The 286,830-nt window shown below is 45.6% G+C and overlaps 7 protein-coding genes, 1 long non-coding RNA gene and 1 pseudogene across 13 annotated transcripts; 1 reads left to right on the forward strand and 8 right to left on the reverse strand.

The window, feature by feature from the left end:
* Positions 1-55,836: 55,836 nt before the first annotated feature.
* ARHGAP27 (Rho GTPase activating protein 27) lies at positions 55,837-89,349 on the reverse strand. Of its 2 annotated transcripts, XM_036268054.1 has the most exons (18): positions 89,259-89,349; positions 88,198-88,329; positions 85,848-86,525; positions 66,569-66,988; positions 66,335-66,493; positions 66,012-66,089; positions 65,857-65,940; positions 65,434-65,501; positions 65,082-65,172; positions 64,475-64,579; positions 59,752-59,850; positions 58,673-58,778; positions 58,425-58,550; positions 58,254-58,352; positions 58,035-58,112; positions 57,815-57,949; positions 57,564-57,669; positions 55,837-57,481 (listed from the first exon to the last, which is right to left on the reverse strand). In XM_036268054.1, the coding sequence occupies exons 3-18, from the start codon at positions 86,505-86,507 to the stop codon at positions 57,304-57,306; spliced, it is 2,592 nt and encodes an 863-aa protein (XP_036123947.1). In that variant the 5' UTR covers positions 86,508-86,525; positions 88,198-88,329; positions 89,259-89,349; the 3' UTR covers positions 55,837-57,303. The 2 variants fall into 2 exon arrangements, with proteins under 2 accessions (XP_036123947.1, XP_036123948.1); XM_036268055.1 differs by lacking the exons at positions 85,848-86,525; positions 88,198-88,329; positions 89,259-89,349 and adding an exon at positions 71,093-71,279 and having other exon boundaries at positions 58,425-58,547.
* Positions 61,248-61,392, reverse strand: LOC118635157 (annotated as a pseudogene).
* Positions 89,350-90,944: 1,595 nt separating the features above from the next.
* Positions 90,945-139,308, reverse strand: PLEKHM1 (pleckstrin homology and RUN domain containing M1). Of its 4 annotated transcripts, none has more exons than XM_036268049.1 (12): positions 139,221-139,308; positions 132,871-132,959; positions 129,192-129,439; positions 126,897-127,523; positions 118,276-118,675; positions 107,935-108,205; positions 105,781-106,701; positions 103,019-103,164; positions 99,011-99,204; positions 94,572-94,635; positions 93,927-94,084; positions 90,945-93,110 (listed from the first exon to the last, which is right to left on the reverse strand). In XM_036268049.1, exons 2-12 carry the CDS (start codon positions 132,916-132,918, stop codon positions 93,002-93,004), a joined length of 3,186 nt encoding a protein of 1,061 aa, XP_036123942.1. In that variant the 5' UTR covers positions 132,919-132,959; positions 139,221-139,308; the 3' UTR covers positions 90,945-93,001. The 4 variants fall into 4 exon arrangements, with proteins under 4 accessions (XP_036123942.1, XP_036123943.1, XP_036123944.1 ...); XM_036268050.1 differs by having other exon boundaries at positions 132,871-132,962; positions 139,221-139,300; XM_036268051.1 differs by lacking the exon at positions 139,221-139,308 and adding an exon at positions 136,613-136,847.
* Positions 139,309-141,869: 2,561 nt separating this feature from the next.
* On the reverse strand, positions 141,870-179,988 carry LRRC37A (leucine rich repeat containing 37A). Its single transcript, XM_036268474.1, is given in 16 exon segments — positions 141,870-141,987; positions 142,097-142,233; positions 142,315-142,369; positions 145,584-145,630; positions 149,588-149,692; positions 150,103-150,245; positions 150,502-150,633; positions 152,656-152,771; positions 153,305-153,379; positions 154,257-154,328; positions 160,621-160,669; positions 160,672-160,700; positions 160,973-161,044; positions 168,009-168,080; positions 175,982-176,053; positions 179,120-179,988. Coding segments are annotated over 16 exon segments (2,163 nt in total).
* Positions 179,989-182,917: 2,929 nt separating this feature from the next.
* On the forward strand, positions 182,918-183,896 carry LOC118634607 (SLAM family member 6-like). Its single transcript, XM_036269260.1, is given in 2 exon segments — positions 182,918-183,850; positions 183,852-183,896. Coding segments are annotated over 2 exon segments (978 nt in total).
* Positions 183,897-198,873: 14,977 nt separating this feature from the next.
* Positions 198,874-235,750, reverse strand: HEATR6 (HEAT repeat containing 6). 2 transcript variants are annotated; one of them, XM_036269205.1, is made up of 20 exons: positions 235,532-235,750; positions 232,980-233,087; positions 230,285-230,425; positions 229,693-229,808; positions 228,747-228,861; positions 225,248-225,349; positions 224,178-224,315; positions 221,420-221,724; positions 220,449-220,626; positions 214,526-214,732; positions 214,044-214,143; positions 211,094-211,446; positions 209,928-210,050; positions 209,204-209,290; positions 206,200-206,331; positions 205,293-205,430; positions 204,428-204,552; positions 203,300-203,396; positions 201,520-201,724; positions 198,874-199,454 (listed from the first exon to the last, which is right to left on the reverse strand). In XM_036269205.1, the coding sequence occupies exons 1-20, from the start codon at positions 235,748-235,750 to the stop codon at positions 198,916-198,918; spliced, it is 3,528 nt and encodes a 1,175-aa protein (XP_036125098.1). In that variant the 3' UTR covers positions 198,874-198,915. The 2 variants fall into 2 exon arrangements, with proteins under 2 accessions (XP_036125098.1, XP_036125099.1); XM_036269206.1 differs by having other exon boundaries at positions 205,293-205,415; positions 206,197-206,331.
* Positions 235,751-237,679: 1,929 nt separating this feature from the next.
* Positions 237,680-241,013, reverse strand: LOC118635070. Its single transcript, XR_004960432.1, has 3 exons — positions 240,858-241,013; positions 239,064-239,164; positions 237,680-237,843 (listed from the first exon to the last, which is right to left on the reverse strand). It is a non-coding gene; the product is annotated as an uncharacterized LOC118635070 (long non-coding RNA).
* A 14,135-nt stretch (positions 241,014-255,148) lies between these two features.
* LOC118634962 (WAP four-disulfide core domain protein 18-like) lies at positions 255,149-257,314 on the reverse strand. The gene is made up of 3 exons (XM_036269831.1): positions 257,230-257,314; positions 256,228-256,376; positions 255,149-255,385 (listed from the first exon to the last, which is right to left on the reverse strand). Exons 1-3 carry the CDS (start codon positions 257,312-257,314, stop codon positions 255,338-255,340), a joined length of 282 nt encoding a protein of 93 aa, XP_036125724.1. The 3' UTR covers positions 255,149-255,337.
* Positions 257,315-274,882: 17,568 nt separating this feature from the next.
* On the reverse strand, positions 274,883-276,733 carry LOC118634379 (C-C motif chemokine 4). The gene is made up of 3 exons (XM_036268862.1): positions 276,411-276,733; positions 275,817-275,931; positions 274,883-275,217 (listed from the first exon to the last, which is right to left on the reverse strand). Exons 1-3 carry the CDS (start codon positions 276,484-276,486, stop codon positions 275,130-275,132), a joined length of 279 nt encoding a protein of 92 aa, XP_036124755.1. The 5' UTR covers positions 276,487-276,733; the 3' UTR covers positions 274,883-275,129.
* Positions 276,734-286,830: the final 10,097 nt, after the last annotated feature.

Here is a 286,830-nt window from a genome sequence, read left to right on the forward strand (position 1 = left end):
CAAGGGCCTACACAGGTCAGACCTGTGTGTTGCAACCCAAGTCTGATGAGAACCGGTGGATGGCATGGTGTAACCCTTTTCCACAGCCAGAGAAGCAACGTGGTGCAAGGGCTGCGCGAAGCATCTCCTCGGTGGGTTTACAGGTTACAGAGCCAGAAAGAAGACTATAACTTGACCTATGTAAAAAAAGGACCTGAAATCTGATTATGCAAGATTCTTTTTCTTTTCTTTTATTTAGTTTTTGCAATTTTTATTAATTTATTTTTGCTACAGGTGTCCCCCCCCCCCCCCCCCAACACACACACACACCCTCCTCTCTATCCCGCCTTCCCCGACAACAGTGCTTCTTTCTGAATGCATTGTTGGGGATGGGAGATGGGGTAGTACGGATATTCTTCTTTTCTAATATTTGCTTATCTGTATTTTCATTGAGCTTGTATTTTATTTGTAATGAAGAAAAAAAATCCCAAACTTTAAAAGTTTGCAAAATGAAAAAGATATGCTCTTACCTGGGCACCCTACCTACCCCCATCAGTGGTCCACAGCAGGCAGGTATGGTAACTGGCTCTGGTAGTTAGGTCCCATCCAAAGCTGTTTTGGGAATAAGGATCACTTCATCGCTGGAAGTGTTGGAGCAAAGACCTGCTCAGGACCACTTTTCAGACAGTCCTTGGTAGTTCAAAGTCTATTTCTGGTCATCTGCACCCAACAGACCATCTCCCTTGTCGCAGAGTAGGGAAGACCACTCATTTAGGCAGGGGTCAAAAACTCACAAACTAGGGGCCTCACCAACTCACTCATGCCATAAATATCCTTTGTTTGGCTGGCCCATTGTTTTTTGAAATTTGAATTTGAAGGATTTAGGGCAGAGCCTGCTGTTTCTCACAGCCCCTACCTCTTTGGTCTTACACAAACCATTTAACCTTATGTCATCTGTCTGGCCTCTGAAACATTCCAGATTTGGAGCTTAACTGTCTCTGGTGCATAATCTGGCTGTTTGCAAGATGGTGGGCAAGAGAGAAGCTGGTGGCCCCTAAAGCTCCTTCCAACCCCTGAGTTTTTCATTTCAGTGACTCAGGGAGAGGAGGTGCTTGGCCAGATGGTTACAGGTTGGTATCGGCAAGCCTGAATTCAGGGCTTGCCTCTCTCACCACCTGTTTGCCTCTGGGCATACCACTTCTCAGGAAAGATGTGGGCACAGGCCCAGAGTCTGCAGATGCTTCCTGGCTTGCCTTTTCCTTTTCCTTCTATCACTATTCCTTTTTTAGAATACTCCGAACCCACATACTTAACCCAGGTTCCCAGGTCCATGCCTGCTCACATCCACCCATTCAAGATTAACTGTCTTTAAATCTATCCATTAACCCTAATGTGTATTAGTGGGACCTGCAACTCACAAGAAGAGATTTCACAGCAGGCTGCAGAGGAGGAACAAACCACTACAGATTAGTGAGAAAGGTAATTCGGTATAAGAAAGGTCTCAATTTCAGCTATTTTTCTCAGGCCTTTCCAAGCCCACTATGTATGGGGTGAGGTGAGAAACAGCATGCTTACAACTTCTGGAAGGAGAGCCACAGGGCAAAATTACTTTCTCCCAGTCCAGCCAGTTAAGTTACTTCTAGCCCTGAGTCACTTGTGCAGCCTCAGCTCTGCTTTATATAAAAATAAATCGACATTTACAGGGTGACTCACACCTGGAGCAGTGAGCCAGGTTCTCAGTACTCAAGGATTTCCACATCCCACCTCAAGGGTTCAAGTCTGGAAATAGAAGGGTAAGACTGTGTCCTTCCCAAAAGAATGGAGGCTTCTGTTTGTTTGTTTTTATCCTCACCCAAGGACATTTTTCCATTTTTTGTTCAGATAGAGTGGGAGGGAGTGAGAGGGAGAGAGAAAGAGAGAAACATTGACGTGAAAGGGACACATCGAGTGGCTGCCACCCGCACGACCAAACTAGGGCCCGGGACAGACTGCAGCCAAGGTACGTGCCCTTAGCGGGAACTGAACCCGGGTCTCTCCGGACTGCAGGCCAGCGCTCTAACCACTGAGCCAAATCGGCCAGGGCAGCTTCTGTTTTTTGAGAGCTTACAAAAAATAATAAAGCAGACACTTTTAAGTGCTTTGTGTGCATAATGTCTGAATAGTCACTCTAGTCCAGGGTTTCCTAACCTGGCACTATTGACATGGATTGGAGATATATATATATATATATATATATATATATACACACACACATATATATGTATATATATATTTATTTATTCTTTTGGTGTGTGTTGGGTGGGGGCTGTCATATACATTGTAGGATGGTTAAGAGCATCCCTGGCCTCTGCTCACTAGATGCCAATAACATCACTCCCCCAAACCTAGTTGTGACAACAAAAAATGTCTCTAGACATTACCAAATGTCCCCAAGGGAGCAAAATTTCCCCCAGTTGAGAACCCTTGCAGTCTAACTCCATAGAGTAGGTACTATTATTATCATCCCCACTTCACAGGATGAGCAAACTGGGGCTCAGAGAGAAGTAATTTGTCAAAGGTCATTTTCCTCTATTAGAAGACCTGGGATTCAAACCCGATGTGACCCCAGGGCCCCTGCTCTCCTGCATATAGGACTCTCCAAAGGGACTTTGGACTTCAAGGAGCCAGTTGCCCATCGGTTCTGTAGTAGAGTGATGAAGAGGGAATGAATTTTGTGCATCAGTGAGAGAATGCTATCCTTGGATCATTTTTTCCTTTTCTTTTGCTTTGGAAGAAAGGAAATTATATTCTGGTTTTTACTGCCTTAGTCACCACAGTTCATGGTATCCAGCCATGTTCAGTGAAAAACTGGCTAGTGAATCATCTGAGTGTCTGTGGACTTCAGGCCCCAAATTCCTGTGAGATCCTGAAGTTGCACTTGAGAAGAACTCAGACGTGAGGCTGAGTAAGATCAGAGATGACTGGGGGCTGGGTAGATGTTCCTGAAGAAGAGGCAGTTTTACTTTCCCTATCAGGGGCCTCCCTGAGGCTGCAGCTGTGATACTATTACTGCCCTCCCTGGCCTGTACCTGCCCCATTGCTGCCACCGTGTCTAGAGTTATATGGAGGGGTCAGGGAGGCAGGAGAGGAAAGGGATGCAGGCAGTGGTGTGCTGGAGCTCTCTTCCTACTCTGTAATCAGTGACAGTTTCATGTTGGTACCTTGAAATTGGAAATGATGGGAGTATCTATACCATAGAAATTGGCAAACAGTATAAACCAGGGCTACCCACCCTCAACCTGGTTGTTAAACATTTACCAGCACCCCACTGCATACATATTCTGGACCCTGACTGCCCACCTCCAGTTCTGCCCCCCACTATGGAGGGGAGACATGGTAAACCACAGAGCTATTAGAGAAGGGGGGCATGTGATGTGGGTGAGGAGAAGAGGTGCCAATCTCTGTAAAGGGTGGAGTTGCCAGGGTAGGGGGTGGTCTCTGTGGGGGCACTTGGCAAAAATTACCTTACCCAAACCAGACCAGATCCTGGACATACCTTTCTGAGATCCCTCCCAACTTTGAAGCTTTCTTAGGGACCTTTGGGTTAAGACTTGACTCAAATCCTTCTCAATTTCTGATTGGTTATCCCTTCCTAACTCATCTCCCTGCCTCCAGTCTTCTCTGCGTGCCATCCTCAACCCTTCTGGTGGATTTAATCCTCTGAGAGACCACTTGGATGATGTGTTCTGCTCCCAATGTCCCCACAACTCCTCTCCATTAGTTTCTTCCTTTCAATCTCCAAGTGTGATCACATCTTTGCAGCCTAAAAATAGACAAATAAAGGAAAAAATCCTTCCTATGTCCTGGCTTTTCCTTACACTGTTGGCCCAACCATTTCCCCCTCTCAACTCCCACACTTCTTGGGCCTCCTTGTGTCTGTTTCATTTGCCACTTGTATTACCCCTTATGATCTGGCGTCTGCCCACGACTCCTTCTCTCCATGGACATCCACTCATTGCCTCCTAGTCAGATGACCTCATCTCAGCTGTCATCTGCAGTCAGCCACAAATGTGATGCTCAGAGCACCTATTATATCAGGCCCTGGGGAGGGAGTGTGGAACCTCCAGACCAGTCCCTGCCCTTAGGCAGCTTCCCATGTGGTGGGTGGGTAGACCTTGAAGGAGTGACTACTGCTGAGGACTTAAGTCATTCCAAGTGATGAGGGTGATGAGAGTATGGATAGTGTGTACTGTATTAGGCAGGGCCCAACCAGGGAAGCAGAACTCACTCTGAGTGTTTAGACATGGAATTTTATTGTTGTTAATCCTCACCCAAGGCTATTTTTCCATTGATTTTTAAATATAGTGGAAGGGAGAGAGAGAGAGAGCAAAACATCAATTGGTTGCCTCCCGCACAACTGAAACTGGGAATGGGGATCAAACCTGCAACCCAGGCACGTGCTTTTGACTGGGAATGGAACCCATGACGCTCTAACCGCTGAGCCAAACCAGCTAGAGGTAGACATGGAATCTAATGCAAGGATTGGTCACACAGAGGATGGAAGAGCTGCGAAGTCCAGCAGGAGGAGATGGCAAGGTAACGAGGAATCTACTGCTACCCCTGGGGTGGAGGGACTTCATGGGGAAGCAGTGTAATCAGTGGCTGGAGGCCAAGGGCACTTGGAAGAAGTTGGAACCACAGAGGAGACACAATCACTTATATAGACACCACTCAAGACAGAGGGTGAAGATTCGCCTTTCCTCCCACCCTCTGGTCTCCTGCCAGAGCGTCTCATTGGCCTGGGAGCCTGCAGGAGTCAGTTGCCTGTGGTACAGAGAAGGTGAGGACCGATGGGAGGGCACACAGCCCAGGACTAGCACAGGTATAGGGTGGGAGAGATTAATGGAGGAATGAGGGACTAACTCAGTGGAGAGGGCTCAGAGAAGGCCTGAAAGGTGAAGGGGAGAGCAAGAGGGGAAAATTATCTCAGCAATCACTGACATTTTTAAAAAATATGTTTTTATTGATTTTTTAGAGACAGAGGAAGGGAGAGGGAGGGAGAGAGTGAAACATCGATGTGAGAGAGAAACACCGATCAGCTGCCTCCTGCACAACCCCTATTGGGGATCAAGCTTGCAACTTGGGCGTGTGCCCTGACCAGGAATCAAACCAGTGACCCTTTGGTTCATGGGACTATACTCAGCCAGAGGAGCCACACCGGCCAGGGCAATCACTGGCATTTTTAAAATTGAATTTATTGGAGTTACATTGGCTGATTAAGTTCCATAGGTTTCATGTGTACAATTCTATAATACATCATTTGTATATTGTATTGTATTATTATTTTTTTATCCTTACCCGAGGACATTTTTTCATTTTTTGTTCAGGTAGAGTGGGAGGGAGAGAGAGGAAGAGAGAGAGAGAGAGAGAGAGAGAGAGAGAGAAACATCAATGTGAAAGGGACACATCGAGTGGCTGCCACCCACATGACCAACCAGGGCCGGGGACAAACTGCAACCGAGGTACGTGCCCTTAGTGGGAACCGAACCTGGGTCTCTCTGGACCGCAGGCCGACGCTCTAACTGCTGAGCCAAACCGGCCAGGGCTATTGTATTGTATTTTTAAGAAGATTTTTTTAGAGCAGTTTTAAGATCACAGCAAAACTGAGCAGAAGATACAGAGAATTTCCCACATACCCCCACACCCCTTCACATGAGTAGCCTCTCCCACTGAAAACACCCCCCGCCATGATACCTTTGTTACAAACGATGAGCCTACATTAACGCACTATAATCACCTAAATTCCATAGTTTACATTAGGTTTCACTCTTGGTGGTGTACATTCTGTGGATTTGGACAAATGTATGATGACATGTATCCATCATTATAGTATCATACAGAGAGTATTTTCAGTGCCTTAAAAATCCTCTGTGCTCTGCCTATTCATTCCTTCTTCCTCTCTCAACCCCTGGCAACCAATGATCTTTTACTGTCTCCATGGTGATAAATAAATAAATTGTGATCCATCCAGACAATGAAATGTTATTCAGTGCTAAAAAGAAATGAGCCATGAAAAGAAATGGAGGAATCTTAAATGCATATTACTAAGTGAAAGAAGGTAATCTGAAAAGACTACATACTATATGATTCCAATTATATGATATTCTGGAAAAGGCAAAACTATGGAGACAGTGAAAAGATCACTGACATTTTGAGCCAATCCTCTTCCCGAGGCTTTGGAGATAACTGTATTTTCTATCTTTTTTTTCTCCCCAAATTTTGGTCCTAAGCCCCCCACTTCTCTACACATTCTCCCTGGGATTTCTTATTCACTCCTGATTTCATTCAATTATTCAACATACATTAATTGAATACCTATTATGTTCCAGGCATTTGAGTATGTCTGGTGACAGAGAGAGATGAATGACTCATGAAGCCTGCCCTCAAGGAAGGAGATGGACAAGGTTTCAGTACAATGTAGAGGGCAGAAGGAAGTCCTGTGTGAAATAAGAACACATAAAATTGATCATAGAAGGCTGCCTGGAGGAGGTGATGCTCAAGCTGATTGCTGCCAGGTACACTAGCAGTAAGCCAGGTGAATGAGGCAAGAACAACATTCTGGCAGAAGAAATAACATGAAAAAATACATGGAGGCAAGGGACATTTAAAGGTACATTTGGGGAATTGGGTGTGGGATACAAGGGGCAATGTAAGAGAAACGCTCAGGCCAGCTCTGTAGGCTGTGATTTAGACTGTGGAGGGCCTTGTAGGTCATACTTAGTAGGCTGGGCTGGGGAAAAAATAACCTTTCTAGAATGGAATTTTAGAGACATTTCTCTGCAGTGTAAAAGGGCTGTGTGTCCCCTGGCTGGTTTGGCTCAGCGGTTAGAGCGTCAGCCTGCGGACCAGAGAGTCCCGGGTTCAGTTCCCGCTAAGGGCACGTACCTTTGTTGCAGTTTGTCCCCGCCTCAGTTGGGGTTGTGTGAGTGGCAACCACATGGTGTGTCTCTCTCATCGATGTTTCTCTCTCTTCCTTCCTCTCTCCCTCCTGCTCTATCTGAAGATAAATGCAAAAATGTCCTCGGGTGAGGATAAAAAAAATAATAATAATAAAAGGGCTGTGTGTTGGGGCAGGAGGTACAGGCTGTAGACTAGGAAGTTGGGGGGCTTTGCAGTAAACCAACTGAGAGGTGATGGAGGCTGTGCTAGAGCAGTGCGGGGGGATGGGGCTCCAGGATAGATGAACAAAGTACAGAGATGAAGAGATTCAGAAATGAGAACATAAGTCTGACAGGGCATGGATGGAGGCTGGGAGGAGTGAGCATGGGCTGCTGCTGAGGTCAGGCACCATAGTTTTGGAAAGATGAGGAGTGTCAGCTTTGGACATGGTATATCCTTCTGGGCTTTGACTTCCAAATTAATACCTTCACCTCTGACCTCAATTCTGAGTTCTGAACTAGAATTCTCAGGAGCTCATAAAGCATTTCCATTACTAGTCACCGGTCATCTCCAGCCCTAGAAAGGTGTTCCTTGCCCACCTCTCTCTGTTAATGACATCACCATCAAGCCTAGGGTCTCCATTGCCCCCTCAAGCCATGTTGATTCTACCCCGTGGCGCCCTTTGTGTCTGTGGCCTCCGGTGTCTCCCCTTGCTGCCAGTGCCCTCATGGTGTCTCACTGTTTCCTCTTGCTTCCTATCGTTTCCATTCCAGTCCTTCCTATTCTTTCGTCATTCCCTCACTCAGAACTTTCAGTGGCTCCCTATTGCCTACTGATAAGGAAAAGATTGTTGTCTGGCTCTCAAGACTCACAGTCTAGATCAACTTACTTTTTGCTCTTTTCACAATTTCCCTGCAGACGCCCTTCTGTACTAACATACCATTGCCCCTGTCTTGCAGACTGAAATGCACCCCTCTGCCTCTGTCTGTCAAAGCACACCCATTCCTCAAGGCCCTCATGAACGGCTTCCTCTCCAAGTATCACATTTTTCAGTTAACTGCCTGCTTCTCTCTCTTAACAGGCAGTAAGCACCTTGAAGGCAAGCTTATAATCACCACATGGTGAGTTGGTACTCAGTAAATGGGTATGGAACTGAATTGGCTTAAAAAAAACCTTCCTCAGATCAAGAACCTGCTGTGGCTCCTTATTGTTAAACACTGCAGAAGCCTGTTCCTGTGGCTTCCCAGGTCTCATCTGAGGTATCTAACTGTACTCTCCCGCTGTTCCCCCAAGTATGTTTCACACTCAATTTCAACTCTATGCTAGAAGTGTGAAAGATATAAAAATGAATAAAATGCATCCTCCCTGCCTTCCTTTTTCTTACTACCAAGTGGATGAGTTATGCATACTAATAGTTAATACAGTTATAATGCTAGTTTAAATTCTGCAGTATCTTTCATTCATGGTTATCCTACCTATCCTTTAAGATATGAAGTCTAATTTTGTTCATGGTGGTAACCTGTGCAATTAAATATTTTTTTCTTTTAGTCCTCACCTGAGGATATGTTCTATTTATTGATTTAGAGAGAGAGGAAGGGAGAGAGAGAAAAAGAGAGCCATCAACTGGTTGCCTCCCATATGTGCCCTGACTGGGGATTGAATCTCAACTTAGGTATGTGCCATGACCAGGAATTGAACCTGTAACCTTTTGGTGTACAGGATGATGCTTCAACCAACTGAGTCACCCGGCCAGGGCAACCTGTGCAGTTTTAAATATTTCCCCAGACTCCCTTGCAGCTAGGGTGGCCACGTGACAAAATTCTGGCCAGTGAGATGTACATGGAAATCCCTGGGTAGGGCTTCAGGAAAAACTTGCTAAAGGGGGCCAAGCTCAGTTGGCACATACCCTTTTGTCTAATCATCTTTCTTCAGTGTGGAATGTGGACTCACTGGCAGGAGGTGTAGCAGCCAGTGTTTGATCATAAGAATGATAATCTTGCCCTGTGGCTCAGTTGGTTGAGCGTCATCCCAGGCACCAAAAGGTTGTCCCATGCACCATAAGGTTGCTGGTTCATTTCCCTGTAGGGGCACGTGACCCGGTTGTGGGCTCCATTCCCAGTAGGGGGTGTGCAGAAGGCAGATAATTGATGGTTCTCACATCAATGTTTCTCTCTCCCTCTCCTTTCCTCTCTCTCTAAAAATGAATAAAAACAGATTTTAAAAAAAAATAAAAAGATAACTTTATTCTCTGATGATAGAGCAGAAAGCTAGATGGGCTTGGAGTCCCTGATAGCCTCGTGAAACTGGGATACAACCAGGGACTGGTCACCACACAGGGATTGCCGACCTGCAGCTTCTGGCTACGTCTTGAACTCCATGCAGCGGGGTTTCTGTTACATGCAGTACTGACTGGTATGGTGAGATTTGTAAAATTTATCTAACTTGAGAATTCCCAACAGTAAAAAAAAAATGCCCCAGAATGAAATCACACTGTATCAAGCCTTAATATGAAATTAGTTTATGCTTATGAAGGATTGAGTAACATGTGGAAACAGTAAAGAAAGTTAAGGGCACCACTCCTATTTTCTGAGAAAGGGAACCTCACCTGGGTAAAGCTGTGGAACGAGATGAATGACTTACTGGGCTGGAGAAGATGCCGGAAATGTCACTGAAGGACTACGTGACTGTTGTGCTGATAGGGTGATCAGGACCAGATGTTTCATCCAATCAAGATAAAAGATGCTCAGATTAGGTGGAGGGAAAACCCAGGTGTTAAAATGCAGAGATTAGAATAGATACCAGTCTGTGTTTTCACAAAATTTGTGTCATCCTTACAGAACTTTCCTATAAACCACGGCTTCCCGAAGGGGGGCACTGGAAGTGTGTGGCGGTCTACAGCACTAAATAACATCAGATCTCAGGCTGCGAAAGTTCTTCTCTGTTCAGTTCTGTTTTTTACATGGTCTATTCCTTGAATAGTTGTATGCATTTGTACACATTTCAAACGAGTGTGCTTTTCCCACCTCTGGTCCTAGTTTCTCCTCTTTTGAGGCAATAGTTCTTACTAGTTTTTTGTGTGTTTTTCCAGATATGTTTTATGCATTTACAAACACATAAATTCACATAGTCTCTTTTAAAAACATTAATGGAAGGGAGCGATACACACCTTTTTTGTACCTTGCTTATTTTACTTTTCATATTAGTGAGTTCCATATAGTACACATAGAGCTGCCTCATCCTACCCCATTATATGGCTGGTACACAATTTACCTGGCCCCCTACTGATGGACTTACTGATTCTAGCCACTTCCTATTAAAAGATTTGTTGCAGTAAATATCCTGTGCCTATTATCATTTGAATATTAATTAATCCATGCACACAACAAATATTTATTGAACACCCACTATTTACGGCCAGCTCTAGGTATCGAGTGGGGTGGGGGTGGGGAGTAGGGATGGGTTAGATCAGTGAACACAACAGACCTTGCATCATGGAGCTGCCATAGAATAAATCCCTAGAAGCTGATAAGACTTTCCTTCAATCCTTCTAATGAAGTTAAGAAATCTCACTTTGGTGAGAAAGTCTCACTTTAGTGCCAAATGTCTTTAATACCTCTTTCTAACTCTTGCTAATCTCTTTAAGATGGTGTTGGTCTCAGGATTAGAGCCTTTTGTGGGCTACTGAGCCTAGCTAGAATTTAATAACATTAGTTGTTGTTTTTTCTTACTTTTTAATTTCCTTAATGATTTTTAGGGAGAGAGGAAGGGAGAGAGAGAGAAACATGGATGAGAGAGAACACTGATGGGCCGCCTCCTCCATGCCTTTCACTGGGGATTGGGCTCACAACCTGGGCATGTGCCCTGACCGAGACTCGAACCGGCGACCTCTTGGTGCATGGGTCGATGCTCAACCACTGAGCCACACTGGCTGGGCACAATAGTTGTTTTTTATTGGATTTATTTTTACATAGCAAATGATAGTGATGTTCCATCTAGCATCAAGACATGAAGGTTCTGTTCAAAGTATGAAGATTTCTTTCAAAATAATTTAAGTTTAAAAAAAGTGAGTCAATTTAAAGAACGTTAGGTAAATAATAACAGGTGGAATTTAGAGGTGGAAAAAACCCAGGAAGGTGATATTCAAATGACTGAGGTTAGAAAAATCACTAATGTAAACAAAGTCAGGAGAAAAGGGGAGGCCCTTTATCCTGTAGTTGATGTTTATTTTATTTTAATTTTTTTGAAGATTTTTAGATTGATTTTTAGAGAGAGGAAGGGAGCGGAGAGAGAGAAAAACATTGAGGTGAGAGCGAAACATCGATCAGCTGCCTCCAGCATGCTCCCTACCTGGGATGGAGCCTAAAACCCAGGCATGTGCTCTGACCAGGAATCAAATCAGCAACCTTTTGGTGCATGGCTTGATACTCAAGCACTGAGCCACACCAATCAGGGCAATGTTTATTTTTTGTACCTTCACTCATTTTTGGTCTAGGCAGCTTATTTGTCATTTATTATCAGCTTGGTAATTCTGATGCTTCGATTTCACTGAGTTTTTGGTCATGAGAGTTTTTGTTTTGTTTTTTAACTGTTATCAATTAGCGTTCTCTCAGAAACTCTCTTTCTCTTGGATTCCCCGGATGCCTGGCCTCTTTGTCATTGCTGGCTCTGGAGGTACTTGCAGCCGCCTCTGCCAGGGTGTTCAGGCAGCACCCTTAGTCAGATCTTCATAATCTGGCTGAGGCTTGCTCAGTAATTCTCTTCATATGTAATATGATGAAATAACTATGCCCGAATAGGCCTTCAGGAAGATCTCAAAGCCATAATCTTCTGAACAATTCCCACAACCACCAGTGGGCCTGTAATCACCCACAGCTTGTTAGCTAAAGACACAAACAATTAGCTCGGTGGTTGCAAATGTAAGTGCTCTTTTTACATGAGCTCTTTATGCCAAGTAGGTGGTAGTAAGCTGGTAATACTGCTTGTCAGCTGTGGTCAGAGTGTTGGGGGTTCCTCAAGGCCACAGGAAGAGAAACTTTGTGGTGGGAGATAAGGGGCCAGGATCCAGTGGAGGGGGGTGGTTGGGGGTAGGGGCACGGAAGGAGCAACTGGGTACTTGGAAAATGAGAAACAACAAAAAATAAGGCCATCCATTAGCAGCTAAATCTTTGAGATTTGAAATCTGGTGGAGTTGAACTGTGGATCATTAATTACTGAGGACCTACCATGTACCAGGCACCTATATGAGTATTTTATAAGTATGAATTTAGTGGATTTTAGACTTTTTTTTTTCCTTACTGGAGGACATGCTTTCTTTGTTTTTCTTGTGTTTTGTTTTCAGAGAGAGAGGAAGGAAGAGAGAGGAACCTTCATTAGCTGGGGCTTGAACCCGCAACCTTTTGGTGTACAGGATGACACTCCAACCAACTGAGCCATAGCCAGGACTCTCAAACTTTTTTTTTTTTTTTAATTGATTTTAGAGAGAGAGGAAGGGAGAAGTAGGCAGAGACAGAAACATCGGTGAGAGAGAACATCGATTGGCCACCTCTTGCATGCCCCCCACTGGGGATCTAGCCCACAACCCAGGCATATGCCCTGACCAGGAATCGAACCAGTGACCTCCTGGTACACTGGTCGATGCTCAGCCACTGAGCCACACTGGCCGGGCAGGACTCTCAAACCTTTTGGTTCACTCTTAAAATCTTTTGAGGACTCCCAAAGAACTTTTGTTTCTGTGGATTATATCTGGTGATGTGATGTTTAACCACCGGTTCTCTGTGGGGAGAAATCCTGATTTGTAGCATTTGCCAATTCCCATCGTGTAAATACTTCAAATGTGGTCAATTTCAGGATTCCAACCTGACATAAGAAACGTGAAGTGTGAGGACAAATGCACAGTCAACTCTTCCAAGCAGGTGCAAGCTGACTCCAGCACATTGCTGGAATATTTAAAGTATGACAAGTTAAAACTGAGAAAATTAAAAAATATGCATTCATTAAAAATACTATTAACAAACCAATTACATGATAGTATAAATAACATTCTTTGTGAAAATACATTTTCCAAAATAAAAAATATCTAGTTTAAAAAGTAACTTCATATATATATGTTTGGAACTCCCTTTAATGTCTAATTTAGTTAAAGATAGCTAGATTCATACATCTGCATTCAATCGGTTGTGATGTCACACATCATATGGTCTCTGGAAACACTGTAGAGCAATAAAGATAAATAATGTCTTCCTAGAACTGTGAAAATAGTTTTGACTTCATGGACACCCAGAGAGCACTGGGGACTTCTAGGGGTTCCTGGAAGTTTCCAATTATCCTGATTTTACAGATGGGGAAACTAAGGCACGGAAAAGTTAAGTCACTTAGCAAAGGACACTCAGCTAGAAAGTAGCAGTCAATTCAAACAAAGTCCGTTTATAGAGATGGATTGAGTTGGTGACTGTCACTTACTAGATGTGTGATCTTGGGGAAAATCAGCCTCTCAGAGCTTGAGGTATTGTCATTTGATTAACCCATTGTCATCCCCTAAATTGGATTAGACTTGACTTCCTTTCTGATGGGTTCCTTATCTGTGCATCCTTAGCAGTTTGTTTCTGCCCTCATAACCTGTATCCCACACTGCCGTGGCACTGTTTACCCATCCCCCTTGGACTGTACACGCCCCATCTACCTTGATTATAATTGTCTCCTTGAGGTCTGGAACAGGTGCTGGGAAATCTTAACTGAAGAAATAAATGCAGAGTCATTTCACATGAAGGCAGGGTGCAGTTCATCCTGCTCAGAATCAATCCTCCTTGGCTCCAGGGAGGCCAGGAGGGGAGAAGAGGGTTATGGTGCACTTGTATACACTTGCCCGAGCCTGTTGCATCATCAGATTCACAGAAATCATCACGGACTAAGAAAAGCCTCCTCCTAAATTCTGCAAAAACATTCTGATTATTCTCTTTTTGCCTGGAGTCACTTCTCCTCAATGGGCCCATCACTTCACTCAGACGCTCAGTTTCGCAGTCCCTCCAGATGTTATTTATCCTTCTAGAAATCCTGCATCTCCCCTTGTGCTGCTGGGGGGTAGGATCGGGAGCTCTCTGCCTTTTTCCTTCATCTCCTGGGCTTTGTATGTTAGCAACTTCCCTACCCTGTTCTAGAACAGTTCAATCTTTTTATCTCATCACCTCTAGAAAGGGTCAGGCATGAAAGAAGGGAGTCGTTCTTGCTCCAGTGCCTCATACCACTTGGTGCCTAATTAATGGCTGCATTTCTGAGGCTGAGGACCCTGGGGAGAAAGTGGCCTGGCAGGTGAGAACAGTTAGTTGGAGGCCATCCCCCTGGGCTGGAGCCTCTCAGCTTCCTCTTTCGCCATCTGCACGGTCCTTTCCAGCAGTGACCTTCTAGGATTCTCAGAAGCCCCTGAGGAGAAGTGTGATTGTGGGGGAGGGGCAGACAGCACAGAGACAATCAACCAGGATTCTGCCTGGAAGGTCATGAGGCTGAGCTCCGGCACCAGAAGCCTTTAAGAAGAAGCAAAAAGGAACTGAGAAAATAGCCAGTAGTCTGTTCAGTGTGGAGTTCCTGGAATTCGGCTTTGTGTGTGAACTTCCAGCGGCAGCCAAGGCACCGCTGACTAACAGGAGATGAGAATGGGAAGTGAGAGGGTGGGTGGAGAGAGAGCAAGGCCTGCCATCTCTCCAGGCTCTGCCAGCCCCGCAGACTGGCTCCAGGTTTCCTCTGGGAGCTGACCTGGGTCCACCCAGAACCTCACCCACGAGGGTGGGCGGCTGCCTGCCGCTGTGCAAGACGCTGGACAAATCAAGTCAGGTTCTCTTCCTGCCCAGGATCAAGCTCTCTTCCCACCTGGCCTGGAGCAGGCAACCAAATACTGTCATCTCTAGGTGACCATCTTGAAACCATGACCCTCACCCAGAAAGGAACGCCTGACCCTACGACCATTTTCATTGTTTGGTAGTCGTCAACTTGGAAGGCACTGTGAGCCTGGCTTGGCCTCAGGACTGATGGATTTAAGGAGGAGGGGAAAGGAGGAGGGAGCAGGACTGATGGATTTAGGAGGAGGGGAAAGGAGGAGGGAGCAGGACTGATGGATTTAGGAGGAGGGGAAAGGAGGAGGGAGCAGGAGCAGCAGTGGGGTAGGGCTGGGGTGAGGTGCTTCAGGAATAGGTACAGTTGGGATCAGAGTGATGCCCCAGGTTGCAGACAGACTCAAGGATCCCATTTCTTCCCTCCACCCAACATTAGTGCAGGTGACATCTTGCTAAAATAGAAATCAAGGGTAGCCTTGGTGTATTCTTGTCTTCTCACACTGTATCACAAGAGTCGTTCTCCCGTCTAACGTGTCCCATGCCTGTCTCCCATCTAGTCTGTGAGCTCCTAGAGGACAGAAGGCTGGTTGTACTCACCTCTGTATCCCCATGTCCTGCACTAGGCCTGGCACTCAGGGAGGGCTCAATAGGTATTACATGAATGAATGGGCGAGTGAGTGAATGAAGACCTGAAGCCGCAAACATGAAAATGACCACCAGGAGCGTGATGTTGGGAGGAGGCAATGCAGGCAGGAGCTAAAAGCAAAGGCAGATTGGGGAGGGGGAGTGGATGCTGCTGCCACTTACTTTGTTTTAGGGATTTAGGGCACCTTCCTTCTCCTCCTCCCCTCCCTGACAGCTGCCCTGGTCTCTAAATGCTCGGATAAGGTGGTTAATTCATCCATTCATTAAATATTTATTGAGCGCCTGTTGTGACAAGCCCTGGGTTGTGCATAACTGGGAAGGAAGGCTACACATGGCCTGCTCAGGGGCTCCCAGTCTAGTGTCAGTAAATAAGTCATTATAATGAGCTGTGACAAGTTCTGTGACCTGTATAATTGATTATCCTAATTGGGACACATTTGAGAGTTAAAGGGATAGTTGCAGTTTGGGTTCCCCAGGAAGCAGATTCTGAGAATGAGATTCGTGTGCAGAAAGTTCATAAGAAGTGCTTTGGGGATGGACACCTGTGGAAAGGAAGGGACAGAAGCCAGATTGGGCAGAGGGAGAAGTTGAGATGTGACACAGTCTCAGTGAAGACCTCAGTCATCCCCAGAGAAGGGCCTGGAGCTGAGATGACCCTGCAGCCTCATCTCCAGTTGGGTGAGGGGGCCTGGCTCTCATACCACCTTGTTGATCAGTCATTGGATACTGGCTGCCTCTGGAAGGAGGTGTGACCTTGGGTCAGGCTGTTTTCTTCAATCCCCAGAGAGGGCTGACAGCTGAAGGCGTCTTCTGGCAGCATTCCTGACAGCTGGGGATTTGGGTGGTGCCTCCCAGCATCTGCCACTGGGGCACTGATGACAACCATGGGCAGACAAGAGGCATAAACCAGGCTGTCTCAGGTGCCACAGTAGGAGCACCTGCTGGGTCTTTTGGCTAGAACCTGGTGTCAGTGCAGGGTGGCATAAAGCTGCGGGCAATAGAAGCAAGCTCAGGGCTTGTTCAGTCTGCAACCTTCTCACTGATAGCTCTCCTCCTTTCCCTCACCTGTTTTCTTTCCTTTTTAGGACCGTAGGTGGTTTTGACAGGCATTACTTCATTCATTTCATGTTTATCCTATCATTTAACTTGCAGTGAGTCCTGGCCAGTGTGGCTCAGTTCGTTGGGTGTCATCTGTGCATGGAGAGGTTGCTGGTGTGACTCTGGGTCAGGGCACATCCCCGGGTTGTGGGCTCCATCCCCATAGGGGGTGTGCAGGAGGCAGCTGATGGGATGTTCTGTTCTCTCATTGACGTTTTCTCTATCTCTCTCCTTCCCTCCCTCTCTCTTTCTCTCTCTAAAATATCTATATATCTGTATCAATCTACCTGTAGATATAGATATATGGATAACGATATATCTTAAAAATAGTTGGCGGTTAGGTGGATGTAATTATAATTCTTATCCCCACGTCCAAACTATCAGGGAGTCCTATCACTATTACTTCTAAAACAGAACCCCAAACCATTTAATTTCTCCATCTTCACCACCTCCAGCCTGGTGCAAACCACCGCCACCTCTCTCCTAACTGCTGCCATTGATTTGGTTGTGAACCAAAGTGGCCATCAGCATGAAGCTGCGGAAGAGACCGGTGGCGATGTGAACAACAGAGCAACAATAGAACCCCGATGGAGCCGCGTGGAGCCCACGTGGAGATGTGCACTAAAAATCTTCAGAGAGGCTCCAAACATGTTTGATCTGAAAGAAAGGAGACCTGGGTGTTGAGGACATTCTCTCTTCCGAAGAAACTGAAAGGCAGGAGAGCACAGTGGTTAACAGTGTGGCTCCTGAGGCCAGAGTGTCTGTGTTCATGTAACCAAAGTCCAGCTTTTGATTTCTCTATGCCTCAGTGTCCTTGTCTGTAAAGCAGGGTGATGACAACAGAGCTGTTATATAGGGCGGTTAGGAGAAGTCATGAGTCACATGGACAAGACATTTAGAACAGTGCTGGGGCACACGGAAGGGCTCTACCTGGGTCAGCTGGTGGTTTCACCCTATGAGCAGCTGTCTCACTCCACAGTCAGCATGGCAGATGTGGCTGCTGGCGCCCCTTCTGGTCCCCATCTTCCTTCTGTTCCTGTCTCTAACACTCTATGCAACTTCCACGTGGAGTCATGTATCCATTCAACAAATCTTTTTTGAGTGCCTACCCACACACCAGGCACGGAACTCTTGTTTTATTCTTCTACATCCCACAAGTCTCTGAGGTAGTGGACAGGCTGCCCTGGGCTTGCTTTTGCTAGAGATGGGATGCTCTGGCCCCCGCCATTTCTGGTGGATGCTCAGGGTCACCCAGATGAAAAGCCAGCTTCCGTGGGGCTCAGCCACCAATGTCCTCCCTTGTGGACCTTCAGCTGATGATGCTGAGTGAGCATCATCAATGACCCCCTGCGTCCTTCCTCTTGGACTCAAAAGGGCTCAGTGGGAGAGGAGGCAGCAGAGGACCTGTCTCTCAGGTGGCTGCCTTCTCCACGAGGTTCTGACCTTAGCCGTGGCCTCGTACTCCTGGCTTGTGCCTCTTCCTGGATGTCCCTCCCAATCTCAGCAAGGCCCTGGAAGGGATGAGGGAGGAGTAAACCAGAGAGAGCAGGGGGCAGAGCAAGTGGAAGAAAGGAGTGAGGCCAAGTGAGGCAAGAAGGGTTGAAAGGGAAGAAGGAGGAAAGGATGCTGATGATGAATTAATGCATATGATGCCTTAATTCACATAATAGCCCTAGAAGGTCAATATTGTTATTGTCCCCATTCCGACAGGGAGGAGTCTGAGGCAAAGCTGGCTTATGAAACTTGCCCAAAGTCTTATGGCTCATAATTGGCAAGGCTGGAATTTGAACTTAAAGGTGCCCTGGAAGGGGAAGGGTGCAAAAGTCCCAAAGGGGCATCCAGAGGGCAGGCAGCTGGCATGTAGCCGGTAGGTAATGAATAGTGTCAAATGGATGGTGCAGGGGTGGGGACGGGAGGCTGTGGGCTGGCTCTTTACACAGCTCCCTGGTGTCTGTTGGACTGGCAGTGAAGCGCCTGCCCTTCCCCACCCAGCAATTCTTCAGCCACAGGGAGACCTGGATTCACCAGTTCTGTGTTGGCTCTGCCTACACCACCCGTGCAAGGAGGAGATGGCCGTTGTGTGGGCACAGCTTGACATCGGTCACTTCCTATCCCTGGGACCAGAGGCGAGGCTTTTAGCCTCCCTTTCCTCCATCGCAAAATAGGAGTAGCAGGTGCATCCTTGTGAGTCACTGTGAAGATGAAATTGTGCAGGCGCAGAGCCCCTCACAGGCAGGGAGGCAATAAACAGATGCTGTTATCACAGGTCCACTGTGCGATGGCTGAGGGTCTACCACTGACAAAGCCCTCTCTGCTCCCATCTCGGCCTCACTTGGATCCCCTGAGCAGGTGGGCAGGCACTGTGGAACCTCCCTCTCTGTTTCACAGATGAGCAAACCGAAGCCCAAGAAGTCAGAGAGGAGGAGGAGGCCCTGCAGAGGTCTGTAGGGAGTCTGCAGGGGTGTCAGGAAAAGAGGGCCCCCTCTCGGTCCTGGAGCACAGTGAGGCCTGCCTGCCCTCCCCCCTCCCTCAGCTGCGGAGCCCATCAGCATGGCTGGGATCTGTTGGCCCATATCTGGTCCCCATGTCCCTTTCCAGCAGCAGCCTGACCTCGTCCAGTTGGAGAAAAACAGGAAGCTGGGCTCTACCAGGAATCAGAACACACCCTTCCTCAGCCCTGGGCTGCGAGGCCACTGTAATGGTGGGGGGATCTGTGGGGAGGACATGGGACAGGGTGTGGATTAGGGACTCTGCAGGCCAAGCCAGGGTGGCCTGGGCCTCAATGCCTTGCTGAGGAGCTTGGCTTCATAGGCTGGGTCTGCTCTGGCCTGGCCTTGCTGAGCCCCCCAAGGGCCCATAGGACTCAGCACGGTGGGGAGTCAGAAGGAGGAACTCCTCGTTCCTCTCTGTGTGGGGACAGATTCTGGGGAACCTGGGCCACATGAGATTTTGTCTTTGTGGATTCCTTCCTCCATGAAAAATATTAAAAAGTATATTATACAACTGCATCGGTAAAAAGATGAACATAATCCAAACTGGATTTATGATTATATATTCATTATTTTTTTATTCAATGTATCTTCCAGTTTTAAAAGAAAGTAAAATGAAAACATTTTCATCGGCCCCTAAAAATATTATGACCCTGTGCCTGAAGGATGAGCCAGCCCTGTGAGGGAAGCGCCCAGTGCTTTCCTGTCCCTCGGAAGCTGTGTCCCACCCTCCCCACGGCCGCCTAGCACAGCGATTAGTGCTCAGACGTGACAGGGGAAAGCCTGGCTCAGCCTAGAAATAAGACCTTGCTGAGCCTCAGTTTCCTCTTCTGTGGAACTAAAGCGTCTGACTCCCGATGCTCACGAGATGATCCTGTAAAAAGTGTTTGGCCCAGAGCCTGCCCTGAAGGGTCACTATTGTTTTCACAACCTATGTGAGCCTCAGAGCGGGGAGACCACAGCAGCTGCAAGGTACCCAGAGTGGGGTTTGGGAATATACCCCCCCAGGGTTCCTACATCCTTAATGTTTCCTCCTCTCTTGTCTGTCTCCCTTGGAACCTTGATTCAGACCCAAGGCAACAATGAACTAATGAATCATATAGATCCAGCCCACAAACAACTTTCACCCCGTCACCTCATCAGCTCTGAGTGTCCTGTGTGATTATTTACCCTGTTTGCTGAGAGGCTACTGACCATTAGAGAGGTTAGGTACCTTGTCCAAGGTCACACAGCTCACAGGGACAGAGCTGGGACAAGAGTTCAGATCTAACACCCCAAGATGTTCATGCCAACCAGTGTGCATACAGGGGGTGGCTCTTGTGACAGGGTAGGTGACAAGGATTACAGTGACTGTGGAAGGGCTCAGGACCTTGCTGGCGTGTGCTGACGGGGGGCTCATAAATGCAGCAGGTCTCCAGCTGTCCCCTGCAGGGGTCTCTGGGGAGCTGGACTTGGTCTGTGTCCTGCTGGGTGCCCCGCACTCCCCTCCCCCACACCTGTGCTTCTGCTCCTCTTCCCTCGCTGTTTCCTCCCGGCAACACAGGTTCGGCACCTGCTGGGTGCAGAGCTGGGGAAGAAAGTGGTTGGCTTCAGAGAACAGCCACTATTTTATGTCGGAGTTTACAGTCATCTTTCATTTTAAACTTTTTATTGCAAAACAATGTACTGTCTTTAAATCTACATCATGTCACAAGTAGACATATACTGAAAAGCTGGCATTCACGTTAGATTTCAGTGAAGAAGACTGAGGCCCCAGATGAAGTCCCAGCCACAAATACTGTGTGAGCACAAAGAAGTAACCCCTCCGTAGTGTCCAGAGAACTCTTTTTAAAGACCTTGAAGGAGAGACTGAATTTCTAGCTGGCAGGGATGGTTTGGGTTAAGCTTTTTATTTTTGTGATGTTTCTGATTAAAACCTTTCAGTTCCTCTGGCTGAATTAGGCCACTTTAGGCTCTCATTATTTTGGTATTTCCTAAGAATCTGAGGTGGGGCTGAATGACAAGTGTGCTCCCTAAGCCTGTACTCATGGACTCCGTGGGCTGGTGGCCTGAAATACCACTGGTCTAGCACTTCCTTTGTCAGAGGACGATGAGGGAGGACAGGTCACCCAGCTGGTAGGTGCTAAGACTGACAGTGAGTCCTCTTGCTGGGAGGTGGTCTTTTACTGACCCAAGTCTAATGCTGTCACTGCTCTGCCTGAAACCCTCAGGGCCTTCTCTGGCTCTCCCAGTTGAGGGGGAGGCTGGGCAGTCTGCTCAGCCCCTCCCGGCAGGTAAGCCCCTGCCTGCTGACCCAGGCGGCTCTGTTCTCCAGGCCTCAATTCCGCTGCGCTCTGGTTGAAGCGGGTCTTGCTGCTCCTACTCCCCGTTCCAGTCTTCTGCGGACTTCCTTCACAGCCTCTGCCCCTGCAAATGACGTGCGCAAGTGTCCGAGCAGTCTTTGAATAGGTCATCACTGGGTTGTAAACTCCCTGAGGGCGGGCCTTCTCCTGTCTGCTCACCACTCTTCACCCAGCGCTCAGCTCAGTGCCCAGCCCACGAGAGGCACCCAGGAAATATTTGTTGAAGCCAATATTACACCGAAGCGTACACTAGTAATCCATGATAATGACTTCAACAGACATTTATGGGAAGACAGGCTTAGGGGCCTCACAGAATGAGGTTCGTGTTCCATCTCAGCTTTGTCATCTGCGAAGTGCAGACAATTGCATCTGGCTCCTTGAGCAACTGTGGAGAAAGGAGGCAACGCACAGAAACCCCGGGTGGGGCGGAGCGCTCACTTAACAAATACAAGCTGCTACGATGAGGATTCCCTCTGGTGACAGGGACAGGTGAGGGCGAGGACCGGTTGCACAGGATCCCACAGCTTGGTCTACATAAATGGTGGACATTCATCACCACAACCACAGCAGTTCCAACCCTTGTTGGCTTCATCTGACTTAGATGGTGTTACTCTCATGGTTCCCAAACTTGGCTGTATGTTGGAATCAAAGGGGAGTTTTCAAAATAATCTTAATGCCTGAATTCAGCCTCAGAGGTTCTAATGTAATTGATCTGGGGCGTGGCCTGGACATCAGGACTTTTAAATGACCCCACGTGATTCTACAGTGCAGCCAAGGGTGAGAACCAACCCGGGTGTGGCCTCAAGAGCCCCCTAACTTCTCACCACTTTCTTCCCACCTGCCTGAAATTCATTTGACACAGCACAAATACGTTCACGGCACAAAAAAGATAAATGACTTAAAATGCAAAGGATGAATTGAGCAGAGAAATGGCGGAGTCTCTTTCCCACACATGCTTCATCAGTCAGCTGTCAGATTCTTCTCTGCCTTTCTAGCAGGAAGGGGATTAGCGCAGAGGGGCTGGGTCCTGGGAGTAGGAAGAGAAAGGGAGATAAGATCTGGGGTCTGGAGACCCATATCCTAACCTTAGCTTTGCCGCTGTGTAAATATGGACAAATCATCCCTCTTCCCAACCCAGGATCTCAGTTCCCCCTCCATGAAATGACATTCTTTTGACAACCAGCATCCTGGAGCCAGGGCCAATTCCACAATCCCTAAGAAAAAACCTGCCAGCAACCTCAAAGCCTGCACATCCATGCAGCTCCCCTGGATTCTAGCTTGCCTTGCTTTCTGAAATTTATTTGTTTATTATGTTCGAGTTATTATAAAGCTTAATTCCCAGAAGACATCACTGTACTTTTGAGGTTACGAAACAACTCAAAGTAAACTAATGAGGTGTTGACAAGTAGAGGTCGTGGGGGATCAGTTTTTTGTTTTCAGTTTTTTGTTTTAATCCTCATCTGAGGATATTTATCTTCAGATAGAGTGGAAAGGAGGGAGGGAGAGGGAGAGAGAAACATTGATATGAGAGGGACACATCAACTGGCTGCCTCCCACACGACTCAACCAGGGCCTGAGATAAACTGCAACTGAGGTACATGCCCTTGACCAGAATCAAACCCATGACTCATTGGTCTGTGGGCCGACCCTCTAACCGCTGAGCCAAACCGGCCAGGGCAGGATTATGCATAGACCAGAATCTTCTATAATCAGCTGGAGGCTTATCGGCAGTTAGATGTTGCCTAAGAGAGTAAAAATGTTTCCTCTTTTGAGCAGGTCACGGTGGACTGTAACCTTTTTTTTTTTATGCAAGTTATTTAAAGGGAACCCTTTTCTTGTTTTTGTGGTCACCAACTAATTGACAAGATTTTATAGTTCTCGGAAGAAAGAAAATGAAAATTCCAAGGAAAAGACAGGAGCCTATAAAGCACTTTTAATGAGACCCAGGAATGAGTAGGGCCAAGGTCGGGGAGTGTCCTGAAACCCGCCTGAAGGGTGGGCCCAAGAAGGCATCCCTGGGCAACCAATCTTGGCTTTCAGATTTTTTTCCAAGATCAGGGCCAAGGGCCTCCCAGCTACGAAGCCCAATCAGGCCATGACAGTTGCACAAATCACAACCGTCTAGCGCTAGCCCAAACAGGCCCAAGTCCAACTTTTTTGAATGTTAGAACTTGGCAACATTTGAGGTCAAACCTTTGGACACAGAGAGAAAGGGGATTCAGAAAAGGACAGACTTTTTCCAGAAACTCTCTGGCACCCAGCCCCTCCCCCTAATCCAGAGATGGGAGCACGTCCAAAGCGAGGCACCCTCATGAAGATAAGTCAGATAGCCTGGGAAAACTTCCCAGAGGAAATCCACTCAATCACCTCAAAATTTGCTGTGGCTGAGTCTCCTTGTGCCTAGCATTGGGTTAGATGCTGAACTCTGAGTTGAGAGGGAAGTAAAACTGATATTATCCCCGCGCGTTCCCTGCAAGGGAGTTGAACAGTTCTGTGTTTCAGGCACTGTGAATTCAGATGGGGGGCTGAGAGGTGTAGAAGACCTGCCCCTGTTCTAGGGGGGTTCATAGTCCACGAGGGAGACAGACAACAGACCTGGTTTGACTATCCTGCTGCCCCCGGGCTGGACTCCACCTGAACAGACCCTGGCTCTTGAGTCCACTCACATTGACCCAGCCTCCAAATAATAATTTATCTTGATTATTGAGTTTTTTTGACATTTCCTGAACTTTTGCTCTTGAGGCAAATGCCTAACTCATCTAACCCTAACTGAGGCCCGGACAGACCTCTGATTGACAGCCATACATTTACAGGCAGTTGCAGGCCAGAGGGGTGAGTGTCTGGAACAAAGCCCCATGAGAGTTTACAGGGACATTTGAGTAATTCTAGGGGCAGTGTTTCCCCAAGTGCTCTGTGAAACATCAATCCTATGAGGTGCTCCTCCAAAATGAAAAGATTTTGTGGAAAATGCTTTTGGGTAACGGTGCATAGTCTGGCTCCCCCTCTAGAGATTTACAATGGACATGAACACAATGAAGGCTCTGAGACTCCTGCATGAAAAAACATTGCTTTTCCAGCCCATCACTTGCGACTATTTGGGTCTGCTTGAGCAAGTTTATTGATGTTTCTTACAGTGAAATGAGAGGGCCCTTATCTCAGAGTCTCTTAGGGGGCGTGCTTGTCAGCAACAGAGAGTCCCCAGTCCTGCTGCAGACTTTCTGAGTCAAAGTCTCCGGAACCAGGTCCCAGGACTCTGCTGTGAATACGTTCCTAGTTGATTGTGATGTATGTTCAAGCTAAGAACACCAGATACATTGTCCCAGGCCTTGGCTTTTTCTCAGAATGTTGTAAAGAGCAAGACATAAACTTGACCAAATATTAGTAAAAAAGAAACCTAGACACTTCCCAATTCATTCTGTGAGGCCAGTATTACGCTGAAAACAAAATCAGGCAAAGATATCACAAGAAGAGAAACCTGCAGACCAATATATATGTAATAAACATAGATGCAAAAATCCTCAACAAAATACTTGCTAACCAAATCCAACAACATATGAAAAGGATTATATACCACGACCAAGTGAGAGTTATCCAAGAAATGCAAGGTTGATTTAGCACCCAAAAATCAATGAATATAATATAATATATCAACAGAATAAAAGACAAAAACCATATCATTATCTCAATACATATAGAAGAAGCATTTGACACAATCCAATATCCCTTTATGCTAAAAACACTCAAACTAGGAATGGTAAGGAACTTCCTCAACTTGACGAAGGACATTTTTACCCACAGTTAACACATTTAATGGTGACAGACTGAATGATTTCCCTCTATGATCAGGAACAAACAAAACAAGGATGTCTATTCTTGTCACTTCTATTCAACATTGTACTGAACAAAGAGCAGAATGATAATTGCTGGGAACTGGGGGAGAGAAAATGAGTACTTGTTCAATGGGTATAAATTTTCAGTTATGCAAGATGAATAAGTTCTAGAGATCTGTACAACATAGTGCTATGGTTAACAATACTGGGTTATGAACTTTAAAAATGAGAGCAGGCAGACAGCTTGGGGGGTCGGGGGTGGAGGGATTGAGCAAAAAAGAAAATAAGAGAACTCATGGGAAGGGATAGCAGTGAGCTGATTGAAGGGGTTGAAGGGGTGGGTGAAGGTGGAAGGGGGGCATGGAGGGGATAAATGGTGATGGGAATAAAAGGTTAATTGGAGAAAAGGTACACACATTATATTTGTTAATATTTTAATTTCCCCCCACAAATGGAGGCCTTCATAGAAAATAAATCAAGAGCCAAAGAAGCAGTCCAGTTGGGGTGCTGGGGTTCACATACCATTTCAACAAAAGGCCATTTGCTTTTAAGAGGGTAGATCCCATGTTAACTGTTCTTACCACTAAAACCAAAACAAAACAAAAGCACATGAAAAAAGCTTTGCAGGTAATAGATATATTTATTACCTTACTGTGGCGGTGGTTTCACAGATGTATGTATATGTACAAATGCATCTAATTGTATATGTTAAATAGCTGCAGTTTTTAAAAAAATATCAATTATACCTCAATAAAGCTGTTTAAAAAAAAGCAAACCCAAAACAAAACACGGAAGTGCAGATTCTAGCCAGAGCAATTAGGAAAGAAAATGAAATAAAGGCATCCAGATTGAAAAGAAATGAGTAAAACTATTTATATTCTCAGATGACATAATATTTTACATAGAAAATTCTGAAGAATCCATTCAAATACTATTAGAATTAATAAGCAGGTACAGCTAGGTTGCAGGATATAAAAATCAGTTGTACTTTTCTACATTTGCAATGAACAACCTGAAAATAATTTCATTTGCAATAGCATCCAAAAGAATAAAATAATTAGGAATAAATTTAACAGAAGAAGTGCAAACTTTATACTCTTGATAACTTTATACTTTTGAAAACTGACTTATTTCCAGAAATTGATAAGCTGATTCTAAAATACATATGAAAACTCAAGGGATCCATAATAGTAAAAAATATTTTGAAAGAGCACAAAGTTAAAGGACTCACACCTCCCAATTTTAAAACTTATTGCAAAGCCACAGTAATCAAGTCAGCAAGACAGTGTGAAACTGGCATTAGGATAGACATAGATATCAACGGAATAAAATTGAAAGTCCAGAAATGAACCCTCACATTTATGGTTAATTGATTTTTGGAACAGATGCCAAAACAATTCAATGGGGGGAAAATTTCAACAAATGGTGCTGGAACAACTGGATAGCCACATACAAAAGAATAAAGTTGGATCCCTACCTCACACTATACACAAAAATTAACTCAAATGGATGAAAGACCTAAATGTAACCTTTTAGAAGAAAACATAGTATAAAGGTAAATCTTCATGACCTTGGATTAGGCAATGGTTTCTTAAATATGACACCAAAAACACAACAACAAAAGAAAAAAATAGATTCATTGGACCTCATCAAACCTGAAAACTTTTGTGCTTTAAAGGATACCATCAAGAAAGTGAAAGACAACCCATAGAATGGGAGAAAATATTTGCAAATCATGTATCTAAAAAGGGCTTAATATATAGAATATATAAAGAACTCTTACAGTTCAATAATAAAAAAAAAACCATATAGCCCAATTAAAAAACAGGCAAAGGAACCCTGGCTGGGTAGCATCATCCAGATATGTCAGGGTTGTGGGTTCGACCCCCAGTCAGGGCATATACAGGAATCAATCAATGAATACGTGAATGGGTGGAACAACAAATCAACATTTCCTTTCCTCTTCTGTCTCTAAAAAAAAATCAATAAATAAAAAAAAAAAAAACAGGCAAAGGATCTAAATAGATATCCCTCTCAAAAGCTATATAAATGGCCCAAAACACGTGAAAAGGTGCTTGACATCATAAGTCATAGGGAAATGCAAATCAAAATCATAATGAGATACCACTTTTCATTTACTAGGATAGTTATCATCATCATCATCATCATCATCATCACCAGACAATAATAATTGTTTGTGAGGATGTGGAAAAATACACTACTGGCGTGAGTATAAATGATGTAGCTACTTGGAAAATGGTGAAAAACTAATCTAACCCTAACTGAGGCCCTGACAGACCTCTGAGTGATGGCAACACACATACAAGCAGCTGCAGGCCAGAGGGACGAATCCCTCAAAAGGTTAAACACAGAGCTGCAGTATGATCTAGCAATTCCACTCCTAGGTATGCGTATCCAAGAGAATTAAAAACATACATACATGTAGAAACTTGTACATGTATGTTCACAGCAGTATTATTCATAACCGCCCCAAAGTTGAAACAGCCCAAATCTCCATCAACGAATGAATAGATCAGATCAATAAAATGTGGTATATTCACACAAGGGAATATTATTCAGCAATAAAAAGGAATAAAGTACTGATTCACACCACACATGGATGAACCTTGCAAGCATATGCTAAGTGAAAGGAACCAGACACAAAAGGTTATATATTGTATAATCCTATTTCTGTAAAATATCCAGAAAAAGTAAATCTGTAGCAGAAAATAGATTAGGGGTTCTTTGGGGCTGGAGTCGGGGTTGAGCAATGAGGAACAACTGCCAGAGGTTATAAGGTTTCTTTTTGAGATGATGAAAATGTAAAATTGATTGTGTTAATGGCTGTACAACTCTATGAATATTCAAAATCACTGAACTGTATACATTCTATGGGTGAATTGTATGGTATGCAAATTACATCTCAATAAAACTGTTCTTTACAAAAAGAAAAGAAATCTTGAGATGGGACTCCGGTTGCACCCTCTGATTGATAAAGGTCATCAGCCTTGAAACAAACAGAACGAAACCAAGCATGAATCATTATCTACAACCTCTCGCTTCCTCTAACTTCCTCAGTATGTTTTCTCTTGCCTTGTTCATCCCACCCATGACCACACTTATCAACATAAAAAAGGAACCCTGGCCCTGGCAGGTTTGGCTCAGCGGTTAGAGTGTTGGCCTACGGTCCAGAGAGATCTGGGTTCGGTTCCCGCTAAGGGCACGTACCACAGTTGCAGTTTGTCCCCAGCCCTGGTTGGGTCGTGCGGGTGGTGACCACTAGATGTGTCCCTTTCACGTCAATGTTTCTCTCTCTCTCTCTCTCTTCCTCCCGCTCTATCTGAACAAAGAAATGGAAAAATGTCCTCAGGTAAGGATGAAAAAAAAAAAAAAGGAACCCTGGGTACAAACCCTCGGCTGGTACTCAAGGTGCTCCTTCGGTTTGGTGCCTCTGAGTAATTTTTAAGAAACATTTATTTAGAATCCATGTTCTGAAAACCACTTTGAAGAAAAGAAATATAGCTATTGCTTCAATTTCTTGCAGTCTCATAGGAGAGATAAGACCTGTCATGTAGGATTAAATCATCTGATATAACTGAAAAACTCAAAATAGTTAAGATAAACGTATTTCTCTCGGACCAAACAGAAGCCTGGAGAAAGGTAGTCCAAGGCTAGTATTGTCGTTCCTTGGGTCACTAAGAACCCTGACTCTGTGTTTTTCCATTTTGTTCTAGAACAGTGTTTTCCCATCCTAAGGGTCACTTAGGATGCTGAAGTAGGTTGAGAATGAATGGAAATTGAGGCAGAGTGAACAAGAAAATGACATAGTAGTTGGACGTGCATGAGGTCAAAAGAGGAACTCGAAAAGATGGGAGATAAAGGCAAGTGACATGATCTGATTCGGAAGCTGATGCTATCAGAGTGGGTAGAACACCTCATGAGTCCAGTTCCTGAGAAGAGGAGAGGAGGTAGCATTTGCAGCCCATCTTCCCATTGTCACAAAGAGGAGAACATGGTACGGATGGGGAGGTGGGAAGGGGAAGGTACTCCTAACAGATTGCTTCCAGTTTCTAATTAGAGTTTACAGCAGTAAATAAAACAGACAAAAACATTTCTCCTCGTGAATCGTACATTCTCCTGGGTAAAGAGAGTCAGCTATTAAGATAAGTAAGTCAGTCTTGCTGAAGTCAGAGAGTGATAAATGCTATGGAGAAAACTACAACGGGAAAGGAGGTAGGGTTCTGGGTGGGAAGGCAGGAAGGGAACGAGGGACTAAGGAAGGGGCTGTGGAGGAAAGGTGGCGAGGTGACGGCATCGGAGATTTCCAGAGCATTGGTGCGCGGGAGAGCTGGCAGGAAGGTGGTGGAGTGTGGGATGCCTGAAATCAAGGTGGCACAGGTGGGACAGGGTCCGGAATGTGCTATGGGGAATGGGTGGCTGAGTTGGCCTGGAGGAAAAGACCTTTGGAGGTGAGGAAATCAAGTAACCAGAAAGCCAGAGTATTGAAGGGTGTGAATGGTGAGTTCACTGTGGGAGTTGAGTAGGGACTGCGCCTGGAGTCAGAGTTTGAAATGAATGAGGACGATGGTCAGGAGGCAAGTGTTTGCCCTAGGGAGGTTTAGCCAGTTGGTGTGAATTTCGAAGCATCTAGATTTTTTAGGGGAAAAGGAAGAGAAATAATTGGGGAGAAGCAGAGGAGAGTAAGGAAACCACCCGCCCACTTCCACATCCTGGCTCTGAGATACTTGGAATATGAGAGAGAAAATAGCCTCCTCTTGAGCAGGAGGAAATGTCTCAGAGGCTAGCTCGGTTTCCATTAAGGCCAGGAGGTGGGGTAAAATTCCAGAAGAGGCTGAGGGTACTGTAGAGCAGGAGTTCCAGAGAGCCCAGGGGAAGGGTTTAGAAGGATGAGGAGAGGGGGTGGGCAGTTAGGGACAAGTGTCTGAACCACAATGGATCAACAGTTAACTTCATTCAGTGAACAAATGAATTGGGGCTTGAGAAAACAGTCTTACTGTTCTCTTAGAGGCAGGGAACATGGTCTAGACTTGCTGACGAAGATCTGTTTGCCTTTTTTCCAAAACATTTTACTGTGAAAAATTTCAAACATACAGAACAGTTGAAAGAAATGTACATGAATATTCCTATATCTACTACTTAGATTTTATAGTTAATATTTTGTTCTATTTGCTTAATTACATATCTGTATATCTTTGTCTCTCCATTTATCCATCCACCCACCCATTCACCTATCCTTCCATCTTGTTATTTTTTTGAACCATTTCAAAGAAAGTTGTAGACATCAGTATATTTTACCCCTAAACACTTAAAGATGTATATAATAAACTAGAGTTCAATATTTGTTTATTTTTTTTTTAGGTAAAATTTACAAACAAGAAACACATAGATCTTAATTATACATTAGATGAATTTTGACAAATGCCTGTACCTGTATAACTCAAACACCTATCAAGATAGAGTGATTCCCGCTCTGGCTGGTGTGGCTCAGCTGTTAGAGCATCGGCGGGCGAACCAAAGGGTCATGGGTTCGATTCCCAGTCAAGGCATGTACCTGGGTTACAAGTTTGATCCCCTGCCCTGGTGGGGATGGTGCGGGAGGCAACCAATCAATTTGTCTCTCTCACATTGATGTCTCTCTCTCTCTCTCTCTCTCTCCCTCCCTTCCACTCTATCTAAAAAAAAAAAAAATCAGTGGAAAAATATCCTCGGGTGAGGATTAACAAACCAAAAAAAAAAGATGTAGTGATTACCATCACCCCAGAAAGTCCCTCATGCTCCTTCCCAGGCAGTTCCTTCCTTCCCTCATGGAGGCAACCATTATTCTGATTTTTAAAAAATCCTCACCCAAGGACATGCTGAGAGAGACAGAGGCATCAGTGTCAGAGAGACTCATCAATCGGTTGCCTTCTGTACGCTCCCCGACAAGGGATCAAACCCGCAACCCAGACATGTGTCCTGACCAGGAATCACACTGGCAACCTGTCGTGCATGGGATGATGCTCAACCAAATGAGCCACTCTGGCTGGGCGCTATTCTGATTTTTTTTTTTCACACATAGATTAGTTTTGCCTGTTCTAAAACTTCATATAAATAATATGTTACATGTACTTTTTTGCGTCTAGCTTCTTTTTCTTAACGTAATATGAGATTCATTCATGATGTTGTATGTATTGGTAGTTAATTCTTTTTTATTCCATTATGTGATTATACCAAAAGAATGATTTATTCTTCTGTTATAGTCACTGGACTGTTTCCAGTTTTTAGCAATTATGAATAAAGCAGCTATGAACATTCTTTTTTTTTTTTATCCTCACCTGAGGACATTTTTCCATTTTTTGTTCAGGTAGAGTGGGAGGGAGAGAGAGGAAGAGAGAGAGAGAGAGAAACATCGACGTGAAAGGGACACATCAAGTGGCTGCCACCCGCACGACCCAACCAGGGCCAGGGACAAACTGCAACTGAGATACGTGCCCTGAGCAGGAACCGAACCTGGGTCTCTCTGGACCTCAGGCTGACGCTCTAACCGCTGAGCCAAACCGGCCAGGGCGAACATTCTTGTATGAGTCTTTTTATAGACATATGCTTTCATTTCTCTTAGGTAAATACTGAGAAGTGAAATTGCTGATTCATAGATAACTTTTGTTTTAAGAAGCTATCAGATCTTCATCCAAAGTGGTTGTACCATTTACCATTCTCACTAACAATGTGGGAGAGTTTTGATTGCTCTACCTCCTTGCCAACATTTGATTTTAATTTTAGCTGTTCTGGTGGGTGTACGTGTCTCATTTTGGTTTTATTTTTCTGATGGCTAATGTTGTTAAGCACTTTATGTCATTCTTGCCATCTGTATGTCTTCCATTGTGAAGTGTTTGTTCAAATATTTTGCCTATTTTAAAAATTAGGTTCTTTTTACTATTGACTTGTAGGGGTTCTTTATATATTCTGTGTATAAGTCCTTTGTCAGATATATTTTACAAATATTTTCTTCCAGTCTGAGGCTTGCTATAATTTTCTTAATGGTGTATTTTGATGAGCAGAAGTTTTAAATTTTTATGAAGTCCAGTTTATCTGTCTTTTAAAAACAGTTATTGTTTTTTATGCTATATCTTAAGCTAATTTTGCCTACCCCCAGAACCCAAAGATATTCTCCCGTTTTTTTTCTTTTTTTAAAAAAATTGTTTTTTTCTGTATTGATTTTAGAGAGAGGAAGGAAGAGGGAGAGAGAGATAGAAACATTGATGAGAGAGAACATCAATTGGTCGCCTCCTGCATGCCCCCCACTGGGGATCAGGCCCACAACCTGGGCATGTGCCCTGACCGGGAATTGAACCAGCGACCTCTTGGTACATGGGTCGATGCTCAGCCACTGAGCCACACCAGCCAGGCTTCTCCTATTTTCTTGTAGAAGTTTTTTGGTTTTAGCTTTTGAATGAAGTCTAGGATCCATCTAAAATCAACTTTTGTGAATGATGTAAGAGAGAGATTAAAGTTTACTTCTTCTATATAGATACTCAGTTGTTTTAGCACCATTCATTGAAATGACTCATTTTCCCATTGGATTGCTAAAAAATCAAATGACTATTTAATTGTGGGTCTATTTCTGGGTTCTTTATTCCATTGATCTATTTATCCTTTTGATAGTGGCACAATATCTTTTTTTTCTTTTGTTAATCCTCATCAGAGAACATTTTTCCCTTTGATTTTATTTATTTATTTATTTATTTATTTTGGTACGTGCCCCTAGTGGGAACTGAACCGGGGACTCTGGTCCGCAGGCCAATGCTCCAACGCTGAGCCAAACCAGCCAGGCCTTTCCCTTTGATTTTTAAAAAATCTTCACCCGAGGATATTTTTCCATTTATCTCCAGATAGAGTGTGAGAGGGAGGGAGAGAGAGAGAGAGAGAGAGAGAGAGAGAGAGAGAGAGAGAGAGAAAGAAAGTAACACCAATGTGAGAGAGACATATTGACTGGTTGCCTCCCACAGGACCCCGGCCAGGGCCGGGACAAACCGCAACCAAGGTACCGGAATCGAACCCACTGACTTTTTGGTTTGAAGGCTGATGCTCTAACAGCTGAACCAAACCGGCCAGGGCTCCTTTGATATTTTTGTTGTTGTTTATTTTTTTTTTTAATTAATTTATTTTTGTTACAGATGTTTCTCCCCCCCCACTTGGCACTCTCCTCTGGTCCTCCCTTCACAGTATTGTTGTCTATGTTCATTGGTTATGCACATATGCATATAAGTTCTTTGGTTTATCTACCCCCACCCAAGGTTTGTCAGTCTGTCCTTTGATTTTTTTAGAGAGTGGAAGGGAGGGGGTTATATAGAGAGAAACATCGATATGAGAGACACATTGATTGGTTGCCTTCTGCACGCATGATCAAACCTACAACCCAGGTACATGCCCTTGACCAGGAATCAAACACAACACCCTTCACATGGGCCGATGCTCTAACCATTGAGACACACCGGCCAGGGCAGTGATACAGTGTCTTGTTTGCTGTAGCCTTATAATAAGTTGTGAAATCAGTTAAGGTAAATTCTCCAGTTTTGTTCTTCTTTTTCAAGATGCTTTAGATATTCTAGGTCCTTTACATTTTCATAAAATTTTAGAATCAACATGTTAATTTCTACAACAGCATCTCCTGGGATTATGATCGAATTGAGTTGCATCTAAAGATAATTTGGAGAGAACTGACATCTTAACAATATTGATATTGAGTCTTCCAACCCATGAACATACCTCTCCATTTTCCTAGGTCTTCTTGAATTTCAGCAATATTTTGTAGTCTTCAGTGCAGATGTTTTACACATATTTTGTGAAATTTTTTCCTATGTATTTCATGTTTTTTAAAATGCTATTGCAAATAAAAATTTTTCAAATTTTATTTTTTATTGCTGGCAGGAGAGCGGAATGCCAGAACAGTGACAGAAAAGACTGGCCGTCAGGAGATCCTACATGTGGGGAGGTGACGTGGGGGAGGTGCCATGTGCTTACAGGCAATTATAGAGGGTCTGAGAGGGTCAAATATCATGTGGCCATGTGCTGGGAGGGAGCTTAGATGCACAACATAATATCGTCTGGAAGACTGACTTCCTTTCTCTATTCTGTTCCTGAGAAGGGATGAACTTCCTTAACACTCTCCCGTGAAGGGGAGGCAGGGCAGTGCCAAAGGGTCTTGGGAAAGGACTCCTGTGCCCCTCCTCTCTACCTCCAGAGCAGCATCATTCAACCAGCCCTTTGGCGGGGCTGCTGCCACCATGGTCTGGGATGCCCACAACCCTCAGTGGTATAGGGGGCATTTTCCGCCCTCTCTAGGAGAAGCTACCATGGAGGCTGAAACACACCTGGGCTGGCTTTCTGCTCTCCCCCACCCCCTGCCACCCTCAGTGGTTTCTCCAGTCCCGTTTTACCATGTTGTCCCACCCAGTTATAGAGTCAGCTGTCCACACCTCTCACAAGGGTCAACACTTTGAACTCATGCTCTGAGAAAAGAGTCTCAAGAAGCCCAAACACCACGTGTCGGGGCCATGTGGCTAATTCCGATCAACGGGCTATGGACAGAAGTGACACATATCATTTCTGGACCCAAGCATTTAAGTCTTCTTGTTCTCTTTTCCTTTAGTGGTGACTGTAGAAGCCACGGCTTGAAATGGAGGAGCCCCTAGAAGGCTGCAGCCTGGATCACTGGGTCTTGGTACAAAGGACAGCCCAACCTGTAGCCGCTTTGTGTGAATGAGAACTATACCTCTGTTGTGTTAGGCCACTGAGATTTGGAGATTCATTTGTTACCCAGCAGACTATATAGACCAATACACCAGAAGAGAGTACCATACATTATCACTACCCAGTCGGCTATTGATAAGGTACTGTCCCACGGACACTTGGTTTTGTGAACTGTCTAGTCCCCCAGAGCAAGAATGGTTGCCCAAAGACAAGCTACCAGAAGCAGATGGGAGAATGCTGAGGATCTTCCCGAGCCCTCTGAGCAGTAGGGGCCCCCAGGCCTGGCCTCTTGTTCCTGTGTTTCCTCTGCTGGGCATCGGGCTTCTCCCCATTGCTGGTCTCCAAAGCTGCTTGCCTGTGACACAGCCCCTCTGTCTCCACCCCCTGCAGACAGCTTCCAGAAGCCACCGCCCAGACACCACTGGCCCCTCTCCAGATGCTGGCCAAAGTGCCTGGAAGTCTTCCCAAACCTCACAGTGTCTTCCCTGGGGACGCAGAGCTCTCGCAATCGGGGCAGTCACCGAAACTGTGCCCGTCCTGCTCTCGGAGCTGGGCAACCACCACTCTGCTTTCTGTTCCTGTGAATTTGACAACTCCGGGCACCTTACACAAGTGGAATAGCTCAGTGTCCTCAAAGTTCATCTATACAGTAGCATGTGCCAGAATTTCCTTCCTTTTTAGGGAATAATATTCCAGTGTATATACCACATTTTGTTTATTCATTCCTCCCTCCACGGAAACCTTTGCTTCTGCCTTTTGGTTATTGTGAAGAATGTTGCTATGACTATGGAGTGACAAATATCTCTTCGAGATCCTTGTGTCTTTACGTTTTTAAAGTATATGAATGTGCTACTTATTCGAAAAAACAATTTTCAAAGAAGCTAAAATTTCAAAGGATGAAATACAAATCAATAGGAATGGAAGTTGTACTATTTCCTCCCACATCCCCTTCGAAAGCTCCTGCGCAGCCTCCGATGCTGCGTTTGCCGCCAGGTATTGCCCAGCCCCCCTCCGCCCCCTCTGCCCTCGCCCCGGAGCCACACGCCCTGGCTCTGGCTCGCAGGGCAACCGCAGGGGTCGGCTGAGAGGGTCTTAGCCTGGGGCAGTGGCTCAGAGCAGCCTTGCCCTTGCCTGCCCGCCCACCCCCCTGCCAGACCACTGGCCGGGACACATTCCTGCTCTGTCTGCTGCACAGCCTGTGACTCGTGGCCCAGGCAGCCCAGGAATGCCGGCCGGTCCTGGGGCCGCAGACGCTGGTTTTCCTATTTGGAAACTCCTTTGCCTCCTGCTCCAACCAGCCCCTTCTCCTTCCTGGTCCCAGCATGCCGGGAAGGAGGGAGGGAAGCCTTGGGACAAACACCCTCTCTGTGCAGTGACCCACAGGCTTCCTTATCCCCATTTCCAGATCCTCAAATGCCTGAAAACGAAATGTACGGGATGGTAAAACCTGACGGGAACTGACAGAGATGGGCTGTAGTCCTTACCTAACCCACTGAGTGTGCATCTCACGTTCCGCTGCAGCAATGTCGGTGCCTGGTTCCAGGAGGCTCTTCGGTCACTCCCCAATCACATACAATTCATGCAGTGAATTTTCTGTTCTAAGGTCTGAAAAATTCTGAATTCCAAAACCCAGCTGGCCCTCAGGATTTTAGGTTAACAAAACTGGGTCTGTGTGGTACCCATTTTACTGAGCAGACTCGGGGCTCAGAGAGGTCGATCACAGCCGGTGGATCTACTGATCAGATTGGTGATTCCCTAAACCGCCTCTCACAAGAATCTCCCGCCCGCCCTGGCCAGTTTGGCTCAGCAATTCGAGCGTCTGCCCTGGACCAGAGAGTGCCTCGGTTCGGTTCTATTGCAGGCACAGACCTTTGCTGCATTTCTTTCCCGGGCCCCAAGTGTGGGTGGCAACCAGTCGATCTGTCTCTCTCACGTTGATGTTTCTCTCTCTCCCTCTACCTCTATCTGAAAATAAATGCAAAAATGTCCTCCGGTGAGGATAAAAAAGAAAAAGAAAAAAAGAATCCCCCACCCTATCTGTCCAATCTCCTCCTGACCCTCTTCTGGGGAGCTTTTCTTGTCCACCCAGCCAAAGCTATTGCCCTTCTTGACAAATGAACTTTCCCTGTTGAGTCCCAGGCCCAGCCCTGTGCTCACTACTTATGGGCATTTTGTACAGTGACTGAGTCTCCAGCTACTCAGGACCCGGCGGTGGTTTGGCCTTTTTTCAGAAGTGTGACATTGGGCAGGTTACTTATCCCTCTATGCCTCAGTTGTCTCTTCTGTAAAGGGGCATACTAATAATACCTCTCCCACAGGTTGGTGTGAGGGTTCGAGATTGTAGCCTGCCAGATAAAGTGCAGGACGCTCATATTGTATGGGACATACATATGCCAAAACATTATTCATTGTTTACCTGAATTTCAAATGGAACTGAGTGTTCTGTATTTTTAGTTGCTAAATCAGGCAAATCTATCCTGTCACTGAGTTAGTTCCCAGTATATGTTAATTGGTATATTAATAATAAATGTTGAATAACAAAAGAGATTTTTTTTCCCCCATAGTATTTGTATGTGTGACCAATGAGTCTTGGGTTCAATTCCTGTCAAAGGCACGTACCTCGGTTGCAGTTCGTCCCTGTCCCTGGTAGGGTCATGCAGGAGGCAACCAGTCGATGTGGCTTTATCACATCGATGTTTTTCTCTGTCTCTCTCTCCCTCCCTCCCACTCTATCTGATGATAAATAGAAAAGTATCCTTGGGTGAGGAATAAAAAATAAATAAAAATAAAAGTGCTTCAAAAGCATTTATTTAGCCCTGGCCAGTTTGGCTCAGCAGTTAGAGCGTCGGCCTGTGGTCCGGAGAGACCCGGGTTCGGTTCCCGCTAAGGGCACGTACTTCGGTTGCAGTTTGTCCCCGGCCCTGGATGGTCGTGCGGGTGGCAGCCACTCGATGTGTCCCTTCACGTCGATGTTTCTCTCTCTCTCTCCCTCCCACTCTATCTGTACAAAAAATGGAAAAATATCCTCGGGTGAGGATAAAAAAAAAAAAGCATTTATTTATTCATTCATTCATTTAATTATTTATTGGGCATCTACTATATGCAAACCAGAGTTCCAAGCTTTGGGGATAAAGCAGTGAACCAGATCTGATCTCTGTCCTCATGAAGCTTCCAGTCTGTTAAGGAAAATAAGTATTAAGCACCAATTACCCCAAATGATTAATAACTATTGTGACAAGCCCCAAGGAGAAGTCCAAGCCAAAAGGACGTCTGTGATAGGGGTCTGAGCTGGTCTGGGGTGGGTGCCTAAGCCTTGAATTTTCCAACTCCTCCCTCACACTCAGTGTCCTGCCTGGTGGGTGGCTGGATGGTAGTGCTGTTGGAGAAGGGCTTGGGAGGATGCTCCTGATCCCTGGGGAAGGAGGATCGATGTGTTCAACGGTGTCCCTGCAGTGGTGTTGACCCACCCTAAGCTGTCCACACTCTCTCCCCATCCTCCCTGTGAATGGAACCAGCTGGGAGGTAGCAGGTCTAGTTGAGATCAAGGGGGATCTGGGTTGAATCCATGCCCTTATCTTTAGGAACATCCTTTCATGTGTTTGTTTAGTGGCTAAGAGAACAGGTTTGGGATGAATGATGTCTTTCGAGGCTAGGGCAATCAGCTGGTGCTGTCAGGGGAGCGGAGCGCCTTAAAGATCAACTGACCTGACATTTGATGGATGAGGAAATTGAGCTCTTGAGGGGGAAGTGATTTCTGAAGGTCACACAGATTTTTCCTGGTGGAGCTGCCACCAAAACCCAGGCTGATTCTCAGACCAGAGTTCCCCCCTCCCTCCCCACAGTGATGTTAAAGGAGAAGGACTCTGTGAGTTTGCTGCCCTTCCTCCAACTGGGAATCCCCGAAAGGGGTCACCTGGGAGTCCACAGCACCCTTCTCCCACATCCCTCAGGCTGGTTTCGGTACATTTTCATGCCCATGACCAGGGCCTCTAGGTCTCTGCTTGCAGCTCTGAGCAGGGGTGCCACTGAAAGCTAACCTCAAACAACACACGAGAAAGCTGGCCTTGAAAAAGTTTCACTTCCCAAGTTTCGCTATGGTGGCTACAATCTAGACAGTGGTATCTCACGCCCATAATGCTCCTTCTCCAGCTCCTTGCAAAAACCCGGAGGAGTTTGGCCTGTGACCCGTCCAGGTTCAGTGAGTGAAGAACCCTCCTCCTCCATCCCCCAGTGTTAGATACTGATTTTGGTCCCCAGCCCTGGGGAAGGGGTTTCCTGAGCATGTACACCCTAAGCCCCCAAACCATCCATCCATAGCGGTTCCCAGTCTTCTGCATGCTCAGGCTGGGAGGTTCATAAGTGATAGGACAGAGCTTTTACTTTCCTAGTTTCACTCCTCTCTGTCCCCTCTCCCTGCCCACATCTACTGTCTTAGTGAAGACCCTTGCCCGTCTTTCCTGGCAGCCTGGCATCATGTGAAGTTCTTTGGCCTAATATGTCTGCCATCAGACATCCCAAGTTCACCTTCTGACGCCACTGCTCTTAGCTGTGTGTGGCATTTCAAAAACATCTCCACCAATTCTTTGGCACTCTGCCCACTGAGAAGTGGGGTCTATGTCTTCTCTCCTTGAAACTAAGCCAATCTTATAGAATATGGTGACTATAGGGTATGGCAGAAGTGTTGTGATGTGCCTTCCAAGGCTAAGTTTTCAGGATAATCAGCTTCCTTCTCTAGGGACACTCACCGTTGGAGCCTTGAGCTGTCATGGAAACAGTGCACAGCTGCCATGCTGTGAGGAAGCCCAGGCTATGTGCAGGTGTCTGGCCAAGGTTCCCAGCCAAGGTTTATGCCAAAAGCCAGCATCAATGGCAGACAGTGAGGGATGCTTCATGTAGAGAGAAATGGATGAGCCAGGGGTTCCTGCTAGGGATGCTGGGAGTTTCTCATTCAGAACCTGCTAACAGGCAGAACCTTGACTGGCACCAAATCTGGTTTACAGGCCCAGAAACTCAATGTTGTCAGGGTGTCCAGAGATGGATAGAATCAGGGTCAGACCTCTCTACTCTGTGGGCTCAAAATAATGAGAGATACTGGCTCTGGGGGTTTGCCCCCAGCCCATAAGCTAGCACCCTCGTTCCTAGGGGTTCCAGCACAGACACAGTACTCTCATGGTCATTGGATTGGGAGGAGTCAGTGGTCTGGACTGTTAAACCACATGAGCTCTCTAATCTATGTTCCTTTTATTTCTTTATTGTTTAGCTCTCTCCCCAGTGCATTGTGAACTCCATGAAGGCAGGATCTCACGGGAGTTAATCTGTGTGGTAATCTGCATCTCCGGCACTTACAACAGTGTCTGGCACATAGGAGGTGCTCAATAAACATTCCCGAGTATATAAATGAGTGGATGGTGGGTGGATGGATGGATGAATGGATGGATGGATGGATGGGTGGTGTGTCCATCACTGTGAGGCCAGACCGGCTGCAGACTAGGCAAAGCTCGCTCTTCTTTGAAATGGGTGCTGTGATAAAGCCCACCTGTCAGGGGTGTTGGTGGATGACTTGAGAGGACACACTAGTTCTCCTGCCTCTTGTGTCCCTAACACTCAAGTGAGCAGTACTGGGATTGTTACCATGGTCAGTTATCACCAAACCTCTGCTTGAGTCCCCTCTCACTAGAAGACATATTCAGGCTTTCTGACCCCCAGGCTGCATGAGGACTCCCAACCTGTGAGCATATTTGGGCTTCTGACCTTTTAAGCAGATGACACACCTCCTTGGGGCTCCCCTAGCTCTCCTCTCCCTGCCACTGTGTGCACCCCAATCCCAGCTCTGGTGTACTGATCACTGTCTGTGTGTGACATTCCAAGGTTTGGAAACTGAGCCTCATCTCTTGTATCCTAGGGCTAGCCCCACTCCTGCCTGTTGTCGGGGAATGGATAACGAGGGGACTGAGTTGGCCAGAGCATCCCCTAAGATTGCCTGATACCCTCCCATTTGTCAGACTTTGACCCAAAATACCAGAGCCCACCTCCATCACACCCTAACGATTACTGTTCTGTGACAGCCAAGATGGTGGGTCACAGGGCCAGTCCCTCCTCACTTCCCTCCCAGAGTCCCACGTGGGCCTGTCAGGAGGAAGCCGGTGGTAGTTAAACCGTCCCGCCTGCACACACAGATAAGGTAGCCGTGGCCCTCTGGGGGCACCTGCTTTCTCTGCAGCAAACACAGTAGGGAGCCTGCTGGGGGCCTGGTGGTTAATCCAGCTTCCCTGGCTTCCCACCAACCCTCCTCGCGGTTGAGGGGTGTTTCTGTGCCGTTAGGTAGTGCCTTTCTGTGCCCACTGAGATTATCTGCAAAGGAGCAGGGGTGAGGAGATGGGGCCTGCCCTCCCTCTGCCCCTCACCTCCTTGCATCTGGGTCTGCCCAGCCTCCAGGCCCAGTTGTCTTGTTAAAACACCAATCAGAATGCATCAGCTCACCTCCTTAAAACCTTTCAATGAATCTCACTGTAGAATTTATCCAGATGTCTATAAACCGTTCATAATCTGGCTGCTGGCTTCCTCTTCTGCCTCATCTGCTCCACTCTCCAATTTGCCCCCATTGAACATTGAATATTTCAGGTCTCCAGCTAGAAGAGGCGCCTCCTTCTGCTCCTCTAACGCCCCGGGCTCTGTCCCACCCCAGTGCCTTTGCACTTGCTGTACACTAGGCTGCTGTGCTCTCCCCATGTGACTTCTCAGGTGTCATGTTCTCTGCAACACTTCCCTGTCACACATCCAGTGCAGCCCGGCAGTCACTCCATCACTCCCGTCACATCCCCGTGCTTGTCATGTCTTTAACATAACTTATAACCTAAGATTACTTTGTCGGCTTGTTATGAGTTTCTTCTTCCCTGCCGGCTGAAGAAGGGGGCCTCGTTCGTCTTGCTGGCTTCACCTTCCCGGCAGCTGGCACATATTAAGCCCTCGGTATGCATTTGTTACAGGTTTGACAATGAGTAACTGGTCGGATGGACGGGTTCCTTTCTCCAGGGTTGCGGTGAGGGTGAGCTGTGATACTGAGTGGGACGTCACTTTGGAAACTGGCCCATGCTAGCAAAACACATGGTAGGTGTTTGCTTCACTGGCTCACCTGGCACATAGTAGGTGCTCAGTAAGTGCTGATGAATGAACTCATGTGACAGGAGGCAGGATTTAGGGTGTGAAGGAATGTGGACAAAGTGCCTTATTGGAGGGGGCCTTATTAGAGGAAGAGGATGGGAAGGAGAGGGGTCCGTTGTCTTGTCCTGCCTGTCCCACCCCAGCTGCCTCTCATTCAGCCTTTCGTTCATGAAGTCCCTCCGTCTTAGAACACCTTCAGAAACCTAGCTATCCACTCACCCCTCACAACTTAGCTCAGCTATTACCCGAGTCCTGCACGGATGTTAATTGAGCACCCGCTCTGTGCCTGTCACTGTCCCAGACATTCAGGCATTGGGAAAACCACTGAGGACAGGAGTGGGGTTCCTGCCCTCAAAGACCTTAAATTCTGTGGGCGGGACAGAGCAAATGATCAGTAATCAAAACATTAACCTCTGCCCGGCCGGTGTGGCTCAGTGGATTGAGTGTTGTCCCATGGACTGAGAGGTCCCGGTTCCATTTCCAGTCAGGGCACATGCCTGGGTTTCAGGTTCAATCCCCAGTAGGGGACGTGCAGGAGGCAGCTGATCAATGTTTCTCTCTCACATTGATGTTTCTATCTCTTCCCTCCTCTCTCTCTAAAAAAATCAATAAAAACATATTTAAAAACCATTCATCTCCAGGAAGCCTTCCCTAATCTCCCCTCTCCAAGTCTGGTGCCTCTTCTCTGACTGCCTTCAGGGCCCTGTGCCCCTCCCCAGTCACACTCGCCACCCTGGACTATGAATTTGTGTCTGTATCTGTCTCCACTTAGGAGACAGAAGGTCGGGATTCTTGTCTTTTCCATCTCTTATCCCGACGAGCCCAAGGCCGGCACTTAGTAACTGTACCTTTGGGTTGAATTCCAAAGGCTGAAAAGTTATGACACCATATTTTGGGCTGAGGGGCTAGCAGGGGCAGAGCTGTGTAGGTGCCTGATATTTGGGGAGAACAAGGGGTACAGGAGGCTGGAGTGAAGTGATGAGCTAGTTGGCACCAGATTTTGGTGCGCAGGATTCAAACGGGGTTCCCTTGTCTGCTAAGGGAATATGTCCCAATTTACCAAACCTCCAAGGGCGCCATGGACTCAGTCACCTGTGAGGTCACATCTAAACAGGTTGCCCCGCTCTCCTCCTTGCCCTGTCAGTGACATATAAAAGTGTAAAACAAAGTGGCCCTAACACAGCAAGTGCTTGGCTTAGGGAACCTGTTAAACTACCAAGTGGTTAAGTAGACTTCGGAGGCACTCTCATGGGTGACCTATCCATATAGGGTGATAAAGGGAACTGGGATCACTTGGGGACAGCCCTAACCTTTGAAGCTGACGTCATGGTGATAACCATTCACCCACAACACATCTCGTGGTGCCATTTCTCCGCAGAGGTGGATGAGATCCCTAATGCAGGGCGGCGCGTCTGATGTCCTTGTGAGCGTGCAAAAGGAACCAGCCTCCCTTCTCAAGAAACTGCAGAGAAATTAGAATCATTCCAAGAACTGCTCATTCTTTCATTCGGCAGATATATATTGAGAGTCTTTTCCTCTAAGCAAGTGCCAATTCCTAAAGGAATAGTAAACCATGTAAACCTTATGTGTTCATGGGTGGATGGTGCAGAGGGGGTGGGATTAACCTCATAAGGTGTGTGACCTTATAGGAGGAGGTGCTTAAGTTGGGTATTGAAGGATAGGGAGTGTGATCACCAGGTGGAAGGGCATTCCAGGGAACAGCATGCACAGACACTGGAGGTGCAAATGTGTGAATAAGCAGGGCTTGTTCAGGGAGCAGCAGGCAGCTGGGTGTGGCTTTATTTGTCAAGTCCACCTTCCGTGCCCAGCACTGGGCCATTTTGTTCCACAGATCAAGCCCATCACCCTTTGAAGTTTTATAGATGAAGAAGCTGATGCTTGGAGAGGCTAGGTAACTTGTCTCAAGTCCCACAAACCAGTGGCAGGGCTCAGGTTCAAACTCAGGTTCATCACATTCCCAAGTCTGTGCTCCTAACCATCACACTGAACTGTCCTGGGATATGACGCAGGATCTGAGGAGCCAGGGATGGCCATTTGGACTTGACTGTAGAGGGCAGAGTGCCCTGAACACACCATTTCATTCCATCTTTGAGAGACCTGTCATGTCCTTAGACTTTCTTTTCTTTTCTTTTCTCTTCTTTTCTTTTTTCTCCCTTCCCTTCCCTTCCCTTCCCTTCCCTTCCCTTCCCTTCCCTTCCCTTCCCTTCCCTTCCCTTCCCTTCCCTTCCCTTCCCTTCCCTTCCCTTCCCTTCTCTTTTCTTTTATTCCAGAGAGAGAGAGAAATGGAAGGAGAGAAAGAAGCATCGACTTGCCGCTCTACTTATTTCACTTATTTATGCATTCATTGGTTGATTCTTATATGTGCCCTGACCATGAATGAAACCTCTCAGTCCATGGGGTGACGCTCAATCCACTAAGCCACATGAGCTGGGCAGACTTTCATTTTCTTAATGCTTATCTTTAAATGATTCACTTTTTAAAAATTCAAATTTAGGTTTTTTGTTTTTTGTTTTTTATTCTTGAGGAAGTACACAAATAAATTAATTTTCACTCATGTGACAAACAGAAAATTTTCACCCAGGTCAGAAACATGATATTATGAGGCCCTCAGCAGTTGACCTGGTGCCTCCTCCCGGGTACAGCCCCACAGGTAACTAGTCTTTGAGTTGTCACGTGGGGCTCGTCATGTGGTTTGGAGCCCCCAGATCGATGGTCATGAGGTTCAAACCCTCCTCTGACCTTTCCTCCCCTGGCATGTTGGTTAGTCTGGTGGTAGATCACCTTAGAGGAGGAACAAGGAACAGAAGAATGGTCTCATGAGACTCCCCAGTAGGCCCTTGTATGACCACGCCCTGAAGCATGAACCCCTAGGGATAACATCTAGGCCTCAGTTGTATTTCAGCTCCAGGCTCAGAAAAGCAGTAAAACCAGACAAGGGATGCCATGGCTGACGTCAGGACCAGCTGCTTTGACTAATGGCTCCCTGCCCTGGCACCAACCAATCGGTGGAGACCATGACCCTGAAGGACACACCTGAAAATCTACTGAATAGTCTACTGAGATCCTCCCTTGGGACCACCCCTAAAATCCCCACCCTTAAAAGGGCAGAGGACCCACCGGGCCCTCCCTCCAGGAGCCTGCACCTTTCCTGTCCCCTTCTCTTCCCCCAGTTGCATTACCTTTACCTTTCTCTCTTTCTCCTAACCTGCCTCTGTTGCTTATTTCCTGAAACCCCCTTTTTTTATCCTCACCTGAGGACATTTTTGCATTTATCTTGAGATAGAGCGAGCGAGAGAGAGAGAGAGAGAGAGAGGAAGAGAGAGAAACAGCAATATGAGAGAGACACATCGAGTGGTTGCCACCCATACAACCCCAAACAGGGCCGAACCGAGGTACATGCCCTTAGCAGGAACTGAACCCGGGCCTCTCTGGTCAGTGGGCCAACACTCCAACCCCTGAGCCAAACCGGCCAGGGCCTGAGCCCATTTTTTCTTGATCTTTTTTTTTTTTTAAATCCTTACGCAAGGATATTTTTACATTTAACTTCAGACAAAGTGGGAAGGAGAGAGAGAAACATCGATGTGAGAGAGACACATGGATTGGTTGCCACCCGCACGGCCCTGACTGGGGCCAGGGACAAACAACTGAGGTACATGCCCTTGGCCAAAATCGAACCCACTTAGCTCACTTCTCCTATCTCTGTGACTTTCTAAATAAACTTTCTTTTATATTTTGAGTCTTGGTTCTGAATTCTTTCTTAGCTAGAGCTCAAGTATTAAGGTTGCTGAACAGAGGTCTAACACCTGGTACCATTTTCACCACCCAACAGCAACAGCGTAGATTAAGTTTGTTTGCTTTTGAACTTCATATAAATGGAACCAAAAAGACCGTTCTGTGTGTGTGTGTGTGTGTGTGTGTGTGTGTCTGGCTCAACATTTGTATAGTTTAATTTATTCATTCTCACTGTGATACAGTATTCCAGTTTGTGAATATGCCAGAATGTATTTATTCATTCTACTGCTGACAGAGATCGTTGTCTATTTTTGGCTATCATGAAGAAAGCTGCTATGACCATTCTTATGCATGCTCTTGGCGAGTGCATGTACTCATTTCTGTTGGAATTAAACCCAGGAGTTGAATTCCTGGGTCAAAGGGTAGGATGAGTATGCTCAGCTGGGTAGATATGGCCAGTTTCCCAAAGTAGTTATTATAAATTACATCCTCACTACCAGCGAATCAGAGCTTCAATTACTCCACATCCTTACAAACATTTGATATTGGAAGTCTTTTTCATTTTAGTCCTGGTGGGTGTACAAAGATATCAAGTTGTGGTTTTAACTTACATTTCTCTGATGACTAATGTAGTTGAGTACTTTTCATCTGTTTACTGCCATATACATATCCTCTTTTAATTTTTAAATTTTTATTTTTTTTATCCTCACCCGAGGACATTCCTCCATTTTTTGTTCAGATAGAGTGGGAGGGAGAGAGAGGAAGAGAGAAAGAGAGAAACATCCACATGAAAGGGACACATTGAGTGGTTGCCACCCACACAACCCAACCAGGCCCAGGACAAACTGCAACCAAGGTACGTACCCTTAGCAGGAACTGAACCCGGGTCTCTCTGGACCACAGGTCAACGCTCCAACCGCTGAGCCAAACTGGCCAGGGCCATATCCTCTTTTTATGAAGTGTTTAAGTCTGTTGCTCATTTTTTTCTATTGTATTTTAAAATTTCTATTGACTTTTCTTATTGATAAGTAAGAGAAGAGTTCTTTATTCTGGATGTTGGTTCTTTGATGGATATCTGATTTGCAATATCCTTTCCCAAATAAATTTATGTTATCGACCACTGTTACTATAACTAAAAAAACAGTATCACATAGCATAGATAGTAGGCCACTTTAAAATAAATAAAATAAAAATAAGACAATGTTATTACATTCTAGCTAAATATCTTGTGGCTGGCAGCATGGCTGGAGTCCTGATTCCTGTCAAGAGATTATCAAGTGAAAAGGGGGTGTTAAAGACAGTCTAACACCACATGGAGACTTCCTCCTTGAGGTCTTCTGAAGGCTGGAAAGAATCAGAAAATAAATAACTCTCATTTTGCAACTCCTTTTAATTGTCACAGACACATTCCTCTTCTTTTCCTCAACCTTCTATGATTATGTCTTCTGCCACCCACTGTTTGAGGTCTATGTTTTGGGAAACACAACCTTAACGGACATGGATATAACAAGGCTTTTAGCCCTGGCTGGTTTGGCTCAGCTGTTAGAACGTAGGCCTGTGGTCCAGAGAGACCCGGGTTCGGTTCCCGCAAAGGGCACGTACGTACCTTGGTTGCAGTTTGTCCCCGGCCCTGATTGGGTTGAGACTTGATGTGTCCCTTTCACGTCCATGTTTCTCTCTCTTCCTCTCTCTCCTTCCCACTCTATCTGAACAAAAAATGGAAAGATATCCTGGAGTGAGGATTAAAAAAAACAAACAAGGGTTTTAACTAGGGGTTGAAATAATGAGATTGATGTTTTAGGAAAATCATTCAGTAGGTAATGTGGATGAAAGCAAAAATAGAGGCGAGGAACTCAAGTTAGAAGCAGTTGAACAGGTCCAGGTGCTGTCAAGAGTCTGAACTAGGGGGGTGCTGGGGACTGGGGTGAGTGGAAATTGGAAAGATAGGAGGTAGAATCTGGCAATGTAGTGGCTGAGTGATCATATTAAGAGAGTAAAAGATGATGTCTGGGGTGACCGTGGGATTTCTAACTTGTAGGACTGAGAGGAGAGAGGCAGCAAAAACTAGAGAAGCAAATTGTGGGGAGGGAGGAGATAATGAAATTAATCTGGGATGTGTTGAATTTGAACTGTTCACGGGACCTCAAAGGGGGAGTCTCCCATTCATTCATTTCACAAATATTTACTGAGCATGTAAGAGTGCCAGAAGGTGCAGCAGTTGATCATACAGATAAAATTTCTGCTCTGATGGAGCTTAACAGCCATGGGAAAGAAAGCTGGAAAGACACACAAGACAAGGAAGGTATGCACTGGACTCGGCGCTCTGGGCTGAGGTGGACTGTGCCCTTTAGAGTAAGGCCAACAGTTAAAGCTGTCAGTGTAGGTGAACTTGCCTCGGGAGAGGAGCAGAGTGAGCCTGGCAGAAGGGAGGGTGGAATACCAGTGTTTAGAGGCAGCTGGGAACAAAGAAAACCATCCAGGAGTCATCAGAGGGGGTGGAGGGCGGAAGCATTCACAGGAAGAGGGTTTCAAAGATCTGTCAACTGATACGTTCATTCATTTATTCAAACTCGGGGAATAAGGCCTCTGGGGGAAAAAAGAGATGAATGAGAAGTCTCTGGTGAGGCAGATGTGTAAACGACAGATTCTTAGGCAAGGCCGTGTGAAAAAAGATTCTGCATGGAAGTAGAGACATGATGTGGGAGCACAGAGGATGGGAACTCACACCTTTTGAACCTGAACTGTGGTAAGCGCTGGGAAGGCTTCTTGGAGGGGTGGACGTGGAGCTAGAGAATAGGCGCCAGGGCCGTAGAGAGGGGAGGACTGGAGCACGGGCGGAGTGGAAAGCTGCAGGGCACGTTCCGGCAGCCTGGCATCCGCAAACACCTGGGGACAAGACGCCTGGGACGGAGGTAAGATCAGGCCAAGAGAGTGGGCTGAATTCAGAAGGCGATGGGGCCAGCGTGGGTTTCGAGGAGAGTGCCTGCCACTCGGCATTGCTCCACGGAGTGGACCCTGGGGACGCCGCAGCGGAGCTTCTCTTCGGCCCTAAGGTGAGCAGGTGAGCAGGTGAGCAGGTGCCCGCGCCCAGCAGGGCCCACTCGGCACGCTTCACAGATGCCAGCTCCACACAGCCCAGCGCCTGCAGGATCAGCCCCGACTCAGCGGCGGGCGCCTGCAGGAGGGTGCAGGGAGGCACGAGAAGAAGGATATGCAGTATGGGGCAGAGGGGTTAGCACGCTCCCGGGTTTGGGGAGCGTGCTTCTGGGAGAAGTGGACAAGGAACTGAGGACAAGTATGAGGGGTGAAGAAGGATGGACGGGGCAGAGGTGCCAAGGCCCAGCCTGGCGGCCTGAGCTCAGACACTGACGGGAGCCCTGGGCTGGCGGAGCTGGAGCACTCTCCCTCCGCACCACGCCAGGCCACCTGCTGGCCCAGGCCTCACCTTGCCTCCTCCTCCACTACACGTCGTCAGCCTCATCCCCCCGCCTTGGAGCTCAGGGGTGCACTGAAACGTGGGGGCTGGACTCTGGAGCGGACAAGACTCCAGGATTCTTTTGGTTGACAAGCACAGCGGGCCCAAAGCTCCCTGGATCTCTCTGTTGAGAATCACCCCTTGGACATAGACCTCTGGCGCCCCCTACTGGCATCTTTGCCTCAACAATTCAAGCGCACGGTCCCCTGGCCAACCCTGACCCACAGGGCCTGAACACATCTGGGGCCAATTTCAGTGGTAAGGAGGTAGTGCAGAGGCCAGCCAGCCCCGAGGTCTGTCTTGTGATGTTTATCTGGATTCCCAACTGGTCTCCCTCCCGCCTCGCCTTTCTCCACTCACAGCTGAGAGAATCTCTTCAAAAGTATATCTGTGGAATACTACTTAGCAGTAGCAAGTGATGAACTATTGATACCTGCAATGACTTGAATGGATTTTTAAAATCCTCACCTGAGGATATTTTTCCATTTATCTTCAGATACAGTGGGAAGGGTGGAGGGGGGGAGGGAGAGAGAGAGAGAGAGAGAGAGAGAGAGAGAGAGAAACATTGTTGTGAGAGAGACCCATGGATTGGTTGCCTCCTGCATGACCCCAACCAGGGCTGGGGACTGAACCGCAACCGAGGTATGTGCCCTTGACCACACTCGAACCCGAAACCCTTTGGTCCGCAGCCCAGCGCTCTAGCCACTGAGCCAAACCGGCCAGGGCTGAATGGATCTTAAGGGCATTATGCTGAGTGCAGGAAGCCAATCTCAAAAGGTACATATTTTATGATTCCATCTATATAACATTCTTGAAATGACACAATTATAGAGATGGAGAGCAGACAATGTTGCCAGGCATTAGGGAAGGGTTGAAAGAGGGTGTGGCTATAAAGGGGCAGCATAAAGAATTTCTTTTAACAATTCTCTATCTTGATTGTGCTGGTGATTATATAAATCTATGCATGTGGTAAAATGTCATGAAATTGAACACAAAGACATACAAAAGAATGAGTGCATGCAAAAAATGGTGAAATCAAGTAAAGTCGGAAGTTTAGTTAATTGTATAGTGCTTTCTTATAAACCTACTTTCCTGGTTTTCATAATGCACTATGTTTTGTAAGCTGTCACCACTAGGGGAGGCTAGGTGATGGGTACACAGACCTCTCTGTACTATTTATGCAACTCTTTCTTTCTCTCCCTCCCTCCCTCCCTCCCTCCCTCCCTCCCTCCCTCCCTCCCTCCCTCCCTCCCTCCCTCCTTCCCTCCTTCCCTCCCTCCCTCCATTCCTTCCTTCTTATCCTCACCGGAGGACATCCCTCCACTTTTGTTCAGATAGAGTGGGAGGAAGAGAGTGAGAGAGAGAAACATTGATGAAGAGAGAAAGGGACACATCGAGTGGCCGCCTCCCGCATGACCCCAACCAAGGCCGGGAATGAATCACAACCGAGGTACATGCCCCCAACTGGAATCGAACCTGCGATTCATTGGTCTGTGGGTCGAGGCTCTAACTGCTGAGCAAAACTGGCTAGGGTAACTTTTTCTTTTTAAAAAAATGTTATTGAATTTATTGGGATGACATTGGTCAGCAAAATTATATAGGTTTTCAGTGTACAATTCTATAATACATCATCTGTACATTGTATTGTGTATTCACCACCCAAGTCAAGTCTCCTTCCATCACTATTTATTTCACTTTACCCTCTTCTACCTCCCCTACCCTCTCCCCTTTCCCTCTGGTAATCACCATACCATTGTCTGTGTCTATGAGTTTTGGGATTTTTTTGCTTAATCCCTTTACATTTTCCACCCAGCCCCCTAACTCCCACCTCCCCTCTAACAGCTATCAGTCTGTTCTCTGTGTCTATTAGCCTGTTTTATTTTGTTAATCAGATTCCACATATAAATGAACTCATAGGGTATTTGTCTTTCTCTGACTGGCTTATTTCACTTAGTGTAATACTCTCCAGGTCCATTCATGTTGTTGCAAAAGATAAGATTTCCTTCTTTTTAAAATTTTTTTATGGCTGAGTAGTATTCCACTGTGTAAATGTACCACAGCTTTTTTATCTACTCGTCTACTGGTGGGCACTTGGGCTGCATCCAAATCTTGGCTATTGTAAATAATGCTGCAATAAACACAGGGGTGTGTATAGTCTTTCGAATCAGTGTTTGAGTTTCTTCGGATACATTCCTGGAAGTGAAATAGCTGGGTCATAAGGCAGTCCCATTGTTAATTTTCTGAGGTAATCATACTGCTTTCCACAGTGGTTGCACCAATCTGCATTCCCACTAACAGTGCATGAGGGTTCCCTTTTCTCCATATCCTCACCAAGACTTCTTGTTTGTTGATATATTGATGGTAGCCATTCTGACAGGTAGGAGATGATATCTCATTGTGGTTCTAATTTGCATTTCTCTGAAGATTAGTTGACATTGAACATTTTTTCATGTCTATTTGCCATCTATTTATCCTCCTTGGAGAAGGTCTATTAGGTCCTTTGCCCATTTTTAAATTGGATTGTTTGTCTTCCTGGTGTTGAGTTGCATAAATTCTTTATTAATTTTGGATATTAACCTTTTATCAGATGTATCATTGGTAAGTATGTTCTCCCATTCAGTGGGTTGTCTTTTCATTTTGTTGATGGTTTCCTTTGCTGTGAAAAAACTCTTTAGTTTGATATAGTCCCATTTGTTTATTTTTTCTTTTGTTTCCCTTGCCCAAGAAGACATATCAGAAAAATATTGCTACAAGAAATGTCTGAGATTTTACTGCCTATATTTTCTAATAGGATTTTTATGGTTTTGAGTTTAACATTTAAGTCTTTAATCCATTTTGAGTTTATTCTTGTGTATGGTATAAGAAGGTGGTCTAATTTCATTTTTTGAATGTTTCTATCCAATTTTCCCAACATCATTTATTAAACAGACTATTTTTACCTCATTGTATATTCTTGTCTCCTTTGTTAAATATTAATTGACCTGCCATGGCCAGTTTGGCTCAGAGGTTAGAGCATCAGCCTGAGGACCAAAGGGTCTCGGGTAAGGGCATGTACCTGGGTTGTAGGTTTGATCCCCAGCCCTGGTCAGGGTCATGAGGGAGGCAACCAGTTGATGTCTCTCTCTCACATAGATGTTTCTTTCTTCCTCTCTCCCTCCCTTTCACTCTAAAAATCAATGGAAAAAATTCTCAGGTGAGGATTAACAACAACAACAAAATTAGTTGACCATAGAAATGTAGGTTTATTTCTGGGCTCTCTATTCTGTTACATTGATCTATGTCTGTTTTTATGTCTAGTACCATGCTGTTTTGATTACTATGGCTTTGTAGTATAGTTTGATACCAGGTAGCATGATTCCTCCAACGTTGTTCTTCTTTCTCAAGATTGCTGTGGCTATCTGGGGTCTTTTTTGTTCCATATAAATTTTTGGAGTATTTGTTTTAGTTCTGTGAAATACACCATTGGTACCTTGATAGAATTGTGCTGAATCTATAGATTGCTTTGGGTAGTGTGGGCATTTTAATGATGCTAATTTATTCTATTTGTGAAACAGTATATGCTTCCACTTATTTGTATCTTCTTTCTTCAGTGTCATAATTTTTTTGAGTACAGGTCTTTTACATTCGTGGAAATTATTCCTAGGTATTTTATTTTTTATTTTTTCTTAAATAGAAGTATCTTATAGATTTATTAATGAAAAATACTTTACAAAAACAGTATGTTTGGCCCTAAAATAGTTCAGCTGACTCTGAGGGTTTACAACGGCAACTGAGCGAGTGGCAGTAATGTCTCTGCTGCTGAGACAGGAAGGTGTGTTAGTGTGACTGACTCCATCTGTTCAGGGGGCAAATGTTATGTTGGCAGCTCTGCATTCTAGGCCTAAGGTTTGGGGGCTATTTTTTAAATATAATTGTAAATGGGATTGTTTTCTTAGTTTCCCTTTTTAACAGTTCATTGCTGGTGTATAAAAATGCAACTGGCCCTGGCTGGTTTGGCTCAGCGGTTAGAGGGTCAGCCTGCAGACTGAAGGGTCAAGGGCACATACCTGGGTTTGAGATTTGATCCCTAGCCCAGCTGAGGTCCTGTGGGAAACTTCTCTCTCTCCCTCCCTCCCTTCCAATCTATCTATAAAAAAAGCAATTGATTTATTTTGTATCCTGATATTTTACTGATTATCAGTTCTAGGTTTTTTGGTGGTAGATTGTGTGTGTGTGTGTGTGTGTGTTAATCCTCACCTGAGGATATTTTTTCCATTGATTTTTAGATAGAATGGAAGGGAGGGAGAGAAGGAGGGAGGGTGGGAGAGAGGAAGACAGAGAAACATCAATGTCAAAGGGACATATTGATCAGTTGCCTCCTGCATGATCCCTACTGGGGCAGGGCCTCAAACCCGCAACCCAGCTATGGACCCTTGACAAGGATTCAAGCTTGAGACCCTTCAGTCCATGGGCCAAAGCTCCAACCACTGAGCCAAACAGGCCAGGGCTTCTTGGTGGAATCTTTAGGGTTCTCTATATACAGTATCGTGTCATCTGCTGTGTGACTTCTTGTAGTCAATAATTCTTTCACAATAAAAAGTTAACAAAAACAAAAACAACACACACCTGGCCATATCATCTGCCTATTTATCTCTACTTAGTGGTACCCAGTGGGCTGCAGAGGGAGAAGTCCATGAAAGGAAATCTGCCAACTTCCTTAATAAACTAAACCCTCTTCTGAGGCTGGCGACAGAAGAATATCCCCTGGGGGTGGGGCAGGACAGAGGACTGGACATCATAGCCCCAAATACACCTGGCGGCCCCGCTTTGGGAATCCCAATGGGTATTCTTCTATACTGGCCTGGTGTATGTGGGGGTGCTTGTCCATCTCTGACATTCTGGTGAACAAAATGGACTAAGTACCCCAAACTTAGCACTACTGGGACTCAGGCCGAAGTCTTGACACAAGGCTGCCCGGAGCTCTGGGAAACAGTCCCAGTCCGACATGCTGTTCTGCCCACCAGTATTCTGGCTGCACCCTGGGGGCCCCTCCAGGACACTTTCTATCTGGCTCCCGCTGGTCTCACATAGAGGCTGTCTCACCCTAGGATGCAGTACTGTCTTCATACTCGAGGAATGAAGACCAGAGACTTTATGAACGTCCCGCATGTATATGGCACATGTCTCCTTTTATCATCGTAAGAAGTCTCTGAGGTAAGTGTGAATGTCCTACCACTGAGTTGATACTTCCTAAGATATCCCTGCCCAGGGACCCTCTTACCTGTTGTTCTGATGACCAGTGGGTACCACTAGACCCTGTTTATTGTGGTACAGAGGCCTTGCACACTCTGTTCCCTGCCAGTTTCTCGCATCATCTCACAACCATGCACACTGGATCACGATGGTCTTACATTTTGTTCTCCCCATAAGCCTTCCTGCCTCAGGGCCTCTGTGCAGGCTGTTCCCTTTGACTATACACTTAATTCCTCTTCATTTGTTAATGCTTGGCTCAAATGTGGCTTCTGCAGAGGCACCTTGGTTGGGTCCCTGGGGGACAGTTACACCCCAGTGGCACAGCTTCAGAACACCCTGTGCTTTGTCCTAGCTTTTATACAAACGTAGTCAAACAACCAATCAGGTGTTTAATATATGTCAAGTTCTGCCTGGCCGGTGCGGCTCAGTGGTTGAGCATCTACCCACGCACCAAGCGATCACTGGTTTGATTCCTGGTCAGGGCACATGCCCAGGTTGTGGTCCCAATCACCAGTGGGGGACGTGCAGGAGGCGGCCAATCGATGTTCTCTCTCATCGATGTTTCTATCTCTCTCTCCCTTCCTTTCTCTGAAAACAAACAAACAAACAAACAAACAAACAAAATATATATATCAAGTTCTGAATGTGGGACCTGGATGAGGGGGTTTCTGACCTGCCATGGGTCCCCCTACTCTGGACCTTTGCTCTGCTTCTGCCCACAGGATGAGGAATCTGTGGGGCTCTCTTAGAGCCTTGGCCCATAGTCCTGATACATGGGACCCCAAAATACCTGGGCCAAGGGTGGACACTCCTCAAGGGTGGACCAGGTGGGATGGCCAAGGGGAAGTAGGTTGCAGGGGTATGGCAGTTTGCACACATGGATCAGAGTGTCCACATTTGTGCATGTGAACTCCTCCTTGGGGCAGGATGGGCCTTTGGGTGGGAAGATACGGGGGCAAGCTGAGAGTAGAGCCAGTTCTTCTCAGGCCACCACATTTTGGAGTTTGGAGAGTCAAAATTTACATTAGAGCCCTGGCTGGTTTGGCTCAGAGGTTAGAGTGTCGGCCTGCAGACCAAAGGGTCTTGGGTTTGATTCCCAGTCAAGGACACGTACCTGGGTTGCAGGTTCGATCCCCAGCCCTAGTCAAGGTCATTTGGGAGGCAACCAATCAATGTGTCTCTCTCACATCAACGTTTTGCTCTCTCTCTCTCTTTCTCTTGTTCCCCCTCCCTCCCATCCTTACACTCTATCTTAAAAAAAAAAAAAAAAATCAAAGTTTACATTACAACCTGGCCTTCCAAGTCAGTATGAAAGTGTATTTGTCAAAGTAGAACAGTACATCTTTTATTGAACAGTTGTTAGCTTGATTTATAACTTTACAGTATTTCGACATATGTGGCCTCCATTTGCCCTCTTGCCTAAGCCCCGCTGGCATTAGATATGGGCTTGGGTCAGCCTCACCCACAGGACCATAAGCTCCACCAGGGAGGCAATGTGCAGTACCCCTGCTCCAGAGCAGTGTCTGGCACAGAAGAGCAGATAATAAATACTGGCTGTGAGAAACAAACAGGATAATCCAAGTAAAATGCTTGGCATGGTGCAAATGTCAATAAATATTAGCTATTATTGCTTGTTGAATAAATGAAGGGGTGGATGGGTTAGGGGCTGAGGACCCATAAACTGAGGTGGTTTGTGTATGAGGGAAGGGGGGCTGCTGACCCCAGGGTCCACACTTCTTTTATTGAGGTTTTGCCCTCCTTCCCCCACCCCGCAGGCCTCTCCCAGCTCTATAGCACAAGTGGCCACCAGGTAGGCATACTTGACAGCCAGGTGCTGAGAGGGGCTGGGGCTCCTGCTAATGCAATTTACCCTCCCCCCGGGGAAAACAGCTGAGCAGGTTTCCTCTTCACCTTTAGGTACCTTCCCAGGCTCAGACAGAACCCACCCAGCCTAGTTTCTTTTGCTTTACCCATAAGCCCTTGCTGTGGTTGGGGTGTAGCTGAAAGGATAGATTTTACCCTCCCATTAGGCTGTGCTTTGGTGTAAGAGGAGCTTAAGGTGGGGAGTAAGATCACCCAATGGACCCTGAACAAGTCATGTTGCCTCTGCAAGCCTCAGTTTCCTCATCTGCAAAATGGGATCATGTGGAAATGGGGGTGCATGTCAGGTGGCAGGTGCCAGGTACACATTTAGGAAGAACCCTTGTAAATAGGAAGAACCCTTGCACAAAGCACAAATGGGTCAAGGAAGGCAGAGTCCGGGAACCCCAAACAAGAAAGCAGATGAAAATTGTCCCAGCCAGCCAGTGAGAGGGCTGGGCAGAAGTTCCAGTGAGGCCTGAGGGAAGGCAGGTTCAGATGCCCTTGCTGGAGGCCCAGGTCAGTACTGTTTCGCAGCAGGGACGTTGCTTCACGATGGGCACAGTGCCAGCCCACAGGGTCTCTGTTAAGGCTTCAAGCCTGAAGAAGCCAAGTTGCCCTCACCCAAATTCCTCTTCCCAGCATGGGGCTTGGGCCATCCCAGAAAACAACCCTCACCGCCCCCTCTACATTCTCACACACGCACAGTAGGTGTCGCTGTAATAAAGAACAGAACCCAATTAACCCCAAAACAAGACAGGTGAGGCGGGAAATCACCTTTTGTGAACTGCCCACCAAAGGTTACCATACCCTCAGAACCGAGGAGTGCAGAATTCCCCGCGACCTGCGGGCTAGTGGGAGGTGGAGGGTCTCAGAATTAGAGTCCAGCCCCGCAGCAGGACCAACGTCGCCAACCCCAGTTCCAGGTCCTCAGTGCCCGCAGTGGGGTCAGTGCGGTGGGAAGATATCTGAGCACTGCTGCAGGATGAGCTCCACCACCTGGTTCTGGAACACCATGGTCATGGGCATACTGGTCTCCTCCGTCTCGGGCCGCAGCAGCGTGGGCCCGAAAACTATGGCCACGCTCTGCACGGACATGCGGTTCTGTTCGCCGTACTCAATCACCCTGCAGCGGGGGTGGGGCGGAGTGTAATCAGGGCCCCGAGCTAGCGGAGCTGGGGGTCCCCACTCCCGAGGCCCGCGCTCACCTGCACAGGTGCTGGAAGAGCAGTCGCAGCGTGTCATGGTTGGGGGCGGGCAGCGAGCGCACCAGGTCACGCACACAGCGGCTGCGCTGGGCCGGGTCTTGCAGCTCTAGGGAAGGCAAGGGCGGGCTCAGGGAGGGGGCCGACGGGGCTAACTCCCAGTGTGTGTGTGCTTGTGTGTGTGTGTGTGTGGGGGGGGGGGTCCTGCCCCAGGCTGCTCCCCCCTCAACCCTTCTACCTTCCCGGGCACTCACTGATGGCCGTGATGAACTGGCGGAAGTGCGAGAAGGGGAAGAGGGGCTCAGGTAGCTCTCTAAAGAAGAGCTTCAGGGCGCCGGTAATAACGTGAACGTCCTCCCAGCGTCCGTCGTCCAGGTCGAGATGCTCATCTGAGGCAGGGGGGGAGGGAGGGAGGAAGATCAGCAGCCCTTCAAGCCTTCAGGCCCTGGGGCAGGGACTGGGGATGAGCCTCACCGTGGTCCACCCTATAACGCAGCTTCTGGATGGTGGCGAGGTTTCCACTGATGCGGTACAGCCCGTCAATGTCCAGTCCTGAAGAGAGGGAGGCGCTGACCCCGGGTTAGGTGGGATGGGGCTAACCCCTGCTACCATTCCTTCTCAGGAGCTCCCAGGCTTTCCCTCTCGACCCCGCACCCATGCCCCCGCCCACCCCACTAGACTGCGCGCACGTACCGCGGGCCTCGACGGCTCGGATGCACTGCTGCACAAAGCGCGGCACCGGGCTCCTCTCGCGCTCGCACAGCGTAGCCAGCGCGCAGCCGAACACCTGGTCTGGGGGAGAGGCTCGTCAGCGCCGCCCTCCCCGGAGCTACCGGCGTCCCGCTCTCCGGGACCCTCTGGTACCTTTGATGTAGCCCTTCTCCCGCAGCGACTGCATCGTGGGCCGCCTGAGCAGGAACTTGCGGAGCTTTTGCCGGACCTTGCTCAAGTCACTCTCCTGCACCCCAGGGCTCAGGACAGGAGCGGCTGCTGCAGGGAATGCAGGGGCTAGTCGATGGCGCCAGGGTGGCCCAGCAGGCCCCATCAGGGTCGCCACCCTCCTCCCCTGAAAGATTCCCGCCACCCCTCCACCTCTCCATCCCTGCACACACCTGCTCCCGGCCGCGCCTCATCCTCCCGCCAGCTTCCCAGGCGCTCGCTGGACCCGAAGTCCAGGCTGCTGTTCTCGCTTTCCTCCTCCGGGGGCAGTTCTGTAGACTAGAATCCCAAGGCTCAGAGGCAGAGCCTGGGGCCAGCTGAGCGTCCTTCTCAGGCAGGATGAAGGGCTCTAGTGCTTGGCCAGCAGGCCTGGTGACCCCACCCCCTCAGAATTCACTCTTCCTTTAATCGGGTTAACTCCCCTCACCTCCACCGGGGAAGCTCAGAACATTCACCTTCCTACATGGAGCTCTTCAGATGCTGGGAGACAGTCATCCTGTTCTGCCCTACCCATCTCCCAGTCCCTGCCCCCCCCCCCCTTTGTCCATATTTTCCTCAGCAACTCTGTACACACTCCCCTAGATCAGCATTCCTCAGTATGTGGCTCCCTGTTCTGAGCTTGCAGTACTGGCTGGGGCCTGAGCCAACAACCACACCAGCATCACCTCCCTGGATCAGATTCCTACCTCTAGTAATACAGCCAAATGATGCACCCAGTGTTGGGCCCTAGGGAATCAAGGAGCAAAAACCCTCAGGTTGTTTCCAGGTGAATAGCTGTCAGAGGGGACCTGTGCCATCTCTACTTAAAATATCAAAATTGATATTTTGAACCTAAAAAATGGTAGACTCTTCTATTCAGCCCTTTAAAACTTGATCGCCTAGTTTCAGCCTGCCATTCCAGGCCGAGGCTATTTCTCAGATATTTTCTTTGCCTTCTACCTCCCTTAAAATGGCACATTCCTCTAGGATGTGCCTCCACCCCTACCTGGAGAACACTCCTGCAGGGCCAACCCGAGGCTGGTCCACATAAGTAAGAAAGGCTGTTTCTTTAGCAGCCCTCCTGCTGTCCAGCCATAAGGGTAGGGGTGGGTGGTGGTGGTGGGGCTGTATCTCAGGGTGGGTGACTACCCATTGGTGCCATGGAGCTCCCAGTGCCTGAGTAGAGGACCCCATCCACAGTGGGCACAACTGCCCTGCAGAATGGCTGGCTATCCCCTCCCCACCAGCCCTGGAGGCCCCAGGCTCTGCCTACCAGTTCCTGGATCCCCTGGGCAATGGCCTTGTGCCAGGTGCTGATGATGGCCTCAGAGTCATGCTGGATCAGGTACTCTGAGCCATCTCGGCTCCGCAGCTGGAGAAACACAAGCCACTCAGTCATCTCTGGTTTCCTGGGTCCGTCCCTGTCCCCAAGAACCCAGAGCCTAATGAAGTAAGGGCTGCACCCCAGACCAAGGTATTCCACCTCATTAAAAGCAGTAGGTGACAGCATCTCTGCGTTAGATAAGCAAACAGGCTCAGCGAGTTTAAGCCATTTCTTATTGAGTGATGGAGGAAGGATCTGAGTGAAGCACATCTGCATGGCTCAACTGTCTAGTACACTTTCCCCTGCCCCAGCCCGCCTCCCCATGGGCCATAGAACACGGCAGGCCTCACTCAGAGCACTGGCCAGCAAGTAAGTCAGTGAAAGAAATTCCCTGTGGAGGCCCCTGGTCACTAGAATTCACGGTGAAGAAAATGCTGGGAGAAAGGCTCTAAAAGCAGATCATGGCTGATCTCAGAGAAAAAAGCCCCCCTGCCCCCCCCCCCACCCATGCACACTGGGGACCTAGGAGTGTTGTACTCCTTTTGCAGCCTCGAGTCCACCCTGTCCCACCCATCCCACCCTCCAGCCTGGGTAACACAGCTTACAGCCTGCTTCAAGAAGCGAAAATTAAACATGCTTAAGGGGAGCCCTGGCCAGTTTGGCTCAGCGGTTAGAGTGTCGGCCTGCGGTCCGGAGAGACCCGGGTTCGGTTCCCGCTAAGGGCACGTACTTCGGTTACAGTTTGTCCCCGGCCCTGGTTGGTCGTGCGGGTGGCAGCCACTCGATGTGTCCCTTCACGTCGATGTCTCTCTCTCTCTCTCTCTCTCTCTCCCACTCTATCTGTACAAAAAATGGAAAAATATCCTCGGGTGAGGATAAAATAAAATAAAATAAAATAAACATGCTTAAGGGGAAAAACGTTCTGACTACTCAAAACTCTTTCTGACTAGCAGGCTGTGGGGGGTAGCAGCCCACTTACTCATTCATTCCGAGGAAATGCATATATGGTTTGGAGAGGTCTGTGAACTAGAGGAAGCAATGCGCTATAAGTCTGCTGGATGCTCCATCCTGACCACAGGCCATGTTCTTCTTTATGGAGCCCCGAAGTCTGGATTTCCAAAACCACTATTTTATATTATTGAGGAGTAAGCAGATATCAACAGCCCAGGCTGTTTGTTTGTTTTTCTTTCTTTCTTTTTTTTTTTTTTTATTTATTTTTTTGTTCAGATAGAGCGGGAGGGAGAGAGAGGAAGAGAGAGAGAGAGAGAGAAACATCGATGTGAAGGGACACATCGAGTGGCTGCCACCCGCACGACCAACCAGGGCCGGGGACAAACTGCAACCAAGGTACATGCCCTTAGCGGGAACCAAACCCGGGTCTCTCTGTACCGCAGGCCAACGCTCTAACCGCTGAGCCAAACCGGCCAGGGCTGTTTTTCTTTTTTTAATGTGCCTCAGGCATGAAACAGCTCTGGCTACCAACACAGGCATCAAGCTAGGATGAACTAAGAACTATACATCTGCTTTGCCCCTGATTGATATAAGAGCAACATCACCAATCAGGTGTCTCCTTGCCCAATGCCAGGGGGTCCCTGGCTGTTCTTCAAACTGACTTTTGTTGAGTGTCCTTATTCCCTAACAAATCTCCTTAGGACAGGGTGAGGTGGTCAGAAACTTGGATAGATCTCTCATCAGCCTGTGGCTCTGAGGACTAAGCATTCAAGGTTAATGTAAATGACTGCTTTTAGAAGCTCACACCAACCCTGGCCCTTGGGTCCAGTGAGTCAGAGTCAGCAGCCACTGTCTCAGACAACAGGGTACAACTTCCAGAATCAGAAAGAGCTGTCTTTTGGCTGCCCACCTTTTAAACTTCGACATGAATACTATTTACTTATTTTTATTGATTTTTGAGAGGAAGAGAGAAAAAGAGAAAAACATCAATTTGTTATTTCACTTATTTATGCATTCATTGGTTGATTCTTGTATGTGCCCTGACCAGGGATTGAACCTACATCATACTGGGATGATGCTCTCTAACCAACTGAGCTACACAGTCAGGGTCTGAATGCTATTTAAATAGTTTTTTTTAAAAAAGGGTGGCAGCGCCCTGGCCGGTTTGGCTCAGCGGTTAGAGCGTCGGCCTGCGGTCCTGAGAGACCCGGGTTCGGTTCCCGCTAAGGGCACGTACCTCGGTTGCAGTTTGTCCCCGGCCCTGGTCGGTCGTGCGGGTGGCAGCCACTCGATGTGTCCCTTCACATCGATGTTTCTCTCTCTCTCTCTTCCTCTCTCTCCCTCCCACTCTACCTGAACAAAAAATGGAAAAATGTCCTCGGGTGAGGATAAAAATAATAATAATAAAAAAAAAAGGGTGGCAGGTTTGATTCCTGGTCAGGGCACATACCCAGGTTGCGGATTCAACCCCCAGCCAAAGCATGTGCAGGAGGCAACTGGGGACCGGAGGCAACTGATGGATGTTTCTCTCTCATATCAGTGTTTCTCTCTCTCCCTCTCTCTCAAATAAATTTTTTAAAATTAAAAAGAAGGAAGAAAAAATCTGCGTGTTTCACCCCCACCCTCATCCCCACAGACCAGAGACCCTTCGGCAGGCAGGTAGCAGAGCCCGACTCTAAGCTCACAGAGCCCTGCCTCTATTATCTCAGAGAACGGTCTAACGACACTTCTAAACAACCACTATTTTTGACAACTGTCTCAAAACATAATCAGTTCATATTTGAACACTTCATACAGAAGGCAAAGCTGCACAGTTACAGAGCAATATAGTTCACAAAACATTCATCCTGTTAAATGGACAGGAGCTGCCCTGAACCAGCTGTTTTTGGAACCCTGTTACTGAAATTTTCTGTGGCTCTGGGGTGACTAGGAAGAACTGCTGTGTAATTTTGCCAGGCCCAACTAATCTGGCCATGACACTGAATTGGGAGGAGTATCTCTTTATTATTATTATTATTATTATTATTATTATTAATCCTCACCTGAGGACATTTTTTTTGTTTTTTGTTCAGATAGAGTGAGAGGGAGAGAGAGGAAGAGAGAGAGAGAGAAACATTGATGTGAAGGGGACACATCGAGTGGCTGCCACCCGCACAACCCAACCAGGGCTGGGGACAAACTGCAACCAAGTTATATGCCCTTAGCGGGAACTGAACCCGGGTCTCTCTGGACAACAGGCCAACGCTCTAACCACTGAGCCAAACTGGCCAGGGCTGGGAGGAGTATCTCTTGAGAAAAATCCTAGAGTTGCCTGTAGGCTGCCCCTGAATGGAGGGAGGACGGCCACCTGCGTGCTGGGAAGCAGGGGCTCCTCGACTTCCACTCAAGACTGTCAGCCTTCCCCTCAGCTTGAGTAGCTTCCAAGAGCACCATCTGCCTCCTAGATCTTGCCAGAAAAGACAACTCAGAGGGTTTACTCTGAAAGTTTCATTAAAAACCCACTCAGAGAGGTGACATTTATAGAGCACTGGTTGAAGGATGTCCTTCTTGGTCAGAGAAAGAGCATGCCCAGCAAAATCGATGTCCCTCCTCAATGTGACAGTCATGGCAGACATTGCTAGTTGATCACAGCATTCTACCCTGCTAAGCCTGGAGAAGACTCCAGACCTACTGATCGGAGTAGCTCCTGTGATGAAACCAGTTTTCCAACCCTGCTCATCAGAAAACGACACTGTCAGCTCCTTGCAGAATTACCTTTTCTGCGCTGAGATATAAGGTTGTGCTTTTGGCTTTCATAATGTTACCCAGAGCAGACCCAAGAGTCCCTTACTAAACTAGAATGGAGCTGCACACTAAAACTTTCTTCAAGAGCTAAGGATTAGAAAAAAGCTTTGATTTCCCTAAAATCTGGGAAAGCACCCCTCCCCCCAACCAGTAATAAGAGCCATACAACTGATTGCCCTTCTCTTTGTGCTTTGCCTACCGGGACACTTCGAGCTAATGTTTTTAGCAACAATAGCCTCAGCACCTGCACTTCTCTGCCCCCTGATCCCTCTCCCCTGTGACCCCCTCCCCCAGCTTGTTTGGCCTGGCCCTGCCTTTTCAGTGGATTTTGCCAGCACACCATATGTGTTTTTGTTGTGAGGTGCCTCAAAACTTTTGGGGACGAAGGTGAGAGTAAAAGTAGTTTAAAAACAAGACAACACAAGGACACTGTAGGGTGTGACACTCTGAGGGTCCTTGCCTGGGCCCCACCTGGACCCTTTCTTCCTGCTGGGGAGGCTGAGAAATGTGTCCACTGCCCTGGTTTATTTTCTGTGGACCCAGTCCAGTTGGAAGCTGAGCTCTCACCAGTCAGAGCAAGTTTCCCAACCTGTCAGAGTAAGTGGCCAGGAGTGGGGAGCCTCCTGTCTGTCTCAGGCCAGAGAAGCTGGGCTTAAGGCTGCCTTTCTGGTCATGACAGAATTTTGTCCCCCAGAGACCCCTACTTCTCATCACCCTCCAGGGCCAAGGAATGGTGAACTCAGCTTCTGGAGAGGAAACTGCAGACTCTATGATGCCAGAAAGACTGTGGATGGATCCCTGAGATGAGGACACCTTTGGCTTTGAGCCCTGAGAATTCCAGCCCCAACTCTCCCTAGGTTCCCCTTCTTGGGGTTTGCCTTGTTTGAATCCCAAACCATCAGTAAGCCCCCTCTTCCTCCCCACCCCCACAACTCACCTCCAGCACATTCTTCTTGCTGGATTTGTCTTTGGGGGCCCAGGCAAGAGAAGCCCCCTTCAGCTCCACTGTGTACTCGGGGGTAGAGAGCTTAGAAGGCTGCCTCTGTGGGAGAGGGAGGAAGAGCGAGGGAGCCTTCAGCTTGGACAGGCCACAGTACCCTGGCTCCATTCCACCAGGCTCCCTAGTGGCAGGATGGGGTCACAGCTCTGGAGGAAAGGGGCCCAGGGCTTTCTGGAACCCAGAGATTCTGGTTCTTCTTAACCACAGAACCTGTGAGCTGGCTGGTCCTTTGCTGCCTGTCCACCAGGAGAGGAAAGGAGGAAGGTGTGCAGCCCCAAACTCTACAAGGAAGACACCCAGTCCCCAGCTGCCTGCCCACCAGGCTGGAGCTGTCCGCCCTCAGGGACAGCTCCCCATGCCCAGGGTGGCTGCAAGTGCCGGTCCTGGGGGTGAATCTATTGTTGTCACCCCCTGCCAAAGGCCCAGCTCCCTGGACATTCATGTTTCACTGTTTCAGACCTGGCCTTTGACAAGCCGAATCAGGTAAAGACCACCCAAGTCAGGAGCAGATGGGGTGATCCTGCCTTCGGGGCCTGGGCCTCACCAAGCCAACTGCAGTTGAGGTCTTCGAGTCCTTGAAGAACGTCAGGACGCCGCCTTCCAGCACCGTCCAGGAGGAGCTCCAGTGCTTCTTCCTAGGAGTGGGGGGTGGCAGAGCTTAGATCTGGCCCTGGGCTGAGGCCCCCTTCCCATCCCTAGGAGCAGGGCTCAGAACTTAAGAACACAATTTGGGGTTCCCAACTGTTAGAGGCCGACTCTCTTTATCTCTCCATGCCTCAGTGTCCTCACAGAACCCCTTATAAAGTTGCTATGAGGATTAACAGAGCCTGGCACAGGGGAAGTGCTCAGTGAACATCGTCACTAAGGCCCACCCCGCCCTGCTGTCGGGCTCTCACCGGACCCGCTTTCCCTTGTCCACCGTCTTGGTGCGATGCAGCACGCCTGCCTTGTCCAGGGTCTTGATCTTCGAGAGAGAAGGGGAAACAGGAGGCAGTTAAGGGGGTGAGCCACAGTGGATAGATGGTAGTCTCCCCCTCAGCCAGCAATGCCCCACAGGCTGGGCCTGGATCTCTACCGGACCCTCTCTGCTCTTGCTGGCGGCGGGGCACTTGCTCCCACAGCAGCAGCAGCAGAGATTTCCTCCCAGCTCCCAATCTCACTGAACTCTGGGCCTAGGATGACCCAGATCCAGGTTCATTCAGCCCAGGCTAGTGCTGGGGCCTATGGGGGTCCCTGGCCCAGTTCCAGACCCCAGGACCTCCAGAACTCCCTCAGTCTTCTGTGGGGTCCTATCAGGGCCTACATGTCCCTTCCCTTACTTTCTCCTCAGGGGGGCTGGCCTGGGCTGGGGTCGCACTGTCCTGGCTGGATTTGCGGATACTTCGTGGGGCAGGAACCGGGACCTGGGGAGAAAGACACGTCATACATAATCCTCTCCTCTCTTCCCAGGACTCTCCCTTCCCCAGCTGGTTACCTGGGGCAGATGCCACCGAACAGAGGCGTCATTTGGGTTGTAGAAGTAGGGCTTCCCGTGGTCCTCTAGCTTCACCCACTGTGGGGGGAGGGAAGGTCAGGACTGCCAGGTGGCCCTCATGAGGGGGGAGGGAAAGGTTCCCTCTCACCAGGGCCCAACACAGACCCAAGGAGTCAGGAGGGACAGGTGCAGGTGACACAGTGTCCTGAGCTGGCTCCGAGCCAGAGCAGGAGCTGCACTTCGGTGTTGGGGAAGCTACTAGTGAGGAAGGGTTGGAGCCGTGTCCCCAAGGCTCCCCAGGCCCACCTGTGTGTTTCCCCTACCTGCTCTTGGGTAAACTGGTTGGTGTAGAGCGTTTGCCCCTCCGGGTCCACGTGGCAAGACCAGCCGCGGGGCGTGGCTAAGGGAGAGCCGGGCGGGGAATAGTCCTCCTCGGGGTAACTGGTCAGTAACTCGGGGTAGTCGGTCTCGGGAGTGGGAGGCTGAAGGGGGAGGAAAAGACTGGGTCAGAGGCCCTCAGAGCCAGCCCCGCCCCCCCCATCAGGCCCCGCCCTCACCCTCTGGTCCTTGGGGCTGCTGGGGCTCAGGCCTGGCTGCATCTTCAGGTCATCCACGTCCTCCGGCTCGTCCTCCGTCTCGTCCTCCCAGACAGTGTCGCCCGTCAGCGTGTTGTAGAAGAACACCCTGCGGCTCTCCTCGTCCCAGTACTGGCCCCACTCAGTCTCGAGGCTCTCGCGGCTGCCCACCGAGGACCGGGAGGTGGCCGGGCTGGCGGGGCCTTCGGCAGCCTCGAAAGGCGACTCCCAGGTGGTCACGCCGGTGTCTGGGTTGTAGTAGTAGGGCCGCCCGGTGTCCGCGTCCGTGTGCGTCTCCCACACCGGCTGCGGCTGCGGGCGGGGAGCCACAGTGGCCCCAGGGGAAGTGGCCGGAGGCTGTCTCTCTACGTTCGCGTACACGGGCTCGGGGGCTTGGTCCACCTGTGCGAAGGAGGGACACAGGTCAGCTCCGGGTCACACAGTCCTGACTAGGCCACCTGTCACCTGGGCGACCTTCAGCAAGTCCCAGCACCTCCTTGCCTCAGTTCCCCCAGCTGTAAAATATCTGCCCTCGGTTTGGCAATTGTAGTGGAGAGAATGAGAAAATGTTCTGGAAAGTGCTTTGTAATGTATGAAATGCCCCAGATAAGGTGGGACAATTACATGAATTATTTATTAATAAAATACTGATAACGGAATTCTTCCAGCTGTGCACTCACGGCAGGGAAATCAAAGGTTGGGCAGGAACAGAGAAATGGCCTGGGACCCAGCCCTTCTCTGCCCCATTCGGGTCACATGTGGCCAGGGCTTTGCTGTATTCTACAGTCTCACCCTTTCTTCCCGCCCGGGAAAGCTCTGGGACCAGGATCAGTACTGCCCTTGGATGTGGGGCCAGAGCTTCCTGGAAGTGGAGTTTGCAAGCCTCTGAATCAACACCAGACACAAAAAACACAGTGGAGAGCCCTGTGGGAGGGAGGAAGGAGGGGCAAAGAAAGGCCAGCCCCTTCTCCCACCCCTCAAAGGAAAGAGGTGGGCTGGAGGATTCAGCCACACAGAGTATAAACCTGGTTTTGCTTAACACCCTTAAGGCTCCCTGCAGCCTGCAGGGCAAAGTCTAAACCTTTACCGGGACACCAGAGGCCACCCATCACCTGCCTGTCTTTTACTTTATTTCCTGCCACTCCTTGCCCCTGAACTTGAACTTTAAGTTCCAGTAGCACCGCCCCCACCCTCTCTGCTGTGTGACCTACAGGCCTGGGCTCATTCACTGGCCACCCAAGCCCATCCGGACCCCGTTCTCACCTGGCTGACTCCTAGACCTTTAGGACTCAGCTCAGGTTTCAGGTTCAAGATGTTTCCCAAGATTTCTCCTGTGTGCCCACCACAGCCCACCAGAGGGATAGAGAGCTACACTGGCAAACCCCAGGCAGCAGAGAGTACATGGAGATTAATACTGTTTTCTAAGAATACAGAATGCTACAAAGGAAAGAAGAGTTCAAGACGGTAAACTTAGCATAACTCCAATATTGTTTTTAGAAACTCTCCAAAATGCTAACAGAAGTATAATTATAGGGACTGAATTTGTCTTGTTTAGTTTTTTGCTTTAAGCTTTTCTGTAGCCTAAACATTTTGTAAAATGTTTAAAAAAAAATCTTCACCCACCCTGGCCAGTTTGGCTCAGTGGTTAGAGCGTCGGCCTGCGGTCCAGAGAGACCTGGGTTCGGTTTCCGCTAAGGGCATGTACCTCGGTTGCAGTTTGTCACCGGCCCTGGTTGGTTGTGCGGGTGGCAACCACTCGATGTGGGCCTTTCACGTCGATGTTTCTCTCTCTCCCTCCCACTCTATCTGAACAAACAAAAAAAGAAAGAAAAAATGTCCTCGGTGAGAATAAAAAAATAAAATTAAAAAAATAAAATAAATAAAAATATCTTCACCTGAGGATGAGGATATGTTTAGATAGAGGAAGGGAGAGAGAGAGAGTAAAAAAGAGAGGGAGAGAGAGAGGGTCATCGATGTGAAACAGGTTACCTCTTGTACATGTCCGCACCAGGATTGAACTCCCAACCTAGGTATGTGCCCTGACTGGGAATCAAACCTGAAAACTTTTGGGGTATAGGATGACGCTCCAACCAACTAAGCCACCCAATCAGGGCCAAAATACCTTTTTATTCCCTTTATTGATTTTACAGAGAGAGGAAGTGAGAGGGAGAGAGAGACAAAAACATCGATGAGAGAGAACATTGATTGGCTGCCTCCTGCATGGCCCTCACTGGGGATTTGGCCCACAACCTGGGCATGTGTCCTGATCGGGAGTCGAACTGATGACCTCTTGGTGCATGGGTCAACGCTCAACCACTGAGCCACACCAGCCGGACAAAATACCTTTTTTTTAAGTCATAGATGTTTCTGTTGCTGCGACACCTTCACTAAGCTGTAAACTCCTCAAGAGGGGAAACATGTCCTGTCAAGGTGGCCTCTCCCTGAGCCTTAGACAGGCGCCTACAAAAATACTCATCTGTCCAACAGAGACCCCTGCTCTGCACCAGGCGCAGGAGTGCAACAGTGAAGAAATGGACACAGACCCCTGCCCTGGCAGCCTGCACATGTGTGCACATGGTGGGGGAGCGGGAGGAAGCAGGGCGATAAATGAATGCAGTGTCAATGATGGTTGCTACTAACAAAAAAACAAAAAACTCTGCCAAAGAAGGGGGTGTGGCAGTTTTACACAGGGTGGCAGGTCCTAGGCATGGAGGGGGCAGGGAGAGCTGGGTACACCTGTCCCTCAGTTCCTCACTCCTTTCCCTCAACCCACAAGTCCTGTGTGGCTGAGACGACCCTCCACCCACTTCTCTTTTTCCTCCACCATTACAGCTGTGGCATCCTGCACTCCAACCATGCCAGCTCCCAAACACAAAGGCTCCGTGCCTCTGCTCCAGCCATGCCCTCAGCCTGGAACTCCCTTCTCTCATTCCCTACCCTGCCTACCCAAGTCCTGCTCCTCCCCTGGAGCTCAGCTCACAGGCCTCACCTGGGCCAGGCCCTCTCCCTCCAGAGAAGAGTCCAACCTGCGGTCACTCGGCTCTGTTGGGGCCTGATGGCATTCTGTCTTGGTGGTCAGTTTATTGTCCACCCATCTGTGTACCTTCTCTGCCCCTAAAAGGCAGGAGTTTCTTGACAGCAAGACTCACGGTGATGTAACTGACCCCAGTCACCCCCCAGCAGGTGGTCCAATGAAGACCCACCCAAAGCTCTTACTGCTTGAGTACACAAGTCACTTCCATGCCGGACTTCAGCAATGAACAAACAAACACACCTGACACCACAGGAGAGGCTGGGGTTAGCTTGGAGCAAGAACTTCCTAAAAATGGGGGTTCAAGCACAGGAGACCCTTGGGGATGACAGGATGGAGGCAGTAGAGGAAGGTGGGTGACCAGACACACTAATGTATCCCAGCTAGCCCTGGGACAGGGGCTGGAAGGGCGCATGGGCAGTGGACCAGCCAAGGAAGGAGCCATGCTCTTTGGAGCAGGGATTTCCATCTGGCCAGGCTGCTGGCCTTGGCTCTGAGCCCATGGGGAACCCCAGGCTGGTTGGGCTAATGGGAATCTTGCACAGGGAACTCGTCCAGCAGGTACAGAGGAGACCTGGGAGGTAGAAGTTCAGGCCTCCAGCATGATAGGGCTGTCGCAAGGAAGAGAAGATGCCAGATCACACTGTGGGGCTCCAGACTTCAGATCAGAGTTAAATGGGGGCAGGGCAGTGCCCCTTTGAAGGAGGCACATTCTCTGGATTGGGGCTGCCCCAGGAGGTAGCGAGGGGCCTTCAATGGAGGAGAGCAAGCAGAGTCCCATCCCCTGCCAGGGATGTGGCAGTCCTGTGAGGGAGCTGGACTGCCGCAGCCCCGAGGCCCCTTCAAACTCCAGAACTCTCTACAGATCCCCTCAGTGCTAGGTCAGAGGTACTTTCCTTTCCTGGCAGGGCCTCAGCCGGATCAGACCAGCTCCTGGAAGCCAGGTGGAGCCAGTCCCTCCATGCCCTTTAGCCTTCAAGGGGGAGCTTGCCCAGGTCAGAGCAGGGCCTACCACCCCGACCCCCATCTCCTGGAGGCCCAGACAAGACCCAGGCAGCCCATCAACAGGGGACTGACTGGGCACCAAGGAGACACCTAGTGGGAAAGAGGAAGTTTCTTCCCACCTCAGGCCAGAGGAAGGAGCTGAGAGGGGCCCAGCTCTCACCACACGCAGCTTCCCAGCCCCCAGCGTCGTTCCTGGTCTCGAATTCCCACCCACAAGCCTCTCTTCCCCAGAGCTCGGCACCGCTCAGCCTCCTCTGCAGCCCCTCCGACAGGCAAGGCCTTGGAGGAGGAAAGAAGGGAGGATTCCCAAGCTCCGTGAGACTGCCTGCTCCAAACCCCAGCTCCCGCAGGTCCCCCAGCTCCTGCCAGGGCCAGGGGATGGAGGTCCACTGCCAGCACCTTGATGCCAGAGGCCCGTCCACTATCCCCATTAGAGGCCAAGTTCAGGCCCCAACGCCAAGTTCCCGTACCTGTCCCCGAAGGGCCTGACTCTGCCTCCTGATCAGCTTGGCAATCACGTCCACCATCCTGTCCCCTCTGAGCTGCTGGGATGGAGCCCTGGGAAGGCTTTGGGGTGGAGCCAAGGGGCACAACCCTGGGGCTGGCACAGGGCAATAGGGAAACGAGAAGTTGTCTCGAGATGGTGGGAGGCTGAGCCTCCAGCCCACTTCCTGTCAGGGCTACGGAAGTGCTGCGGAAGGCTGCCTGAGACAGGGTGTGGGAGGCTTGGGGGTGTCACTCGGGTCAGCGAGATTTTTATGTGTCCAGGGACACCACTGGCTGCCTCACTCAGTGCTCTGATTAAACAAGGAGTTCTCAATCCTAGGCCCAGACAGCCCTGAACAGGCTCCAGAGGACAGCGTTGGCGCAACCGGCGGGGGAGGGGGAGGAGGCGGCGGCGCAGACAGGGACAAGCCTGGGGGAGCAGCTGGGTGCTCGGGCCTGAGCTGGCACAGATGGGACAGTGAGTGACCATCAACTTCCTCAAGGCCCAGGGAGGGTGTGATGGGAAAGAGAGCTTTCACGTGGGTGGGTGTCTCAAAGAGGAAAGGGTATGGGCAGATGTGGTATCAGAAGAAACCGGTCTCTGGATCCCTTCAGCCACGTGGGGCACAGGAAGAGTTCTGACCACACCACCATCTACCCGCCTGGGTCTGCCTCCTTCAGCCTTGGTCACCAGAAGCACGCACCCACCCCTGCTGCGTGTCCACATATACAAACAAGTATGTCTGCGCCCCTCCCCCACTCTCCAAAAACCTAGAGGACAGGAACCAGCTCCAGAACCTTCCCTAGGGCCTTCCTCCCGGCCTGCCCTCCCTTGACCCTGGTCATGCACAGTGGACACAGCACATTCTCAGTGAGAAGCTGCAGCCCCTCCTCCAACCCCTTGGGGACCATTTTGTTTCTGCTAATCCCCTCAGGGGTGCTTCCTCTCTAGCCCCAAGTGCTAGGTAGCACCCTGCCCACCCACCTGCCAGCCTTAAGGCTCTCCCATAGGGACTGTCCAGCTCTCAGTTTAGCATCCGACCCCCACCCTCCCACCCTGGATCCCAGACTTCCCATCTCTTATTCTTCAAGTTCAGTAATCTTCCTGCCCGCAGACCTGGCTCTCCCTTCTCCCCTGCACCCCCATGGGCTCAGGACAGGGACACCTGAGTAAACCATGCATAGTATGGATTTGGGGTATGGGACCCTTGGGGGACCACATCCAGACTAGGTCTGGGGTTTGTGTTCTACTCTACTTTCCAAAGCTCCCCTATAGTCACCTGTGCCTCGACTCAAAGCCCCAGAACTCCAGAGGCAGACTAATCCCTTCCAGAGAGGCCTGAAGTCCTTAACACTTGTGAAAAATATGACACACCACAGTGCCCCACCCTGAGGGCCAGGGAATGCACGCACGCACGCACGCACGCACGCACGCACTCATGACAGGTCAACAAGATTGATGGAGCCATGCCCAGGAGATGGGAACAGCTATAAATTCCAGAGCAGCTGGAAGCTCTGAGCCACCAGGGACGGGCTGGGGTCCGGAAGAGAGAGAGGAGGGCAGGTGTAGGGACCCAGGTCTTCAGCTCTGCCCTGCAGGTGGAATTGGGAAGCAGGGTCTCCATGTAGCAGGGACCAGAAGTGACAGTGTGGGGGGCTGGGATCATACAAAAGGCAGCCAAGCAGGCTCTGGCCCCACACCACAGCAACTGACAAAACCTACACAGCCCTGGCTTGCTCTTGACCACTGAGGTGGTTCCTCAGGCTTCCTGCCTGGGCTTCCCCTTCCCCGCCCAGAGAAGGTGGTGACCATAGTGGCTCCCCAGCAGGGTCCTCTTTCCTCAACTGTACCCTCAGTTCTTGAGAGGTACATGGTGGGGGAGGGGACAGAACAAACCAACTGCACAGCATTCATTTCTCCAGCCCTCTGTCCTCATCCCTCTCTCCAAAACCCTCACAGGAGTGTTGGGGCAACCACAGCAGGTGCAACCAGAACATCCTATCAGGTCTCTGGGGCCAGAGGCCAAAGAAATACCCACAAACCCTCACCTGTGGCCTAGGACTAGCTCCGGGGGCCAGGGGAGTACAGGACCTCCTTTGCTGACTCTGAGCCTGCTCCATGCAGGAGGGTGGAGGGAGAATGAGAAGGAATTGTGACCTTTGCTTCCAGGAGTTTAGCCAAGTGTATAGACCTGTCCCTCCCCTGAGCACACCTTCTCCAGACTAGAGTGGGGCCTCACCCGGTATCCACCCCAGCTCCAGCTGCGTGTCCACCCACATGCAGTGGGGTGCTGGATCACCCGCAGACTCCGGATCCCCAAGCCTCAGGATACCGGGGGAGCCACGCAAGCCCGAGAGACAGATGGCACTAGCCTGGGCAGGGGCCTGGGCAGTGCATGTGTTAAGGCCCGGGTGGCTCAGTGCAATCTTATCACATGAGGTTCTAAACACCATGGCCTGAAGCTGAGGCTTTTATTTCTTGGGTTTGAGGCAGAAGTTTCATTCAATTAAAAGAAAAAAGAATGGAGCAGGAGTCCACAGACTTGGCTTCTTGTGTACACTCTGCCTCAGCTTCTCTCCGGACCTTGGAATCTCTGGGCCTGAGACTGGGCTGTTCTCTCCCCCTTCCATGGCTGGTTGCCGTGAAACAGCCGAGCAGTAGCCTGAGTTCCCGCACCCACCAGGCTGGGGAGAGCGGGGTTGGCCGCACTTCTGCTTTTCTGGTTTTGGGCTTTAATTGCATGCCCTTGGCTCTGGACGCTGCCCAATCTTTTGGTGACTTCATGGGGCTGCCTGCTTGGCCTGCTCCTCCAGGGTGGGTGGAACCCCTTCATGGCTCACAGCCCCTGTGCTCTGAGTAAGGCTGGGAGGAGTCACAGATGGTTCGTCAAGGAAGCTGTGGGCCAGTAAAGGCCGGGGTAAGTCAGCCTCAGAAGGCGGGAAGAAATGATGGTGGTGGTCACCTGCCCACCTCCTCAAACCTGCACCCACCTTTCCTCTCCCTCCTCTAGTGGAGGGCGCAGGGTCTTCCTGTCCCAGCCAGCCTCCTGGGGAACCTCATTGCCTCTCATTTGCTCAAAAACTGCCTCAGCTAAATTTCCAACCCCCTTCACCTGACTTCCTTTTGGCATTTCAACAAATTCAAGGTCTCTCCATCTTGAAAAGAGAAAGTAAGCCCCCGGACCCAGCTTTCCCTTCATCCTTTCCGAAGCCAACTTCTTGAAGCAGTGTGTGTGCCCCACTGTCTCACCGTCCACTCACTCAACACCCAGCCCACTGCCCAGGTCTCCCACCGCTTCCTTGGTGACACACTGGTCCTTGTCAGGTCTCGCTCCTCTCTGGCACTTAGTCCTGCACTGGCCCAGACGGCCCCTCTCGGCCAGCGTTCTCTGTCTGTGCTTCCCGGCTCTTTGGGCCCACACTCCTCTTCCTCTGCCCATCTTGATGTCTGGGTGCCTCATCTTTGCTTCTCGCTCCACTAAGCTCAACCGACTTCACTCGGTTACCGACTCGCAACTGCATCTCTGGGTCCAGAATGCCGACTGCCCACCTGGATGTCCCTGACGCACCGCAAAGTGCCTGATGCAGACTGAGCTCGAGTCCACCCGCCTCCGACTCCCCATCTCGGCATCACCTCTGTTGCTCAAGCAGAGACCTAGAGTCATCCGTGATTCCTGCTTCTCTTGGATCATCTGTCCCTGAGCCCTGGTGACTAACTTGCTTAAGCCTCTTTACCCACCAGGCTTCAAGGAACGCAGGGGTTAGGGGAACACGGACACAAGGAAGCAAACATTCCAACTTCAAATAGACATTCTGCAGGGCAACTGGTCTGGGCTCATTCACAAGTCCGGGCAGCAGGAAAGGGAGGGGTCTGTCAAGAGAGATTTAAGGGACAACTGAAGGCAAGGCACGGTCCTCGACTAGTTCCTGGTTCAAACGAGCCAGCTGGGAGGGACCTGCTTTAGGATAAGGGGAGGAATTTTACTTAATATCCTAGATGATATTAAGGAGTTCATGTTCATTTTGTTAGATGTAATAATGGCATCATGGTTATGGAGAAGAATGCCATTTCTAAGACATGCATGCTGAAGTTTTTAGGGGTGAAATATGATGAAGTCTGGAATTTATTATTTCTTAGGGAAAAAAGGACAAACATGGTAAATAGTAATTGTTAAATCTAGGTAATATGTATAGTTATATTCATTTTAATATTGTTTGCTCTTTTGTATGTTTGAAATTTTTCATAATAAAAAGTAGTGAGTCTGGCTGGTGTGATTCAGTGGTTGAACATCGACCCATGCACCAAGAGACCACCAGTTTGATTCCCAGCCAGGACACATGCTCAGGTTGTGGGCCAAATCCCCAGTGGAGGGCATGCAGGAGGCAGCTAACTGATGTTCTCTCTCATTGATATTTCCATCTCTCTCTCCCTCTCCCTTCCTCTCTCTCTCAAATCAATAAAGGGAAAAAAAGAAAAAAAAAGTAAGGAAAAAAAATCCTCAAACTATTTTTTACTTATCCCACACCCTCAGTGTTACCACTCTACGAGGTATTTATGATTTCTTATCTGGAGACAGACTGGCCCTTCCAGGTCTCCCCGTCCCCAGTCTATCACAAACAAAGTAACCTCTCTTTCACTTGAAGATGCACCTGTGGAGCCAGGGATTCTGGGAATGCGGCAGCTTAAACATGTCCCGTTTCTCCTCTTCTCCCAATGCTACACTCAAGTGCCCAAGCCAAGCAGGGCCTGGGGCAGCTGGTGGGCAGTACTGGCTGGCACAGGTCAGAGTGTCCAGACCTGGAAAACCTCCACCTTAGAGCCCCTCACCAAGTAGGTACTCCAACTGCTCCACCCCAGGCCTGGTGAGCAAACACACATAAAGTCCACTCCTCTGACAGCCAGCGGCTGGAGAGAGGAACAAACAGAGCCACCGAACCAGCCACGGCTGTCAGACCCCAATGAGGCTGGGACAAGGGTGTGCTAAAGATGCCATCATGAATCAGTGGAGTCAATAAGAGGTGATGGGACAACTGGATGGCCATCCAGGAAGAGATCATTGAAGGCGGGTCTATGTCTCTGTCTGCTCAGATACACTCCCCACCAAAGGACCAAAGATTTAGATTTTATTTATTTATTTAAAAATTTTTTTAAATGTTTTTACTGACTTTTTAAGAGAGAAAGGAAAGGCGAAAGAGATGGAAACATTGATATGAGAGAAAAATATTGATCTGCTGCCTCCTGCGCACCCCCCACCAGGGATGGAGCCTACAACCTGGGCATGTGCCCTGATCGGGAATCGAACTGGAGACCTCTTGGTGCATTGGATGATGCTCAATCCACTGAGCTACACCGGCTGGGCAAAAATTTAGATTTTAAAGGTGAAGCCATAAAAACACTCAAAGAGGGAAACACGAGCAAAATTCTATATTTAAAAAAGGCCCTTGTAACAAAGACTCAAAATCTAAAAGCCATAAAATAAGTGATTCACACATTTCTTATATAAATGTATTTTAAGAAAACTAGTGTGGCTCAAAAATACCACTAGCAAAGTCAAAAGGCAAACTTGGAGGGGGGATTACAACTCATGTCAAGAACAAAGGGCTATTTTCCCTAATATAAAAAAATGTTCTAAAAATCAATAGAAAAATAGGCAAAAGATATGAAGAGACCATTCTGGGGGTGGGGAGGAGGAGACACAGTCCTTACATGTATGAAAATGCACATTCAAGCTACCTTAAGATAATATATTTTATAGCTTTGTTTGTAACAGTCAAAGATTGGACACAAACCAGGGCTCATCCACAGTGGACCTGCCACATGAACTGTGATACATCACGACAATGGAAAACCACACGGGTATAAGGACACGGATACTCTATACGCAATCTCCCAAAAAAGGCAGAACATAAACAAGATGTAGGACCGTGCCTACTACCTTTGTGATAGGCAGAGAGAAAATCAAGTAACCCAATGTATATTCATAGTGGTTTATATTTGTATAAAGAAAATCTGTAAGAATAAATAAAGAAAAATTAAATAAAGGCAGTGACTTTGGAGCTGATGAAGAACAGGGCATGGAAGTAGGTGAGTGTGTGAGAATTTGTACTGTATACTGTAAAATATTGCTTTGATTTTTTAAAAACCATGTAAGTAGCCCTGGCCAGTTTGGCTCAGCGGTTAGAGCGTCGGCCTGCGGTCCGGAGAGACCCGGGTTCGGTTCCCGCTAAGGGCATGTACTTCGGTTGCAGTTTGTCCCCGGCCCTGGTTGGTTGTGCGGGTGGCAGCCACTCGATGTGTCCCTTCACGTCGATGTTTCTCTCTCTCTCTCCCTCCCGCTCTATCTGTACAAAAAATGGAAAAATATCCTCGGGTGAGGATAAAAAAAACAAAAAAACAAACAAAAAAAACCCCATGTAAGTATATTACCTAGTTTTTAAAAATTCGAGGCTATCAGCAAGCGAGAGAGGCTGAAATATACAACTACAACTTGAACAGAAAATAAGAACTTATAAGGAGATTCAAGTAAAGCACCAAAGGAAAAAATAAAAAGACTAGTTTAGACCTTAAAATATGTCACGTACTACTAATTGAAGGAGAAACTGGGCACTCTTGAGACTCGTATCTGTGGCCTGGAAGATCAGGCAGAAGAAATATCTTAAGCCTCGAGGCAAAAGTACATGGAGACAGAAAGAAAGAGGGAAAAGATAAGAAACTGGGGGGATCCAGTCAGGAGATCAAACATGCAAAGAAAAGAAAAAGTAAAAGAAACAATAACCATGCAGCAAATAGATTTCTTTAAGCTGAAGAAAGACCGAGTCTACAGGCTGACAGGGTTTTGTGGGTTCCCGATGGGAGTGCTGAGAAAGAGAACCCCCATCTCTGCACGTCCTATAGAATCTGTTTGATTAGGAACCCCAGGGAAGGGCAGAAGCCATGAATGAAATAGAAAGTGTAGCAGGACAACAGGTTAACAGGGCTAGGCAAAGAGAATCAATAGCAACCCCATGGAAGGAAAAGAGAAAACTACAAGGTAAACCAATAAATGTAAAATAAACTGTAATAAAATCAAGTACAGCCCTAGCTGGTTTGGCTCAGCAGTTAGAGTGTGGGCCCGTGAACCGGAGAGACCCAGGTTCAGTTCCTGCTAAGGGCACGTATCTCAGTTGTAGTTTGTCCCTGCCCTGGCTGGGGTCATGTGGGTGGCGACCAGGAGATGGGTCTCTCTCATATTGATGTTTCTCTCCCTCTCTCCCTCCCGCTCTATCTGAAGATAAATGCAAAAATGTCCTCGAGTGAGGATAAAAAAAATCAAGTACAGTGTATCAGTTGTTAAACTAAATGTGAACAGATTGAATTATTCCATTAAAAGACATAGCTTGGGTTTAAAAATACAGTCATATGATCTATACAAAAAATACACTTTAAAGAAAAGTGATAATGGTTGAAAATATAAGGATACTAAGAGATACCTGCAAATGCAAAAAAAAAAAAAAAGTAAGAGTGACCATATTAATAACAGAAAGGTGGAATTTCAGGTTAATGATACAAAGGCACAATTTGTGATGATAGAAGTCAAAATCTGTATGCTCCCAATAACACTGTAGTTAAAAATAAAAAGCAAAAACTTGAAAAGTACAAGATGAACTTTATAGAGAAAATTTGAGTGGGAGATTTAATAAAACACTATCAGAATTAGAAAAAAAGGACAAAAAATAAGAATTATACAAAGGGAATCCAGGTTTTTGTTGTTGTTGTTGTTGTTGTTTTTGCATTTATCTTCAGATAGAATGGGAAGGAGTGGGGGAAGAGAGAGAGAGAGAAACATCCATGTGAGAGAGACACAGCAACTGCTTGGCACCCACACGACCCCAACCGGGGCCGAGGACAAACTGCAACCAAGGTACGTGGCCTTAGCGGGAACTGAACCCGGGACTCTCTGGCCCTCAGGCTGATGCTCTGACCACTGAGCAAACTGTGCAGGGTGAAATTCAAGTTTTAATAATATCAATAACATAGATTTAATCCATATGGAAACTTAACTGAAAAATAAGAACTTTTCCATGTCTATGAAAAACTTAGAAAATATTAACTTGGTCACAAAGAAATCCATAAATAAAATTAAAAGGGGAGATTTCATAAATTTAAAACAACAACAACAAAATTAAATAAAATAAAACCACACGAGTACTTTTCTAGTAAGATATAAAATTTCCCACTAATTGGAGAACTAGTGGAAAACTTGAAAAGACCAATGGCTATTGATGAGAAAAAAAAGTCTGCCCCCGAAAAAGCACCAGGTCTAGAGGGTTTCACAGAGGCAGCTGGATTCACCTCTGGCATCACCTTCCTGGCCAGGAGGTGATCCTAGGTTTCCCTTTGGCTACTGAAATCCTGGGGTAGGGGTGGGGGACCAATCCTCCATAGTGCTCCCCACCCCAGTACCTTGTAGGCACAATCACCACACCAGATCATAACTATCAGTTCGCTTGGCAATATCTCCTCCTGGACAGTAAGTTACCTGAGGGCAGGGACCAGGCCTTATTTTTCATTGCCTCCCAGGGCCTGCCATTTACTGAATCAATGAAAACACCAAGTGAAAAATTACAGCATCATTGTCAGCACACCACGATGCTTCTATGTCTATAAAACTCCCAACACATAGGAAAGCAGAACGGATGAAAAGAAACCAAAATGCTAACAGTCATTAGATGGAAATTTCCCCCCACTAGCCAAATATTTGTAACAGAATTAAACTATTTTTGTTTAGTGTTTTTTTTTCCTTTATTGATTTTACAGAGAGAGGAAATGAGAGGGAGAGAGAGATAGAAACATTGATGAGAGAGAACATCGATTGGCAGCCTCCTGCATGCCCCCGACTGGGGATCGGGCCCACAACCTGGGCATGTGTCCTGACTGGGAATCGAACCAGTGACCTCTTGGTGAATGGGCTGACGCTCAACCACTGAGCCACACCGGCCGGACATGAGACTGTCAATGTTCGCATTCACTCAAGGCAAGGAGTCACATTCAGTCGTGTGGAAGAGGGAGGGCGGTGGCTGGGAGTACCGGGAGGCAGGCCCCTCTGGAACCTGTTTCCTCTCTTGAGCCCAGTCTGGCCGGCCTTTAGGACAGACATGGAGGCCTGGACAGGGACCCCAGCCCACGCACCTGCATGCCTCCCGGTGGACCAGCACCACAAATCCCAGAACCTGTCCTGGACAGAAGGGTCCTGCAGCCTCCCTCTGCCTAGGAAGCAGCTCTGGAAATCCGCTCAACACCACAATCCTTTCTCAATTTGGAAACAGAGTCTCCGAGTTTTAGCAAGAACCCTGATGCCCCCGGGGCCCAGCCTTGGTAGAGCCCCATTTCCCTCTACACCAACTAACATCGACTGTCCCCTCATCCCCCAACACGCTGGTGTGGAACCCTGGCCACATTCTCGTCATCGGCTATCCTGTCATGATGCTGGACTCTTCCGTGCCTGGGACCTGGCACCGACCAGCCCTCAGGGCTGACATTCGGTACTGATCACCCAGCTCCCCCCGCTGCTGGACACAGATCCAGGAAGGCAGAGAGCAGGAATCTGGAGTGAGGCCAGCTGCTCAGTGGGGCTCAGAAGGAAGTGGGGGGACAGGTGGGTTTGGCCTGGGCCTAGCTCAGAAGGCCCAGGGGCTGAAGGGAGCTAGAGACTGAGGGGTAAAAAGAGGCCCAGCCTGGGGGTGATAGCCCAGGGGACAAAGGGGCTGCCACCAGCCTGCAGGGTGAGAGGTTGCTCCTTCTGCCTGTGAGCTGTGGGTGGGGAGGGCTTTTTGGGCCAGGAATGTGGAGTGAGGAGGGAGCGGGTTACCCGACAACCTGTTCTTTCACAAGGCAGGACACAGGCTGGGCAGTGGGGATCCTGGGTCCACCTGGAGCTGCAGGTGAGTCACGGGGGAAATGGTCAAGCCCAGTGTGAACAAACCAGTCGGGCCACCCCAGGTCGGCTGCCTTCCTAGAGGGTAGGGAGAGCTGTAGAGGAGGGGGACAGACAAAGGGGTTCCCTAGACTCCTCTTGGCCTCAGCTCCCTGCTCCTACCCATCCCCCTTTCCTAAAGGCTGCCTGGCTGGTCCCGAAGGGGGATCCAGGTGGACCTGTCTAAGGCCAGTTCTTTTTGTTTCAATCACCGCTGCCTGGGCTGCCCTTGGAATTTGTTCCAGGGAGTGGGTGCCAGGCCTGGGCCCCGGAGAGGAGGGCAGAGCACCTCACGCAGTCACTGGGTGGGCTTTAGCCTGGCACAGGGAAAGACCAGTGGGAACCAGGAGGGAGGGGAGAGAGTGGGAAACTGTCCTCTCCCCCAGGGTCCCAAGTCCATTTGGAGCTGAAGGGTCACTCACAGTTCCCGGCAGAGGAGGGAGAAACCAGGGCCCTGGGGCTCCTTCCAGTCCAGGCCGCCTGCTCAGGTGAGCCGCCTCCTGGGCTGTTTGCATAAGAAGCCACGGAGGCCAGGGCTGTAACTCTTTCCCCTCTGCCAATGCCCAGGCAGCAGGGCGGGCTGCAGTCCAGATGGCCGGCCTGGGCGGGGATAGTGACCTCACCCTGAAATCCCCGAGTCAGGAGGGCCCCTGGCCCAGGGCTGGGCCCCAAGCCACAGAGGAGGAGTCTCAGGTCCCTTCCTCCCCAGACTTCCTTGGGCTCCAGGAGCACCTCTTTGGAGGGGGTGGGAGGTGGGGAGGCGGGTAGAGTGCTCTGGCTTAACTCTCCAGTCCTCCGTCTCTCCCTCCTCAGAAGCAGGTGCTTCTGCCCCCTCCTGGGACCTCTCATTTTCCTACCACACCCTCAGCTGCAGAAAGCAAGGTGAGGCTTTAGAATTCAATGCCTCCTTCCCTGCTACCCATGCTCACGACAGGGCTGGGCACGTATAGGGCACTCAGAAAAGTGAGCATCTCTTTGCCTTTGGCTGGTACTACCCTTGCTGAGGGGAATAGGGTGGTCAAAGCTGAAGGCCACCCAGCTGAAACTGAGCCTGGTGGCCAGAGTGAGGTTTGGGGTCAGGAAGCCTGGAAATGACCTGAATGCTGCCACCTCCTGGCTGTGTGACTTCCAGCCAGTCACTGAACCTCTCTGAACCTCTATTTGTACTTGGGGCAAATGGGGATAACTGTCTTCTGAGCTGCTGGATGAGCCTTTGAATGTCATATCTCGCCCTGGCCAGTTTGGCTCAGCAGTTGAGCATCGGCCTGCGGGCCAGAGAGTCCCGGGTTCGGTTCCTGCTAGGGGCATGTACAAAAAAAAAAAAAAAGAATGTCATATCTCACTAGGCTTGTGTGTCCCTAGTGTCCAGCATGGTGACCAGCATACACCAGATGTTCGTTATGTGCCAGTTGAGTGACTGATGAATGACAAGGCTGTAAAATGCCTCTGGCCACACAGCATCTCTTCCCTGGCAAGTTTCTGAGCGTTGTCTACAATCTCAGTCCACATCCTCACCTTCATTCCTCTGACCCTCTGCCTTCGGCAACCCCCTGGACCAGTTCCTGATAAGGTGGCCACTGACGTCTGGTGACCACTTCCGATAAATGTTTAATGGCTTTTATCTAACTTCCCCTTTCTTCTGGCCACTTCTCCTAAGCTTCCAGGCCAGCACTCCCCTGGTTTTCCTCCTTGATCCTTGATGGTTTCTTCCTCTCAGGTTCTTCTCTCTTCCCTCTGTCACCCCAAAGTGGTGGCCCCAGGGCTGTCTCAGGCACTCCCGTTCCCTTGTCCACACACTCTCCACACCCATGGCTCCAACATCATATGCTGAACACCTTCTCCTGGGGCAGCAGACCCAGCTGGCCACCTGCCTCCTGGGCCCGGCCCAGCAAGGCCAACGCGATTCAGCCTCATTCCTCCACTCCTGTCCTCCCCATTGCCCCCTCCCGCCCCCCGCAGTGTGCCAACTGGGTGGATGCTCATTTTGATTTTCCTCACAGCCCATCAGCCCATGAGCACCAGGTTCTGCTGAGTCTACCTCCGAGATCTGTCATCATGGAGTATCCAGGAGACCATGAAGGTCCCCCTCTGTTCTCAAAGTCCCCGCCACAGGGGTCTTTTCTCAAACCCCCTCCCTTTTCTTCGGAGAGCCTTCCAGGCTGCAGGATAAAGCCCACATTCCTGGTGAGAGCCCATGAGGCCCTTCCAGCCAGGCACTCCCCAGTCCCCACTGGAGCCCCCATTCCTGGGCCCAGCTAGACAGGGTGGGGGGTGGGGCTGCAAGGCCCCAAAGGTGCCACATCTCACACCTCCACTTCTGCCCATGCCCCTGAGCGTAGCTGGATCACAGACATCTTGTGCCATGCTGGACTGAGGCATCTATCCCCTCCTGACCACCTCCTGTCCCACACAGTAGGCCCCCGGGGCCGGGGCTGGGCCTCAGTCACCTTTAGATCTGAAGGCTCACCTGGTGTTTGGCAGGTGTTCAGTCAATTTGTGCTTAGCACGTGAGCGGATGGAGGGAGGGGAAGGGTAGGACCTGCATCTCCTGTCTCTTCCAAGAAGAAAAGAGGCAGGCTTGCCTTTCAGGAAATTTCTTCTCTAAATTCTACCTTGAATAACTAAGAGCTGAGTGGAATTTCCTTCCCAGGGGAGAACCAATCCCCCACCCCTGAAGTATGCTGGGGATGGGGTGTCAGGGAGACCCACAGCTGACACTTAAATAAAGCATGGTCACAGTGTGGTTTACATAAATTGTACGAGGAGGAAACAGAACCAGAGATGCTAAACAACTTGTTGAGGTCATGCAGTGAATTAGGGCCAGAAGTGGGACCAGGCAGAGCCTCTCTGCCAATACTCAGGTATCAGATGCCCCAGTTCCTTCCTGAGAAGGCACCACCACCATCACCCTCCCCCAACATACCACTGCAACCAACTGCTGCCAGCCTGAGGAAGGGGGCAAAGATACCACCCTGCAGTGACTGTGGCTGCTGGGGTAATTTCTCAGGAGGTGCTCAGATTTCCACCCTGGTCCTGGGCTCTGGACCAGTGTCCCTTGGGCAGACCTGCAGACCTGGGACTCATGGGAAAGGGCGCTGCAGCTCCTGGTCCCTAGTCAACACACTCTTGCACGTGTTTTGGGCCAGGTTCTGTGCAGGACACAGGGGTTCAGAGGGCAAGGCCAGTCTTCCACCTAGAGGGGCGCACCTCAGAGGGACAGACAGATACCCCACCATCACCAGGGCAGAAAATGTTGAGGTTCAGGAGTCTGCCCAGGGAATGAAGGGGCGCCGGGAGAAGAAATGTTGGCGTCCAGCCATCTATCCCAGAGAAACTGTCTGTCTGGCCGGCAAGGGCACTGAGCACCAGGACCCCTCCATTCCACTATCTCTCCACCTCCCTGCATGCCACCAGCTGGGTCTGGGTCTGATCCCCACTCGCCAGATGCTGTTCTGCACGCTGGCCACAAGGGGGCGGGCTGTCCCCTGCCAAAACAGGAACGAAGGCGCCGCAGACCCGGAGGAAAGGCTACTAAGTGGGATCTTAGCCAGTTTTGGTGGACTGCCCATTATGTGCCAGGCGCATCCATGCCTCAGCTCGTTGAAAGCTGTCAACAACTTTAGTCCTTAGGTATTGTTCTACGTTTACACACGTTGACACTGGGGCTTGGGGATGACTCAGCTGGCCGGTGACTCAGCAGTCAAATTCGAGTTTCTGTAACCTGAAATCCTGAGCTCTTTGCATTATAACCAGATGGGGTGGAAGGAAGACCCAGGAGCCTGTTTACGGGGACGGGTGCCTCCTTCCTCTGGGCATCCCAGGCTCAGTCCTGGGGCGTGGCAGGGATCAATGTTTATTGGAATTATATCAACTACAAAGAAAGAAACTATAGCCTCACAAGATTCAAGAGTCATCCAGCCATCTTTCCCGCCCCTCTTCGGGCTAAAGGACACACGGAGACCAGGAGGGAGGAAGCTGGTGGTAGATGTCTGTGCATTCCCTTCCCTGAAAAACTCCTAAAGTTCAAGATGTTAAGGCCGCAGGCAGAATTTTGAGGATGTAAGAGTTTAAAAAACGTGCTGTTTTCGATTTCCCAAATTAATATAACTGGATTCTGAAGTGAAAAAAAAACAAAAACCCACTATGACTGGACTTCTTTCTGAAACACTCATCAAGTTTTTGTTTTCTATTTTTTAAAGAGGGAACTGAAATGTTGGAAATAGCCAAAAAGGGAAGCAGACCCTTGACTTTCATATCCATTATCTCGTCTAACAAACATCACCTCCCACCCCCCCACCCTCGTGAGAAAGTCGAAGCAGGTCGAGCCAGCTGCAGGTTCACAACCCCCTATTTTATGCCAGAAGCGTTTCTGAACGGTTCGAATTTTAGAATGATAACACAGCACACACACGTGCTGCCATAGGTGGTGTAATGCTCCCAGCAAGGCCTGGGCCAGCACTCTATAATCTTCACCTGTAGAAAATCTAAATATTCACCCTAAGTGGGATAAACATACACCACCAATGACCTCATATAGGTTCAAGTCAAATTTTGCCACCAATTTTGTTACGAAAAACCTTTGGGTTCCAGGAAGCTTTGGCATTTTGGAATTGCTGATAGGAGACTGTGATTCTGTACCCCTTGTTTCATGGTTGAAGAAAGCAAGGCTCGGTGTGGGGGAGCTCGTCCAAAGCCGGCGGACACTGCTGCTCCCCGTTAAGTCCGACGCTAAGCAGAGTGGGCCTCCTCGCGCCCCCAGCCCCGCCTCCGGCTCCCCGCAACATACCTGCTTCGGGCGCTCCTCCTGCGGCGGTCCGCGCAAGTCCTCTATGGTCTCGTACAAGTTCTCAGAGTCGCTGCGCGCCAGGGGCCGCGGGCACACCCAGGAGCCCGCCACACTGCAGGCCTTGAAGCGGCCGGCGCTGCCGAGGAGGCCGGCAGGGGGCGCGGCGGCCGCCTGCGCCAGGTCGTCCAGGGACTGCGCGGGCCTGACCCGCGGCGCGGGCCGCGTGTACAAGCAGGCGGGAAGGCCGGGCGCCAGGCTGCTGCGCTGGGTCGCGGTGCCGCGCCGCGCGGGGGCGCATAGGGAGCCCGCACGGCCCCGGGGCTCGGCGGGCACGCCGTCGGGGCCCGCTGGCACCGGCGCGCTCACGAAGCGGTAGTCGTAAGCAAGCGGTTCCGGGGCTGCCGGGCCAGGATGGGGCAAGGGTGGCGGCAGGCTGGTGGCAGGGTCGCCGATCGCTGGCAGCTCGCGCACATACTGCGCAGGTAGGTAGAAGGGGCGTCCGTCGGGCTCGCGCCGCACATGCCACCAGTGCTCGGTGCTGCGGCGTAGCAGCCGATAGCGCTCGTTGGGCTGGATGGCGATGCGGCGCCCGTCCTTGCCCGTGTACTGGAAGGGGTGCTCCACCAGCACGTACACGTCCCCCTCGACGTCCGCCGCCATCGTGGCCGCGGCCTTTCCCTGTGGATAGCAAGGGGGAGGGGCACGGATGTCAGGGCCACGGACCCAGAAAACCGCACTAGTGCTGCACTCATCATGTGCGTTCTGGCCTCAGTTTTCCTGTCTCTAAAACGGGAGACTTGGATAAAATAATCTTTTAGTTTCTCATTCTTACACCCAGTGATGGAATTATGGCAACCCTTTCATTCAATGCCTTGGTGGAGGATTGTGGGTAGTAACAGGTTCAACTTTACAGCCAGGAAGGAAAGCCTTGGTTCAAAGAGATAGGACAGCGATTTTCATCTCATGACACACATGAACTAATTACTAAAAATTTGCGGCACACACACACAAATATATTTTTTTGCCGATCAGACAAAAAATAAGTATAATTTTGCCTGGCCGGTGTGCTTCGTGGATTGAGCATCGCCTTATGGACTGAGAGGACCCAGTTTGATTGCCCTGGCACATGCCTGGGTTGCGGGCTCCATTCCTAATAGGGGGCACGCAGGAGGCAGCCAATCGCATCGATGTTTCTCTCTCTCTCTCTCTCTCTCGCTCCTCTCTCTCTCCTTTCTTTTCTTTCTCTTTATTTCGAGAGAGAGAAAGACAATGAAAAAAATAGGTATAATTTTGATTCATTCACAATAGACCTATTGTGGTGTTGGCTGGTGTCATTTTTTTTATTGGGCAATTTAAGAGAAAAGAGGTCAGTGCCCTTGACAAATTGTCAGGTGTTGCATGTTTTAAAAATTCTTGCCGCACACCCGTTGAAAATAGCTGAGATAGGGTGATCAAATCGACACCACAATTTGCCTAAAAGTTGACCAGGCCTCAGTTTCCTTGTCTGTTAAGTGGGAAGAACAACCCATTCCCTACGCCCCGCCCTGTCCTGTAGCCTCCAAGCCTCAGGGAATGAGAGTTCACAGCGCCGCTTCCTGGCCCCGGGCTGCTCGACCCATGGAGGTCTCTACTCCTAGTTAAAGAACCTTGGCATAATGGGCCTATACTGCCAACGCCGGGGAACCGGTTCTCTCGGTTTTTCTTTACTTCCCAGAGGCTTTGCCACAGACGTGAACCCAGAGCCTGGCCCGCCCAAACCGGCCTGCACCACTCCTGCTCTCCAGCTCCCACCTCCACCTCCTGAGAAGGGCTTGGACCTCGCGGCCTGTCCACCTGCCCTGAGATCTCTACATTGCCCCATGAGAGTGGCCCCTAGAAAATGCACTTTGTGTCAGCGACTGCTCATGCCTTGTCTCCAGGGTTCCCCAAAGCTCTCCCAGAGTGATCACCACAGCCCCCACCCATTCTATGCTGACTCAGCCTGGCGTCAGAGCCTAACTCCAAATCGGCCGCTGTCCCTCCATCAAAGCGATGAGTCGGTGGCCTCCTCCGGAAGTGGCTGGTCCCTCCAAGCCTTTTACACTGACTACACCTCCTGCTCCCCCAAGGTGGCCCGGGACCAGCAGCTGAGAAATAGGCTGCTTGCTGAGGTTGAGGGTCCCGCAGAGGGGTGCATAACGCTCCTTTACTTTGTCAAGCTTTCCTCGAAGGGGGAAAGGGGTGTAGACTGGGTCACTAAGCATACCGGGCCGTGGAGGAGGGGTGCGTGAGCCTCTCAGAGCTAAGCCAACAAACCCCAGGGAGAACACCCCTTCTCGCCACCTTCCTCTGACCTTCGCGGCTCACTCACGTTGGCAGGACGGGCCTTCGGGTGCCCATGGGCTGGATAGGCTGAGCCGGCGGATGGATGCGGGTTAGGCGCCTGCCATTTCGTTGGGCCGGGATTCGAGGGATGGGCTGGAGAGATTTCGGGTAGCAGGAGCTGGCAAGGGGAGCAAAGAACGAGAGGGACGCTCGGGAGGGCTGTCCCAATCCCCAAAGCAGCTGTGTCTGGGAGGGGAGAAGGGGAGCCTGAATGGGCCGGAAGGCACATTGGAAGCTAGTCCCAGAGCAAGAGAAAGCATGAGGGAGGGACAGAGGCAGGGAGGGCAGCGACTGATGGGGTGCTGGCGGGTCGCAAACAGAGACTCTGAAAGGTACAGTCCCGCCCCTGCCCCGCCCCCACCCTCCCAGGCGGGATCTGTTGTCATCGAGCCTCTGCGTCCCAGGGACTGCTGGATCCTGGCTCCTGGTCTTGCCCGGGGCGTTCCCAATGCACTCTGAATCACCAACGAGGAGCCCTTTCCAGCCGGACTGTAGGCACTACTCGCTCCGGGCCCACCTCCGCCCTTCCCAGACCCTTTCCCGGCGCAGCTCAGCCGGGCCTGGAAAAACTGGGAGCGGAGTTCCCGCCAGGGACACCCACCGGAGCGCAGGGTATTAGGATGGGTGGGGATGGGACCCGGGCCTCGGCTCCTTCCCCAAGCCCGGAGGAGCGAAGAGAAAGGGAGGAATGCGGGGTGCAGGGAGAGGGGAGGATCCCTGGAGCGCGAGGACGGACCTGTCGCCAGGAGGTGCCCTGCCTCCACTGCCCCGGCGACGCGAGTCACTGCGGCGCCAACGCCTCGGTCGGCGCTGGGGCCCTGGCCCTGGGCCCCTCCTCTGCCCGGACGAAGGGCCGCCCTTCTCCCCCCTGTCCTCCGGGGGTGAGGGGACCGTCCCACGCGGCATCCTCCCGGGACCGCAAAGCTCCAGTCCTTGCGCGGTAAGGAGAGGAGCAGGCGCGCGGTGCTCCCGGGTGACGACTCGCACCTGCGGCACCCCACCCCCAGCTCAGCACCCCCCTCCCCAGGTTTGGCCCGGCTTTGGCACCTCGGGGTGTCCACTCGCTAGCCTGGCCTCCACTTGTCCCGGCAGGGTGCGCGTGGGCTCGGCGTCCGGCGCTCCCTCCTCCACCTCCCAGCTCCCGCGCTGCGGGGTTTCCTGTTCAACAATATAGCGAGGGAGGCACCAGCCGAGAGCACCAGGCAGAACTTCCTCCCGGGCTGGGGCTGGGCTGCGGCTTCGAGAGACAATCCCCGGTGTCCTGGCTTCCTGTCCCCTCTGGGCCGGGCAAGCGCCCCAGGAGCAGAGGCGCCAACCCCTCCCCCTGCACCTCCGGGGATCCTGGGCCACACCTGGCTGTCTCCTGGTCGTGGAGGCAGCAGGACCAGGATAGTAGGGTGCAAAGGGAGGGGGCCTCCTCACCAGTTTTTGGCCAGATTTCCAACTGCTTGATTCTCACCTCCTCCTTGATCCTTGCTGGAGAGGAGGCCCACCCTCCTATCTGTCCGTAGGGTAAGATCAGAGCAACTTCCTGGGGCTGGGCTCAAGATCCTCACCTTATCTCTGCATCTGTTTCCTGTAAACTGGGGACAGTAACACCTACTTCATAGGATTGTTGGGAAGATTAAATGAGATGCACTAAGAACAATATGTTATCACATTATTATAATGTGATATTAGTTATGATTATAGTACATTAGTTATGATTATCACTACTTTCATAATGAGATAAGCCTCATCTTTGGAGTTGGAATGAAGTCTCCAAATCTCCCATCCTCCTTTGGGGGGGGGGGGAGGATGTCCTCAGAGGCACTTTGCTGAGGATGACAGCACTGAGTCCAAAGGCAGGGCAGGTCACTTGTCCCCAGTCCTCTGGTGGGCCTGCCTCCCCCAAGCCCTCAAACCAGGTTCATCTGGTCTTCCTGGAACCTACCACTTACTGCCTCTGGAGAGAGGTGAGGCCCTTGATGGAAGCTGGGCTCATGGGATGGGCAGAGGGTGCTCCCTCATGAGCTGAAGGGACAGGAAACTGCAGACATAAATGTCATCTTTTCCAGTCCCATTCTCCTGCAACCTGATTTCCCTGAAAATTCGTGTTTCCTTCTTCGGTCCTTACATTGGGCAGTGGTGGAGTTCCCCCTGCACGGGCCCCTGGGCTTCTCCTGGACATTCAGAGGAAGGTTTGCAGCCAAGTAAAAGCCACTGAGAGCCCTTAGAGCATGAACCCTGGATCAGGGGCCCTGCCCAATCAGGGGCCCTTCTGGAGCCCCTTCTGTCAATACAGTGGGAAATACAGGCCTGAGGTCTCACGTGTTCCAGTGTCAGGGGTCTGTGCTTTGACATTTAAGGCACAGGAAAGAAGCCATGGTGGTGGTTTCAGGCATCAGCTTCAGTTGTTACATATGAGTGAGTGTATGTGAGTAAACCTCCCAAAGGCCCTGAAATCTGACCCCACCGGGCCCTGCCTCCTCAGCGCAGCAAGGGTGGGGTATGTACTAAACCTGTTACTGCCCCTCTCCTCCATGCCCACTGCTGGCACACAAGCCCCCTGCTTGCAAATCTTTACCACTGCCTCCACCCTCTCCTCTCCTGTGTCTAGGGACTAACAGGAGCGTGTGGAGTTCCTATCAGACTGGTGACCGATGGCCCATGGTCTCCCCTAATCAGCTGCAGCATTAGGATTCAGATTAGAAATATCAGGTCTTTACTACAAAATCATTCAAACATCACACAGCAGCAGTTCCTTCAGAACATTGCAAAGCACTTCCAGGGCCAGGGCCCCACACTGCAAAGTTTATTGCATAAAACAACATTTTAAAAATAGTGTGGCCATTGCTGAGGTTCACATCAGCTTTCCATTGGAGGTGAGGGGTGAAGTCAGCTATCTGAAAGCATCAGCTTCTGGCGATGGGGGGAGGGTCAGCTCTAATGCTACTAATCTCTGGGAGGGTCAGGGTGGGGTGCACTGAAGTGAGTGCCTCCAGGGCCTCGCTCCTCCTGCCTCCGAGGGCACCTTCTGGAATATACTCACAGGCCCGAGGGAACGGGCCAGGCTCAGGTGGCACTGCCCACCCCAGGCTGGGCTCCTGCCCACGCAGGGATCGGGGGCCGGTCGGGCTCCGATCAGACTGTTTTGCAGTGGAACATGAATGCCGTGAGGGGTGGGATGAGGATAAGGATCCACTTGCCAGTTCTGGAGGCTTTGTCGTGCTGAGCACAGGTGTGCACCACCTTCCGAGAGGGGACAGGGAGGCTGTGTGGCAGCCCCTCCCCCCCTGCCTAGCACCTCCTCTGTTCTATTGCACAATTTATCCAGCTCCACGGGGCTAGGCAGGTGACTCAGCAGCTGAATCACCCCAAGGGAGAGGTGGGAGTAGGTTCATCTCTTGACAGCGACAGGCAGATCTTCAGCTGTGGCCCTCAATCTCAAGGTGGGTACACAGATGACCAGAGGACCCCAGGGCTGAGGGGGGCCTGCTGGGTTCAGGAGAGGTGAGAGAAGGCAGCAGAGAAATCACACCCAGATTCTCTCAAACCCCAAGGGTCTAAATATCATTTGAAAACAATTCCAGGCTCCCACCCCACCCCAACACCCCTTCAAATAGCAATGGTGTTCCAACAGAATTTTCCAGTCTCTAGCAGCGCCCCTCCTGGGCCAGTCCAGCGATGCTGTGTGGATGCATGGCTTTGTAAACGGAGTGAAGCACCCTTCCACGGACCTTCTCCCGCAGACCCCTGCGCACCTCTGCAGCAGGGCTGGCACTCTTCGTGGAAGGACGGGGTCACTGCTCCACGGTGTGTGCTGAGGCGGCCCGCCTGGGCTCGCTGCCCGCTGGGGGTCCAGCCTACTGTCCCAGCAGGGGTCAGCCAGGCAGGGATGGGGCCCCTGAGAGAGTCTGCAGAGTACCCTGCCCTTGTGTAGCGTAGGAGTGAGCAGGGCGTGGGGCTGAAGGGTGGGCAAGATGACTTCCTGGACCAAGGAAGATGCAAAGTGCTGACAGTGCTGGTTCCGAGTCATTCCCCTTCTCCTGCAGGGACCGGAGTCCAGGCTACAGAGGAGCCAGGGGCTCTGACACAGAGGAAGAGAATGGGCTTTCGGGTGGGGAGGACGGGCAGGGAATGAAGAGGGGAAAGAAGATGGTCATCAGGACTGACCCCGCCTGGCCCCACGGGCGGTTTGGCACATCGCACTTGAGCTGTGGCAGCAAGTGTCTGGGAGGGCGAAGGAAAGGCAGCTGACAGGCTCTGTCCCAGGGGTGGCCTGCCTGCCCAGCTGCCCCGTCGGCACACCAGGCCTGGCTGGCACCTGCACATTTGCCCCATGAGAATGCCTGGATTTCTTGGGGGACTATGTAGGGTTAAGAATAAAAAAATATTTTCTGTTGAAATATGAAGGGAAAAAATATCCACCTTAAAAAACTAGACTTTTTAATCAGGAATGTGGATTGGAAAATGCGCCCCAAGTCTTATTTCCATAGTATGTGAACAGCCCTGATGGGGGCGCCGTGTCAGTGAGGTGAGCAGGAGCCTGGTTAGTGCAAAGAGCCCTCCCCCAGCACCCGGAACGGGGTGTCTGCTGGTGTCCCCACCGCCTGGAACCGATGAGGGGGCATCAGCAAAGGCTCCCTCTGGTAGGCTCGTGCTCTGGTCACATCTGAGTCTTCCTGACAAGGGAGACTGGAGACACCGTGAGAGAGTAGTCCCGGCTGACAGCAAGCCCAGCTGGGATGGCTGAGCTGAGCCCTCACCCGAGGCCTCCGAGGCCTCCGAGGTGGGGACAGGAGACTGGGTTAGGTGAGAGCGCTCTGTTCTTGGTACTTGCGCCGGCGGGCACAGCGGGGGCAGCCCTTCACCACGGCCTGGCAGCTCTGGTGGAAGACGGTCTTGCATTCACCGCACCTGGGAGAAAGCGGCAAGTTCTGCGGTGCCAACGGGCTGGAGGCTTCCCCTGGGGACTGAGGCTGGCCAGTGTCCTGACCAGGGCCCTCAGCCGGGCTGTGTTCCCCCCACAACCCCAGGTCCGCAGGTGCTCCTCCAGCGCCAAGATTCTTGCAGCCATGCTTACCCAAGGTCACGCCATGCATGCTATTGTATTTTTTATAAATGCTGCTGAGACTCACTAGATGACTTCTTGCCTATGCTTAGGACACTCTGCAGTTAAAAAAAACCTCAGCCCTAGGTCTGTTCAGGGGCTAAATCTGGGCCAGGGGACACCCAGTGAAAATGAATGAATGCTCCCACCAGTTCAGATTCCACTCCCACATGGGCTGGAATGAAGCTTTGGTGGATGAATTTGTCCGTTTAGAAGCTTCAGAAACGAGCAGTAACTGGGACAAGAAGGATCACGACAGGAGCAGAGGCAGGGGCAGGTATCACCCACCAGGTGCCCACTTAGTGCCGGGCCTTGTCCAGCACTGCAGGGCAGTAACTCATTCAGTCCCTTCTCAACCCATTCACAGATGACAAAGCTGAAGCCCAGGAAAGCCACTCAGAGCCAACCGCGTCCTGTGAGGGCCTGTGCTGCCCCCAAGCTGGACTGGGGCTGGCCAGACGGCCCAGGGTGCCAGCTGCTCCGGGCAACCTCACCACCCCGTGGCACTAGCACAGAGATGTTCAGTGTGTCCCCACACAGTGGCACAGGGCCTGCCACCCAGGAATGCTGGGCCACTGTGGGTAGGGTTGGGGGTGGGATAGCTGGCTGGGTGTCTTGCATACCTGACCGTGGTGTCAAACTCAAAGGGGAAGATGATGTCATGGTGGTGGCAGATCTGGCAGATGAAGCCGCGCTGGGTGCACAGGTCACAGTGGTAGACGTGCTGGGAGGCAAACTCGACCAGGGCCTTGAGGAACCCTTCATACGTCCCCTCCGCCATCTGAAGGGAAATGCAGGCCACCAGGCCTTCAGGGAGCTGTGCCGAGGCTAAGGCATCTGCGAAACGTGACCTGCTGCTGCTCATGGGACCCTGACTGAAGAACTTCTACTCCAGTGGAAGAGTCTGTCCACTTGGGCAGGAAATCCTCCCCACGTCAGGCCGAGCAATACAGGCATCCAGCCCTTGAGCACGCTGGGGATAACGGGATTGACACACGAGCCCAAACCACTGCGCCTTCCCTGGACGAAAGGAAGGCCTCCAACTCATCCCTGTGACCCTGGGCTGTGCTGTAGGGCCTGCTTATTCCAGGGGGGCGGGCTCACTCCCTGCCCTAGGAGGCAAGGGACGGCGGGAGCCCATTCCGAGGTGCTGAAGCTGGAGACTGCTGTCTTGTCTCAGTGAGCTCAGGCAGCACCCCCCCCACCTCCCCTCTGATTGCTCCAGGAATGGGGTCCCTCTACAGAGGTCTGGGGGATGACTTTCTCACCTGCTGGAGGTCTGCGACACTGTACTTATGGGGAGACTCCAAGAGATAATTCCTGTGGTTGAGCCTTCAAAGCAAACACAAGAGGTTCCTTAGAAGGACTTCCAAGCCCGGGCCAACCTGTGTTTGTTTTCATTCCCTCAGCCCTGCTAACCCAGCGAAACCCTCCCACGGCGGGCGGGGTGCTGACCAGAGCAGCCAGCCAGCCGGGGCTGGAACCTGGGCGTCCAGGTGACTGACTAGCTGTTGGGGCCTTGGGAGGTCACTTAACCTCCCTGGGCCTCAGGTTTCCTCACCTGAGAAATGGAACTGCTTTGAGGATTAAATAATTTATGTAAAGCATTTGCCACAGTGCCTGGCACACAGTGAACGATGAATAACCACCTACAGTCGTTGATAAACTTGTATTGCATAAATGAAATTTGTCGACAGTAGAAGTGAAATAGTCTCACCAGAAAAATTTATGGACAAATAAGCAAGTAAATAAAGTGATGGATGTGTTAATTAACCAAATGGGAGGAATCCTTTCCCAGTGTGTATATATAGCTAATGATCACGTTGCACACTTTAAATATCTGACAGTTTTATCTGTCAATTATACCTCAATAAGGCTAAGAGTATTTTTAAATATAAAGGTATAAAAAGATAAAAATAAATGTCTACAAAAAGAATAACGAGGAAGAGGATGATGAAAGCTAACAGTTGGTACCAGGAACTGGGCTGAGAGCTTTTCTATATATTAACTCATTTAATCCTCACAATAACCCATCATTTTGGCACTAATATAATGCTCACTTTGAAAAGGAGAGGAAATGGAGGCACAGAGAGATTAGGTAACTTGCTTGTGGTCACACAGCTAAGAAGTGGCAGAGCCGGAGTTTGAATGCAGGAGTTTGGCTCCGGAGCCTGCGTCCTTCCCACCCTGGTGAATGCCTACAGGTGTTGTCATTATTGCCATTATCACATGTCAGGGACAGTGCTAGGGACAGAAACACACAGGACGTGGCTTCTGCCCTCCTGCAGCCCCCAGTCCAGCCGAGGGACAGACGTTCAAGCGTGTGGTTTCGGTGCTATGTGGGAGGAACTGAGACCTGTCCTGAGCACCGCGGCAGATCCCATTTCAGAGGTGGGGTGGGGAGGCGGGGACATGAAGGATGAGGCTCAACCACCAACTGGGCTCTAGTTTCTACCCCGCTAATGGCAGAGATCCCAAAGGCTACATCCAGAGGACAGAGAGGAAACACCTGCAGAAATTCCCCTGGCACAAAAGCCTGCCCAGCCCTGCTGTGTGTGCGTGGTGCTGGCGTCTGGGGAGAATGTGCCAAGTCTGAGGAAGCTTGGAAACCTGCCCCAGGAGGCTCTGAACATCCGGGGGCAGGATGAGGCCAGGCCCTGGGGTGTCGGGAATGGGGGCTTGGCCATGGCTCACTCCGCAGCCTCAATTATGGTCCAGGGGGAACCCAATCCAGGGTGGAGGTGGTAAGTCCCACCAAGCAGCCAGGCAGGATGCTCAGTTCACCATGCTGGTCTCCCTAGGAAAAAGCCCAGCTTTCTGAGAACAGGAAGCCACCATTTAGCACCAGGAAAACGCAGGAGGCGGGAGGTGCACAGGCTGTTCCGGAGTTGGTAGGAAGGGTGGGGCGGATCTGGATGGAGAGTCACCTCTGTCATCTGCCCTCAGCTCCCAGTCATGGAAGGCCGGGGCCATCCAGGTCCAGGGCCTTCCCTATAAACCACCACACCCGGGCCTGTCACACTCAGAGAGGCCTTACAACTGATGTGGGAGATGAAGTCAGGGAGGAGCCCCTTTGCTGGCGGCAGCCCCTGGCTGGGTCCTCTGAGAGAAAGGGGGCCCCCCGTCCAAGACAAGACCTGCCTACCCTCTTGCCCTTCTCGTCCTCTCGCCCTCCACCCTGGACGCCTCAGTCCAGGCCGCCTCACCTCAGGAGAATTACTACTGCTGCTGCCAAATTGGGTCTTTTCTAAACTCTGGACCAGAATGCGACAGTCCCTTGCTCAAAACCCTTCAATGGCTCCCCACTGCTACCAGAATAAAACCCAGACACCCTTGATGTGGCACAAGGACCTTCCAGGTCGGGCCCCTGCACCCACAATCCAGCTACACTAAGCCCCTGTGGGTCCTGGTGGCCTGCTCCCATCCCCCTCCACGCCACAGGTCCGAGCCAGGAAAGCCGGGCCCCCCCTTCTTAGACCTTCCCAGCCATCCCGGATGTACGTGCGCTTCGGGACGCGGTTTTCCTGAGTGGCAGGAGGGATGAGGCCTGGAAGCATGCTCTGACAGCACTAACAGTGGTGTGACTGGAGGGCGGCCCAGCATTCTGCCTGATTCTCTTGTGTTTAGATACTATCTTTGAAAAGAAGAAAAACATTTTTTTTTTCTGTAAAGAAAAGAAAGAACTCCACAAATCCTCATGTCAGATGTTATCACCTCCAGGAGCTCCCTTGGTCCTTGGGCCCTGCCAAGGCTGGGTCAGGTGCCCTCTCTCATGGCATATGCCACACTGAACCAGGACCATCTGCCAGCTGTCTGTGTCCCCTCCCAGACTCTGAGCCCCTCATGCAGCCTTCAGCACAACTATGGAAGGGCACGTGAATACAGGGATGACTTGCCCATTCTATGGACAAGAAAACCGAGGCTCAGCCCTGGATGGTGTGGCTCAGTTGGTTGAGCATCATCTCATGCACTGAGAGGTTGTTGGTTCGATTCCTGGTTCGATTCCGGATCAGGGCACATGCCCAGGTTGCGGGCTCATGCAGGAGGCAGCTCAATGTTTCTCTTTCATTGATGTTTCTCTCTCTCTCTCCCCCTCTGCCTTTTTCTCTCTCTCTAAAATAAATAAAAACATTTTTTTTTTAAAGAAAGAAAACTGAGGCTCAGAGAAGTGAAGCCACGTCCCTGAACCACAGTGGGTCTGAGCCCAGGCAGCGGCTCCTCCCGCACTCATTCTGCCTGCGCTACTTCGAAGATGGGACTCCCACGGCTGAGGGCCTGCTCCCCTGAAGGCGGGCACGGAGGAGGTGCGCAGGGCTGCTGGAGAGAGCAGCAGGGCCAGGAGAAAGAGGTGGGGCTGCCCCTAGGGCCCAGCACAGGTTAGTCCAGACAGGTCAATAAGGCCGATGCCCAGACCTTCTCAGCAGGGCAGGGACAGGTGAGTGAGGCCAGCAGCCAGAACCCATCCTGCAAGCAGCTGGTCGACTCAGGTCTGCAGGGACTCCTCCCATCTGCAGAGATTTCACCAGCCTGCTCCTGGGGTGGGAGAAGCAGGAGGGCAGACTCTGGAGCCCTGGGCCCTAGATTCTCAGGAAGGATGAGAGTAAAGACTCAGGTACCCAGTTGATGACTGAGGTGGACTGAGCCTCCCAGGACAACAGCCTCCTAGGGTCCCTCACGGTGGCCCTCAGAGGGCTCTGTTCCTCCAGACCCTGCGGAGGAGACCTTTGCCTAAGGGAGCGCTCTCTCTGCAGCAGCTCCTCCGTGAGAGGCCCAGGGGACCTGCGCTGGGCACCCCCTGGCCCCGAGGAGCCGTGCAGGACTGGCTCTGGGAGGGAGGCGGTCAGCCCTCAGACGACGGGCCTCTGTGCCAGCCCTGCAGGGACAGTGCTGTCCCACAGAAGGCCACAGCCGGGCTGTGTGACCTAGGGGTAGGAGGTGTTTATGACGGCACAGAAAGAGCCTGAGTCCATGCTGAATGAGGCCCAGCGTGACCTTTCACCCTGAGCAGGATCCCTGGGAACCAAGAAGCTTCTTGAAGGGCATCCTGAGGGTCCCGCCCCAACCTCGCCCTCTTCTGAGGATTATGGGAGGGATGCTGCCCGGGCCAGCAGCAAAGCAGCCACTGGATGGAGGACTGGCCAGGGAAGGGAGGGGCCAGGGCAACCATCTGCGGTCCGGCCCTCACTCGCCTCTCCAGCCTTCCTCTCCACAGCCCCACTTCCCCCTCGCTCCCTCCAAAGTTCCCCTGTTCTTCACTGCTACGCACATCACTGCCCACGCACATCATTCCTTCTGCCTGTAGCAGTCTTTCCTGCTTCCTTCCCCTCTGTCACCCCCACTCATTCTTCAGGTCTCACCTTACGTGTCAGTTCCTCCAGGAAGTCTTCCCTCTCCCTTCCCTCCCCCAGTCCAGGTAGATGTGCCCCTTTGTACTTCCGGGGCCTCCTCCCTCTCTCCCGGCCCTCGGCCTGCTGGAGCTCTTCACCTGCCTTCCCTCCGAGAGGGTCGGACCCAGGCCTACCTCGCTCTGCACGTGCTGGGCACTTAGTGTGTTCCCATTACATATTGTTGAATGAATGAATACACGAACACATAAAAGCCACTCCTACAGCATGTGATAAATTCCCAAGCCCAGTGCACAGGAAATCTTCACCTAGCCCTGGGTTTCTCCCCAGAGGACCCCGAGGGCATGTGTCCGGGTGCTCACCGCTTGCTGAGCTCCTTCAGGGCCGCGCTCCGGCACAGGCTCAGGTAATCCCCCAGGAGCTTCAGCTGCTCCCGGCTCCTCTGGATGACGTGCATCTGCTCCTCGTGCTCGTACAGCGATGGGTTCACCAGCTGCAGGTTGATGAGCGGATGGGCCCGGATCTTCGTCAGGAACTTCAGGGCCTGCCGGCAGATCTGGGGACACCAGCAGGCAGTGGGGCGAAGCGGAAAGGCCACTTAGTGAGTGCCCCTGGGTCGGGCACTGTATTACCCACTCACCCTGTAAACACCCTCCAAGAGAAGTGGCGCCATCTTCATTTTACAGGTGAAGAAACTGAGGTTCAGAGAGACGAAGTGACTTGGCCTGGGTCCACAGCTCATAAATGCCAAGATTTGAACCCTCAAACCTCTCTCCCTCCATGGCACCAGCTGCGGCCCCTCACAGACCATGCGGGGATGGAGGAGGGGTCCCTCTCCCCCTGGGCCTCACAGACCCTTCCCACGACTTCCTCTCCCCCCAGTCCCCACTTTCCTGCCTGAAGGAAACAGGCACTATCCTCTGGGCTGACTCAGGAAGCAGGTGACTGGTCTGAGTCAGGCTCCAACCACAGGAAGCCACAGATCAGACACAGCTCACCAAGAGGTTTCCCCGGTGCCCTCAGCTCTCGCCAGTAGCACCGCCCAGGGCTGCCCCAAATCTCTGTGCAGAGTTTGGTGATCAATCTTGGCCTCTCCCACCTGACAAGGCGTTGAAAGTTCTACCCTCGGGCCCAACCCTAAGGCCAAAGCCAATTATTGAGCACCTACTCTTTGCTAGACACTGAGCTGAGGACCTTGACATCCTTTTTTCATCCTTGTAACCACCCAAACGGGAAGGTGTCATAGTCCCCACTTTACTGATGAGGAAACTGAGGCTCAGAGAAACTAACGTGGCTTCTCCAACCCATGTGTAGAAAGTGGGGACCAGGTCTGAACTGAGGTGTCGTCTGCACCCCAGGCTCCACATTAACTAACAGGGGCCTCTCTCCTGCAGTCGTCCCATCGCTGCGACAGGAAGAACGGAGAGGAGATGTCTCCACTGCCACCACTGTGCAGGGCCTAGGAGCCTGGCTTTCAAGTTAGAATTGGGTTTGAATCCTGGTTCTACTACCTCTTAGCTGTATGACCTTGTGTAACTTCCTTAACCTCTCTGTGACTCAATTTCCTCATGTGTAAAATGGAAAAAATAAAAGTACTTGTCTCCTGGAATTATTTTGAGTTTAGATTAAAAAATAATCCACATAAGCTCCTGGCATGTGGCGTATCCTCAGTATGGGGCTGCCAGCCAACTCGTGTTTGCTGTGGCTCAGCTGCCGGTGGGGGGTTGGGAGTATAACAGGGACCTCGGGAGACTGTTACTCCGGGGGGCTGGGGAGGCCTCTGGCCTCTGGCCCCCAGCTCCACTGGCATCTCTCACCTCCCCCAGCAATGGACAACTCCTTCTTTTCTATTTCCCAGAAGTACTCGCCCCTGGCCAGTGGGTAGTCCAGTGTCAAAGCCCTAGTGAGTTGGATCAGGCTGCTGTTCCCCAGCCCCAGCCCACCCCTGACCATGACTCAGCCTCAGGCCTTGGGTGAGGCTCAGATGAAATGAAGGAATGTGTGCCTGCAGGGAGGGGCCTCGTGCTCCCCAGGCACTATTTCTATCCCACGGGTGTGGAGGAGACAAAGAAAGCAGCCCCAGTCCGGGCCTCACATCCTGCCCAGTGCCAGGCAGGCCCCACACAAGTGGGTCAGCCAGAGTAGCAACGTGAGCACCGAGGCCCGGAACCCGTGAGCCAGGCACTCGCTAGTTTGAATTTCCCTGTCTTTCTCAAGCCAGGGATCTTTGCGAGAAAGCCGGATGTTTCCCAACCTCAGGTATGCCAAGAAAAGTAATGTCATTTTCTAGCTGGAAGGAGGAAGTGGCACAAAAATTACAGCAATAAGTAAGGAGATGGCTCAATGGAAGCACCGGGTGTCGTAACTAGTGAGTGTCTTATGGCTAAAGGGTTGTTTGCATTTGTGGTAATTTTGAGGTTTAATTTTCTCCATGGAGTTAGTTAAATACTTAACAATGAGGGTAGCGGTGGGGATGAGGTAACCAACAAAAAAGCCAAAGCGAAGCTAACGTTTTTGGGGTTCCTGTCCCCGGGGAGGGGAGTGGAGGCTGGGGTGGCACGGACGCTGAGGGTCACGCTCCCTGTGCTCTGATGAGGACACATCCACACGCCAAGACTGCCCAGACCCTGACCGTGTGAATTAGGGGCAGAAAGTTGACACGCCTCAGGAGAGGGGCAAGGCACTAACGTAAGGCAGCGTCCAAGTGACTGGAGGGCACTGTCTCCTCCAGTCCTCACACAAGCCCGAATCAGACACTGTTATTAATCCCCCTTCCCAGATGCAGAAGTGAAAATGAAATAATCTGTTCATGGTAACACAGCCAGAAAAGTGGATAAGCTCAGCTGGAGAAGAGAAAAACCTGAACTATCTCAGAATACATCTCAGGCAAAAGCATTTGGTCAACACCCTGGTCAGTTTGGCTCAGCAGCTGGAGCGTGGGCCAGCGGACCGAAGAGTTGCAGGTTCGATCCCTGGCCCTGGTCTGGGTTGTGAGGGAGGCAACCAATCGATGTATCTCTCTTACATTGATGGTTCTCTGTTTCTCTCTCTTCCTCCCTCCCAGTCTATAGAAAAAAAATCAATGGAAAAATATCCTAAGTGAGGATAAAACAAAACAAACACTTGGTGAACATCAGTACCGAAGACTTAATACTAAGTAAACAAAGTGTGTTATAAAGAAGTAAGAGTCTAGTATAATCTCAATTTTACAAAAAGTACATGCGCATGTAAATAGATGCATGGTGTGGACAAAAAAAAAGGGGTGTTAAATCTAACTGAAAGTAACCTCACAAGGTGATCTGATCATAAATTCCTAACGGCAGGTAATGGTGGGTAGCCATGCCCCAGGCCTATAACTTCTTTAGCAAAAGGTTTAGCTCTGCCTTAAGCAAGTCCTATCTATTATTTCTGTGCATATAGGTCAGCACACCTTTGCAATGCCTCTTTTCAGACCCCCTCCTCCTAAAGTGTGACCACCCTCAAGAGAACACATAATCCTGTTAAGTGTCCTGTAATCCAATCCCTGCCTTGCTTTCTCCCACCTTCATGTAATCATTATGGTCCCTCTTTAATTCCAATGTATAAAAGAAAGTGCAAAAGTGTCATTTTTCAGAGCATTTGAAGTCTTGCTTCTGGTAACTGTCATGAATTTCTTTTTTTTTTTTTATCCTCACCCGAGGACATTTTTTGACATTTTGTTCAGATAGAGTGGGAGCGAGAGAGAGAGAGAGAAACATCGACGTGAAAGGGACACATCGAGTAGTTGCCACCCGCACAACCCAACCAGGGCCGGGAACAAACTGCAACAGAAGTACGTGCCCTTAGCGGTAACCGAACCCGGGTCTTTGGGGACCGCAGGCCAACGCTCTAACCGCTGAGCCAAACCGTCCAGGGCTGTCATGAATTTCCTAGTCGTCAGATTCTTATGACAACAGAAAAGGTTGACTGCTCCAAGGGAAAGTGCAACCAGCTGGGCAGCTCACTCATCCACCCACATCCACCCACCCAGCCATCCATCCATCCACCCACACACCCATTCATCCACCCACTCACCCACCTACCCGTCCATCATTCAGTGGCTGGTGCCTTAAATAGTTTTGGCTGCAGCCATGAGGAGCTGCAGAAAACCTCCCTCAGACTCCCACCTGAGGACCAAGGCAGGCACTGACACAGCTCTGCGCAGGGCTACCGACCAGCACCAAGTGTTTTTCTTGGTCAGTCTGCCACATCACAGGGCCAGAACCTGTGACTCTGCCTTCCCTAGAACCAAACTCCTCCCAGCAGATGAACAGCAGCAGCAAAGAGGAGTGACCATTTCTCTGTCATTTAGCAGCCCTGTGTGGCCACGAGAAGCTGGGCTCGAGACTTACCGGGCGCTTGGTGAGGTCCCAGTTGTGGATGATCCTGGCTGGAATCACTGAGGCATCGTCTTGGTGACAGATGTCACAGTAATAGAGGCCAGAGAAGGCACAGAGCTTGGGTCGTACAAACGAGAAGCCGATCTGCCGGGAGCAGCCTGGGGAGAAGGATGGTGGGAGAGTGAGCGGCGGCAGGGCGAGAGTGGGCTCCCGAATAACACCAGCTACTGAGGTGGAAAGGGCCTGCTATTTAAGGAAAGTATAAAGATTAAAAAGAGAGTACAAAGATAAGAACAACCACCACTCAGAATCAACCTTATTAATTAATCTTTACAATAAAACACTAAGAACCACCATAGTCATTTTACAGCTGGAGGAACCAATGCACAGAGGTTGAAAACGTCAGTCACAGGGATTCAGTAGCACAGCTAGAAGTCAAAGCTGGTTGTGGTTCTAGAGCCTGCATTCTTGTATCCCTCCCTGCCTTCGGTGTTCCCACTGCTTTGCTCACCAATGCCAGTCTCTTCTAGGTCTACCCCACCACTGGGGCCTAGAAAAGGAAACAACGAAGTCAAGGCCTTGCAAGCAGGGAAGGAGCTGGGGACATGGGGCCAGGCGTGGGGAGTGGGCAGGAAGGCAGCAGGAGACAGGGCAATCTGGACACTGTCTGGAGCCAACTTGAAGCCAGAGCTGCTGGATACCTCGGGAGGGGGGAGGGGCCCAGCTTCAGTCCTTCAGCTGGGAGCAGAGGGAGTGGGAGTCAGTGTGCCCAGGGCAAAGCAAAGGACTGGCTCAAACCCTGAGCACATGCCCAGCCTCCCACGGGGCCAGGGGAAAGAGTCCCTCCAGCCTCAGGACTGGAAAGGCCGGTTCCTCTAGTCACCATTTGCCTTATCCTCACCTTCACCGAATTTTTGCTGGGTTCTCTTTCAGTATCTGTACAATTCAGCCACTACTGGCTATTCTGTGGGGTTATTACAAAGTTTAAATGAGACAGGTTTTGAAAGGGTTCCACAATCTACGAAATACAAGCCAAATGGCAGTGATTGGTGTCCGCCTGGCCACTGAGCTGTGCTTACAGGTGGAGAGGAAGCCCAGGCTCCCCAGTTCGTCTTGCCTGCAAGTTGGGGGATGGCAGGGACAGTCAGAGCTGTCCCCACTAGCATCGCCTCACAGGTGGTGAGGGGTGTATGCATGTGTGTGTGGGGGGGGGGGCGGCGGTGAGGTTTGAAGTTTTCTGCAAGAAGCTCTGTTCTGCCCAGCTTCTCCCATCCTCCCGGGGTTACTGACCACAGACCACTTCCTCCCAGACGCCTGAAGCGGCCCTCCCCCACCACCCCGGTCTAACAGGACAGCTCCTAAATCGCTTGCAGCTGCAGCTGTTGCTCCAACACTCTGCAGCAGGCAAGCCTCTTATGGTTCACCAGGAGGGCCCAGGTGATGGAAATGGCTGGTTGGAACCAGGGGACAAGCTAAAGATGGAACATGAGCAGTAGAATATCAGGTAGCCTTGAACACAAGGAAGCAGAGAGGACCTATGGGGACCTGGCTAAGGGCACAGCTTCTGGGACCAACATAGTCCTCACCTGCCTCTGCCACTTCCTTGCTGTGTGAACCTGGGACGGATTCTTACCAGCCCTGTGCCTCAGTTTCCCCAGATATAAACAGAAATTATAGTAGCACCTACCCAGACAGGGTGGTTGTGAGGATGAAATGAGACAGTCCAAATAAAGCATCTGGCTAGTACCCAGCACAGAAGAATTAGGTTTGATAATAATAATAATATAGCAGATACACTGACTTGGAATAATACCCATAATGTATTTTTAAATTTAAAAAAAGTTGCAGAACAATATATACCACTGTGCTGTCCAACACAATGGCCACAAGACATGGGTTCCTTTTGAATTTAAATCCATTTCAATCAAATAAAAAATTCAATTCTTTAGTCACACTAGCCACATTTTACACACTCGGCAGCCACATTTTACATACTCGGCAGCCACATGTTGCCTGTAGCTACTGTAGTAGACGGCACAGATCTGAGATATTTCCATCATCACAGAAAGATGTATTGGACAGTGCTGAGTAGTATGAGCCCATTTTTGTAATAAAAAAAAAATTGTGTTCACTTGCAAAAACATGCAAAAATGTTTGTTTGTAAGGGTACCATGTCCCTGCTCCAAAATAATATGATAATGTTGTAATATGACAACGAAGGGAGCGGAGTGCTTAGCTCCCTGGAACTCCCTGAGCAGAGAGGCACACAGCAGAGCGGTCACCCCCAGGCCTCACACCTGAGTAGGAGGTGTGTGTGTGGGGGGGTGATGACGGCTCCCACTAGCAGGGGTGCTGGCCTCACTGGTGCTGGGAGGAGCAGATACTACTGCTGCAATAGCTGTGAACAGCTTCATTTGGTTTTTGTTGCTTTTTTATCCTCACCTCAGGATGCATTTATCTTCAGATAGAGCGGGAGGGAGAGAGGGAGGAAGAGAGAGAGAAACATCGACGTGAGAGAGACACATCGACTGGTTGCCACCCCCACAACCCCAACCAAGCCGGGGACAAACTGCAACCGAGGTACGTGCCCTTAGCGGGAATTGAACCCAGGAGTCTCTGGTCTACAGGCCGACGCTCAACCGCTGAGCCAAACCGGCCAGGGCAACGGCTTCATCTGGTATAGGGCCAGGAAGGGGTGCAGAGCTTAACTTGGGAACCCCACCAGAGGCACAGGGAGGCTGGCGGGCTGGGGTGGCGGGAGGGCAAGTCGGCACCTGCGCAGAAGCAGCCCTGGGAGTCGAGGCCCTTCTCGGTGGGGATGGCCACCAGGTACTGCAGCAGGAAGCCGTTCTCCCCGGTGGCGAACTTCAGCACCTCCTGACAGTTCTCATCCAGACTCCCACCCAGGGTCACTGCCTCCTCGGCCGTCTCCAAGTAGGACGCCAGGACCTTGCGCACCAGATCCCTCCACAGGGCGGCCTCCTCGGCAGTGCCGGCCTGCAGCTTCAGGACGGCCTTGGCTGTGATGATTTTGAAGAAGGACGGGCCCCCGAGGCTCGTGTCTGGCAGGATATCTCGGATGGTCTCAACTCCATGGCTGTCGCTTAACATCTTCTCATTGTTTCTCACGCGGAAGCATTTCAGGGACTCCAAGGACAGGGAAAAAATATAGGGCGTCCAGGTCCTGTCCACGTACAGGTACAAGAGGGATTCTTTAATAGCGTCTGGCTCGGGAACCTGGGCAGAGGACCAATCGAACTGCGTGCCCTGGAGGGGTTCGGGCTCCGTGAGCAGGTCGGCCTGGGCGGGGAGCCCACCCTGGGGGCCTTCCGGGAGGTCGCTAGGCTGCTCTGGGTACTGGATGTTCACCCACTCTTCCTCCTGCTGGGGCCGGCACTTCTGCAGGGCCTCCCGCACCCGGTCCAGCCAGTCCTCGGCCTCATCCCGGGAGGACGCACGCAGGGTCAGCTTCTTGCCAGAGAAGACCAGCTCGAAGCGGCCATCGCTGTGGGCTGGCCCCACCGACTCACAGCGCAGCAGCGAGCAGTTCTCCACACAGGTGCGCTCCTCGCCGCTCAGGTAGAGGCGGAACTCCAGCGGGGAGAGCTCGCAGAACAGCTCTTTCCAGATGCCCATCGCCCCCCGACGCTCCACTGTGCCCAGCTTCAGGAGACCCCGGAATGGGTTGGACAGTCCTGGAGGCAGAAAGAGGTGCTTTAGACAATGGGCCTGTCCCGTTATCCCACAAGAAAAGCCTCTGGGGCCGGAGGTCCTGTAGCGGGTGCGGACAAAATGACTGCCACCTGAGCACAAGCCAGCCACTTTGCTCTGAGGGAAACAGCAGCCACTGCAGGGTTTCAGGCAGAGGCACACGATCTGACATGTTTTAAGTGGGGGAGTCATCCTGGCTCTTATGTTGAAGGATTACAGGGGTAGAGAGACCAGTTAGGAGGCTATTGCCATAACCCAGGCCGGGGATTGGTGGATGGAACCCATGAGGTTGTGGAGGTGGTAAGAAATGGAAGGTTCTGGATATGTCAATAGGATTTGCTGACGGGTTCAATGTGTGAAAGAAGGAAAATCAAGGACAACTCCCAGGTTTTGTAGAGGGTCTGCCTCCTCCTCAGGAATCCTGATGACCCAGGCACAAGGCACACCTTCTCCAGCATGGTTACAACCATGCCACACGGGCGAACAGAAAAACCTACAAGAAGCCGGCATGGAGACCAGGGCGCTACCCACACTCCCCCAGCCAGGGCCCCAGCAGTCTGATCAGAAATCTCTGTGGATTACTGCAAACAGAAAATGAGAGAAAGAGACTGACTTTAGGGCATATTTTTGTTTGTTTGAAAGAGAAAGTTCTTTTATGAGGGTTATTGAAAAATTGGATTATGGTTCCTTAATGCCTTCTGGACTTCACTAGGGGGGGGAGGGGGGCTATCAAGCTGGCCTCATGGTAAACAGCACATGGAGGACACTGAACAAACAGCTGATCTGATAAAGCCCTGAGAGCTGTTAAATAAACCATCTGAGACAGAGGCCTTGGGAAGCAGCACTTAAACTCCCAGGTCTTCCAGAGGCAGGGTTTGCTCTGGGCCACAGACAGAATCAAGGGTCCTGTATAATAAGGTTTATAGGGCAGTTGCAGGGAAAATAGTTTCCATTTTAATATATGAAACAGTATTTTTGCCCTCTGTAGGCAACTGTGGGCATTACTTTTTAAGACTGTATGAGAAAATATACATGGCACCTTTGCTGCAATGCTTTTTTGAATGACTCAGCAAGGGTGCTCCTTATTACATTTTGTGATGAGGGTTTTCTTGTGAGAAGACACCACTCAATTGGTAATGGAAAAGGTGTCAGCCGGCTCTCTGAAAGGCAGCGCCCCGCAGTGAGGCCGTGGGGACCAGGGACCCGAAGTCACCTACCCATCTGCCTGCGGTGCACCACCCTGAAGTTCTTATGCTCCTGCGCCGCGGCTGCTTTGCTTTCCCTGCTTCCTGGAGAAGGCACACACGCTTTGTCTAAGGCCTCCATGGAGGAACTTTTTCTTGGTTCTTGAGAAAAATGCCCGAGGAGACCAGGCCTGGACTCTGGAGTCTCTCTGGAAGAAGCTACGGAGAGATCTGAAGGATTCTCGGGGGGTTGTTCCTGGGGAGGCCGGTAGAAGTCATCTTCCGAGATCCAGCTCTTGCTTTTCTACGGAAAGAAGTACAAACATAGGCTGTTCTTTTAACACATCTTCATGAGACCTGATTCACATATCATAAAATTAATACATTTCAACTGTACAATTAAATAGTTTTATTACATTCACAGAGTTGGGTAACGATTACCACTAGGTTCAGAACATTTTCATGACTCCTGAAGAGACCCCATTCCATTAGCAGTCACTACCGATTTCCCTCACCACTGCAGTTTCAGGCAACCAATAATCTACTTCCTGTTTCCGTAGATCTTCCCATTTGGGATATTTCATCTAAATAGAGTCTTATAATATGTGGTCTTTTTTTTTGTGGTATGTGCCCCTAAGAGGGAACTGAACCCAGGACTCTGGTCTGCAGGCCGATGCTCAACTGCTGAGCCAAACTGGCCAGGGCATATGTGGTCTTTTTAAACTGGCTTCTTTCCCTTAGCATAATGTTTTCGAAGTTCATCCACGTTGTAGCATGTATTAGGACTTCATCCCTCTTTATTACCAAATAATATTCCAATAGGTGAATGTGCCACATTTTGTTCATCCACTCAGCAGCTGATGGACATCTGGGGCTTTTGTACTTTGGGTCAATTAGGAATAATGCTGCTAAGAACATTCGTGCACACATTTTTGTGTGCAGTGTTCTCTCTTCTCCTGGTATATACCTGGGAGTCAAACGAAAGGGTCACATGATAACTAGGTCTAAATTTTTGAGGAACTTCCAAACTGTTTTCCTAAGTGGCTGTACCATTTTACATTCCCACCAGCCATGAATGAGGGTTCCGATTTTTCCACATCCTCTCCAACACTTGTTATTATCTGGTTGTTTTGTTTTGTTTTACTATAGCCATCCTGATGAATGTGAAGTGCAATCTTGTGTTTTTTTAAAAAATCCTCACTCGAGGACATTTTCTATTTATCATCAGATAGAATGGGAGGGAGGGAGAGAGAAGGAGAGGGAGGGAGAGAGAAGGAGAGGGAGGGGGAGGGAGAGGGGGAGGGGGGGAGAGAGAGAGAGAGAGAGAGAGAGAAACATCGATGTGAGAGCGACACACTGACTGGCTGCCTCCTGTAGGACTCGACCAGGGCTGGGGATGAACTGCAACTGAGGTACGTGCCCTTGACCGTAATCGAACCCGCAACTCTTTGGTCCACGGGCTGACGCTCTAACTGCTGAGCCAAACTGGCCAGGGCCAAAAAGCACATTTTGTCCAGTGTGTTCTCATTATGTCAGGGTTTTGATTTGCATTTCTCTAATGTCTAATCTTTTCATGTGCTTATTGGTCACCTGTATATCTTCTTTGGAGAAATGTCTACTCAAATCCTTTGTACAGTTTTAAATCGGTTTATTTATCTTTTTGTTCTTGTGTTGGATTATGGGTTAAATTGCATCCCCCCAAGAGATATGTTGAAATCCTAACCCCCAGTACTTCAGAATGTGACCTTATTTGGAAATTGGGTTACTACAAATACAATAGTTAGAATGAGGTCATACTGGGGAATCGTGGCCCCTCCATCCAATGTGACTGGAGTCCTTATAAGAGGAGGAAGACACACACACAGAGAAGATTGCCAAGTGAAGATAGAGACACAGAGGAATGTGGTGGAGGGAGGGACTGGAGCGGTGAGTATACAAGCCAAGAAATGCCAAGGATTTCTGGCGACACCAGGAGTGAAGAGAAAGTGTGGAACAGAAGATTCTTCGTTGAACTCCAGAAGGAATCAACCCTGCTAACGTGGATTTTGGACTGCTACAGAGAACACATTTCTGTCGTTTTATGCCTTCCAGTTTCTAGTACTTTGCTACAGAAGCCCTAGGAAACAAGCACGATTTACGAATAATTTCTCCAATTCTGTAGGTGGTCTTTTTACTTTCTTTTCTTTTTTTTTAATTCTCACCTGAGGACATTTTTCCTTTTTTTTTTTCCAGATAGAGTGGAAGTGAAAGAGAGAAAGAGAGAGAGAAACATCGACGTGAAAGGGACACACTGAGTGACTGCCACCCGCACGACCCAACCAGGGCCGGGGACAAACTGCAACCGAGGTACATGCCCTTAGTGGGAACCGAACCTGGGTCTCTCGGGACCGCAGGCCGATCGCTCTAACCGCTGAGCAAAACCGGCCAGGGCTCACTTTCTTGATGGTGTTCTTTGAGGCACAAAACTTTTAAATTTTGATGAAGTCCAGTTCATCTTTTTTCTTGTTTCTGTGCTTTTGGTATCTGAGAAACCAATGCCTAACCCAAAGGAAAAAGATTTACTCCTGTGTTTTCTGCTAAGAGCTTTATTGTTTTAGCTCTTAGAATTAGGCCCATGATCTACTTTGAGTTAATTTTTGTGTATGGTGTGAGGAAGGGGTCCATCTTTATTTTTTCTCTCTGGACATCCAGTTGTCCTGGCACCATTTGTCCAAAGGATGTAGAGTTTTTCTGCCCTGCTTGTAGGGTTTGAGATAACGGAGGCATGAGTGAGGAGCACCCACAGCCCTCACTGGCCACCCTGCTTCTGTCCCCCACTTCAGAGCAGGCCCCAAGGCCCCAGGCAGTCAGGCCCTCCCCTTTCCCTTCTGTTACTGTCTCTGAGTCTAAGGCTGCTTGCTGGCTTTGGGAAGTGGAGTGGGTCTGGGGTTCAGGGGCTTGTGGGAATAGATTCCAGATTCTTTTTTCCCCACTATTTCAAGTGCTCCCTGCCTTTCTGTGCCCAAGTGTGTAAGAGCAGAGGCAAGGGGGCTGGCTGGGCCATCAGACATGGCTGCCTACACAGAGAGGAGGAGTCACACAAGGGGTGGGACCAGCCCAGATGCTTTGTTGAATGCAACCAACCTCAACTTGGCCGTGCTATTTCCACCCCCTAAATCAAGATTTCCCTCCCTGCTTCCCTAGACAGGGAAGGGGAGCAGGACTGGGGCTTCCCCAGAAGGATTGGTTTAGATAATTTAGTTCATGCAGATGCTATAAGATGCCTTCAGCCAAGAGTGAGAGTTCTGAGTCAGGAGCTTGTGGGCCGGGAGGGCTCACAGCTGGGCCTCCAGGGCTTCCTCTGAAAACCCTCAGTCACATTGGCAGGTGCTTCCTTCCGCCAGTGACAGGACAATGTGTCGATGAAGGTGGCTACAGGGGACCATTTACAACACAGGATTCTGAACAAAGCCGGCCTGGATCATCATGACTCAGGGGAAGTCCCTGAGGAAAATGGGCAGGAGCAACCTCCTGGCTGTCTAGGCAGCCTGGCACACATACCTGGAAAATTCTGTGACCTCCCAACCCCAGCTAATGGCCCTAATGGGAGAGACCACTATCCCTTCAGACTCGGCTCAGAGGTCATCTGCTACCTCCTCCTAGAGTCTTTCTTTACTCATCCCCAGCCTACCCTCCTCCTACCCCCCGCTGTGCTAGGAACCCCCATCCCACCCCAGGGCTCCCATGGTGTTCTGGGATCACCCCTATTCTAGCACCTACCAAACTGTTTGTTTTCTTTGTGCCTGCATAGAGTTATAACAGATGAAAGACTAAACCTTGACTTTCAAACATCTTTAACATAAAATAAGGGTGGGGCGAGGGAAGTGGAAGGAAGGACACAGATGTGGATTCTGAGATGACTTATGTTTACTGAGGGCTCCTCTGTCCACAGCCGAGAGACAGACAACTGGGACATGTCAGATACGCTCCAGTGACCACAGATTAGCCACCAGGAAATCATACTCTAGGGGAAACCTTTGTTCTCTTAAGCAATGGAGAAAAACAGTGGGGACACTGGGTCCCTGGAGCTTCAGCCTGGACTGAGCCCTGTGGCTGTGCCCCTCGCCAAGGCCCCCCGTTATAAAGCAGAGGGGGAGGTGAGCTAGAGAGGGGCGCACCACTGTCTCCTTCTCATTCCCCTTTCACACCATCTTCCTACCTCCTGCTCACTCAGGGCCACATCTGGCCAGTCCCCTGCTCCTTTAACAGTGGGAGGAAAATCACCATTGACCAAGGATCTCAGCCAGAGCAGCACCTGCCACCAGGGACGAAGACAGAGTAATGCCACCTGAAGTTACTAAAGGCATTAGGATGCTTTAGACAACAGCTGAACCCAGAGAGGAGTCTGGCTGAGTAAGATACCAGGTCTCTGGACCACTTTCAAAAATGCACATTTTGCTCTAGCCAGGTGGCTCAGTTGGTGGGAGTGTCATCCTGTACACCAAAAAAGTTTTGAGTTTGATTTCCGGTTGGGGCACAAAATTAGGTTGTGGGTTCAATCCCTGGTCGGGGTGCCTATGGGAGGCAACTGATTGATGATTCTCTCTCACACTGATGTCTCTCTGTCTCTCTCCCTTCCTCTCTCTCAAAAAAAAAGCATATTTTGTCCAGTGTGTTCCCATTATGTCAGGCAAAGGACTGCCTGTACTTCTACCTGGAGGAGGGGAAGGTGCCATAGGAGGGTGGTCCAGGAGGGCAGTGAGTAGGGCCGACTCTTAGAATTCGAACTGTCCTCTGCAAATTAAGCTGAGGAACCAACTCACAACCCCCCCACCAGATCCACGAATACAGTCACCCTAGCGAGCTCCCTCGGGCCCTGTATCTTTCCTTCCCAGGCCCCAGCACTCACTTATCACAGTGTAATTATGATATCTAATCTAGTGTCTGTCCCCAAAGAGCAGGGTTCTTGTCTGTCCTGTTCTGCTGCTGTATCAAGCATACTGCCTTGAGTTGAATGAATTTTTTAAAAAATTTTAAAGGAAGATTGAATAGCACTTAGGGTTAGAAAACCTGACAGTGAACCCTCCCTCCAAAAGTGGTAAATAAATATCAGTGACTAACTTCCAGAAGCACAGAAAGATGAGAACCATGGAGGCAGCACACAGGGCATAGCCCCACCCTGTGCAAAGGCAGGGAGCCCGCCAGGCCGGTGTGAGCAGGCGGGTCATGCAGCGATGCCCAGTGACTCCCGAGTGGAAGAATGAATGGATCCACAGCTCCCCTGGGACATGGCTCCAGAAGGGGCGAGCATCTGAAGAACGCACACTGGACTCGGCAGCAGGTGCTTTGATGCCACGTTACCCGAGCAACCCTCTAACAACCAGACTGCCCTGAGCCCGCCAGCAGGCAGAGCCTGCCCTGGTCAGACCAACCTGCCCACCTCTGCACTTGATGGTGCACTTCTCAGTGTAAACTTACGAGCTGGCATTTTAAGAGCCTCTAGAGAGTTCGAGAACTATTAATTGATACCTATTCTCTTCCAGGTACAATGCTTGGAGCTGACAATACAGATATAAACAGACATGGTCTTTCATATCATGGAGACAATAGTCTAGTCAGGAAGACAGAAAATATACAAGTAGACAAAAAAAGAGATACTATAATTTCCCATAGTGACAAGTGTTTCGAAGTGGAGCAGGTAAATGGGAATGAGAGTCACTGGTGCGTTGGAGGCAGCGTGGTCAGGGGAGACTGAGACACCGGTGAGGGAAAGGAAGGAGTCAGAAAAGGGTCCAGGCAGAGGGAACAGAAAGTGGAAATGCCTTGGTCGGCACCACAAGGAGGCCAACGGGTCAAAACGGGTGAGCAGAGGAAGAGCTTTCTGATGAGTGGCGCTGCCCTGTCCCAGCGCGGTTGGTGAGGATAAAGAGAAATGACAAAACTCGTGTATTACTAGCACGAGGATAACTCAGTACAGCGCTGTTAGAACACTGTTTGGCAGTATCCACTAAAGCTAACCATACGCCTACCCAATGACCTAGCAATTCCACTCCTAAATATCTACCTACAGAAATGAGTACACAGGTTCACCCAAAGGCAAGTCCAAGACTGTTCACAGCAGCTTTCCTCGTAATAGCCCCAAACGTGGAAACAACCAAATGTCTGTTAGCAGGAGCATGGAGAAATACATTATGATATATTCTTACAGTGAAATACTATGGATCAATGGAAAAGACCAAACTACAGCCCTGGCCAGTTTGGCTCAGTGGTTAAAGCATTGGCCTGTGGACCAAAGAGTTGCAGGTTTGATTCTGGTCAAGGGCATGTGCCTTGGTTGCAGTTCAGTCCCCGGCCCTTGTCATTCTCGTGCGGGAGGCAATCAGTTGATGTGTCTCTCTCACATCGATGGTTTTCTCTCTCTCTCTTTCTCTTTCCCTCCCACTCTATCTGAAGATAAAAAATGGATGCCCAGCTGGTGTGGCTCAGTGGTTGGGCGTCGACCTATGCACCAAGAGGTTGCCGGTTTGATTCCCGGTCAGGGCACATGCCCAGGTTGTGGGCCCGATCCCCAGTGGGAGACATGCAGGAGGTGGCCAATCGACATTCTCTCTCATTGATGTTTCTATATTTTGTACTCCCTCTCCCTCTCTCTCTAAAAATCAATATTAAAAAAAAAGATAAAAATGGCTCTAGCTTGTTTGGCTCCGCGGTTAGAGCATCAGGCTGTGGTCCAGAGAGACCTGGGTTCGGTTCCCGCTAAGGGCACGTACTTCGGTTGCAGTTTGTCCCCAGCCCTGGTTGGGTTGGGCAGGTGACAACCACTCGATGTGTCCCTTTCACATCGATGTTTCTCTCTCTCTTCCCTCTCTCCCTCCCACTCTATCTGAACAAAAAATGTGAAAATGTCCTCGGGTGAGGATTAAAAAAGAAAAGACCAAACTATCGCCCCATGCTGTATGCACAGATGAATCTCATAGACATAATGTTCAGTTGAAGAAGCAAAAGCATGTATTGGAGATTTCCATTTATATCAAGTTCAACGACAGAAAAAATTGGTTTCCTTTGGTGGGCTGGAAATGTTCTATATCTTGATCTGGATGGTGGTTACAAATATATAACTACTCAGTGAGGTATGTATACATTGAGGATCTGGGTACTTTAAATACACTATTCCTCAAAACTTTTTAAAAGGGGGAAATAATAGTCTTTTTTTTTTTTAATCCTCACCCGAGGACATTTTTCCATTTTTGGTTCAGATAGAGTGGGAGGGAGAGAGAAGAAGAGAGAGAGAGAGAGAAATATCGACATGAAAGAGACACATCGAGTGGCTGCCACCCGCACGACCAACCAGGGCCGGGGACAAACTGCAACTGAGGTACGTGCCCTTAGCGGGAACCGAACCCAGGTCTTTCTGAACTGCAGGCCGATGCTCTAACCACTGAGCCAAACTGGCCAGGGCTTGCTTTTTTTTAATAATAATAGTCTTTTAAACAAATACTGCTGGTACAACTGGATATCCATATGCAAAAGAATAAAGTTGGACCTCATCCTTACACCATATATAAAAATGAACTCAAATTGGTTCACAGATCTAAATGTAAGAACTAAAACTATAAAAATTTTATAAGAATATATAGGAGTAAATCTTCATGACACTGATTAGGAAATAGGTACTTAGATACAACACCAAAGCACAAATGACAAAGATAAAAATAGATAAATTAAACCATATCAAAATTTAAAACTTTCATGCTGCAAATGATATCACCAAGGAAGCAGAAAGACAACACACAGAATGAGAAAAAATATTTGCAAATTACACATCTAATAGGGTCTAGAATCCAGAATATATAAAAAATAACTATTATAACTCTTAATTAATCAATGTCACCCCAATAAAGTCAATAAAAAAGTGAAAAAAGCATTATAACTCGATAATAAAAGATAACACTGGAGAAAGGTTCTGATTGACATTTCTTGAAAGAAGATACAGAAATGAGAATAAGCCATGAAAAGATGCTCAACATCATTAGCCATCAGGGGAATGCAAACCAAAACCACAGTGAGCCCTGGCCAGTTTGGCTCCACAGTTAGAGCTTCTGCCCTCGGACCAAAGGGTTGTGGGTTTGATTCCTGGTTGGGGTTGTGTACCTGGGGTTGCAAATGGCCCTGTCCCTGTTGGGATCGTTAGGGAGGCAGCCAATCGGTGTGACTTTCTTACATCAATCTCTCTCTCTCTCTCTCTCCCTCCTTCCCTTTCATTCTATCTTCAAAAAATCAATGGAAAAATGTTTTCGGGTGAGGATTAACAACAAAACAAAGAAACAAACCATAATGAGATACCACTTTTCACCAACTAGGATGGCAATAATAATAATAATGAAAATAATGATGACAATAAGAACTGTTGGTAAGGATCTGGAGGAATGTACTGCTGGCAAGAATATAAAATGGGGCAACTCTCTTGGAAAACTGTGGCAGTTCCTCAAAAGGTTAAACATAGGGTTAACACGTGATCCAAAAATTCCACTCCTAGGTCTGTATCTAAGAGAATTAAAAACATATGTCCACCCCAAAACTTGTACATGAATGTTTATTTCAGTATTATTTATAACAGCCAAAAAGTGGGGGAAAAACCTCAAATGTCTATCGACTAAAGGGGTAAATAAAATGCAACATGTCTGCACAATGGAATCTACAATGGAATATTACTCAGCAATAAAAAGGAATGAAGTAGGGATACATGCTACAACATGGATGAACCTTAAAAACATTGTTAATCGAAATAAATCGCAAAAGGTTGCATATTATATGATTCTATTATATGATATGTCTAGAATAGCCTATCTATAGATTAGTGGTTGCCAGAGGTTGGGGGGAGTAAGGTAGGGGAAGGGAAAGGGTTGGAGAGTGCCTGCTAATGGGAAGGGGGATTTCTTTTATGGGAGATAAAAAGGTTAAAAAATTTTATTGTGGTGATGGTTGCAAATCCCTGTGAATGTACTAAAAACCCTGAATTATATACTTTAATTATGTGAATGGTATGGTATGTTAATTTATCACAATGAAGCTGTTTTTTAAAAAGTATATGTGCGTGCCTCTTTCAGTCTGTTTCATGGTCCTGGTCCCATCCTGAGTTATAGGATCTGGAAGCTACAATCCAGAAGAGAGATGTGCATGGACGGAGCTGAAAAGGAAGACCAGCTGGAATAACTCCAGGCTTCATGTCCATGTGCACACAGGCATACAAGTTCCTACCTCTGCAGTTCGTGACACCAGAATAAACTGAAATAGCCCAGGGGCTTGGGTTTTGGCTTGGACTACTGTTTCACTGGGCCAATAATTCTCAAGCCTCACTACCCTGGCTAAAGCAGGACGTTCCCAGGTCTGACTTCCCTTAGGTTATCAACAAACTGGATTGGCTTATTCTAGAGGTGCTGTCCAAAAGAAACACAATGTGAGACACATGTCATTTTAAATGTTCTAGTAGCCGCATTTTAAAAAATATAAAAAGAGCCCTGGCCGGGTTTGGTTCTACTATGGGCGCGTGCCTCAGTTGCAGTTTGTCCCTGGCCCTGGTTGGTCGTGCGGGTGGCAGCCACTCGATGTGTCCCTTTCATGTCGATGTCTCTCTCTCTCCCTCTCTCTTCCTCTCACTCTATCTGAACAAAAAGTGGAAAAATGTCCTCGGGTGAGGATCAAAAAAAAAAAATTTAAAAATATAAAAAGCAGTTAAAATTAATTTTAGTAATATATTTTATTTAACCCAATATATCAAAATATTTTCATTTTGATGTGTAACCAATAAATTATGAATGAGAAATTTTACCTTCTATTTTCCATACTAAGTCTTCCAAATCCAATGTCTGTTTTACACAACTTATCTCAATGTGGACTGGCCACACTTTAAGTGTTCAATAGCCACATGGGGCTGGGAGCTGCCAAACTGGATAGCACAGTCCTAAATCTGGATCATGTTGCAAAATGAGTATTTTCAAAGGTATTATAGAAAAATATTAATTTATTAATAACAAGTACTGAGGAGGAAACCAAGGTTCAGCGAGGTAAAGTGTCTGGCCCAAGGCCTTAAGCTGTTCGGTGGCGGTGATTAAGAGCAGTCTGTGGTCAAATGAGAATTATCTCCTCACAGGGTGGATGTGAAGATGACAGGAGGTACCCATGGGAACTGACTGGCCCAGTTCCTGGCTTATATCCACTACCCACACACCCAGAAACGTTAGCTCCATCATCATGATGCTATTAACACTACCACCACGCAAGGAGAGGGGTCAATGGGAGAAGGCAGAGACCACTCTGGGTCACCAGCTGGGGAAACCCTGACCAGCTCTGAGACATTTTACCAAGACCACCCCCAGAACAGCCTGTACCACTCACCGGACTGGTGGGTGAGGAAACCATGAGGCTCAGTCCAGCTCTGTCATGCACCGAAGGCTTCTCCTGGCCACTCCCATGGCCAACTGCTCTCACAGGACTAGAGGGCTGCTGGTCTGAAGTGCTCCCCGAAGTGACAGCTTGGGCAGCGCCCAGATGCTGCAAGCCCAGGATGCCAGGTGCCTGGGAAAGTGCTTCCTGCTTGTGGCTACCACCTCGAGTCCCAGAGGCCGTGTGGGCAGAGAGGGGCTCTGCAGGCACATCAGCGTGCGGGTGTGTGCTAGTGTCCAGGCAGCGGCCGTGGAGGGGGGGCGTGGCCCGCAGTGTGGGAATCTCCGGTTCTCCACTCAGTCCATGGGCTGGCACACAGTTCACCTGGGCTTTGCTGAACTCCGACAACACCCTAGAAGTGTTTAAACAAAGAAATTTGTGTGACAAGCTGTCAGCTAGAATGCCAAAGGCTACTGGGGTAGTGGTAAGAATGGAAAACTGCTGTTCTGTGACTTAAGAAACAAACCACTCTTTTCATCATCCACTGCACTCCCTCGCTCACGCAGCCCTCCTCCTCTGACATTCCCCACCCACGCTTCTCCCGCGCTGGGACCAGACAGGGTGGGCAGGAGGGTTGTGGAGCCGGATCTCAGGTGAAACGCTCACAAAGCAGAGAAAAAGGACTTGATGTGGATGAACTGGTTGCCTTTACCTTCTGCACAGGCTAACTGTGGGCCTGGAGCGTTTGCTTGGCCAAACAAACGGCTGCATGGGCAATCGTTTTCCCAGCGGACTGCGGCACAGCCTGGCGAACAGAGCGTCTCAGCGCTGGGCTCCCCGACAGCACTGAGGCACCAAGACCCCACGCCCTGGGACATGCACTTAGCTAAAGTGAGGACCCACTTTGTTCCTGGAACAGCATCTGAGCAGCAGGGTTGCGGGAAGTGAAAGGGCTGGTCCACTTCAGAGCTGGACTGGCTGTGGAGTCAGAGAAGACTCCCATTCCCAGAAATTACTGCCGGGGATCAGTGTACACAGGGTGTGCAAGTGTGCATATAAGTATGCATGAGGTGTGCACCTGCTCACTCCTCCCAATGGAACTGGCTCTTCCTGCCCCTAAATGGTGCTTCTGGGGCCACAGGGAGCCAGTGTACACACACATGCACACACGCACACACAAGCACGCATCACAAAAACCTACTTCTGGGCCTTCTGGAATGTGCACTGACTAGTGGCTGCTCTGCCTTCCCTACCCTGAGGCTTCTGAGACTCTAAGTTCCTTTTCTAAAGTAAATCTATTTGCTGGCTCCTCTTCTGCTTATGAATCCAGTTGAGTCTGTCATGGACAAATGCAGGTTCAGATGACAAAAAAGCTGTCTGGAGCCCAAGAGATTGCACACATTTGTCCTAATGGCTTAGACTGGGTCCAGAGGACACATCAAACTCCCCTTCATGTGGGCTTACGGAAACTAAAATTTTAGAACTCCAGTTTTCACCTGATCGTGTTCTGGCTGAGCTCTGCTGTTATCTACACCATCTTAACCCCAAACAACATTGCAAGACCTTCTAGCCAAGAATAGGTAACCAACATTTATGGGCAAATGATTTTCAACACAGGTGCCAAGACATTTCAATGGGGACAGAATAGTCTTTTCAACAAATGATGCTGAGATAAATGAGTAGTTCCATGCAGAAGAATGCAGCTGGATCCCTATCTCACACCACGTTAAAAAATTAACTCAAGCCCTGGCCTGTTTGGCTCAGCGGTTAGAGCGTCGGCCTGCGGTCCAGAGAGACCCGGGTTCGGTTCCCGCTAAGGGCATGTACCTCGGTTGCAGTTTGTCCCCGGCCCTGGTTGGTCGTGTGGGTGGCAGCCACTCGATGTGTCCCTTTCACATCGATGTTTCTCTCTTTCTCTCTCCCTCCTGCTCTACCTGAACAAAGAATGAAAAAGTGTCCTCGGGTGAGGATAAAAAAAAAAAAAAAAAAAAATTAACTCAAATAGATCAAAGACCTAAAGGTAAGAGCAAAAACTATAAAACTCTTAGAAGAAAACAGGTGTAAGCCTTCATATCTTTGGGTCAGGCAATGGTTTCTTAGATATGGCATCGAATGCATAAACAGCCAATAAAAAAATAGATAAATTGGACTTCAATAAAATAAAAAACTACTCATGCTTCTAAAGGATACTACTAAGAAAGTAAAAAGACAACCCGTAGAATAGGAAAAATATTATCATATATCTGATAAGGGTCTAATATCCAGAGTATATAGCACTCTTTTTTTTTCAATCCTCATCTGAAGGTTTGTTTGTTTGTTTGTTTGTTTGTTTGTTTTTTTGGTACATGCCCCTAGCGGGAACCAAACCCAGGACTCTTTGGTCCACAGGCCGATGCTCCAACTGCTGAGCCAAACCGGCCAGGGCTGAAGGTATGTTTATTGATTGTTGTTGTTGTTGTTAATCCTCATTGGAGGATATTTTTTCCAGTGATTTTTAGAGAGAGTAGAAGGGAGGGATGGGAGTAGGGAGAGAGAGAGAGAGAGAGAGAGAGAGAGAGAGAAACATTGATGTGAGAAAGAAACATCAATTAGTTGCCTCCCATACATGCCCTGACCAGGGATCGAATCTACAACCTAGGTATACACCCTGACTGGGAATCAATCCCACAACCTTTTGGTGTACGGGACAATACTCCAACCAACTCAGCCACCTGGCCAGGGCTATATAGCACTCTTACAACAAATAACCTAATTTAAAAATAGGCAAAGGCCCAGTTAGTGTGGCTCAGTGGTTGAGCATCGATCCATGCACCAAGAGGTCGCCAGTTTGATTCCCTGTCAGGGCACATGCCCAGGTTGTGGGCCAAATCCCCGGTGGGAGGTGGCCTACTGATGTTCTCTCTCATTGATGTTTCTATCTCTTCTATCTCTCTCTCTCCCTCTCCTTTCCTCTCTTTGTAAAATCAATAAAGAAAAAAAAGTTTAAATACAAATAAAAATAGGCAAAGGGTATGAATAGACATTACTCCAAAAAAGATATCCAAATGGCCAATATATACATACAGAGATACTCGGTATCATTACAGAGTAGTGAAGTACAAATCAAAACAACAACAAGAGCTACTTTCCGTTCACTAGGATGGCTATAATAATAAAAAAAACAATGACAGAAAATAAGAAGTGTTGGCCAAGACGCAGAGAAGCTGGGACACTCATACACTGCTGGTAGAGATATAAATGGTGTAGCCTCTGGGAAAAACAGTTTAATAATTCCTCAAAAAGTTAAACATAGAGTTATCATATGGCTCAGGAATTCTACTCGTGGATATATCTCCAAGAGAAATAAAAACATATGTTCCAAAAACATGTACATGAATGTTCTTAGAAACATTATTCATAATAGCCAAAAAGTGGGACAACCCACTGTCCATTAACTGATAAATAGATAAAAGAACTGTGGTATACCCATAGAACAGAACATCATTCAGTCACAATACATGCTACAACATGGAGGAACCTTGAAAATATACTATGTGAAAGAAGCGAAAGAAGCCGGTCACAAAAGGCCATGTATTATATGATTTCCCTAACATGGCATGTCCAAAATAGGTAAATCCGTAGCTAATGGGTAAGGGATTTCCTAACAGGGTGATGGAAGTGTTCTTGAACTAGATAGTAGCAATGTTGCACAACCTTGTGAATATACTAAAAACTACTGAAGTGTATACTTTATTTTTATTTTTAAAAATTATTGCCCTGGCCGGTTTGGCTCAGCGGTTAGAGTGTTGGCCTGCGGTCCAGAGAGACCCGGGTTCGGTTCCCGCTAAGGGCATGTACCTCGGTTGCAGTTTGTCCCCGGCCCTGGATGGGTCGTGCGGGTGGCAACCACTCGATGTGTCCCTTTCACGTCAATGTTTCTCTCTCTCTCTACCTCTCTCTCCTTCCTACTCTGTCTGAACAAAAAATGGAAAAATGTCCTCTGGTGAGCACAAAAAAAAAAATTATTTAATTTATTGATTGATTGATTTGAAAGAGGCAGAGAGAGGAACAATGATTTGTTGTTCCACTTAGTTATGCATTCATTGATTGATTCTTGAATGTGCCCTGACGGGGGGTCAAACCTGCAACCTTGGCACATCAGGATGATGCTCTAACCAGCTGCTACCCAGACAGGGTGTACATTTTACAATGGAAAATTTTATGGTATATGAATTATATCTCATTAAACAAAAAGATGACTTATCAGAGAGAGATGTAACTGTGTTTGTGGAATAGTTGTGGGGGAGGAGGGGGCGCTGGTTCCTGCTCCATGGCTTCACTCAGAAACAGACACATGCAGGAGGCGGCCAAGCAATGTTCTCTCTCATCGATGTTTCTATCTCTCCCTCTCCCTTCCTCTCTTTCTAAAATCAATAAAGAAAAAATAATGTTAAAAAAAGTTAAAAGAAACAAATACAAATCCAGAAGTGCAACTTGCAGGGAACAGGGACTGATGAGTTCTGGAAGCAAAGGGCTAGTTTCCACAAGCAGAGGAGGAAGGGACATCTGCTGACCTGTAGTATGTGTCCAAACTACTGTGATGGAATGGGCCACATTCTGAAATGAACTAGGGAGACAGAGTTTTGACAAATGTCCCATCAGGTCCCAGCTCCTCATGGGCTCCTGGGAGGTGCTCTAGCGACTGATTAAAAGCAGGGATCCAGAGTCCTCCTGGCCTTGGCTAGCACATTACTAAGTGCTCCCCAACAAGTACCTAAAGTCCATAGATTTAATTCCCTTATCTGTAAAACAGGCATGGTAACAGCACCCACTTTTATGAGTGACAAAAATTAAATAAGATAATATACACAAAATGCTTAGTAGAGTGTTTTGCACAAGTTAAATACTCAATAAATGTTAACCTCAATTTGTTATTGTTGCTGTTTTGATTATTATTATTATTACTTTTTGGTATGTGCCCCTAGCGGGGACCGAACCCGGGACTCTCTGGTCCGCAGGCCGACGCTCCAACCGCTGAGCCAAACTGGCCAGGGCATTGATTGTTATTGATAACATTGCTTAGACTTCAGGTAAACAAATATAAAATTGTAAGGAAAGGAGTAGAATTATGGAAATACTCACTAGTATTACCAAAATGGTTATCAGTTATAAATGAATCCTAATCTATAAGAAAGATTCATGTGACAGAGTAGACTGGGTGTTAGAATCAGTGACTTAATGCCTAAAGAAATGCCACCACCCTGGCTGGTTTGGCTCAGAGGCTGGAGCGTCGGCTTGCAGACTGATGTTGCGGGTGCATGTACTTGGTTGCGGTCCGTCCCCGGCCCTGGTTGGGTAGTGGGAGAGGCAACCAGTCAATTGGCTCTATCACATCGATGCTTCTTCCCCCGCTCCAATTCTATCTAGTGATAAATGGAAAAATATCCTCGGGTGAGGAATAAAAAAAAGAAAAGAAAAGAAATGCCACCAAAAATGCCTGTGTGATAAATCAGAGCTTCTGCCAAATCAAAACCAAGGTGAAGGTGAAATCAAGTTCACAGAGCTCCACCAGAATCAGTTCTGGCCTTCAGAACCCAATGAGAATAAGAGACAGGCAGGCATCTCAATTGGAAAAAGTGCTAGAATGAAATTATGAAGAAAAGGCAAAAGAAAGAAAAGTTTGAAAACATTTGAAGAAAATACAACATAGAAATGAAACAGCTCTGTCCAGGTAGCTCAGCTGCTTAGAGCATTATCCCATTACACCATGGTTGCAGGTTCAGTCCCCTCAGAGCACATAGAAGAATCCACAAATGAATGCATAAATAAGTGGAACAACAAAATCAATGTTTCTCTTTCTCTCTCTCAAAAAAAAAAAAAGAAGTGAAACTGCTGGTCTTTCCACTTCTGTCTGACTCAGGGCAGTGGTTTTCAAAAACATTCTGTTCAAAAAATTTACTTGTGCTTTCACTTAGAAAACAATCTTAAAAAGTGTATGTATTATATGCATCTGTATCTATGCATGTACACGTGAAATAAGTAAAAAGTGGGATCTGAGGACTCTGGGTGGCTACCTTGTAAAGAACCCCAGCCAAGTGGTTCTGAGCCTGTGGTTTCTGAACACGTGGACTATCTGCTGTGTTGGTGGTACATGGCAGTCAAGAGCCACCGATGAATGCACAGAGGTGGGCTGCATGTGCTAAGAATCAATTCCCCCAAGGAAATGATGACATCTGATAAATATTGCTAACCAGCTTTGTGCAGCAGTGCTTCAGAGATAAGGAGCAGAAGTGCGGTCATCGGTCATCGTCATCGTCATCGTCATCGGTGCTCAGGAGTACTCAGCAGTAAATGACAATAACACCACCTGCTGGGCGCTCACCATGTGTCAGCCACTGCTCTAAGCACTCTCTTAACTCACTTCATTAAGATAATTAATCTTAATTATCTTCAGGCCTTTGAAACATTCTTTATCGCCATTTTACAGATGAGAACATCAAAGTCAGAAAGATTGAGTAACTTTCCACAAGGTCATAAAGCGGGTTAAGCCCAGTAGGTGTGATTCAGCGGTTTGATTCCCTGTCAGGGCACAAGCCCAGGCTGTGGGCCCGATCGCCAGTGGGGGGCATGCAGGAGGCGGCCAATTGATGTTCTCTCTCATCCATGTTTTTAATTCTCTCTCCCTTTCTCTTCCTCTCTCTCTAAAATCAATAAAGAAAAAACAAACAAACAAACAAAAAACATACGCTCCAAGAAATGCTGGTCTCTGTGGATGCTCAAAGACTAACTTCCAGTCCAGCTCTAAGAAGGCTGCATGTGCATGCATCTGTGTGTTTAGTGTTTAGTGTTAGCTGGTTCCTCATATCACTGTCCAGTGTTGGTCTGTACACCCTGACCCTCTCCCCTTTAGTTCCCCATAATAACCACAAAGGGTGGATGGTCACTGGCTCAATGACCTTAAGCTGGAATTTTCCAATCATAAGACTCATGAAAGATAAAGGCAAGACACATGACAAAGAGAAGGCTGGCTGGTCTGTGGGAGGAAGGAGAGGCAACTAAGGACTGAGACATGGGAATGAGCCTAAGTCATGCCACAGGTGCAGCCACGCTGGGGCAGGGCCCGCTCAGAAGCTATTCTGGTGCCTACCAGGTGTTTTTGTGTGTGCAACTCGTTAACAGGCATCTGATTTAATCCTCAAACAGCTCTATGAGGGGATCTCCATTTTAAAGATAAAAAATAGAACCTCAAATAGAGCCAGCAATTTGTCTGACATTACTGGACTTGTAAGTGGTAGAAGAGGGCTTGAAACTAGGTCTGCTCCAAGCCAGTCCACAGCACCACCCCAAACTGGTATTATTCCCACACCAGTCTTTACAGGTGGGAGCCCTGTAATGACCTGACCCAAAAGTGGGAGGTGGTAGAGACCAGCAGGAGTGAAAAGAAGGTCCTAACACTGGCTAATGGAACATGGATCCAACTGAAGGTAATGCTTAACAAAAAGTTAGCATTTTTTTTTTTAACCTATTAGATGAGCAAACACCCAAAAGTTTGATAATACTTGCTGCTGACAAGGCTGAGGGGACACAGATACATTCCTGATGGAATGTAAATAGGCAATATCTGTGAAAATTACAGATTATTCCATCCTTTGGCTCAGCAATTTTGCCTCTGGGAACTGACTGAATAGAGATAACTGCACAGAACTAAAAGACCACACACGCAAGGATACGTATAAAACGCTGAACTCTGATGTCCATTACATATAGGGCTGATTAAAGAAACTAAGGTATGTTCATACAATGAAAAAATATGCCACGGGGGGGAAAAGAAAAGAAACTGATATGAGAAGATCTCCTCCAAAATAAGGTGCAGAATACTGTGTTTATACTAGCTTTCGTGGAAAGAGGTGGGAGAACAAGAAATAAAATTTTAAAATCTACGTATGCATATTTTTTATACTAGATGTATTTAGAAACATTGAAAGAATATGCAAGAAAATCATTATGGTTATAGGGGCGGGAAGCACTTTTTACTGTATGCATGTTACTTTTTTTTTTTTTACACCATAAAAATAGATTATCTATTCAAAAATTAGTGTTAAAAAGCCTGACTGAAAAAGGCTCTGCCCAGGCTCCCTCTCCGGGCAATGCAGCCGCGCCATGTGCTCCTCCTCCACACCTGGGCTTGGCCCCTCTGCCTACCACCTCCAGGCTCCCTTCAGGCTTGTGTCCTCTAGGAGGTCTTCTGTGAGGTCACCGGTCACCTTACACATCATGCTTTGTTGTGTTTTTTGGAAGATGTAACTATAGCTTTGAACTATTAGTGTCCTTCTAAAGATGACAAACATATTTCACACTGAGTCCCAGAGAGATTAAGCAACTTGTCAAAAGTCGCCCAGGACAGAGCTGGAGCTTGAACCAGCTCTGAGCCCTGTCTAGATCCTTTCTCCCCACCGCCCACATGCTGCCTCCAGTTACAGCAACTTCAGTCCTGAGGAAGAGAGACGCCGTTCCCTTTGCCTTTCCTTACGCCCTGAAAGTTCAGTGCTGTGACAGGCAATCACACGCTAAAGGGAGGGAGGGAAGGAGGGGGGAAGAGAAGAAGAGGGGAGAAGGAAGGAGAGAGAAGGAAGGAGTGGAGGAGTGGTACTCACTCCTGCAGAGACGGGTCTGAATCATCAGCATTTGCTGTCCCCAGGTCTGAGTCGTATGACATGGGCTCCTCAGAATGATCGGGACTCTTGGAGCCGTTCTCCGGGAGCAGGAGGCTATCCGAGTTTAGGCTGCAGGACAGCTGGGAAGAGCTGGCCGTGTCCAGGCTGAGGGAGGAGGCGGTCAGCTGCCTGTTCCGTTGGATCTTATGGCCCGAGTGCTGGACTTCGATGTCCTCGGAGCCTGAGGAATGGGAAATGGAATCCAGCGACTCCTTGCGCTGTAGTTCTGTCCCAGAGGTAGTGGCAGGGTCGAGCTCAGAGAGGGGGCAAAGCCCAGAGAGGGCCAGCGGGGTGAGCGTCCACTCGTTTAAGATGGAGGACTTGTAGGAGAGTTCGAAGGACAGGGAGGTGAGTCCCTGCAGGAAGCTGAGGAGGAACTCGCTCTCCTCGGCGTCCCGGAGCAGGGCGGTGGGCTGGTAGAACTCGCACAGGCGGGCCTGCTCCTGCAGGAGCAGCTTCAGGTAGCACTCCATCAGGCCGTCGTTGAGGGCCAGCCGCAGCCAGGCCCTGCAGCGGCCCACGTCCGTGCTCACGAAGACCAGGTGCTCCAAGTCCGAGATGATGTGTCTGGCAAAGGGGAGAACAGAATTAGTTCAAGAGATGACTTTGAATCACTGAGATGTTATTTCATACACCGGTTGGGGCAAGAGCCAATAATAATGACTGCAAGAACAATATAGGCATGAACAATTAATAGTGTTTTAAGGGGAACTGAGAAATAGTAAGCAATAACCCCCAACTTTTTGAGGTTGGTGTCATGAAGGATAATTGCCATTTTCATTCCAACTACCTCTTGGGTCCCTGATACCATCTGCTGGCATCCAGGACATGTTTGCTGTGCTATTCCATGCAAGGTCCTTGGAACTGTGAAGACACAGGGTAAAGAATTGGTCCCTGCGCTCTATCTAGGTAACGCCTTTTAAGGGCACACCAGTTGTCAGTAGAGCTGGGGTGGGGACGGGGCGATCATTTCCGGGTTGGAGTGAAATAAATGCCATAGAAAGGGCAGTTTCTGAGCTGGCCTTGTGGGATTTCAAGAGGCGAAGCTAGAAGGAGCGCCTCCGAGGCACACGGAACTAACAGGGAAAAGGCACAGAGCTGGAAAGCAACAGACCTGTAACAGGAGTGGGGAGCACTCCAATTACAACGCGGGGAGGAGGAGCTGATTGGCGGCACAGCCAGGTGATGCAGGGTTTTGAGGATCCAACTGGTGAGGCCGTGGGGCAATGGTCCCCACACCTGGTTGTGCCCCAGAATCACATGGGGAACTTGGTCAGGATACAGATTCTGGGGCTCCAACCGAATGAATCATACTCCAGGCTAGCATATGGGAGCCTGGGGGCTATAGGTTTTTGCACAAGAAAACGAATTGATCTCCTCTATGCAGACTTCAGGATGGGTTGCTCTGGATAAGGTCAGACCGCAGGTGTTTGAAACTGAGTCCCTGGATGCCTTGATCTGATTAAATGCCCCTTCTGTGACTACCACTGTCCCCTGCATGGGCGGGCAGACCAAGCTCTGTAGGACTCAGTGATTGACCCTGGTTAGCTTAAGCTCACTGAATGTTAAGAAAAGACAGAATGAGTTAAAGGGGACAATTAGAAAGCCATTGTCACCCAGGAGGGAGGTAAGAACCTGAGATAGGGCAGTGACAGTAGGCATGTAAAGGAAGATGAGAGACTGACAAGGCACCTTTCGGCTGAAGGTGGCATCTAATAGCCCTTAGAGGCACAGTGCCAGCTACCTGTTCCGAAGTCCAGGCAGGAGGGGCAGGGCCACAAAGACAAGTGTCTCAGGGCAAATATTCAGATGCTCCACCTGGATTCCACTCTTTTACAACCCCCACCCCATACCTTGTTATGAGTATAATACTCAGCACACAGATGTCCAAACATTCTAAGGACGGGTCGGCAAAATTCCCCCATAAAGGTTCAGGTGGTCAAGATTTTAGGCTTTGCAGGCCACACAACCTCTGACAACTACCAAACTCTGCCAGGGTGTGGCTCAGAGACGGCACTCGCAAAGGTGACCACCAGGGGCTCAAAGCAGCCCCAGGCTCTTTACCTGAGGAAGGAGGGGCTAAGGAGGCTTGGTCTAACGATAACCCCTACCTCAGCCATCCCTGTTCTAGAACATAGAGCACCTGTTGCTTTCCCACACAGCTGGAGATGAAGAGCCCTGTGTCCCATATTCCAAAGCTCCTTCCCAAAGCAAAACCTCCCCAGCTGATCTCACTTGTGGGTGACAGCCTTCAGGAGGGGCCAGAACACAGGCTGAGGCAGAGGCTTCTGGTAGGCACTCTTCTTCCTTTTGCCCCCGGCTTCGGCTCGGATGTGCTTGGCATGCAGGCCGTGGATAAACACAGCCTCCAGGGCACTGCACATGGCGTTGGCATCTCCGTCTTCGCTAGTGATCACTGTGTCCGAGGATGCATACTGCTTCTGCAATGCCTTCATGGATCCCACTAGCTTCTTCTTGATGACCTAGGCAGAGCCAGATGTAACACAGGCCTTTAGAAGATCCTATGGCGACCCTAGGAATGTAACTCTGTCTGTTGAAAAATATATGCACAACAACACATGCACACACCTGTATGTATGTATCTGTACTTGCCTTCTGCAAAACTAGCACGTGCTAATTATAGAAAAGATAAAGCAGCCCAACCAATGTGGTTCAGTGGTTGAGTATCGACCTATGCACGAATCACTGGTCATGCCCAGGTTGTGGGCCTGATGCCCAGTGGGGGCATGCAGGAGGTGGCCAATTGATGTTCTCTCTCATCTAGGTTTCTATCTCTCGCTCTCTCTCCCTTCCTCTCTGTCTCTAAAAGTCAATGAAGAAACAAAAAATGTTTCTAAAGAAAAGATAAAGCATACAGAAGAAAAGGAAAATCAAAAACACCATCCAGAGATACCATTATTATTTTTATGCAAAGATATTTGTGTATCTCTTTTGTTTTTTAAACCAAGTGTCAGTAAACTGATAGCCATACAAATCTTATGCTTAAATATTGGCTCCATCATAGTTATAGTGATGGGACTTGGGTAAATCCATCTAGGACAGAGGCTTTCCATGTGACCAAGATTCCGCACAGAATCAAGAAGCTAAGAGGCAAAAACTGTTGCTTTAGAATAATAAAAAGACCAAGAAAACAGGAGCATGGTCTACATTCAGAAAGACACTAACTTGGCAGCTGAGGTTTAGTCTCAGCTCTGTCAGTCACCAGCTGGGTCACCTCAGACATTTCACCTAACCTCTCTGAGGCTCAATTTCCTCACCTGTGAAATGGGAATAATACGTCCTGATCTATAGCATGGAAGGTGGGGGAATTCCTCTTTGAGGGCAGGACTATGTTTTTATTCAACCTTGTGTCCTTAATAAATGTCTGTTAAATGAATAAATTACACAATATACAAGTCTTCTCACCCTGGCCAGTGTGCTCAATGGTTAGAGTGTCAGCCTGAACACCAAAGGGCCAGGTGGTAAAGATTTTAGGTTTTGCAGGCCACACAACCTCTGACAACTATGAAACTCTGCTAGGGTGTGGCACCAAGATGGCACCTGCGAAGGTGACCACCAGGGGCTTGAAGCGGCCCCAGGCTCTTACTTGAGAAGGAGGGGCTGATGAGGCTTGGTCTGAAGATAACCCCTACCTCAGCCATCTCTGTTCTAGAGGGTCATAGGTTTGATTCCTAGGTTGCAGGTTCAAACCCTGGCCCTAGTCGGGGCACATGCAGGAGGCAACCAATCGATGTCTCTCTCACATCAATGTTTCTTTCTCTCTCTCTCCCACACTCCCTCCCTCCCTTCCACTTTAAAAATCAATGGAAAAAATATCCTTAGGTAAGGATTAACAAAACAACAACAACAACAAAAATCCCAAAAAACAAAATATATAAGTCCTCTGGAAATATAGAGTAAAGAGAGTTCTGTCAAAATATAAGTATGTCAAAATTACCTAAGTGTTTGGAAAAGAACTGGGATGGCAAAACAAAACAAAACAAAAAAACTGGCTTGAATTGTTAGGTGACAGGATTCTGTATAAATATTTTATTGTTTTGTTTTTATTTTAGACCAAACAGCTAAGGTTCTTTGAAGAGTTAAATGTTCCTTTTTTATAACAACTTTTATGAGAAATAATTTACATAGCATAAAATTCTCTTGTTTAAAGTATACAGTTCAATGGTTTTTAGTATATTCATAGAATTGTGCAACCGTGGCCACTATCTAATTTTAGAACACGTTCACTGCCCTAACAAGAAATACTGGGCCCATTAGCAGCAACTCCCTATTCCCTTCCCCCCAGACCCTGACAACCACTAATCTACTTTCTGTTTCTATGGGTTTGGCTATTCTGGACATTTCATACAAATGGAATCATACAATAGGCAGACTTCAGTGTCTGGTTTCTTTCATTTCAGCATGTTTTCCTCTATGTAGCAGCATCTTCATGCATCAGTACTTCATTCTTTTTAATGTTTTTTTTTCTTTATTGATTTTTTTTTTTTAGAGAGAGAGGAAGGGAGAGATGGAAACATTGATGGAAGAGAACATCAATTGGCTACCTCCTGCATGCTCCCCACTGGGGATTTGGCCCACAGCCTGGGCATATGCCCTGCTTGGGAATCGACCAGTGACTCTTGGTACATGGGTTGACACTCAACCACTGTGCCACACCAACTGGGAAATACTTCATTCCTTTTTTAAAATTTTTATCCTCACCCAGGGACATTTTTGCATTTATCTTCAGATAGAGAAGGAGGGAGAGAGGGAGGAAGAGAGAGAGAGAAACATTGATGTGAGAGAGACACATCGAGTGATCGCCACCAACACGACCCCACCAGGGCCAGGGACAAACTGCAACCAAGGTATGTGCCCCTAGCAGGAACCAAACCCAGGACTCTCTGGTCCGTAGGCCAACACTCTACTGAGCCAAACCAGCCATGGCTACTTCATTCCTTTTAATGCCAAATAATATTCCACTGCACGAATATACCACATTTTATTTATCCAATTATAAATTAATAGACATTTGGGTCCTGGCCAGTTTTGCTCAGTGGTTAGAGCATCGGCCTGCGGTCCAGAGAGACCCGGGTTCAGTTCCCGCTAAGGCAGCATACCTCAGTTGCAGTTGGTCCCCGGCCCTGGTTGGTCATGCGGGTGGCATCAACTCATGTTGATGTTTCTCTCTCTCTCTCTCTTCCTCCCACTCTATCTGAACAAAAAAATGGAAAAATGTCCTCAGGTGAGGATAAAAAAAAAATGAATAGACATTTGGGTTGTTCCCACCTTTTGGTTATAATGCTGCTATGAATATTCACGCACAAGTTTTTGTGTAGACACATGCCATATATTTTTAATTCTCATGGGTATGTACCCAGGAGTGGAATTGCTGGGCTGTATGGAACACTGTTTAACTTCTGAGGAACTATCAAACTGTTTCCCACAATGGCCGCACCATTTTCCATTCCCACCAGCAATGCACGAGGGTTCCAATTTCTCCATGACCACACTGCACTTACTATTGCCTGCCATTCTGGGTATAGCCATCATAGGGGGTGTGAAGAACTATCTCATTATGGTTTCGATTTACATTTATTTAATGTCTTAATAATGGTGAGCACCTTTTCATGAACTTACTGGTCACTTGCACATCTTCCTTGGAGAAATCCATAGTCTTCAGGTAACCTATATTAAATCCCAACTTTTTTTTTTTTGGTAAATTCTCAATTTATCACCAATAACATGATCTAGAAAGGGCAGGACCTCCTCAGAGCTTGCTTCTGCTATAAGTTTTGCTCAGCCTGAGGCCTCTCTTTCCAGACAGTGCCCATACATTCCAAAGTGGGAAAAACCAATGAAATGGCTGTCCTGTGCACCCCTTCCCCACCCTTGATCCTCCCCTGCCACCTACCGGGATGGCAGCCCGGGGGTCCAGTCCATTCTCCACCACTGAGAGCATTTCCACTCAGGCAGCAGCTCGCGAAGAGAACCACATGACACCTGCTGAGACAGGTGGCGGCCAGGTAAGCAAGACCCCAACTCACCAGCCCTACCAATCCCCACACCCCGGAGCAGGCAGCAGGTCAGCCCATTTCACTCAAACTGTAAGCAAAAGAAAGGCCTTTGAGTATGAAAGTAAAAATGAGAGTGGGTTTTAAGAGAAGCAACAAGGAAGGAAAAATGTCTGAGGTCCGGATCTCGGAAGGAGCCCTGTGTGCCAGGGGTGGGCCCGCCCCAAGGAGTGAATGGAAAGGGCTCTTTGCTCCACACCAAATGCTGGCACAGAAAGCAGGGCATGACAGGCTGATGAGTTAGATGCAGAGCTGAGGGTGCTGCAGCTGAAGGTGCAAAGATCTCGCAGGGACCAGGACCAGGCCTCCCAAGTCACATTCAGGGCCAGGTCTTGCGGTTGCCCCTGACTCCTGTCTCCATCTAGTGTCTGCCGCACAGCGGTGAACAGTACATGTGAAACAGCTTCAAAGGGAGATTCTCACACATCTGCTTCTCTGTTGGGCTGGCCTGAGTAGCACAGGAACATGTGTAAAGGGGAACAACGTGGATTCTGTGGACGGAAAGGGGCCACATGCTAGCCCGACAAGTTCAGGAGAGGCTTGGCGACCCTGCGAACTCAGAGACCTAAAGTAACCACAAAGGATGGTCTGAAATTTAAACTTTTTACACCAAAAGCAGTTTAAGGAAGGTAGTCATGTCCTAGGCTAGAATCTTCCCTGACAAAAGTCAGTCTTTATCTGAACTGAGCCTGTGTACTGTCTTTTCATCTGCAATAACATACCTTAGAAGGACAGGGTGACGTCCCCTTTCCAGACCCCTCAGGGACACTCAATGCACCGGAGCAGAGAGTACAAATCCTCACACTGGCCAGGGCTGGGAGGGCTCTTTTATTACCTCAATCTGACAGATGAAAAACAGACGTGGCCCTGGCTGGTGTGGCTCAGCCCGTGTACCAAAGTGTCATGGGTTCAATTCCCCTTCAAGGCTCGTACCTGGGTTGCAGGTTTGATCCCTGGCTCCAGATGGGGTGTGTGCAGGAGGCAACCGACGTCTCTGTCTCTCTCTCTCCCCCCTCCTTCCTTCTACTCTGTCTAAAAAAATCAATAGAGCTCAGCGGTTGGAGTGTTGGCCTGTGGTCCAGAGAGACCCGGGTTCGGTTCCCACTGGGGGCGCGTGCCTTGGTTGCAGTTTGTCCCCGGCCCTGGTTGGGTCATGTGGGTGGCAGCCACTCGATGTGTCCCTTTCACATCGATGTTTCTCTCTCTCTCTCTCCCTCCCACTCTATCTGAACAAAATATCAAAAGGTGTCCTCGGGTGAGGATAAAAAATAAAAAAAATCAATGGAAAAAATATCTTCGGGTGAGGATTAACAACAACAACAACAAAACAAACAAAAAAAGGAACAGAAGCTGACCTAGGTCAAGGAACTTCCCGAGATCCCAGAGCTGATATGGTCAACTCCCGGACCCTTGGCCAGGACAAAGCCAACCCCAGCTCAAGAGAAATGCCAGACTCCTGAATGAGTACAATCTTCTCCCTTCTGGAAGAGGTGAGTATGAGCTAAGGCTAAGTGGTGGGGGGAAAGGGGCTGGCGGAAAAAGGGGGCCTGGAGGAGGGAGGGCCCTTCAGTTGGGGGCCCCAGTGGAAAAGGCTCTGCTTCAATCCCTGGCCTCTGGAGTTGGCAGAGGGCAAACATGCCCCAGAGCCAACCTCCCTAAGTCGGGACATGCAGAGGGAGGGAGGTGCATGGAGGATGGCCCCTGGGGAGCCAGCTGTAGTCAGGGCGCGACAGACCCCCGGAAAGAACACGGGGCCCTGGCTGCAGCCCCAGTGTCACTGCCTCACCCTTCAGCCACGTTCCAGCTCACACCTCCCCAGGATCCTCAGGGCCCTCCCTGGAGACCAGCTCTGTACTCTGGCCACCAGGGTGACAGGGAACAGGATATGTGCTGCAGTCAGAGTCCTTTTGAAAAGGACTGATTCTGGAAGCTGAGTTCCTTCTGGGTTACCTTGCACAGCCCAGCAGGCCAAGTCCAGCTCTCCTGCTCCAAGACCCTGAGCTATAACCCCTTTCAGCAATTCCAGTGGCCCAAGGCCTTCCCTCTAGCTGCCCTTCTACACAAAGCCTCAAGCTCCCAAACTGCCCTTCCTTCAGTCAGCCACAGGCCAGGCCTTTCAAGGCTTAAATCTCAACAATTTGAATCATAGCCTGGGCCCATTAAGGCCTCATTTGCTAATTAACTGAAAATAATAGAGTACTCATAGGAGGGAGGGAAGCTTATCAATAAGTGGGTGCTCTGGCCAAGTAAGGGTCTACCAAACCAAAGTAGCCCTGGTTGGGTAGTTCAGTTGGTTAGAGCATCGTCCCAATATGCCAAGGTTGTGGGTTTGATCCCTAGTCAGGGCACATTCAAGAGTCAACCAATGAATGCATAAATAAATGGAACAACAAATCAACATTTCTCTCTTTCTCTCCCTTCCTCTCCCTCTCTAAAAATCAATCAATCAAAACAACAAAAACCCAACGTAAACTAATGCTGAGAGGTCAGACCAGAGTCAGATAGGAGACAAGAAACTGTCACCTACAACAAAGTATCAGAAAAGCCACAAAATGACAACAGCATGGAGGAATCCAGGAGAAAAGCCACTGGACAATTCACAAAATAGTACTGGAACTCTGGGGTTTGGGGCACAATTCAGGGCACACCTTTCATAGTAGGAAGGTAAACAACCCTACCTATGGTGTGCGTTCCATAATGCCTCACAGAGACAGGAATCAGACAACCTATGACTTGAGAACTTGCTGGTGGAACAAGAACTGGGCTTTGGGTCTCTTAACTGCTGAGTCAGTGCTGCATCATCCTCCCCGTGGTCTGGGCCCCAGTCTACCATCCTCTGTGGCTGGTTTCACTCCCTGTCCTCAGAGCACTCTTTACTGACACCAAGAACCAAACCAAAGAGAGGTGTGGCTTCAAGGAGACCTAGGTTGAAGGGAGTGAGGACAGAACTTGAACAACACTACCAAAGGGCTCTTCAAACTGCACCAGTGGAGTTTAGCAGAAAAGGTGACTTTTTGCCTTTTAGGAAATTCCAAACCCTGCTAAGTCTACCTCTTTCCCTAAATACTGATTCACCCTGACACGTCTTCAAACTCCTCTAATCTCATTTAACTCCTACAACAGTCCTGGGAGAGGAAGATTTTACAGAGAAGACTGGGGCTCATTACAAAAAGGCCCCAGGTAGGAAACAGATTCTCTGATGTCCTCATTCCCCGTCCTGTACCTTTCACCAGACCAAACTGCCTCAGGTCTTTGCTTCAAAGGTTTCAGGCAAACTTATTATTTACAGAACTTTAAGAGGCACTCAGAAACTCCACTTATCAAATAAGGCTTAAAATCAACAAGTAATAATCTGGCCAAAAAGATCTGTAACCCCAACCAGCTTGAGGCCTGGTCCTGTCCATGGTACCCATGTTCCAGAGCTGTGCTTTCCTAAATGTTTTAATACACAGGAAGGAACAGTTCTGTTTTTTTTTTAAATTATTATTATTACACTGCCTGGCCCTCTAAACATGTCCAATTTCACTTCCTCCAGAAACCAAGGAAGAAAGAAAAGAGAAAAATGGCTTACACGAGACTTACATTAAAAGAAGAAATGGATGACCCGGGTTCGCCACTTTTAAAACACTCCATCCATCAGTAAATAGTAACCTCCTGTCCTTAGAGACTTCTCAGCCATTCCCAACAGCCTCCACTCTACAGCCTGAATCTAATCCTGTACCTGTCTGTTCAGAACAACAGCCTGATGTTTAAACCATCCAGCTACTACTGTACCAGTTGATGAGTCATGGTTCTCAGTTGGAAAAGAATGACAAAGTCATCTTCTGATTCAGGAAGGCAGCTGATCTTTTAGCCATGTGAGTGATGAATGAGTACACATCACTTCCTTGTACCTGAAGAAAACTGGATTTCTGGTCCGGTGTCCTATGGCCAGTGTGCTGGGGGAACTAGGATTTGAAGCAATTGGATATCAGCTGGAGGGTGAGAAATTTCTAGCTTGGGATTCCTAGACCAAGGGCTAGTGGGTGAGGCTAGAAATAGGAAATCGGTTAACACTGGCTATCTTTTTTCCTCCCTCTTTCTTCCCATCCAATAGCAACCATCTTCCTCCATATTCTTGTCTATTATCCCTTAGTATTCTAGCAAGGGCCAAACTCTGAACGAATCATACAGGTACCTTGCTTGGTTCATTCACCATTGCATTTCTAGTGCCTAGGACAGTGTAAGGCACACAGTGGTGCTCAAAAAATACTTGCTGAATGAACTGATGAATAAAATAAAAATAAGGCTCAGGGCAGGTATCTCCATTTCATAGGCTGCAGAAAGTTGAAGTATACAACTTCAGAGATGGGAATTCCTTCCATTAGACCAAGCTGTCAACAGGCGGAAAACCAATCTGATCTATTACACCTTAATGGGGAGATATCAGAGGTAGAAGGGCATTCAGTTTTCAAAGGAACAAGACTATAAATGGTAAGTAAACACAATGGTTCTGTTTGGGGCCCTTTAAAATTGCTGTCAATTGGCCAACCCTCTGAAACCAGGTCACCAGAATTTGGAGGGAACATGCACTCAAAGAGCCCAGATTACTAAATGCTGAGCATGGGGCCTGGGTGCCTTAAAAATGTTCCTCTGCCTCAGCTACTCTGAGATAACTCAGCTCCCTGTGTTCAAAGGTAACCAAGGTGACGAAAAGTCAATGATGCAGTCCCTGCAAAAAGAGGAAGCGATTCAACAGCCTCCACACACACCTAGGTCTTAGCCTCCCCAGGACCAACTCACCTACACTCTTTACAACATGTAACATCACCTCTGGCACCCATAGTGCTCCCTGTGTTCAGTGTGGGAACTGATCTGGCATGGAGGAGCACTCTGGGAGGGTCCTTTCCAAGTGCTAGGACAACACACAAGGACATGGTTTGGTAACTAAAGCCAATCCCACACAGTGGTACTTCTTGAGTTTCTTCCAGGCCAGAACACCAGCCAAAAGGAAGTGATGGCTTCTGTTGCCCCAGACTGAGTAGGCTGGATGAGTGGCCATTCCTCACCTACCAGGCAATTTGGAAGATACCTACCATTCCAGCAGCCAGAACAAGTAATTTAATATGAATGCTAGAATCATAATCCCTGGGGACAGACACAGGGGATCAGACACCCAGGGAAAGCCCCTGACCCAAGTGGGTAACTCTACTTCTTCACAATTAATTATCATCTGAGGCCCTACACATGCCAATCAAGCTGTTCAGTCTCTAACTGCCTGGTTCTGAGCAAGCACCTAGATTTGGCTATTGAGGGGCAGCTGGGGTGGCAGGATGCTCTAAACTAAAATCTTAGATTGAATGAGGACTGGGTCAAGGGAAGAACGGGTGCAGAGTTGGGATGAAGAGCTGAGGTGGGGACAGCAGAGGTGAAAGGATGTGGAGACCCCATTTTAAGAAAGATTGGGTGAGAGTGGTAGGAACTGAGACAGCAAGAATTGGGGGCAGTTTAGCAAAGATTTAAGGATGGAAGAAGTCCTCAGAATGGTTGGAGATGGAAAGGAAGCATATGATAGGCTAGGAAGTTAGAGGTTGAATCTGTGAGGACAAAAAGATACATACTTACAAGACCTGGGACAGGACTATGATCAGTTATCAAGAAAGGGGTGAGCTCAGAACGCATCTACTTTGGTGGTGGTTCTTAAAAGACAGTGTGGGACAGAGGAGAGGTGGAGTGTTTAGGATGAGCAAAACTTGGGGAGCTGAGCAGGGGGGGTATGGGAGATTGTGATAAGAAAGCTGACCCCGAAAAAAGCGAACCAGAATGGTGGGTCTCAAGGAGATCTGCGTGGAGCATTAGAAATGCCAAAAGGGTTGAGGGGTGAGGATGAGATGTGTTAGGCAGAGGAATGTGGCCGAGATCAGAGGTGGAACTGGGCTAGAGTGGGGTCAAGGGTAAGGCTGCATTTACGCAAGACTGGTGGAGAGGGCTTGGGGGTAAGGGCTGGAGTCGGGTCCTGGAGAGGGGACAGGACAGCAGTGGCAGTGCGGGACGGAGGCTAGGATCGGAGGAGGAAGTGGGTACACGGGGTTTGGGCAGTCTCAAGGCAACCAGGGGTTCAGGATCACGTCGAGGGCTGCTGGCCCTTCGTCCCTTCGCGCCTCGGTCCGCCGCCCCTCCGCTGCCCTCCACGCCCCGATCTCTAACTCACCAAAGGAAGTGGGGAGCGGGTCAGGGGAGTACTCCAGACCACGCAGCCCCAGAAGCTCCGACCCGACCCTGCGGCCTCCAGGTTACAGACAACAGCAAGCTGCACCCAGGGCGCCTGACGCCATCACGTAGACTCAGTGTCCGGCCCCGCCCCCGGCCCGCGGAGCCTATTGCAGAGCCCGGAGATGCAGGGGGCGGGGCGGGGCGGGGCTAGTGCTTCCTGACGTCCGAGGATTCCCCGCCCGAGTGGTTGCAGGGCTCCGAAGCGCCAGGGCCCGGCGTTGGGCAGAACGCGTCTTCATTGCCCGCTTCTCGCAGAGTCTGCGTCAGATTAGATTCTGGCATCTGGGTTCCTGACCTCTCCTGGTCTCAGCACCATTTGCATAGCTTTGAGGCTGTGGTTCCTTCAGCGAAGGTTGTACACTTGTAACGTGGGATTAATAACCCCTACCCTGGTTTTGCCTTGACAGGGCATCAGCGCAGCCCGGGAGCAGAGCTCAGGCCCAAGTTGGAGCCTCCCGCTTGGAGGCTCTCAAGAACAACACACGTTTTGACCACACCTTACACTAAAAGGAAGCGCCTAGAGACCCCTTGGGCATTCTCCTGTACGGCTCAGCAGTAGGGAAACGCAAAGCTCAACTAGCCATGCAGATAATGTGTTTGATTTTCATCATAGAAGTGACATTTCTCTTTTAAATGGACTTAAAACAAAAATAGCCCCGCCATGTGGCTCAGTGGATTGAGGGTTGTCCCATGGACTGAGAGGTCCTGGTTCCATTTCGTCAGGACACATGCCCGGTAGCAGGTTGAATCCCCAGTAGGGGGCGTTTAGGAGGCAGCCAAAAGATTTCTCTCACATCAATGTTTCTCTCACATCGATGTTTCTTTTTCTCATTTCCTCTCTCTAAAAAAAAACAATAAAAACATATTAAAACAAAAGTAACAGGATGCACTGTGGTGCTTCAGATGCTTCACAGGTGCAAGCATTGGTCAATTGGGACTAGCGTGTGAGTCCCCATGCGGCCGTATGCCAAGATGCAGGTCCAGAGGGACCATATGGATGGCTACAGGGCTGGTTGAGGAACAGGTCAGTTCTTAGAAGCAAGCTGCATTGATCTCTACTGCGGGTTCCTGTGCTCATGGGTCTTCTGGGAATGAAGGTGTCCCTCATGTGTGCGAGAAGGTCCATATCCCAGTGCCCGTTTCCACTTATAAAATCAGCGGTTGGAGTGTGGTTGCCCACGGTGTAATTCTCTAGCAGTGAAAACCTCCCCCTGCCCTCCCTTTTAAGCTAGATGAGTGAATGCTAAGAGCCTACACTATGGTTAATGGTTGAGCAGGAAGATTAGAAATAAAAACTTAGTAAAATGTGACTCTCTCTGCCCTAACCTAAGAGACAAGGGTCAGGGTTTTAATATTCGTGGAAAACTGAAGCTACTATTGTTTGCCAGATAAAAACTGATTTGTTCTTACCAACCACCTGGAAGGTAGGTGCCTTTGTTATCCCCATAGTACAGATAAGAAAACAGGTTTGAGAGAGCTAACTTGGGGGTCCAAGGCCACACAACTTATAAATGGTAGAAGCAGGGTTCTCACCCAGCTCTTTCCGATTCTTGTTGGAGAGGCAGCATAGTTCCCTCAGTAACAGCCAATGGGTTTTGGAGACAGGAATGCTTAGGTTTGAATCCCAGCTCTAGCCTATGCTGTTTTCTGAGACTTCCCCAAACAGGGGCCCAGGGCAACCCAATAAGTATGGGGCTAAGACAACTGCTACAATGTATTTTTTCATAGGCTCCTTGAGATAACATTAAAGATAGAAACTTGATGTTCAGAAAAATCAAGTCATACCACCCATGGCTCCTTAGCCTCAGGAGCAGAGGTCAGAGTGTATGAAGAAAAGGAAGTTTCAAAATCTCTGAGCTTCAGTTCCTTGCCTGTAAATTGGGAAAGATATCAGCTGATGTGAGGATTAACTAAGATAATATCCTCAGAACAGTTTTTGGTCTGTAGTAAGCATGTGAAGATGACTAGCTATTATCATTACATTTCTGGCAATTCTCACTGGCTGGTTTGGCTCAGTGGTTGGAGCAGCGGCCTGTGGACCAGAGAGTCCCGGGTTCGGTTCCCGCTAGAGGCACATACCAAAAAATAAAATAAAATACAACATACTAGTTGAACAATTATTTCTTAAAAATGTAATTTGTGCATTGGTCTTGTAATATTCATTGTAAGAGTATCTAACTTGCCTTAAGAAAGTGTTAAACAAAATTCAAGGGAGTACATTTCTGGCAATTCTCATCTTTCCAAGCAGCCAAGTCCCTGCCTTTAACAGCTCTTCAGAGCCCTGGAGTGAGATCCTTTCTTGTTTGAACCCCAGATATGTCCTTACTTGCCATCTGATTGGAATCATCAAACTGGAATTAATGCAATCATCTCTCTTCATACTGGAATAGCTAGTGTTCTTCTGGGTTCTGTTGTAGGAAGCTGGTTCTTCCCACACTCTTTATTAAAAGGTGGATTTAAAAGTTTTTATTATTTGTCAGTTATACCTCAGTAAAGTTAGAAAAAAGATCACAAGTTAATAAACTTAAAAAAACAAAACAAAAAAAACCCACAAAATTTATTGTATATACACAGTTCAATAAAATGTTCAGGTATCCTGAGGATGGGGTTCGCTCCCTGGCAGTATCGTGTGCTGTGATTTGCTTGGCCCCTAAGCCGCCGAGTCTGTAGCAGCAACCTTGAACACTGAGAATTCGCCACGCAACCTGGGGCGAGAAGAATAAGGCCAAGGCTTTGACTCTTGAAAGGAACAATTAAACTATTCATTATTTCCTCATTTTAGACAAGAATTCTAAATTGTTCCCAATCATTTACATTTTGTAGAACAGCTCATCCTCAACAGACACATCCTTGTCATGCAGCTTTTGTGCCATGTTTTCTATGGACGTGGCACTGACAGGTCTATACAAATCCCTAAGCCAAAACGGCTGCCTTTTCCAGAAAAGGTGCTCCTAGAAAACAGACAGGGGAATATGAGTTCTGTGTCTCCCCTGCTTTGTCCCGCCATAGTACTTTATCCTCTTTAAATTTACCTCCATCTCGTGTTTCGGTGAGCTTCTCTTATGATGGAGAATTGAAAAAAAGCCCCTTGGAGGAAAACACATATTGACAATTAGTGATTTATGCCATTTTCCATGTCTCTCACAATGTATAGCTCTGGTCTTGTTCGGATTAAAAGGTGGATTTAATCCACCTTTTATGGGTACTTGGGTCCATACTCACAAGCAAAATCACCAAAGACCTGGAACCCTGAAAATGATTCCTAGTATGCTGGGCTTCCAGAAGTTCTCGGTGTCTTTAAAATAGGCCCACAAGTCTGGCCAGTGTGGCTCAGTGGACTGAGTGCTGTCCCATGGACTGAGAGGTCCCAGTTCCATTCCGGGTCAGGGCACATGCCTGGGTTGTAGGCTAGATCCCCAGTAGGGGGCATGCAGGAGGCAGTCAATAGATGTTTCTCTCTCACATCCATGTTTCTAACTCTCCCTTCCTTTCTCTAAATAATCAATAAAAACATTTAAAAAATAATAATATGGCCTCACAATGTCTCTGGGAGACCTTTGTATGTGGCTCGGCCTGGAGTACAGGCAGGATTTTCAGCCCCACTCCCTTTCTTGGACAAGTGCCCTCGTGCAATGAAAAAGAATGTACAACCCCTGCCCTGGCCAATGTAGTTCAGATGGTTGGGCGTCATCTTGTGCACCGAAGGACTGCTGGTTCAATTCCAGCTCAGAGCCCATATCCGGGTTGTGGGTTCAATCCCCGGTGGGGAGCATGAGGGAGTTGGCCAATTCACGTTTCCCTCTCACATTGATGTTTCTCTCTCTTTTCCTCCCTTCTCCCTTCTTCTCTCTTTGGGGAGACACAAAACAAAAACGAACTCCAGTGGGCAGAAGCAGTTTATTCTCTCCAGAAGCATTTCACATGGGTCCTCTTTAGACTTAGTCTCACATGCATTATTTGCTGAGGCAGGGTGGGGGTGCTTTTATTTTCCTAGCTTCTTTATCCTGTAAGTTAAATCATACCAACTAAATGCCTAAGTCCAACTAGCAAAGTTATCTAGCTTGCTGACTTTCATACTGCAGGCTGTTACTGATGAGGAGTGAGTTATGAAATCAGTTTAAGGCCATAACCAGCACCAAAACATTCTTTTTTGACTAGAAACAGAATATAAAAATCAGAATGCATAATAATTTTGTTTTAGAAACTACCAATGTCTATATGGTATGTGTGTACCAAGGTGTGGCATAAAATGTAGCTCACAACTCAAGCACAGTATCATCAATGGAGAAATCCCCATGGGAAAGGAACCACCTTCTTTCTTTTCCTTTAATGTATTTTTTTTTTTTATCCTCACCCAAGGACATTTTTTCATTTGTTTGTTCAGACAGAGTGGGAGGGAGGGAAGAAGGGAGGAGGGAGGGAGAGAGGGAGAGAGGGAGAGAGAGAAAGAGAAACATCGACATGAAAGGGACACATCAAATGGTCACCACCCGCATGAACCAACCAGGGCCGGGGACAAACTGCAACGGAGGTATGTGCCCTTAGCGGGAACTAAACCAGAGTCTCTCTGGACCACAGGCTGATGGTCTAACTGCTGAGCCAAACCAGCCAGGGCTCTTTAATGTATTTTTATTGCCCTGGCCGGTTTGGCTCAGCAGTTGGAGCATCAACCCGCAGTCCAGAGTCAGGTTCAATTCTAGTCAAGGACACGTACCTTGCTTGCAGTTCAATCCCCGGCCCTGCTTGGGTTCGTGCTGGAGGCAACCAATCGATGTTTCTCTCTCTCTCTCTCCCCCTTCATCCCACTCTATCTGAAAATCAGTGAAAAAATATCCTCGGGTGAGGATTAAAAATAATAATAATAATAAATATATTTTATTGATTTTGGAGATCGAGGAAGGGAGAGGGAGAGAGAAATAGACACATCCATCTGCTGCCTCCTGCATGACCCCTACTGGGGATGAAGCCAGCAACCCCAGGCATGTGCCCTATGAATTGAACTGGTGACCTCTTAGTACGTGGGACAATGCTCAACCAACCAAGTCACACTGGCCAGGTGGAACCATCTTTCTGATACTCATTAGCAGTGTGACAGTGGGGCAAGATATCTTCTCTTTTCCCTTCTCCATTTTCTTATTACTAAAGGAAAAGGAAAACTATTGTCTAAGGTCTCTCCCAGTTAAAATTCTGTGAGATTTGGAAAAAGGGAATAGAGAGAGAAGGGGCCTGAAAACCAATAGGATGAGAAGAGAAGTTTTCCTGTTACTTTACAGGAAGGACTCATATATTCTACCTTTCATCAGCCATGAAGAAAACTAGTGCCCTCACCCTAAGACCACATGGCTTTCCCTACCCCTTCCCCAGAGTCTCTACCACCAGCAGAGACAGGTGCAACCAAGACCTCTCCCTCTGCACAGCTTCCTTAGACGGGTGACAGCAGACACATCTGTGCCAGTCCCATTCTGTCTCAGCTTTGCCTAGGAGCTAAGTTTGCAAAATCTAGGCAAAGCGTCAAAGTAAATAAGTATTCTTTCCAAATTTGGTGGTTTCCTCACTGTAAAATGAGGAGATTGAAATAGGTGAGTTCTAAGTTCTCCTCTAGTTCTTTTCTTTTTTTTTTTTTTTAACTTTTATTAGCATTTATTTTATGATGAATTTGCTCTGGGGCCATATGTTTTTGTTTCTTCCATTTCTTCTGGGATATCTTTTTTTTCTGTACAACCCTCCTCTTCTGGTTTAGGAACAATCTGCTCTTTTTCAGTACAAATCCTCTCCATGTGGCAGGGAGAGCTAGTGAATAAGTTAACCTGCCCATGAGCTCTGTGAGTTCCATGCCACATCTTGGTAACATTGTTCACCTGGATGTGCTCAATGACCAGAGAATCTACAGCTGCACCCTTAAGCTCTGCATTACTTTCTGCATTTTAAAACAAGTGCAGCAAAAATCCAGCAATCTTTTTGGGCCACTGACTCTATACCCATCCCCACTCTTTGGCCTGGGCACATCTACCAACTCCACCATTGTAACAAAAGAATGGCACACATTGCTTCTATAAAGTGACATCCTTCAGATATGTGGTGGCTTTTCGGATATGCATACCCTTGATGGCTTGGGCAGTTTCACAAGTGCTCTTAAAGAGAACACAAGGATTTGAACCTCTTGATTTACATGATTTTGTGGGGTTTTCTGGATCAAGTGAATGGCAAACCATTTTCAGAGGTCTCCTCAGGCTGCTTACATGAAAAGGTAGCTCCTCTAGTTCTAAAATTCTACTTAAAAAATTGCCAGACTCATATTTACCTTGAGCTTCCTTCTTTACCTTCTTCTGATGGTGTTCTATAATAAATCTGTTTTGGAGGAAAACAACATCATGATTATTCATCATAATGACCACTATCTCTAAATCTTTATTTGTCCCCTTTTAAGTGAGATGATAACTTCCTTGAGGACAGGAATTCTGTTGAACAGTCCCCTTTGACTCTTCCATAGTCTCTAACTTAGGATCATGCATGCAGCTGGCAATGCCTTTTATTGGCTGTTTTAGATAACATTCAGTCGAGAATTCCTAATAAAAACTCTTAGAAATAGGAAAATAAAATAAAAGCATCTACCGGAAACCTACACAGCAGCTTTGTTTTAAGGTCAAGAACAAGAGTAGGAAGCCTGTCATTACTCTTACTGTTCATAATTGTTGAGGCGGTTCTAATCCATTTAATAAGAAAAATGAAATACTGGAAAGAAAAAGACAAAATATATTTGTACATGAGATGATGCACAACCTTAAAAGCCCAAGAGCATTGACTAAAATTTTATTGGCAGTAATATGACAATTCAGTAAGATGGCTAAGTCCAAAATCAGGAGCTCAACATGAAAGCTCAAGAGCTTTCCGATATATCACAAATAACTAAGTAAAAAAATGAAAGAAAGAGCCATGTACAATACCAATAAAAGTACATAAAGTACCTAGGAATAAACTTAACAAAAAATGTGTACGACCTATTGCTGAAAACATTACAACTCTTCTGAAGGACATTAGGAAGAATACAGGATGTGAAATACTATGGTCCCAGAATGTTGTAAAGATGTCAATTCTGCTCAAATTAACCTAAAAACGCAATGTAACCCTATTCAAATAACAAGATAGTCTTTAAACAGAAACAGGCCAGCTGACATTTGGTAGAGAAAATGTGTAAGAATAGTTATAAAATGTATGAAAAAGAAGATAAAAAAGCAGGCCTTACCCTACCAGGTGTCTAAATCTGTTACAAAGGAACTGGAATTACATAGTGATACTGCTATTGGTACAGAAAAAGATAACTGGATCGACAGAATAGAAGCCATACAAAGACAGTGTTTTAGATCAGTGAAGAAAGAATGAGCTATTCAATAAAAGATTTAAAAACAATAGGATCTTCATGTAGGAGAAAAACAGTCAATCATACTAAAGACAAATAAAACCAATGACAGACAGATTTAAAAAAACTTATAAATAACAAGAAATGCTATAAAAAGGACTAGAAGAAAATGTCAGAGACTACTTTCACGGGGTGACAAAAGCCTTGTTACCAAAACCCCATCCCATAAGCCATAAGAGGACTGGCAGCCGGGGCGGCAGACTGTCTACACACAACCTTCTCTTCACAGCCCTTGCCCTCTTCGCCCCTCGAATGTTTGTCTTCTTCCTGTTGATTTATCTCAACCCTTTCTGAGGCTTTCATTGAATTTCAGTGTTTCCAATATTTCCCAGTGTTTTTGTTTTTAAGGAGACAGAACAGTCAAGCAAAATGGGGTTCTGCTTTTGGTTTTGCCACTGGGACCTTAAGTTGATCTTCTTCATCTATGGAAGATGGTGCTACTATCATTCTCACAGGATTGTAGGGATTGAATCAGACAATATGTGGAAAACTCCTCATCCTGTGCTTGGCATAAACCAGTGCTAAGTTTGCTAAGGGTGTCACAACAAACAGGGTGGTCAAATCTATCAAAGGGTTCTGTCTGCAGTACCAGGCTCAGGAAGCTCTCCCCCACCACCAGACTATAAAAATAATGCTTGTATTTTCTTCTAGTACTTCTACAGTTTCTTATTTATTTATTTATTTACTTACTTACTTACATAAGTATAGTTGTTTAAGGTGAGAAATAGAGATCTGCTGTTATTTCCCCCTCAATCAGTTAAGTAGCTATTCTATTACCATTTACTTATTTTCTTCCACTGATTAGAATATTAAAAGGTGACATTTCCAAAGTGTTAGGAACACAAGGGTCTGTCTATTGCTGGATTCTGTGTGCTACTTCAAATAAATGTTAGGCTGCATTACTCCTCACTGTGGAACTGACAAAATGTCTCATCTTTCTTCCTTTGAACACCATCACTGTCCTCTACAAAGCAAAACATGGCATGGTCCACATCCTCAAAAAGCTTATCATCTGACTGGGGAGAGGAAATAATGAAACCACATAAATGAATACAAATGCAAAGTTAAATTACACAGAAATTAAATGTAGTATAGGAATTTATAGAAATTCAAAAAAAAGCAAAAGGCTATATGCCACCTGGAGATGCACAGGGTACTGTCTGGGCACTTGCCGATTAACTTCTTCCCAGAGGCCTTGGCAAGCTGACCCCATGTTAGTCCCCAGCCTCCCAGACTCATAAATCAGACTCTGTCCTCACCAAGAGAGCTGATTTCTTCCTACCAGGGAAGTCTCACCTTATCAATACTGCAGGATTAATAAAAAATCAAAATGCCAGATTATGATCTGACAATGAGAATTACACCTGTTCCACAGACACATCTGTGTCTAACTGACCAGGGAAATACATTCTATAGAGATAGGTCACTGTGGCACACCAAAGCACCATCAGAAAGCTGCTTGGTGGGAACGGAACTAGAACAAAAGGAATCAGCTGAATCCAGTGTTGAATGGAAAGAACTCAGTTAGCTGGATCCATCCATCTTTCTGATAGGCACAGCCTGGCTGGTTGGCCAGACTCTCCACATCTGCTGCCTGAGGTGCCCTCTCTACTCTTAGGCAATGCTAGGGTGGGTTCTGCCCATGTCGGTCTCTTCTTCACCTTTTCTCCGCTTTTACTACTGATCTGCCCTCCTGCAGATAGACATATCCGGCAGTTAACATATCCTATCAGATTTTACTCAAGTCTGATAGGCCAGGAAGTCATTTGGTCCTTACACATCTCTACTCTGTTCCAAGATGTGTTGACCTTGGTATTTCTCTCTTAGGGAGCCACCTTTTAACAAATTGTTACTATATTCTTCAGTTTTCAGGGAAGGGGAATGCTTCACTATTGCCCCGACAGAAATGGGGACAAATCTCACAGAAGGACTAGGACCAGCAGGGCTGATGTACTCAGGGAAGGCTTTATGAGGAAAGATGAACCTGAGCTGGCTTTTGAGAGATTCATAGGGTTTCCACAGGCAGAGCAAAATCAGGGGAATTTAGATGGGCAGAAGCACAAACAAAAGTGGGAATGGGCACAGCGTGGCTAGGTTATAGTGAGGGGCTGCTTTGGCTGGAATGGAGGGCTGCCATGACCACTGAAAAGGTAAATAAGGTAATTTAGGTTGGGTTAGTAGGATAGAGTCAAGATCCTCAGCTTATTAAATCACTCTTTTAATGTCAGTATCTGCCTGTTAGGAAAATAAACCATTATGTAATTGGACAAAAGGGACACAGGCAAGCTCCAGGAACAGGTGACTACAATATGACATGCTGTAGAGAAGCCTGATGCAGGATTTCGGTTGCAGTGTTTTAACTGAACCTATTTACACCAAGCCTTACACACTGGAGAAGAAAGCTGCTAAGTAAATCTAGTGAATTCACAAAATCACACTTTTATCTTTCAGCCATGGTCTTTCTGCCAGGGTGACATAGCTCCATGAGGGTGGACATTCTTTCTCTCTCCTCATTTCAGCCAAGAGGGAAAGAAATCAGTAGTAGAAAGAGAGTGATTGGTGAGTACATCAAATCAACATCGTTTTGGGTTGAAGAAATTTTGCTATCATGTCAACTCTGGCCTATTTAGCTTAACTTCTCAACATATTCTAGGGATTTAACTTGACTTCGGTTCCACAGAGATTTCTGGGAGTGGGTCGGGCTTCCTTTAAAAATCCCTGGAATATAATTTGTAATATAAGAACAAAGTCTATCCCAGTGCTTGTGACTAAGGAGGAATATCAAGTAGGAGTAGGTGGGAAAGTGGCTTTCATTTTCAGTTTGTGGGTTCTGAATCTATTCTAAAGACAGAATGTACTTTGGAAACTGAAATTAACTGTTGTCTTACCGCCATGAAACAGAAAATTACAATAAAAACTATTGCTCCTAAAGTCACAGGTATTGCCACGATGAGATGGTGGTTGTAGCCATATCCTTGCACTTCTTTTGTGAGCTATAAACAACAAGAAAGAACATTAAAAAACAAAAACAAAGAGATAGAAATAACTATTCTCTAGCCTGTTCTAAAGAACAGCTAACTCTTCTTTACTACTCTAAACCCCCACTCTTTCAGGTGAATCGCTTATAGGTTCTTAAAGAACATACCAAATCTAATGTTTTATGTAATCTTAACATTAGCAATTTCTTGTACAGTGTAACTTGTGTTAGGTCCTCTTCTCATTCATCCTAGGAACAGTGGCACCATTCTCTAAATGAGCAACGTAGGAGGTGCCTGTCTTAGCCAAAGTCACAAGGCCAAGACAAGATACAGACCAGGGCCCCTGGTCTTCCTGCCTGGTGCTTTCATAGCATGTCCTAAACTGACTAAAAGTCCAGGTCCTATGTTTTGGGAGCTGTCCTCACCTCATTTGACTCCTGCTCTATCTGTTTACTCTGGGCTTCTGGCCTCTCATTCATATAGTTCTCTTTTTTCCATTGATTCGTATCTTGCTCTGCCTTGGAAACCTTTACTTTTTGCTGCTCATTGAGATGCTTTATCAGGAAGCCTGTTCCAGAAAAATAGTTTCCTCAATTTATTTTTGTAACTTGAATTGTAAAATTCAGTTTTAAGGGAACGATTCCCTCTGTTGTTTTTTTAAATGACTTAGGGGCATATCTCCATCTTGCACATTTGAAAAAAGAAGTTTAATGAATGGTAATAACGTTGATTCTATTTCTTCTAGAATCCCCCCCAAGAACAAAGCAATATATAATCTAGTGCCCTAGTAACATCACTTTTCTCATTAAAGTCTAGCTGCTCACTCATGAAGGGTGATAAATTGTCACCATTTTTTACTCTGGATGCTCCCTCTGGCTCAACAGTCAGCTCAGTGCTGGTGTTCTTCCGGCCTTCTAATATTTTCATGAACAATCCTTCTATAAGTAGCTCTTCATCTGTCAAAAAAGAACAGACCACTTTTGATAATGAAAGACTCATGGACAGCTTTTTGTCAGTCCACAGCCAGACAGCCCGGTCAAATAAACTGGGAATCACAAATATGTGAGTGAAGAGAAACAGAAACCCTAACTTAAATCTGTGATTGTCAATACAACAAAAGGAGAAAAGGTATCTTTTATAACAAGTGGTTATTTATTCAGAACATTCCGTAGTGTGAATATAGTAACTATATTTAGGATTATTCCATTGGTCCCAGAGGGCCAATTGCTGGCACTGAAGAAAAGCCAAGGCTGGAAGACCCCACTCAGTTAGACTCTGCAGCTCTCCTGTGACTCCTCACACTCGTGCCCATCCTGTCCTGCCTCGGATGCAGAGGGAGCCTGAGGCCTCCCGTCTCCACCTCTTCAGGGTGCTCGTGTTCTTGCTGCTATCACAGATGACCACGATTTACACCCACTGCTAACAGGTTCTCATCAGGACATGCTCTTCTCCACTTACCACCAATTCTTTACCTTGGTCCCTGCTTCCGCACATCCCAGCCCCCATAACAGAAGGTTCTATATAAAAAACCACTATTTCCACCCTAGCTCGTTGCTTACATATAGGCAGGCATCTGGGATGTAGGTTAAGAGATTTGCCAGGTTAGATGCCAATGTGGAATGTTCAATAAATCTCGGGGTCGTAAACTACAGAAGGGAAAAAGTAACTTTTGGCAGATGCCCACTTTGCTTTCATTTCATGTCATTTCTTATATTTTCAGCTTTACTTGGCAAACCATCCAAAGCTTCTGACTTTGTGAAGGTCAAGTGTACCATTGTGCAGCTGGGTTTCTTTTCCAGAAGAATTCAAAGTATTGCTGCTGCTGGTGAGGGTCAGAGAAGGAGGTAAGAGTCCCGAGGAAGGAGGAGCACGGGCTCACGCAGAGCCCAACACCGGGAGCAGGAGTCCCGGGAGGGAAGAGAGAAACCACAGAACTTCTATGCATGTACGCATAACCAATGGGAATGGACAGCAAAGCTGGGTATGGGGTGGAGGGGATGGGAAAGAGGGTGTCAATGGAGGGAAAAAAAGGAGAAACATCTGTAACAAAAATATATTAATTAAAAAAAAATGCCTGTTCTGCCCACCTTTGGGGTAGAAGTGAGTAATACAACTGGTCAAAACGTTGTTTTGAAAAATAAGCAATATTGTCTATATATTCTAGAAGTACAGCATTATTAATTATGATGCGCCCCAGACCACTGACAGAGACTGTATTCAAGCTATCTGGGCATAAAAACACATTTTGGAAATTATCAAGTAGGTGCCGATAAACCTAAGATGTAGAAAAATACTTAGCAGCAGCTAGTGTGTGGTGGGTAGAAAACCTGAGCTCCAGAGCAAGTTCAGAGCTGGGTAGTCTAAGAGCATCCATTAGACGGGCTTGGTAGCAGCTTCTGGTGATGGATCCAGAAACTCTCAGGTTTCAAATAAAACTTTCATAAAACAGCATTTTTGTACTCTTTATATAAAATTGCAAAACCAACATAAAAATATATCTATACCTGTCCTACAAGGCAAAGAAAGGGCAATTGAAACCTAATGCATACACAGTTTGCACACTGTGATACACTAATGAACAAGTTCTCATCTGGAAGTAAAGCACCAAGCAGAGAGCACAACACACACTATGTGGCCATTAATGTTAACTCTCTTCCCCCTTCCTTTCCTCTCTTGTTCCTTAATCTGACATTTAGCAAGGAGTAGTACTTAGAAAATGAGGATGTGGCACTCTGAGTGAATAAAAATAATGCAGTTACATTATTTGTTTAAAATTTTATTATCATCGATTAAAAATAAAAAATTAAAACATGAATAAAATAGTTTTCTTTTCTTTTCTTTTCTTTTTTTTTTAGTACATGCTCCTAGCGGTAACTGAACCCAGGACTCTCTGATCCACAGGCCAACACTCCAACCACTGAGCCAAACCGGCCAGAGCTAAAATTTAAAAAATGTATCACTGGGCAATTCAGACTCACCACAAGGTGTCTTTGTCAGACACTCAGGGTCACAATGCAGTTTGACTGTCTTGCCGACAGCCTCAATATTCTTTTTAAATTGGCAGAGGCAGCAGGCCAAATGGCTAGGTAAGACCCTACAAATGGAAATACAGAGAATTAGGTTAGTGGCAAAGAAGTTACTTGAATTGGTAGGCCAAGGCTACCACAGGGCCGTGCGAAAAGGAGCTTCTGGGGAACATCACCTGAACAGAGTGGTAGGGATCAGTTGGCCATTTGCTATTCTTGAATATTGTAAATAAATAGAGAGGAGGACAGACGTGCCCAGCAGAAGGATAACTGCAGTGGGTATGGAATGTCTAGAATATAGGTGACAGGGGTTAGAATTGGGTGACACTGATCTGTAGTTTAATTCGGAAGTATCTTCTTCTCCCAACTCCAAATTCTCACTTTGGGCTGAGAGTACACAGGAAGAGGGAAGACTTCTAAGAAGACTCTAGATAAGTTGCCATCTTGTGAAGTCCTTTCTCAATTCCTAATTGTGAATCACTCTGGGCATAAGAAACATTGTGTGGTTACCTGGCCTCAATAAACCTGACTTAAGAAATTAATAAAACAAACTTAAAAAAAAATGACTAAGTGAAAATAAATATAAGAAAGATCAACTTACAGTTTTTCCAAATGAAGGGTCATCACAAGGATTCTCTCAACTGTTATAAGTGACACTTGTGTTTTTCCCATGTCTCTGAAGGAGAAAGCCCAAATATGCATGATATAAATCCAAAGACACACATTTTATGCTTAAAAAGACACTTAATGACATGCAATTACTTCAATTCTGGCTTCTCTGTCAAGCCAGCTCAAGGGCTTACTTGCCATAGATGATAATTTCAGAGAGCTCTTCTTGAAGAGATTTAAATGTATTTGTGCCATCAAAGTAATGGCCTTGGTGAACAGTACTATCTTTTTTCTTTTTTTCTTTCTTTTAAACTATTATCCTATTTATCATTCTCTATTGCACCCACCACTTGATTACTCTTTTTAAAAAATGCATAATGTACAACTTGTTTCTTTTTTCTTTCTGTAATCAATAGTATTTCTACATGCATCTACATGTCCCATATCTGAATGTGTTCTTCAACACTGCTCCCCTCCTCTGCTGGCTGTCTTGCCCATGTGCATTCTTTCTTAATCATTTTTCTATGCTAATAACTCTTATTCAATAACCCAGTTAAAACATTTTTTTTTTATCTTCACCTGAGGACATTTTTTTGTTCAGATAGAGTGGGAGGGAGGGAGGGAGAAAGGGAGAGAGAGAGAGAGAGAGAGAGAGAGAGAGAGAGAAAGAGAGATGTGAAAGGGACACATCGAGTGGCTGCCACCTGCACGACCAACCAGGGCCAGGGACAAACTGCAACCGAGGTACGCGCCCTTAGCAGGAACCGAACCCGGGTCTCTCTGAACGGCAGGCCGACGCTCTAACTGCTGAGCCAAACTGGCCAGGGCAACCCAGTTAAAATTTAAATTATGACTTTTTAGTCAAAGCACAAAATACTTAATTATTGACAAAAGTAAGAAAGAGCAGAAATCATCTCATGAGAGGTGCTGGTTGCAATACTTACAAATATTTTAATGCTGGCAACTTAAAAAGATATGGATCTTGAACAGTTGTCAGAGGATTACAACTGAGAATTCTGAAAAATGCAATGGAATTAAAATGATCTTCCTTTGCAATAACTGCCATGAAAGTTTATATTCATTTTGTTGGTATAAAACTTGATGGTTAAAAAAAAAACATTTTCTGTCTTTACCTAGAATCACCCTTAGAATCTATACAGCACTCTTTTTTTTAAGGAACTACCCCGGTCTCTAAACAATAAAGTGGAGAAAAGGAAGTTAAAAAAAGAAAAGTAGATAGCAAAGAAAAATATATACTGAAGAGCTTTTCAGATTGAAAACTCTAGAAGTGACTATGCTAAAAGGAAACTCTTGCTCTATAGGAAATACTATTTCTCCATAATTCAAGAAATTAAAATAATTTCACAGTTTAAACCACCCAGTTAAAGACAAAAATAGGACTAATTCTTTGGTTTTGGAGCCAAAGAAGGGATATCTAAGAGGAACTGGTGAAACCCATACTCCCATCACATACCCATGTTTATTCTTGTATCATAGGTTTTGTTACATTGTATGTAATCATCTGTGTATTTGTAAGTTTCTTGGACTGTTAGCTCCTCAAGGGCAAGGACCACATTTTGTCATTGTTCACCCTGTGTCTGACAATAGTGCCTGATATTTACTAGGTATTTAATAAATGTTTGTTTAATAAAAAAATAACATTTTGTTTACATATCAATAAAATAAACAAATTTACTTTCTTTATCCTTTTTTTTTTTTAAATCCTCACCCAAGGACATTTTTGCATTTATCTTCAGATAGGGAGGGAGGGAGAGAGGGAGGAAGAGAGAGAGAAGAACATCGACATAAGAGAGACACATCGAGTGGTTGCTACCCACACGGCTCCTGCAACTGAGGTATGTGCCCTTAGCGGGAACCAAACCTGGGACTCTGGTCCACCGGCCAACGTTCTAACCACTGAGCCAAACCAGCCAGGGCAACAAATTTTTTTTTTTGACACAAATTTTTATTCCAAATGCTGGAATAAGTTTTCTCCTCAATTCTTAAAACAAACAAACAAAAAAACCCAAAAAACAAAGACAGAAAGAAAAGAAAATCTGTTTTTAGGTTCACTCAAGTATCATTAATGTATTTTTACAGCATATTATAAAGATAATTATCACAGTTAATATCAATTAGGCTGCTGGGCATCTGTGATGAGCGCTTCACATTTAATCCTCACAATAATCTTATTGATAAATTTTATTACCTCATTTTACAAATGAGGAAACTGAGGCACACAGAGGTTATGAACTTGTCCTAGGTAGTCAAACAAGTAAGAATCAGAGCTGCAATGTGAACTAAGTTCTGACTTCAAAACTTGTATTTAATCTCTATGAAGAAAAGGTGTTTAAAATAGCTGTTACTTCAACCTTAAATCTGAGACCACTAAACATAGAAATACCTTTTCAAATTTCATATACTCATCTGGGAGAGCCTATGAGAATTACATTTTTTCATTTTATTCCTGTTCCCTAATCATCTCCCTTGATTAAATATATAACTAGTCTGTAGTTATTGAGACTTTAGAGATTTAAAACTGTGTCATAGGTAAATCAGTGAAAATGGTGGAGTAAGGCACCTGAAAATTCATCCCTAAAAAGCCAACAAAAAACAATTGGCAAAAATTGTCAGAATAAACTTTTTCTTTTTTGGCACGTGCCTCTAGCGGGAACCGAACCCAGGACTCCGGTCCTCAGGCTGATGCTCCAACCACTGGGCCAAACTGGCCAGGGGCAGAATAAACTTTTTCAAACTCTGGAAATTTAACCAAGAGGTTTGCAGGAGTTCAGGGAACATTTATTTAAGAAAAATGATTAATTTCTGTAAGAACAGTGATCTGTGTTGCTTTAACTCATCCTAGACCTTTGCTCTCCATCCCAGTGGTAACCTTGAAAAATGGCCCACATTCCCAGTACAACAAGGAGCAGATTAAAACAAAATTTCATTCCCAAAGAATTGTCATTTTACCTGTCTGGTGGTTCCCTGGAAGACCTCACTTGAAAGGCTTGTCTTTTAACTGATTGATAGCTGCCTAGTGCCAAAAACCTCTCTCCTCTGGGGGAATTTTTTAAAACAATTATAGGTAAATGTTTTAACATGGTAGTTGCTGAAGCAATGGATAACAATTGGCACACAAAAAAAAGCTTAACCAAAAAGCTTTTTAAAAAAGCTGAGAAATAAAATGTCCATAGAGACTCTGAAGTTCTCCAACTTATGCCTGGAAAAATGGAAGACCATGAGACATATTCCTGGGAATCTAGAAAAAAACAACAGCGCTAATAAATAAGTTCAACAAGGTTGGAAGATACAAGACCAATATGCAAAAATTAGTTGTGTTTCTATACACTAGCAATGAGTAATCAAAAAATAAAATGAAGAAAATAATTCCATGGCCCTTGCCAGTTTGGCTCAGCGGTTAGAGTGTCGGCCTGCAGTCCGGAGAGACCCGGGTTCGGTTCCCGCTAAGGTCACGTACCTCGGTTACAGTTTGTCCCTGGCCCTGGTTGGGTTGTGCGGGTGGCAGCCACTCGATGTGTCCCTTTCTCGTTGATCTTTCTCTCTCTCTTCCTCTCCCTCCCTCCCACTCTACCTGAACAAAAAATAGAAAAATGTCCTCAGGTGAGGATAAAAAAAAAGAAAATAATTCCATGTATAATGGCATCAAAAGGAATGAAACAGCCCTGGCTGGTTTGGCTCAGCGGTTAGAGTGTCGGCCTGCAGTCCGGAGAGACCCGGGTTCGGTTCCCGCTAAGGGCACGTACTTCGGTTGCAGTTTGTCCCTGGCCCTGGTTGGTCGTGCGGGTGGCAGCCACTCGATGTGTTCCTTCACGTCGATGTTTCTCACTCTCTCTCCCTTCCTCTCTCTCCCTCCCACTCTATCTGTACAAAAAATGGAAAAATATCCTCGGGTGAGGATAAAAAAAAAGAAAATAATTCCATGTATAATGGCATCAAAAGGAATGAAACAGCCCTGGCTGGTTTGGCTCAGCGGTTAGAGTGTCGGCCTGCAGTCCGGAGAGACCCGGGTTCGGTTCCCGCTAAGGGCACGTACTTCGGTTGCAGTTTGTCCCTGGCCCTGGTTGGTCGTGCGGGTGGCAGCCACTCGATGTGTTCCTTCACGTTGATATTTCTCACTCTCTCTCCCTTCCTCTCTCTCCCTCCCACTCTATCTGTACAAAAAATGGAAAAATATCCTCGGGTGAGGATAAAAAATAAAGAATGAAACATTTAGGGGAAAAAACTTGACCAAAGAATTGCGTGAGTCATATACTAAATATTACAAAACACTGTTTAAAGAAATTAAAGATATAAATAAATAGAAAGATATGCCGTGTTCACAGATCAGAAGATAATATTGTTAATGCGTAATCAATGGACATAGACAACAATGCTGGGGACGGGGGACAGGATCGGGAGGAGGGTGTCTGGGGGGAAAAGGAGAAACATCTGTAACAAAAATTAATAAAAATTGCAAAGAAGAAGAAGAAAATACTGTTAAAATGGCCCTACTCCCCAAAATGATCTGTGGTTTCAATGCAATCATTATCAAAATCACAACTGACTTCTTTCTAGAAATTGACAAGCTACTTCTAAAATCATTCAAGGGACCCAGAATAGCCAAAACAATCTTTTTAAAAAAATTTTTTCCCTCACCCAAGGACTTTTTTGCATTTACCTTCAAACAGAGAGGGAGGGAGAGAGGGAGGAAGAGAGAGAGAGGAACATCGATGTAAGAGAGACACATCGAGTGGTTACCACCCACATGACACCAACCAGCTCCGTACGTGCCCTTAGTGGGAACCGAACCGGGTCCTTGAGCCGATGCTCTAACCGCTGAGCCAAACCAGCTAGAGCGTCAAAACAATTTTGATAAAGAGGAACAACACGGGAGGACTTACACGTTCTGGTTTCAAAACCTAATTTTGGGGTCAGTTTTGTGGTTTCTGTTTTCTTGACATGAGACTATTTGAAGTCGACACTGAAAAATAATTTCAGCTACTCTTGCAGCTGTGCCTACAACTGTGAACAGAGGGGAATTTCTAGAGCAATGCAGAGCAATGGAATGGTCTCCTTCCGACAGTCCCTGACCCTCCTTCATATCTGAAGGGTGTACCAGTAGACCTTGGGTTCACTAAACTATGTTAAAGTCAGCCATTTCTAGTAGAATAGAAATGAAACCCAACCTACTTCAACCTTCACGGTCTATCCTTCTTGCCAGAAGTATTCCCTGGCTGACAGTTGGAACATAAGTGGAAGCAAAAGCTAAACTACTTTTTTACTCTAAGATAGCTATGTATTTGTCTTCAGGGTTCAAGGCATAACTAGTATTTCTAATTAGTCTAATAAATTCCCTAACTTCCTGCAGTGAACACTAATGGTATTGTCCTATTAAAACTTTCATTGTTTTGTTTTTTTAACTGGTCCATCATTCACAATAAGCTATGAGGGTAAATATGTATTATAACATGCAAATTGTAGTTGCAAGGATAGACTGTGAAGGTTGAAGTAGGTTGGGTTTCGTTTCTATTCTACCATACATATCTTATTTAATTTTATATGAATTAACACCACACATAATTTTGTGTGTTTTGGTATCACACTTGTATGATATTATACATTATTTTTTATTTTTATAAAATAAAATGTCTTATATTATTAAAGAATAAGTGCAATGATATGAACTAGCCTGTACATTTTAAAGTGTCGTCAAGTTATACACCCACATCTCTGTAAACAACCTTTCTTAAGTAATAAAAAAAGCAAAAATACTGTTTACTAAAAACAACAACAATACTCCCTCCACCAAAAAAAGAAAAGCTACAGCAGTCACAGTATGGTACTGGCATAAGGCTAGACATATGAATCAATGGAACATAAATGACAGTCCAGAAATAAACGATCACATGTATTGTCTATTGATTTTCAACAAGGGTGCCAAAACAATTCAATGTGGAAAGAATAGTTTTTTCAAATGGTGCTGGGACAACTGTATAACCACATGCAAAATAATGAAGGTGGACTCCACCCAGACTTCACACCATATATAAAAACTAAAAATGAATCAAATACTTAAATGTAAGCACTAAAGCTATAAAACCCTTAGAAGAAAACAAGGAGTAAATCTCTATGACCTTCTATTAGGCCAACAATTTCTCAGATATGATACTAACCTAGGTATGAAAGCCAGAATCCTTTATAAGAATCTGAGTTTCACTATAATTATGATAGCAACACAGGAAAAAAAAAAAGGAATTACAGTTAATAAAAATTAATGAATTCATACTAAAACATTTACTGAATGCCATGCCCATGGTGTGTCAGCACTGTACTAAGTGCTGGGGGTACAAAGAATTGGGCAGGGACTTTATCCCCAAGAAACTTTTATACTGGAGGGGGAAGACGGATGCTGATGAGAAAATTTTTGAGAGTCGTAACAGCATCTCTACCTGAGGGTGACCAGACAGGAGGGAGACAAAGTGGGGAATGGGTGGTGGGTTAGAAAAGATTCCTAATAGAGGAAGCACCAAGTTGTTTATCTTGAATTTCTGGGTTCATCTTAAATGACAGAAAAAGATAAAGAATCAGAGCTAGCTGGTGTTAGAAATAAATGAATACTCCTATCATGTGATTTGAATAGAGCTGTATTTCTAAAACTAATTCACAGTTACTTTCAAAAGATTGTCACAAAAGCATGTGTGTATTGGGGGCTGGGATCCTTTGTTTTGGGCCAAATCTTTGTAACAGAAAAGCTAATTTGCTTCAGGAAATATTTGCCATAGTGAGATGTAAATTTTATTGTATCTCTTTCCAAAGGCAATTTGCCAAGGGAAGATGCCACCCCTCAAGTTAAGTCATTTTATCACCTATATGATATATTACTGGGGTTTTTATAGATTGGAACAATTTTTTTCCTTGCCTTAAATAAGTTTGTAATAAGTGTGAGGTGGATTTATCATGAATTTTATAAAGCTTATGCTTCAGAGCTCTTCATTTGCATATTTTCATATTCATAGTTTTGCATGTTTTTATTAGGATTTCCCAAAACAGATGAGGTCAGGCTCCATAAAATCCTGACTCACCCTGGGTTTCAGGTAATTATAATTCAGTAAGTTTCTGAATGGAGCCTCTATGTTATTGACAAACACTGAGTCAACAAGTTAGCAGCGTGTTAAAGAGTCCATTTTGAATCTGAAATCCACCAAAGACATGCCAAGAGCAAACTGGGTTTTTAACTCGACCAACCAATCACTGTATGATGTTTTCACACATAGGTTTTTACATGTGTTCATCTTCTATTTCATTTACAACTTGTGTAAATACTGCATTCCATGCCAGGCCTGAAATGTTCCAAAGCCACTTTTGTGATTAAATTGCAACCAAGATTTCTACAAAAAAAAAAAAAGACAAGCAAAAGAAGACAAAAAAAAATTCCTTCAGGTCATTTGTCCTTTGGCAGTGATTCTAATTCATATATGATAAAACAACCTCAATAACTCCCTCCATACGCTAAATAAATCTCACTGTAGAAGATACTTGCTTATGATTTATGTTTTCATGTTTATACATGTGGTACATTTGATACAAAACAGTGAATAACGGGTTTACAATTAAGTTTTATAAAAATTCTAAAAATAATGAAATTATATTTATAACTTACATATACTGCAAAGAAGGTAGTGAGTCAAATGTATTTCGTTCAATAAATTGTATTTCATTGCAGGATAAATCTCTAGAAAAAGTAAAAGAAAAATATTTCCTCAATTAGCTATTAGATATCTAATTAGTAAGAATAACTGGTAGAGGTTAGAATGATAATACTGAATACAGAGCTTTAGTCTGAACTCTAAACCTTAGGAATTGTGATTTGAACCTTCCAGGGCCCCTAACCCTACTCTCACCTCTCTAAGAGTCTCACCTTCATGATCTTCATAAATAAAATATACAATTCTAGGTCTTGATAGATTTTTAAGGTAATTTTCCTGAGAGCAGAAGAATCTATTAGATGACCTTTTGTGGTCTCATCAAATTTAGATTATGTTTGTTGATTTATTGATAGTAGCCATTCTGGCAGGTGTGAGGTAATACCTCAGTGTAGTTTTAATTTGCACCTCTCTGATGCTTAGTGACACTGAGCATTTTTTTCATATATATACTGGCCACCTGGATGTCATCTTTGAAGAAGTGTCTATCCAGGTTCTTTGCCCACTTTTTTTGTTTTGTTTTGTTATGTTAATGCTCACTCGAGGATATTTTTTACCATTAATTTACTTTTTAGAGAGAGTGGGAGGGAGAAATGGGGAGAGAGAACGAGACCGAGAGAGAGAAACATTGATGTAAAAGAGACACACAGATTGGTTGCCTCCCGCACATGCCCCAACCAGGGCTGAAGTTCAACCTGCAACCCAGGTACTGCCTTTGACCGGGGATTGAACCCATGACCCTTCAGTGCAGGAGCTCTAACCACTGATCACCAGCCAGGGCTGCCCATTTTTTTTTTTTTTTATCCTCACCCGAGGACATTTTTCCATTTTTTGTTCAGGTAGAGTGGGAGGGAGAGAGAGGAACAGAGAGAGAGAGAAACATCGATGTGAAAGGAACACATCAAGTGGCTGTCACCCGCACGAGCAGGGCCGGGGACAAACTGCAACCGAGGTATGCGCCCTTAGCAGGAACCGAACCCAGGTCTCTCAGGACCACAGGCCGACGCTCTAACCGCTGAACCAAACCGGCCAGGGCAAGGGATGCCCATTTTTATTTATTTATTTATTTTTTTATCCTCACCTGAGGACATTTTTCCATTTTTTGTTCAGGTAGAGTGGGAGGGAGAGAGAGAAACATCGATGTGAAAGGAACACATCGAGTGGCTGCCACCCGCACGACCGACCAGGGCCGGGGACAAACTGCAACCGAGGTACGTGCCCTTAGCGGGAACCGAACCCGGGTCTCTCTGGACCGCAGGGCGACGCTCTAACTGCTGAGCCAAACCAGCCAGGGCAAGGGCTGCCCATTTTTAATTGGATTGTTTGTCTTCCTGGTATTGAGTTGTATAGGTTATTTATATATTTTGGAAATTAACCCCTTATCAGATGTATCATTGGCAAATATATTCTCCCATACAGTGGTTTCCATAAAAATTTTTTTTCTTTATTTCTTTTGAGAAAGAAAGGAAGGGAGAAGGAGAGCTAGAAACACTGATGAGAGAGAACATCAATTGGCCACCTCCTGCATGCCCCCCACTGGGGATCAGGCCCATAAACCTGGACATGTGCCCTGACCAGGAATCGAACCAGCAGACTCTTGGTGCATGGGTTGACACTCAATCACTGAGCCACACCAGCCCAGCCAGTGGGTTCCATTTTTATTTTGTTGATAATTTCTTTTGTTGTGCAGAGCTTTTTAGTTTGATGTAGTCTCATTCATTTATTTTTTCCTTTGTTTCCCCGTCCTAGGAGATATAACAGCAAAAATATTGCTACAAGAGATATCTGAGATTTACTGCCTATGTTTTCTTCTAGGATTTTTATGGTTTTATAACTTACATTTATGTTTTTTATCCATTTTGAATTTATTCTTGTGTATGGTGTAAGTTGGTGGTCTCGTTTCATTATCTTCATGTACTGGTCCGATTTTCCCAACTCCATTTATTGAAGAGACTGTTTTTATTTTTAATTTTTATTTATTTATATTTTTATCCTCACCCGAGGACATTTTTCCATTTTTTTGTACAGATAGAGTGGGAGGGAGAGAGAGGAAGAGATAGAGAGAGAGAAACATCGATGTGAAAGGGACACATCGAGTGGCTGCCACCCACACGACCAACCAGGGCCGGGGACAAACTGCAACCGAGGTACATGCCCTTAGCGGGAACCGAACCCGGGTCTCTCAGGACCGCAGGCCAATGCTCTAACCGCTGAACCAAACTGGCCAGGGCTGAAGAGACTGCTTTTACTCCATTGTATGTTCTTGCCTCCTTTGCCAAATAGTAATTGACCATGAAGGTGAAGGTTGATTTCTGAGTTCTCTGTTCTATTTCACTGATCTATGTGCCAGTTCTTGTGCTAGTACCAGGGTGTTTTGATTAGAGTGGCTTTGTAGTACAGTTTGATATCCAGTATTGTGATTCCTCCAATTTTGTTCCTCTTTCTCAAGATTGCTATACCTTAAGAAGCTAGAAAAATACCAAATAATCCAACCGTACACCTAAAAGAACTAGAAAAAGAACAACAAGAAAAACCCAGAGTAAGTGGAAGAAAATAATAAAGATTAGAGTGGAGCCCTGGATGATTTGGCTCAGTAATTAAAGCATCAGCCTGTGGACTAAAGGGTCACGGGTTTGATTCTCAGTCAAGGGCATGTACCAGGGTTGCAGGTTTGATCCCCGGCCCTGGTTGGGGTCATGCAGGAGGCAACTGATTGATGTGTCTCTCTTATATCAATGTTTCTGTTTCTCCCTCTCTCCTCTCTCTCTCTTCTCCCTCCCTCCACTTTATCTAAAAAAAAAAAAAAAAAAAAAAAAATCAATGGAAAAATATCCGCAAGTGAGGATTAACAAAATAAAATTAAAGTGGAAATAAATTACATAGAGATTAACAAAGCAATACAAAAGATCAATGAAACCAAGCTGGTTCTTTGAAAGGATAAACAAGATTGATGAATCTTTAGCTGGTCTCATCAAGAAACAAAGAGAGCCCTGGCCAGTTTGGCTCAGCGGTTAAAGCGTGGCCCTGCGGTCCGGAGAGACCCGGGTTCAATTCTCGCTAAGGGCACGTACTTCAGTTGCAGTTTGTCCCTGGCCCTGGTTGCCCGATGTGTCCCTTTCATGTCGATGTTTCTCTCTCTCTTCCTCTCTCTCCCTCCCACTCTATCTGTACAAAAAATGGGAAAATGTCCTCGGGTGAGGATAAAAAAAAAAAAGAAACAAAGAGAGAAAACCCAAATAAGTAAAATCAGAAATGAAGTAACAACTGACATCACACAAATACAAAAGATTGTAAGAAAATACTATGAACAACTATATGCCCAAAAATTGAACAATTTGGGCAAAATGGACAAATTTCTAGAAGCATACAATCTACTAACACTGAATCAGGAAGAATAAGAAAATCTGACTAGCTGGATAACAACTAATGATATTGAGGCAGTAATAGAAATTCATTTTTATTTTACATTGTTTTAATAATCCATGAATTTAATTGCTTCAGTTGTAAAGTAGTGAGACAATAAAAAACAACATGGTACCGGATTTTTATTCGAAAATACTCACTCTTGTCTACAGTTGACTCTCTTGTTTCCACTGATTCCAGCTTAGTCCCTCACTTTTCACCTGGATGCAAATAATTATCTTCTGACTGGTATTTCACCTCTAGCCTCTCCCTTTCTTTTCTTTAAAAAAAATTTTTTTTTCTTTATTGATTTTAGAGAGAGAGGGAGAGGGAGACAGAGGTAGAAACATTGATGAGAGAGAACATCAACTGGCTGCCTCCTGCATGCCCCCCACTGGGGATTTGGCCCACAACTGGGCATGTGCCCAGACCGGGAATTGAACTGGTGACTGCTTGGTGCATGGGTCAATGCTCAATCACTGAGCCACACCAGCCAGTGGTAGTCTCTCCCTTCCTAATCTATCCTGCACACAGGATCCAGAATAATACTCCAAAAGTGGTTCTCAAATACCAGCCAGTATCACTTGGGAAGTTACTGAAGATGCAAATTCTCAGCCCTACTCTGGACCAACTGAATTAGTAACTGTGGGGGTGGAGCCTGAGTTTTAACAAGCCCTCCAAATGATCCAGTTATAGGGTAAAATTTATCCTAGAGCACTGGTGTGAAAACATGGTAGCTTGGCATGTTATCCTTGGCTTGGCCTTCAAAGCCCTAGAAGATCTGACTCTAATCTCCCACTCTCCCTACTTATACTCTATAGATACTCAAGGTATTTTTCTTGTGTTTTACCTTTCCCTAAACTCCTTTTGCAAGCTTATTCTACCCAAGATGTCTGTCTGATGATCCCCAAGGGCCCTTCAAGATCTTGTTCAAACAGCATTGCTCTAGTAACATCTTTTAATTATTTTTTTTATCCTCACTCAAGGACATTTTTGCATTTATCTTCAGAGAAGCAGGAGAAAGAGAGGGGGAAGAGAGAGAGAGAGAAACATCGATGTGAGAGAGACACATTGACTGGTTGCCACCCACACAACCCCAATCAGGGCTGGGGACAAACTGCAACCGAGGTACGTGCCCTTAGCAGGAACCAAACCTGGGACTCTGGTCTGCAGGCCGATGCTCTAACAGTTGAGCCAAACCGACCAGGGCTCTATTAACATCTTTGCTGATCCAACTTGAAGTCTCTTTCCTCTGCTGTGTTCCAAAACCAGTTTATACCTTTCATTGCTCATATCCATTTCTTCTATTTAATACAGCTACTTTTGCATCCTATTTCCTCTGAGCATAAACTCCTTGAAAGTATGGACTGGGTCTTGCTCATCTGCATTGTCTACCATGGTTAAAACTGACACGTAAATATATGCAATCTAAAATATGTACACAATAGACAATAGCTAGAAAGTAGAGGGAAAAAAATGGCCATTTTAAAAGAAATGTAGTTTTATTACTTCATGGCTCCCTCTTGTGTGCCTCTGCAGCACACTGCCTTCCATTTAGTACTTGTGCATTATGGTTTGAGCTTATATGTTTATTTTCCCTGTGAGATCATGAGTTACTAAAAGGGTAGAAACCCTGTCTTACCCATCTTTGTGCCTACAACACTAAGTACAGTTCTTGGCATATTCTTTACTATCTTATTTATTGATTGGCATTTTTAAATGAATGGGAATACTGCCCTGGCCAGTCTTGCTCAATGGTTAGAGTATCAGTCCACAGACCAAAGAGTCTTGAGTTTGATTCCAGTCAAGGGCACGTACATTAGTTGTGGTTCTGCTCCCCGCCCTGGTCAGGGTTATGTGGGAGGCAACTAATCAATGTGTCTCTCAGACACATCCATGTCTCTCTCTGTCTCTCTCCCTCACACTCTATCTGAAAATAAATGGAAAAATATCCTCGAGTGAGGATTTTAAAATAAATAAATAAATAAATAAATAAATAAATAGATAGATAGATAGATAGATAGATAGATAAATAAATGGGAATACTTATACTAGCATGAAAAAATTAGCTTACAAAGTATTTTACAGTAAAAGTAATGAATGACCTAAACTATTGAGCAGTTACCTCATTTGTTTTTCTCCAAACTGTAAGGTTTGGAAGCCAGAGGGCAGAGGTACCCAAGAAGACCAATACAAAAGTGGTTGATGCCTTGGCCAGTTTGGCTCAGCACTTGGAGCATCGGCCTGTGGACCACAGAGTCCCAGGTTTGGTTCCTGCTAGGGGCACGTACCAAAAAAAAAAAAAAAAGTGGTTGTCCCCCTGAGGCTTGGATGTTTGATAATTCAAGACTATTTTAGTGTCATGTGAGGCTCTTTATACCCACTTCCCTTAAGCCCTCTGCATTTGCAAAAAGAATCTATTTGCTAAAGAGTATCATTAATTCGCTTAATAAGGATTAATGACATACATGGCTTTGGATGCCATGAACAAAGAATAAAAATTGAGCTTTAATAGCAAGAACATCTCCTAATTGCTAAATAAATAGAGTTACTAGGCAAACATTTCTTCCTTGACAAGGAAGCCGGAGAGATTTTGAATTTATAATTAGTGAAGTTAGGGGCATTTCTGATATGTTTATTTAGTGTAGACATTTCTAACTATACCACTTAACCATCGTTTAAAACATTTATTTTTAATATTAGTATAATAATTCCTGCATTAAAATCCTTAATACCAGTCTTCTCTCTTGATAACTTCATATGTTCTTAATAATACTGTTCACATAATTCATCTGCTTAAACATTTAATATGTAAGCGTTAATCTAATTTAGATTAGATTATCAAAAAATTCTGAGTTAATGGCATTCAAATTTCTTGTCATATAAAAGACAATTTCAGATTAACCTGAATTCCTCTAACTTTACTAAATCAACATTTAAAAATTTTCTGTAAATCCCAAACAGTAAATATTTTAGGTTTTGCAGGCCACAGTCTGTCTCACATATTCTTCCTCCCTCCCTCCCTTTTTCCCTCCCTCCCTCCCTCTTTCTTTCCTTCTTTCTTTCTTTCTGTTTTTTTTCTTTTATAGCCCTTTAAAAGTGTAAAAACCATTCTTAACTTATGGGATGTATAAAAACAGACCACAGTGCCAATGGGGGAAAAAAGGAGGGACATCTATAATACTTTAAACAATAAAGATAAGTTTTTTAAAACCCCCAAAATAAAAACAAACCAGACCATAGGTCCGATTTGATCCATGGGCCCTAAACTAAATATAAATATAAGTAGATGGTATATGAACATTTATATAACCAGGTTTGTATTGGTGTGAATAATTACTCAGATCTCATTACCACTTTTCCTCCATAACTGAAGAGTTTTCTCTATCTGTATCTTGTATACATGGTTAAAAAACTGAAAACACATAGGAGATATTAAATGCTACAGAAGGGCTGGAGCCCTACATATACTTACAGAATTATAGAATTTTATTGCTGGGAGAAATTATAGAAATTATCTAATTTGAACTCACTATTTATTTTATAGATAATATAACTAAAAAAACTCATAAATAAATATAATTAACTTACAAGTACTGGAGGGAATGCAGGCCTTCAAATGAATCCTTATGTAATTTTCTCAAATTATTTCCACTGAGATTTCTGAAAAATAAAAAGGTTATTTCTGGATCAAAATGCAAAATAACTACAACTATTTGTTGTACAGAAATATATAGAGAGAAACCTGGGTAATGGTTCCAATGAAATATCCTAATTTTTATTTACTTTAAGGATGGTGATCTCTGCTCTTTTTTATTTAAACTTTTCTCACGTCCTCCTATGTATTCTTTTCTCTCCATCACTCTCTTATACACACACACTGTCCACTCTTCCCACCAAATCATGTAGTTACTGTCTACTCACAAAGTGTCTGTTAGAACCCAGCTCTGGGTGGTATCAACATTGGCAGAACTACCATTTCCTCCCCTCTTTTCCCAAAACTTGTTATGAAAGCCCCATAACAGCACTGTATCAGGGCTGTAAGTGAAGTCATTTGATGAGTCCCACCATTAAAAAAATTATTTTGAGAGTTAAAATGTGCATAAAATGCACACAAGATAAACACAGATATCCACAGAACACCATTCATGTCAAGAAAGAACACTGCCAGCGTCCCAGAGGCCCACTGGCTGCCCTCTCCAATCACAGCCCTTGTTCAAGGATGTTAGCAACAACTTGGGTATGTGATGCTACTTTTCCAAGTGTAAATTCATAAAAATCTAAATATAAATGAAGACTCTCTGATAAGAAAATTTAGCAACCAAATTGAGATTTTAAAGATTTAGTAAGGAAAAAAGAATGTAAACTCTCTACCAGTTTTTCTTTCTTTTTTTTTTATCTTCAGTCGAGGACATTGTTTCATTTTTTGTTCAGATAAAGTGGGAGTGAGGGGGAGAGAGAGAGAGAGAGAAACATCGATGTGAAAGGGACACATTGAGTGGCTGCCACTCGCATGACCCAACCAGGGCCGGGAACAAACTGCAACCGAGGTACATGCCCTTAGCGGGAAATGAACCCAGGTCTCTCTGGACCACAGGCTGACACTCTAACCACTGAGCCAAACTGGCCAGGGCTCTACCAGTTTTTCTATTGATTCCATGTACGAATGACAATACTTTGGATATTTTGAAGACTTAATGTGACAAAATGTAGAATATACTATTAATAATCTATTAATTATTATATGTTGAAATAATAATATTTTGGATATAAGAGTTAAATAAAATGTTAACATTTCTTTCACTGTTTCTTTTTACTTTTACTTTTATTTTTTTCCATTTATCTTTAGACAGATTAGGAGGGAGGGAGAGGGAGAGAGAGAGAGAAACATCGACGTAGGAGACACATCGAGTGGTTGCCACCACATGACCCCAACCAGGGACAGGGACGAACCGCAAATGTATGTGCCCTTGGCCGGAATTGAACCTGCAACTCATTGGTCCGTGGGCCAACACTCTAACCACTGAGCCAAACCAGCCAGGCTCTTTTTACTTTTAAGCGGCTACCACTGTAGGACGATATCATACATTATTTATTCTTTCTACCATTGGTGGATACTAAGATTTTTCTAGTTTTTAGTTACTACAATAAGGCTTTGAACATTTTGTACTGGTATCCTGATACACATTTGCCTGAGTTTCTCTAGGATATAATAGGTATACAAAATTGTTTTCCTAAGATGTTATGCTATTTCAAGTTGGCAGAATGAATAGTCCAAGTCTCTACTCCTCCAACCTCCATCAAAATCCCTAAGAATAATGGAAAAGATAATCATTTAAAAATCACAAACTTAGCTCAAAGCATGGGAGCAGCTCCACAAATGGTCCCTGACCAGAAATGCCCTGGAGCACCCTGCAGGAGATCGTTGGGATGCTGCACTAGGAGTAGCTGGCAGATCATCAACCCCACATCTTCCCTCCTCGGAAGAGGCAGCAAAGGGTGTCTGCCTCCAGCTAGGAGCAACTGGTATTAGAAAGGGGGCAGGGCCCCAGAACCCTGGAGAAAAGGTATGCATTCCCTGACTAGCCCCCAGCAGAAATCTCCACCTCTTCCTGATTCTCGGGGGAATCCACTGGAATAGCAAGCTCCAGCAGTTCATTTCACCTCTCCCCTGGAGCCAGAACACAGAAGCAGTAGGAGCTAAATTACAAAGATGAATTGTTCTCAGGAATGACCAAACAGCTTGAGAAAGCCAACTCCACTAAGGACAGAAAACAAAAACAAACATAAAACAGTTTATAGCCAATGAATCAGTTAACAGAGACAGCACAAGAGGACTTCAGAATAGCATAATATCCTCCGACAAAAGCTGACATTATATTTATGGAAAGAATAAGCTCAAGATTATACAAACGAAATGATACCATTCATTAAACAACAACAACAAAAACCTCAGTATATGAGCAGCAGAAATGATAGTTGAATAAACTAGAAAACTGAGAGATCCAGCCAATTAGTTCTCTATAATGAAAAAGGAAGGGGACAGGAATGATCCACAGACAAAGCCTGACACCTGGTCTGCCCAAGGAATGCAAAGGCCTTTGCTTTACCTAGTCTTGCAGTAACCACCAGAAACAGGCTTTGGGTAGAGGTGGGCTGTGGGAGGAGGGGGGAAGTTTACACTCATTTCTTTGACCTGACGATCAGAAAGGCACATACAGCCAGTGTCTCCAAGGTGAAATGAGGGAGTGGTAGAGAGCCAGTACAGGAGAAACCATAAAATGTCAAAGGTAAGTGTGTCTTGCTGGGAAAATCCCCGTCCTTGCACGTAATATTAAGTTGAACATCTTTTAGGAGCCTTGGGAATTTGAGAACATGCTGTTGCCTTGTGAAACTATTTCTACCAAAGTTCAGTATTTGAAACATTCTGCTTCCCCTCACAGTGTCTGATGGCCCCATATTTATATTAATTCTGTCTCATAGCAGCATTCTGCCTCAAAGCTTAATTATTTACTCATAACTATAGCAAAATATTATTGCCTGGAAACTCTACAACTGAAATCAAGATAGTTCTCAGTTATAAGGTAGTTCATATGGCACAGAATATAGTTACATTTTAAAAAGACCATTAAAATAAAAACACAAAAACTTTAACTCCCACAAACAACTCTTGGGAGTCCTAAGAATATATCAGACCCTGACCTCAATTTGAAATTCACCACATTAGAAGGAAAAGCAGTGATGGTCAGAATATGTATGAAGGGGGAATAGTCAGAGGTGTTGCTTTGACTGATAGTTTTCTTACCTTCCTTAAGTAATGATTTTATAGTTCCATGGAAATGATCCAAAGAGAAAAAAAAATCAATATGTCCAATGATGTTTATAGTAACCCTTTTCATAAGAATAAAAAGTTGGAAAAAACCGTACCTCCCCATATCACTTAACAAAACTATATATATATATATATATATATATATATATATATATCATACTGATGATGTAAAAAAAAAAGTCATAGGAAATAATGGTATATGAAAAAAAATCAAGACAAAAATCAAAGTTGCATATACTAATTAACTTTAAAATATATAAACCTCACAAGGATTCAATAAGGACAGAGGTGAAATGAGGGCTAATCCTCAGCTGTTTGTAACAGTTTTCTCTAACTGGCTGAAGCCCGTGTCAGACAGACTGTTTGGTGGAAGAGTTTGAATATTATGGTAAAATGAGGAGTAACTAAAGGATATGTATATATTTCATATTAATGGGATTTATTTTTGTTAAGTTGTTTAGATGACAGGATAGTAAAAAAAATTTTATTTTTTATTAAAAACTTTTTTTTCTTTATTGATTTTAGAGAGAGAGGAAGGGAGAGAGAGAGAGAGAGAAAGAAACATCGATGGGCGGGAACATCGATTGGCCACCTCCTGCATGCCCCACACTGGGGATTGGGCCCACAACCTGGGCATGTGCCCTGATCAGGAATTAAACCAGAGACCTCTTCGTGCTTGGGTGGATGCTCAACCACTGAGCCACACCAAAAAATTTAAATAACAATAATAAATTAAATCTGGAAGGAAAGTTTTGACTGAGAAATTTCCAACCAATCACCCTAAAAAGGAGCCTCAAATAAGCAACTAACTTGTGTAAAATACACTGATCTGTAGAACTTCAAATATTCATTTTGACTAAAGAAAAAAGTTAAAACTATAGAAAATCAGAGTTAAAGCCAGATCTAAGCTTTTCTCACACCATGAAAATATCAAAATCAGGCATGAGCTAACATTTAAGAAATATCCGTGTTTGACTTCTGGTCAGGCTTTGTTTCACGACGGCTACCTTCTGAATGTCACAATAATTATTCTTGAGTTTATGTTATTGACAATTATCCTTAGCCCCACCTGTGTAATTTCCAGAAAACTGAGAGGGCTCATGGTTTCTTTGGAGGCCTTAACTATACATATAATGCAAACAATAGGCCATTCTAGAACAGATTCACTTTCCTTCCCCAGTTTTCTTTCTCTCCAAAGATTTTATCAATACTTGAAATTATATCTATCTATATATTTATTTATTTATTTTATTTTTATTTTTTATTCTGAGGACACCCTTCTATTTTTTATTCAGATGGAACAGGAGGGAGGGAGAGGATGAGAGAGAGAGAAACATTGACATGAAAGAAACACATCGAATGGCTGCCACCCACGACCCAACCAGGGCCGGGGACCAACCGCAAACGAGGTACATGCCTTAGCGGGAACCGAACCCAGGTCTCTCCAGACCACAGACCAACGCTCTAACCGCTGAGCCAAACTGGCCAGGGATCTATCTATATATTTATATATCCATTTTTATATTATATACTTGTAAATCCCTTGAGAACTGGGGTATTTTGTCTATTTTGTTCTTGGGCCTGTAATCCTGGCAGGTAAAACAGTTCCTGACACGTAAATACTTGCTCCGTAAATACTTTTTCAATGAATTCAGAAAGTGACAGGTATCATTTTCAGTATACTACTATTATTTAAAACAAATCATCTGCCTGGCCAGTGTGGCTCAGTGGTTGAACGTAGTCCCATACCAGATCACTGGTATGATTCCCGGTCAGGGCACATGCCCAGGTTGCGGGCTTGATACCCAGTAGGGGGCGTGCAGGAGTTGGCCCATTGATTTTTCTCTCTCTCTCTTCCTCTCACTTCCTCTCCCTGAAATCAATAAAAAATTAACAAACAAACAAATAAATAAAATCATCCATTTGCTATCACTCATGAGGGTAAGTACAGCTTTACAGGAAAGGAGATGTCTTTCTTCTCCCCTACATTTGTGACTCTCAATCTTTTGAGACAAGAGCCCTGTAAGAATTTCATAAAAGCAGTGGACCCTTTCCCTAAAAAACTGCACTTTCTTGAATACATGCAAAAGTGCACACATAATATCCATTGGTGGATTATTCCTTTAGGGTAGAGGTCAGTGAATAGGATTGAATGGATTGAATTCAGGGGGCCAAACCTGAATGGGAAATCAAATTACATCTCTATTTTCACAAACCTCTAACTAAAATTAGCATTGCCTTGCACTGTGAATGTAGGCTACAAGCCATAGTAGATTAGCAGTATAGTAGTTAGTTGGGTCTCCAACAGGATGACAGATATTTTCATATCACATATTTGTTACAGATATCTTAAAGTATCATTTATTTATTCTCATCACTATCTAGAAGTTATAACATTTATTAGACCTACCACTATAGCCTGTTATTTAATATGTTAAGAGAAGCAGATTTATTGCTATATTAATAATCTCTTTAAAAATATTTTGAAAACTGCATTTCAATAATAGATTTCCTTTATTTTCCTATATATTTTAACTTATAAATCATTTAAAAACATAGTCCTCGAGAACATAGGCTTCTGCAGATCACGAAAGAGACATTTGGGGGTGGGAGGGTGGGAGGGGAAAGGTTAAGAAATCCTGCCCTGGGAGTCCATTGACCCTAAGTTAGGAAACTCTCTTATTAGGTATAAATCTCAAGCTGACTTATAAATCTTCAAACCTTACCAGATTCATGTTATTGTGTATAAACTCCCAAACACAAGCTTTTAGAAAATTAATGTTTACATTTCAATTTATTTAAAAAATATGTAATGTAGATTTTCATGGCTCAAAATTCCAACGGTATAGCATACAAAATCCAAAGTTTTTTCTCCTACATCATCTTTCAGACTATCCCACTCCCTCTACTCCTTAAAGGAAACTGTTATTTGTTTCTTGTGCCAAATGACTTCCATTTTTCTTACTAGATACTATCATGGAAAATAGAAACTATATATAGTTTCAAAAAAAATTCATAAATTAAAAAAACAAAACTGCCTGGTTCTAGCATTTTCCCCCTTACCAATAAGATATCAGACTAAGGGAGGAATCTTTTAGGGTAGTCATAAACCCTACTTTTAGATTACAATGACTATTATGTCTTTTATTATTAAATCAGAAGTCATTTATGACATCTGTTCAAGTTGAACTAACAATATGACACACAAACTGTCTTGAAAAATGCCAGTTAATTACCTGGAATGTAAATATTTTATCCCAAATCCCTTATGTATCTAAACTAACTTTTCTACAAATGAATAAAAAAAAGATAAACAAAAGAAAAATAGGCAAAAAAAAAAAAAAAGAGGACAAGGCAAATTCAGAGAAGGAATACAAATGTCTGATAAATATATACAGATATTTAAATTAACAAGTAATCACAAAAATTCTAATTTAGATGGGACCTCTTTTATTCATCCATTAGATCAGACAAAACATGGAGACTGTCCAGTGGTGGAAGGGTAGAGGAATGCTGTCGTGGACTACTGATTGGAGTGTAAGCTGCCACAGCTTCTTTGGGGGGCAGTTAAAATGTTCTATCAATATAGTCTTCACCTCAACAATTCCATTTCTAAATATCTATTCTGCAGAAATACCTGCCCATGCCCCCAGAGATGCAAGTACAAAAATGTTCGTTGCAGCAATACATGTAACAAGAAAACTGAACATAATCTAAAAATCTACCAATAGGGAGATTAAACTATGGAATATTATGTAGGAGTTTAAATGAATTGGGTAACCCTCTATGTACCAAGAAGGAAACAAATATAATATATATCATGAGGTGAAAGAATTAAATTGTAGGAGGTAACCATTTATGTAAAAAAAAAAAAGATATGGCCTGGCCAGTGTGGCTCAGTGAACTAAGCATCATCTCATGGACTGAGAGGTCCCAGTTCAATTCCCCTCGATCCTCAGTAGGTGGTGTGCAGGAGGCAGCTGATCGATGTTTCTTTCTCTCTAAAAAATCAATAAAAACATATTTTTTTTCAGTTAATTAAAACATATTTTTAAAAAATATATAAAAACCACACAACACACCTATTTTGCTATCTGTAAATATAGAAGTAGGCAGCCCCAGCCGGTTTGGCTGAGCAGTTAGAGCATCGGCCTGCGGTCCAGAGAGACCGGGTTCGGTTCCTGCTAGGGGCACATACCTTGGTTGCAGTTTGTTCCCGGCCTTGATTGGGTCATGTGGGTGGCAACCACTCGATGTGTCCCTTTCATGTTGATGTTTCTCGCTCTCTCTCTCTCTCCCTCCCACTTTATCTGAACAAAAAAATGGGAAAATGCCCTTGGGTGAGGATTAAAAAAGAAATAGTCAAATGCATGGGAAAAGGTCTGGAAGGATATACAGTAAACTTAGAGTAGCAGGGTTACTTTAAGGGTGGGGGATGAGGGTACAAGCAGGGTTTTCACTACATCTGTAATTTCATTTTTATATATTGAGAAAGTAATCATGTATTACTGTTATAATGGAAAATAAGTTTATATTGACTCTTATTTTAAAGAGGGCCTACCACATTTAATTTTAAAAATAAACACAGAATTGCAATCAGTAGAGGTTGATTTGGGATATGGAGGGGGAAATACATTTTCTCAGAGCTACTGACCTAAAAATTCTGGACCAAGAAGGATCTTAAAATGCAGTTAGTTTTCTTAAAATTCATTTTTGGAGAGAATATACTCACAATTTCTCAACCAAGTGGTATGACTTCCATGTATCTTTATCAATGAAAGAAATAGAGTTTCCTTGCAAGTTTCTGTGAAGAAACACAGTTAATATTCTTGATAGGTAGGTCAAGAAAGAACAAGTAAAACAATCATGGCAACCTTGTGGGGAATATTCAAATGCAGAAAATACCAGCTAATTCCCACAGCTATCAGTTTCCCAGTTTTCACAATTAATAAAGACATACTGCCCTGGCCAGTTTGGCTCAGCGGTTAGAGCGTCGGCCTGCGGTCCGGAGAGACCCGGGTTCGGTTCCCGCTAAGGGCACGTACTTCAGTTGCAGTTTGTCCCCGGCCCTGGTTGGTCGTGCGGGTGGCAGCCACTCGATGTGTCCCTTCACGTCGATGTTTCTCTCTCTCTCTCCCTTCCTCTCTCTCCCTCCCACTCTATCTGTACAAAAATGGAAAAATATCCTCGGGTGAGGATAAAAAATAATAATAATAATAAAAAAAAATAAAGACATACTGTGGGACCTGGGCACAAACAGTGAAGCATCACCTCAGAACCTGGACTTCTCTTGGATGGGTAATGCCAGTTCATTACATTGAATGAATGTATTTTTTTCCAAAACCATTTGTGTCTAAAATGACTCCTACTACAAATCAATGAGATTTTCAACAGAAAAATAGCAAAAACTTATCATTATCAGCAAATAAATGTAAAGAAACCTTCTGCCAAGCCACACCAAAGCTTTTGCTCAGTGCCCTCTGTGGAAATCTCTGCAGGTGTTAGAAAGAGAAGGGCAGTTAGAAATTAGAGGGCTAATATGGAAAGCTTTCATAGACATATCTGACAGGGAAAAGCACACATCACTGAGCAAGGAGTAAAGTATTACCTCTTAAGGGGGGAAATGCAAGAAAGAAAAGAAAAAGGATAGACACACACCAAAATGGTAACAGGAGTGGTAGAAAGGGTTTGGGTGAGACTTTCGCATTTTATTCTATATACTTCTGTGACAATTTAAAAAACAACACAGTGAGAATGTCTCCATGAATTACAAATGTTTAAAAGAAGCTGTTAAATTCCTGAGGTTCAACCACTAATTCTATGGATGACTTTGAATCTTTACCTTTAGCTTTTTCCTCTTCCCTCAGCAATAACGTACCTGTTCAGTTCTCACACATTTTCCAGGAAGGTGAGAAAAAAGTCAAACAGATACCTGTCTGCTCCTCTGCCTAGTGGATATTTCCATTCAACCAGGAGCCTTCTGGCTGCTTTATGCCCACCAATAAAAAATGCCCACTGAACTCACCTCCCTCAAACTGGCCCTCCTTCCCAACTATTTGTCCACCTGTTATACCATCTCCTCATCGCCCAGGACAGAAACTTCCCAGGGTCATATCTGATCTTCCTCTTTCCTGTACATCCCACCCCAGCTCCAGTCAGTTACTAAATCTTGCCTGTCCCTCCATAGTGTTCCCAGGAGTTTCTTTCTACTCCTATCACAACCACTCGGATTCAGCACCTTCTCACTTCACTCCTAGATTTTGCTAGAGCATTCGATTTGGTCTCCCTGAGTCAAACTTTCCTCTCTAGATCGCTCTACAAATGGAATCTAAAAATAATTCTCTTATTTTAATCATCTGTCTCTCTCACTTGAAAACTTTCAGAGGCTCTCGTTATCTCAATGTAACTTCCAAACCCCTACAGCTGTCAACTAAGGGTTTTCATCATATTTTTCACTGCTTCCTAAACCAATTCTTTACAGCCACAGGTCTATTAAGTCCTGATCATTCTGCAGCCACACCTTTGCCTAAACTGTACTCACTACTTTTTTCTCTATTTGACAAACCATAGCCACCCTGTAAGTCCCAGCTAAAGTTCTGGCTTGTCCATGCTGCTTTCCCTGACTTCCACACCCCAGTGACTACAGATTCTGCTGAATTATAGCACCTCTGGCCTGTATCTCTTTTAGTACTTAATTATATGTCACCTCCTTTTTTATGTATATTCCTTTTCTTCCCACCTACCATGGTCACGTTCTATAGACAATGTCACGCTTCTGTGGCTCCCACAGTACTTAGCTCTAGGTTGGGAACAAGGTGGGTGATATATATAGCAAGCCAGGGGGCAAAGATGAGTCCTGGACATAACTGAGGGATTGAATAATAATAATAATAGCTAACACATACATAAGTTAGGCACTGATATAAGTACTTCACATGTATTAACTCATCTAAATCTCACAATAATCCTATGAGACAGTAACTATCATAATCTTCATTTTACAGATGAGGAAATTGAGTCCCAATGCTAATAAATGACATACCTGGGTTCAAACCGACCCCGGCTCTAGAATCTCTACTCTTTTTTTTTTTTATCCTCACCCAAGGACATTTTTTGTTCAGAGAGAGTGGGAGGGAGAGAGAGGGAGAGAGAAACATCGATGTAAAAGGGACACATTGAGTGGTTGCCACCTGCACGACCCAACCAGGGCCGGGGACAAACTGCAACCGAGGTACGCGCCCTTAGTGGGAACCGAACCTGGGTCTCGCTGGACCGCAGGTCGATGCCCCAACCACTGAGCCAAACTGGCCAGGGCTGGAATCTCTACTCTTAACCACTTGGTTGTATTACCACCAATGAGATGGGGAGAGTGCCATGCTGCTGTAAAGAGGATGGAGCAAAAGTGGAAGGACAGAGGAGGTTAAGGAATGCAATGATGGGGCTAAAAAAATGGATAAGGCAAAATAATACGGGCAACTGAAAGTAAAAGACTGGTGCCTGGTCGGTATGGCTCAGTGGCTGAGCACTGACCTATGCACCAAGAGGTCGCTGGTTTGATTCCTGGTCAGAGCACATGATCCCAGTGGGATTGGCAAGAGGCAGCCAATCGATGTTCTCTCTCATCGGTGTTTCTGTCTCTCTCTTTACTAATATCAATAAAGAAAAAAAATTTTTTTTTAAGTAAAAGACTGGTGAAGGAGAGAACAATAGTAAGAAGGAGAATGAAGATAAGGAATAGTTGATAAGCAAAAGATAAAAACAGATAGTCAGTCAACTGACTGGGGAAGATGAGGATGGCCCAGGAAGGCCTTGGGAAAGGCTGCCTTGTCATGCAGGATGCAGAGAACAAAGGAGGAAAGGCAATTCTCACAGGACAATGAAGGTGCTGTTGGGCTCCGGTACAGGCACTCTGTGGAGCCTCTGCTCTGGACTGAGACCAGTACACGACAGTGTCCCATTACTGCAGGTACACAGCTCACATATGTTCATGGTGGCACTCTGTTTAGTCATTGTAGAAACTGTCTCAGATGACTCTGGTTGCTGAATTATTGTAATGTCCAGGTGCAAAGGCTGAATAGTGACTTCAATCAAGGTTCGTTGCTGAGCCTGAATGGGGTCTGGAAGTGGAAGTGTCACCTCATGGTGCTTTGGTGGAGCTGTAGTCTGCTGCAGGGCTGTAGCATCAGCCCCTGTAGGAGGTTGCTGAATTATTGTGACTTCCAGGTCCAAAGGCTGAATAGTGACTTCAATCAAGGTTGGCTGCTGAACCTGAACAGCTTCTGGATGTGGAAGTGTCACCTCAGGGTGCTTTGGAGGAGCTGTAGTCTGCTGCAGGGCAGTAGCATCAGCCTCCCAAGTAGGCTGAGCTGGGGTCTCCTCCTGGGATGGAGATGATTCCATCTTCTCAGGGGGGTTTTGAGGGACCTCCTGCTGGGTTGAAAGGACTTGCTGAGCTGGGGTCTCCAGAGGGGCTGGAGGTTTCACTTCCTCAGGGGCATCTGTAGGCAGAGGTGAGTCCTCTTCTCGGAGTGACAGAGATTTAACCTGTTCAATGGTATTTGAAGGCTCAGGTGGGGGGTTTTGCTGATCCGAAGGCCAGGGCTCAGTCGTCCCTGGGAGGACAGAGATCAGCAGGACAGGATCCAGGGCCAGTTCAGAAGGCTGAGCTTCCTGGACCAGCAGCCACAACAGCTGCCACGTAAACAGGAGTCGTGGGGGCCGGAGGTGCGGCCTGGACATGACAGGCAGAGGTTCAGAACAAAGCAAGCGACTCAGATAAGTGGGGAACAGGGAGCAATGCAGGTGAGTGGGCTCTGGCACCATGCACTGAGGGAGAGCGGAACAGCTGGCAGCCGTGTCACAATTGGCAGCCGTGTCATGCATGCGGCCCTTAGCAACCAAGCACCTCCTTCCACACCTCAGGTTCCAATCTTTATTTAGGCAACCTCTATTAGTCTTGGGCTGAGAGTGACTGCAGAAGAGTGAGCCTTTCTCAGAATCACCAGGAATCAACTGGTCCTTTTCCCCTATACAGGGGACAACTACTTCTCACTAAGCCCCCCCCCCCCCCACCATGAGACAAGATTTGGGCTGCACACCTGGGTGGCCTCAGACTCCAGCAGCCCAGGCATGGTAGGATGGGGGGTATTAAAGGAGGTGGGAGTTGGGAAATGCTGGAGTTAGTTGGGAATCCAGTCCAATTCTGGCAATCTGAATGCTTCCTCAAAGCTGAAATCAGAGATATTTTTCCTCCTCTTGGCCATTCTGCTTCCAAGACAAGTACCTGACCTACGAAATGAACATCAGTTAAGTTGGCGGGGAGGGTACATACTTTACAGTTCTAAAATGTTGCATCTCCTTGAAATTCTCAGTATCCATGTCTGATTCTTTTTTTTTTTAATCCTCACCTGAGGACATTTTTGCATTTATCTTCAGATAGAGTGGGAGGGAGAGAGAGAGAAACATCAACGTGAGAGAAACACATCAACTATCTGCCACCCACATGACCCCAACCAGGCCAGGGACAAACTGCAACTGAGGTACGTGCCCTTAGAGGGAACCAAACCCAGAACTCTCTGGTCTGCGGGCCAATGCTCTAACCACTGAGAAAACCGGCCAGGGTCCATGTCAGATTCTTAATTCACCACTCTGATAGGTGGCTACCAGTGAATCAGTGATGACTCCAACATTTCTGTAAATAGGGTTTTGGTGTGTGTTTTTTTTGTAGTATGTGCCCCTAGCGGAAACTGAACTCAGGACTCTCTGGTCCGCAGGCCAACTCTCAACTGCTGAGCCAAACTGGCCAGGGCTGTAGATAGGATTTTGAAAGGTAAGCAGTTTATTCTGGGAAAGAGGGTCTGAAACCAAGTGAATAACCCTTTACAATAGTGTGGAGAAATGTCCTCCCACCATGGTTCAACATAGCCATTAATCTAGAAAAGTAACAATGCCACTTTTCTGAGGTCTACCCTGTGTACATACATGGAGAAGACACCTAAAAGCCCTGGCCAGTGTAGCTCAGTTGGTTGGAGTACTGTCCCGTACACTAAAATTAGGTGATGGGTTTGATTCCTGGTCAGGGCACATGCTTGGGTGTGAGTCTGATCCCTGGTCAGGCCCAGCATATTAAAGAATTTTCTTGAAATATTGTAACTAACACCCAACTTGCTTCCATTACAGCCCTTTTCATATTCTACTTTATTTTACTCCTTGTTTATTGTCTGGCATAACATCCAGAATGTAAACTCCAAGAGAGAAGGGGCTGCATCTTATTCCCAGTATCTAACACACAGTAATGGTTTTTAAATGGATTTGATTCCAAGATTGACCTCACTCAGGGATGGATCTCTTGGTATGATCAAGTTTCTGAAATCTGAATTCCAGCCTCACATATTTCCTAGGAAGACAGACTTCTTAAAGCCCAGGACACCACCAGAGCTTTTGTTTTCTGTAGTCATCATCAGAGGTTCCAAATTTCAAAATTCTAGCTAAGTATTCTCAGAAGTCCCACGAAAGTTAAATGCAAGGACTACTCTATTTCAACTATGATTTAATTTTTTTAAATTGGTAAATGCTTCATTTCAAGGTGCTGTAACAACTTTACCAAATGCCTATTCAAAATAGATTTTCTATACAATCCTTCCTAGGGGATTGGCAACATATGTCATAAAACCTATAAGCTGGCCCGGCTGGTGTGGCTCAGTGGTTGAGCATTGACCCATGCAACAAGTGGTCGCTGGTTCAATTCCTGGTCAGGGCACATGCCCAGGTTGTGGGCCCAATCCCCAGTGGGGGGCATGCAGGAGGTGGCCAATCCATGTTCTCTCTCATCAATGTTTCCATCTCTCTCTCCCTCTCCCTTCCTCTCTCTCTAAAATCAATAAAGAAAAAAAAACACAAACCTATAGGCTGAAATAACTGAATTTTAACAATAAAAATAAAGTCTTATTCAGCCAAATACCTCTAGCTTAAGCTAAACTAGATGATTTCAAATTTGTATTTACAAGTTATCATCCCTACAGTAACATGTCATGTGAGTACCTTACATACCAATTTCAGTTTTTCTCCATAAAAGAAAAACACTTAATCTCCAGCGAATAAAACTTTTTAAATCTGATTTTAGAAAATTAAGCTAATAACATCAACCAATGTCTTTGCATCACCAATAGTTATATTACCTACATAAAATACTCAATAGATGAATAGATGAGTTATTTCTTTATTTTATTTCTTTTCCATCCCCATTTATCCCCTGCATCCCCTCTTCTACCTCCACCCACTCTCCTCCTCCTCCTGCAATCATCACACTGTCTATAACCATGAGTTCTCCCTCTCTCTATTTTTCTCTTTTACTAGGAATTTTTTTTAAAAAATCCTTATTTGACAGATAGCCACCTTCTCAGCTCTGACCCCAGATCCTGGAAACCCAATGACCAATGACCATGAGCCAGGCCTAAGTGTCAGAGTGCCCAGAACCTCTTCTTTGCCTGCTGTCTGGCACCCCAGTCCAGTCTGACCTCCTCTTCTGCTGGAGCCCAAGCCTGAACAAACTTACCACACCTCTAAGAGGAAGAGGAAGAAGAGGTTTCAGTAAGAAGTCCTTTCAAATGACCTCAGAATGAAGTTTGCTGAAATGAAGTCTCCAGCACCAGTCTCCAATTCGAGGAGCATGATCTGGCTGTTCCAGTTTCTCACACTTGTCTCCTACCCAGGGAACACAGATTCACAAACCAGCACAACCTCACTGCTGGTGAAAGGGGTGCTGGGGGCGTCAGTAACTCTTCCCCTGAAGTTTCCTGAAGGACAGCAGAGTCAGTCCATCACCTGGCTTCATGATGGAACATCTATCATTTTCATACAGACAATGAAAGAACGAATCCAGGTGACTGATCCACAAGAGAAAGATCGACTGAATGTCACCCAGTCCTACTCCTTCCATTATCAGATCAGCAACCTGATAATGGAAGACAGTGGACCTTACCATGCCCAGCTAACCACAACAACCTCCACCGTGATTTCCAATTACAGCCTGGAGATCTTCAGACAACTGAGGAACTTACAAGTGGCCAATCACACTCAACTCTTTGAGAATGGGACCTGTGAGATCCACCTGACCTGCTCAGTGGAGAATCCAAATGACCACATATCACTCTGGTGGCAGGTCCCAGGAAACACAACTCTAGAGGAAGCAAACCCCACTATCTCTTGCAACCCCAAGAATTCCAATGAACAGACCTACACTTGCATAGCTAACAATACTGTGAGCAATGCATTCTTCTCTTTCTCTATCCAGAGTCTCTGTAAAGGTGTTTTTAATGAAAAAAACCAATACTTGGTTATCTTGTGGATTATAATGGTGCCTTCTTTTCTCTGTATCACTGTGTGTTTAATTGTTTGGAGGAAAAAGATAGCAGGTTCCTTTTCTATTCAGCAAACTCAGAGTCCTGTGGAGACCTCGAGGAACTCAGAGTATGTTCCACTCTCTCCAGGGAGGACTGTGTAGGCTCAGGTCACTCATCCAAACATGAGAACAGAAATCCCAATACCGATGAAAAATAGTGATTTCTCCACAATCTACTCAACAATTCATCAATTCAAACAGTAAACCCATTTCTTCTAGGGCAACTGTCCTTAACAACATAATCTAAGTTGCTGAAAAGTCTCAAAGGTATTCAGGAATGACACATCTTCTGATCCCATGGGAGACAACAAAACTTGATTTCTGCCTGGAAACTGAAATTAAATATCTAGGATGACTTCCAGTCCTTCAGACTTAAGTCTGCTTACCTATGTCAAACATTTAAGGAATCACATGATTTGTAGCCTATGATCCAAACAACATTTTCTAATCTGCTTCAGGACAAAACATGCTTCAGATGACACTGGATATTGACTTTCTCTTTGGTAACTAAGCAAATGGAGTTACAGTTGACAGAGAGACAGTTGATTTAGATCACATCTCTCCTTTTAGAAAGCAGCAGAATTGTGACTTATTTGGGAGAGAATACAGTGTGTTGGTTATGTGTGTTGTCTCGGGAGTTGGATGGACCCATGCTCAAATCATGTACTAGACATATCTCGTGGAACATACTGCTTAAGCTTTGTTCTCGCAGACTGATAAAGAGGGATGGTGATACACCGGCCCTATTACTCAAACCAGAAACCTGAGTTATCTTTGATTTCACCTTCTCTATCACCAGACCCTTTGGACTCTACCTCCAAAAATACATATCTTAAACCTATCTGCTTCTTTACAAATCTTCAACCACCATCCTATGTCTAATCATCATCATCTCTAACCTGAAATGCTATAATAAATGCTGAACAACTCTCCCCAGCTTTTGCTCTTATCTCCTTCTACTCTGTTCTCCAAAAGACAGCCAGAGTAATATTTTTAATATAAATCAGATCTTTCACTAGCTTGCTTAAAACTCTGCAAGATTTCCCCATGCACTTGGAATGAAACTGCATCTTCTTGGCCCTGGATGGTCTGGCCCATCTCCAGCCTCGGCTATCATCACTCTCCCACCACTATCTCTATTTGTCCTCCCTGATCTTTTAACTCCTCCATTAAAGGAAAGATTTCTTGCCATGGCAGGTTTGGCTCAGCGGTTAGTGTTGGCCTATGTACCAGAGAGTCCCGGGCTCGGTTCCCACTAGGGGCATGTACCAAAAAAAAAAAAAAAAAGGAAAGCGTTCTCTGTGGTAGAGTTATTCACATCTGCCTTAAGGCCCTTCCTCTGCCTGCTTTGCTCCTTCTTATTCTTTGGGCCTCAGCTTGCATATGTCACCTTCTAAAAGGGACTTTCTCAGACCACTCTATCTGAAGTGCCCTCCCCATTATTTGTCACACCTCCATGTCATTTACCATATGAAAAATAAAATAAAATCCTTATCTGAGGATATTTTTCCACTGATTTTTAGATAGAGTTGAAGAAAGGGGGAGAGGAGTGGAGAGAGAGGGAGAAACATCAAAGTGAGAGAGAGACATTGATTGGTTGCCTCCCCCACAACCCTGACAGGGGCCAGGGATCACACCTGCAAACCAGGTACATGCTCTTGACTGGGAATCGAACCCACAACTCTTTGGTTCTCAGGCCAACGCTCTAACTGCTAAGTCAAACAAGCCAGGGCTCTTTTTACCAGGAATTTAACATGTTAGTACTTACGCCAACATTCTAGTCTATAAAAATTAATCTAAAGTACCAACAAAATATATTCCTCTTTTAACCTTGACAGTACAGGATTCAAATACACCAATCATATCTCCTTATATGCTTTTAGAATATCTTAAACCAGCCCTTTTACTGTAAAAGATTGCTTTTACTTCCAAAGCATATACACATATACACATTTACCTGACAGCCTTCTTCTCTGTCTTTATTGTCTCAAAATACAGACACACCAAAAAAAAACCCTAATGAAACCAGTGCTTATCCTAAACAACTCACTGTCATGCACTGCTGCTCATTCTAGGCAAGTGGACATATTCTAAAAGTTTAGAACACCAAACGTGTCACCCCTTTTACCATAATCTTGAGAAATGATGTGTTTCAAAAAATAAAGCATCCAACATGTTAACACCACATCCAATAAAGAAAGAAAAATGCCTGGTAGGCAATATGAAGTAGCAGCTCAAAACACACTAACTCGTCCTGGCTGGTTTGGCTCAGTAGTTCCAGCATCATCCCATGAACCGAAGGGTCTCAGGCCTGATTCCCAGTCAAGGGCACGCACCTGCACTGCAGGTTCGATCCCCAGCCCTGGGGTTGTGCGGGGAGCAACCAATCCATCTCTCTCACATCGATGTCTCTCTCTCTCCACCTCCCTCCCTTCCACACAAAACACACTAACTCTGCTACTAAAAACATTCACTGGTCAAACTGCCTATCGAAATCTAATTAGACCAATGTTTAGTGTCCCAAATCCAAAATATTTAGAGTTATGGCACCCACTGAAGAATTATCAACACTTCATCTATTACAAGTTCTCATCTGCTAACAATCATTTATCCAACCAATCTTTGATGAGCACCTGTTACTGCTACATGCAGGACACTTTGCTAGGGAATGTAGGGGATATGAGATTAATATAAGGATATATAATCCTTAATTTTATAAAAAGAACAAGTATACACAAGGTAGACTGTCATTAAGAAAAACACAATGTTACGTAAGTACATAAATATGCAAGTTTTTTAAAAAAAGGGAAACCCAACCACAAATTGTAATTTAACTCGGCATATGCACAGCTATCAACCCTAAATTTTATTTGCTAGGCCTTCAAAAAGAAGTTAACATTAGCTGAAATGCCCTGCCAAAATGCCCTGGGATAGTGTAATTCAGTCTCCTCTCTCCAGACTCTTGGTAGAGAAGACCACATGTGATTTCTTCCAGTAAAAACTGTAACTATAAAAGATGTACTAAAATCAAGTTGGCAAGAAGTAGCCTAGTCCCCACTACATAAACAACATAAATACTTGATGCAATTCATTCCCTTTGTTCTCCAGCCACCCCTCCAGGCAGATGTTCTTACTGTCAGGCAAAAGAAGTTACCCTTTTCATTTGCTGTTGGTGATCTAAATGGGATTACACTTGGTTGAATACTCTTCCAGTAAGTATTTAAGTATTTATAAAAAACAGAAACATTTAAATGTATTTAACCACTTCTACTACTCTAGTCTCTTTAAAACAAAAAGTGAGGCACCTAACTTTTTAAATTTCTATTTCCTCTTAAACTTTTCTTTGTAAATGCTCTTAAAATTGGATTCTACTTAGTTAATTCAGATTAATAAACATATAAAGAAAAAAATCTTGTTATTGCTATAAATTATGCTTTTCCCCCCCACAATTTAGTAACATGCAACTATGTACTTAATACAACGCAGAAATTGTTGGTTAAAAAAAAAAAGCATCTCAGCACCAGCCTAGAAAAACTTTCTGTGAGAAAATTGAGAGAAGTCACCATGGAGAAATTCATTATAGATCCAGGAAGGGCTTTTATCCTTCTAACTAGGATAAAAAGAAAAAGTCACTTTCTAATAAATCCCCCAAAGGTATACTTTTGCTGTGTGACTTAGAAGTTGGTCCAAAAGTTCATCTTCAGCAACTCCGGCTGCAGGATCGACTGTCGATCTCCTGCAACAGGTGATACCAAACTGCGTTTCTCAGGCAAAGCAAGGGAATCACTCTAGTAAAACGCGATTTCTTACTTTTATTTTGGATTTTACCCCAATGACTGGATCGGATGAATTATCACGTTTTTTTTGGTTCTGTTTGGTTTCCTGCTTTGCTTTTGAATCAGCTGTTCACCAGCACGATCGCAGGAGCCCATTAGCACTCGAGAAGAAAGACGCACGCGGGCTGATCCATCCAGCACAATGGTGAAAGCACAGGCCAGGGTGCGAGACGTCGGGCTGCGTCTGTGCGCGCGCCACCGCCGGTCCACATCCTGCCGTCCGTCGAAGGGCGCCTAGCTCAGCGGCACCTTGGGCGTCACCGCAGCCTGGACGGCGGCCCACCTGCCCCAGCTGCCGCCGCGGTGCCGGGAGCGGAGCCCAGTGATCGGTCCGGTGCGGACGTGGGCGGCAGCGGCGGCCGGGCGGTAGCGCTTCGCAGCAGGAGCCGCGGGCTGCAGGTGCGTCCGGCCCGCCGGCCCCTCCTGTCGGAGCCGAGGCGGGGAGAAGGAAAACCGGAGGGTGGGGGTGGCAGAGGGAGGCGTCAGGGCGGGGGTGGGGGGCGCCCGGCCGACGGAAGCGGGTGGACGGAGAAGACCCACCCGAATTGCCGGGGCCCCGCCCCACCCCACCCCACCCCACCCCACCCCACCCCGACCGCTTTCAGCCGCCATCTTGTTTCTTCCCCGTCGCTCGGTGGCCGGGGACCGACGGCGGCCGCGTGCCGGGAGCGCGGTCACGTGAGCTGCGCCGCGGACTAGCGCGAGCGAGGTCCCGCGGCGGCCGCTAGGGAGAGCCGGGGAGCGGGGAGTCCGGGGCGCCCCCGCGCGGCGCGGCTGGGTAGTGCCCCGCACATAAAGCCTCGGGAGCCGGCTATCGGCGGAGCCCACGTTGGAGCCGAACTCAGCAGGGTCTCCTTCCTGCGTCTCCCCTTCCCGGCTCCGAGAGGAGGGCAAGGGAGCCCCCCGATGTACCTCCTCCCGCCCCCTTGGGGAACTGATGCTGAAGGAGCCAGAGGGTACTGCCAAGTGGGGCGGAGCAACCGAGGGGACTGGGCAGCACCGGCGACAGAGGGAAATTAACTGGGGGCGGGCGGGGAGACCGGCCCCGGAATGTGCGAGTCCGAAGGCTTGGTTCTGGAGAGTCCTGAGAGGGATCCCAGTGACAGCTGCGTGGGGTTCGCGCCGGGAACCGCGCGCGGGGCTGCCGGACCCCAGGGAGTCACTCCGAGGCTCCCTGCGTGAGCTCCGGCACTGCGTGAGCCCAGGGCCCCAGCTGGAAACGCGACCGCCTCAGCAAGAACCTTCCAGTGTTCGCAGAAAAGGTGACTTCCTGCCTTAAACCTACTTCAAAGTGTATGTTTGTGTTATCAGGAAATAATTTTAATTTCTTTTTTTTTATTTTTATCCTCACCTGAGGACATTTTTCTATTTTTTGTTCAGGTAGAGTGGGAGGGGGAGAGAGAGAGAGAAACATTGATGTGAAAGGGACACATCGAGTGGCTGCCACCCGCACGCCAACCAGGGCCGGGGACAAACTGCAACCGAGGTACATGCCCTTAGCGGGAACCGAACCCGGGTCTCTCTGGACCGCAGGCCCACGCTCTAACCGCTGAGCCAAACCGGCCAGGGCAATAATTTTAATTTCTTTACCTGACAAGTCATCAGGTCTTGCTTAGCCCGGGGAGCAATCCAGATGAAATTTTAGGCATCCCCAGCCCAAACCCAGGGGACTCATCTCACAGTGGTCAAGGCCAAGTCTGGGGGTAAGAGAAAGGAACCAGGCCTAAATGGGGCGCGCAGGCTAGAAACACCCTTCTCTGATCCTTCCTTCCTCCACTCACCCATCAGTTTAGCCATTCATTTTTCCATCCTTGCTTATGGCACTTAATAATCACCTACTATATGCCAGGGACTGTGAAAAGCCCAGCTGGGTCAAATGTAGATGTTGCCTTCAAATGTAGTACAAGAATGAAGATATGTACCTAAAAAGACCACAAAGCAAGTTAAAAAGAGAAAGTGTAAGACAAGTGTGCACAAATTCTGGGCAAAATGGAGATATCCCTAACATGCAATTGGGTGACGCCTTTGCTGTTCTCCCTGCCTGGAATGCTCTTCCCCTAGACACATGGGTGACCAGGTCCTTTACTTCATTCAGCACTGCTCAATGTCACCTCCTCAGAGAGGCCTTCCTTGATTTCTCCTTCTAGAACAATATCACCTATCATCACTAGGAAGTGCTTTATATATTTTTGTGTTTGTTAATTGCTTCTCTCTTCCCCAGAATGTGAACAGTATGAAGGAAGGGCTTTGTTTATATCTCCAGTACCTAAAATAGTTCCTGGTACATAATAACTACTCAGTTAATCGTTGTTGAATGAATATGGAATGTTGGGAAAGGTTTCTTGAAGAGGGCTGGTTTTATTAATTTATTTTTTCAAATCCTCACCTGAGGATATTTTTCCATTTATCTTCAGATAGAGAGGGAGGGAGGGAGGGAGGGAGGGAGGGAGGGAGGAACATCGATTGGTTGCCATTCACATGACCCTGGCCGAGGACTGAACTGCAACCAAGGTACTGCCCTTGACCGGAATCGAATCCTTGACTCTTCAGTCCTCTGGCCAACACTCTAACCACTGAGCCAAACCAGCCAGTGCAAAGAGGGCTGCTTTTTGAACTTGGCTTTCAAAGATGAAAGAGAGAATGAAAAATGGTGGGCCAATTAGGGCATAACCAGGAGGGGAGTAATGGGGGTGGGGGTGTGAGGAAATGGCACAGTCACTCAGGGAGTAGACCTCAAACCCATTCAAGTCTTCCTGGTGCAGCAAGTTGGCAAAATCACAGAGGTTGATGAGGCCGGCCTGATTTATGGCAACAAGGCAGCTGAACAAGGAGATGAATAATGTCCTTGTCATCCTGGGGTGGGGTGGGGTGGGGAGGTGCAGCTGAGGGTTCACAGACTTCCTGCTGGTTTTCTCTTAGAGTCTGAGGAGAGAGCAGCCAAATGTCCTCACTCACTCACTGCTTCCCATCTGGCTATTTGCAGTCTCTTCTCATTTATTTTTTAGTATTCTGGCTAGGGATGCATAACCTGTATCTAATCCCAAGGAAATATTAGACAGAGCCAAACAGAGGGAACTTCTATAAAATAACTGGCATATAGTGTTCAAAAAAGTCAACATTGCCCTGGCTGGTTTGGCTCAGCAGTTAGAGCATCGGCCCGCAGACCAGAGAGTCCTGGGTTCAGTTCCCTCTAAGGGCACGTACCTCAATTGCAGCTTGTCCCCGGCCCCGGTTGGGGTCATGTGGGTGACAACCAGTCCATGTGTCTCTCTCGCATTGATGTTTCTCTCTCTCTCTCTTCCCCTCTCTCTTTATCCTGCTCTATCTGAAGATAAATGCAAAAATGTCCTCGGGTGAGGATAAAAAAAAAAAAGTCAGCACCATGAAAACAAAGCATGAGGCTGTTTCTGTCACTAGTGGAGTGTGTGTATGTGTGTGTGTGTGTGTCTATACATGTGCATCAGTTTTTTCATCTTTAAAATGAGAAATTTAATAGTTTACCAGGACACACACACACACAAATTAGTGTTCTGTTAATGGGGGGGGGGGGGGGGGCGTGGCTTTGAGATGCTCGAGTGCTGGGGGCATCCTGTGTACCGTCACTTCAATCTGCCAAGTCCTTTCCATCCACTTGTCTCTCCCCCACCTCCACCATTGGGATCCAAGCCTCCAGCCAGCATCTTTTGCCTGGACTACTGCAAAGACTATCCAAAATGCTTTCCTTGCACAACCCTCAAAGAACGAATATTAACACTGGGTGAGAAACCAAAATCCCCCATCCCATAAACTCAGGCAAAGATTTTATTTATTTTATTTTTAAAGTTGTGATTTTAAAAATGTTTTTGATTGTTTAGAGAGAGACAGTAACATCGATCGGCTGCCTCCTGTACGCCCCGTACTGGGGATCAAGCTCGCAACCTGGGCATGTGCCCTGACCAGGAATCGAACTAGGACCTCTCAGTCCATGGAACTACTGAAGTTCAATCCATTGAGCCACACTGGCTGGGCTCAGGCATAGATTTTAAAAATAAAGACAACCCTGGCCGGTTTGACTCAGTGGTTGGAGCATTGGCCTGCAGACCCAAGGACCGTAGGTTTGATTCCCAGCAATGTCCCATACCTGGGTTGCAGGTTCGATTGCGGTCCAGGTCAGGCTCTTGCGAGAGGCAACCAATCTCTCTCACATTGATGTTTCTAATTCTCCCTCCCTCCCTCCCTCCCTCCCTCCTTCCCCCCCTCCCACTCTCTAAAAAAAAAAAAAAATCAATGGAAAAATATCCTCAGGTGAGGATTAAAATAAATAAATAACAACAATAACCAGGATTGGAGGCAATGCCCTCTTCCCACAGGGCTGGAGTGTAAACTGGTACATTTCTGGAAATCAATTTGGTAGGATGTAATTTCTTTATTCTACAGGTCCATTTTTCTTTTTTTTTTTTTTTTTTCAAATCTTTATTGTTGGATGTAAAATGTATTACAGATGTTCCACATTTTTCCCCCATTGACCCCCTCCCCACTCCCGCCCCCCTCCCACCTTTTCCCACACTATTGTCTGTGTCCATTGGTTATGCATATAAGTTCTTTGGTTTATTTCTTCCCACCCCCCCAACCCCTTTCCCTTTGAGGTTTGTCAGTCTAGCAATGAATTTGTGCTTCTTAATCCCTTCACCTTTTTCACCCATTCCCCCAACCCCCTTCCCAACTGGCAACCAACAAAATGTTCTCTGTATCTATGAGAATGTTTCTGTTCTTCCTGTTCATTTTGTTTGTAGATTCCATTGTTGATAGATATGTATTCATTGCCATTTTGTTTGTTCATACATTTTATCTTTTTCTTCAAAAAGACCCTTCATCATTTCATATAATAATGGTTTGGTAGCGATGAACTCCTTTAACTTTTTCTTGTCTGGGAAAGTTTTTATATGTCCATCAATTCTAAATGACAGCTTTGCAGGATAGAGTAATTTTGGTTGTAGGTTCTTGGTTTTCATCACTCTGAATATTTCTTGCCACTCCCTTCTGGCCTGCAAAGTTTCTTTTGAGAAATCAGCTGACAGCCTAATGGGTACTCCCTTGTAGGTAACTAGCTGCCTTTCTCTTGCTGCTTTTAATATTCTCTCTTTGTCTTGAACCTTTTGCATTTTGATGATGATGTGTTTTGGTGTGGGCCTCTTGGGGTTCATCTTGTTTGGGACTCTCTGTGCTTCCTGGACTTGTATGTCTGCTTCCTTCACCAAGTTAGGAAAGTTTTCTGCCATTATTGTTTCAAACAGGTTTTCGATTTCTTGTTCTCTCTCTTCTCCTTCGGGCACCCCCAAGATGCGAATGTTGGCATGCTTGAAGTTATCCCAGAGGCTCCTTACCCTATCCTCATTTCTTTGGATTCTTTTTTCTTTTTGCTGTTCTGATTGGGGATTTTTTGCTTCCTTATATTCCAAATCGATGGTTTGCTCCTTGGATTTACATACTCTATTATTGAAGCTGTGTAAATTATTCTTTATTTCAGTTAATGCCTCCTTTAATTCTAACTGTGTATCCATGATTTCTAACTGGTCCTTTTTTATGCTCTTGAGGCCCTCCCTAAGTTCACTGAGGTTCTCACTAAGTTCATTGAGCATCCTTATAAGCAGTATTTTGAACTCAGTATCTGTTAGGTTGCTTATCTCCCTTTCACTTAGTTCTTTTATTGGGGTTTTGTTCTGTTCTTTCATTTGGGACCTGTTTCTTTGTATCCTCATTTTGGCTGCCTCCCTTTGTTTGTTTCTGTGTATTACTTAATGAGAGGTATGGGGCTCGCTGAGACCCAATGCTGCTCGTTTGAAAGAATTTAGGAAAAACCTGAAGCAGGATCCAAGACCGGCCAATCCTATGGTTAAGCAAGTGGCCACAGCTTGGGTGGTTTTGAAAGCTGTGTGGGGCAGGGCAGGGCGGGGCTACCAGTGTGAGCCAGGTTGCTGGAGTCCCAGATATGGCTTCTGTGTGCCGCCCCCGGGAAGGGCTCACAAAGGGAACAAAGGCCTCTTACAGCACGTTTGTCCCCGAGGAAGCCCCCTCTCCAGCCCTCGCTCCAGTGCCAAACAGCTCAGTTCTTCCCTGTATGTCTCTGGTGCCCCTCGAGCTGCCTCCCCTCCAAGCTTAGAAGGAGAGAGTCCGATAAGTCCCTGCGCCGGCCCTTTAGGGAGCTGCCTGGGGCTCCAGCCAGGTCAGCTTCCCTGAGCCTCAGTTTCCGCTGGTTTTTCCAGCCAGAAGTTATGGGGACTTCTCTTCCTGGCACTGGAACCCTGAACGGGGCACCTGGTGTGGGACGGGGACCCCTCAGTCCTCAGGAAGGACCTTCCCAGCTGCGGGAGCCTCCTGATTTTTATCCACCACGCTTGGGTGTGGGACCAGCCCTTCTCGCCGCCGCCCGTCCTACCAGTCTGGATGTAGCTGCTTTTTTTTTTTTTTTTTTTTAAATTCCGTAGTTGTACGACTTCCATTCAGCTTGATTTCAGGTGGTTTTGAATGATGGTTGTTCTGTAGTTTAGTTGTAACTTTGTTGTGGTTGTGGGAGGACGCGATACCGCGTTTACCTACGCCGCCATCTTGACCCGAAGTCTACAGGTCCATTTTTCAAAATATAATCTAAATTTAAAATTATAGTCTCTGCACAAAGACTTTGTTATAAGGCTCTTTATGGTAATACTATTTCTGATGCTAAAAGACAGGGTGGTATGGGGGGAACAACTCAAATATCCCAAAATAGAGACCTTGGTTAAATACACTCTAGTAGTCTGTACCTTGAAATACCATTCCTTTGCTAAAACTGATGTCACAGATCAGTAGTTCTCCAAGTGAAGTCTGAAAGAGCAGCCTGATCATCACCTGGGCATCTGTTAGAAAAGCACATTCTGGGGCCCTACCCTGACCTACTGATTGAGGAACTCTGGGCTGGGCCCAGCACTCTGGGTTTAAACAAGTCCTCCAGGCAGTTCAGAGCCACTGTTGTAGATAAATATCAGTATGAAAAAGATACACTGTTGAATGACAAAAGTTTATGAAACAGCATGTGTGAACAGGGCATCCCTATTTTGAGTATATATATAGAGAGAGACAGAGAGAGAGAGTGACACACATAGAAAAAGGCCTGGAAGATTTTTTTTTTTTTTTTATCCTCACCTGAGTACATTTTTCCATTTTTTGTTCAGATAGAGCGGGAAGGAGAGAGAGAGAGAGAGAGAAACGTCGACATGAAAGGGACACATCAAGTGGCTGCCACCTGCATGACCCAACCAGGGCTGGGAACAAACTGCAACCGAGGTACATGCCCTTACTGGGATCCGAACCTGGGTCTCTCTGGACCGCAGGCCGATGCTCTAACCGCTGAGCCAAACTGGCCAGGCAAGGCCCGGAAGATTTTGTACCAAGGTGGTAACTGACACCATGTGGGGAGTAGGATGAGGTTTAAAAATTTTCATTTTGCTAATCCATACTTTCTAACTAGTTTATAAAAAAGGGAGAAAAAACCCCAAAACTTATTTTTTTAAAAATCAAATGGGGTAGTGTGGGGTGGGAAGAAAGCAGAGAGCACTCCTCACCTTCACTGATTTTGGCCCTGGGAAAGGGGGAGACCTGAGAAGGGGGTGGCGGGGGATAGGCTTGAGCTACCCAGGATCATGGCCCCAAAGAAGGGAAAGGTGAAAGGGAAGGCAAAGCAGGCAGTCACAGCTCCTCTGGTGTTTGGCATAACTTAAATAAAGAGCGGAGGAGATTTAGGGCAGACTTCAGAAAGAACTTAAATGCTAAAAGCACCAAATCAGGGAATGGGTGCCTTGGGGAGATTCCCAGCTCAGAACAGTCTGCAGCTGCCCTGAGGGGCCAACGTTTGTCTGATTTATCTGAGCTACTGATTTGGCATATTTACTTTATAACTAGTTGCCTTATAGAACTTTCATTAGTTCTGAGTTGATTTTCTACGAATATTGATTTTTGAATTCAGTCTTTCAGACTGGTGTTCTACAAATATTGATAATTTTGAATCTCTCTTTGAAAAAATGTTTTGAAAAATTATACTTTTGGTTTATTTAATCACATGGCCATCAGGTCTTATACAATGTTAGGTGATAGTGATGACAGGCTTACTTGAATTGGTTCTGACTTTTTTTTCAAAGAAACATTAAGATAAATATATTTTATGATGTTAATAAAGTACCTTTTAAAATTCATTAAAAAGCCCTGGCCGGTTTGGCTCAGCAGTTAGAGCATCGGCCTGCGGTCCAGAGAGACCCAGGTTCGGTTCCCGCTAAGGGCATGTACCTTGGTTGCAGGCTCAATCCCCAGTCAGGGGTGTGCAGGAGGCAGCCAATGGATGCTTCTCTCTCACATTGATGTTTCTATCTATCTATCTATCTATCTATCTCTCTAAAAAATAAATTAAACATTTAAAAAAAATAAAAAGCCCTGGCCGGTTTGGTTCAGCGGTTAGAGCGTCGGCCTGCGGTCCTGAGAGACCCGGGTTCGGTTCCCGCTAAGGGCTCGTACCTCGGTTGCAGTTTGTCCCCGGCCCTGGTCAGTTGTGCGGGTGGCAGCCACTCGATGTGTCCCTTTCACGTCGATGTTTTTCTCTCTCTCTCTCTCTGTTCCTCTCTCTCCCTCCCACTCTACCTGAACAAAAAATGGAAAAATGTCCTCAGGTGAGGAAAAATAAATAAATAAATAAATAAATAAATAAATAAATAAATAAATAAAATAAAAATAAAAATAAAATTCATTAAAAAATAATCGGAAAAGGAGATTGAGTTTTATCAAATGCTCTTTCAGCATTCATAAAAATGACCATTTGGCTTTTCTTTTTTTTCTTTTTTTTTATCCTCACCCAAGGACATTTTTCTATTTTTTGTTCAGGTAGAGTGGGAGGGGGAGAGAGGAAGAGAGAGAGAAACATCGATGTGAAAGGGACACACCGAGTGGCTGCCACCCGCACGACCAACCAGGGTCGGGGACAAACTGCAACCGAGGTACATGCCCTTAGCGGGAACCGAACCCCGGTCTCTCCGGACCGCAGGCCGACGCTCTAACCGCTGAGCCAAACCGGCCAGGGCCCATTTGGCTTTTCTTACTTCATCTATTAATGTGACATTTTGTTAACAGAACTTCTCATTAGAAAAATGCCTACATTCCTACATTTACTGGCAGAACCAGTAAATCCTGGTTAGTCGTGAAATAGATTCTCAAGGAAGGGCATTTACAAATGATACAAGCTGCTCCTGTTTTGAGTTATGTCCCCATATAGGTTGAACCCCTACCACCTCCCTCCCGGCCCCCACTAGCCCAGTGAGCTCCTGTCACTGATGGCAGTGTTGTAGACCTGGGGTGTGTTGGACAAAGGCAAGTGAATGCTCAGTGTCTGAGACTTGGGCCCCAACCCTGATATAATGTCCTTGTCTGTAGGAGCTGAGGGTCCTTTTCTGTGCTTGAAGCAGACAGAGGTTCCTTCCCCAAGATCCCACTCCAATGATCTTACTCTGATGAGGAGACAGATATCCAAGCCCAGGAAGGACATCAAAGAAAAGAATAACTATTGAGCACCTGCTCTATGCCAGCTGTGAGCCAGATGCTTTACACATATTATGTGACCTTTTCCTAAAACTCTGTGAGGTACTTATCCCCACTTTACAGATAAGAGGTCAAATAACTTGCCCAAGTAGTACTAAGTAGCTGAGTAGGCCTTTATTTTATTTTTTTAATTTTTATTTATTTTTATTAATTAATGTTTGTTACAGATGTTTCTCCTTTTCCCCCCATACTATCTAAAAATTAATGGAGAAATATCCTTAGGTGAGGACTAACAAACAAAAAAGATTGAATTATAAATATCAAAAGAAAGTTTAGAATTTGGCATTCTAAATTAGAACTCTGAATCAGAGACAGACTTTTTACTAATTCTTTTCAAGTAAGTTCTCTTTATGCTCTGCGTGGTCTCCTTTCGCAATGGCAGCTTTACGGAGGCACCAGCTTAGGGTGTCTGAGAGGAGCCCCTGCCCCCGGCGTATACCATGATGTGCAGTGAGAAGATACTCAACATTCCATAGGACAGAGCCGGTCCGCCAGATTCATGGACTTTTTACAGAATTTCTAGAAGTGCTTACCCTTGGTTTTTCCCTATGTACAAACATTAACATCTGTTTTCACAAACTTGGAAACCTTCACAGGAACAAAAGGTTTATAAAGGAAAATATTAGATTTTATTCAAGATAAGCAAAGAATAAGAGTGATTTATCAAATGAAACCATCTGAAGTCTATTTTATCAAGAAACCCACCGGCGAAAGCCCAAGGAACCAGGAATAAGCTGTATATGTCATATTTTGACTTTTATGAAAAGGATAAGAAAACAAGCCGCTTCCTTCAGGAGGCATGGAGGCGGCTTCCAGGGTGGGCACTTGGGGAGTTCAGTGCAGCAGGTATTTAGCAACCTAGAAGGAACTTGCAGTGTTTCAGCACCAAGGCAGCGGTACCAGTGTGAACTGGCTGGACGTCACGGCTTGCAGATTTCTACAAACACAACTTGATAAAAACAGGATTATGGGTACACTATTTTTCATTGCTTTATTACAAAAGAAAGACAATTCCCACAGACAAAATTCCTAAATCCTTTTGCTACCTTTAAAAAAAATCTTCTGAGACTTAACACCCTTTACAATCCTCTAATCTGCTCAGCCCACACTGCAGCCCAACTCCTTGGCTCCTGGTTGCACAGGTCAGAGGTTCCAAAAACCTGCGCCATGGCCAGTGCAGCAGAACCACTCTCTATAGTGGCTGAGCCCTGCTAGAAAACATTAACATTTTTTTTTTTTAATTTATTGATTTTAGAGAAAGAGGAAGGGGGGGGGGGGGAAACATTGATTTGTTGTTCCACTTAGTTATGCACTCATTGGTTGCTGCTTGTATGTGCCCTGACCAGGCATCGAACCTGTAACCTTGGCGTTTTGGGACGACACTTGAACCAACTGAGCTACTTGGCCCGGGCTAGAAAAATTTAACTAGCTGCTAACTCATTCTAAATAAATAGTGAATGAATTACTTCTGCCCTTAAGATTAAATCCCACATATTTGATGCTGAAGGTCAGGTCTTCCTGTTACCACTTGACCCACGAAGAGTGTGGCGAGATATGCCCTGGACAGTTTGGCTTGGCAGTTAGAGCATTGACCTTCGAACCAAAAATTCTTGGGTTCAGTTCTGATCAAGGGCACCCACCTGGGTCAAAGGTTCGATCCCCAGTCCCAATCGGAGTCATGCAGAAGGCAACCAATCAACGTGTCTCTCTCACATCAATGTTTCTTTCCCTCCCTCCCTCCCTCCCACCCACTCTATCTAAAAAAAAAATCAGTGGAAAAATATCCTCAGGTGAGGATTAAGAAAAAAAAATATTGTGGGATAGTCACCAATTTGTTCATCCAGATGAGTCAAAATAAACAGTCAGGGTATCTTCTAAAAAGCCCACGATGGCTCTTTTGGTTGTGTCACCAGCCAGTGCCTGGACACTGCTTATGTGCTCCTGGGCCATTCTGACCATCTGGTCTCTTTCCTGTGGGCTATGGGGTGTTCCGGTGTCATCTCCCTCTGCTCCTGATTTTAAAAACTGTAGGATATAGGGCTGGATCATGTCTCCATGCAATTCAAGGGTTTCTTTGATGCAGGGCAGGTCTGAGGCACTAGCCAAACTCAAGAGGTGAATCAGTGCCTGACAGATTTGGGTCCGTAGGCTGGCACAGTACTTGAATTCCAAAAAGTCTGTGGTGTCTTCACTCTTCTGTAGGGCAGTGACCAATGCATTCCAGATCTGAGCGTACTGGTCAACAGACCCATAGTGCTCTCTCTTGCCCGGGATGGAAAGGGCAGTGGCCGATCTGATACGCACTTTGAAGTTCTTGCATGATGTCACAACTGTTGTCAGAGCGTGGTAGGCCTGGGACGTCCACTGGGCTGTTCCTAGAAAGAATCCAGTCATTAAAATAAATGAAGGTTTAGAATAAACTGGAGTGAGAGGGAGAGGGGCAGGCAGAAGGAAATATATACATTGGTACTCAAGGTAGTTTATGTTGTTTTTATAAAGAATTACTGCTAAATTTTTTGGTACTGTTTTTTAAAAATTTATTTTGGGAGAGGGAGAGGGAGAGAGAAACACCAATGTGAGAGAAACATCAATCAGCTGCCTCCTGCATGCTTCCTACTGGGGATCAAGTCCGAAACCCCAAAACCGGGGCATGTGCCTTGACCTGACCGGGAATCAAACCAGTCACCTTTCGGTGCATAGGACGACATTTAACCAACTGAGCCACACCAGCCAGGGCAAGTTTATGTTTTAATTTTCACGATTATCCTATAAAATCAGAGTGGTGAATGACTAACTGTGGGATCCTATGTAAGTGGCTCCTAAGCCTCCCTGTTTCTGTAGACAAGCCCATCACATGCTCAGGCCTCTGCCACCTAAATAGGGACTCTGGTAATTTGAAAGAGGCTTCTTCTTGGGGAGGATGCTGTCCAGAGGGTAAGGCTTGGCTGGAAGAGCATGGAAGGAATCGTAGCCCTGCTTGTCCTCTCAGTTGGCTACTTCTGAGCAGTGCACAAACTGTACAACTATATGCCCAGACCTGTTCATGGCCAGAAAAGAATATTCTGTCACCCTGGATGGTGTGGTTCACTGGGTTACAGCATTGTCCCATACACCAAAAGGTGGTGGGTTCGATTCCTGGTCAGGGTGTGTGAGGGAGGCAACTGGTTGATGTTTCTCTTTCTCTTCCTTTCTCCCTCTCTAAAATCAATTTTTTTTAAAAGTAAAAAAAAAAAAAAAAAAAAAAGAATATTCTGTCACCCAGATTAGCATCCAGACACTGCTCTGGCCATAGCAGGTCACTCATTTTATTGCAAAGTAAAAGAAAATACTGTCTAGGCAGTGACTGGGGAACAGAGTACTCAGATTAACTGAAGGCTCAATTTTCTAATTTTGAGATGATACCTGGATTTCTGTCTTTTCCTTCCCATTGGTCCCAGGAAATCAGCCTGTTTTCCTCCTCATCAGAGCACACACTCCTACTACCCATTCCATCCTGGGAGCTTCTTTTTCCTTAAGATGGGCAACAGAGTAGAATGCAGCTTTCCTAACTCCAGCCCTTCCAGCTTATCTGTTGCCTCCAAAGATAGCCAAGCAGACGTCAATGAGCATCAACCCTAAAAGTCACCTTAGGCTCCTTCCTCAGTGGAAAAAGCCACGAGGCTACTTCTCCACCAGCTCCCGGTGGACTGGTCTGCCTGGATGCTCCTGGCAATAAAGGGGAGCAGAGCCAGATTCCCCTACCTTGATTCATGCTCTGCTGGTCCAGAATGGTTTTCCTCTCCAGGAACAGACCCTATGTTTCAAATCTTGTCACAGAGACAAATGTATAAGGCAAATGCTGGCAAATGAAATGAATGGGATTTGGAAGCTATGATCCATATGCCTAAGCAGCTGTTGATATATCGAGGTGCATGGCATGTCATTACTTAGGGCCAGATGCCCTTCTTATACAAAGCATTCCACTTTAGTACCAAGGGCTCTCTTTCCCCCATGCCAGTTTTTTCCTTAAAATTTCCTGCTCGTTAAAACAGTATATGCTCACTGAATAAAATTTAGAAAATAATCCTACTCATCATCCTATCCAGAGGCAACCTCGGTTAATAATTAGGCTAATTTCCTTTCAGTCTTTTCCTACCCATTTATTGAGATCATACTACAGAAACAATTTCACAGCCTGGTTTAGTTTACTTATCAGAAACATTTTCCCAGTTTATCAAAAATTTTTGTAAACATAATTTTAAATGCCAACATTGATGTGAGAGAGACATCGATTGGTTGCCTCCCACACAGACAATTCCCCTAAACTTGGGTTTCAGTATGTTTCCATTTTTTTCTAACACTGTGGTAAATAATATTGTGATGAACATCTTTACTAACAATGTAGACTGCTGTGTGCCATCCAAAGAGGTCCTTCACCAGAGAACAGAGGAACTTTCTTACCTAATGGAAGAGCAGGGTTTTTAAATACATTTCCCATTGCATAACAAGCATTCCATCGGACTTTCATGGCAGCCTCAATCAGAACGGTAGAAATTAAGGCCTGGATAGACTCCTCAATGATTTCGGCAAACTGGGGTTTTTCTATATGAGATGGTTGTAGAAAATGAAGCAAATTTCCAAGGGCCCGGACTGCATTACTTTTTACCTAGAATAAAATGTAAAAGCATTAGAAATCTGTTTTGCCAAAGAGATGTTTCAGAGAGTATCATTTTACCTTAAAAATACCCAGGAGGCATTAGATGTCTTGAAGCAAGAGAGCTAATGAAAAACACATGTAAAGGTGGGAGTTCTCGAAACTTTGCAAGGTTTTGTATGGTTAACATTCTCAGCCATCAGAAAGGTGAGGTTCGGCCCTGGCCGGTTTGGCTCAGCGGTTAGAGCATCAGCCTGTGGTCCAGAGAGACCCGGGTTCAGTTCCTGCTAAGGGCATGTACCTCGGTTGCAGTTTGTCCCTGGCCTTGGCTGGTTGTGTAGGTGGCAGCCACTCGATGTGTACCTTTCACATCGATGTTTCTCTCTCTCTCTCTCTTCCTCTCTCTCCCTCCCACTCTATCTGAACAAAAAATGGAAAAAATGTCCTCGGGTGAGGATAGAAAAAAAAAAAAAAGAAAGAAAGAAAGGTGAGGTTCTACAGAGCTCCTTACCCTGATGTTTTTAGTGTTATATTGGACTTCAGGGATATCCATCTTTGTCGAGTCACAGAGATGGCAGGTAAAGCCCAGGGGCAAAAGGACACTGCTGGTGCCCTGGCTGGTTTGGCTCAGCGGTTAGAGCGTCGGCCTGTGGTCCGGAGAGACCCGGGTTCGGTTCCCGCTAAGGGCACGTACTTCGGTTGCAGTTGGTCCCCGGCCCTGGTTGGTCGTGCGGGTGGCAGCCACTCGATGTGTCTCTTCACGTCGATGTTTCTCTCTCTCTCTCCCTTCCTCTCTCTCTCTCTCCCACTCTATCTGTACAAAATATGGAAAAATATCCTCAGGTGAGGATAAAAAACAAAACAAAAAACAAAACAAAAAAAAAGAACACTGCTGGTTTGTGGCAGAGCTGGGAGGAGAAGCTGGGTTTCATAATCCCAGTTCAATACTTTTCCACTAGAGAAAAGTGTTTTTTTCCTTTGTAGCAGACTACAATCATCTGGGGAGCTTTCTTTCTTTTTTAATCCTCACCAGAGAATACTTTTCCATTGATTTTAGATAGAGTGGGAGGGAGGGAGAGAGAGAGAGAAACATCGATGTGAGAAGGACACATCGATTGGTTGCCTCCCACACAATCCCAACCAGGGCCAGGAATGGAACCTGCAACCCAGGTATGTGCCCTTGACTGGAATCGAACCCGCGACCATTTGGTCCAAGGGTCGACGCTCTAACCACTGAGCAAAACTGGCCAGGGCCAGCCAGGCATGTTTTATACTTGTTAGTATAATAGAGGATATTCTAAACCAAGGGCTGCTCATCTTTCTGACTTGTCAATTCTACTTAAAGATTTTTTGGAGGAAAAAGAAAAAGACTAATATTAAAACAAACATGGACATATCATGGAGTAGTATTACAAATGGCATTGATGTTTTTTATGAGCTATGAGATAAGAAACAAACTACAAATATGGAGTGGGCCATTTTATACCCTGAGCACATGCTCACTCTAAACAGGATAAATCTGATGAACTAAAACTATAACACACTAAGTATCTACCTGATAAATACTAGGTTTTGTTGCGGGTTTACCTTGTCTTTATCCTTGGATGCTTCTATAGCTGATCGCAACATCTTTAAGAGCAGAAGACCAGAGAACTCTTCCTGGAAACTGGGGTCTGGTGTTTTCCTGTTCCACCAAGGCAGGCAAAACATGTTAAAAGGTAAAACCCATTGGAACGTATATACATACAAATATATTTGCTTAGTATAACTATAAAAACTTCAGGAAAACAGCTTAACAAATCTGTTCAGTTTATATCAAAAACTTACAGTTTATACCTCCTGACCTAGTAGGTTCACATTAAGAAATGGGACCAATAGAAAGAACTCAAAGATTTCATGCTGAAGCCTAAAACCACGTAGATGTTCAGTAATAAGGAAATGGTTAAATAATCATTGCACGATGGTGACTGTGCAATAACAAATAATGATCTATAAAATGTCAGAAGTCAGGAGAATGCTTACACGTCATGTTATAGTTAAGTGACAAAAAAGCAGGACACTTGTGTATGAATAACAACAGTTGCCTAGGGTAGGGAAACTAGGAGATTAAGGTAAGAGAAAGGCTTTACGCTGAATACCTCTGTACTGTTTGATTTTTTAAACTTGTGAATATATTACTTAAAAAACATACAAAAGTGGCCCCAGCCAGTGTTGCTCGTTGGTTAGAGCGTTGGCCTTCACACTGGTCGAGTGTTTAATTCCCAGTCAAGGGCCCATACCTGGGTTGCAGGTTTGATCCCCAACCCCAGCTGGGGTGCATGTGGGAGGCAACCAATTGATGTGTCTCTCTCACATCTCCCCGTCCCTCCTTCCCACTCTCTCTAAAAAAAAAACCAAAGGAAAAAATATCCTCTGGTGAGGATTAACAAAAACATACAAATGTGATATTTAAGAAGTAGGAGAACCAAATGAAGGTTTTGGATTTCCAGTTTTGTGTTTCCACATTTTCTAGAATGTGGATACATTTCTTATATCAGTGTACAGTATTTTTATACATAAATATTAACAGCTTACTAATCTTATTACTTGAAGGAATATAAAACAAAACAAAGCAGGAAGACTGACTATTTGATATGGGGGAATTACTGCTAATTCTTTTATAGTAGGGACTTCAGCCTCAGAAATCACCCAAGAGAAATGAGCTGAGTCACCTACATGTTGACAATCAGAGTGTCTGTCAGGTTGCCCAGGGACCAGGCTGCTTTGGCCCGGACATTCAGAGACTTGTCTTGAAGTGACATCAGTATTGCATTTGCTGTGTCTGCAACAAATATAACATCCTATAAGATAAACAAAACAAGATGATGTAGTTACTTTAGAAGTTCACACTGCTGCCTTGGAAATTCTCAGTTTATTTTCAGATAAGCCTTTATCACAAATTTCTATTTGGAAATAAAATTCATTTACTCAATCAATTTACTGTTCTTATATATTACAATTTGGACACTCATTAAAATCCCAGGGGAAGGTCTCCCATGATTTTGGCATGTGCCATACACACCTCAGGAGCCTATAGACTTGCTCTTATAAATACCTTATTCCCTGGCCTGTGACAGTTATCTGTGAACTCTGTGCTTGGATTGACTTCCACCTTGAGAAACGATGTTGACATGAATGCATTTCCAAAACACATCCTATTTACTTACACACTTCTCAATGAGATAAATGTCACAAGTAAGAGTGAAGGAAAAATTTCTTTCTTTCTTAGTAAAAACTCTTAGCAACCTTCTAAATTATTACGGTCACATAGTAATGCCTCATCTCATTTGTTTCTCAATTATTCATTAGACATTTACTGGGCATCTAGGGTCCTGGACAGAGTGCTAAGTAATTAATAATAAATGAACTATAGGTATTTCCAGATTTTAATAGCAATTAAGGAAACCACATTACAAAGCAATTTAATTTCCTTACCTGTCCAACTCAAGAGCTGTATATCCACCAAAAAAATAAAAAATAAAGTAAAAGATTGATATGGACTACAAAAGCAGCACAGAAGAGCTCACAGGCTCACACTGACCTGTCTGAGACAGGGAAAAAGCACGTAGACTCCAAGGGCCCGTGAAGCTGCAGCTTTCACCAAACGATTCTTGCTGGCGTTCAGCCCAAGCAGCACTGTGATGCACAGGATCTGCCAGTCGCTCTGCAGCGAGAACGGTTGGCAAAGGGGAAGCGAGAATGAAATAACTATGCGTCAATGCCTTTGACAAGCGACTGTGACATGTCTGTGTTTGAGTTCATATTCAGGAGTTGAACACAACTGAGACCTTGAGGCTACCTGGGTAGAGAGCAAGGGTTCACTTCAGAGTCAGTGATTATCTGAGTACCCACTGGGTGAAGGGCACACACAGCATCTGTGATCATGTAACCTTTACAACATTTGATTCTCCTACTTCATTAAAGCTGCCTTCTTTATAAAAGCTGATTTATATAAGTAAAGACAGATGTAAATGCCGTTGAGAATTAAAAGAAAGGAACAGTTTGGATGCCATATTTGTTGGGCACCAGCGAAGTATTTTCACATACTTCATGTTATTACATCATTCCCATTTTATGGATGATCAAATGCAGTTTTAGAGAAATTAGGATAATCAAAGAGCCAGAAAATGGAAGAACTAGAATTTAAACCCAGGTCTTTCTTACGTTTGGATTTGAAATCTTTCTGAAATCTCTCTGACTTCAAAGCTTCTACCACCCCTACTTCTACTCCTTGCCTCCTAAGCACGGGGAGGAAAATCTTTCCTAAGACATTAAGATTTTAATGTTTCCTATTGCTCTTACCCCACACTCAAGTATAAGTGTAAGCATGTTTTCCTCAGAAATGATGTTGAATATTAGTTCAAAATGAAAAATAATCAAAATCAAACTCGAGCTGTGATGCTCAGGGGCACCATTTAAGGATGAGAAAACACTCCTGAAGTTACCGGCAGATTGCTGAAGGCTTCTGGCAAGATGGAAGACAGGGCATCACAAGCGCTCGCCTGCAGAGTTGGGTGCTCCGAATTCTGCAGGGCTCTGGGTAAAGGACCGTTCAGCATCATAGTCCAGAACAGCACCACCTGGAACAGGGCAGAGTTAAAACTGCAGCCCAAGAGCAACCGCGGAACCAGCTCGACAGTAAGACTACTACAAGGGACTATAGTAATGAAACATTTTTCCTTCTAGTGCTAGCTGTCTACAAATGTTTTTACTGGGTCTTCCACAGCAATGAAAAGAACTTTCCCAGTCAGTGTGGCTCAATGGTTGAGCATCGACCCATGCACCAAGAGGTCACCGGTTCGATTCCCAGTCAGGGCACATGTCCAGGTTGTGGGTCAAATCCCCAGTAGGGGGCATGCAGGAGGCGGCCAATCGATGTTTCTATCTTTCCCTCTCTCTTCCTCTCTCTCTAAAATCAATAAAAAAAAAAGAACTTTAGAAAACTGAATCCTTCCATTTTATTGACTAGGAAATTACAGTCTGCTAGAGTGAAGCAGCAACAGAGACCATAATGAAGAGGAGGATGAAGATGATGACGACATTAACACCAGTAGCAGTACCAACTAATATTCTTCAGAGAGTTTATGATATGCCAAGCATTGCTCTAAATGCTTTATATATATCAACTCATTTTAATCCTCAGCACAACTAAATGAAGTATATATCATTATCTCCATATTCACACAAGGAAATTGAGGCACAAAGAAATAATGTACTTTGCTAGTGGGTAGCAGAGCTGGACAAAAATCCAGATCACTGACATACAGCCAGGGCTCTTTCAATCTGACTCCTCATGGGCACAGAGATCAGGGTCCCAGAGTGGCATCTGGACCATGAGACAGAGGCTGAGCTGGGGTTGAGTCCTTCAGCTATGGCTTCCTGTCTCTGCAACTTTGGGTGAGTCACTAAACCTAAGGTTTGGCTCCTCTTCAGTAAAATGGGGCAAAGACATCTACTTGAAGAGTGTGTGTGATGATAAAATGCAATACTGTGTGCAAAAGTTCCTTGCATAGTGCTTGGTGCATGGTGGACTCTTCAATTGAGCAGTAGGCTCTGTTTTAAGCACTTTGAAGAATCATCTCAGTTCAAAGGCCCCATGTAGGCATCTGAAGAGACCTTTCCAGTTTCCTTCCCATGCTTTATATAAACCCTGGACTGTCACTTTGCAAATCTGACTGGAGTTTTAATGTCTCACTTTCTGCCCCATGGACTTAGTCCTGAGTGTTGCCACGTTTCCTGTGTATCAGGTCTGTCCTCACAATCCTAACTCCTGGAAACCCAGTCTGAGCCCTCCCTGGCCCAAACCAGAAGAATGTGGACAGCTGTGGTCGCCAGCCTCCAAGATGGCCCAAGTGATTCTCGCCTCCTAATGTTTAAGAGGCAGTCCCCTCTCACGCGGACTGGGGCTGACCTGTGGAACCAATAGGATGGTGTGGTAATGAGACTATGAAGCTTCTGAGGCTAGGTAATAAAAACCCTACAGCTCTGTCTCTGTCTCTCTCTCTCTCTGGTGCACTTGCTGTAGGGGAAGGCGGCTTCCAAGTCAAGAGAATACTCAAGCTGCCCTCTGGAGAGGTCCTCGTGGGGAGGAAATGAGAGAGGCCTAATTCCAATAGCCAGCACTAACTTGCTAAGCATGTGAGTGAGCCACTTTGGAAGAAGATCTTCCAAACCTGTCAAGCTTGGTTGACTGTAGCCCCTGCCATCATTCTAACAATCTCATGAGAGACCTGAGCCAGAACCATCCAGCTAAGCTGCTCTCAATTTCTGATCCAGAGAAACTAAAGAATAAATGTATATTGTTTTAAGCTGCTAAATGTTTAGAATTTATTACTCAATAATAGATAACAGAGGTATATCCCATTTTTACAGATGAAATAATACTTGAGCGTGAACAGTTTAAGAGTCTTGCACAAAGCCACTTGACGAACAAGGGGAGAAGTTTGAGTTCAGAGCCAGGTCTCTCTGATAGCAAAATTCAACTCATCTCCCTGTGAATGGTGACATTTAAGCTTTAGTAGAAGACTAAGGATGGACTAGGGCTAGACATTCTTTTTCAAAAAATCCTCACCTGAGGATATTTTTCCATTTATCTTCAGATAGGGTAGGGACTGGGGTGGGGGGGCGAACCCTACCAGGGCTGGGGACCGAACCCCAACCGAGGTACGTGCCCTTGACCGGAATCAAACCCGTGACTCTTTGGTCTACAGGCTGAGCCAAACCAGCCAGGGCAGGGCCAGACATTCTTAATTCATTGCAAAGATGATGGAAACTGTGAAGGAAAAACAATAAACAGGATGAGGAGGGCAGAGGGAGAAAACTGTTGAGTTGGTTTTGCTTTTGGCATTAAGTAGAAGCCTTTTTTGGTGAGGTCACATGTTCCTCCTCCAAAGAATTGGCACAGTGTGGAGGCAACAGACACAACCTAAGGTCTCGAGAATTTAAAAGAAATCACAGAAGGGGGCGTTGTTGCAGTGAGGGAGTTAACCGGATTAACATTCATTGAGATGCTGTTTGTCAGCATCTTTACATTTCATTCAATCTGCTAACAGCCCTATGAATTAAGGATTTTTGTTCCTCTTTAAAATGAAGAAACTGCTTATAAGCACATAGCATTAGCTGGCGCACCCTAGATTTGATCTCTTGCCTTCTGATTCCAAATCTGGCTCTCCCCACTATTCTAGTCTGCCTCTTGGGCAGGTTGAGTAACCAAACTAGGTTTTATGCAAAAGAAATAACTGGTTTTGCATAGCTGGCTGTATATTACACATAATTCTACCACATACTGGACAGCAAATAAACTGAAATGCAAATAAAACCCATTCATGCTAGTATCTCATTATCTAAGATAATAAACCATAATTTTTGACATTGGAGGAAACCATACTATCCACTCTACTTTACCACTGAGCCTCTGAGAAAGAAGACATCTATGAATTGACATTTACTTACCAAGGTGACGGGCACTCTCTGGTCAGGCGCTAGGGTAGAATCTGGTTTATACTGCTGTGTTAAGCCTGTACCCAGTTCTTCCAGAAGCTGTGAAGATAAAAGAAATAGATGATCAAAGCAGAGTGTTAAAACTATGAAGGTACAAAACTACTTCTGTTTGGAGATGACCTCAAATCAAGGGGAAAAATAATTTCCAACTGACTTTCTTTTCTATGTAACTTCTACATCAGAGGCATTTTTTTCCAGGAGCAATAATCCCCAGCTGTAAACAGTATTGTTAATTTAACAAATACATTCTTTAGGTTTATATAGAGCTGAAAATAGAGGAATGTATGACTTTCCTATTTGAAACCTCTTGAAGAAACCGCAGAACTGATGAACATGCAACAGAGGGAAGAATGTAAAGGAAAGAGAAGTAAAGAGCATGTGGCTTTTATTTATTTTTATTTTTTATTTTTTTTAATCCTCACCCGAGGATATTTTTCCATTTTTTGTTCAGATAGAGCAGGAGGGAGAGAGAGGAAGAGAGAGAGAGAAAAACATCGATGTGAAGGGACGCATCGAGGGGCTGCCACCCACACAACCAACCAGGGCCAGGGACAAACTGCAACCGAGGTACATGCCCTTAGCGGGAACCGAACCCGGGTCTCTCCAGACCGCAGGCCGACGCTCCAACCGCTGAGCCAAACCGGCCAGGGCGCATGTGGCTTTTAATGAAAATTACCTTTGTTCCATGAAGCTGAATAGATGGATCTGCTTCCCCCATGCACTTGCAAATCACCTCTCCAAGCTCCATCAAATAGATCTGAGCCACTGAAAAGTAGCCCCTTGCTAGATGAGCCAATACCTGCAAAGAGAAGAGAGCATTAACCCCACGACCTGAATGCAGGGCTACAACATCCAGAAAAGTATTTCAGAAATCGCACACATTTAACAAAGAGCTGAAATATGATGTTGAATGAAATGAAGAACAACCATAATCTTTATTTTATGGCTAAAATCAATTAACTATATCATATAATTTTATGGTGCTTCATAATTTATGAAATGTTTCATTAAGATTATCAATATTATTTCATTCAAGTAAGCCTAAATACAATTTTTTGAGGTAGGTCTTAATTAAATATTACAGCTGAAGAAACTATGGCTGAAAAGGTTAAAGAGGTTAAATGACATGTTTACTATCAAGCAGATAATTAGCAGCAGACCTCAGGACCAAACCTGTCTTATATCACACTTGAATACAGAAAAAGCAAATACTTTAATCTAGGGTTGCTTTCTCCTTTGAAGGAAAATTATATTTTGTTGTCTCTACGCAAATATGAGATCAAAGAAAAGTTTATAGAGAATTAAACATTTATTTAACTTTAAGTTGCAGAAATCCAAGATTAACTATACAATTTCTTTCAGAATTACTGTATAATTATTACATCCATTTGTCATATAATACCTGAGGTGACTAAAATGGCTTGCAATGAAAAGGAATGAACCTGACATTTTACAACCAAGGCCCCCCACACATCAGAACAAAACAGCAACAACAAAGCACTCACACCTACAATACAACTCCTCAACACCACTAACATGTGGCTCGGTTTTACATTATTATATTCACAGACTCAGTCCTCACCAATACCCTATGGAGGAAGAATGATTTTGATTTATGTATGTATTTATTTATTTATTGTTGAAAGTATTACAGGTGTACCCCTTCCCGCCCCCATTGATCCCCTCCTCCCCACTCCCACCCTCCTCCTGCTTTCCCCAAACTAATTATCTGTGCATATATGCATATAAGTTCTTTGGTTTATCTCTTCCCTCTTCCCCACCCCCATCCCTCTGAGAATAATTAACTTCCATCCATTTCAGAGATGAGGAAATGAAACCCACCTGTAAGGCCTCCAATCGCATGGGGGATGGCACATAGGTGCTCCCTGCTGCACAGCCAGCATCGATACCTGAATAATCCTCCTTGGGCAGTACAACAGTGGAAATGCAAAGTCGAATGAGCCAGCAGGGTTCTGAAGACCCCTTTGGTGAGCTAATTGATGCTTCTTCCAGAAAGGGTCCTGAGGGGGCTTTCTTCCACCAATCTGAGGGGCTGAGGTGAGGAGTTGCTGAATTGCTGTTGCTGAGTCCAGAAGAGCAGGGCTGTTGTAGAAGTAGCTGGACTTCGGGTAAAGGTGCGTGAGTGGACACTATGGCTCCCAAGAGTGTGAGACTCGACACACGAACATTAACATCTGTCAAAAGAAACAGTAAGAACCTATCACTATGGGAACAGCTGTTATAAGGACCATCATTACCCCTGCAAGCAATTAAGAATTATGGCATCCATGCCCTGGCCAGTTTTTCTCAGTGGTTAGAGCATCAGCCTTTGGACCTAAGGGTCAGTGGTTCGATTCCCAGTCAAGGGCACATACCTGGGTTGTAGGTTCGATCCCTGGCCCCAGTCAGTGTCATGCGGTAGGCAACCAATTAATGTGTCTTTCTCACATCGATGTCCCCCCCCCCTTCCATTCTAAAAGTCAACGGAAGAATATCCTCAGTTGAAGATTAAACAAAAATAAATAAATTAATTATCTTTTTGATTGATTTTAGAAAGAGAGGAAGGGAGAGGGAGAGAGAGAGAAACATCGATGAGAGAGAACATCAACTGGCTGCCTACTGCATGCCCCTCACTGGGGATCGGGCCCACAACCTGGGCATGTGCCCTGACCGGGAATGGAACCAGTGACCCCTTGGTGCATGGCTAGGCGCTCAACCACTGAGCCACACCAGCCGGCTAAATTAATTAATTAAAAAAAATAATAATAATAAATCAATGGAAAAATATCCTTGGGTGAGGATTAACAACAACAAAAAAGAAGATTTATGGCATCCTTGTTTAATCTAAATCTAATTAAACCTCTAGACCTATCTTCTAGTTTATAGGAAATACATGGGACAGAAATATAAATTAAACTACACTATGAAGAAACTAGCAGACAAACTGAGAATGAGAGACATTCTATAAAACAACTGGCTTGGATTTTCCAAAACTCAGTATCATGAAAGTAAAAAGAAAGGGTGAGGGGCTATTTCAGATTTAAAAAGGCTAAAGTGACATAAAAACTAAATGCAACACATAAACCTTGAATGAATGTAGGTTTTTGGTTTTTTTTAAGACTTTTTGAGACACATGGGGAAATATGAACGTGGACAAGATATTAGACAATATTATGGAATTAATGTAAATTTCTTAGGTGCAAACATGGTTTTGTGCTTTCTTAGTATATGCATGTTGTGGTATTTAGGGTAAAATATCATGTCTATAATTTACTGTCAAATGGTTCAAGGGGAAAATTCTATATAAATATATACACATACACAAAAATACATATACACATACACATATATATATGTAGAAAGAGACACAGAAAGCAAATATGACAAATAATAATCATTAGGTCTAGGTAGAGGTATACAGACATTCAATGTACTATTCTTTCTAATTTTCTGTGGGTTTGAACACTTTAATAATAAAATGTTGATGGAGGACAAAGCCAGACACTTGAGAGGGACTTCTGGGACATGGTCCACTCCTCTCAGTCCACAGAAGAAAAGCTGGGGTAGTGGAATAAGCAGAGGACTGTGCCAGAAGACCTGGGTTGTTTTGATCTTAATTCTGTCACTAATAAGATGAGTGACATTTATCTTTCAGGGTCCCGTTTTACACACTGGTAAAAGGAGTGAATTGGACTTAGTTTACACATCATTATTTCAGTTAAGCCTCAAAAATCTTATGAGGTAGGGTATAATTCTCCCTGTTAGGAAATTAGGATTCAGAGAGGACCCTGACTATGATATGGTAGAAATGGGGGTCCGACTGACTCCAGGTCCAGTACCCTTGCCACGATGTCACACAAAAAATCCACACCTCTACAAGTTCTGTAATTCTGAATGAAAAACTCAGCTTATCAGAATGTGGTCTGATCATAAAGCTTGCAAACAAAAGAAAAACAAATGTTCTAAAGGCAAGTGTTTAAAGCACATACACAGGGCTGGGCAAAAGTGGATTTACAGTTGTTCGTATGGAAAATACATTAATAAATAAATAATACAATAATACATTTTGCATACTCACAACTATAAATCTTTTTTTGCCCACCCCTTTATAATACGTGTGGGAGTAAGTCAGGAAATACCAAGAAATAAGACTGTAGTTAGTGGGGATTTGAGGTTCTGAAATGTTATCTGATCTTCAGAGGAAATAATGAATAATGTTTAAAAAGTTAGTTTTTTGAAAAACAGATTTTAGTCCCTTTTTTCCTCAATTACTGTGTTTTCTTTTTTTTAGAGAGGAAGGGAGAGAGAGAAACATTGATGTGAGGGAAAATTGATGGGCTGCCTCCTGCACCCACCTCCTCCCCACCAGGGATCTAGCCCACAACCTGGGCATGTGCCCTAACCAGGAATCGAACTGGGACCTCTCAGTCCATGGGACAACACTCAATCCACTGAGCCACACCGGCCAGCAAGAAGTTAGGTTTTATATTCCAGTTTTTCTTCCCAAAAAGATGATGTCTATCTATCTGACTGTACATCCCTCCTCTACTTATGACTAAAGGATTCGAACTATTACATACTGGAGGGGTCCCTTCCTTGCACTTGGCTCAATTTAAAGGGATACTCTGATTACTGCACTGCAGTGAAGTTCTAGCAACATTGATTCTCTTGAAAATGTGAGGAGAGTAAGTAGAGATATCTTAGAGCTATATAATTTCTGTGAATATTTTTTAAATTAACCATCTAGATTTGACTGATATAGAAAAGCAAAGAGTTTTAAACTAGCACCAACCTTTGTGGCGGACATAAGGCTTTATTTGGTTCCAGACTTTGGTCAGTAGGCTGAGTTTCAGACGGTTATAAGGTGAATTTGATACTAAATTTGCAAGGCACTAAAAAGCAAAGAATAGCTTGTCAATAGACCTGATTAAGCCATAACATAAAGACAAAATTTTACGGCATTTAATTTAAAAAGCCTTCACACTTATTTGAAAATCACTCCTTTTTTTTTTTCCTGTCTTTTGCGGGTGGTGGTGGTGGGGGGGCACAAAGCACTTGTTTTCTCATTGGTACAACTCAAAACTAAAAATAAAGAAGAATTTTTTAAGTAAATGTTTATTTGGACATACAGGGATGGTAGGTAAGATAAAACAAATAGGTACAAATAGGATATGTTTAAATAAAACTACTATTTAGTTACATTCTTCAGTCAAATTACTTTTCAGCAATGTAAAACATTATATAAAATTGAAACAGATAACTTGGCACATTTACCTTAATTATCTGAGTAAGGGTCTGTGAGGATGACTCAGCCACCAAAGCTAACAAAAGACATCTGTGCAACTCTCTGATGCTGGAAGCGATCATGACAGAGAAAGGAATAAAAGCCCTTTTGTGGTCACTGGTATCTTCGGCAACAGAAAGAAATTGCTTTGAGCCTTCCAAGATGGCAGATAAAACTTGCAGAGCACAGGCACGCGTCTGAAATTTCAGGATGATTCACATCAGTTAGTTAAAAATCAGGAGTCAGATCCCCTTCTTCCTATAAACATTTTTAATTGTCAAAGTTTTAAGGATCATTTTAATTAGAATAAAGGCAATGGGATTATCTATCAGGTCCTAAAAGTAGCCATGAACTAAGCCACTTGCACTCCGCACTTAAAAAAAAATTTTTGAATCATATTGTCGTTATTTTTTTTTTACAGTAAGGAATAAGTCTAAGCTACACCATAGTACAAAAACCTGAAATCAGCCCTGGCTGGTTTGGCTCAGCAGTTAGGGCCCACAGACCAAAGAGTCCCAGGTTCGGTTCCCGCTAAGGGCGCGTACCTCGGTTGCAGTTTGTCCCCGGCCCCAGTTGGGGTCGTGTGGATGGCAACCAGTCGATATGTCTCTCTCATATTGATGTTTCTCTCTTTCACTTCCTCCCTCTCTCCCTCCTGCTCTATCTGAAGATAAATGCAAAAATGTCCTTGGGCGAGGATAAAAAAAAACCAACACCCTGAAATCATGAGCATGAAAATAACTTAAACATTAGAGGCCTAGTTTACTCAAGCATAATATCAACTAAAAAGAACAGTCTATGAGGTAGAAAAAAATATATGCATCTAGGGTCTGTTTCATATCAATGTTCCTGAGGACATTCTGATTTATATTCTACCCTAAGGCATCTTTACAAGTGCTTGATGTTAATTAAACAGGGTATTAGGAACTGTGTAAATTCAACTTGGCAGGCACCATTAGTGATCCAATTTTTTACAAACATTCTTAGGTGCAGGAAGTAACAATGCCTGCAGTGAGTCTTTGATAATCAAAGAAAAAGAATACCATTAAATATAGCCTTATGGATAGAAAGGAAACATGTTCACTTTTGTCAATGGACTACTACATCTGTCAGGAAAAGTGTCATTGTATCAATGTATTTTCTTTCTTTCTTTTTTAAATCCTCACCTGAGGATATTTTTCCATTGATTTTCAGATAGAGCGGGAGGGAGGGAGGATGGGAGGGAGAGAGACAGAAAGAGAGAAACATTAATGCTAGAGAGACACATGGATTGGTTGGCTCCCGCAAGACCCCAACTAGGGCCGGGGATCAGACCACGACCGATATACGTACCCTTGACTGGAATCGAACCAGTGACCCTTTGGTCCAAAGGCCAACGCTCTAACTGCTGAGCCAAACTGGCCAGGCCTCAATGTATGTTCTCTATAAGGTTAAAGGATTACTTTCAATTGACACTGTGATAATTTTGCAGTATTAAAAGTCAGAAAAGAAAAAAGAAATTAAAAGAAAGCCAATTTAACCCAAATGAAATGTTAAGAAATAAATGCAGGACTAGTAAATTTTTTTAAAGCAGGGAATCAACATTATAATTCTAACATTTACTCAACATGAAGCATATCTGAATTTGGTGTGAAAAAAGTTTTTTTCCAGGAAATTGTCGGTATATAATCTGTAAGGAATGAATGATTTCTGAATGCCTTTTGTAGAGTGGAATCATAAACAATAAAATACAGTTATTGCTTTGAGAACACATTTGTAGTGTAACAGTAGGACTCTTTGGAATTCAGCATAATCACTTAAGTTAGGAAGCTGGTAATGTACTGGAAAATTGTGTGTGCATGCGTGAGTGAGAGAGAGAGAGAGAAAAGAGAGGGAGAGCGTGCATACATGCTAGTGAATTCGTTTCGTGCTCAAGTCAGTTGATCCAAGAATGTAGACTGAGGGCTGGCAAACTTCTACAGTAAAGGGCCAGTAGTACATATTTTGTATTTTAGATTTTGTAGACCAGAGTCTCTGGAGCAGCCATTCAACTCTGCCAAAGTAGCAGATACTATGTAAAGGAAAAAAATGTGTCAATGTTCCAATAAAATTTAATTTATGGACAATGAAATCAGAATTTCATATAACTTTCACAGGTCATAAACTACTATTCTTCCTTTGACTTTTATTTATTTATTTTTTATCCTCACCCGAGAACATTTATCCATGTTTTTTTTTGTTCAGATAGAGTGGGAGGGAGAGAGAGAAATATCGATGCAAAAGGGACACATTGAGTGGCTGCCATCTGCACTACTCAACCAGGGCCGGGGACAAACTGCAACTGAGGTACTCGCCCTTAGTGGGAACCGAACCCGGATCTCTCTGGACCGCAGACTGACTCTCTAACCACTTAGCAAACCGGCCAGGGCTTTTATTTTTTAAATATGTTTTTATTGATTTTTCAGAGAGAGAGAGAGAGAGAGTGAGGGAGAGAGAGACAGAAACATTGATGTGAGAGAGAAACAGCATTAGCTGCCTCCTGCATGCTCCCCACTGTGGATCAAGCCCGAAACCCAGGCATGTGCCCTGACCAGGAATTGAACTGGGACCTCTCAGTCCATGGGACAATGCTCAATCCACTGAGCCACACTGGCTGGGTTCTTCCTTTGACTTTTTTTTTTTTTTTTTGGTACATGCACCTAGCGGGAACCGAACCTGGGACTCTCTGGTCCACAGGCTGACACTTCAACCGCTGAGCCAAACCAGCCAGGGCTCCTTTGACTTTAAAAAAAAAACATTTAAAAGCATAAAAGCTATTCTTAGCTCATGTGCCATACAAAAACAGGTAGTGGGCCAGATTTGGCCCACAGGCCATAGTTTGCCAACTTATTAGATGGCTGACGGTGAAAACTGAATAAAGATACATGTTATGCTAAGCTTCCATTTCTTTAGAAAGCAATTTTAAAAATCACAAGTCCAACAGCTCACAAAACAAATACAATTAAAAACCAAGTTGTGGAAAGAAATGAACTGATGCTCAAAACTAAAAAATTTTCTATTCAATTAACTTTGGTACTCTAAGAGGGAAAAAGCATCCATGACCATCACAGATAAAAATAAAAGGAATATCATTAAAATTGGTTATTTTTCACCAGTGAGTTATAAAAGCTATACAGAAATGTGATGTTATATCAAATTATACTTCTCATAGTTCTGATCTAATTTCTTTTAAACCTATTTAATGTATCTTTTGTTATTAAAAATGCTCTTTATGGGAAAAAAAGAAACATCTGTAACAAAAATAAATTAATAAAAATTGAAAAAAATGTTATTTATGACACTGAATCTGGTTCACGTTCTACTTCATTTATTCTTTAAAAAAAAAAAACTTTTTTTTTTCTTTATTGAGTTTTAGAGAGAGAGGAAGAAAGAGGGAGAGAGAGAGAGAAACATGGATGAGAGAGAACATCAATTGGCCACCTCCTGCATGCCCCCTACTGGGGATTTGGCCCACCACCTAGGCATGTACCCTGACTGGGAATTGAACTGGTGACCTCTTGGTGCATGGGTCAATGCTCAACTACTGAGCCACATCAGCTAGACTACTTCATTTATTCTTTTTTTAAAATCCTCACCCAAGGATATTTTTCCATTTATCCTCAGATAGAGTAGGGAGAGAAACATCGATGTGAAAGAGACACATCAACTGGTTGCCTCCCACACAACCCTGACCAGGGCCCAGGACAAACCGAAACCAAGGTGTGTGCCCTTGGCTGATGCTCTACCACTGAGCCAAACTGGCCAGGGCTGGTTTTCCATTTCTCCAGGACTTTCATGTGGCTTTTGTACTGGACCTAGGACACCTCCCAGAAGGAAGTTCTGTATTTTGTTTACTCAACACATTTCTTGCATTCACTGAAGTTGAACAGCAAGAACATATTGAAAAGATACCCAAATCAAAGAGGACCACTTTGCATTATGTAAAATTTTCCATGGTACTCTAAGTGTAAACATTTTAAAAAGAGAAAGATATAAACACCATAAAAATTATTTCAATCAACTGTCATCAGATATGACCTTGTAACCTCTCTGTATTCATATCCCAAACTCACATGTCCCACATCCCCTTAGTTATAGTGCAAGCGGTTTACTTGGCTTGCTACTTGCTCTGCAGCACCATCTCCTAGGCTACCTATGGCAGCTACCCTTAGCTGGAGGGTCTTTAAGTAAAATTTAAAACACACACACACACACACACACACACACAATTTTAACCTTTATAGCAGTTTTCCTTTCAATTACTAGCATGGCTTAATTACTGATTTACTTGTCACAATTCATTTTCCTTTTTCTCCCAAGTTCTCATTCACTATTGATTCAGTCTGAAAAATTTCTACTGGTTTAAATACTTAGGATATTGGATATTTGAAATCCCCTACAAGGCATTTTGTGTGTGTGTGTGTGTATAACTGAGGCTAGTTTATTTTTATTCACCCTGTAAAAGCTTTTGAAAGATCATTTAGAAGTTTTCTAAAATGGTAGTTAGCTACTTAAGGAGATAATCGTAGGTAGTTCTAATGTATTGTGAATTGTTAGCCCTGCTCCTTATTTTTAAAGTAAAATCTTTTTTTAAAATGTTTTTATTGATTATAGAGTAAAGAAAGGAGACGGAGAGAGAAACACTGATGTGAAAGAGAAACATTCATTGATTGCCTCCCGTATGCACCCTGACTAGGGACTGAACACGCAACCTGGGCAGGTGCCCTGACTGGGAATCAAACTGGTGACCTTTTGGTACACAGGGTGACATTCAACCAAATAAGTCACACTAGCCAGGGCATAGGTAAAATCTTAAAAACAGAAATACTACTGGCCTAATTAAAACTATTCACTTTAAAAGGGTAGTTAGTAACCTGAGGATACCCAGATGCTACCCAGCATGACTTTCAATGTTCATTATTATAAGAGGACTCTAAATAGCAGGCTATTTTCCTTAGTTGGGTAAGAGGCTAACTTCTGGAGACGAGCTAACATATCCAAGCAGAGGCAAATATGTGATCAGCCATAGGTACCCTGCTGTAGTTACCCATGATTGCCACATTATTTTTTCTTCTTTTTTTTTTTTATCCTCACCCGAGGACATTTTTCCATTTTTTGCACAGATAGAGTAGGAGGGAGACAGAGAGAGAGAGAAACATCGACGTGAAAGGGACACATCGAGTGGCTGCCACCCGCACGACCAACCAGGGCCGGGGACAAACTGCAACCAAGGTACATGCCCTTAGCGGGAACCGAACCCGGGTCTCTTTGGACCGCAGGCCAATGCTCTAACTGCTGAGCCAAACTGGCCAGGGCTATTTTTTCTTCTTTTTTAAAAAAATAAGTTTTTCTCATTAAACTATGTAAATATTTATTACATGTGATCTGAAAAATATGGAAAAGTTGGAAAAAAACACATGCCATTGTTGGGATCATAAATTTCTATATCCTATACTTTCATAAAACATCATACACATTTTTCTAAGCCTTACACATCCTTCATAATCATTATGTGCTTCAGTATAATATGCCTCTGAGTACTTAAGACATTTTTTATTTTTTCCTATTACAAATAGCATGGCAATCAACATTTTCATAAAAGAGACAAAAGCAAAGCTGTTTCAGTACAGCTCCAAGGGGACTTGGAAGCAACAACTGGCGCTCAAGCTCCAAGCGGCCCTGGAGCCGAGGTGAACTGAGGGATCTCCCTCCAGCTGTTATTCACATACGCCCATTTCTTATTCTCGTGCCCATCTAGTAGTTCTCAAGGCAGGACCTGTGTTGGTATTAGTAAGAGCTGTGTTCAGATAAGATTGGACAGGGCAGAGAAAACAACAAAGACTTGTCAAATTTTTCTTCCTAGTGTAACACTTAGAATCTAAATGCTCTTCTTACCTTTGGGGAAGGATCTCTTAACGTGAGAGTCATCAAGGAAACAGACTGCGGGCTTCCAAGCTCAGGTGCATCAGAAACAAAGGCTGCCCAGTAGCCATAAAGAACTTTTTTTTCTATTGATTTTATAGTAGAAAGAAAACAAGCTAGTGCTCCTTGGCGAACTTTGGCTTGGTAAGACCTTTAATAACCAAGAAAAAAGCCTTTTAATAGTTTTAAAAATTATAAACATGAAATACTATTTATGCCAGCCAACTCAAATGATACATTGAGAAATTCAACATTCAAAGTCCGAAAAATGCCAACATGATATCAAAAAAATTATTTTTCAAAGTACAATTAAAACATATTAAAGCAATTTGTTTATGTAACATGTTAATAAAGTCAACAATTAAAAAAAACAACTAGATAGAGAATAAGAGGGCAGCATTTGATGTTGAGAAACTAGTGTTAGATATGAGACACTGCAGAGTATCCATTCATGCAACAAACATGTCCCGAGTATCCTCATGTACATGCTGAGGTTGGCAGACATAAACCAATCCCTTGCCACTAACCAGCTTATTAATGGCAGAGACAGTTGAAGAGATATGTACAACATATTACGATTGACACTAAGGTAGAGATAAGTAAAAGGGTCACACAGCAGAGGTACCTAAGCCAGAATGGGGGTGGGGGGTGCAGGCGCAGCTCAGAAAAGGTTCCTCAGAGAACATGACTGCTAAGTAGTGGTTAACAAGGCAAAAAGGCAAAAAAAAAAAAAAAAAGTGAAAGAAAATATTATAGGCAGAGAAACCACATGTACAAAGGCAAATCAAGAGAATGAGGCAAAATGCAGAGTAATGCAAAGTCCCACATAAATGACAATCTTCAAGTTAAATCACATGCAGCAGTCAGTGATTTATAAGCAAAGTTATAAAAACTTACATGCAACTTAGAATATAAGGCATAGAAATATAACAAAATACTACTACCTCATTTTACTCTGCATGCCTCCTTCAGCATCAGAATAGTCTGACTCACTACTGCTGACCCTTTTCCAGCTGGAAGAACTGAAGGGTGAGGAGACTCGATCTTTTCCTGCAGCTCCACTTCCATCTAATGGCAAATTCTGGACACCCAGGGAGGAGGGAGACTGCGTGTTCCCTTCATGCAGGTTCATTCTACCCAAGCCAGTGACTGGGGCTGCTTCTCTTTCACCACTGGATTCTTCCTCCTCCTCCTCCTCCTCTCCTTGCTGAATTTTCTTTGGTTTTATTTTTGATTTTTTCTTTTTATTCTGATGGTAGGAGCAAATGACAACATATATAAGATAGCAATTTCAAAACAGCTTCTAATTGAATCACTAGTTCTTTTTCATTTGTTAATTACCAAATATGTCCCCAACCTACAGTTGAAAGAAATAAGAAAATTAAAAAATAGTGGCACTTACTTAACACCCTATATATCAAGTCACTATGCTAAGTGCTTACACACACCCTATGTGGTTATAAGAAGCAAGGTATGAAAAATGTGGGACACAGCAAAACTTGTGGCCTAGGTTTAAACCTCTGTGACCATGGACAAATCATTCAGCCTCTGTGAGCTTGACCTTCATGATCTGGAAGTAGAAGGCTAATACAACCCACCTTACACAGCTGTGAAAGCATTCAGCCTTCTCAATGGGTTCTGCAAGAGAATTAAGGTCTATAGAAAATGACTTGAGTGACTATATTCAGTTCTTCCAAATAAGATACATAGTATCACTCTAGATGCATAGGAGAGATGTTAATCCATTAGATAGAATGCATGTATTAGGGCATTGGGGTTTGTAGGTGTAGATATTCAGTAAAAGTCAGTTTCTTTTCTCCTACTTCTTTTTTTTCTGACATCCAAAAATCTTTGGAATCTGTGTCCTCCTCTGCATTCTCAAAGTCCATGATCTTGGGGGAGGTCCTCATCACTTCTACCTTAGATTATTATTATTAATGTGGCTCCAGACCCTTTTACTTGCTCCCAGAGTGATTTTTCCAAAATGCAAATCTTATCTCATTCTGCTACATGATTCCTTAATGAATCTCCACCATCTATATGATAAAAGTCCAAAGTCCTTTGTATACTATACAAGACTCTTACAATTTGGCCTCTGCGACATACTTGACCCACCCCTCCCTTCTGCACATCTGACACTCTACACCTACTGGCTAACAGTGGGCTCCATGCACTCGCATTCCCTCAAAATAAAAATGTTCCTTTTATGTATTACTACTCATTCTTGAGTCTCAGTTTAGCCACATCTTTTTTTTTTTATCCTCACCCGAGGACATTTTTCCATTTTTTGTTCAGATAGAGTGGGAGGGAGGGAGGGAGGGAGAAGGGGGGAGAGAAAGAGAGAGACAGAGAGAGAGAGAGAGAGAGAGAGAGAGAGAGAGAAACATCGACGTGAAAGGGACACATTGAGTGGTTGCCACCCACATGACCCAACCAGGGCCGGGGACAAGCTGCAACCGAGGTATGTGTCCTTAGTGGGAACCGAACCTGGGTCTCTCTGGACCGCAGGCTGACGCTCTAACCGCTGAGCCAAACCGGCTAGGGCTAGCTACATCGTTTAAAAAGCCTTCTTGCCCAGGCCGTGTAGCTCAGTGGTTGAGCATCAACCCATGCACCAAGAGGACACCAGTTTGATTCCCGGTCAGGGCACATGCCCAGGTTGTGGACCTGATCCCCAGTGGGAGGCATGCAGGAGGCGGCCAGTCGATGTCCTCTCTCATCGATGTTTCTAGCTCTCTCTCTCGTTCTCTCCTTTCCTTTCTCTCTCAAATCAATAAAGAAAAAATATTTGTAAAAATAGTAATAAAAAGACTTCTCACTCCTCAATTTGATTGGGAGTCCTGAATGTGTTCCCAAAGTGCTCTGTGAATATGCTGATGAAAGAAATTACAATATTGCATTGTAGTTATTTATCCATCTCCGCCATTCCTCCCCAAACTCCTAAAAGCAGTCTATATCTTCAATGCTTAGCATAATGTCTGGGAGAAAGCAGATGTGTGCTAAATATCAAATAAGTGAATGAGTTAAAGAATTCTTAATTATAAGCATTTTTATCAGGTATTACATTTCTGGATGTAATACCTAGGCCATGTATCTGTATATTCTAGGTTCTCCGACAGAAACATGGGAGAGATGGCAGGGATCTGGAAAGGCTGGGAATTTGCTGAATGGAAGGAGTGCAGAGATAGTAAGCTGACTGGTATTTGGGTTCTAATGGTCTAGAGAGGTTGGCAAATTACAGTCCGAAGGCCAAATCCAGCCTTTCGTACAGCCTGTTTCTGTAGATAAAGTTTTACTGGAATATAGCACACCCAATCGTTAACATAGTGTGTACACTGCTTTTGCACTAGGACATCAGAGCTGGCGGTCGCAACAGAGACCTAAAATACATCCCAGCAGTCCCTTCACAGAAAAAGTTTGTTGGCCCGTGATCTTGAACACTTGAGGGATGAGGGTGCTTGGCTTTGGGTGTAAAGTGAATGCCCGTTTTTATAACTGTTATATTGACTAGATAACTTAGAAGTATAAGATGCTCTAACTGCTATTTCTAGCAGTGTGGTGAATTTAAATTTACTATGTTAAAATAAAACCCCTTAATTGAATCAAAATCAAGGTGAGCCTTGGCACAGTAGTGAGGCAAATCATAGAAAACACATAACAAGCAATTAAAAACAACATAAATCTAAATAGATATAAATGTACCACAGTTGGTCGAGAAGTACTGGATTCTGATGGCTGTAATTTGACGGGTGGTCGCCCATCATACTGAGGAAGCGGAGTGGGGTATAACACCGTGGGCATCTCTATGTTTATTCCAGGGAGTCCATGAAACATGGATTTCTAATGACAATGATTAAGAAAACACACACACACACAAACATAAATAAAAAACCAGAATTATTCATTATGTTCTGGATCATATAGACAACAGATTAATGTTTAGAACTTTATTAAGGAAATAAAAATGGGACAGAAGATAGATAGCTTGTAGGACTCAACGAAGAGTTTAATGTCATCCAGCTAGATCTAATTTGGTCAGCTCAGGTTAGATCTGATTTTGGTTTATTTATTTATTTATTTTTGTTTATTAATTTTAAAAATTTATCCAATTTTATCTAATTATTTTATCTAAATATAATTTTTAAATTTAGCTTATCCATGTCCTCACCTACATATCTGTCTGCCTATCTATTTGGGAGTAGAGGAGATGGCACAGGGAAAAAATTATAATTTTAGTCATGATAAAGCTAAGTTATCATATATGGCTTTAATCTGAGGCCAGCACAAAGCTTCTTCCTATTTTCTGACTGAACTGATGACAGTTGGGTCCTCAGAAAGGCTGACCTGACTTTCCCACTGACTGGTAGGCTCAGAAGCCAAAAGACAGCAGCCTACTGACACACATCTTGATTAGCCTGCCTACTATAAGGGAGGCGAGAGCAAAGGAGAAGCCCTGGTTCTTCTTTCAGATACACACAGGGTCAAGACAATCTATAATTAAATTATCTACAGATCATACACATTCCCTTCCTAAGTTTAGATACATAGATGAAATTTTAGAATTTAGATACAGGTACTAAATAAAGCAAGGTTTGTTGTTTTCAGTTCTTAATTTTAAGTATGTTTGAATATTAGCATTTTATTCTTCTCTCTTAAAATATAATACCCGAAAGCTAGCCTTGGAGTGATAAAGTGGTCCTTATGCCTGGGGTTTAAATAGTAAAGACACTGATCATAATGAGGTTGTGGGGTTTAAATAGACAATGCCTTACCTTCAGCACAGCTAGGAGAGCTCCAAGTTCCTCAGTCTGTGTCAATTTCATCTTCCCACCATTTAGAAGAGACTGTATACCTTTTAATGCATTTTGTAACAACTAGGAGGGGAAAAAAGACCAATTTAAAAGGTAAGTGAAATTTGGTTGTCCAGGGATCAACTTTCCAGCACACTTATGATGGAAGAGAAAATATCTTTAGATGATGAAAAAACCTTTAGACGGGAAGGGGAAAAAAACAAAAAAACCCATGAAGATCCAGAGAAGAGATCTGATGAGCTACTAATTATTTTCCAGAAGAACAGAGTGCTCTTATTGGATAAGACTGATCTTACCGTACATGTTTATAAACTAGCATGTACAAATGGTAAGAAAAAAAGAAGAAGACGTTCATTTGGGAAGAAGGTAATAGGAACGAAAAAGTGGCAGCAGAGATTGGAAGCAGGAAATCTATAATGCAGCAACCTCAGTAGCTCTTAAAAGCAAAGAAATGAATGCAGGAGCAGGTTTCTGGGGGGTGATTCTGATCCAGATTGATTTTTTGTTGTTGTTGTTAATCCTCATGCAAGGATATTTTCCCACTGATTTCTTTTTTTTTTAAATAGAGTGGAAGCGCCCTGGCCGGTTTGGCTCAGCGGTTAGAGAGTCGGCCTGCGGTCCGGAGAAACCCGGGTTCGGTTCCCGCTAAGGGCATGTACTTCGGTTGCAGTTTGTCCCCGACCCTGGTTGGTCGTGCGGTGGCAGCCACTCGATGTGTTCCTTTCACATCGATGTTTCTCTCTCTCTATCTCTTCCTCTCTCTCCCTCCCACTCTATCTGTACAAAAAATGGAAAAATGTCCTCGGGTGAGGATAAAAAATAAATAAATAAATAAATAAACAAACAAACAGTGTGGAAGGGAGGGAGGGAGAGAGAGAAACATCAATGTGAGAGTCACATTGATTGGTTGTGCCCCACATGACCCCAACCAGGACCAGGGATCAAACCTGTGACCCTTTGGTCTGCTGTCTGATGCTCTAACAACTCAGCAAAACTGTCCAGGGCTCAAGATTGATTTTTTGACTCAGTAACCTCATTTCCAGAATTGTGTCCTTATGAAATACTGTACAATGACAGGATGTAAACTGTAGCCTTTTTGAAATAGTGGAAACATTGAAAAACCTTCAATTTCCACCAGTTATGACAATAATTATATAAAAAGCTAACCCTCATGTAAAACTCAACAATAATAATAGCAAGCACGTTAAATGCTTTATTTCATATATTCCTCATAAGACCCCTACAAGGTAGTTATATCCTTTTTCCCGTTTCACAGATGAGGAATATGGAGGCTTAAGAAGTTAAGTAATTTGCCCAAGGTCTCCTAGCTGCAGAGTTAGAAAGCATAAGTATAGGGATAGGTACTGACAAGAGGTCCAAGAGATATTAAGCTTAAAAAGGAGAAAAACTGGCAAAGCAGCCCTGGCCAGTTTGGCTTAGCAGTTGGAGCATTGGCCCACAGACCAGAGAGTCCCAGGTTCAGTTCCCACTAAGGGCACATACCTTGGTTGCAGTTTGTCCCCGGCCCCAGTTAGGGTAGTGTGGGTGGTGACCAGTCAATGTGTCTCTCTCACATCAATATTTCTCTCTTTCTTCCTCTCTCCCTCCTGCTCTATCTGAAGATAAATGCAAAAATGTCCTCGGGTGAGGATAAAAAAAGAAAGAAAAACTGGCAAAACAACATATTAAAGTGATCATTTTGATAGAGAAAAAAATCTGGGGGCATATAGAACAAATTGTTCCCAGGGATTATATCTAAGCAGAGTTCCTTATAGTTAAGGAACTTCACCATCTTAGATCTGTAATTTTAAAAAATATATTTTCACTGATTTTTCTTTAGAGCGAGAGTAAGGGAAAGAGAGAAACATCAATGTGAGAGAGAAACATCAATCGGCTGCCTCCTGCAAGCCCCCTACTGGGGATGGAGCCTGCAACCCAGGCATGTGCCCTGACCAGAAATCAAACCAGGACCTTTCAGTCCATGGGACGACGCTCAATCCACTGAGCCACATAGGCTGAGCAGATCTGTAGTTTTTAAAATGTGCCACTCAGAATTTAAAATACATTAACAGCCCTGGCTGGTGTGGCTCAATTGGTTGGGCGTTGTCCAGTGCACCAGAGGGTTGCTGGTTCAATTCCAGTCAAGGGCACATGCCCTAGTTGTAGCCTCAATCCCCTATAGGGGGCATGTAGGGGGAAGCTGATCTATGTTGCACTCTCACATCAATGTTTCCCTCTTTCTCTCACTCTCCTTTCCTCTCTCTCTAAAAATCAATAAACTATCTTTAATGAATAAATAAATAAATAAATTACATTAACAAACTGTCATATTTGCATCAGATTTTTTTTAAAAAGCAATAAAATACTACAGATATTGTGGAATCCATTCTTTTCTATTTCATCTAAAAGACAATCACACCTTGGCCAGTGTGGCTCAGTTGGTTGGAGCAACAAAAGGTTGAAGGTTTAATTCCCAGTCAGGGCACATACCTAGGTTGCAGGTTCCATCCCTGGTCAGGGTGCTTACCGAAGGCAACCAATCAATGTTTCTCTCTCACATCAATGTTTCTCTCTCTTTCTCTCTCTCTCCTTCCCCTCCACCTCTAAAAAAAATCAATAAACATCCTCAGGTGAGGATTAAATAAAAAATAACTAAATAAAAATAATGAGACAGTCACTAATCTGAAACTGTACTGCTTTTATAGTCAGGAAGGGGAAAATTGTTTTCTTTAAAAACGTAGAATTGCCCTGGTCGGTTTGGTTCAGCGGTTAGAGTGTCAGCCCGGACACCAGAGAGTCCTGGGTTCGGTTCCCGCTAAGGGCACGTACCTTGGTTGCAGTTTGTCCCTGGCCCCAGTTGGGGTCATGTGAGTGGCAACCCAACTCAATGTGTCTCTCTCACATTGATGTTTCTCTCTCTCTCTTCCTCCTTCTCTCCCTCCCACTCTGTCTGAAGTTAAATGCAAAATGTCCTCGGGTGAGGATAAAAAACAAACAAACAAAAAACCTAGGATTGCAAAACACAAACAAAAAGAGTTTCTTGTAATTTAAACTTGAAAGATATGATTTTGGTCTTTTCAGATTATCAACATTACACTTATGCCTATTATCTCTAGCCAAAACTAATACAGAACAAATTAAAATCTTTTATTTTTTTTTACTTTTTTTTTTTTCTTTACTGATTTTTAGAGAGAGGAAGGGAGGAGAGAGAGTTAGAAACAACAATGAGAGAGAACATCAGTTGGCCGCCTTCTGCATGCCCCCCAACTGGGGATCGGGTCCACAACCTGGGCATGTGCTCTGACCGGGAATCAAACCAGCGACCTCTGGGTGCATAGGTTGACACTCAACCACTGAGGCACACTTGCAGGGCAAATTTAAATCTTTTAAGAGCTTCTGTTCTACTGCTACTTCTAGACACATCTGTTACAGTCACAAGACTAGTGGTAGTCCCACCTACCATGCAAAACGTGATATCATCCATATCAGATGATTTTGGAGACTGCAAAGTGGTCAAGAAAGCTTGGAAGCAGATATTCTGGTAGGGCTCCTCCAAGTACGGCTGTCCCGGCACACTAAAACACATACCGAGAAAGCAACTCAAACTCAGTCTCCTTTGAATGGGGCTTGCAAAAGAATAAGAATTAAAAATACCAATAATATAGACTAATGGAGTTGGAATGTACCCTTGAGTAAAACTATATTAACAGAAGATTGTGCACTTTGGATAATTAATTACTGCTGTGGGACAGGCACAAGACTGAAATGAACAGGAAAAAGGAAGAATAGCTTCCATAGGGAGAAGTTTGTAGTAGAAGTATGGAGAAAGAAATCTTATTCAGTTCTGCAAGGGAAATAATGCAGACAGGTCAAGTCAGAATCACATAGCTGAACCTGCCTTCCTACTCACTGGACTACACTGCAATGTGGAGACAAAATATCATACATCAGTTCAAGTGTGTGCTGCTCACTTTCTACTGCATGAATCTAGAACTGGGCAGCTGGGATTGGTTCCATTTTTTTTTTTAGAAGAAACTGGCCTTCTAAAAGACAAAGCTCACAAAGTTTAAATTCATATGAATATATCCTTCTAAAAGACTGAGTAAGGTTAGAATTTATACCAGTAAAAAATAATACCTTGACATACTGCACATATATCACTTTTACTATATTTTAGGGATAAGGTCCTAGTCTATTTTTCCTTCATTTCCTTACAAGCTTTCTTTACAAACAATATGAAAATTAAAAATAAACAATATAAGGTATTATTGGCAAAGAACATGGAGAATACAAAGTAGGTTATTTTTCTAAGTTGATTCTGGCTTCAGACAGATTGAACCACCTACAAAGATCCCACAAGAGGCCCTGTGTTATGACAGCTGGGAAATCTGGTTAGACCCACATACCTGAGACATAAGTTTGCCATACAATGCACTGCAGCTCTCCTAACTTCAGGGTCTGACTGAGCCGAGTCACTCAACTTCACCAAGAGTCCACTCTTGCCTAATAAGTCTGGGAGGTACTAAAACAAAGTAACAGCCAATGTTGGTCAAAGAACAGCTTCTGAAAAATATTACTCTTCAGACAGATTTTGTTTTTCTAATTAAAGGGCAGTAAAATACCCCAAAAGACTAGCTTTGAGGTAAATTTTTCAGATGGGGACACAAAGATATGCCAAAAGACATCAGTAAGGATCATCGCTTGCAGCCTAGGTAGTTGCTAAAGTATTTAGTCTTGGCTGCATAGCTGAAGGGTAATGATAATAAATAATAATGGTTAATATTTATCAAGTGCCAAGCACTTTATAAGTATTGTCTCACTTCATCCTCAGAAGAACTATTTTACACATGAAGAAATGAGCCTCAGAGTGGTTGAGTAAGGGTTCTCAGACACACCTAATTAATGCAGGACAGATACCTGAACAGAGCCTTGTTGGTTCAGAAACTGTGCTCCTAACCCTTCAAAAAAAAAAAAAAACCAGAACACAGTTTAAACTACCTTTTGACATTTTGAGCCATTGCAGTAAACCAGAGCTGCCAGGGCTTGAAGAATTTTCACATGTGTCCAGGGACTGCACTGTTGAATAGCAGAAATTGTATATGCCAACAGGAAATCCAGGTTCCGTTCATCAACAATCACCTATAGAGAAAAATATATATATAACTTCAAAAAAATTTTTTTTATCCTTTTCAGACATGTGTGCTCATCTGAATAAAGCTGCATAAGAAAGAGAGGTGTGTCCATCTTTTTTGTGTCAAAAAGATCAGCTCTAAAGACCTTGAAAGTTAGATCAAGACAGGGACTTCTTGCCCCAGAGCCTTGTTCAGTTCTTCCCCTTTACTCCCTCTAATCAAAGAGAACCTGGCAAAGTCCTCATAACTTTTCCTCGAACTAACCAGACATTGGCAACTATATACAGATATGTAAGACTCAATTCACTTAAATTTCTTTTTGGAATTTTTTTTTTCTTTATTGATTTTAGAGAGAGAGGAAGTGAGAGGGAGAGAGAGACAGAAACATTGATGCGAGAGAACACTGACTGGCTGCCTCCAGCATGCCCCCCACTAGGGATTGGGCCCACAACCTGGGCATGTGTCCTGACTGGGAATCGAATTGGTGACCTTTAGGTGCACGGGTTGATGCTCAACCACTGAGCCACACCAGCTGGACTATTCACTGAAATTTCTTAATTCACCTAAATTGTCTTATACATAGTAAATGCTCAACAAATACATTGTGAATACATGTCTACTAAATAGCTACTATGTCTCCACCATAATGTGGTAAATACAATAGGAAGAGATGGCATATCCCTGCCCTCAAATTGGTTATAATCTTGTTGGGACAAAGTAGGCTAATCCAAATATCAACTCACAGACAATTAAGATAAACTGTCATCAAATGCTAGAGATTTGACTAAGTGTTATAGATGCTATACATGATAAGAAAGTATTCCAACTGCCAATGTGACAAAGATGATATACCTGAGAACAGTAAACATTCAGAAGCCATCAGTCTGAAAAATTCTAAACTTGAAAACAGCCTTATTCCACTTATGAAGTCACATGCAGCAGGCACTGTTGGTAACCTACCATTTACTTCCTCCTTTTCTGCTGGCAGACTAAGTTTTGTTTGGGTGCCCACCTCTCCCACATGTGACCTAAGGGTAAGTCCTAATTAGTCTAAGAGTGGTTCTCTAGCAGGGTCAATTTTGTCCCCTAGGGCACATTTGGCAATGTCTGTAGACATTTTTGGTTGTTACAACAGGAGGGATGCTACTGGCATCCGGTGGGTAGAGGCCAAGGATTCTGCTAAACATCCTACAATGCACAGGATAGCCTCTCACAACAAAGAATTATCCATTCAAAATATCAATAGTGCAGAGGTTGAGAAACCCTGATGTTAGGATTGAGCTTCACACTGTAATCATCTAGGGAGCTTAAGCCCTCCAGGTGATTCTAATTGCAGTCAAGGTTGAAACCCCTGATATAAGCCACTCATGGTCATACCATTCCCTGATCAAACTGGTGTAGAGGGGTTCTCATATGACCTACGTCTTTCCAGCCAAATATCAGGGGAGGTCTGCTGGAGCATGTGGAACAAATTTCTTCATTCTTTTTTTATCCTCACCGAGGACATTTTTCCATTTTTTGTTCAGATAGAGTGGGAAGGAGAGAGAAGAGGGAGAGAGAGGAAGAAAGAGAGGGCGAGAAACATCGACGTGAAAAGTACGCATTGAGTGGCTGCCACCTGCAGGACCCAACCCAGGGCCGGGGACAAACTGCAACCGAGATAGGTGCCCTTAGTGGGAACCGAACCCGGGTCTCTGTGGACCGCAGGCCGACGCTCTAACCACTGAGCCAAACCAGCCAGGGCGAATTTCCTCATTCTTAAATTTAAAAAGACACAAATAGTTCTTTTGCTTCTGTTGGGTGTTATTTATTTTGCATGGATGCCTGGAATTGATGCTAAGGATAACTCATATACTGCAGGTGGCAAAATGGGAAGATGCCAGTAATCCTTTTTTTCCATATGTCCCTAATCTGGGTTGGCTTTTCTGTTTCTTGTAGCCAACAGCACCCTAAATTACACAGTGCTAATTAATTAGTTTAGTGTGAGCTACATTCATATACTCATGTAGTATCTTACAGTAATAGCCTTAATATTTTAACTATTCATAAAAATATAGATTTATTTAGCAAATTGGAAAAGATTCTGGAGAGAAGGGAGCTATAGCACAGATTCTGATATAAATAAAGGGGTATTTTTATCTAGTATCCCACTGCCCCCCAAGCTACTTCTCATGTTTTATAAAGATCAAAAGTAGACCACAAAAATGGTAGCTTTGGGAAAGAGGAAAAAAATTAGTAGAAAAGGGGTAGGGAATTATTTCAATTTATTCTTAGCTATATTTTATTCAAACACATCTTCCATGAAAAATTCTAAGACCTGGGGGCCTGAATGATACTGTTTTCTTTAGAATACCTCTAATGGAGAAACTTCCATTATTGTGCAGAATATCTTTTTTGATCAGGGTTATATTTGTTTTAATATTAATCTTAGAGGGCATTTACTTTCTCGGCAGCTTCTCAAAAGACCAGCCTATCATACCTACCACAGCTGTAGTATTTCAAAAGTACTTACTTATTCTCAAAGTTCATAATTTGAATTCTCAAGTTCCATAAATGATTACCTGTAATGTGTTAAGTAAGTGGTGGATAAGCTGAGACACTTTGCTGACAAGATGATTCTGATTAAGAGGCACCACTCGGCAAGCCTGGACAAGAAGAGTACTGACATCCTACCAAAAAACAACAACAACAAAAGACAATGAAAGGTGATATACCTATTAGTCAAGTGAAGCCTCCCAACCCCACAAAACAAAGGCAAATGGGAAAATAAAAGTGAATGTTTACACTCAAAATGGGGGACAATGAAATTTGAGGCAGGAAGTAGGGAATGGCAGCACAAAAATAGAATGTGCTATAAAAGGAAAAGAATTAATATGGTTTTTGGTAGGCTATAGATTCCAGTCTCTATAAATGTAGAGGCAATATAATTAAATAACCAAAGAAAGGCTTCCATAATATAAAAGCACACTCTGAAGTAAAAAATAACAAAAAATAGCAAGTCTGATTTTCATTGCCAGTGGGAAAATCAGAAATGAGCTTGTAAGAATTTGTAAAATTAGGGAATTCTTAAAAAAAAAAACAAAAAACAAAAAGCACTATTCATTCATTCATTGATATTTATTGAATAAAAAGGCTCGGAGCACCTGCTGTGTGCTTGGCAGTATGCTAGGTCTCTGTGCTCCAAAGGTAAACATACATCTCTGAATCCTAAAAAGCTCATGAGGGAGATGAAATACTCACAAGTACTTAAAGTGAACTAAGTGCTCAAAGAATTAAGTACAAACTCTGGGGAAATGGTAATTAGGGAGGTCTTGTGGAAGTGGTTTTTAAGCAGAATCTGGAATGATTCAAAAAATGAGTAAAAATCTGCAGACAGACAAGTCTTGAAAGACATTGCAAGCTAAGAGAATGGAGGGCAAAAATTTGGAATCCTAGTGGGAGTGAAATACCAACAGTGCTTGATGAACAATGAGTTGTAAATGACTGCACATGGCACAGCAGGAGGAGTTACAGAACAGGAAACTGGAAAGGCACGTACTTTTGGTAAAAAAATTATCAAATTATACAATTAAAACAAAAGTCTCTAACTATTCCCTTAATTCCACTCCGCTCCCCAGTAACCCAAATGATTATTTTGTTGAGAACTCTTTGTATCTATAAATGTACATAAATTTTAAAACCTCCCCACCCTATATTGATCTTGCACTGTATGAATTGTTCTGTAACTTGCTCTGACCATTTAGCAATATGTATCAAAAAGCTTCCCTAATGAAAGTTTTACTTCTCTAATCAGATTTTTTCCCACTAAAGAAAAGATCATTCTATCAGCAAAGCAAAAAATGGTTTGGAGAAGGACTGGATTGGAGGCAAGAGAGAAGTTAGAGGAGAGAAGAGTAATAGTCCAAGAAAGAGTTACCTGGCCTGAAGGCCTACTGCATTGGCATTAGGGACAGAGAGGGAATGGACAAAGGAGTATTTATGGAATAGGTTGTAAAGAATCCAGATTAGATAGGATCTGGAAGGAAGGAAAGAGGAAGAACCTGTTTGTGCCTCTGTGACTTGGCAGATTGTGCATGTTTATGTGTAGGGGAACAGGACGGGTTGGGGATGGTATGCGTATAGAGATAACTTACTCATTTTTTTAAAATCCTCACCTCAGGATATTTTTCCATTGCTTTTTAGATAGAGTGGAAGGGAGGGAGGAAGGGAGGAAGAGAGGAAAGGGAGGGAGAGAGACATGAATGTGAGAGAGACACAACAATTGGTTGCCTACTGCACCACCCTCACTAGGGCGGAGATCTAACCTGCAACCCAGGTATGTGCCCTTGACCTAGAATTGAACCCGTGACCCTTCAGTCTGAGGTCCTAGGCTCTAACCGCTGAGCCAAACCGCCAGGCCATATTCATTTTTAGAACTGTCAAGTTTGCGGTGCCTGTGAGCACCAGAAGGCAGTGGTATGAGTGGGTCAAGAGTTCAGGAAATTCAGTAGTAGCATCCAAGATCTGGTGTGTGTGAATACTACTACTCAAAGTACTTCTAAAGAGGAGGCAGAGAGGGCATGAAGGAATAGAAAAAGGCAGGGACTTTGTGACAGGCTAGGTTCCCATTCTAGCTCTGCCTTGGCCAGCAATATGACACTGGATTTTTATGAGCCTCAGTGTTTTTATCAGTAAAATAGACCTACTAATACCCACGCTCTGAAGTTCCCGGAACAGTACACGGGAAAGCACACAGGAGTGGTCCCTGCACCATGCACTCAGTAAACAGTAGTAATGAACTTTATATACAAAGTATTCTGGATGCAGAGAGTGGAGCGGGAAGGGGTGGGGGCGGGCGAGAAGGTGAAACGAGATGACGCCCGCGTTGGTATCGGAGCAGAAGTCATCAAGCTGGGTTTTGAAAGAATCGGGTTTGTAAAGCACTGCAGGGTCTTCCACAGAGGACAGAGGAGGTGCCACGGTCGGAAGGGGCAAACAGCCCGGAGTTAAGTGGTGCGGGATGGGGGTGAGAAAAGCACGGAGAGGAAGGCGAGACGACCAGCTAGGACCTCCGAGGGATGGGGCCGGGGCCAGCAGAGGCTTCTGGGGTGTCCTCCCCCCTCCCCGCCCCTACCTCCGGGGCCAAGCCGCAGCCCTCTCTGTAGTTCTCGGAGATGAGCTGGTCCAGGACCAGGTGGATCTCGGTGCGGGAGGCACTGCTGTCATCCGGGCGCAGGGCGCAGAGCCTGGCCCACAGGCGGCGGAAGCCCGCGCCCTGCTCTCGGGGCGGCTCCCGCGGCGCCTCCCGCGGCGGCCCACCCAGCACGGAGCAGGCGACTTGCACGGTCGCCATGTTTCCTAAGGAGAACAGGGGGAAGTGCTTCCGGGGCATCCCTGACCCCGCGCTCCAGTTCCGGAAACACTTTTTTTGGACCAGAACCTGACGCGATAGTGGAACCTGGGGAACCACTCCTTAGGCTGCTGCTCTGCAAATAAATACCCGTGGGAAATTAGCTTGGAGACTTTTCCCCGCCCACCCCACCCTGAGCCCTGACTGTCCTCCCAGCAAGGAGTTCCTGGGTAGAGCTGACATTCCTGTTCCGTACAGGAGGTTCAGATTTGGCCTGGAGTTGGAGGGGCCGTTGTGGATGGCAGTGGCAGAAACTAGGTCTACCACATTCCTCTACTTACATCGCATCACAACCCCTGATTTTCACCCCCAGGCACAAAACCACTCCGAATACAGGTTTACACTCCCTAGTATTCCTTGCAGCTGTCTGTGAATCCCCCTGTGGATCTTGAGACACATCATCACTCAAGAAAAGTAATTTGAGAGTTCAAGCTGAACCATGTAAAATATCACCTGGCCAAGGGTGACCTGGGTGAGATTGGATACCCCCAAGACTTCCTGAAACCTTAAACTCAAAAAGCCAGAAAAGAAAATAGCCATTTTAAAGCTGTGAACAGTTTTCAGTTACCCAAGAGGTGAAGCCTTGAAGTTTACAATTGGGCAGACTGGGAAAACCTCTGAGTTATGCACATAGAAAGCAGATTCTCACCCATGGCTCTTAGGGAAAACCTTGAAGTCATGTACATGTATATGTTTTATCCTGAGAATAAAGCACTTCTGTTTAGCAATGGAGATTGAGTGTATGCTCTGGAAGAGCTAATTCTCTGAAAACTTGGGCTTCTTTGGGGAGAAGTATTTATTTTTTTTGTTTGAATTTAGATTTAGTTATACTTGTTACTTTTGTTTATTTTTGGGATGTGTGTATATTATGTATGTATATGCATTTGTGATCTTTAAGCATTTGCTCAAAGATTAGGAGCTGAGACCTAGTTAGTCACTGATGTTTTAGTCTGAGTTCTCATGAAACAGAGCCTCAGATAAGGTTAGTAAGTGAGTGATTTATTCAGGAATGAACATGGAGGAAAGGAGAATCAATACAAATATATGCTGTTAAGTTGGCCATTGCAAAGGATGAGTGATTGCTCGATCCTCAGGACTTTCTGAGAAATCTTTCTGAATGCTCTCAGAACCCACCCCCCAGAAATGGAGGGGGGAACCACATCTGTAAATTTTTTACCTCTATTGTCAAGTGTTGCCCCACCAAACATGAATTCTCCAGTGCTTCTGAGTTGAGCATGCATCAATATGTGATGGTGCCTGCAGGAATCTCTTAATTGTATAGTCAAAGAAGCCCTGAGGCAAAAGTGAGAGGTGTGGAGTACTAGGGTACCAGTTCAAGGCAAGGCTCAGCAAGTTATCTTATGCTAAACTGTTAGATGACTGAGATAAACTGGTTGTTGTAGCAATGATTAAGATAGGAGTGTAAAGCGAAGAGTATTTGAAGCAGTGTATAAGAGATGTCTAATATACTGGGCTAGAAGGATGTGAGACCTGGTTATCACCACAATGGAAGTGGCATGAAAGAGACTGTGGAAAGATTTGGGTTTGGCGTGGCTCATCTTAGGTTGCATGGGATTATAGTTAAGACCCTGATCTTTATATGACTTTGAACAAATCACCTAATTTCTCCAAATGTCAGTGTCCTTGTATGTAAAATGGTAATGATAATAAGCATAGTCATAAGGTTGTAGTAAAGATAAATTGGATGGTACTTGTGGAGAATATAACACAGACCTTATTGTATAGCAAGTGCTAAACAAATGTCATCCATCCTCCACCTCTCCTTCTCCTTCTCCTCATCACCCCTGCCCAAATAACTCAAGTAGTGTGGGTACTTTTAACAATGCTGATTTATTAAAAGAAACAGATTTTTTTTCCCTTCCCCACCACATCCTTTGTAATCTCCATCCACAGGCCCCCATTTTTATCTGTCTTCTTGGTCAAGGAACTCCAAACAGCGACATCTTTTGAAATTAAAACTCCAGGAAGGGATGAGCAATTATTAGAGAAGGATGACTCTTAAGATTAGTCTTCATCTGAGAAATGGACAAAAAATTATGTGTGAGACCTTCTGTTTTGGGGACGTTAATGCACTTATTCAATTGAGAGGCGACAGTTCCCAGTTCTGGAAATCAATAAGCACTTGCAAGAAGCCAGCAAGGCAAAAAACAAACAAACACCCCCCCCCCCAAGGATTGTGGGTAGATTGGACAAATAATAGATTATGAACACAAATGGATTATTTTTAAATTATATGTTGATTCTGTTATATTTAATACAACTTAACTAATTAAAATTTTTTTCAAGGGGGAATGGTGAAAGGGAGGAAGGGGGAAAAGGAAGGGGAAGGGGTGGGGGGAAAAAGTAAATGAAATCAACAGAAGGCGCTGCCCACAGCTGGCAGAAGGCTAGAGAGGGAGGGAAGGAAAATAAGTGCCGGTTTCCTGGGCTCTGCCCTCATGGACTGATTCAACTTAATTTATAATCAAAACTGAATCACAGTAGCTTTTAATTATGCTTCTTTTTTCATTTAATGGCTACTGAAAATAGAAAAACTATCATGTGAGGACCCTGAAATATTTTTAGAGGAAAGGGATTTTCATAGGTCAATATGGCAATGTGCATTAAAAGCTTAAAATGAGCATATTCCTTGGTCATTAATTATAATTTTTATAATTTATCTCAACAAAAATTAATAAGGGCATATACACCAATTTAATATTCACTACAGCTATATTAATAGTTTAAAAATAATAAACATTGAATTTATTAATTTATTAATGGAGGTTGCTAAGTTTATGAGCATGTATGATGGACTTCTATAAGGCTATTAAAGTTGATGGTATAGAAGCATCAGTGTTAATATGAAAAGTTGTTCACTATTTCTAAGTGAAATAATCAAGAAATCAAAAGATTATCTTATTTTTATATACATATTATATATTTGTGTGTATTAATAGTCACCAAAGTGTTAAGCAGGAGCCTTTTGGGGATTATGGGTGATTGTTATCTTCTTTTTGATCAAACAGTCTGATTTTTCTCCAGGATAAACTGGGCAATTAAATCAAAGATTTGGAAACCACTATCCTGTGATAAATGCTTCCTTTGCGGGGGAAGTGTGAGTGAAGGAGGGAGGGACCACAAAGAAACAGACTTCTGTCCCAGCCATTTCCAGAAAGAACCATCAGGGCCAAGTGTACCACCTGCCTGGCTTGGACAAGGTTCCAGGCAGCAAGAAAGGACATAATGTTTTTACCTGTCCTTAGCCTGCCATACAGATGTGGCCACACCCATTGCTGATGCAGGACTCTCCTAGATCACAGTCCCAGTCACTGGTGCAGAGGTCAATACAGGTGCCTACAGGAGAACAGAACAGCTGAATACCATCATGCTTTAGGCACAGGTGCTGGAGAGAACAGCCCTTGTTTAAGGATCCAGTTTCACTTTCTCCTTTTAGTCTAATATATATATAATGCAACTCAAATGATTATTTGCAGAATAATATTTACTAACATCTTATATATTTTAGTTAAAAACAATACATGTACACAATCCCAATAAAGCAAGGACTACTTTAAAGATGTGTAAGAAGGGGACCTGGTGGAACGTCTACAATGTACTTGCAGACCTCAGAGAAAATCAGTACCATCCCTCCATGTTTCTATCAGCTGTTGTTGATCTATGGGGAGAAGGTTAAAGACTTCTTGTCCCCCCTCATGGCAGTTCGGTCACTGATTAGATCTGTTGATTTCATACTATGTAGAAAGCACAGGGGTAAGTTATTCAGGAAATGCAAAGATGTAAGATAGGGTCATTATCTGTAAGCAGCTTAGAGTCTAACAATAGAAATAAGACATGTTTGAAATGCAAAAACCAAAGCACTTTATGACAAGTGTCCTGAGAGAGATATATCCAAAGGACTAAAGGGGTTCAGAAGAGAGAAGACTTTACTTCTAATTAGATTAACCAGAAAAGGTGAGTCTTGAAGTACAGGAATTTTTTTAAAGGCAGAATTGGGTGGGGAGGGGCAGTAGAGTGTTGTGAGAAAAGAATTACTAGCAAAAGTTCACAAAGGGAAAATGCAACAAGGCTTGGACTAGGGAGAAGCTTGTTTATTTACAAAGGTTATTCTGGTATCAGAGCACAGAGTGAACCAGGATTCAACAAGCAATTAAACTTTAGGAGGAAGAGGGGGCAGGGAGAGCTGCAGATAACTTATTGCAGTGGCTCAAGCATGGGGTAATCAGGGCTGGAAATACAGTGTGGCAATGGGAGGTAGAAAGGAGGGAACATATGCAAGAGACAGTTTCAAAGAATGGATGAAATTTGGCAACCAGCTGAATGGAGTCGGGGGAAGAGCAAAGAAGAAAGGGGTAAGAGTTGAATCATTGTTTTTAGGGAGAAGAAAGAGATACAGTGAAAATAATCTAGGAGAGAAGAAAGTTTGAGGGTTGATGGAGTGGCAGAAAAATGTCAGATGCTGCAGAGGTTAAAGACTTTGGCTACTGAGAAGAGTCAAGAGACTTGTCAACAGGATCCAGGAGAGATGTTTCAGCAGAGAGATGGGGGCAACAATGGAGACTATAGTCAGTCCTCAAGGGGTTAAGGGATTAAGCAGGGGAAATAAGAGCAGAGAATTAAGATTACTTCTTTGAAAATGTCGATGGTAAAAGGAAAAGAAGAGATTAAGGTGATTAATGTATAACATACTTAAGAAAAATATTTTCTCTAGACAATCCAATTTATTTGTAGCAAGAGACTGGTAGAAAGACAGATGCTTGGGAGATGGAGGATAGCTAATGAAGGGGCAGAAGAGGAGGGGTGGAGGAGAGTCCAGATGGAGGGGTGACCCAGGGAAACAAAGGGAAGAAATTGGATGTAGAAGAAGAGAGATTCTGAAGTCAAGGTGGGTCCCTGCAATAACTCCTCAACTAGAATATTTGTCCTTCTCTCATTTCTACTCCCCTCCCACCTCCTGCACTTGCTGGGCTATGATATCCTACTTTCTGGCTCCCTGATTCAAGAACAGCGGCATTCTGCCTGGACTCACCCAACAGTTTCAGTGGTATCACCGAAGCCTGAAGCTCCTGTACCTCTAGGCTGAGGGTGATGATGGTCACAAGCAGGAGGAAGCCTACCAACTTCATGGTGCTGTTGGAAGTCTTTGGTAAAAATGCAGCAGCAGGGCTGAGAACAGCTGAAATTTGTGTCCTTCCACCCACTGAACAGAAATGCAAGGCGAGGGGTGGGGCTAGGGACTCTGGGAGTCCTGCCCAGAAACTTGTTTTCCTTCAGAACACACATCATAATTGAACTTAATTCTCCAGTCCTCATTTCTTTTGGTGGTAGATCCTTTAATCTGGCCACAAGGTAAACATAAGTGCTTCCTCATGCAGTTGAGAATGTTCCATCTGCCACCCTTCTTCCTTTTCTCCTTCGCCCATTCTTCCCACGGTCCCTCCGCATGCTGGAGGGCTGGTGTGATTAGGCTGTGGAGGGCACAGGAATCTCGCTTCTTGTTGAAGGAATCTTGACCTCTGCTAGCATCTGCTGCTGTATCTCAGCCCTCTGGTCACTGGGCATCACCTCTCTGGTTTGTCACTTGTCCTCCCATGGCCTCCCATGGCAGTATTCCTTTTGTCTCTCTCTAAGCAACTCTGTGCCCACCAGGCCTGAAGCTTCTTGGAAAGACTGGCAGTCTTCTTGGGCCACGTCTCCCTTCTATTCCCTACACCTACAGTCTCCCCCTCTTCCCAGGCAGGGTTGGGACCCAATTAGGATCATTCTCGAATGTCTAACTCTTTCTCCCACCAGTGTTCATCTTAATTTTTCTTCCAGTATGTGGGAAACTAGCTCTTCAAATCATCATGAATTTGAACAAAACATCTATCATTTATGGTATCAACCCCCGCCCCAGTATCCTTTGGGGCTTGGCCTTACAGACACCGTCTGTTCCCCAACTCAAATCCTTTTCTCTCAAAAAGCGCATATCTTCAAATGGAAAGCCTGTGCTTTTAGTACAGTTTTATCAATTAGAGATATAATTTAAGAAAAACCCACTGAGGAACTGAATTGATTTGTTCCCCTAAGCCACGTCCACCCTCCCCTGAGGGCAGTGAGTCTCGGTTATAATCAATTGCTTGCAACATGGTATGGTAGTAAGTATAAGAAATTGGGGTAAGAGAGAAGACACCTCAGACATTTTTTCAAAATACCATCTGTTACACGTGTACAGTAACATAGAATGGCAAACAGGCCCACCTGCGTTGAGGAGACTTCCTTGGCCAGATCCGTGCCATCTGATTTTTACAATTCCATTATCTATGACCTAAGGTTCATGCTTTGTAACACAATGTCTTAGTGTTTATCCTCAGCTTTTCAAGAACCAGGACAACAAGGCAACCTGAATGAGGTCTGGGACCGGTGAGCTGAGCATGTGGTTAGGTGCTTGAAGGATCTGACAGGGATAGGAAATGACTCTTGGGAATGTGAAATTACAGGAAAAATGGAATTCTAGCAAATTGAGGAGCCCAAACACAGAAGCTGCTGTGCCCTCAAAGTCTCACATGCTAGCCTGCAAAAAGAAATAAAACTTGATGGCTACCTGTGTAAAGGGTGGGTTTTGCAGGCTGAGGACATGTAGGGATTCTCAATGTCTAGATTCAATCTTCTTCCTCTGCTCTGGCCGGTGTCTGAGCTTCAGTGCAGGAGAAACGGGGTTAGTAGAGCCTGACGGTGCATGAGGAAGGGCTGTCACCAGCTCTGCTGCCCCGTCCGCGATGCAGGTAAGACCAGGAGCCCTGTCATTCCCCTGCCCCGGTGTGCCCAGGGTTAGCCCTGCCTGGCCTTTCCAAATCTCTGTTGCTGCTCAGAAATGGGACAGAAACCCCTCAGTGTTCTTGGGGCCTCTGCCTCCACTCTGGCCCTTACAGAGGAAAAACAGGTCACAGGGCCCTGTGCCCAGTGTCTCATTAATAAGGGCTCCTTGAAAAGACCTTTCATCATCCCCTCACTTTTAAAAAAAATAGGTGTTTTTATTGATTTTTTTGAAGAGAGAGAGAGAAACATCGACATGAGAAAGATACGTCCATCAGCTGCCTCCTGCGTGCCCTGGGGATGGAGCCTGCATCCTGGGTGTGTTCCCTGAACAGGAATTGAACCAGAGCCTGTCAGTCTATGGGACAACGCTCAGTTCCCTGAGCCACACCCACCAGACCCCTCCCTACTTGTTTTTCAACAAGAAATACTCATTATATAAAAATCAGAAACTACTGATGAGCCTATGTAGGTATATATACATTATGATTATAATATGATCATTATATATGATATCCTTTATATATATTCATCAACATTTTTTACTGCCCAGAAAAAAATTCACATTTCAACATCTCATTTATTATTTATATATTTATATAAGTATGAATACTATGTATTATTATATTTTTAACTAAAAAAGCCATCTCCTAAATAATTTTTAGTAACTTAAGTTTTGTTGTGAGCATTTTTCACCATCAACTTATTTAATATATCTAATTATTAAATTTATTCAATTTTTATCTATATAGAATATACCACATCACCTCAGTAAATCACCTTCTAGTAGACATTTAAGGTGGAGTTTTGTTTTATTTCATTTATTTATTTTAATGAAACTTTTTTCTTTATTGATGTCAGAGAAAAGAAGGGAGAGATAGAAACATCGATGAGAGAGAACATCGATTGGTCACCTCCTGCATGCCCCCCACTGGGGATCAGGCTCACAACCTGGGCATGTGCCCTGCCTGGGAATCAAACTGGTGACCTCTTGGTGCATGGGTGCATGGGGCAACACTCAACCACATCAGCCAGGCCTTATTTCATTTATTGTTACTCTCCTTGAAAGGGTTAATAATGTTTCAACAAAATTAAACTCCATTCTGACCAGTTATTCCTGCACATAAAAAAAACCCTGGGACTGAAACCCAGAAGAGACATAAAGATAAGGGGTTAATGGTGGCCTTGGAAAACTTGGAGGGACCATAAAAAGAAAGAAATTAATGATGGCCCTAACCTCTGCTGAAGCAGACTCCTCCCTTACCTCTGAGACAGCTTGTATCAGCCCCGGACAACTTGATACAACTTGAAATCAGCTTGTATTTTCAAGTGAGATTTATTCCAGAAATGCAAAGTGGATACAATATCTGCAAATTGATACACATAACACACCTCATAAATAGAATGAAGGATAAAAACCACATGCTCATATCCATAGATGCAGAAAAGGCATTTTAAAAAAACCCACCACCCACTTATGATGAAAACTCTCAGCAAAGCAGGAACAAGGAGGAAACATACTACAACATAATAAAGGCTATATATGACAAACCCACAGCCAACATCATACTCAATGGAAACATTACAGGAATATCCTCTTTCACCACTCTTATTCAACATAGCACTAGAAGTCCTAGCTACAGCCATCAGACAAGAAAAAGAAAAGAAAGGTGTCTAATTTGGAAACAAAAAAGTAAAGCTGTCATTATTTGCAGATTATACTGTATATAGAGAACCCTAAGAATTCCACCAAAAAACTAGAACTGATATGTGAATTTGGTCGAGTAGCAGGATACAAAATAAATATCTATAAATTAGTTGCATTTTATACATCAATAATGAAATATCAGAAAGGGAAACTAAGAGAACAATCCCATTCACAATTGCTTCAAAAAGAACAAAGTATATAGGAATAAATTTAACCAAAGATGTAAAAGACCTGTACTTGGAAAATAGTAAGACACTAAAGATAGAAAGTGAAGAAGGCCCTGGCTGGTTTGGCTCAGCGGTTGGAGCACTGGCCTGCGGTCCAGAGAGACCCGGGTTCGGTTCCCGCTAAGGGCATGTACCTCGGATGCAGTTTGTCCCCGGCCTTGGTTGGGTCGTGTGGGTGGCAACCACTCGATTTGTCTCTTTCATGTCGATGCTTCTCCCTCTCTCCCTCCTACTCTATCTGAATAAAAAAATAAAAAAATAAAATAAAAAAGAAAGTGAAGAAGATACAATTAAGTGGAAGCATATACAGTGTTCATTGATAGAAAGAATTAACATCATTAAATGTCCATACTACCCAAAGCAATCTATAGATTCAGTTCAAATCTTATCAAGAGACCAATGGTGTATTTAATAGAACTAGAAAAAATATTCTAAAAATTTATGTGAAACCACAAAAGACCCTGAATAACCACAGCAATTTTGAGAAAATAAAACAAAGCTGGAGGAATAATGTTACCTGATATCAAATATATTGCAAGGACATGGTAATCAAAACAGCATGGTATTAGCATAAAAACAGACATATAAATCAATGGAACATAATAGAGAGCCCAGAAATTAACCCAGGACTTCATAGTCAATCAATATTTGACAAAGGAGGCAGAAACATACAATGTGGGTAAAGATAGAATGGTCAATAAATGGTGTTGGGTAATTTGGACAGATTTGTACAAAAAAAATGAAACTAGATCACCTTCTTTTTTTTTTTTTTAATCCTCATCCGAGGACATTTTTCCATTTTTTGTACAGACAGTGTGGGAGGGAGAGAGAGGAAGAGAGAGAGAGGGAAACATCGATGTGAAAGGGACACATCGAGTGGCTGCCACCCGCACGATCAACCAGGGCCGGGGACAAACTGCAACCGAGGTACATGCCCTTAGCGGGAACCGAACCTGGGTCTCTCCGGACTGCAGGCGGACGCTCTGACCGCTGAGCCAAACCAGCCAGGGCTAGATCACCTTCTTATACCATACACAAGAATAAACTCAAAATGAATTAAACATTAAAAGTTAGACTCAAAACCATAAAAATTCTAGAAGAAAACATAGGCAGTAAAATCTTGAACATTTCTTGTAGCAATATTTTTTTCTGATATATCTCCTTGGGCAAGGGAAACAAACAAACAAAATAAACAGATGGGAGTACATCAAACTAAAGAGTTTTTGCACAACAAAAGAAATAATCAACAAAATGAAAAGACAACCCACTGAATGGGAGAACATATTAGGAGTGATACAGCTGATAAGGGGTTAGTATCCAACATTTAAAAAGAACTTATAAACCTCAACACCAAAAATCTCCCAAACAATCCAATTAAAAAATGGGCAGAAGACCCAAATAGACACTTCTCCAAAGAGGACATACAGATGGCTAATAGATGTATGAAAAGATGCTCTACATCACTAATCATCAGAAAAAATGAAAATTAAAACCACAATGAGATGTTATCTCATACCTGTCAGAATAGCTATCATTAAGAAATCAACAGATAAGTGTTGGCAAGGATGTGGAGAAAAGGAAATTCTAGTGCACTGCTGGTGGGAATGCAGACTGGTACAGTCACTGTGGAAAACAGTATGGTGTTTCCTCAAAAAATTAAAAATGGAACTGCCTTATGATCCAGCAATTCTACTTCTGGGAATTTATCTGAAGAAACCTGAAACACTAATTCAAAAGAATACATGCACTCCTATGTTCATTGCAGCATTATTTGTAATAGCCACGATTTGGAAGCAGCACAAGTGTCCATCAGTAGATGAGTAAATAAAACAGCTATAATGCATTTACACAATGGAATACTACTCTGCCACAGAAAGGAAGACAATTTTACCTTTGTGACAGCATAGATGAACCTAGAGAAGAATATGCTAAGTAAATTAAGCCAATCAGAGAAAGACATGTACCATACGATTTCACTCATATGTGGAATTTAATAAACAAACTGAACAACCAAGCAAAACAGAGACAAACTCATAGATAGAGAGCAGGCAGGCAGCTCACTGAGTGGGGAGGGGTATGGGTGGTGGAGAGATTGAGCAAAAAAGAGAACTCATGGACATGGACAGCAGTATGGTGATTGTGGGGGTGAGGTGGGTAGAAGTGGCAGAGGACATAGAATGGATAAATGGTGATGGAAAAAGTAAAATAATGAAAAAACAAGAACCAACTATAATGTTGCTTTTAAGAAACCCACTTTAGGATTCTAAAATGGTGAATGAAAGCTGCACAGACCATCTCCCAGGACCAAACTGGAATTACAACTAAAATAAATAAAAATCATCAGGAAAAAGCCACAGAAAAGCAGCTGGAGGGGACCCATATAAACAGGAATAGGAAAAAAAGACACTGAATTGAGCCTGGTAGTTTTGCAGAAGCGCAAGAGGGTGGGCTAGAAGCCCATGGACAGCAGCTGTTGTAGCTGTGAGCAGCTCCCTCAGGGTTAAAATCCCAAGCCAGCTCCAAAGTGCAGAGGGCTGAGACAGAGTAGTAAATTAGCTATAGCCACTCATCTTCAGCTCTGGCAGAGGGAGGGCAAACTGGACTGAAACTGTGTAGGGACACTCGGAGTATGCAGGGTGCTCAGAGTTTTTGCTGAGTCACAGCCACACAGGATGGTGGCCATTTTGCCCACTTGTGAAGATGATCCAGTGGGAGACCCTTCCCAGGGCATCCTTGAGGGATGTGGGCTGATGACGGTGGGGGCACACTAGGGAAGGAGCCCAGGTCACCACATCACCCTGAGCAGAGTCACCCCCTTAGGAAACGAACAGGACATGCTGGCTCTACAGATGCCATGACTGTAGGACTCTCCCAGTTCTAATAAATTCCTCCTGAGATGTTAGGATTGGAGTCCAGGTCCCTTAGTTAATACCTGTGGGAACCCTTTGAGTCCTGGGCCCCTGCCTGCCCACAGTGACCACAAGGAGAGAGGGAGCCTTGGAGGAGGGACAGCCCTGGCACCGTTGTGGGCAGCACTGGGAGTCCCCAAAGCAGAAGGAAAGTTTAAATCAGGAGAATGGGCCTCACCTGGGGAGGAGTCCGCATCTGCCCTAATTGGCTCATGTGCACAAAAAGGGACATGGGTGACCTGTCCCTGCTCTGACCCCCTAGGTTTGCTGTTGAGCCAGGTGGGCCTAAAGTGACCAATCCCCAGGCTGCCATGAGTGCTCTCATCCTGTTCCAGGGCCTGTAGAAATGCGATTGCATCCTATTTCAGAGTCAAGGTAGGGACTGTTTTCTAGACCTACCAGCCCCATCCCCTGCCCACCCCCAACTGATCAGCCCTGGTTGCTAGGTACCTGTTCACATTAGAGACAGAACACTCGGCAGTGTTCTGAGTGGTTATCTCTGCCCACCCGACACTGGCAGTCATTGGCAGAGCTGAGCCTGCCTGACCAGCCTCAGAGGGCCGGCTGCCTGTCACTGCATCCACTTACCAGCTTATCCTGAACCACATGTGTGAGGTTCTGCTTGAAACATGTCCCAGGTCCCCCTGCATTCCCCTGGGGGATCCTGGTGGGCACTCTGGTAGTGGTGTCTTTGACAGTAAAGACATACTTTAAGAAGTGTGAAGGACCGGTTTGGCTCAGCGGTTGGAGCATCGACCTGCGGACCAGAGTCCTGTGTTCGGTTCCTGCTAGGGGCACGTACCAAAAAAATAAAAATAAAGAAAAAATAAAGAAGTATGAAGGTGCCAGGTAAAAGGTGTTCTGCCCATAATCAAGTCTGTGCAAGATGTAGTGAGAATGTTGGACCAATGACAGAAGCCGATGACGCCCTGAGCAGGTTGTCACTTCAGGACACGGTTGACTTACTGAGAATGGCATGCAAGAGCCAGCCTCCTAAACTTTCCCAAATGACTGATGAAAAGCCCATCTCAAAAGCCTCGGGGGTTGATGGAGAACAACTTCAGAAGAACATAATGGATGATTTGAACAAAAATGCTCATTATCCAGAAAGTCCAAAACTGCTCCAAGAAGAAATAATGGGATGGAAGCAGAAAATCCAAGAGAAAGGAGAGAAGAAACAGAGGTGGGGCAGTGAGATGCAGGAATGGACCAGGTCCTACAAGATAGAGTCAGCCAATCGATGTCAGCAGCTGAAACCCAATGCCGACCATCCCCAAGCCAGATAATCTTGGAGATCACTTGCATAACAAGAACTTGGAATTCCCACAATAGAGGGAAGCAAAAAATGGGGATCAATTTGTCTATGGGCTGGAAGTTGATCTCAAGAGTGTCCCTCATGATGCTGACATCAAAGTGCCCATTCAAAGTGCTGACGAGGAAAATCAGGAAAAGGCCAGATAATTGTGGGAGCAAAAGCAAATGACTGAAGAGCTTGCCTCAAAAATAAGTCTGAAAACTGAGAAAGTGTCTTGGCAGAGTGAAAATTCAATCCTAACAGATGTGGTTCAATAGCTGAAGCTAAAGCTTCAAATTCCTTCTGATATACATGAAGATCATGTAACACACTTACAAACAAAACAAAACAAAAACACAAAACTGTTTGAGGAGGAAATGCGTGGCTTCGAAATGGAGAAGAAATTGTTCGATGTCTGGAGAAACATGAACTCAAACTATCTGTTTCTGAAAATGTATAGCAAGATGGTACATGAACCCTGGCAGGTTTGGCTCAGCGGTCGGAGCGTTGGCCCGCAGTCCAGAGAGACCCGGGTTCAGTTCCCGCTAAAGGCACGTACCTCGATTGCAGTTTGTCCCCAGCCCTGGTTGGGTCGTGTGGGTGGCAACCACTCGATGTGTCCCTTTCGCGTCGATTTTTTTCTCTCTCTCTCCCTCCCACTCTATCTGAACAAAATATCAAAAAATGTCCTCGAGTGAGGATTAAAAAAAAAAAATGGTACATGACACAAACCAAGAACTATAAAGAAACACTTTTTACTATGAAAATGAGATTCGATGCCATCAGAAAAGAGCTGAAGAAGCCTGCATGGCAGCCAAGTTCACTGAGAGGAAGTTCCAAAACCTAAGGAGAATAAATGTTCTTAATAGGCAACTGCTGGCCAAGGCCAAGTCCAACTTTCAGTATCTCCCAGGTGGCCCTTTTGCTCGAGATACTCTACCCTCAGCACACACAGGCCCTGAAGTGCCAGGCCTTCTGCTTGTGGTGCTCCACCCACAGCCTACAGAGACCCTGATGTGCCCAGTCCTTCTGCTTGTGGTGCTCCACCCACAGCCTACAGAGACCCTGATGTGCCCAGTCCTTCTGCTTGTGGTGCTCCACCCACAGCCTACAGAGACCCTGATGTGCCCAGTCCTTCTGCTTGTGGTGCTCCACCCACAGCCTACAGAGACCCTGATGTGCCCAGTCCTTCTGCTTGTGGTGCTCCACCCACAGCCTACAGAGACCCTGAAGTGCCAGGCCTTCTGCTTGTGGTGCTCCACCCACAGCCTACAGAGACCCTGATGTGCCCCGTCCTTCTGCTTGTGGTGCTCCACCCACAGCCTACAGAGACCCTGATGTGCCCAGTCCTTCTGCTTGTGGTGCTCCACCCACAGCCTACAGAGACCTTGAAGTGCCAGTCCCTTTTGCTCGTGGTGCTCCACCCATGGTTCACAGAGGCCCTGAACTACTGGGCCCTTCTGCTCCTGATGCTGCATCCATGGCCCACAGAGGCCCTGCAGTGCCAGAACCTTCTGTTCCTGATGCTGCACCTGAGGCCTGCAAGGTCCCTTAAGTGCTGGGTCCTTTTGCTCCTGAAGCTGCACCTGTGCCCCACAGAGGCCCTGAAGTGCTAGGCATCTTCACCAGAATCATCAGGTTTATAGGAGGACATTCACGCAGTAATAACTCAAGTATCGAGGGTTACCTCCTGGTTTGACTCAGCTTCCACTGCAGCTGGGCGCTGAGCACCCACTACCAGGACACAACATCTGCCTGTGTTTCGGTTCCATTCTGTTTGTTCTCTTTTTAATTTAGATGCTCTTAGTAAATTGATGCCACAGTTACCCTTAGTAGTACACAGCATTATAGCTTTACAGTAGTATTATTTAAATATAGATTTAATATAATTCTCATGAATGCAAAATTCTGCATGAGACACTTCAGAATCATATACTAGAAGTATTGTATTTTTATTTAAATGACCACTATTACCTAAACCATCATCTAAGTTTCACATGGGCATTTAAACAAAAACCACGATTGTATGATATGGCTATTACTACAAATCTATAGAAGTAACTTAATATGCACCTGAAAAACATTTGGTTGCTTTTAAAAACAATGCAAAAAAAACCCAAAAAACAAAACACAGAAAATTTGAACAGAACAACACCCTATTCAAACTACATAATATTTTCATTACTTTAGTCCTAAATTTATAGTTTAGTCCTAAAATCATAGGATTGTTTAGCCCTGTTTTCACACACACACTCTCAATGAAGATAAAGGCTTTTCTTAGTTGTTTTGAATATGAAGAAAATGTAAACATAAGGTTGTATATTGTAATAGATATTTTAAGAAGTCAATAAAGAGACAAAATTGTATTTGTTATCATAATAGTTATTTCAGTATTCTTTCTTTTTTAAAAATTAATTTGTTTTTGTTACAGATATTTCTCTTTTTTCCCCCATTGACGCCCTCCTCCCCATTCCCCCCGCCCCATCCCCAGCTTGGTTGTCTATGTCCATTGGTTATGCATACATGCATATAAGTTCTGTGGTTTATTTCTTTCCCCCCAACCCCACCTCCTCTGAGGCTTGTCAGTCTCTACCCACCTCTATGTCTCTGGGTCAATTTTGTTCATCAGTTTGTTTAGTTCATTATATTCCACAAATAAGTGAGATCATGTGATATTTGTCTTTCTCTGCTTGGCTTGTTTCACTTAGCATAATACTCTCCAGGTCATTCCATGCCATCTCAAAGGATAAGAGATCTTTCTTTTTTACAGCTGCATAGTATTCCATTGTGTATATGTACCACTGTTTTTTTATCCACTTGGGTTGTTTCCACATCTTAGCTATTGTAAATAGCACTGCTCTTAACATAGGGGTACATATATTCTTTCTGATTAGTGTTTCAGGTTTCTTAGGGTATATTCCCAGAAGTGGGATCACTGGGTCAAATGGCAGTTCAATTTATAATTTTTGGAGGTAACACCATAGTGTTTTCCATAGTGGCTGCACCAGTCTGCATTCCCACCAGCAGTGTACTAGAGTCCCCTTTTCTCCACATCCTCGTCAACACTTGTTGTTTGATGATTTGTTGATGGTGGTCATTCTGACAGGTGTGAGGTGATACCTCATAGTTGTTTTAATTTACATCTCTCTGATAATTAGTGATATTGAGCATTTCTTCATATGTCTCTTGGCCATTTGTTTGTCCTGTTTGGAAAGGTGTCTATTTAGGTCCTCTGTCCATTTTTTAATTGGGTTCTTTGTCTTCCTTTTGTTGAGTTGTATGAGCACTCTATATATTTTGGAAATTAACCTCTTATCTGATGCATCTTTGGCGATTGCGGTCTCCCATATATTGGGATCTCTTTCCATTTTGATGGTTGTTTCTTTTGCTGTGCAGAGGCTTTTTAGTTTGATGAAGTCCCATGTGTTCATTTTTTTCTTTGTTTCTCTTGACTTAGGTGTTGTATCAGTGAAAATTCTGCTGCATGCGATGTCTGAAATTTTGTTGCCTGCATTTTCTTCTAGAATTTTTATGGATTCACAAGTTACATTTAAATCTTTTATTCATTTTGAGTTTATTCTCGTGTATGGTGTAAGTTGGTGGTCTAGCTTCATTTTTTTGCAAGTAGCTGTCCAATTTTCCAACACCATTTATTGAAGAGACTGTCTTGACTCCACTGTATGCTCTTGCCACCTTTGTCAAATATTAATTGAGCATATTGTCTTGGGTCAATTTCTGGGTTCTCCGTTCTGTTCTATTGATCTATCTGCCTGTCCTTGTACTAGTACCAGGCTGTTTTGATTACAGTGGCTTTGTAGTATAACCTGAAATCTGGTCATGTGACCCCTCCTACTTTGTTCTTCTTTTTCAAGATTGCTGTGGCTATTCAGGCTCTTTTTTTGGTTCCATATAAACTTTTGGAGTGTTTGTTCTAGTTCTGTGAAATATGTCATTGGTATTTTGATGTGGATTACACTGAATCTATAAATTGCTTTGGGTAGTATGGACATTTTGATGATGTTAATTCTTCCAATCCATTAACAAGGTATATGCTTTCACTTTTTAATATTTTCCTCTATTTCTTTTTCCAATGGCCTGTAGTTTTTTGTGGAGAGGTTCTTTACTTCTTTGGTTAAGTTTATTCCTAGGTATCTTAATTTTTTTGCTGTGATAGTAAATGGGATTGTTTTTTTAGTTTCTCTTTCTGTGATTTCATCATTGGTGCATAAGAATGCCATAGATTTCTTGACATTAATTTTGTATCATGTTACTTTGCCAAATTTATTTATTAAGTCTAGCAGATTTTTGATGGAATCTTTAAGGTTTTCTATGTACAATAACATGTCATCTGCAAATAATGACAATTTCACTTCCTCCTTTCCAATTTGGATCCACTTTATTTTTTCTTCATGTCTAATTGCTGTGGGTAAGATTTCCTGTACTATGTTAAATAAGAGTGGCAAAAGTGGGCATCCCTGTCTTGTTCTTGTTCTTAAGGGAAATGCTTTTATTTTTTGCCCATTGAGTATGATGTTGGCTGTAGGTTTTTCATATATGGCCTTTATTATGTTGAGATATGATCCCTCTATTCTCACGTTGCTGAGTGTTTTTATCAGAAATGGTGCTGGATTTTGTCTAATGCTTTTTCAGCATCTATTGATATGATCATATGGTTTTTATCTTTCATTTTGTTTATGTGCTGTCTTACATTTATTGATTTGCAAATATTGTACCATCCTTGCATACCTGGGATGAAACCCACTTGGTCATGATGAATAATTTTTTTGATGTATTGCTGGATCCAATTTGCTAGTATTTTGTTAAGGATTTTGGCATCTGTGTTCATCAGGGATATTGGCCTATAATTCTTTTTCTTTGTAGTGTCTTTTTCTGATTTTGGAATTAGGATTATGCTGGCCTCATAAAATGAGTTTGGAAGTGTTCCATCTTCTTGGATTTTTTGCAATAGTTTGAGGAGAATGGGTATTAGATCTTCTTTGAATGTTCAGTAAAACTCCCCCATGAAGCTGTCTGGGCGTGGACTTTTGTTTGCTGGGAGTTTCTTAATTACATCTTCAATTTCTTTTGTTGTAATTTCAGTATTATTTCTAATCTGACCAATATGAAGTGTTTACAGCCTCAAGAACCCCTGGCTTTGGCAACCACATCATTCATCATATGATATTTAAAATTGTTTTAGTTCTATAGTATTAATGTTTTGTTTTGTTTTTTAAACTCTCATATGTGACTTCTTGGTGCATTAACAAAAAACCCTCAAGGTCTCTTATTAACAGGGCAAAAACAACAAAGCTGCTTGGAACCTCCTATGTTTATGAACATCAGAGTGCTGTTAGCTTCTTTTGCTTCATATTAATCAGACAAACAGAAGCAGACTATGTGGAAGTTCCCATATTATTCTATCTGTCTGAAAAATAACATCAGAAGTCCTTGCTGGTTTGGCTCAGTGAATGGTTAGAGTGTTGGCCCGCGGATCAAAGAGTCGTGAGTTTGATTCCAGCTAAGGGCATGTGTCTCAATTATGGTTTGTCTCCAGCCCTGGTCAGGGTTGTGCAGGAGGCAACCAATTGATGTGTCTCAATCACATTGATGTTTCTCTCTCTCTCCCTCCCACTCTATCTGAAAATCAATGGAAAAATATTCTTGGGTGGGGCGGGGGGGGGGGGGGAGGATGTGCTACATGGGAAGCAACAGCAGTGTGAGGGACAGGGGCAAACACATATGGGAGACGAATCTTAGCAGCCTAAGTGGGGGAATTGAGGAGGAAAAGTGAACGAAGAGCCCTGGGAGTTGGAGCTTATAGCCATCAGCCTAGACCATCGTTTCTGTCGGGGCTTCTTTGGGAGACTTGGGTTATCCTCTGCCCCAGGAACACTCTGAATGAAAGACTCCACCCACAGAGCCTATGTCCTAACTGAATCCTAACTCCTAGTCACTTCAGGGCAGGAGCTGGTACTTCCCAGCCTATGCCACATCCCAAGGGCCAGGGTTGCTCTCCTAGAGTTAGGCATCTGGTCCTGCTAGATGTAGGTGTGTTGCCTTAGAATAGGGTATCCCCACACTTGCTTCTGCTCCTGCTCCTTCTGAGTCTTGCCCTAATAAAGGCGGTTCAAATAGGCTTGCTATGTCATTTAATTTTTGCTTGACCAAAATCATATTTACAGAATGCTTGAGAAAATATTATCCTCCCCTTGCCCTGTTTAGAGACATGGACATGGAAGGAGGAAAAAAACTAGCTGGAAGGACTGTGCCTCTGATCTATCCTGAGTGCCTTGTATTCATGGGCTCATTATAGGGCACACCAATGGTTCTGCTCATCCACAGAGGGTCCACTCGAATGCCTAAATTGGAAGAATGACACAGCCTCAATAATGTCACAGATAAGGTTTATTTTGGATACAAGCTATTTAGAAGTTGTCACTCCACCACTTTAGATCTTCATCTTCTAGGGCTGCAAGTCCAGGGATAGATAATAGCCAGGAATGGTTTATGGAAGTCTTGTTATGCCAAGCATCATGGATTCATGAGAAATATTCTGGAGCTGGTCTCTAGGCATGCTTAATAAACACCCCATCCATCATTAACATGGCCACCAAAGCCGCTTTTCTAAAATAAAAATTCGATCATGACATTTCCCCTGCTCAGAAACCTCCAGCAGCCCACCACACTCTTTGGCTGGAAGCTCATTCCTCTTTGGACCCTGGCTTGGATGATCCTCTACTGAGATACTGAGATGTTGTGCAACTTCTACCTACCACAATCACTTTCCCATCTCCAGTGGAGGACCCAAATCCTCCCACCAGCTGAACTGTCCTTCCTTACTCCGGCAAACTTTATGTCTTTTTAAACCTCTCCCTTGAATGTTCTCTACTCTCTGACAACCTTCCCAACCCCCACCAATCCAGCCACCCAGGCAAAGCCAATAACTCTTCCCTGCACTTCCACAGACCTTAGTAGAAACCTGTACGAAGCTGTGGTCACCCTGGGTTGTAATTACTTACATAGTTCTGTCTCCCTGACCCCGTTGTATTTACCTTTTTATCTCAACTTCAGAACAACGCCTGACTGACACAGGAGATACTCAATAGGTGGGATGCTCTTTCCTTCCCCTCCTCCTCCCATGATCACCCATTTTCCAGGAAGAGTTAAGCCCCCTTGGTGGGGCAGAGGAAGGAGGGTGAGAAACCCTGGGTTAATAACCCTCTGAATCTAGGACCACGGTTACTTGTCTCAACCGAGAGATCCCCTGGGATAGGCATAGGGCTTCTCTTCAAGGAGAGGGTGTTAAATAATGCAGCCAGGTGTCCTTCTGCCATTCACTTCCAGCCTCTTTCTCTGGGAGTTACCCAGACTCCTGTGTGCAGTGGGTGTGTGAGCATCCATCTGCCCCAGGAAAGTCTACTGGGGAGTTTACACCCTTGGACAGCTCTTGACTGATTTATACTCACTTTAGGGACAGCAACTTTGCAGACATGACCACACCCATTGCTGCAGCATTTCATTCCCTTGGGACATGAGTCGTCTCCAAAGCATTGTTCAGCACAAGTCCCAGCCATTCCTCTGGGCACCTCAGGGCAGGCTCCAGGTCTTGGTCGCCCTGAAAGATAAAATGATTGTTATGGAGTCTGGAACTGTCACTAAACAGGTGTGAAAACTGGTGTGAGATGTCAGCGGGCCTCACCACTGGCAGGACTCCCATGTCTTCCCTTCCTTCCCTTGTGCTCCTGGAGCCCTCCCTCAGCCTCAGCAGCCCCACTCACACTTCAGCCCCCCTTTTCACACTCCGGCCCCTGGGAGAATGTTCTCCCTGCTCCGAAGGCTGCACAGTTCCAACAGGCAAGAAACCTGCACTGTCATAACCCTCTTCTTCCCACCTTAGGAGAAGATAGTAGAAAAATCTCTGATCACAGACAGCAGTCTCTCCACCTCACACCCCACCCCCATGTTCACCCCGAGCTACACCTGTTGGAGCCCCACATTCAAGGCACATCTACAGAGAAACTCAACTTCTAATCAGACCCAACCTGATCTAATAGGAAGAATGGGGCCCTGGCCGGCGTGGCCCAGGTGGTTGGAGCATTGCCCCATCTACCAAAATGTTGCAGGTTCGATTCCCTGCCAGAGAACATACCTGGGTGGCAGGTTTGATCCCTGTTTAGGGCACGTATGGAAGGCAACCAATCAGTGTTGTCTCTCCCATCGATGTTTCTCTCTCTCTCTCCCCTCACCCTGTCTCTCTCTCTAAAATCAATACGCATATCCTCAGGTGAGGATTTAAAAAAGAAGAATAGGAAATGCAGGGTGATCATTCCTGAAGGTCAAAGAAAGTGGGTCTGATCAAGGCCAAATCTTCACTCTGCAGCCTGTTTCTGTTCCAAACCGTCCCCAGGTCTGCAGCTGGGCTCTGAGCCTTCTCTGCTGTCAGGTAGGACCCCCCTCAGCACCCTCACCTTTGACAATAGGTATCCGAGCGAAGGCCATCTCCATCGCCACGATGACGAAAACCACTAGAACAAACACTGAACCTGTCTTCATGTTGGCCTTTGATGTGAATGCGCACAGAGCCCAGCCCCAATTTATACCCTCAGGAGTGGGGGCGGGGGCAGCAGAGCAGGAAGAGTTTGACATGACCCAGTTTCCTTGTTCTGTTTCACAACCAGTTTCTCTCTAATTAGGGATGTGTTTTCCTGGAGATGCAAATGCCGAACAGGAGGGTTCCGGCTCCTGTGTTCACTGCTGCATCACAACTTGGCGCTGGTTTCCCTGTTGTCTTTAGAAACAGTGGCCAAAGAATGTCCTCTGTGTAATTTAGAATCTCAGGGAACTCCAAAGCTAGGTACTATTCCATCTGGTGCCTCCTAGAAGTGCAGTTCCAGGAGGATTTGATGTGCTTCTGGGAGAGATGGTGAATGTGTTGTGCCCTGGAGCCATCCCAGGGCTGAGATCCGTACGTAGGGGCGGAATTGAAGCCAGACATCAAATGAGACCAGTCCACCTGTCACTACTTGAACCAATTAAGCAGAGATGAGGTTGAATCGTATATGAGCATGTTTTCCAATATTGCCAGCGGTATGGGGGAGCAGTGGGTCATCCCGTAACATCTGCTCTGCCCACCCTCACTTGCCAGCTACTTTTATTTATTTATTATTTTTTATCCTCACCCGAGGACATTTTTCCATTTTTTGTTCAGATAGAGTGAGAAGGAGAGAGAGGAAGAGAGAGAGAGAGAAACATCGATGTGAAACAGGCACTTTGAGTGGCTGCCTCCCGCAGGGCCCAACCAGGACCAGGGACAAACTGCAACCGAGGTAGGTGCCCTTAGCGGGAACCGAACCCGGGTCTCTCTGGACCGCAGGCCGACGCTCCAACCACTGAGCCAAACCGGCCAGGGCGCCAGCTGCTTTTAAAAGGTAGAGAAACAATGACTACATAAGAAAGGGCAGTTGAGCAAAAAGGAAAAAAAAAGGGGGTAAAATGGTTACAAGCAAAGGGGAAGAATATGGGCCGGGGCTGCAGGGGCTGGTGGCCAGTGAGTGGCAGTTAGGAGTCCAGTGTTCCAATAGTCAGGTTGTTCCTCTTTCCATGAGGTCAGGTAGCCCCCTTGTGCTCAGGTTAGGAGAATGGACAGCATCCCAAGGTAAGCCCCCAAGGCACACACCTCCCAGCCCAGTTAGAGTGGGCTTTTCTCTAATCAGAACAGAGCACCCATGATTAACACTGCAGAGGATGATTCACATTTCTTATCACTGCAGCTAGTATGCCCCTATGATCAGTTCTCTAGTCTATTATTCTTTCCTGCCCCTTTCAGAATGACGGCCAACCCCTTTAATCACAAAGGCAGTGATATAGGTAGTAAGGTCACTCATCCAAGGAGATGATTGTTCAAAGATTACAAGCTGGCAGGGCCCTTGGAGGTTGAGAGACAGGGTCCATCTTGATGGTTGGTGGTCTCTGAGCCTAACCTGCTCCATGAGCGGTTCCTGGGGAGGGGCCTGTGTGGGCGAGGTATGAGGAGCTGAACTACAGAAAAAGAATCCTAAATGCTGCACAAGGGCCTGAGTAAGAAGCCTGCCCCCTTTCTTATCTCAGTTACAGAATTTCAGAGAAGGGGGTATAGAAGTAAAACTCCAGTGACCATGAGAATGAAGAGAAAGCCTACTTCGTCCTTGGTGGTCAGATCTGGGACAAGCACCTCATGAGCGCCGATGGGGAGGCCTGGATAAGTTACTCTAAGAGCAGAGAAACACTAAGCGAGCCAAGAGAGGAGGGCTCAGACCGGCCACCCCAGGTAGCTCACACTCAGCATCTCAGAATCTTTAGAGGTTCAAAGGGTACAAGCACTCAGGACCCCCTCAGTCTGAAGGAGGGACCAGACTACCTGAAGAGGACATGACCTCTCAGTACAGGGTGGAGATTAATGGCTCAGAGCAGCACAGAGCACAACAAAGAGCAGCCCAAATCCAAATCCAGGGCGGCAACCGGATGCCAGACTGCTGAGTGCACGGCCTTGGCGAGGAAGTGGGGCCAAAGTGGACAGCCCCAGAGGACTTGCAGGAGAGCCCTCCAGAGCACTGTGGCTAGGGCAGGAGTCCTTGATCCCTCTCTAAAAGTACTTAGACATGGCTGCCATCACTTAGTTAACATAACCTTTAAAAGTTTTTGTTTGTTTTTTAATCCTCCCCGCCCAAGGATATTTTTCCATTGCTTTCTAGATAGAGTGGAAGGGAGAGAGAGAAACATCAACATGAGAGAGACACATCGATTGGCTGCCTCCTGCACGACACTCTCTGGGGCTGGGGATCAAACCTGTAACCCAGGTTTGTGCCCTTGACCAGGAACCGAACCCAAGACCCTTCAGTCCACAGGCCAACGTTCTAACCACTGAGCGAAACTGGCCAGGGCTTTAAAAAGTTATTTTTTCTTTTCATTTTTTTACATCTTTGCTGTGTATTTTTCTAAGCCCTTTCCTGTGCTTTCACATATACACATATGCGTATATACAAATATGTTTCTTTTCTGTAGAAATGAAGTTATACACATTTTTTTTCTTTATTCACTTAGCATTATGTCTTGGAGAGATTTCCATGTTAGCATCTTTCCCCCGTCCCGCCCCTTTAAAGCAACCACTATCTAACATTCCATTATATAAGTGGTTCATAATTTATTTAACAAATTTCAATTGTTGACCATTGAGGTGGTTTCTGTATCAGAAACAATTCGCTGTTGTATGCATTATATACTTTGAATGTGCTTCTTTGTTTATGTATGTCAGTATTTCCCCCTGAAGAGATGCCTAAACATGGAAATACAAGGGATGGGTTTACTGTAGAGTTGGAAGATATTGCCAAATTGTCCTCCAAAATGAATATACCTGTTTACACTTCCTCCTGCAGTGAAGGAGACACCATTTCCCACATGCTGACCTGATGCATTTGCAATCTTGTTTTCCCAAGTTAAAATTTTATTGAAGTATTTCAAGCTGTATAGTCCCACACTCCCTTTGGGAGGCACCCCAATTAGGAATGTAAGGTAAAGAACTCTTACCACAGTTACGAGAAGAAATTTAATTAGTGGAAATTATATGTGACAATATAATCTGGTTTTTCCCACGCTAGCACTTGGAGTTTTCAGTATGAAGCAAAGGGTAATTATGGCCTATGATAGTTTTACTGAAGTGTGCATTTCAGTAATGGGAGCTGCAAGGTTGCAAAGGAGGGCCTCCCCTCAATAACAACACCTGACCTTTATTAAACACACGATTGTACAACAGGACCTGTGCCTGTGCTTCATGCTTGTCATCTCACCGAAGCCTCCCAAGCCTGCGGGGTTGCTTCCATTGGCACCCCCATGTCACAGATGGAGGAACTGAGACTTGAAGGAAGTCCACGCTTTGCAAACACTTCAACCCCATCTCAGACCCACTGATGGGGAACTCCAATGGTGGAGTTCAGAAAAGCTCCCCCAAAACTTATATAATTTGCTACTTTCATTTTATTTATTTATTTATTTATTTACTTATTTATTTGGTACATGCCCCTAGCGGAAACCGAACCCGGGACTCTCTGGTCCGCAGGCCGACGCTCCAACTGCTGAACCAAACTAACCAGGGCACCATGGTCTTTTTTTTTTTTTTTTTTTTTCCTTTATTGATTTTAGAGAGAGAGGAAGGGAGAGGGAGAGAGATCGAAACATCAATGAGAGAGAACATCAAGTGACTGCCTCCTGCATGCCCTCCACCGGGGATCTGGCCCACAACCTGGGCATGTGCCCTGACCGGGAATTGAACTGGTAACCTCTTAGTGCATGAATCAGTGCTCAACCACTCAGCCACACCAGCCGGGCAGAACATTGGTCTTAAAGTTAGGTGAAACATTGGGTGCAGGAAAGGGAAGAAGAGACCTCTCGGGAGAAGTGTTGCTGGTCACTATGAGGGCTGGAGGCAGTATGAATGGAACCCAGATGTGCCTGGAAGACTTTTTCAGATCAGCATGAGTAGAGGGAGAGGTTAATGAAAATCCAGTGCAACTCCCCACAGGCAGACCTTAATGCTCTGGCTCCTCATGACTGAAGTTTTTGTTCATCTCACCTGGCAAAAACGCTGCCTGTTGAGATGCTTTGCTTAAGGCCAGAAGAACTTGGACTGGATATTGGAGGAAGCCCCAAAAGTATTTGCAAAATAAATATGGCATCTTCCCCCTATATTTTTCTTCCTAATGCTAAACTATAATATATGCCAGGTTTTCTTTTTCTTTTTTTTTTAATCCGCACCTGAGGACATTTTTCCACTTTTGGCTCAGATAGAGTAGGAGGGAGAGAGAGAGAAACATCGACATGAAAGGGACACATCGAGTGGCTGCCACCCACACAACCCAACCAGGGCCGGGGACAAACTGCAACCGTGGTACATGCTCTTAGTGGGAACCAAACCTGGGTCTCTCGGGACAGCAGACCGACGCTCTAACTGCTGAGCCAAACCAGCCAGGGCTCATCTAAGATTATTTAATAGAGCTCTGTTTGTGTAGGACTGTTGATCATGGAAAATTTTACCATTTATTCTAAAGGTTGCAGATAGACTATCAAGATGGGATCAGGATGGAAACGGAAGAGTGATGGGAAATTTTCAGAAAGTGGCCACAGGACACCCCACTGCCTACAGCAGCTGGTTATGTCTTTGGGATCTTCTGCTGGGGGAGACGGAAAGTTGGACGTGGAAAGTGAATCATGTGAGAAGAGCACTATAGGGTAGAATGTGAATGTGCCAGCACAGGGGTGGGGCTCGGGAGAGCCCTCTTGAGGTGGTTGTAAGACTCACAACAACACTCCCTCTTCTGGGAAACAACCTAGCAGCTGTATTTTCACCAAGTGACCAGCCTCCTTGACATTAGCTGATGATCAGGATCCAGACCTTTGAGGCCATTTTTGTCTCCTCCTAGGAATTTGAAGTATAGAATGGAGAGACACAGGGACCAGAAGTTATTAAAGTTGAGTCACATTAGTAGCAGCACCCTCGAGAGGAATATCAGAAAATTAAAATGCCTATCACTTATTCATTCTGCAGACACTCTGTAGGTGGACAGACTTACCAGACTCTGTGGTCACCCCGATTTTGGAGCCATATGTTAGGGGAAGATAATTAACACTCACGGTGCACAGGCCCTTTCACCTGTGTTGTCTCACTTTACACTCACTACAACTTCATAGCATCATCTCAGGAGCAGGATTTCATAGATTCGACAGATGGACAGACTAAGGGTCCAAGTAGCTAGATGACTTGCCCAACGTTACACTCTTCAACTCGTTTTAATTGTGTGATTTAGCTCACTTTTTTCTTTTATTTACTGTTATAGTTTTATTTCCTCTTTATTAGATACATGATCTTTCTCTGTGTAACCTATTTTATTTGTGTAAGCTGTCTCCCTTTCTCTCCTAATATATATTTCATATTTAGAAAGGACTATATTTTTGTTCTAATAATTACCTTATACTAAGACCTTTAAATGCTACCATTGCTCCCTTCTTTTTTTGGATTATTATCTAAAAATGTCCTACGAGGAGGAATAGTCATAATAAAATTAGCTAATTTCCTCTTTTTCTTCCACGCCCCCTTTCCTGCCCCAAGCCCCCAACAACTTTGTTTTAGATTGTCTTGATTCGGGGTGAATACTTAGTAAGTTATATACATGTCTAATCACTGTGTTGTACATCTGAAACTAATATAATTTTTGTATGTCAACTGTAACTGAAAAAAAAAACAGAAAAAATTGTCTTGACTATTCCATGTTTTTGTTGTTATTTCATTTTATTTTTTCCCATCACTATTTATCCACCATCCCCTCCTCCACCTCCACCCATGCCCCTCCTCTTGATTATTCTTGATTTGGGGAACTTTCATATACGTTTTAGAATCAGTTTATGAATTTTCATTAAAAGTCCTGCCCCTGTCCTGGCTGGTTTGGCTCAGCAGTTAGAGCGTTGGCCTGCGGACCAGAGAGACCCGGGTTCGGTTTCCGCTAAGGGCATGTACCTCGGTTGCAGTTTGTCCCCGGCCCCAGATGGGGTCGTGTGGGTGGCAACCAGTTGATGTGTCTCTCTCACATTGATGTTTTTCTCTCTCTTCCTCCCTCTCTTCCTCCCACTTTATGTGAAGATAAATGCAAGAATGTCCTCAGATGAGGGGGGGAAAAATCCTACCCTGGCCGGATTTGGCACAGAGGTTAGGGCATCGACCCTTGGACAGAAGGGTCTCGGGTTCGATTCCCGCTCAAGGGCACGTAGATGGGTTGCAGGTTCAATCCCCAGCCCTGGTTGGGGTCGTGCAGGAGGCAACTGATCAACGTATCCCTCTCACATCGTTGTTTCTCTCCCCCCCCCCCTTCCTTCCACTCTATCTAAAAATTAATGAGAAATATCCTTGGGTGAGGATTAACAACAACAAAAATCCTTCTATGATTTTGATTGGAATTATATTAAATTTCAATTTGGGGAAAAGTGACATCTTCATGATCATGAGTCTTCTAGTCCAGGAACATGGCATATCACTCCGTTATAAGATATTTTCAATTTTTTAAAAGTAATATCATATAGTTTTCTGAATATAATTTGTTAGACTTATACTTAGGTAATTGGTGGTTTTTGGAAAATATTGTAAAGACATTTAAAATTTTTATTCTCTAATTGTAAGACTTAAAAGCTTTTAACCAGTCTTTCCTCTCATCAGGCATTTGGGGGCGCCAGTGCCCAGCAGACAGGGACTGTGGGCAGGGAGAGGGTGCGTCAGGGAGGGCTGTGGTCATGTCTGCGCCCCGTTATTCAAATAGGTAAGTCTTTTTCTTTTTAATTTGCTTATTTAAAAATTTTTCCATTACAGTTTACATTCAGTACTGCCGCAGTCCAGCTGCAGCAGGGTCCGGGGGCCCGAAGGTGGTGAGGCAGCGGCGCCGGGAGACAGATGACTGCACGACTCAGAGGCAGTGTGCCACTGTTCCGATTTACTGCAAGTTTCTATGCGCTTATATACTTGCTTTTTTGGCACAAATTTAACATTTGAGGTTAAAGAAGCAGGGAGTTACATTCCATAGTACCAGGATGTTAGTTTCATTTTTATCAGAATTAATTTATAACTTTTTGTGCTTATAGATACAAAGAAGGGAGTAGAGTAACCTGGAAGGTGAGACAGAGTTTTCTATAGGCCCTTTGTCTGAGATTAATAGTTGACCTTTATTTAAAATCTAGTTCTGGGTTTTTAGATCAGCTAGTTTTTGATTCACCTCCCTAACTAACTCAGGAAAACATTTCATATAAAACCTATTCAATTGCAATGATTGAGATTTCTTTTGTTCCTATGTGCGTAAACACCAAGGGGACCTTGGCGTGCCGATCGGTCCATGAAGGCGAGCTTGCGTAAGGAACACGGAGTCCGACTTTGTTAACTATTCTTATTCCATCTTCATTATATGCTCCTGTAAAGGGCAAGGGAGGGTCAGGAATCCTTTGTATACTTCTAGCCCCTCGAGGTGGGTACCATAGTTTTCCTTTTATCCAATAAGCTATATAAGGAAACCCTTGAGCAGTGGGTAGGGGTCGATACAATTTTCTTTTATTCTCTTGAAATACTTTTTCTCTCTGGGGAGGAGGCACAGGAGTATAAGGTGCCTCCATTAGTTCTACCTGTTGCAATTCATCCATGAATTGTTTATTAGGGACTTATTAACACAGTCTGGACATGCCGTGGTGACTATTTCAGGGGAAGCTGGAGTTTCTTCAGAATTTAATTGAAGAGACATGATTTCAGATACCTTGTTTGTTACTCCCAGGTTAGTCATATAGTAGAATTGTTATAATTTCTATAATACCGATTAATCCCACCCCCGTGCTACGTCCTCTTCCTAGAAGATGCATCCTTGAAGCTTTCTTCTCCATGTCCGGACTTTGTCAGACAATATGGTTGGAAGAGGACACAGCACAGCCTATCCGTATTGGTGTCAAGTGTACAGCATAATGATTAGACAATCATATGCTTTACAAAGTGATCCCCTGATATTTTCAGAACCCACCTGGCACCATACATAGTTATTACAATATTATTGACTGTTTTCCCTACGCTGTACTTTACATCCCCGTGACTATTCTGTAACTACCAATTTGTACTTCTTAATCCCTTTACCTCTTTTATGCGTGCCCCTATGCCCTCAAATAGGTAAGTCTTGACTTCCTTTCGTCCTGGCCTGTCCAGGGAGAATTAGGGATTTGGCGCTATCTGAACTTTCACAATTGTGTGCTCACCCAGAAATTTGGCAGAAATCCACCCGAATGCCTGGGGTCTCCCTCTGCTCCTGCCCTTCCGGAGGGAAGGGTTGGCCATGAGGCCCTTTATCCCAATGTTTGCAAGTATGAAAGAATGTTTCTTCTTTTTAAGGGAATACATACTCATTATAGAAAAGTCAGAAACCACAGAACAGATTGATGGCAAAATGTGCCCATAATCTCACCACCAGGAGATAAACATAGTTACATGTGTGTTCATATTCTTATTTCCCTCTCCTCCCCAGGAGGTATGCTGCAAAACAATCATTGCATCATACTCCACAAACATTTCAAAACTTTCCTTTTGTTTTTGTACACTCAGTCATAAGTAGAGAATAGCTTTCCATGACTGTAGTTGTGTTGCTACAGCTCCAGGTTTTTCCAAAGACTTCAAAGCATTTTCATTGTAGATATGCTACATTTTGCTTACTAATTTTTGACCAATGGACATTTAGGTGTCTCTGATGTTTTGCTATCAAAGGATTCACTTGGAACAAAATTTTTACATGCCCCCTTGATTATTTCCTTAAGAAAAGTTCCTGGAAGTATTAATGCTGCCTCAGAGGGTATGCATTTTTTTTTTTCATCCAAAGATATATTGCCAATTTGCTTGTGTGAGGATGTGTTTTTTACACAAAAAGTTTGATAGATCTCAAAGTGCTTAATATATTTTAATTTTCACTATTTGACAAAAATAATAATTGCATATGAGTTTTCACTTCTAAATCACATATATTTTAAAAACAGCTTCAATTGTATTTATGAAATATTTACTTGTTTGCAGGGAATGTTTCAATAATCCTTTGCAATCACCCAGAGAGGGAAGAGAATGAAAAACATATATTTGGCAACCTCTCCATGCCAGGTCTTTCAAATACATTATTTTATTTAATCTTGAGAACTTTAGTTATGAGACTTCTATTTTACAGATGAGGAAACTGAGGAATGAATCAAATACTTTTTTCTTTTGCTCACCTTGCCCTGATTCCTCTCTGCTCTCTTTCTTAAGTCACTTGGATCACACTGTAAATAGTGATACCAGCAGATTGTCATACCTAATGGTGTCCCCAACTTGCACTAACGATTGGTGTCCTCCCACTCAGGGAAAAGCCTGAGCACCCGGCTCAGGAGCAAAGCCTGGCATGGCATTAGTCCTATTGCGCCATCTGCTGGCTATCACACCCAGTGCAGGACCTGCATGGCAGAACTAGCTAGAGATGAGGTGGAAATACTACCTATAAATCTCACACTTTCGCATTCAATCTCCATAACATCTTTTTGTAAACATGATTGCTCTTACTGCAAGGGCTTGGAAACTGGGTCTCAAAGAGATTATGTGTTTATCACACATTGGCCAGTTTATAAATGACAGGTCTCTTCACCTCCGAAGCCAGAACCCTTTCTAGCACACCATGCCGCCTCCCTCAGTGAAGTAATTATGAGGGAACACTGTCCACATCGTTCTGTAGTTTCCTTCAAACCGCTCACACTGTAAGGAAAACACCACCCAGCATCTTTGCATACAGTGGCCACAGTGTGTGTCCTAGTGTGATAGCTGCTGGCCATACTCTGACTCATTCTCATGGCCAACCTCCCCACTTGGGACTGCTTCTTCCAGCTCAGACCCATCTTTTTCTGTTCTCTGAGAGGCCCGGTGGGAGCAAGTGAGCTCTATCCTCGTGGGGTTTTCCCGACTCTGGCTGGCTGACTGGGCTTCCTCCAAACCCGACTCCTTTCCCCTACTCAGGACTCACAGAGCCCTGCCCCGAGGTGCTGAGACAGGAGACCACGGGGCTCTGACCGGGGACAGCTGTTCCTAGGACTGTTGTCATTGTCCCGGTTCATGGGTGGACACGGCTGCTAGCTCCACAGAGACTTGGCAGCAGAATGAGGTTCGAAGTCACACAGACTCCATCGAAACGCTGGCCCTTCCTTTTCCAGCTCTGTGGTTTTGTGCAAACTCCCACAGCCTCGGAGTTTGTTCTGAAATGGGGATAATAGTTCCTGCCTCACAGCATTTGCTTCCTTTCTTTCTTAAAATATGATTTTATTGATTCATTTTTATTTTTTAGAGAGAGAAGAAGGGAGAGAGAGATAGAAACATCAATATGAGAGAGAAACATTCATCAGCCACCTCCTGCACGCCCCCTACTGGGGATCAAGCCTGCAACCTGGGTGTGTGCCCTGACCAGGAATCAAACCTCAACCTCAGTCCATGGGACACGCTCACAGCATTTTCTAAGGATTAAATGAGATTGTGTTAAACACTTATCCCAGTGCTTGGCACATAACAAGTGCTCAATAAATGGTGGCCATGAAACAGGTGAGGTGTTGGTGCTAGATAAGCGTCTTCCCTGGGGGTCCCTTGGTCAGCAGGGAGCACTGCATTGTGTGGAGGTGAAGATCCTGAGGCCTGGGGACAGGCAGACATCCCGTGGCTTTAGGCCTTGCCACTTCTTGGCTGTGGGACCATTTGGTGACCTTGTGTATCCTCTCTGTAAGGCCCATAGTCTTTATTAAAACCCAGGGTCCTGCCTACTTTTAAGGCTTTTGATTCATATTTCCTACTGGATCATAAGGATGATCCTTTTAAAATGCCATAAACATTAGGACGTTCATTAAGGTAGCTGAATGTTTAGTATCCAACATGCTTAAAGGCAACATGCCTAATGGCAGCATGCCTAATGGATTCAGTAATTGCCACTAAATGGACGTTTATGTTATTATTTACAGCAGTCTACACTTATATTTGAAAAGAGTATTGCATTATTTATTCATTTGACAGACAACATATGAGTTGCATATGAACTGGCTGACCACATGCATTAACCCTGTTGTCTGCTGCTGCCTGGCCCCCAAGAGCCTGGGCTGCCACCTGTCTCTCTCGCTCTGGGTCCCTCCTTTGGATTCCCTGGGTGTTTGTGACATAGACTGGAGTTTTAGGGTCAGCCTGGGAATGGTCTTTCCAAATTCCGGGTCATCCTTTAAAATCTCAGTTATAGCCTGGAACTCAAAAAAGACCAAGATCCCAGGTTGCCAAAGGCCCCTTCTCTGAAACGGATGACTCAAAGGCTTTTCCCTGCCCTTATTCCTGCTAGGGTTTATCTCCACCCTATTGCCAGAGCGAACAGAGTCCCATGAGATTTTCATGCCTGTAATTGGCCCCCGGTGTGTACTGAGGAGTCGGTTGATTTCAGACAGGAAAACTATAGCCTAACACCTACAGATGGGGGGAAATTTGTGTGGGAACAGCCTGTGTTGGGATCCAGAAAGTCATGACAGGCTGGATAGAGACCACCACTCGCTCAAATGACACTTTTGTGAGAATTCAAAAATGGCCCTCTTCCAGTGGACAGAGTCCAGGGTGTGCTCAGCTTGGTAAACAGACAGCACCTTTATTCTATTTAGTAACATTGTCCTCCTCTCTGGGTGGAGGCAGTGCCAGTCGTAGGACTTTAGCAATGAAGCTGGGGCCCGGCCGGTGTGGCTCAGTGGTTGAGCATCGACTCATGCACCAAAAGGTTGCTGGTTCGATTCCCAGTCAGGGCACATGCCCAGGTTGTGGGTCTGATCCTCAGCAGGGGACATGCAGGAGGCGGCCAATCGATGTTCTCTCTCATCAATGTTTCTCTCTCTCTCTCCCTTCCTCTCTCTCTAAAAATCAAAAAGAAAAAAATAACAAAAGAAGAAAGAAAGAAATGAAGCTGGGGATGGATGACAGCCCCGCTCATCCTGTCACCAAACACAATTGTGCAGAACACAGCCTATAAGCACAACACATTCCAGGCCCTGGCCAGTTTGGTTCAGCGGTTAGAGCATCGGCCTGCGGACCAGAGAGTCCAGGGTTCGGTTCCCGCTAGGGGCACGTACCTCGGTTGCAGTTTGTCCCCAGCCCCGGTTGAGGTTGTATGGGTGGCAACCAGTCGATGTGTCTCTCTCTTCCCCCCTCTCTCCCTCCCTCTCTATCTAAAGATAAAGGCAAAAATGTCCTCAGGTAAGGATAAAAAAAAAAACATACCCGGCAGCCCTGGTTACAGTGAGGTGGAAGGAGGTGGAAGTTTGAGCGAGGCTTATACTTGTGCTTTTAGTCCTTATTACACTTCTTTGAAGTCATGGTGCCATGTTCATTTCGTAGACATGGAACTTGGAGCTTAGAGAAGTGATGTGATCTGTTACTAAATGGCCACGCTGGTGTCTTTCACTTGAAAACCAAAACACTTTCTTCCACACCAGACTGCCTCCTTGCATGAAGTATCTTTAAAGGGCCACCTTTGGCCCACTTCCCCATCTTTCTTCATTCGTTTTCTCAAGATGTACAGATTTTAACAACACACAACCCAACAATTTTGCATATGGCATGCTCTGAGGTGGCGGCTGCTGACCATGATCTGACTCACTCTCGTGGTCAAGCTCCCCACTTGAGACCATTCCTTCCCACTCAGACCCATCTCTTCCTGTTCTCTGAAAAGCTCAACTAGAATAGGCCAGCTCTATCCCAGTGGGGTTCCCCCATCTCTGGCTGGCCGAGCAGGCTTTCTCCACAAATTCCCCTCTTTCCCCCAGTCAGGGCCACACAGCCCCATCCCGAGGAGGCCATGGGCCAGCTGTTTCTGGAGCTGTCATCATTGTCCTGTTTGTGGGTGAGCACGGCTGCTGGTCCACAGAGACTTGGCAGCAGCAGTGAGGAGATATCTTTTCAAATATTTCTTTGGGAATCAGACTTAGTTTAGATTCGGTGTTCACCTTTTCCTAGCTCTGTAGTCTTGTATAAATTGCTCAAGCTCCCAGAGCCTCAGTTTCTATAAACTGGGATTAAGAATATCTGCCTTTGCTCTGGCTGGTTTGGCTCCGCAGTTAGAGCGTCAACCTGCGGACCAGAGAGACCCAAGTTCGGTTTCCGCTAAGGGCACGTACCTCGGTTGCAGTTCATCCCGGGCCTCAGTTGGGGTCATGCAGGTGGCAATCGATGGATGTGTCTCTCTCACATCAATGTATCCCTCTCTCTCTCTCTTTCCCACCCTCCCACTTGGGTGAGGATTTTAAAAAAAGAAGAAGAAATACCTATTACAGATCAGTGGGATCCCAGTGTGAGCCACTTGCCTAGAACTGGCACCACAGCCAGTACCCAATAAATAGCAGGAAAGAACCTGGGAGCATGGGAGCCAGATATACTTCGATTCTGAAGATGCCCTTCATCAAGAGGAAGCAGCATCCTCATGTGATTGTGAAAAACCAGAATATCTGGAGTCTCACAAATCTCAAATGGAATCCCTGAGCTGCTGTAGACCTTCTGTTTTAACCGTGGTCTCCGCTGAGAGGCGCATTGACAAGCTCCATTCAAACCCATGGCCATGTACACCTTTAAGTGTTTTGATTCATATTTTCAAATTGCTCCGAGAGGACCATTATAATGTAAGCAATGTTAGGCAACCCCCATGATGGTTGTAGTACCCCGTTGATCCAGTGACGCTGTTAAACTGCTCTGTATTGTATTGCATACAAGTTCCACATGTATTTGAAAAAAAATAGTAGTTTGTATTTATTCTCTATATGGAGTCTAGAAGGATTTACCAACCTTATGCATGAACTGCTTCCCTGAAAGATATATAGTCACTGTGGGAACAAACACCAAGTTCTGAGCTCCCGCCATTTGTCAGGCAGGTGCTAAGGTTATTGCTTTTATTATTTTTTATTTTTTTGTTGTTTTTTTTTGTTCAGGTAGAGTGGGAGGGAGAGAGAGGAACAGAGAGAGAGAGAAACATCGATGTGAAAGGAACACATCGAGTGGCTGCCACCCGCACAACCGACCAGGGCCGGGGACAAACTGCAACCGAGGCACGTGCCCTCAGCGGGAACCGAACCCGGGTCTCTCAGGACCGCAGGCCGACGCTCCAACCGCTGAACCAAACCGGCCAGGGCAAGGTTATTGCTTTTAAATCTCAGAGCTACCCTGTGGAATAGTTACACAGGTGAAGAAAGACACCGGCCTGACTTCCAGAAGCTGCTCCACCAACAGTAGCTTCTGTCCCTTGTCCTGTTCTGGCTCTGGCCCCTCCCAGAAACCCAGAGAAACCTCAACTGAAAAGTTTAGTAAGGAGATACTGGCTCCCTGGCCTCAGGGTAAGAAAAGGAAGTTTTGTGAGAAGAGCAGAAAAGAAAAAACCGAAGTCACATATTGTGCAACAGGTGAAGTCCCACATTGCCCCACCGCGAGGACTCCGTGTTTTCGCTGATAATTGCTGGGTGAAGCATTTCTTCCTGAGGGTCTTCAGGTCTCCTGCAGCCGTCCCTGGTGATTCAGCTTCTGTGGAACTGAGTTCCTCCCTTCTCGTCTGCTCGGGGGCAGGGAGGTGTGGGGAAGAAGATTCCCCTGTGAGGGAGAGACCCAGATTCTAGCCCTAACCCTGCCCCCTCTCTAATAATAAAGCCAGAAACAGGTCACAGCTCTGCTCTGGACTTCATGTCACGTTCCTTTGAAATTTGGACACTTGGGTGTAGAGCTAGGAGATGATAGAATCTTCCAGATGGGAATCCAAGGTTCTGCCCACCCTCAGAGGGCCACAGGGGTCTCAGGAAGAGAGGGGCTTCCTCTTGACCTGCCTGATGGGTTTGGTACCTTTCCTGAAGCCCCAGGCCGCAGCACACATTCTCAGCTGCTGACGGACTCTCTTCTTGAGATGTCTCACATCATAGTCCATCGCCTCAGAATGTATCCATTTCACCCTGAATTTCTCTCTCAGGGAAGTTTGTTTCACCTTCCAGAATGTGCCATTACTTTCACACTGAGCTGGAGGGAACCACTGTCAGCGACTCTTTTTTTTTTTTTTTTTATCTTCAGATAGAGCAGGAGGGAGAGAGGGAGGAAGAGAGAGAGAGAAACATCAATGTGAGAGAGAGACATCGACTGGTTGCCACCCACATAACCCCAACCAGGGCCAGAGACAAACTGCACCAGAGGTACGTGCCTTTAGCGGACACCGAACCCGGGTCTCTCTGGCCCACGGGCTGACGCTGTAACCGCTGAGCCAGACCAGCCAGGGTTGTCAGTGACTCTATAGCTGGTGATTGTATTAACTCCCTATTGCTGCTGTAACAAATTCCTGCAAACTTGATGTTCTAAAAACAGCACATATTTTATTTTCTGAAAGTTCTGGAGGCCAGAAGTCCAAAATCTGTTTCACTGAGCTGGAACCAAGGTGTCAACAGGACTGCCTTCCCTCTGGAGGCTCCAGGGGCGAGACCATTGCCCCGGCTTCCCGCTGCGCTCTCGCTCCCCAGCGCCAGGCCTCTCCCTCCGCCTTCGGAGCCAGCAGCGGAGCCTCTGGCTTCAGGGGTCACATTGCCTTCTTGTCTTCTGTCATCAAATCTCCCTCTACCCCTCACTGAGGGCCACGTATGACTACTTCTAGGGCCCAGTCAGACAATCTAGGATAATCTCTCCCTCTCAAAATCCTTAACTTGATCACGTTTGCAAAGTCCTTTTTGCCATATAGGGTAATAGTCATAGGTTCTGGGGTTTGGGATTCGGACATTTGGGTGACTTGCTGTGGGTAATCTATACCTTGTCTCAGGCTTGGGGGTCATCCATTCTCTCTCCCAACCACTCCCCTCAGAATAGAGTTGAGTATTTTTTGCCAAAGACCGCACCCTAACCTTTCAGGCCACCCCAATTCCTCCTCGGTTCATTCCCTTTAGGCCCTAGGGCAGTGCCATTCAATGGGGCTTTCTGCCATGATGGAAATGTTCTATATCTTTGCAGTCCATCAGGGAGCGAGCCACTAGTCACATGTGGCTAGGGAGCACTTGAAGTATGACTAGTGCAACTGATTGGATTATTAATTTAATTTAATTTAATTTATATAGCCAATTTAATTTATATAGTTAGGCTAGTGACTAACATACGGAATAGCTCAGATCTAGGCAGACAAAAAGCAGAAGGCAAGACCAGCCAGGCTCTTTTTTGCTAGCCTCTTCTCACACCCTTTTGGATCAGCTCTACCCCCAATCTCCTTCTCTCAGTCCCTGTGGAATCTAAAGGGGGTTTCTACTGGGTCTCTGGGATGATGGGGTGGCTGAGGGAGAGGCAAAGAAGGGAATTGTGTCTGTTTGACCGCGGAGTCCCAGTTCTGCTTTTGCATTGGACTAAGAACACTCAAATGTTTTTCAAGGTTTCCCCCCTCACAATGGGCTGTCCTTTTTGGCACCATGGAGGCATGTCACAGGGAGCACAGAAAAGGGGACTAATGTGGGACCTGGCACTGGCTGGAGTCTGCTCTATCTCACATTTGCTGCGTGGCCTTTAGCAAGTCACTTCTCAGTCCTTGGCCCTCAGTTTTCATAATATGAGAGGGTTGGACGAGATGGTCTGAGAGGTTCCTCCCAGCTTTAATAGACTGTAATTCTGTGTTCTGTAGATCAAGGCTTGACTGTGCATGCAATTCTCCCTTAGAGCCCTGTTCTGACTCATGTAATAGGAAGTTTGATCGAAGGGTTATTAAGGAGACTTGGCTTTAGGTTACTCCCACAACACTCCAGAAGCAAATCTGACATTTGTTCTTCTGTCCTCACAATAACACTCCATCTCTGCTTTGGGCTTTAGAGAGCTGATCCGTTAACTCATCAAATCCACCTGATGACATTAGGCAGCTAGCCCATTGTAAGTGGAAAAGCTAAGGCTCAGAGAGGGAAAGAGAGACTTCCATTTGTCAGACCCTGTGATGGATACTTCACAATCAACTCCTAACAGCCCTCTTTACAGGTGTGGAAATTGAGGTCCAGTAAGGCAAGGTGACATTCCCAGTAATATGCTGATAATAAGTGATGAAGGAAGGGCCACTTTCCTGACTCTGAGCTACCTCATCTTCCCTCTGTGTTGTACTGCTGCTGCTATTTACAACAGCGCTCACAGATGTGGAGATGATAACCCTTCGTATCACAGCTATCCTCTTGGGTCACCCTTCCACGCTGCTCTCCAAACAGACCTACAAGCCCTCACAGGTCACATCACCTTTGTGCTTCTGTTTCCTCATCTGTAACATTGGAGGTAAAAGTCCCAACTTGCTAAGGGTGTTAAAATCCCTGTTGAAAGTGTTAAGTGAGATTATGGCTTTAGCGGATTTAGCCCATATAATGTCTTCAGTAATTGCTCATTCTTATTGTGTTTGGAAATGGTAGTTTGTCCCTATTAATAATACCAGTCAATTCCTTTTGCATCAAATCAAATGAAAACACAAAGAAACTTTCTGTATATATTTTTAAGTTTTATTATGAAAACACACAGAACCAACTGCATTACTCATGTATCCGCAAAAGCAGAGAAAAGTGATGGCGGACCATCCCCATGGGGGACATGTGTCCCTTGGTAAAACCAACATAAACTATGAAAAGAACATCAAATACAATAATAGCACATAATAAAGATTAAATTAGGGGAAGGAATGGGGACAACTGAGAGGCGTTGTGAACGTGGAGAGGGTGCGTCTCCCTGAGAAGTGTTGGGCTCAGGTGATCTTCCCAGGAGAGCTCCTGCCCCTGTGTCTGGAGCGGCTCAGTTCAGTTCCAGGTCATTGATGTACTCCTGGACCCAGGACTCACTGGGGTTGGCACAGATCTGTCTGCCCTTTTTGGTTTGGAATCTGTGGAAGGAAGAGTGGATCGATTAGAATCGCATGAGACCTTGTCTGTGGTAGATACCTCCCTCTGCTTGGCCACAGTCCATGTTGGACAGCTCTAGCGGGTGGGAAGACCCTCTCGGATGGTACTGGAAACAAACGCCTTATAACTTCCACCCTAGATTTAGATGTGGCCTCAGTTAACTTGGTTCCCAGATTAGGAACCAATGAGTTTTACAATCATATGGCTATATCTCCCCATTCATTCCTTAGTGCCCCAGCAATAACTTTCCCATGTGTGTTTTTAAGCATGGTATAAGAAATCAGCCTGCATTTCTTGTGATCTTTTTTACTTTCCCTGGTTTCCTAGCCTCTGACTAATTTCCTCCCCTGCCCCCCCCCCCCCCCCCCGGCCACACATACATCTTATCCCTTGACTCCCTCCCAGCCCCTTCCACGACTTAACTGGTGACTTCATGACCTTGTTCCTTACTGCTGTCTGGGAAGGCTTCAGCCCTCAGACCTGTCTCCCTCCTGTTTGATCCTCTCCCTGCCCCAAACAGGCCCCTCATCTGATCCTGCCCTCACCTTTGCCCCCCAGAGCAGCCCAGGTCGATACTTACACCACAGCTGGCTGGGAGCAAAGGCTGCTGGTCTCGTAGTAATCCACCACGAAGTCACGAGGAAGTTTCCGCAGGATGTAGGAGAAGCAGCAGGCTGTGGGAGGGTCTGAGCCCACTGGAAAGGAAGGCGAGGTGAGATCCAAGCTCTATAAGGAGCTGCTCTCTTGGCTTTTAGTTATGGATATTCAAGGGGCATCTCTGTGGAGCTATCAGAGCCCGAATATAGTGCCATGTATCCAATCCCTCCCACCCTGAGTACGAGTCTTTTTCTGAATACAGGATCCCAAGAGCAGATCATGGAGCTGGATTGGGTCTCAGAGTACACCTCTAGTTCCATTTAACAGATGAAGAAACCAAGACATAGAGACAGGGATTTTCTCAAACAAGTCTACTGCTTACTATTTCTTAAGCAAACAAGAACTTGGATATTACTGAATGTCTAGTAGACACCACAGTTAACAGCAGACTACTTAGAAACCCTCCCAGCTCCCTTTCGTCCCATCCCCGGAGGCCGTTGTTGGACCGACCCCAGCTAGGAGAGTGGACTCTGCCTACACCACGGCTCTGAAGTAGTAGCTGAAACAACAAACTTACTTGGTGCTGAAAGTGCTGGAGAGCAGAAGGCAGCCACCAGCACGAGGAGAGAGAGGACAGTCACGCCGAGCTTCATGGTCTGAGCGGAGAAGAGGCTTTCCCAGAGCTGAGACGAGAGAACCCAGGAGCTTCAGAACCCGACTGTGCTCTGTGCTGATACCGAGCTGGGATCCCCTCTTTATAGGCCCTCTGAGGCCTGAGACAGAGGTGGGAGCACAGGGGTGCAAGTGGAATTTCCAGGGTAGAGATGATGTCATGGTTCCAATAAGGAAACTGAAGCTAGCTGAGAGTGAGGAGCCCAGCACAGCTCTCTTCCCCAGAGCGATGTCATCACAGTGGAAAGAAGAAGGAGGTGGAGGGGAGAAGTGAGCTGCACCCCAGGGGGAAGTGGTACACCAAGGGCAGTGACAGAGACGGAGGAGATCATTGTAAACCCGAGAGGAAGGATGAAACATTCACACCTGCTAGAGGGAGCTTGTAGACAAGAGCCATGCTGCTCTTGGTGGTTGGCACCTCCAGAAGCTAGAGGTCTCATGTCAGTCTTTCCAGGCCTCAAGAAATAAGAGGGAGCCAGGACTCCACATCACATTCCTGGGTCTTTTTCTCCTGCTGGGCTGAGTGGCCTTAACGCCCTAGATGTTTCCTTGGGCACAGAGGGTCCAGCATGGAATGTGCAGAAGGACCCAGCAGGACAGCGATCTATTTATTGAACAGGTGCATGTGCCAGCCACTGGGCAAGCTGCCTCATACACACAGCATCAACTCCTACCCATGACCCTGAGCGGGGGTGTAATTATTCCCCTGAAACAGTAAGGACAGAAGAAGAGAGAGGAGCTTACTGACAATGTCAAGGCCACAGTCGTGTGTGGCAGTGGCAAGATTTGAAATGAGATTCTTCTGACTCTAAAATCCATTTTCTTTTCATCCTGTTGTCACAAATATAGAGAGAAACTGTCAACCATGAGGGGCTGTGCCACACAAAGAACCATCTTATTAGGGCTGAATTCAAGAGAAGAGTTTGGGTCAGTCTGCCCTAGAACACGAAGGGAACAGAAATAAAGGTTTCAGTATGTTCACTTGGACCCACAATAGAAAAGGAGAAAGAAATCAGTAAGAATCAAGTTTGGAAGACCCAGATAAAGAATGTTCCTCTCTAATTTACAAAGTGATCCCCCCAAGAAGTCTACTACCTGCCTGACTCATGTATAGTTATCACAATATTACTGACTATATTCCCTATGCTATACTTTACGTCCCATGACTATTTTGTGAGTATCAATTTGTACTCCTTAATCCCTTTTTACCTTCATAAATTACATATGTCTAACCATGATGCTGTACACCTGCAACTAATATAAAATAATATTGAATGTCAACTGTAATTGAAAAAGAAAAAAAAAAGAATGTTCCTCTAGTATATAAATGGGATTGGATATACCTAGCAATGAATTAATCTGTGTTATGGATAAAACATGTCATCTAAGCTTGTGAGTGTTTCCCAGCCGTCCGTAGGGAATTCCTTGTGTTCATATAAAGCCCTGCCTGGTTTGGCAGCTGCTTCCTGGGAGGGCTTCAGCCCTGAGACCTGAGGCTGGCAGGAAGGTGACCAGGTGAAGCTTACAAAGGCCAGGAATACAGTAATACACGCAGCGGGCAAGTGAGGGCACTTAGGGCTGGGTCAAGATCGCCATCCACCTTCCGCTCAACCACTCTGACCCTCCAGCCCACCCCCAGCTCCACATTGCTACCTGTCTCCGCTCTAAGAAAGAAGAATGAAGAGTGAAAACAGGAAACCAGGCCCCCTCGGTGCTGTACAGATGTAGGATAGGAGAGGACAGAGCAGCATCTTGGGGTACTTCGGGGTCACCAAAGAAAGCACCATGTCATCCTACCTGATATCACTGCCTCCATCACACCACCTACACCGCCCCCCCCATATACAAACGGTACTTTTTCCTCCACCTTTTCTGTCCTCACCCTTTTCTTTGTTTGAGTCTTGCTTCAGATGTTCTGATCTTCACCAAGACCCCCCCTCCCCAGCTCTCATGTTCTCTGCTCCCTGATATCACTATGCCAGTATCTCCCATGATCTCTCCTGACTGGTGGAGTTTCATCTTCATGGATCAAGGACCTCACTTTAAGGGAAAGAGGGTGTGACTTGTGTTCCCTGGGATTTACACATACTTTGTCATCCATGCCCTTCCACTCAACCCAGTTTAGAAGCCATCTGCTTTTTATCAGGGAAGGGAGAACAGAATGAAGCCCCATCCCTCCCCTCAAAGAGCTCTTAGTCTAGTGACGGTGTTGACAGTGACAGAGACAACTATCCCATGAGACGGAATAAAGTAAGTGTCACATCAGAGGTAGAAACAAAATGTCAGCACATCCGTCGGTTGTAGACGCATAGTTCCAAATCAAGTCTGAATCCCACTGTGTGCTGAGGAGGAGCCCTTGACGTGGAGACCTCTGTCTAAATGAGTGGGGTGTGCTGATCTTTGAGCTGTGGGGAAAGTTTGAAGACATCTGCTCTGGGGTGTTAGGAGAATGACAACAGATAAAAATGAGTGATGAGCCCTGGCTAGTTTTGTTCAGTGGTTAGAGCATCGGCCCACGGACCAATGAGTCACGGGTTCAATTCCAGTCAAGGGCACGTACCTCGGTTGTGGTTTGTCCCCGGCCCTGGTTTGGTCATGAGGGAGGCAACCAGTTGATGTGGCTCTATCACATCAATGTTTCTCACTATCTCTCTCTCTCCCTTCCTCCCACTCTATCTGATGATAAATGGAAAAATATCCTCAGGTGAAGAAAAGAAAAAAAAAAGAATGGGTGATGAGTTTGCATGGAGCAACACAATGAATTTGACTCTTGACTTTTGCCTCTTTTGCACCTTGATTTGATCTTTGGCTCATGGAGGAAAATGTTTTGTGCATAAAGGTTCCAAGAACAATGTTGTATTCACACTAGTAAAATTCAACACCAACAGTACAAAGGGCTTGTGCCAATATATTTAGCTAAATCAATGGCCTCCAAGATTTATACACTGAGGCCATTTCTAAGTAATAGGTGATAGAGAAGGATAGCAAATGCCTCTCGAATACACGATAACAAAAAAGTGCTCATCTTCTCTAGAAAACCTTCCCTGTCCTCTCCAACTGAATTCTGCATCTCCCTCTGTGCTCCTACGGTCCCTGAGCTACCTCCATCAAATCACCTATAATGTATTTATCTGTTTGATCACCTCTCCCGCTGGAAAGTGAGCTCCTTGATGCAGATCATGTGTTGTGCCTATCTCTTTGTACACAGTAGGTGCTCAATAAGTGATGTTTAATAAGTGTCCAGAGGCAGCCCAAACTACCAGTTTTAATGGGCAGGGGTGGGATGGGTAACATGGACTCAGGACGTAAACTCCCTTTAGCTAAGTGAAGAATGAACAGGGCATTCTCACTCTATTCAGAAGTGATTCCCAGCCCTGATAAAGTGATAATTCCCCTCCTTCCCCTACCGTCAGCCCACATTCCTAGGTTTTATCGAAAGGGATACTATTTTAGAACTCTTTCTAACTCTGGGGTGAGAGAAGAGACAGCAGGAGTCAACCATGGTTTCAGGAAGCTCCAAATGCATGTTGTGGGTCACTCACATTCTCCAGGGGAATCTTTCACTTCCCCTCACTCGTGGTAATATAGAGATTACCCTTAATTGGCACTGTGCTCGTAACTGCATTCTGGGCACTTTCACATCTGTTTTGTCACTCTGTCTTCCCAGCCTCTGTAGCTGCAGACAGGACTGGCCCTTGAAAAGGCCCTGGTACTTTGCATTTCCCCCAGTATATCCATGTTCATGGTTTTATCTGATCCCAATCTGTTTTGCTATTGTAGCAAGACCTAGAGAAGTTAAAAGAGTTGATCAAGGTCTTTGGATCAAGTTAAGATTCAAAGTCTTCCAACTCCTGATCCAAACAGGACCAAACTTCCTTAACAGGGGTGGCCCTCTGAGATGGCACATGCAGGGAATCTCTGAAGGTTCCAGACGCTCAGAAGATACTACAGAGCTGCCGAGGAGCAGGAAACAGAGGTGGTCAGTCTTGACATTCTGTGTTCTCCTAGAAAGGGTGCTGAGATGCATGAGTGTTGGGGAGACCATTGGGTGTTGGGCTGAGAGCACTAGCCACAGGAGATGGAATGCCTGGGACTAGAGAATTCCTTGCAAGCAACCCCTGAGACTGGAAATCCAAGATGAGATGGAACACATGGTCATTTGGCCAAGATAATAAGCCAGGAAGAGGTTAATCCTTTGGCTTTGCCAATATGGCAGCCAGGTCACTTGGGGGAAATGTGACTGTAGATTGAAGAAACGAGTGCACACTTATCCGAAGTGCAGGGTTCAGGATGGAGCCTGGAAGACGGGGAACTGGTTGGAGCAGTTCATCAGGGTGGCCACTCACCCCTCAGCCAGCCAGGCCCACTCTTCTCGAAGTAGAAAGGGCCTTCGACACCCACCACCACCTGCTCTTTGGCAGTCACGGGTGGAGGGCAGCGACTTCGGGGAATGTTAAAGTCTCACCAGTATTTGATGGGTTCAGGGGAACCTTCAGTATTCCTCATGAGCTCCTTCCTTCAAACAGGGCGTTTGTACCTGTCTCTCCAGGCTGGAATATCCAGCAAGAGAGAAAAATAATTCCGTAAAACTGGATTGAATACCTGCTGTATGACAGGCACTATGTCATAGGGGACACATGCTTTGGAAAGTGGTGGTGAAGTGTTAAAAAGTCTTCCCCAGCCCGACCAGTGTGGCTCAGTGGTTGAGCGTCGACCCATGCACAAGAGGTCACCAGTTCGATTCCGGGTGAGGGCACATGCCCAGGTTGTGGGCCATATCCCCGGTGGGAGGCGGCCAATCAATATTCTTTCTCATCTGTGTTTCTATCTTTCTCTCCTTCTCTCTTCCTCTTTCTCTAAAATCAATAAAGAAAAAAAAATTTTTAAGTCTTCTCCAAAATGTGATGTCTGATTTTTGTAAACATTTATGTTAGTTTGCTTTGTTTTTTTGAGCTGGTATATCTTATTATTGTTACTTTACATTCTTTCCTGTCATTAAAAACTCAAGTTATTTAAAATGAGCATGCATGATATTTCATTGTATGACATGTTATTGCATGCATACACCAACATTTTATACCAAAATTTATCTTGAACCATTATGTTACTTAGGTCAGTCCATTCAGATCGTTCTAACTTTTCTCTACTATAAATTGAGCTGAGGCTTGAAGGATGATTGGCCAGGAAAAAAGTGTAGGGGTGGGGTTATTCAGGCAAAGAATAAAAGGCTTGCACTTTCTAAAATATAGAAAATAGATTAATTGAAATATTCAGTAGTAATGATAATCGTAACTAATACATAGCACATACTATGAGCCAGCGATACTGGCTGATGTATTTCATCCGACCCTATTCTCCCCATCACACAGTAGGAAACCGAGGCACAGACAGGTATATAACCTACGGCTCATCATGATAGATTTGGAAATGACACCAAAGAGGTCTGGCTCCAAAGTTTTGTAATTATGATGTAAAATGTCTCTCAGTGTTACTATTGCATGTCTTTAAACAGTGGAATCCGTGGGTTTCTCTCTTTTCCCTAGAAAGCTAAGAGAATTGTAGTGGTTTTCCTTACTTACTGTTCTAAGTTTAACCTCTGCGGGGGCCGTGGGGTGCACCCACGCTTACAGTATTCCACTCAGCCCTATGATTTGTAAGAAGGGGAAACTGTGCCTTGCCAAGTTGAAACCTCATTCATAAAAAGCAGAAAAGAGCCCTTCACTTTGAAGAAGTTACATGGCATTCAGAGGGCTGAGCCCTGGTTTACAGGAAGTTTGAAGGTAGCAAGGGATGCGGCCAAAGAGGGAGGCAGAGGTAAGGTCACAGAGAAGCTTCCGATGCAGCATATTTGAAGGATTTTCAACAGAAAGAGACAGAGACTGATTTGCACTTTAGCAAAATCACTCTGGATGCTGTGCGACTTTGGAACAGCTCGAGAGGCAAACTAGAAGAAAAGCCAGTTGCTAGGACACCCGTACAGCTGTCATGGAGAGAAATGGTGAGAGCCTGACCTAACACAGTAGTGGTGGGAATGGTGAGAAGCAGATATACTTCCTTTCAAAATGCAGTAGAGCCCTGGCTGGTTTGGCTCAGCGGTAGAGCATCTGCCCATGGACCAATGAGTCCTGGGTTCAGTTCCAGCCAAGGGCACGTACCTAGGTTGTGGTTCATCCCCGGCCCTGGTCAGGGTTGTGCGGGAGGCAACTAGTCGATGTGTCTCTCTCACGTCGATGTTTCTCTCTCTCTTCCTTTCTCTCCCTCTTTCTCTCCCTGAATATAAACAGAAAAATATCCTTGGGTGAGGACAAAAAACAAACGAACAAACAAAATGCAATAGAGTCGGTGATTGAATACAGTTGTTCCCCCTAATCTCAGGGGACGCATTCCAAGATACCCCAGTAGATGCCCAAAGCCTCAGATAGTACTATCCTACGTATACTACAAGGGTGGGGAAAAGTGTACTTCCTTACAGTTGTTTGTATGGATAAATACATAATACAAGAATAAACAATAATACAAGAATAAATAGTAACACTAGAGTAAACTTTGCGTTTCATGTACTCACAGATGTAAACCCACTTTTGCCAAACCCTGGTTTGTTTTTTTCCTACACTACATGCATACCTGTCCACTTAAAGGAAGCACTTTGTGGCTTCTCTTTGGCATATCCCAGTTGCCAGCATCACTACACTTGCGCTTTGAAACCATCATTAAGTAGAATAAGTGTTACTTGAACACAAGCACTGTGATACCAACAGTCCATCTGATAACTGAGACGGTTCCTAAGTGACTAACTGGCAGGTGGTGTGTGCAGTGTGGATACCCTAGACTGAGACGTGATTCACATCCCTGGTGGGACAGAGCGGGACAGCATGCAGTTTAAAACTTATGAATTGTTTATAACTGAATTTTTCATTTAATGCTTTGAACCATGACTGACCACGGGTAACTGAGACCAAAGACAGTGAAACCGCAGATAAGGGGGGACGGCAGTAGATGAAGGAGGTGAAGGGGAGGGACAAGCCAAGGGTGACTCCCTGGCTTTTGGCTTGGAAGCTGGGTAGGAGGGGATGCCTGTCACTGAGTATATGATACAGAAAGAACAGAGGGACAGGAGAAAGGATCTAATCCAATGCCAAGACGTGTGCTTTGGTCTACTGTACACCTACAAAAAATGGCCAGAGGAGAATGACAAGAATTCAAGATAGAAAAGCAGAGAGAGGGGGCTGCATGGAGACATGGTCTCTCTAGGATGCTAGAAAGGGGACCTCAGGACATTGTTTCTACCTACATGGAAGGTAGAGCCAAGGCGGCTGCAACCTGACTCTGGCCGCACCTGAAAGAAGGCCAAAGCTGGGCCAGACAGGGCTGCGGTTTCAGGGAACCCATCCTTGGAGCCCCTGGTCTCGGAGGGAGAGAGCAGAGACTGGCGCCTGGGGAACTGGAACTACAGGGCCAGAAAGAGAAAGGAAACCAATCCAGCAGGGCCAGGCCTTGGGACGCATCAAGAAGCCGAGCACAGCAGGACGAGGCAGTGATGTTGCAGAACGTGGGTTGTTCGGCCAGAATCCCCTGTACTCGTGGCTGTGGTGCTCTGCTGAACCGAGGTGGGGCCTCGAGAGGCTGGAATGAGCCAGAAAGCTGGGACACAAATCAAGCCCCTCCATGCTGACGAATCCACGGTGTTGACTGCTGGCTATTTCTGCCACCACTGCCGAAGAGAGCTTGGTCGGTCTCCAAAGATCAAGACCTTGACTCCATGGCCTTTCTGACCCATCCCTTCCTGCTACTGTTTTAGCTTCATAGTGGGACTGGGACATAACACACACTATTAACTAAATCAGTGATTTAGTCATTCATTCACCAAATATTTATTAAACTCCACTATGTGTCAGTGTATAGTTATCACTGGAGATACATTGCTAAATAACGCACGCAGTGAAATATAGCACCGACCAATGTTATCTGCATGATCCTGGGCTAATCATTTCACCTGGGAACATCAGTTTACCACCCAGCACATTTCTAAGACCCTTCACCACCAGTTCAACCATCCCAAGGCTCCCTGACATTATTCATTCAAAATACACAGAGTAAACACGTACTTTGCATACAAGTATATTATTTTCCAGTTCAAGAAAAAACACAAAGGACAAAGGGCTATTTCCTGGCTTTAGGATTGATATGGAAAATCTTACATATATAATTACTAAGACAGAATTTTATATTCAATACATCACCTTTCTTAAAAACAACAATATAAGAAATAGAAACGATGTCAAAAAAATTCATCATGCTATAATCACCATGTGCTAGGATTTGGTTTAAATCCACCAACAAGACATGTTATAGATTTGGTTTAAAGCCAACAGTACAAGGTCTAAATTTTTTGAAGAGAAAACTACCTAAATAATGCATGTGACACAATGTGGCAAGTGCTGTGATCGTGGAGGGAGAGAATAAGGTCCATTATCAGAAAGTGGTCGATTCAGCAATTTCCTTTTCCTTCTTCTCGCCCTCCCCGGCTCACAGAGGCCTGATCTCAGAAACTGCATCACGAGTATGAGGGGAGTTCCCCCCGAGAAGTAAACGGGGGGATGTTATTCAGAGTATCATCTGAGGACTGGGCGCGGGGGGCAGGGGGGCGAGGAGAAGCATTGTCTGTGGTCTAGAGTTTCCAATAAAACAAGTGAAAGACTCTATTTATGGAATTGACAGTAACAAGGGGAAACACCCGGATGCAAAAGCCTCAGTGAAACTGGCCGTTGTCCTTCTGCTCTTATCTTTGCTTCTCCGCCCTCAAGTCCAGTTTTAGCAATCCCGGGGAGGGGACAGAAACACAGCCCCTGTGTTTTCAGAGAAGGAACTCCACAGACACGGGAAGGACAGAATTCCTAAGGTGTGGTCTCACTCTGCAGGTCTTGTTTCCTCCGTTGTTCCAGCCCTTTGGGGGAATTCTAAGCCCTCTGGTTTGGCCCCAGTTTAGCTTCGTCGTCTGTATTTGCTCCACCAGTGTCCAGGGATCCCGACTGCTCTCTCCTCCTCCTCGCCCAGCATTTCACACCTGTGACTCTGCGTCAGCCGGACCTCTGCTGCCTCCCCATCCATGTGTGTTCAAACCCTGTGTAGCTTTCCAGACCCAACCAAAGCTCCATCCCTCCCACGAGCCTTCCTCAACGCTCCCAAGGGTGGTCATTGCTTCCTCCTCCTGGTATTCTGAGCCGACATTTATTTGTCTCCTAGGAATCTTAGCACTTTCTGCTAAGTGCTGTGGTTACCTGTCTATATATTCTACCTGCTCCTACTGGACCAGGGCATCTAGAGGACAAAGACCATTAAAAAGAGCTAAATATGTTTCTCATTATAAAATGTGATTTATGCTTATTAATTATGTAACAATGAAATGTGAAACACACACACAGACCTGACTGAGAGAGTAGGCTCTTTCACACCACTGAAATTACGAATCGAAAAGAATAGGAGAAGAAAACTGCTTTGAATTTGGCATTATTAATGTAAATATCATACAGGTTCCTTAAAACAGTTCAGAGAAATGGAAAACAAGATTTTATTTTAGCCCTGGTGGTTTGGCTCAGCCGGTGGAGCGTCGGCTCGCCGTTTGGAAAGACCCGGGCTCGGTTCCCGCTGAGGGCATGTACCTCGGTTGCAGTTTGTCCCCGGCCCCAGTTGGGGTTGTGTGGGTGGCAACCACTCGATGGATGTTTCTCTCTCCCTCTCTTCCTCCCTCTCTCCCTCTCGCTCTATGAATGCAAAAAGTGTCCTCAGGTGAGGATTAAAAAAAAAAACGACTTTATTTTAGCAAAGGCCACTGGACAGAAACTTTGGTATATTTCTCAAAAAATTTTTTTCAAATTAAAATGAAACAATTTACAACCTACTGTCCAATCAGTATTGTTATAAATGTTTTAAAACAAAATGTGTGTCCGGCCAGTGTGGCTCAGCAGTTGAACATCAACCCATGCACCAGGAGATCGCCAGTTCAATCCCCAGGCGGGACACACGCCCAGGCTGTGGCAGGCATGCAGGAGGTGGCCAATGTTCCCTCTCATTCATGTTTCTCTCTCTCTCCCCCTCTCCTTCTCTAAAGTCATAAAGGAAAAAACTTTTTTAAACAACAACAACAAAAACCCCATAAAATGTGTCTGTGAATGTGTGAGCTAACTAGGAAGGTAATACATTCTCACTTCAAAAAAAAAAAAAAGAGAGAGAGAGAGAGAGAGAACTCCAAAAAAAGAGAAAAACAAAAGCATTATTCATCCATAGATGTTTCACACACATATATAAGCATTATTGCTGCATTGGGG

This window comes from Molossus molossus, unplaced genomic scaffold (assembly GCF_014108415.1).
Source record: "Molossus molossus isolate mMolMol1 unplaced genomic scaffold, mMolMol1.p scaffold_m16_p_19, whole genome shotgun sequence".
Classification (NCBI taxonomy): domain Eukaryota; kingdom Metazoa; phylum Chordata; class Mammalia; order Chiroptera; family Molossidae; genus Molossus; species Molossus molossus.

Excerpts from the sequence above, each read along its gene's own strand:
- LOC118634379 (XM_036268862.1), bottom strand. The coding sequence starts at position 276,486 with ATGAAGCTCGGCGTGACTGTCCTCTCTCTCCTCGTGCTGGTGGCTGCC. Across the intron at positions 275,932-276,410 it reads TCCAGCACTTTCAGCACCAA|TGGGCTCAGACCCTCCCACA; the intron begins GTAAGTTTGTTG and ends CTTCCTTTCCAG. Across the intron at positions 275,218-275,816 it reads TGCTCCCAGCCAGCTGTGGT|ATTCCAAACCAAAAAGGGCA; the intron begins GTAAGTATCGAC and ends TTCCTTCCACAG.
- HEATR6 (XM_036269205.1), bottom strand. The coding sequence starts at position 235,750 with ATGGCGACCGTGCAAGTCGCCTGCTCCGTGCTGGGTGGGCCGCCGCGG. Across the intron at positions 214,144-214,525 it reads CCCTTACTCAGATAATTAAG|TGCCTTGCAAATTTAGTATC; the intron begins GTAAATGTGCCA and ends TTTGCTTTTTAG. Across the intron at positions 204,553-205,292 it reads TTTTTCCCTGTCTCAGACAG|GATGTTATATTTGTTGCAGA; the intron begins GTCAGTGTGAGC and ends TTTATCTTATAG.
- PLEKHM1 (XM_036268049.1), bottom strand. The coding sequence starts at position 132,918 with ATGCTCTCAGTGGTGGAGAATGGACTGGACCCCCGGGCTGCCATCCCG. Across the intron at positions 129,440-132,870 it reads ACCCCCGGGCTGCCATCCCG|GTCATCAAGAAGAAGCTAGT; the intron begins GTAGGTGGCAGG and ends GGCTCTGCCTAG. Across the intron at positions 106,702-107,934 it reads GGTGCACCGCAGGCAGATGG|GACTGTCCAACCCATTCCGG; the intron begins GTAGGTGACTTC and ends TTCTGCCTCCAG.
- ARHGAP27 (XM_036268054.1), bottom strand. The coding sequence starts at position 86,507 with ATGGCGGCGGACGTCGAGGGGGACGTGTACGTGCTGGTGGAGCACCCC. Across the intron at positions 58,353-58,424 it reads GGAGAAGGGCTACATCAAAG|ACCAGGTGTTCGGCTGCGCG; the intron begins GTACCAGAGGGT and ends CCTCTCCCCCAG. Across the intron at positions 57,670-57,814 it reads CCAGTTCATCACGGCCATCA|AGCTGCAAGACCCGGCCCAG; the intron begins GTGAGTGCCCGG and ends TGCCTTCCCTAG.
- LOC118634962 (XM_036269831.1), bottom strand. The coding sequence starts at position 257,314 with ATGAAGACAGGTTCAGTGTTTGTTCTAGTGGTTTTCGTCATCGTGGCG. Across the intron at positions 256,377-257,229 it reads TCGGATACCTATTGTCAAAG|GGCGACCAAGACCTGGAGCC; the intron begins GTGAGGGTGCTG and ends TTTATCTTTCAG. Across the intron at positions 255,386-256,227 it reads GCAAAGTTGCTGTCCCTAAA|AAAAGCGGCTTTGGTGGCCA; the intron begins GTGAGTATAAAT and ends TTTTTATTTTAG.